Here is a 270,013-nt window from a genome sequence, read left to right on the forward strand (position 1 = left end):
TGTCATAATTTCATGATGGACAAACCAACAGGATTTTTCCAAATTGATTTTGAATAAAATGATTACTCCTCCTGTAAAGTTACTTTTGGAAACTGTTTATTTCCGCCAGAGATCGCATGCAAATACTTCTCAGATTAAAAGTGAGAATGATGAAATTATTGCACCTAAATGTTGTTAATGTTATATAAATCTGCATGTTTCATTAAGAAGTGTTGTTTATTATTATATATTATGTAATTATGTATTATGTAATTATGTATATTATTAGATATAGTGTGTGTGTAAGATGTTGTATAAAAACATTGTATCTGGAGGTTTTATTTGTGATTTTTAAATGCACCCCTACATGTAACACCGGGGCACTCAAGTAATCAGAAAAAAATGTAACATGTAACAAGAATTTGACTGAATACAGATCCATCAAAAGAAATGAGTTATTAGAAACTCATTTAACTAAAAAATATGAGTTTGTTAACTTTTTTTTAAGTTAACGTCAATTATTTATAGAATCAAAGTACTGTAATGTATTGATGATTTTAAAAATAATATCTTGCCCTATTGTCCACCCTATTAGTATTTCTTTTCCAGAAAGGGTTTCTGCTCAGACTGTTGCAGAATTTGAAGTGCAGAGAGACAGAGGCAGGATGTATGTATAAATAGAGAGTATTTATTTATAAAAAAAGACAACAAAATATATCTGTTAGGATCGTGTATATGTACATTTCCATAGTCTACAGAACACTGAGAACAAGTGCATACACTGAAATGTCTCCAAACCTGCAGCTCCCTCTCATCCCCAAAGAGCCAAGTGTCTAAATCCATACAATGTTCTACTGAACAAAACTCTATAGTCAGTGTACAGAGCAACAACATTAAATCTTCCCACTAATAACGCTACCACATGGCCATGGTCACAAAAGAGGCAGTGGGCATGTTTTGTTTTGCTTGGCATACAAAAATAAAAATCTTCATATTGTTTTAAACAATACAGCTTATCATACAGAGTTCCCTTTTCAGGAATATTGGCATAAGCAGCTGTGATTTAAAACACACAGGCTGCTATAGCTGTACATTAAAAAACACATACAAACTGATGACACATTATCATAAAGTTCATAATTGCACTTATCAAATCTCAAACACAAAGCTTTCTGCTGAGTTTGCTCCAGAGTCTTTTTAAGAGAGTGTTTTACCCATGAAATTCTCAAGGGTTTTAAATCCTTGTTTCCCCTCTTAGGATGATGAGGAGAAACCATAAATCAGTAATACATATGAGAAAATGGTGAAGGTTCTGTTCTCAATCACTGAATAGTGCACTGTGTCTCAGTTTTCATCAGTAAAGTATGAGGCCACAACACTGTGAAGGTGTATTAATTGGAGGGAGAGCTACCATCTGACAAGTGGTCAGGAATATAACATTATACACAGCTGACATTTAGGATGATTAACGTAAAAATAACAGTTCTTCTAATACACTGTATAAACAGAAACCTAAAAAAACTTCATATTGTGACAAGTAATCAAACAGGTTTCATTTAACTTTAAAAAAATACTAGAAATAAAATAGTCTACTTGTTCATCCTTAGTATTTATTTTCTATAGTCCATTTGCTTGTTGCCACATGAAGTAAAGATAGGTTTAACAGACCAGTTTACAGCGTATTAGAGCCTATATGTTTATAGTGAGGTGATCACCTAGGCTGTTTTTCCACCTTTTTATAAAATTATTGCCCATTATTGTCAGAGTGTAACACTTGTCTAGCTAGCAATAGGGTTTGTTTTGGTCTCCTCCAGCCTCAGTCTGTTGATTCTGGTTGCTAGGTTACCCACACGGAGAGTCATGGAATGCTGTGTCCCAAATCGTCACACTGTTTCACTGGCAGCTTCACTACATAGGGAACTGCACAGACTTGTGAGGGAGGGAGTGAACAAGAGAATTTTACCAAAAACACAAGCTCACTGCGGCTAACAGCACGCGTTCACGACAGGAGAAAGCACTGCTCTCCCCCGTCTCTCCCTGTTCGCTGTTCAGATGTTTGACTCAGTCCATTGAGCCGTTTCATTGTATTCGACTCTGGTTTAAAGAGTCGATTCCACATGAAATGTTTCGTTACAAATACAAAAATGTACTTTGCTCCTCACTCGTGGTCAACCTGTTCCTGGAGATATAATCCTAGCTTCCTGTAGAGTCTAATTCCAACCACAGTTTATCAAATATGCTCCAGCTAAATAGCTAGCTACATTTTCAGTAGATCTTGATTAGCTGTATCAGTTACTATAGGCTATAGTTTCAGAAGAGGTTGGAAGTAAATTAAGCAGGAATGCAAAATATAAGCTATGTGGATAAGTAGACCTACAATACGTCCGGGCTAATGTGTGTGTCGTGGAAGGATGTGGCATCTGGACAGTTACAGCAGAATATCTCGTCCTCTGTGCGCACAGTTACTGGAAACCAGACTCTGTGTGCAGAATCGAGTTCTCCGATTCCCATAACGCTTGGAATCGACTCACAAGTCAGTGTGTTAACCGAATCTTTTTATGGGCTGATCCCGGATTCAGTATCTGTCGAACCACGTGGTGAAGTCCAGCAGCTCCTGCTCCTCGGAACTGAGCAGCTCGTCGGAGGAGGAGCAGCAGGAAGAACGCGGGGACTCGGGCTCCGCGGAGCAGCTGTGCGAAAGGCTCGGGGACGGCACGCCACACCGGAACGCGGCCGAGATAGCGTCGTGCTCGTCCAGCAGCTGCTGTAGCGCGCGGATGTACTCCACGGCCGAGCGCAGCGTCTCCACCTTGCTCATCTTCTTGTTGGCGGCCCCGTTGGGCACGTGCTGTCGCAGCGTCTGGAAGCCCATGTTCACCTGCTTCACGCGATTCCTCTCGCGCTCGTTGCGCCGCGCCACGGCAACGGGTTGCTGCGCCGGGAGACTGTAGCTCAGCCCGTTGAACGTGAGTCTCCTTTTACAGCGCAGGAGCTCCGGTGAGCTTGAACGTGGTGGCGGTGGTGGAGGTGGCCTCTTCGCGGCTCTGGACGGAGAGGCGACGTTGAAAGGACAGGGCACTGTGACGCCGGCTGGGGCCGAGGTGGTGGTGATGATGGTGCTCTCCATCTCTATCTCCATGGTACAGAGGCACCAAATGCGTCCTCAAGACTGAGTGGAAAAACAGCCTACAACAACAAAAACAAAAACAACAACACGCGCGGCGTGCGTTTCGCGTGCTTGGCTGTTCTTGGTGTCGCGAGTCCAAAAGTCTTGCCTTGGTCCGGTGCAACAACAACAACAACAATGCACCAGCGCTCGTGGCTTTCGCGTGCGCGTCTGTCGTGAGTCCAAAAGCCTTGCCTTTTATACCCAGCGCGCGATCTGATACAAACTTTGGCAGCACCGGACTTTTTCAACACGCGCGCGCCCTCCACCCCCTTTAAAGCGACGCACGCTCCTGCGCGAGACCCCGCCCCCGCTGCGTGCGATTCTTTCACTTACTTACTTTACTTACTACTCTCTCTCTCTCTCTCTCTCTCTCTCTCTCTCTCTCTCTCTCTCTCTCACACACACACATACACACACACACACACGGCCTCAGTGAGCCAGGCGCGTGGCTCTGCGCCGCCTCAATAAACAATCCGCCAGCACGCGCTTGCGCTCATTTACATAGCAATGCCGCACAACTCGAATAGCCATTGGCTGATTCAAACAGCGAGGCAAGTGGCACCAAAGGAGGAGGGGGACGCTGGAGGAATAAAAATAATAAAGATAGAGGGATAAAACCAAAGATGGAAGAAACAAAGGGGAACAATACAATAAACCAATGTAGTAAAAAAAAAAAAAAAGATTTTCACACTGGGCAGAGACTTTTCAAAGAGCCCCACCAATACAAATCAAATATTGTACCTTTTGAACATGTCTGTGTGGTAGATTTTAGATGCTAGAAGACGTGAGTAGAGACTGAACAGATTTGCCTGTACCGAATGAAGGCAAAGGTGAAGAGTCATTTAAGCAACATTTTTATCAACATATTCATCAGATTTCGTACAGAAATTTGAGCCAAACAAACCCCACCAATTTTTAGGGTCTAGCAAGTTAGTCATGCTTAAGGGGAAGACTAAGGAAGGAGAAGCAGTGTTTATCATTTCAGTAAACTTTATTGGCATGACCAGATTCAGTATTGCCAAATACTGTTTATCTATACAGCTCTTAAATGGAGCCAGTTGACAGAGAGCATCAGAACAGCCCAGACTTTAGTCACTTCTAAATCAAGATTAAAAGCATTCCTATTTGAGCAGGCTTACAGCTCAGTTAACTATTCATTTTTAATTCGGAAACGGCAGTGGTCTTGCATTCTCTCTATATTTTCTATTCTGATTTACTGTCTTTTTAAATCATTTTAATCATGTATTTTCTTTGATTGCTCAATTTTAATTGTTTAAATGCCTTGCTTTTAAGGCATTAGTGGAGCTTTTCTTAGAAATCACTTTTAAGAGATTTTAAGACTATATATATATATATATATATAATACGGCCAAAAGTGTGCACACTACATGTAGCTATTGCACAGATACATTGAGACTATCAAGTCAAGAGGCTTGTCATTTCAACCATACAAGCAAGCAGTGAAGTGAGACAGTGTTCCTCGTGGGCCATGGTGCAACCTAAAGCAACTCTACACAAGACAAACTAAAGTGCGAAAGTGCAAACAGAAGAGTGAGATAACAGTACAATAACTAGGCTACACAATGCTACACAATAAGCAGCATGACACAGTAATGAGCATGTGTGGTGGAAGATAAATGTGCAAATGTAACACAACACTGTAAGTTGTCAGGAGTTACTGAGGCTAATGAGCGGGGCACAATATTCCAGAGCAGGACTGTTTTGAAATTCAACATTTGGAGGGGCCTTCCCTAACCTGACTGAATAAAGTGACCCACCAAAACACTAAAGACCCCAGCTTCATTTACGATCGTCACTATTTATTTTCTCCTGCTCATTCTCTCCTTTTCATTCGCATTCGTTCACCTTTTAAATTTAGACGAGTGGGACATCTAGTGGCCTTTGGTGGTGGTGCATATAAAGTAGTGGAACAGTAAAGACAGCAAAAATACCGATACTGATACTGATACTGGATTCATACACAAAGCTCTTTGCACATACACAGCTTGTATAATCTCCACAGAATAGCATTCGTAATAGTTTGTGACACTGCAGCGATCCTTTATCTAATTCCCCATAAGATCCCATTATCTAAGGCTCTAAGGCTGGATATTTTTAAAACTGAGATATTCCTCCCTTCGCAAACCGAGATGAGCATATTGTTCTATTCCTGCTCCATAGGTGGGTAATATTGACTTATTTTTGCTGTTTTGGATCACTTAAGGTGGAAATGTCTCCAAATCCGGGAGACTGCTAACTGCATTACTGAATGTGCAACACAACTAAACAATTCACAAATAAGTTTCTGTGGTAAATCAAACAGTGAATACAATTTTACAGAAGAGTCAAACTCTCTCAAACATACTGGTCCACATAAAAGATGTGGAGATTTGAGCATAAACAACTCAGGGAGAACTGCTTTTCCCTACAACAGTAGAAGTCCCCTTTCAACAGCTGATAAGCCATCTTTTTATTTATTTATTTATTTATTTATTTATGATTATTATTTTAGAATATTTAGAGTGAGAGAAAGATCACCGTCCTGCCAGAACACAATTAGAAATGTATCAATAACATTTAAGTCACTTCTAAAGCACAGTTTATCTTCAGTTAGATTGTAAATCTCTTTGAATTTGTAATGTTACAAAACGTACTATTTTGTTGCTGTCCAAAGAAAAACATGTATCTCCATAATAGTATAGAAGGAAACAAAGCTTCTTAACTTTCAATGAAAGTCCATGTAAAATGATTTTATTCAAAGTAATTTTGGAGTATTTCTATTGGTCCATTAAAACTTTGGCCTTTGAATTAATATTTGAGGCTTTATAGAGCGACTCGCAGCAGCAGAAAGACTGCTCGCAGAAAGAAAGTCATGTCTTATGTAGTGCGCATTTGTCATTTTAAAAGAGAATAATATATACTTATTCATGTACATCTCTAAGATGAAAAATGTAATTCTACTGCCTTTTTGTTCACCTACATTCCTCCTGTGACAGGATGCTGAGGTCGTAAAAGAGCTTCATCTGCTGTTTCTCTTGAAGGTGTGAACACAGGTAAACAGAACTGAGGAATGCTGATGATTGATTATGTAGATCATGAGTAGCATTAGCTGAACATGGAAAAGAAGAAAAAGTACATCACAAAGTTCAACTATTTGCTCGAAAAACACCCTGGTTCTGTAAAAGATAGATGTCACTTTAATTTTGCATGGGCTTGATTTTGATTTCGTTTTCCGCATTTGTTTACATTTTCCAATCCATCATTTATGGTGGAACAGAGCACTCGAATATTCATTTATTCATTGTCTGTAACCGCGTATCCATTTCAGGATAACTGTGGGTCTGGAACATAATAATAATAATAATAATAATAATAATAATTTGTACTTATATAGCGCTTTTCAGGAACCCAAACACAGTTACAATTTGTAATACACAGTGGGAAAGATAACAAGAACACCATGATACATGATACACTTAGACCGGCTCCTGGAACCTAAGATGTGGATCTTTTGCATTCCTTTCCTTAAATGTAAAAATTGTCATTGGCAATGAACACAAGCCTTTCACAATGTGCAGCTTGCCAGAACCATTAATACGGTGGCCCAAAAGAGCCAAACAACAGCAAAAGGTGAAAACTTAAAATGTAGCAGCACACAACACATTAAAAACAATATACTACACTGTAAAAAAATTATTGTAAATTTCACAGTAAAATACTGGCAGCAGATTTCCCAGCCATTTACCGTATTTTTACAGGAACACAACTGTATTTCAAATTTACAGCATATTACTGTAACTGAATAATACAATACTTTACTGTAAATATTGGGATTTACAGTAAATTCCTGGCAGCAGAGTTCCCAGCCATTTACTGCATTTTTTACAGGAACACTATTGTATTTCAACTTTACAGAATACTATCGTAATTGCACAATACATTTTTTTACTGTAAATATTTAAATGTACAGTAAATCCTTTCAGCAGATTTGCCAGGCCTTTTACTGCCTTTTTTCAGAAACAGTACCTTTTTTTACAGATGAACACTGTAATTAGAAACAGTATCTAAATTACATTCAATTCTTTATTTATACTGAACAATACCAGCATGTAATATATTTGTAATAAGATTATAGTGTTACTATTAAGTAAGAAAAACTATTTAAAACCTGCAAAGCATGAATACTGTAAAAATACTATAACCATTACATACACAAAAGAAGTCCAAATCTACATTTAGAATTAAAATCATTAATGCACTTTATTAAAACCAAATATATGCAGAATGTGGACAAATTTCAGGTACTACATAACATGTTCAAATCATTTATATTTTTACTTGAACTTTTTATTTTTGCCCCATATGATATTTGAATATTTGAGATATTTAACCAAAAATACTTCATACAATATCATACCATATCAAATTACAATATCAAATTACATTATTGCCCTTGATGGATTACAAGAAAAGTGCCCAAATCTTTATAGTAAAACATTATTATATTACATGACTTTTGATCTTACCAGATCACACAAATAGTGACCGTAATACATCATTAAAATTTTAATAAAAAACCTGGATTACTAAAACCTTGTATTTCAAATATCATCATTGATATTTACTGATCAGCCAAGGCACACAGAGTCCGTTCTGCGTTGAACATGACCCTTTAAATAAAACTAGATTCAAAGTGCATCATGTTTCTTTAAAAGTAAGCATACACACAGATACATGGTTCAGAACTTCTTGGTTGCTCTTGACGTTGACCACCCCTAGGGGATTTGTACCAATGAGGCATCTATAAAAAAAAATCCATAATTATTAACATAGCAGTAAGGGGAAGATCAGATGGCATCAAGTGCAGGACAATTTTTAAAACTAAAGGAAGGAAATTTTTGCTTACCCTGTGAAGGACTGGCGCCCCCTCCAGGGTGTATTCCCAATGATTCCAGGTAGGCTCTGGACCCACCGCGACCCTGAACTGGATAAGCGGTTACAGATAATGAATGAATGAATGAATGAATTTTTGCTTGGTAGATTATTTCTTTGTTGTAACAATGCTTCTTCAGCAATAAATCTTACACCACTGGAAGCCTGTTAATTTCCCTTTTAAATGGTGCTACATTTGTAAAGAACATGCATTTGTGGGAGGAGCATTAGAGCTGAGTATGTGTGTTGTGCCCATGAAAAATGAGCCAAATCCTCTCTGCCGATGCCAAAAAGCTTATTCTGCCATTGACTCGTTTGGTGGGTTGTGACTGGCTGACTGAAGGATGAAGAAACAAGACGTATTGACAATTTAACCATTTATTCATTTAACAAACAGGAGCCTCAGTAGCGTGTGGAAGAACAATACACAGCCACAACAGCCTGGCACCTCCTCCTCATACTGCTTACCAGCCTGGTCACACACTGCTGGTCACACACGTGGTTGTGTTGGTCACTGTGGCACAAACAGCATGCCCAAGCTGATCCCACAATTGTTCAGTGGGGTTAAGGTCAGGAGCTTTCAGGCCATTCCTTCTCCTTCATTCCCAAATTCTGGAGGTAGTCTCTGATAAACACTGCTCTGTGGGGGCAAATGTTGTCATCTTTGAGGATAGAGTTTGGTCCCAGACTGTGGAGATATGGGATTGCCTCTGGTTGCAGAATTTAATCTCCATGACTTTCTGCATTGAGATTGCCTCCAATGATGACAAGCCTTGTTTTTCCAGTGAGGGAGATGCCGCCTCACACCATCACACAAAATAAGCTGTTTTGCATTGGCAGAGAAGATTTGGCAAATTTTTTCATGGGCACAACCCACATACTCGGCTCTACTGCTCATCCCACAAATGCATGTTCCTTACAAATGTGGCAGCATGTGTCACGTTACAAATGTGGCCAACAGTAACAGTATAAAGTTTATTGCCAAGAAGCACTGTTACGACAAACACAAGACACACATTTCCTTACTTTTTGTGCTATGTTTATTTGTCTGCAAGTTATTAGAGGAAATGAGTGAGATAAAGGGTGAATTATATTGATAATTACAGTTAGATAATGCAGCATGTCCTATTTGGTGATAAAAATAAACACTAATACTTTGACACTGTATTTTGTTATGGTTTCCTAATGTCATATCGTATCGTATATCTCCATATACGCAGCCCTAGTTGTCGCTTGCTCACACTTTTTGCAGTGAAGAGGAAAGATATTAATATGAACTCAAAAAATATATTTTTTTTCCACAAATACTATGATGTCAATTTGATACCTGATCTAAAAGCCATGCAGACTGATATGCTATGCACTTCTGTCAATATATCATAGTAATCAGGAAATCCTGTATTTGACCTTTAATTTGACATATCAAAAGCACAATATTCAACTGCATCAAATGATCCCCATAATGACCCTTATTAGAATAAAGTGGTTGCAGCAGATGAATGAATGAATGAACAGTAACTGCTCTTCATCAAAAATTCATAAAGTATTATCCAACAGAGAGAGAGAAAGAAAAAAAAATACAAAGAATGAAAATTTTTACTTCATGAAGTTTTCTGTCGATATTGGAGATTAAATAACCCTCTATGCACACACTTCTTCCGGATTTCGCTCAGCCAGCTTTCAAACTTCCGGCAGAACGGGGTGCTATCTAAATCTGTTTAGGATGTCTTTTTACACACGGAGATTACAAGATCTCCCAAACTTCACCGTGAATGACGTTCATCGGAGAATTACGTCGGTGTCTTCTACCAGCAAGCGAGAGAAAGGCTTCAAGCTTTATATCTCCAGTTACACCGATAAGTACGGGGGTAAGTGTGTGAAGGCTAGCGTAAATTATTGGCTGTCAAACCACTCGGAATGACTGTACTGACATACAGAACTGATTTAATTAAGAGATTTTGGAAATTTTGTGGAATTCCCTCCAGGGACTTGACTAGTCTCCTCTCAATGGCCAGCAGAGCTAGGCTGCTTAAACGGCCTTGGTCCATGTGAAGTGTGTCCACCTGTGAGTGCTTTGTGGCGGTGGAGGGGCTCAGCAGCACCCGCTGGACAGAAACTGCGATAGAAGTTAGAAAGAGTACTAGAAGTCAGTCTTCAAACACAAGCAGCTACAAAAACCCCACCAGAAATAGAAGCTCGATTTGTCGCTAGTCGTTTTTAAAAAAGAAAATGCCGCTAAAATGATTAAGAAAGTCTCTGGTTCAACTCAGAACAGCATGAAAATGTAATGCTCCCACGGATCTTTACACCAAAGGGTCGCTGATTCGCTCATTTCGCTGTCAATCAAAAAGGGATTCAGCCTCAGACAGATCATCCAATCATCATGCAGAAGCTGAGCGTCCGGGCCAGCCGAGGCCAGCCCACTGCCCCATAGACCCCCAGAGACGCTGAGCGTCCGATGGGCGGGACAAAGCCCAGCATTTATCCAATGACTCGTCTCGTTTCGCTGCACTTGGGTGCTTCACTATTGATCTCTGTGGACGCTCAGCGTCCGCACTGTTTAAAGCACTGTGAAACTGGGGGAATGATTGAGAGGAAAGCCGCGTCTTTACCAGTGATAAGAAGCTGATTCTGAACAAAAGTTGAGCGCGTTGTAGTGCATATTTATTCAATGACGTACACACAACAGTATATATTTGATCACTTATTTTTTGACATTTTAGGGGAAGTTGAGCTTCCCTTGCAGTCTTAGAGCAATCGCCTCTGCTGCAGATTAGAAAATTAACTACTTACTGTAGTTAATAACCACAACGCACTAGAAAAGAAAAATATGTGAAGCGTATTTTAGTCAGTTAACGTAGCCAGTTAATAGCTATCGTTAACCGGTTAGCTAGCTATAACGGTAGGCTACAGTTACAAGGAAGGCAGTCACCTAACTGCGACGTGTGGCGATTTTACTTAACTATTTTAACTATGTCAACAAATAAAGGACTAATAAATATAAGTTTGAAGTATGACCTCTAAATAGCAAATTTTACCATTTAAATATAAAGTTACTCACCAATTAACCGTTTTCGTCGCCGGGTTTTCCAAGCTCTCGATGTTCTGAAGAGCGGTGCACACGTACACAATTTAAAAAAGAAAAAACTTGCAACAGTATCAGTCAGCGCGCTACTGGCACTGAAAAAGGACTTGATAGACTACAGACGTATATATTCCTAGCTGTTTTTGTTTAGTTTGTTCAAAAAGATGGTATTCAAAACATACTCACAGAGGAACACGCCTGTACCAGCAGTTACTATAAGATGGGGCTGGAAACTTGGTGGTAAGCATCTCTGTTATCATTGTTTGTCAAAACCAATATAATGATCAGCTTGCTAGCTATATAAGAAGCTAACTAGTAGCTATATGTTTCTCACAGATCAGAAAAAAAGGAAACCTTTTAGTTAAGTCTTAGTTATGGACAGAGGCTCCTCAAGTAAGTCATATACAAATAATTAAAAAGGCTATGACTTTATATATAAAATATATAAATAAATATACACATATTAATGTTTAAAAAAATAATTATATATATTTATATTTTATACATATATATATGTGTGTGTGTGTGTATAATGAAATATTATTTATATTGTTGTCAGGGTGGTGTGAGGAGAAGATCACGGGAAGCGGACACACTCGCTACAACACAGATGATTTATTTAAGCGAAAACACGACAAACGAACTTAACGAGAAACACGAGATAACATTAACGAACAGGAAACAGGGCAAGCTAGATGATCAAACCTTTCAAAACACAAACGAAGTAGGGGGTCACGAAAAGGTGTAAGAGAACGAACGGGGAACGAGGAATCAGAAACGAGAAACACTATACAATGAAACAAATGAACAAACTCAAAACAACAAATGAACAAAATGACCGATCCCAGGAAGTGAGGGAAGAGGGCTTAAATACATGAACTTAACAAGAGACACCTGACACAGATAACGAAGGACAATTACAGAGAGGCGGAACAAGAGGTGGAGCTAGAGTGAACATAAACAAAGCCATGTGCGGAGATAGAAAAACAACAAACAGAGCCACATGGAAGGAGGAAAACAACCAGAAAGTGTCAAGGTGTGACAATTGTAGTGGAAGTAGTATGCACACGTTTTGGTGGCATAAGCACTACATAGTGGAATCAATGATAATTAATTATTATTTGATTAATAATTAATTATTTAATTCATTTTGCTAAGCTCCATGTTAGGAGTCATTAAATAATATGTAGTGTCTTTACCTGTCCAAGCTTGTCATTTAGCTTAGACAAGTAGGTCATCATGTTAGATATGTTACATATTATATAGCAGGATTAACTAGAATTAATCATTATTAATGAATTATGCTCATTGACCCGCCATAGGTTCTTGGCTCTGAAATTGAATCTAGAAGGAATAATTCCGTACAAGAAAAGTGCACACACAAATAACCAAGGACTGGTTTTATTACACAACTGGTTTATTAATAATAATATACAATAATGAATATTGATTATACATTCATATAATGAAATGGATTGCAGCGATACATGAGGGAACAGGGAGATTCTCCCCCTTTTCAGACACGGCGACCCCTCCATCGGGATTCTCCGCCATTGCTGATCTGACACCTTGTGAGAGACACATCCACGCAGGTCTCTCCTGGGCCTCATCTCAGAAGGTCATTCTGAGGGTGCATGTGGCCGTCTTCTCCCTTGCTGGTCCGGAAGCTGTGGTCATCACTTTGAGGGTCTGAAGTCTCCTTCATGCTCTGGGTGGCATTGAATTTTTGCTGGAGTTAAACTATAGTTTTCTACAAGAGATCAAATTAAAGTAGAACTTCTGTTCTATCTGGACCAAGCTTGAGGGGCCCAAGACAATTTAAGAAAGCCATGAGAGTCTGACGCCTGCAGAGTCATTTCAAACCCGAGTCATTTCTCTTCTTTAGCCTTGAAAAAGGCTTAAAAAGAAAGAAAATGTGAAGTGAAGCAAAGGTGTGTGACGAGGGTGGAAAATGTGGAAAGAAACCTTTCTCATTTGGCGCCACTGGGCTTTTTAACCAGAATTTAGAAAACCCGCCTTGAAGACCTGATTGGAGCATCTCTTGCTCCTGATTGGCTGTTTCCTGTACCTTGGTAGTGACATCACATAAAATGTATGACTTGGTAGTGACATCACATAAAATTTAACACAAAGACTTGAAGACCATCCCTTTTTGAATGAATGTCCCAGGATTCTGAATCATACTTTGCAAAGATTATATGTTAACACAAAGTAATATCATTGAGACAACCACGTTTTACATAATTATTAACCAAATACACACATGGTATGTGGCTACCTTGGATCTACATAAGTTCATATAAAAAAGAAATGACTTTAAACACACTAATCCCTCCCATTTTGATTGTACAAATGGAATTAATTTCAAACAGTTGAACTTGTTTTCAATGTAAGAACTTTGGGAAGTTTGAGTCTTTTAGAGTTAACAGTCTTTAAAAAGGGGTAAGATGACATGGAATCAAAGTGGAATATTATCAGAGTCTGTGTGTCTCTCTGCATTCTGCAAAGATTCTTCTCTTTACAATGTGTGTCCTTGGGTCATAAACCGTACTGGAGTGAGGTTTACGATCCTTCTTTGCTCTGTATCTCACATTCCAATCTGGGCTGTGCAAGGAGGGGATGTCTCTGAAACCAGCTAAAGTTCACTTTTTTTTATGGGTATTACAATCCAAGAAATCAGATTTCTTATTAGAAATTAATACACATTCATCAAATCACACTACAAAAAAACAAAAAAAATTAACAGTGAGGGTGAGGATGACAACAAAGGTAGCCATGAAACTACTACTCTTTCTGCTATGGTAAGGTAGATACACATTTGCTTATTTAATTAAGCCTATGTAAGTGGCTTTTATGTGTATTAACTTTCATAAATGTGTTAAACCTCAGAACAGTGATGTTGAGAGCAAGGGTGAGGACGGTAGCACTAGTGGACAGAACATAATTCTTGAAACTCCACTTTCTTCTATGGTAAGGAAGTAAAATCTCATGTACATGTTTGGTTATGTTAGCATGGTTATGTATAGTAACTTTAGTGTGTTAAACCTCAGGACAGTGATGTTGAGAGTGTGTGAGAAGACGGCAGTATAAGTGAACACAACAGAATCCTTAAGACTCCCCTTTTTTCTTCTATGGTAAGGAAGTAATATCTCATGTGTTTCATTGTTTGTTAAACCTCAGGACAGTGATGATGAGAATGAGTTTTTCCTAAAATATGTCTTATACAAATTTCTCATGAATCCATAAACAACAAAATCAGTTCCACCGTTTTCTATTACTTCCTTTTCCACCACACTAGATGAGTGCATTGTAGGCATTAAGGCAATTTATGCATATATTTAATACACCATAATGTCTGAATTTAACAAATGCATTGTAAAAATGATATGATGATTTAACTTAAAATGTAAATTAACTTAGCTGCCTTAACATTGAGATTTTATGAAACATTTAGCCACTTATGTTTAGGGTCACCAGGATATTTATTTTTTAAAGTATAGTTTTACAGTATAAACTGCAGACACACACACACACACACACACACACACACACACACATTCGCGTAATTATGAAAACGCATACTGTAATTGCAAAATGCACATCCATGTTTGATCTAATTCCAAACATACTGTATACACTCTCTTGAAGGTAATGGCTGTGGGAACCAATGAAGAGCAAACAGTTGGAAGAACACCTCAGACAAAATATACCCAAATGCCAAACTAAAAGAAGATGAGTCATTGTTGGCAATTCTGTGCTATGCATTGAGAGACACAACAAAAGTTGCAATTGGTGATCTATTAGAATTGATAAATCTGCATTGTCCAGAAGGTGGTAATGGTGTGCCTGTCCAAATTGCAACTATTGCATTGGAGATAAAATTCCCCACTGTCTGTACTTCCTGTGACACTGCCCCAGGGGATATTAAAACTCTTGTCAAATGTAGATCGATATTTATCAAAATGTCCATCCAAAAGCAAGTTGAAGAAAAATTAAGAGACTCTACATATGTAGAGTCATTAAATTACAAGTGGATAAGGCCCAAAAGCAGGACAGATGCAATAAGTGACATATGTGATGGAACAATGTACAGAGCAGTAAATGCTCTTAATGAATCTACCTTCTTAATGAATCTATGAACCTTTCATTGTCATGGAATGTAAATGGTGTCCCTATTTGCAAATCATCCCCATATCACATTTGGCCACTGCAGGTTACAATTACTTAATTGCCCCCAGATCTGAGAGGGAAACATGTCCTTCTTGGAGCCATGTCATTTCTGCAGCCTTTTGTTGATGAGTGTTCTCACATTGAGAAAGAAGGCTTCTCTGTCCAATGCAGTGGAAAAGAGGCACATGTACATGTTTATAATTTGCTCTGTATATGTGAATCTGTGGCTTGTTGTAATGTACAGAACACTACACAGTTCAATGGAGAGTATTGATGCAGCTGGTGTGATGCAAAAGGGGAAGTTGAGAAGGGTAATGGGTTTACTTGTGTGTATACATTAAGAGACAGAACAATGAGATCATACCTAGCACTTTGAAGATGCAGCACAAGCAGTATCATCAGGCATGTCTGTAAGAGGTGTTAAAGGACCATCACCACTGATGTTGCTAACATTTTTTAAAATGATTGGTTTGCTTTTGATTATATGCATGCTACTCTACTAGGGGTAACACAGCAACTTGTAACATTGTGGTTTGATTCTAAATACCACCAAGACTCCTGGTATTTGGGCAAAGATCTTGGAAAAGTTAATAAATGCCTGCTGTCCATCAAACCTCCAGTCAGTATAACAAGACTCCCACGTCCCATTAGCATTCGAAAATACTGGAATGCCTCAGAGTTCAGGCACTTTCTATTGTCTTATAGTCTTCCCTTTTTAAATGGTATTTTATCACAACCATATCTCGAATATCTACTCCTTTTAGTTCAAGCCACATACTTGCTACTGAATACTGACCTTACACTGGATGATATCAACAATGCAGAGATGCTGCTGTTTATATTTGTTGACCGTTTTGAAAGATTATATGGAAAGTGTGTCATACAATGTCTTCGTGATGCATCTTCTGTAAGAAATTGGGGTCCATTATGGTGCCAAAGTGCCTTTGTGTTTGAAGGTCACAATGGGACACTGCAAAAGCTTTTCCATGGTACCCAGGCTGTTGCAGATCAAATTATACAGGGCCTAGCGAAAGTATTCGCCCCCCTTGAACTTTTCAAGCTTTTGCCATGTTTCAGGCTTCAGACATAAAGATATAAAATTTAAATTTCTTGTGAAGAATCAACAACAAGTGGGACACAATCCTGGAGTGGAATGAAATTTATTGGATGTGTCTAACTGTTTTTAACAAATAAAAAACTGAAAAGTGGGGCGTGCAATATTATTCGGCCCCTTTACTTTCAGTGCAGCAAACTCAATCCAGAAGTTCAGTGAGGATCTCTGAATGATCCAATGTTGTTCCAAATGACTGATGATAATAAATAGCATCCACCTGTGTGTAATCAAGTCTCCATATAAATGCACCTGCTCTGTGATAGTCTCAGGGTTCTGTTTAAAGCGCAGAGAGCATCATGAAGACCAAGGTACACACCAGGCAGGTCTGGGATGCTGTTGTGGAGAAGTTTAAAGCCAGCTTTGGATACAAAAATATTTCCCAAGCTTTAAACATCCCAAGGACCACTGTGCAATCAATCATATTGAAATGGAAGGAGTATCAGACCACTGCAAATCTACCAAGACCCGGCCGTCCCTCTAAACTTTCATCTCGAACAAGGAGAAGACTGATCAAAGATGCAGCCAAGAAGCCCATGATCACTCTGGATGAACTGCAGAGATCTACAGCTGAGGTGGGAGAGTCTGTCCATAGGACAACAATCAATCGTACACTGCACAAATCTGGCCTTTATGGAAGAGTGGCAAGAAGAAAGCCATTTCTCAAAGATATCCATAAAAAGTCTTGTTTAAAGTTTGCCACAAGCCACCTGGGAGACACACCAAACATGTGGAAGAAGGTGCTCTGGTCTGATGAAACCAAAATCAAACTGTTTGGCCACAATGCAAAACGATATGTTTGGCGTAAAAGCAATGCAGCTCATCACCCTGAACACACCATCCCCACTGTCAAACATGGTGGTAGCAGCATCATGGTTTGGGCCTGCTTTTTATCAGTGGTCAAAATTGTTGGGAAGATGGATGGGGCCAAATACAGGACCATTCTGGAAGAAAACTTGTTGGAGTCTGCAAGAGACCTGAGACTGGGACAGAGATTTATCTTCCAGCAAGACAATGATCCAAAACATAAAGCCAAATCTACAATGGAATGGTTCACAAATAAACGTATCCAGGTGTTGGAATGGCCAAGTCAAAGTCCAGACCCGAATCCAATCGAGAATCTGTGGAAAGAGCTGAAGACTGCTGTTCACAAACACTCTCCATCCAGCCTCGCTGAGCTCGAGGTGTTTTACAAGTAAGAATAGGCAAGAATTTCAGCCTCTTGATGTGAAAAACTGATAGAGACATACCCCAAGCGACTTGCAGCTGTAATTGCAGCGAAAGGTGGCGCTACAAAGTATTAACACAAGGGGCCGAATAATATTGCATGCCCCACTTTTCAGTTTTTTAATTGTTAAAGTTTGACACATCCAATAAATTTCATTCCGCTCCACGACTGTGTCCCGCGTTGTTGATTCTTCACAAAAAATAAAAATTTTATATCTTTGTTTGAAGCCTGAAATGTGGCAAAAGGTTGAAAAGTTCAAGGGGGCCAAATACTTTTGCAAGGCACTGTAAATATGTTTTTTTACCTTTACCAAAAAATTCTGAAACTTATTTCTGTAGTCTACAATAGTAATTACTACCTTCGGAGTCAGAGATTTGTTGACCGAAATTGCATGCATCATTGTTGCATTAAGGAATATGTGCTTTTCCTTGGTTACCCTCTAATTAGATTGCCAACACCAAGAGAGACCTTTCTTATCCAAAGTATGTGAACCTCAAAGCAGAAATGTGCATTTTGTGCTCGTACAATTATTAGAGGACACAAAGTACACTCCAAAACAAGCAAAACACTGAGTAGAAGACTGGCTCATGCCGTTGTTACAAAACAAGGGCTGGTAGCATTAATTCAATCATTTGTTGACTTAGACAAAGCTTTTAGAGTCGGCCATGTATTAGTTGATCCTGTAACTTGTGGTAGTGATTACATCTGGTTTGGTTAAAGAGATTGATGTCCCTCACAATGTACAACTCATTAAGTGCATCAAAACAACCTGTGTGTATTTGAAAGACATACCAGATGTTGATGGCAATTACTTTTGTATTAAACCCAATCAATGGGAAGGTGATTAGAATATGATCAGTCTATTGGGTTTTTTTGACTTGATGTAAGTTTATTGTTTGTTTGTATTTCTTTGGTCTCTCTCTATCATAAATAATGCTCACAGACAGAAAAAGAATAACCATAATATTATTTGTATGACCCAAAACTACTGCCATAAGTCATACATTCCAATGAGGACATGGCTCCTGTTTTGTATCTTCTCATATTTTATGCTTTTGTTTTTGGGCTTTTGTGTATAACTTCAGAAAGTTCCTGTATGCTTGATACTTAGCCTGTCCTAAGTATGATTCTTTACCTAGCTATTTATACATGCATATACACCTCTTTAAATGCTCATGCACTCACTAAGGAACACCTTCTTGTATCTACATTCATTTTCCATACGGGAACGCTTTGTTGTTCTATAATTTCACTGTAGTTCATCTGTTTCTCTGCTTACGTTGTTCTCCTGTTCCTCAGTTGTCAGGACAACCACAGGTTAGGTATTATTTGTGTGGTGGATCGTTCTCCCATTTAAGGATGAATCCTGTAAGAGCAATTGTTAATCATCTACAAAACATTTGCTCCCTGGCTAAAATTGTCGGATGTTGTCAGTACCAAAAACAATATCCTGCAAGTGCACTAGCTGTAATTCTTCATTACTGCATTCTCTCAGCCCCACTGTCCACACGAGTACGTTGTAGTTCTACAATTACAAACTGTAATTCATTTGTTGCTCTGCATACTTCTTTTGCCCCCTTTTACCATGTTCTTCAATGCTCTTAAAGCATGAAGCAATAAATTGGAAACTGCTGGTAGATATAGGCAAAAAACTGCAGGTCCCAGAGGGCATTGCATTAACTACACTGAAGCCAGACATGTTGCTGTACTCAAGGTAAACAGATGTGTTTTGTAGAGGTGCTCTTGTGGTTGCTGGTGATATAGCACAAAGTTATTATGGAAATGATGGTACTGAACATCCATTAATAATCCTATGTATGATTCTAAATAATGACTCTCTAAAAGTAACTGTAAATAAATGTCATTTCTAAAAAACCTGCTGAATTCTATTGGTTTAGTTCTTGCTCTAGAAATGCTAGCATTCTGCAGTATCCAAATCCTGCAGGTAGTCACTGGGAATCGAGTTCTTAATGAGTTTCCTTCAAGAATAAGCACATTGTGAATGATTATGTCCTGCAGGACTTCTCAAGGAATATATATGAGCCTGAATAATTATTAAAATCCTGCAGGTGTATCTGGAGTCTTATCCACAGGAATTTCTAATCCCTGCAGAATTCTTACAGGATACTGATTCCTTCACAAAGGTTCAAATTCCTACAGTATTTTTTTGTAGGAGAAAGCATCCTGTAAAAACTTTGCACTGCTGAAATAGTTACAAAAGAGAGTGAATCACTTCAAGTGAATTTCAAGCAGTGCTTCGTTGTCCCAGTGTATCAGAGCAGCAGACTGTGAAGGAAAGGAAGCAGTGCCATGGGAATAGACACTGCAAGTAAAACAAAACTCAGGCTATTTGTGACAAATGTCTTGAAGCAGTTTGTGGGGTCTCTACACAGCAGGTCAAAGTTACACGCGTTGACTGAGTAGTCTAACTGCACATCAGACCACATGAAATGCACAAAATGAAAGTGAATACAGATGACATTTATCTTATAGCCTACTAAATATGTTGCAATTTTTTTTGCAAAGTAACATTAAGTAACATGTAATGTCTTTACCTGTCCAGTCTCAGCCTGGACAAGTAGGCTATAATGCTGAGCAACATTACACATAATATAGCAGAGTTAGCTAGAATGAATTATTATTAATGAATTATGCTCATTGACCCGCTGTAGGTTCCTGGCTCCGAAATTGAATCTGACCCAAAAGTAATAATTCAGTACAATAAAGGTGCACACACAAAGAAATGACCAAGGACTGGTTTTATCACACAACTGGTTTATTAAATGTAAAATCAAATAATGAATATTGATTATGCTCCGGTTTCCTCCTACAGTCCAAAAACACACGTTGGTAGGTGGATTGGCGACTCAAAAGTGTCCGTAGGTGTGAGTGTGTGAGTGAATGTGTGTGTGTCTGTGTTGCCCTGTGAAGGACTGGCGCCCCCTCCAGGGTGTATTCCCGCCTTGCGCCCAATGATTCCAGGTAGGCTCTGGAACCACCACAACCCTGAACTGGATAAGCTGTTACAGATAATGAATGAATGAATATTGATTATACATTCATATAGTGAAATAGATTACAGCGATACATGAGGGAGCAGGGAGATTAATATGAGGAAATTTCTCTATGATAACTACCCTAAATTCTAAAAAGCCTATAGTTTATCCCAGCAAAGTGTTCATCACCAATCTCCTGAGCTATAAATGAATTTAACCAGTGACCCTAGTTATCCCTGGAGAAAAGTGGAGATGGCTTTTAGGACTTCACAGATGAACTGGGCTTTCTTCTTGAAGACACTGACCTTGAAGCATTGCACCTCTTCTTCCATTTGGCTTTTTATTAAAGACACAGCCTTGAACACAGTGACCACTCCGTCGGAGCAGGTGGCATTCTGAGGGTCATGTGCGATTCTCCTTCCTCACTGAACTTCCTCCTTTTGAGAGATATGTCCATGCAGGTCTCTCCTGGGTCTGAAAGTCTTTCTTTAATGTACCTATTACTTATATTGCACTCAATGTAAGGTATTTTGTATAATTTGTGCTGTAGTTTGAATGTTAGATTCTCTTTTGTAAGTTGCTTTGGATAAAAGCGTCTGCCAAATGCATAAATGTAAATGTAAAAATGGGTCTTTGCTCAGAGACACCACCTCAGTAGATGATCATTCTGCGGGAGCACGTGGCCTTCTTCGTCACAGATCTTGAGGCTCTTATCACCACTTTGAGGGTCTGAGGCCTGAGGCCTCTTTCATGCTTTGGGCATGGCATTGAGCTTTGCTGGATTTAAACTATAGCTTTCTAATATTACTACTAGAAATAAAGATAAAACGTCTGTTGGAATTTCTGGACTCTCTTAGTTGAGCTTCCTGACTGGAAGCAGAATCACCCTTTGGTGAATCTAAATTCCCCCTTCATTCCACCCCTCCTCTTTCCTTCTCTCTCTACATTTTCTTTCTCTGTTCTTGGTTTGTTTTGCCTGGGCTGAAATCTTGAAGAGCTGGAAAGCGAGAGCCAAGCCTAAGAGTCTAAATTATCACAGCACTGGTTTTTAAACTAGGTTTTAGGAATCCTGCCTTGGTCCTCAGGGATTGAGGATTGGAGCATCTCTCGCCTCTGATTGAAGGTTCTTTTAGACTAGAATCTTCCTTAGTAGTGACATCACATACAATTTATGACACTTCACAAGACACAGACTTAAGGAAGATTCCTGTTGACTGAGTTTCCAAGATTTTTGAATCATGCTTTTCCAATATAAAAGATGAGATATTAACACAAAGTAATATCATTCAGACAAAACCATGTTTTATACCATTGTAGCGTAGTAACAGTATTAGAGTTCGTTATGTTTAATGGTGATTATCACTTATAATTATTATCATTATTGAATTTAGATAACAATATTAATAATTTATCAGAGATTGAAATACTGTCAAAGCTAGGGGTAAATTTTCAGGAATAGACTCCACACACCATATTATTTCAAATAATGGAAATATTTTACTAAGAGGAATGATAATAAGTTGATAAACATAGCAAAATCATCAAAATCTCATGGAATCAACGCAGGTGAAACCAGTTTGAATTTAATAATTGGCTAGGCTATATGACTTGTGAATAATAGGGGTTGCTAAATGAGGTTTTAATTAATGTATAAATTTATCAAGAGACTTAATTCAGCATCAGCTTCTGAAAATGAGGAATTTACTTGCTTACTCTTGTCTCTGTTCTAACCAAGCCGATGGATCCAGCAGATTTAATCTCCGTTATTCCAGTTCTTGGCTTGTCACAGCTGAAGGTAGGCTTGTTAGGGAGGAGATTCCCTCCAGGATGAGTCAGCCACTTTCAGCGTCCTTAGACGGTGTGACGTCAGTGGGGGGATTCCCTTCACAGAGTACTGCTGTCCTGGCTGGATTGTCTCCAGAGTGAGGAAGAACATCACAAGGAAGCACGCTGTTTCCTCCGATCCTCAGAAGCGATGCCCTCAGAAGTCAGAGTATAATGCTAACACATTAGCTATCAACTAATCTCGGAGGTGGCATCTTATTCTGGCCAAAATATGTTTCACCTGCTTTGATCAGTCGTAAAATTAACTGATTGTGCTACAAAACTACAAACACAAAATAAAATTTGAAAGTTACTGACAGCTAATCGACCTATATATATATATATATATATATATATATCTCAAGTATATTACTACCTATTCTAGGTGTTAATTCATTCTTCTAAATTGAGATAGGAATCTTTATTCGTGATTAAAACATTACTTCATATCACACGATTAGTTAGTAGACAGTCACCTGAGAATAACATAGGATAACATTAATAAAACATTGCACAATACATGCTTAACTTCAGCAGAAACATACGTCCAAACGTCCAAGATAATTCTCTTTTGGGATAGGGAAAAATGATTAGGGTGGCATATGATTTCGCAAATGTCCACTTGGGGGCTCTGTTGGTCCATGCTGTTTGTCTGGTTTGAATTCGACTAGAGAGGTCACCATTAGCCAGTCCTGGGGCCATCTGCCGATGTTGCGATAAGATAAGCGTTCGACCGTCCGACGTGGAGGGTGATCGGGGGTCCTGGGGTCTTCCCCTTGGGTGAGTTTTATAATCCCGTTCCCAAGGCTCTGGTGAGTGATCTTTTGCTTTATTGGTCATCTGGTTATCATAACGTCAGAAAAGGACCACTCGTGTCATCCTGGGGGTCACTGAAAGGTGTTCTGCTTAGCCTTCTGGCTATCAGATATAGGTGTGTGTGTGTGCGTGGGGGTGCGTAGTCTTTCAGCACACACTCTGTGGATGCAGCGTTCCATTTTCTCCTTTTATATAAAAGAAAATGGAGGGTCTGAGTCTTAATTTTTCATTTCTTGATCTGGATCCATCCTCCACTACATCATTCTTAACCAATTAACAGAACACTCAGTGCTATTGCTTCTGTTCTGGATGAACGCAGTGATGTTTCCAGACAGAATGCTGACGAAGAAAACTCTTCCCACACTCCGAACAGTGATACGATTTCTCTCCTTTGTGAATGCACTGGTGTTTTTGGAGATTACTCTGTTGAGTAAAACTCTTCCCACACTCTGAACAATGATACGGTTTCTCTCCTTTGTGAATGCGCTGGTGTTTTTGGAGACCACTCAGTTGAGTAAAACTCTTCCCACACTCTGAACAATGATACGGTTTCTCTCCTGTGTGAATGCGCTGGTGTATTTTAAGATAAAACTGGTGACTAAAACTCTTCCCACACTCTGAACAGTGATACGGTTTCTCTCCTGTGTGAATGCGCTGGTGTATTTGAAGATTAAACTGTTGAGTAAAACTCTTCCCACACTCTGAACAATGATACGGTTTCTCTCCTTTGTGAATGCGCTGGTGTTTTTGGAGACCACTCAGTTGAGTAAAACTCTTCCCACACTCTGAACAGTGATAAGGTTTCTCTCCTGTGTGAATGCACTGGTGTATTTGAAGACTACACTGGTGAGTAAAGCTCTTCCCACACTCTGAACAATGATACGGTTTCTCTCCTGTGTGAATGCGCTGGTGTATTTGGAGATTAAACTGTTGAGTAAAACTCTTCCCACACTCTGAACAATGATACGGTTTCTCTCCAGTGTGAATGCGCTGGTGTTTTTGGAGACCACTCAGTTGAGTAAAACTCTTCCCACACTCTGAACAGTGATACGGTTTCTCTCCTGTGTGAATGCGCTGGTGTATTTGGAGACTACTTTGTTGACTAAAACTCTTCCCACACTCTGAACAGTGATACAGTTTCTCTCCTGTGTGAATGCGCTGGTGTTTTTGGAGATTACTCTGTTGAGTAAAACTCTTCCCACACTCTGAACAGTGATACGGTTTCTCTCCTGTGTGAATGCGCTGGTGTATTTGAAGATTAAACTGGTGACTAAAACTCTTCCCACACTCTGAACAATGATACGGTTTCTTTCCTGTGTGAATGCGCTGGTGTTTTTGGAGATTACTCTGTTGAGTAAAACTCTTCCCACACTCTGAACAGTGATACGGTTTCTCTCCTGTGTGAATGCGCTGGTGTATTTGAAGATTAAACTGGTGACTAAAACTCTTCCCACACTCTGAACAGTGATACGGTTTCTCTCCTGTGTGAATGCGCTGGTGTATTTGAAGATTAAACTGGTGACTAAAACTCTTCCCACACTCTGAACAATGATACGGTTTCTCTCCTGTGTGAATGCGCTGGTGTTTTTGGAGACCACTCAGTTGAGTATAACTCTTCCCACACTCTGAACAGTGATACGGTTTCTCTCCTGTGTGAATGCGGTGGTGTATTTGGAGACTACTTTGTTGAGTAAAACTCTTCCCACACTCTGAACAGTGATACGTTTTCTCTCCTGTGTGAATGCGCTGGTGTTTTTGGAGATTAAACTGGTGACTAAAACTCTTCCCACACTCTGAACAATGATATGGTTTCTCTCCTGTGTGAATGTGCTGGTGTTTTTGGAGACTACTCAGTTGAGTATAACTCTTCCCACACTCTGAACAGTGATACGGTTTCTCTCCTGTGTGAATGCGCTGGTGTTTTTGGAGACTACTTTGTTGACTAAAACTCTTCCCACACACTGAACAGTGATACGGTTTCTCTCCTGTGTGAATGCGCTGGTGTACTTGGAGACTACTTTGTTGAGTAAAACTCTTCCCACACTCTGAACAGTGATACGGTTTCTCTCCTGTGTGAATGCGCTGGTGATTTTGGAGATTAAACTGGTGACTAAAACTCTTCCCACACTCTGAACAATGATATGGTTTCTCTCCTGTGTGAATGCGCTGGTGTATTTGGAGACCACTCAGTTGAGTATAACTCTTCCCACACTCTGAACAGTGATACGGTTTCTCTCCTGTGTGAATGCGCTGGTGGATTTGTAGACATATGTTTTTAGTAAAACTCTTTCCACACTCTGAACAATCATAAGTTTCCCCTCTGCGTTTCCTTGTCTGAGATTTCCTGTCAGTTGTGTGAGTGTGGGGAGTATCCAAAGATGTTTCCTGAGAACTAGAGCTTCTGTCTTCCACATCCTCACATGTAATCCCTCCTGATCTCAACATTGTGCTGTATCCGTCTTGGAAAAAATTTTTGACTGTCTGGAAAATCTGTGAAACTGGCGTGGACAACAGGAGCCAGAGAAAATATCCAAAGAGATGTTCTTCTGTCCTGGAGCACAAAAAAGAAAAGATAAATTAGTTAAATTCACTCTCTCCTGGTGACCATTATTCTCTCAAATTTGTAGTCATTTCCTCCTTAAATAATGTAACAAACAGCATAAAATAAGTCAGTGTTATCATCTCATAGGGCAGGAATAGAAAAACACGCCTGTCTGTTTTCATATTTCTGAAAGTGTGTGGGTTATGGACAGAGGAGCTGACTTTGCATCAGAAAATAAAAGACGTGCGTCACAGAAACACCTCCACACATGAACAAGAGATTATGATAAAATCTCAACAACTATCAAGTTTTTCACAGACAGGGATTAAGGCTAGTCCTGCACTATATCCTGCTTTCAACAGGAACAAATCACAATGTCTGTTTGTCTGATGTCAGTGCCGGGTCAGAGCACACTGGCGTCCATCTGCTGCTTCTGCCCGTATCTCACTCGTGTTTTGTTTTTGTTGGTTTATTTGTTTTGTTACATTTATGGCAGTTTGTAAGGGTACCTGAGTGCAGTGGGTTTTTCTCCTCTGAGAGCTAACCTGAGCCTGGTTTTCTCTGTCGCTGCATGGAGGTTAGCTGTTTGTTATCTCTGATGCTAACTGCTGGGCCTGCCGACTGTGGGAGTCGTTCCCATCGCTGCAATTCGACAAGTGCCTGGCTGTCTTTGCTGCCTTTTGCACTAGGACAGTGGACCAATGAGCCTGCTGCCACTGCCTGTGCTTGGTGTCCTGCTGTGGCTGTTGCTGCAGTCACTGACGTGGGCCAAGGGAATATTTGCTAACATCAGCACCAGCAGCTGTTGATTCAGCTGAGAAGCGTGTTCCCATGCTGGTTTTCTGGGGTTGCTCCTGCTGATGGCTGGGGGAAGCACGTCCTCAATGTTCGCCAACTGTGACTGGCGACCTGCTGACTCTGTTGTTGGTCCACTCTGCTACCAGCCACTAAAACTGCTACAATGACTGTCCATTTTGGGACCCAATTTTACTCTGTGGCTCTATGCTTTCTAGCCTGTATGTACCCTTGATTTGTTTTACTTTTGTGTGAGAGTTGTATTGTATTTTTTTTTGTTCGGCCCTGTGTCTGTTTGTCCTTTGATGTTTTTTGTTGGTTTCTTAATATTGTTAGCTCTCTGGGTCATTGAAAAGTGCTTTATAAATGTATTATTATTATTTCAACATATTTCTGTCTGAATGTTCAGTAAAACACTAATGTTGAGCAGAGCTCAGCTAAGTGCAGCGTGAACGGTGTTAGAGCCGTAGTTATGGACACAAAGCAACAAGGGGAAGTATCCCATTTCTACTCTCAGTCCCCTTCATCACTTAAACACTGCACTCCTATTGTTTCATTAAAGTGCTCACTTCAAAGTACTACTTGGGTTTCAGGAAAGAATTTGGGACGATGTGAGACTGCCCTGTGATTGGTGGCTGATTTGAGAAGAGGGTGCTGTGATTGGCTAATGCTGCGATCGATCTCTCTGTGGAAGTTTACATTTTCCTGAGAGGCCGACTGGTTGACCTCTGGCCGAGATTCGTATTTTCGCAAACTGAATTTTTTCAACATAAATTTGTGTCAGCATTTTTTTTATCTGAAATTTTTCACTCAGAATTTTTGTAATCTGAATATTTTTAATGTGAATTTTACAAATCTGAATATTACACCACCTCAAATTTTAAGGTTTATCAAAAATTCTGATGAAAATAATTCTGATGAAATATATTCAGACAAATAATTCAAATATTAAAAATTCAGACAAAATTCAGATATTCAAAATTCAGTCAAATATAATTAAAATATTTAAAATTCAGATACAAGAATTCAGATTATTGTCATTTATTAAGCTCCATATTTCTCTCGTTTGTAGCTGATAAGGTCATGGTCATTAGCTCCGGTATTAAGCCTGTGACATGCATTTCAAATGTAGGTATGAATAAATTTTACTTATTATATAGATTATTTTTTATTTAAATAAGGCAACGGTAGTCAAGTTTATTTATATAGCACATTTAAAAAGACAGTGAATGTCAGCCAAAGTGCTGCACAATAAAAATCAACTAACAAATCAAACCAGATAAAATAAAAAATAAAAAAAAAAACATACATATAAAAGAAATAAAACAAGTAAAAGAATCTAACAATAAAACGTTGTGGAGAAAAATACTGATGGCAAGACAACATAAACCGAGGCAGAACAAATGGCTAAAGTAATTTAAAAAGACCCCAAGGCCAGAGAAAATAAATAGGTTTTCAAATTGGACTTAAAAGTTACTATTGTAGGGGATTGCAGGGAGTGGGAGACTGTTCCAATGTCTTGGAGCGGCTACAGCAAATGCCCAATCTCCTTTGAACTTCAACCGAGAGCGAAGGGTGTCTAAAAGCAATTTGTCAGAGGAACGTAGGGCACGTGTGGTAGATCGAAAGCAAAGATCATCCGAAACATATTTCGGAGCCAGGCCATGGAGAGCTTTAAGACAAACAGTAAGATTTTAAATTCAACTTTGTATTTCACTGGTAGCCAGTGCAACGATTTCAACACAGGGGTAATTCTCTCCCTTTTCTAAGTACCGGTCAAAAGCCTTGCAGCTGCATTTTGGACCAGTTGCAATCATGACAGGCTGGATTGAGATATACCCAGGTACAGAGAATTACAATAATCGATACGGGAGGAGATAAAAGCATGAATAACTGTTTCCAGGTCTTTAAAAGACAGTATTCTCTTAAGTTTAACTATATGACGGAGTTGAAAGAAACTACCTCTCACAACAGTGCTTATTTGCTTTTCAAATGTAAGATCGGTATCAATGATGAAACCAAGGTTTTTTACTTGGCTGTGTACATTAGATGACAGACGCCCCAGTTCATTGGCCATGGTGGGACTCAAGTGGGAATTTCCGAAAATGATCACATCTGTTTTGTCTTGGTTCAGTTTGAGAAAGTTTTTAGACATCCAGCACATCCCTCAAACAATCCAACATGAGTTTTAGTGAGCAATTCTCTCCTGATTTCAGTGGAAGATAAAGCTGTGTGTCATCGGCATAACAATGATATGAAACATTATATTTTTGAAAGATTAACCCCAGAGGGAGCATGTACAGAGAAAAGAGGATGGGTCCCAAGATAGAGCCCTGAGGTACACCACAAGTAAGAGATGCAGGAGAGGAAGATGAAGACTGTCCTATATTAGCAGTGAAAGTTCGATTTTCTAAGTAGGAGGCAAACCACTTCAACGCAAGATCCTGGATGCCAACATCACACAACAAGCGATCTAACAGGATGGTGTGGTCAACTGTGTCAAAGGCTGCACTTAGGTCCAGGAGAATTAAAACAACACACTTTCCTGAATCAACTGCTAGGAGTATGTCATTTAATACTTTAAGAAGGGCAGACTCGGTACTGTGATGTGCTCTAAAACCTGACTGAAATGTGTCTAAGATATTATGTTCGTCTAAAAAAGAAGAAAGTTGATGAAAGACAACCTTCTCCAAGACTTTTGACAAGAAACGTAGCTTAGAGATTGGTCTAAAGTTATTGAGGACTGATGGATCTAGGACAGACTTTTTTAAAAGAGGCTGAACAACTGCATGTTTAAAACAAGAAGGCACAACACCATTAATGAGACTGCTGTTTATTATGGACAATATACTTGGACCAACTGAAGACAGCACATCTCTAAGAAGCGGCGTGGGGAAGGCATCCAGGGAGCAAGTGGTTGGTCTCATATGCAGAATTAAATCGGTGAGATCCAAAAGTGACATGGGCTCAAACTGACTTAGGAATGCAGAACGCATAGGTAGAACAGAGGAGCCAGGTGCCGGACGGTGCAAATGCTTGGCAATGATATCGGCAAAGTATTTAGCTCTGGCTGCTTTTACCGCATGCTGATAATTATTCAGACATTCATTAAGAATTTGATAGGAGATTTGGAGTCTATCTTTCTTCAATTTCCGTTCTGCTTTCCTACATTGCTGTCTGAGTGCATGAGTAACACTGTTGAACCATGGTTGAGACTTTACTTTAAATCTTCTATTTTTAAGAGGAGCAATTTGATCGATGATCCCAATGCAGGTAGAATTAAACAGATCAGTCAGCTCATCAGCATTAGTGCCAAAAGGGGGATTTACGGAATGGCTCTTATTTACATTATCTCCTGCTCTGCGGCTGAGAGAGAGAGAGAGAGAGTGTGTGTGTGTGAAGGGCCTCCTGTTCTATCAAGAAACAAACTTTCCCTTCTAAGGGACACAGACAAAGTCCATATGGAGTTTCAGACATTCCTATGTGCTGTACACACTGTGCATGTATGGACAATGCAATACACTTCAGAACAAAGACACAAACACAAACAATTGAAAGTTAATCAATGAAATAAAAGAGCCAATGATATGATAAGACAGGAAATACAGCAACATGACAAACACTCCTCTTAGGTCTCCATGCACTCTCTCCCAATTAAAATTGCTCTCTGCACATACCACCTCTCTCCATATCTCAACTGCACCTCTCACATTATCCTGTTTCAGTGTCATGTTTGAAATCATATTTTTCTGAGCACTGTTTATTGTGCAACGTTTGGTTATGTTTCTGCTGTTTAACGTTGTCATTATTACATTTACATCTTGAAAACAAAGCGGAAGTATTTTTCCCCTCTTTTGGACTGTATAACCTGCATTTTTTTTTAAACTGATGTCATCACCAAAACATTATGTCATTACCAGAACACCACTGTCATTACCACCATGATACTTAATTTATAGCAAAAGTAGTTTTAAAATGTTTTACTACAATTTTGCTTTTACATGAAAAACCTAAGGAAAAATTAACTCAACGATCAAACAAATAATTTTTATATATAACTAAACATTCATACATTACAACAAGTGTGCATAATTATGATTTGAACGAAAGCATGAACACATTGTGACATATGTAAAACTAAATTTTTAGTTTTATTTCGAAAATGTGATAAAAGAAGGCCCCAATTGAAGAATCATCAATAAACTGTGTGTAAAAATCTCTCTGATGTTTATCTTCAGTAAAACAAGGTATAAACGATGTGTAAATGTCTCTGATGTTTATCTTCAATAAAACATGGAATTAACGGTGTGTAAATATCTTAAACACATTTATCTTCACTAAAAACGGTATAAACGGTGTGTAAATATCTTAAGCACGTTTATTTTCAGTAAAACACTGTATAAACGGTGTGTATATATCTTAAACCCCAGCTAGCACGGTAGATCTGGGCCGATTCTGGCTCAGGCTCAGCACTGTCGGCTGGTGCCGCATTCACGCCGTGTCTGGCCCAATTCTGGCTGCATGTTGGCACTGTCGGCTGTCTGCCGTCTCGGCATGAATGCGGCATCCTGTATCTGGCCCAAGTCCGGCTGCACGTTGGCACTGTTGGCTAGCTGAGGCTTGGCGTGAATGCGGCACGCTGCATCTAGCCCAGTTCCGGCTGCACGTCGGCACTGTCGGCTGGCTGCCCTCTCGGCATGAATGCGGCACCCTGTATATAGCCCAAGTCCGGCTGCACGTTGGCACTCTCGGCTAGCTGAGACTCGGCGTGAATGCGGCACACTGCATCTGGCCCAACTGCGGCTGCACGTTGGCTGGCGAGGCGATTTCCATTGCAGTTAGCGCACTACACTGATCAGAGCATTTTATTAAATACTGCGTATTAATCGTTTGTGGCCCACATCTAAAAATAAAAGAAAATACTGGTAATTGTCTGGAAAACGATGTAATAAATGTTAAATAAATAGAATCATTATTTTAACTTGTTAAATGCCATACAGTTATAGGTAAGCTCTGTATTGTAATATTTTAGAATATTGATGTAATGACTGGGACACGAACGACAAATGACTATGATAAATAGGGTTAATAAGGAGACAGTGCCGTGCTGAAGGGAGGAAATAGTTATTTAAGTTTTTGAAGACGACAGCTTTAAAATGAATGAACTCTGAATGAGAAAACGAAAGGTGGCAGAAGTGAACCGCTGTAAAAACACAGAAGAAGAAGACGATGAAGGTTCACGCTCTTTTCTGTGACCGCGGCGCACGAGCAGCTCTCACCGGCCTTGGGGAACAGCTTCATCCCTTAAGTAATTCAATTTAACCTTATATTTTCAGATACATATGTATTTTGGTATCGCCCAAATGTAGTTAACATCGTTAATGTTATGTATGTTACTCTATAAACTGCTATACGTTACATACGTAATATTGAACCGTTTTTCTAGCTAGCTCTTTTTTTCCTCTGACATAGAAAACATTTAAATGACATGACAATCGCTCATACATGAGTTATTTTAATTTGAGTAATTATGTGGTTTGATGGCGTATTTTACAAGACGATGTGAGCATTTTTGTGGGTTTTTGTGTCACACAGAACAGTGTAGAATATAAAATAAGAAATAAAACTGCTTAAACACATTAAGGTACTAGCTAAGTAGGTTAAAATACATTCTCAATCTCAGTGCTATTTTTTGGTGTAATGTAATGTTTTAAATATATAATTCCACATACACTAAACTTAACACTTCTTTGTTAAGGAGTAGCAGTGATTTTGGGCTACTGATTAATGGGTTGAAGGAGGTTATATTGAAAACGAAAGAAGCCTATTTACTGAGAGAGAAAAAAATAAACAAAAGCATGTGAAGTGGTTTATTTTTGGAGCTGTGAACTTAGTTAAATTTTTCAAAATTAACTATGAACATTATTTCATTTTCTTTATGTAATTATGTAAAGATGAACTGCAGTAAGAAAACTAGTGAAGGCAGTGAGAAATACAGGTTGGCAGGGAGAAAAGCAGACAGGAGGTTAATTTAAGTTATTTAGATGAGATCTTTAGCATCAGTTGTAGCATAATCGTTTGTACTATAACCTGATAATCTTTTACATTTGACGTTCTGTAGTTAATAAATCTGCATGAGTTTAGCTTTTCATTAAATATTTTTAAAGAAAATATATTGAAGAGAACATAACGTACATAATCTCTATATGTTTAATTATAGAGCTGGAAATCAACAAGGAGTACATCTGAGGTGACTACACTTGAGCATTCTTTCACTACAATGCACGTCCTGAAGGTCCCTGTTGTCCAGGCTGACAGAGATGAGGATACGGCTGATATTTCCATCATTGTTCAGGGCAGTGAGGTATTGACAAAGTGTGACAACACAGCAGAGGCTTGCAAACTGTTGATCGAACAGATGTGTGCCATGAATAAGTGTCAAATGTGTACTTCCACACATTTGAGGAAACTCAAACTGTTTTAAAAGTACCTTTCTGGCTTTTTTTGTTTTGTTTTGTTTTTTTACTTTTCCAAACCTACTGGTGAATTTTAAGCGAATTGTTGGCCTTAGCATAGTATATTTTTAAAGAAAAGTCTGAATTTAAATGGCAGTTCTTAGAGTGTAAAACCAATTGTTTTTTTGAAAAACAGTATTTGAATGTTAATTGGATTTAGGAAATCATGACACTGCCAATTTCAAATTTCCAGTTACAAATGTATTTTCTATTAATTGATTTTATGTACTGTTTGTATACATTGCAATTGCTGTATGCTTCCATTGTTTCAAGGTTGTATGAAAAGCACACTTGCTAATATTACATTGTCAGATATGTTGTCATTGTGGTGGTACCCTCAATTGTACATATTTGTACATTTAATTAGGGAATATGATTATATTATAATTATAGATTTTAAAATGTGTTGATTTCAAACACCCTGTTTCATCTCTAGGACTTTTATTATGTTTTTTGTTATATTTCTATAATGAAATACTACAAACATGTCTCCCTCCGGAGAAGAGAACGCAATGTACCTTTAAGAGACACAACTGGACTTTTAAACACTTGTACCTTTAGTGACCAATAATGTACCTTTTTTCTGAGAGTGCAAGGTATTTTAAAAAGCAGTAATTTCACCATGAACCTGATTGTACCCTTTTCTGAGGAAAGGGAGGGTGCTATGTGTGTTTTTGTGTTGGTATGGGTGGTTTATAAGGACATTTTTCCTGACTTTTCAGTGTATTAAGAAGACAGAGTGGTATAGCAGGACAATATCATGTCCTTGTAAACTAAATGCTATAAATGTTGTCTTATAGGTGCTATAAGGCCCCCTGTGCAATTATTTTGAATGTATAAAATCTAATCTAAAATCTAAAAACACTTTTCACAAGGTGCTTTCAAGATATTTCAGAGCATTACAAACCTGTTTCACCCATGTGACTAAGTAATTGTCCCTGAAACCTGAAAACTGGGTTTGCCTCCTGTGGCAGTGACAACTGCAAACTTCTGATGAATTCTCTTCTGATTTCTATAACTTTGTTTTACATCAGGATTTAAATCTCTGTAGAATGTGGCATTAAATGCTAGCGTGATCTACATTGTCAGATAAGTTTTAAATGATGTTTAGATTCAACAGATCTAGTTAAGTTGGACCCAGTTGTCAATATAGTTTGTTTAATTGGTTTATTTTCTATAGGTGGGGCAATTATGGGTGAGCTAGACCAGAGCAGCAGTTTTTCTTTAGTTAATTATATACTTTAAAAACTGCACTGTGCCTGAAAGTTTGTGAACCCTTTAGAATTTTCTACATTCTTCTATAAATTTGACCTAAATTTTTGTCTGTTTGATCTGAATTTAAGTACAATAATCATGCAAAAATAGAAGGAATTGGGAAGTGGCAAATTATTTTTTTCACAACACTCTACCTCTTTCATATATAATAATTTTTTTTTTAATAATGTGCGATTTATAGGTCAGCGGCTCATCTGGAGAGAAGTTCAGTCAAGAACTACACAATTCATCAGGGGAGGAATACATTCCTGATTCAACATCATCCTCTGAAAGTTCAGACTCTGAAATTGAATCTGTTGGAAATCAAAGAAAATCTGAAAATCTTGGATGATTTCTTTCAGAGACTTCAAGATTAGATTTCACAAATGGCTTCTGTGAAATTAACAATTCCACTAATGATCAGAATAGTACCAAGATTTCAGAAGCAGAAGAAAATTTTGGAAGCAGCACAGGAATTACAAAAGGAAAAAATTATTGCTTTGTTTGTGGAAAGCCTCAAACAAAAATCTCACATAAGACAGACAGTCAGGAAATTGCTCAGGATCTTAGTCTCCCTCATGGATCAAAAACCAGGAAGCTAATACTGGAAAAACTAAGGAATGAGGGAAATTTCAGGCACAATTCAGAAGTAAACAAGACTGGATTAGGTTGTATAAAAGTAAAAAGGAATCTAAAAATGGGTAACAAAAAAGAAATTTGACTACTGTCTGTATTGTAAAGGAATGTTTGCAAAGAAAGAACTGTGGAGACATGTACGAAGATGCCCTTTAAAATCTGTAGGCCAGAAACAGAGCTCAGATGACGAAGTGAATGACCAAAGAAAAGTTGTGGGTGTGGCTGTCTCTCAATCCTCTCACCTTCAGCCCATTTCTGAGGGTGTGTGGAAGATGTTGGGGAAAATGCATCAAGATGATGTGTCTCTTGCCATAAGGTATGACCTTTACATATTGCAGCTTGCTCAATCATTATTTAATAAACACGGACATGATCCCTCAAAATACGAGTACATACGCCAAAAAGTAAGGGAGCTAGGAAGATTACTTGTTACGCTTCGTAAATCTACCAGCATATAACCTGGAAGAGGCTATAAAGCCTAAGAACTTTCTCACACTCACTAAAGCAGTGAAAGAGGCAGCAGGATTTGATGCTGAAAGCAATAGCTTCAGGCCTCCAAGCCTTGCTTTAAAAATTGGTCATTCTCTGAGGAAGGTCAGTGACCTTGTACAGTGCCGTGCACTCATGGCAGATGATCAGGAAGGTGTCAGGTCTGTGGACATGTTCCAAAAGCTGTATGAAACAAAATGGTATGAGTTTGTCTCAAATTCTGCCTTGTCAAATCTCTGAGGCAAAATACAACAAGTCTTCTCCCCTGCCACTTAATAAAGACATCCAAAAACTCCTTTCTTCGCCAGGAGGCAGAATCTGCACTGAGGTTCCTAAAAGAGACGGGATCGGCTACCGATTATGCTACCCTAGCTAGACTGACAATCTGTCAGGCCATAATCTTTAACAGGAGACAGGCTGGTGAAGTGTCAAAAATTACTCTTAAATACTTCCAGGAACGGAAGACATCAAAGATAGACGATAGGTAGCGAGTGAAGGCGTGCTGTGAGCCACAGTGCAGCCTGGAGAGGGGACTTTTAAAGCGAATTTTGTTAATGACAACAATATACACCACCCCACTCTTCGAGTATTTGAATATTCACCTAATATCCTGGCTGAAGCTTTAAAGCCTTAAAAATGGTATTCGGGACAGCCCTAATGCCTAGAAACCCTAGAAAACTCATTTTGGCTGCTTTTATCTACAATATTGTTCTTTCGATTATTACCCAAAGCTTACATTACCAAAGATGGATGATGTAAGCTTTGGCCTTTCTGAAATGGAAAAAAAAACTTTGTGAATATTTTGCTAGAGTTGAGATTAGAGGCAAAAGAGGTCGAAAGGTTGCTGTGTTGCTCACTCCAGAAATGACAACTGCGCTTTCTTTTTTAGTAAGTAAAAGACAGGAGTGTCTTTTGGAGGACACAAATACTTACCTCTTTGGAATTCCTAGATGTCAGAGCCATTACAGGGGCCAGGACTGCCTTAGGTATTATGCAGACATATGTAGAGCTGAAAATCCTGAGAATCTGAGGTCTACAAACCTTCGAAAGCATGTTGCTACAATCAGCCAGGTCATGAACCTGAAGGACAATGAGTTGGACCAACTTGCAGACTTTCTTGGGCATGACATAAGGGTACACAGGGAGGTCTTTCGTCTGCCGCAGTCAACCATTCAGGTGGCAAAGATCTCTAAACTCCTAATGGCTACGGAAAAGGGACATTTGACTGACATCCAGGGGAAATCCCTTGACCAGATTGAAGGTTTCTAATTTGGAGTTTCACATATTTACAGGTAGCGAGTGAAGACTGTGAGCCACAGTGCAGCTTGGAGAGGGGGATTTTAAAGCGGGGTTTTGAAGCGGATTTTTGAAGCTCTAAAGCCTTAAAAATGGCATTCGGGACAGCCCTAATGCCTAGAAACCCTAGAAAACTCATTTTGGCTGCTTTTATCTACAATATTGTTCTTTCGATCATTACCCAAAACTCATGACCATAGAAGAGAATGTGGATGTAAATCAACCAGTAAACTGAGACTGGCTTTATGGCTCAGCTCTGTACACCACGATCATCTAGTACAGTGACTACTTTTGGCAATATAGTGTAAGTTAGGCGCAGTGTCTGCAGTAATGCTGTCACTCACCCATCCAAATCATTGTATTCAGGTGTTCCAATCACTTCCATGGCCACAGGTGTATAAAACTAAGCACCTAGACATGCCAACTGCTTTTACTAACGTTTGTGAAAGAATGGTTCTCACTCAAGAGCTCAGTGAATTCTAGCAGGTTACAGTGATAAGATGCCACCTGTGCAACAGCTCCAAGCTGTGTAGGTTCCATGCAGTGAAAAAACGGCAAAAGATGTCATGCGTATTTGAGGTTGTGACAGTTTTTTAATAAAATGCAAAAGTGAAAGTTGGTGAATAATTCATGTCCTGCTTCCTTGTTTTTTAAAATAGGATTTTCAATCCATCCATTCATTGGAATGTTTGTTATTTTGACAATAAATTATCTGTCAGGATTGCTGTTTGTACCTTAGCTATCTCATGCCATGTGTTGTTATCAGTGAATTGTTTTTGAATGTTTTATATGTCTTTTTCTCAAAGTTACACCCAGTATTCCATATAACAACCATGAAAAGAGGAGGAGGACTATCCAGTATTGGCGAACAGAACAATCCAGAACATTAGAGACTTTGTGAGAAACAAGGGTGTAGCTCTTAAGAGACATAATGAAGATTGATGTTTGAGGTAAGGTCTTAGTATAAGAAGCAGCCCAATAGATGTGGCCAGTGTGTGTGTGTGTGTGTGGGGGGGTTGATTCAGCATGTAGGGTGTGTATTTTATCAAAAATTTGTTTTTTTTTATACACTTGCTGCAAAGAAGCCACAAGAACCACATTTGCTAAATAAAAGCTCACAGACTTGTCTTTCACCTGCAATGGACATGTGGTATCAGCAGAACCTCAACTTTAATATTCCTCAAAATAAAACTGGAAGCCACAATGTAAATACATTCCAGGATCCAGCCAAAAATGAGGGTGGAGCTTGTGGTCCAAAAAGTACACATGCATTCGTAACTCAAATTCTTTCGCCAAATGTTATGAAACTTCATAAATTTTGTATGGGGGTTGTATTGTACTGTATTATATCATAGTCCTGTTGTGTAGTGATGGGAATTTTGGCTCTTTCGGCTCCTAAATGGCTCTTTGTTTTACCACCTCTTTGTTTACTTATTTCCACTGTTATAGAACAATATTACCTACATTTTACATGACTATATGGACAAAATATTATTGTTCAATATACAAAGGATCTGACACTCCACTAACAGCAGGTAGCATCACACCCCACACACTTCTTACAGACTCATCACACACTACACAAACCACACAATCTGAGAAATCAGAATTTCCTAAACTTAAAACAAGTGTTAATCAGATTTGATGTTGTTGCCAAAATAAGCCCATTCATGCTTGAATTCTCACATTTTTGCTAGTTTTAATTTAGTGTTGAGATTTGTTGAAAGGTTTTAACATTTTAACATAATTTTCTGAAATAATATATCAAAATATACAATTAAAATATGAGCTATTGGCCAATGTGTATAGTTGGCTTATTTCCTGTATCTTTGTTTTGTTATAAATGCCCATAATCAATTTTAAGCTGTTTTGTGGGGGGGGGGGGGTGATTTTTGCATTTTGTGTATTGTTTATTGTGTATTTATTGAAAAAAAAAAAAAAAAATAAATAAATAATATATATATATATATATATATATATATATATATATATATATATATATATAAACAGCTATATAAATATTAAAATGGAGTTGTAATGTTTTTTTCTTTTCCTGGTTTGTACTTTTGTAACCTGAGGTTACATAGTGATAGGGAAAGGAGTCTTGGTAATTGCTCTGTAGTGTGCATCAGTGAGCAGAATGCTACAAACTGTTCATGAGGTTCTTGTCAGATATTATCAGTAACATTTTAAACATTTAATATTCAGGTTAAACTATTCCCAGTTATTGACACAGGAGCGTAGTTTGACTGGAAATGACTGCTGCGTTGTAAAATGGCCACTGCAAGAACAGACTTTCCTATTAGAAATTAAAGTTCAAGCTATTTTTGATTAAACAATGCTGTATGTTTATGATTAAAGAGTCAAGCAAAGGCAGCTAATACCCAGCATCCAGGGGGAAAAACATTCCAATAAACTATTTTTAAATGTACTTATAGGTTCACTTTTATATTGTGACACTCAAGGATGTGTTGTCCTTGTTGTTCAGGGCTGACCTGCTAAAAGGAATCATTCCCCTGTATGTGTAGTGTAAAATGCACTGACCATGTAAACCATTTCAGACCTTATAATCAATGTTAAAGACATGTCTCCATAAACCTCCAAATTTTCAGATGTATCATATCACAGGATGGTAAGTTCAAAATGTAACTTTTAAGTTAAATGTATCTTATTTAAAACTTGTATTATTTTTGAGACATTTAGCTCCTCATTTGTATGAAAAGAAATGTGTGTTCTTTTAAACCATGTCCCATAATGGTTTTTGAAAATATCCCTGTAAACCACCCACACCAATAAGTGTGTGTGTGTTGGGGGGGCGATGTACAGAAATAAACTATTACAACCGATAATGAGCCAGATCTTGGCCGAGTCTGGAACTAATGGCGTGCTTCTGGCTCAAACTCGGCCGTGGTCCGGTTATCGCGATTTAGTTATGCCTTGCCGGACTAGGGCCGAGTCATTTGAGCCGCGCCTCAGCCACAACACTCGGCCGAGAGTTTCCCAGACTCGGGCCAAAACTATCGGCCCACTCTACGGCCGAGTGATCACTAAAAACGGTATAAACGGTGTGTAAATATCTTAAACACGTTTATCTTCAATAAAACACGGTATACACGTGGTGCAAATATCTTAAACACATGTTTACCTTGAGTAAAAACGCGTCTTGATTTCTCTCAGACAGTCTACAACCCTACTCCTGCTGCTCCCTCAGACACACAACTCCTTTCCTGCTTCTCTCTCAGACACACAACTCTAGTCCTGCTTCTCTCTCAGACACACAACTCTTTTCCTGCTTCTCCCTCAGACACACAGCTCTACTCCTGCCTCTCCCTCAGACACGCTCTCCGCTACACAACACCCGCCCCCTCACACACGATTGGCTGGAAAATCATAACAGCTGGTCTCCTATTGGACAGTCACAACAAACCCGCTCACATCCAACCCCGCCCCCTCCCAACGTCAGACACCACGCACTGGTTCAATCCTGTGTCTGGAACTGTGCCCTATTCACTACATAGTGCACTATTTTAAGGTAGTGTCCCTGTATCGTTCACTACAATCCTAAACACCCCATGAGACGAGGATTTCAAGGGGAAGCAGAAATTAACCCCTTATGTGGGTGACTAAAATAATTCGCTCTGGTGCGAATTGGACGTTGATGAGGGGCTGAGTGACATCACCGGTTTAAATAAATATTTCTTAGCCTATAACTCAAAAAGTAAATGAGCACAAATATTATTTTAACGGCACAAACGCAGCACTAACGAATGAGACCACTTTGGAGCGATTTGGACGTGGATGAGGAGCTGAGTGACGTCACTCGTTGAAACTTTATAGCTAAATAACTCAAGAATGAAAATGGCACGAACGTTACTTTTAACGGCACAAACCAGCACAAACGAGGCACTAACGAAGGAGACCACTTTGGAGCGATTTGGACGTTGATGAGGGGCTGAGTGACGTCACTAGTTGAAACTTTATGGCTGAATAACTCAAGAAGGAAAATGGTACTAGCGTTTCTTTTAACGGCACAAACGATTCACGAACGAAGGAGACCACTTTGGCGCGATTTGGCCACTAATGAGGGGTTGCCTTACGTAACAGGTAAGAAGATATAATGTTTAATTCTTCAAAAACGGTACCAGCACAAACGATGATTTTTGCACAAACGCAGGACTAACGAAAGGACACGTTTTTATTCCGTTTCTCATCATATGAGGGGCCAGCTTCACGGAGGTGAGTGACTGTGTTTAAAGATCTTATCATCATCAGCTGGAGTGAAGGAGGTTGCAACAACAAAGAGTATGGAGAGGAAACCATCTTCTCTCAGGAGTGTTTACTTAACAGCATTCAGGGTAAGTGTAGAAAAACTACCTATGCACTCTTGTACATCCTCAGTTAGGAGTGTCACTTTTAAATCTGAAGTAGTATGGTTTGAGGAGTTCTGTATTTGTAAACAAACAATGTGTTGGTCCAATCAGAAAAGAAAGATTCACAACTGACTTCTGAGGATTTTCTGGTGCTGATTCGATTCCCCTGCTGGGTTTTTCCTAAAAAGGCCGACGCAGATGGATGCAGAAGAATTCCTTATGCATCAACCTGTTTAATGGTACTCTTCCTGCCAAGAGGTCTACAAGATGAGGGAGATCTTGAAGACTTGCTAACTGAAGCTGTAAAAGGAAAAGTTTAGGTTTGATGTCTGTGCCCTTTGTCATGGAAATTATCAACTAATAAGAAATGAGACTGAAAGTGGTCTTTGAGTAACTTTTATTGAGAGCAGCTAAAAGCATGCCCTCTACTCTGCTCTGAGACAGAGAACAAAAAGAAAACCTTCTTTCTTAATTGAGCCACCTATTAGGGAGGTCCTCGAGACCTTGGATTCAGGAGTGTAACACTTTCAAGCTGCACTCCCATGTACTCCCATCAAATTCCTTTCCTACTAAAGACTCAGATGGTGAAACAGTCTAAAGACAGAATAATGCAACATAGTTTCATAAAACAGCTCATCTTTATAAAACAAAGACCTTTACTAATCATCAGTGATTACTACTAATTACTACTAAATACTAGTGATTCAATGAGCACATGTTTGTTAAAAAAACACACACATTTAAAATTTCCCTTCACAATTCCCCTTTGATCATTAATCACTAGTCTCTATCCACCTTGGAATGAGGGGACCAAGTACAAGTGATGCATTATCTTGGTTTGTTGGCTGAGATTGAACATTAATAACGAGGGCTTGCATGGTGACGGTGCGGGACAAACAAGTGGCGCAGACCCGCAGGATGCATGGGACTAAGATCGCTAGTAGTAAAATGGTTACAAGCACTGGGATTGCTATTACAATCCACCAAATAATGCAGCTAACTAACTTCCCCAATCATTACTAGCTTCTTGAGGAGTGGTTACTACACCTCTCATGTGGTCTATATAATTGGTCAAATTTTTGGATTATGTCAGGAATATAAAAACAACACGAAGTGTTCAGCATGGCACAGACTCCTCCTTGCTGCATAGTTATCAAATCTAAAACTTGTCTGTGCTGTATGACTGCAGCCCTTAAAGCCTGTTGCTCTATACTAAATGTTGTTATTGCCCCCATGGTGTCATTCATTATTGTCATACGCAAGTCCATTGATCTTTCACAGGGCTGTTGCTGCTCCCAAGCTGCCAACTCACATGCTTTAGTCAGGGCTACCAGCTCTGCCGCCTGCTTGGAATAGGAGCTTGGAAGTGGTGCGCTTTGTACAGTTTAATGATCTGACACAGCTGCATATCCTACTCTATGAATGCCTGTTTCATCTTTTGATGCTGATCCAGGCACATAGTAGACAACATCTGGGTTAGGGAGGGGTTCATCAGTGAGGTCCAAGGGTTTAGTGTGGTGCGCCGTTTAATAGTGATATTGGGCATTTCTAGCAAAGTGGTGTGATATCTCAACCACCGTTGGGTCGACAAATGTGATACTTTTAGGTCCTGGGGTATATTACATATGGCATGTGGGACCATTAGAGTGAGTGGTGCATACGCAACTACATCTCGTGATGCTACAACGGCCTTTTCAGCTGCTGACACTGCCCTGAGGCACAAAGGAAGCCCTAGTACTACAGGGTCTAATTTTGCTGAAAAATATGCAACTGGTCTCAATCTGTCTCCATGCTTCTGACATAACACAGAGGTCATGCAACCTCCTTTTTCATCTACAATTTGGACAAAAGGCTTTTCAGGATTAGGAACCCCGAGTGCAGGCACCTGTTGTAGGGCCTGTTTAAGCTGCACAAATGCCTCCTCTGCATCAGGAGTCCACTTTAGATGTGTAGTGGAACCTTGCTTCTTTGGGATTATGTCTCTCAGGGGAGCTTTCAGTTCTGCATACGAGGAAACGAATGACCTGCGATAGGAACACGTACCTAGAAAAGACAACAATTGTTTTTTTGGTTAATGGCTTAGGAATTTTTGCAATTGTTGACGTCCTGTCTACAGCCAGTGTATGTGTGTCCCCCTTCAGAATGTGACCGAGAAAGGTCACCTCTGTTTTTAGGGCAGCAATATAGATGGTGGGATACGCACAGTAACCCTGGCAAAGTCATGTGAAATGTGTACATTTCACCTTTAAATTAAAATGCAAACCAGGATTGGCTTTCTAGTTGCACTGTTACGCTAAAGAAAAGAAAAACAAACATTGGCTAGGTCGACCACTGAATAATGAGTTATATTGGGTGGAATTTGGGCCAAAATAGTGTGAGGGTTTGGTACTTCTGGGGCTCTAGCCTGCATTACTGCATTTACTGCCTGTAAATCTTGAACAAACCTCCTTTTTTTTCTTTTTTTTTTTTTTTACAGGGAATATAGGTGTTCTAAAGGGTGCACACCCTTTAATTTACCCCACATCATCCTTAATTTTAGCCCTCAGTGTTTCAGGGACCCCAGCAAGCTCCTCCTCAGAGGGGTGTCTGAAAGTCCCACTAGTGTTCTGATACCAGCTGCACTGCTTGGTGCACGAGCATAGTACAACGCAGAGGTTTCCTCCATGCCTTGTAATGGGCACAGTATTCAACCCCCGGTGTAGTCACGGTTCCCATTGTGGACTCCGGGTGACTCTGAGCATCCATGGCCCCACCTCTCTCCATTGTGCTGAGGTGGATGCCTTTCCCAATAAAATGTGGGGTACTGACTCATCCACATTTAAAAAATGCATTTTGTTTAGAATTTAGCAAGACACTAGCAGCCACCCACACCTCACTCCAATAGAGATGAGTGCTGTGGAGGGTTTCACCAGGAGGGTCTCGTTCCAGGAACTCTCTTTTCATATTCCTGGTTAGGCCCTTCACGCACATACGAAGTACAGTGAAGCTGGTCAGAACACATGTAATCTGGAAAGTCGGTCACAGCCTAGGCCTGCCAAAGCAGGTGACCAGCTGGGTCCGAGGTTCCCTTTATCAGCTGCAATTGATAAGCATACAAGGAGGTGTTCATTATATTGTACTAATTGAAGATCACTCATCTCCATTCGAACTCCTTCTGGGGTGCTAGTCAATACACATCCCAATTTGAACATTAAATCTCGTGCAAGTAAATTTACAGTGGGCCAAATAATATGGCCCACCTTTTCAGTTGTTTATTTGTTAAAACCACATCCAATAAATTTCATTCCACTTCACGATTGTGTCCCACTTGTTGTTGATTCTTCACAAAAAAATTTAATTCTATATCTTTAAGTTTGAAGCATGAAATGTGGCAAAAGTCTGAAAACAAGGCACTGTATTTTAACTTCGTGTTCACTGTATTAAAAAAAAAAAAAAAGTCAAGTGTGAATTATAACCTGGCATTAATACATATGATACTTGTAGAACAGAATATATTTTATTATTATTTTAGATAGTGGATTTTTGTTGTGTTTGCAGTACTATTTACAAGTAAATATCAATTTTTGCAATATTTTGCTGTTGTTTGGTATTAAACTGAAAAAGTGAGAAAAATTAGGAACATTTAAATATCAAAACATAATCTAGTTACTTAAATGAATAATGTAGAACAGAATTACTACCCTCCACGGTTTTACTACAACTTGAATAAAACACACCTGATCCAGGAATCAAAGGCCTTCTGGGGCATTTGAATATTGGAGCTGGGTTTGTTGGATTTGAGACCAATCCTGGTCCAGGGTAGTAGATCTCCAGGACCAGGATTGAGCAGCCCTTATGTAGAAGTTAATGATGTTTACAGTTTACCTTTAGACAACTTTGCTTAGACAACTTTTGCCCATTCCTTGACTAAAGGTCCATTCTGATAGTCGACCAGCAGACAAGTGACAGTGTAAATCTAGTTAATAGTTCCCGTGACGCTTAGAGGGATACCTGTGTCAAAGAGCTTGTGCTCTTTGACTCTGCGTATCAGTCATTCCAGATGAACCCGAAGTTGTGCAATTGACTGTGTCTCCCTGACCTTAGAGGCGGGCATCTGGGATCTGCCGGAGAGGAAAATAGGTCTGTGGATTTTACATGGCACACAGTCATCCACAAGAAAGCCTCTGTCCCACATTATGGCCATCTCCGGTATTAGCAATTGCACAATGCTTGACTGCTTCAGAATCTGCTTAATGTTGATGGATCCTACATGCAGCGCAGAGATGAAAGTGACTGCGCCATGAGGTGCCATGCCAATCAAGCCCTTGAAAGTGCAGTGGGATTTGTAGCTTGAGAACACCTCTCTTTGCAGGAGAAGAGAAGATGATGTTTGACAACGCAGTTCTGTGCAATCAATGCTCATGTGTATCTGCATAGTCCTTAAATTCATCTGGTAGATGAGCCTTGACTGCATCATCAGACATCCACATGTACACAGCCCCAAGCACTGTGTAATTTGCCCATGTCACCAGAATTCGACTCACAGTAGACTGACCGATGTTAAATCTGTGTGCCAAGTCCCACGGAGAGGTAGGTCATAAATTTAAAAAATCATGTATAGGTTGCAGGGATTGTGACTGGATAAGAATAAAAAAAAGTTAAAAGCATTAATAATACGTATATAAGTGAAAACGTAATTTTGAAATCACATTTTCTAATAATCTATGACATATTGTATGACATGGGACATGGACTTCATTCTTCTTGCATGCTGCTCCTGCTCTTGCGCTGGTGACACACAACATGTTGCCAGTTGGTGGTTCTATAAGCCTCCAAAATGCCATAAGATGGTTGTATGTTGCAAACGCAAGTTACGGATGTAACTGTGGTTATGTGAGTAGTGGCTGACCACCAGCGCGGTTCTTACTGAGTGAATGTTCCTCGTGCATGAGCGCTCTAGACCGAGAATGTATACCAAATTAGTCACACATGACTTTGCATGTGATGTCATTGAAGCTATATTTACCTGTGACTCACGGCAAACTGCCTCAGGAACCTGGATCACCTAGCTCACGCTGAGTGACCAGCAACCCTGGCGGTCTTACTAAGTGGATGTCTTATGCCCATGCCGTCACGAGGAGTGCCTCTGTTCTCCATCAGGGACAGTACAGACTGGGCAAGACGGGATGATGCTGTCACATTAACATTGTAAAAACGGGTAAAAGTACATGGTGATGACCAAGATGCTACAGCAGAAATGGCTACAGCACCAAAGTGGCCCCTGAGGTAGACACTTCCCTAACAGAATGGCCTGTTGTATAGGTCTGGAAGCGATCGATGAGTGGCTTTATAGGCTAGCTCAATAACCTCCACAAACCAGTGAGAAAGAAGCTGCTTAGAGAGTCGACAACCACGTTTCGTATCAGAGAAGCAGACGAACAACTGGTCCGTCTTACGTATGGATGCCGTAGCCAACACATACTGCTTCAGTGCCCGGACAGGGCACAAGAGAACACACTTAGGATCTGACTGACCAGCGTAAGCTGCCAGACTGATGGACTAATTGATGTATTCAGGATTAAGCACCTTAGGAAGAAAGGTTGGATTTGGTTTCCATACCACTGACGCCTCATCCAATCCCCACCTGAAACACTCAGAACTAACAATGAGTGCATGCAGCTCACCAATACGCTTTGCAGTGGCCACCGCCAATAAGAACACAGTCTTCAGAGACAACCACTTGAGACCAGCCCCATCCAGAGGTTCAAACGAGTCACCCCATAGGTACTCGAATACTAAAGGCAAATAGACCCTTAGTGTTGAAGGAGATCTTCTTGCGTCCAATAGCATTTGTAGGAAGGAAAGCACAGAACCCACTGAGCATGAGAGTGGATCTTCATACTGCTCTGTGCACCAGCGCACAAAAGATTGCCACTGCCCATTATACACAATTTGGGTAGAGGTTGCTCTGGCATTACAAATAGTGAGTTTTACTCCTGAAGAGCATGAAGCAAGGTCCTGATCGTACCCAAAGGCCATAGCCGTAGCTGAAGAAACTCGGGCTGTGGATGCCACACCTGTCCTCTCAACTGGGAGAGAAGATCTTTCTGCGCTGGGAGCTCCCAATGGACACCCATGAGTAATGACAGCATTAGTGGACCACCAGAAAGACTATGTGACTTTCTTCTCATATTCTGACCAGGAGTGAATGAAGGAGGGTAAGAGGAGGGAACACGTATAGCAATACCCTTGGCCAGTAGTGAGCCAGGGCATCTTGACCCAGCGGGCTGTCCTGGTTGTGTTCCGAGAACCACAGACTGCAATGAGTGGTGTCTGAGGAGGTAAAAAGATCTACCTTTACCTGACCGAACCGTTTCCATATGTTCCCGATGTTTTCTGGACGAAGTCTGCAGTGGTTGGGACTACTCTAATATCCATTTTCTACGTTTGTCTGGATCTGTCGGAAATGTATGAAAGCTAATTACTTAGCAGAAGCCTCACAAAAAGGTACACAGCAGTGTTCTGCTGTAAAGCTGCTTTTTAAACGGTTTACAGCTCATGTTAACCAGCGGATATATTATAGACCATATTTTAAACACACAGGCAAATCAAAATTAAACAAAAACAAACCATATTTAGATGTGTTTACAAAAAGATATTTCATTCACAGATGAACAAGCTGTTAGCACAGTGTCAGTGGAACACCAGAAGTAAACAAACTGGCTAGTATTTAAGCCTATTGAATACAATTTTTTACCCCCCATTGGCCAGCCACCACTGACTGTAATAAGAATATATATCATAATGACAGTCTTAACCCAGGCAAGCCAGGTAACACTGAATCTTGCGAGGGCAGCAATCCAGGCCGCTCCGGATCCTGCGAGGGCGGCAATCCAGGCCACTCCGGATCCAGCGAGGGCAGCAATCCAGGCCACTCCAGATCCAGCGAGGGCGGCAATCCAGGCCGCTCCGGATCCAGCAAGGGCGGCAATCCCGCGAAGGTGGCTCCCACAGCCGTTCCTGTCCCCGTGAAGGCGGTGAACCCGGCCACTGCTGTCCACGTGAAGGCGGCTCACACGGCCGCTCCTGTCCACGGGATTGCGGCTCCCACGGCCGCTCCTGTCCCCGTGAAGGCGGCGAACCCGGCCGCTCCTGTCCTCGTGAAGGCGGCTAACCCAGCTGCTCCTGTCCCTGTGAAGGCGGCAAACCCAACCTCTCCTGTCCCCGAGATGGCGGCTTCCTCAGCCGCTCCTGTCCCCGAGATTGTGGCTTCCTCGGCCGCTCCTGTCCCTGTGACTGTGGCTTCGGCCGCTTCTGCCCCTGTGACTGTGGCTGGTCCCTCAGATTTCCCACAGACTTTTGCCAGTCCTGGGCACCCCCCAGTTGTCTTGGTTCCCATGTCTGTCCCTGTCCTGGTTCCTGTTTCTGTCCATGTCCCTGTGCGTGTGTCTGCTCTTGTCTTTGTTCCTGTCCCTGTCACTGTGTTCGTGTCTGTCTCCGTAAATGTCCTGGTCCCTGTTCCCCTCCCAAGTCCGGTCTAGTCCCCGTTTCAACCCTCTGTCCTGCTTCATGTCCATTCCCAGTTCTCCATTCCGTCACCTGTCCCGTCTCCTGTCCGGTCCCAGCACCCAGCCCCATTCCAGTCACCTGTCCTTTCTCAAATTCAGTCACCTGCCCAATTTCCTGTCTCGTATCCTGCCCTGTCTCAAGCTCAGTCCCAGTACCCGGCCTCAGTCCTGTCATCTGTCCCGTCTCCCATCCAGTCTTCGTTCCCATCCAGTGTCCTGTCCAATGTTAAGCACCCTCTCCCGTTACCTGCTCCCGTCCAGTCTCACATGTCCACTCCCATCCAGTCTAGTCTTTTCCAGTCTCTCATCCTGTCTCCTGTTCCCTTTTGTAAGTAACCTGTTCAATCTCCTGTCGCTCCCCTTGACAAGTCTCTTGTCCTGTCCCGAGTCCAGTCTCCTAAATCCGGTCCTGTCGTGTCCCCAGTTCCTGTCTCTGTTCCCATCTTGTCCTGAGTCCTGTCTCCAGTTGGTTTCCTGTCTTGTTTTCCGTGCTCCCTCCTGCGCCAACTCCTGGGGGGTCTAGGAGTTGTGCGTTCAGGAGGGGCCATCTGTCACGCCCTCGTCCTGTCATGTCTGTTTTCCCTGCCATGTGCTCTCTCAGCACATGGCTCTGTCTGTTATTATCCATGTCTCTGCCCTTGTCCCGCCTCCTTGTCCGTACTCCTCGTTATCTGTTTCAGGTGTGTCTCGTCTGTATCATGTATTTAAGTTCCCTTGGGTCACTTCCTTGTATCGGTCATTTGTTTAATTCCTATTTCTAGTAATGTTCTCGTTCTATATTCCTAGTAATGTTCTCGTCCTAATTCCTAGTCATGTTGTTTCTCGTTCCAGTTCCTTGTATTGTTTTGTTTCTCAGTTGTCACGTTTCCTGTTCTAGTCTGCCTCATCTGTTCCTCGCTTCGTGTTTGCCCTCAAGTCCGTTTGTGTTTGTTTCGTTATTTTGTTGTAAATAAAAGTCTGTGTTATTAGCGTTCGCATTCCTGATAGTTGTCTTTAGATCTTGAGTGAGACTGCCTGTGGATAGGAGATCTGGAGCATGAGCATCTTCTGTCTTTTCATATGAAAAGCTCTGGAAGAGTGGGCCATGGGAAGCAGACTCCAGAAGGCTCCCTTCTTCCTTGGGCTGGGGGAATGGGGAAAGGACTTCTTTCTCCTTACTCATGTGGCTTACATCAGAGCAGCCTGCTACTGATGGCACTTCATCTTATGTGCCATTTCCTTTTAGGTCCTCAGACTCAGACGTGGACTCAGGATCATCTTGATTGGACAGTCCCTGAATCGACTCATTAACTGATCTTCATCTTCAGGATATTAAAAGTCTGTTATATTGTGTCTTTAGTGAGCCTTTCAGATTTTTGAGACACGTTGAAAATAAAGAGATAATATCGGCGGAAGGAAGCTACACGTGTAGTTTTTCCACGATATGGAAGTTGTGCTCGTATTTCACCATCTGCAACTAGTGCAGCATTTAAGGTGAAAGAGAAGAAAATCCTAATGGATCAATGGCTCATCCTTTATATCCCAGATGTGTATGTCACGCCTTCGTCCTGTCATGTCTGTTGTCCCTGGCCATATGCTTTTAGCACATGGCTATGTTTTGTTTATGTACTTGTCTCCGCCCTCGTCCCGCCTCCTCGTCCGTGTCATGTGTTAACCCGTCCTCGTTATCTGTCCAGGTGTGTCTCGTTTGTGTCTGTATTTAAGCCCTCTTGTGTCACGTCCTGTTGGTCGTACATTTCTCATTTCACCTTTCACATTTCTCATGTCTAGTCGGTCGTGTTTTCGAGTCTGTCCGTCTGTCTCCACAGTTTCTCCGTGTTTGTTTCCCTAGTCGTTGTTTCGTGTCGTAGTTTCTTTTCCTCTCTCGTTCCTTCGTTTTCTCTTTTGTCTGTCAGTCCCGTTTGCCCTGTTTAGCTCCCCTTGTTTAGTTTAGCCTGGTTAGCTCCCTGTTTGTTTTCGTTATGTTAATGTATGTTTGTTTTGTTATTCTCCTTTATTAAAAAGCTGTGTTTTAGAGAGTGCGTCCGCCTCCCTCAATCCGCCCCTCGTTCCTGACAGTGTATCTGATTTTTTTGTAACTCGTATTTTGGTATCTGAATTTCGTCTACAGAATTTGAGCAACTTCGAAATATATTGTTTGAATTTTTTTATCTGAATTTATTAACCTTGAATAATAACAATGAAAACGTGTTCTTGAAAATTCACGAGTTCTATTCAAGAGCATTTATATTCAGATGCATAATTTCAGTGCAAAAAAATTCAGTGCTACAAATTCAAAGGTGGTAATATTTCAAATTCTGATGAGACAGATTTGCTTCCATATGTGTGTGTTCTCTGTTGATGACATTATGTTCTAAATAGCATTTTGAATTTGGTGTTTGTGACAGCCAACTTTAAAATGGCCTTGTTTAAACAAAAAAAATATTTTTAATATTTTGGCAAGAGCCGCAATTGATTCATCATGAAAATGTGAAGGACAGCTCCTGTGTTTAAATGATGTAGCAAAATAAACATCGATAAAAATGGAAATAAAGAGCTTTTCATATAAAAACATTTATTTATTGATCGATTGATTGTCTGCTAAATACATTCAATCTTATCCTGAGTGACTTACAACGGTACTTTTTCATCTTACTCAAAGAACAAGATGCAAATACCAATAAACATAGGATTATAGTACCATACAATAAATGCTGAAAGCTGGGAAAGAGAAATAACAGATTCATAAGTGCAGGATTAGTGGCCATTTTGATTATATAACGTGAGTTCAATTGAATTAAGGTGAGGTAAATGTAGTGTTTTAAGGTTTACAGTTTGCACATTACTAGCTGGAAGGGTACATCAGGTTCAGTGGCGAAATATAGAAGGGAACATTAAATGTGTTGATTAATCAACTGCATTTCCGGATACTGGAATAAAAGGTTACTTTCCTCCAGCAGAGGGAGACGGGGGCCAAGTATTTATACAACAGCCCTTTTTTGTACTGGCTGTGTTATTGTTTAGCTCCATTTCGTCTGCCTTTTTTGTCTTATACTCCACACATTTAGAATTAAATATTTGTCTCGAATCACCATTTTCACTGAAGAAATAAAGTAATGAAAATCATAGCATCTGTATTCTGTTAAGATACATTTTAGGGGCTTTCATCAGGGTAATTCCCCTGCAAATGTTACTGTTCATGTTCCAGCAGAGTTCCTTCATGAGAATGCTGATCTTTGGGAATAATTAGCCTTTACTGACACCCTGCACTTTTTATATCCAGAGCTAACGGTCAAGTGTCAGTATTCTTTCATTAGTATAATTAAATTCTTAAAGCAATATTCCAGCATATAATATATATAGCCTCTACTGTATGTATAAGCAAGGGTGTAGGAGTGAGTTTGATATTGTGGGGGGGTGGGCATATTTGTCAAAATCCACCCCATACCCAAAATATTAGCTAGCTAACAGCTGATTCCTATGTAAAATACTGCATTTGTAATGATGTGGAACAGTATGTTTCATTAACACTAACGCTAGACAGTGATCTTATGTCCCTAACCACACACAGTGGACCTTTATATACTACTCTACAGAATGCACTGCTAAGGGTGGTATGTTATTATTTTACACACTATTCAGAGCATCAGTGTGCAGTTTGGGACATGGCCAGAGACTAACGTTAACTTGCTGAATGTTTAGAGCGCTTTCTCACAACTTGAACACAGCTAATATTAACGTTCACTAACTGTCAAATCCTCCTACGTCACCCTAAAAAGACGTTATATACAAGACGCTGTCATTGGTATCTGTTGTGCTCTCGATTCTGACCTTGAGCCCAGAGCAAATTGTAAAAACAACCCAATTTGTATTGAAAGATTAATATTTAAAAACAGTTGACGACCTCCTGAGATGGTTACAGTCTGGCTGTTTATTTACATATATCTTAAGTGTACCAAGTCAAGTGCACTGGACAACAGGAGCTTCAGTGATTACCAGAAGCTTTAAGGCATAATTACCTCAACCGACAACCTGTTTTAACCCACACCAGCGCTTTCAACTCAACCCTCACCAGAGCAGTCAATATCAGCATCAGTTGTCATCAAAGTGGCTTTAGTCCATTTTGACAGAGGAAGTGTTTTGACATCTGATGACAAGCTAAATTTATTCCTTACTGCACATAGAAATCCTAGGCTTGCACATTTGCATAGAACTTCAATAGGACTTGGGTCTGAATGTAGTCAAAACACTGGGTCTTTTCTCAGTTTTGCTAAGATTTTTTTCTAAGAAAGAAAAGGGATGTGAGAATGGTGTTTTATGGAGATGAAACAGGGGAAGGTCTGCATAGCTGAATCAGGTCATTCTTCACGTTGACAAGAACCACATGAAAGTGGGCCAGCACTTCCAAAGAGCTCTAAGAGAGAAGTACACCAGTTACAATGAGATTCGTTTCCTTTTTCCACTGGTTAATATTGGAAATGTACCGTTATGTCTGTCCTCTTGTGTGCAGAATTCTCCAGCTGAAAGATCTGAAGTCACAAGTCACTACTTTACACATGATGTTTTTACCAGTGGTGGGGTGCCATGAAATATGTGATGTTTTCAGTTTACTTGATTCAACTGCAAACAAAATTTAACAAGTGCACTCTAATGTGGTGATGTGTTCAATACAATTTACCTATGTTACCAGTTTTAACAGGGGTCTGTTTACAAGTATTCTTTATTAAAGTTAACAAAATGTGTTGATTTTAACACATACTTTAAGAGCATATGTAAAATGAAAGGCTATCTAAAATCTATATCTAAAATAAGTTTAATTCATGTGAAATTTATGTACACACCTACACCAGGTGAATTAAATAGTTTTAATGTAGTAAAAAGATGACTAAAAACTTCACAGAGTGCCGGAAACTGTTATTCCCCCTGAAAGATTGACAGACACAGTGGAGATGCACACCTGCTGCAGAGATGAAGTCTCATAGAAACCATTGTGTTACACATCCATGCTATTTACAGCATTTAACACCACTGAACCCTGCCACACTGCTCTCAGACAAATTAATGTATATAGGTTCATATTAATTATTGTCAGACTATTGCTGGATTTCTGTAAACCATGTCAACTATTATTAGATCCAAGCCTATATTGTTCACCCATATAATTGTTTTTACACATAGATGTAAATTTGTATTACACACGGGGGTTTTGTACACTTTAGCCTTTGTACAGTACTGCGCAAAACTAAGAGACTTCCCTTTTTTATTTAGTCCTATTAAAAAAAAAATCTGGATATGGGAGGAATAGACAAACTCAGCCTGAACAAGAAATTAGAAAGTCAAAAGAAAAGAAGTGTCAGAAAAAGAGTTTTCAAAACTGTATATATATATTGGTGGTCTAGCAGGTTTTGCAAAGTTAGTGTTCCTATTTTCTTATATATATATATATATATATATATATATATATATATATATATATATATATATATATAAAACACTAACTTTGCAAAACCTGCTAGACCACCAATCCTGTCAGCATTGGAAAAGCTGCTTTCTGTCCATTGTTCCACTAGGAAAAAACAACTTATTGTTGTAGGTCTGAAAGCACTGTGGGAGGAAACCGGAGCACCCGGAGGAAACCCATGCAGACACACAGAGAACACACCAAACTCCTCACAGGCAGTCCTGGAGCAGGACTCAATCCACTACCTCCAGGTCCCTGGAGCTGTGTGACTGTGACAAAAATCTAACATTATATTGTCCTTTCTCAAATAAATTTTCTAACCATGATGTGATTTCCCCCTTTTTGAATGCGGTCACTGATGACAAGAGGAGCCCAAAATAATATGCAAAGTAAACAAAGAAGGTTAAAAGTTCTTGCTTTGATGTTGATTTGATGATCAAGTGATGAAATTCCTAAAGGAAAAAAAACACAGGAAACATTTACAGTTTAGGCTTCCTGGAACATCCCTGCTCTAGTGTGTGCCGAGTTGAGACGAGTTCTCAAAAAATGATTCAGTGTTGAGCTGTCCTAAACCTGAACCAGTTGAATTAAACATATGAAGTTAAATAATTTATTTCAAATGTGAAAGTCTCTAGGCCAAACCAAATTCATATTGATCTGTTTATTTTATTCTCAAACATTTTCCTAAAGAGTTTTTTTTTTTTTACAGAAATTAAACCACGAAGTTCACTCTATGCACATGCCTTCTGGAGTAGGGTGAGAAACTTCATAATGTTCGTTTGGGCTGTTTATTCCTCAAAAGGTGACAAGCATATGGTTTAGACCCTGTAATAAAGTGCTTGCCAAACTTTTAGGACAAATCACCCTAAGTGATACAGAAGGTAGAAACTGGACACACGATTCTGGACCACACCTAGGTCAGCTATGTTATATATTATATACTATATTCTTGGACTGGCTGTTCACTGTACATAAGCATGTGGAAAAATAATGTTATGAAGTTGATGATGAAACAGGAGGTGAAACCTGTATTCTACTTTCAGTTTTGCTGCTTATTGAATTCCTCCCACCAACACTCACGTCTGTTTTTAGTCGATACGGAATTTGGAGTTTTGACATTCAGAGTTGTTTGTGAAATACTGCCACTCCGCCACCCCCTCCCTCCCTGGTTCCCCCCTCACACCCATACACCCACACACACACACACACGCCCATTTAAACGTCACTGGGTATAAAGTAGGCGGCTCGCGGAGATCTGGAGAGGACTCAAGTGTGTTTTCATGAATTAACGAAATGGCAGCGCTGAGCAGGTGAGCAGATATTTCCTCGTGTGTGTGTATTTGTGTGTGTTATTGCAGTCATTCCAAGCAAAACCTTGGAATACTGTACCGTTTGAGCTAAAGTGCTTTACAAGCTTGGAAAGTTACTATACCGCGTTAAACAAGCAGCTGTTTACTTACAATATAAAAACATGGCGCCGTTTATTCTAGTTGAATTTCACATTGAAAAGACAATAAATAAATAAGTCAGTACTCTTAGAAAGTTGTCCTCTCGCATTGTGATTTGGCGTCTCAGCACTATGACGTATACTGTTTCACAACAATGAGCTCCTGTCCTTTCTCTTTTGTATGAGACAAAATCATGAGACGCGATGTAAAAGAGAATTGGGGCTTGTATCTGCAAGTCTTTACAGACATTTTGTATTTAAGCAATATAATATATCAATATCAAAAGAAACTCTACAGCTTTAGCAGCTACCTTGGGCTTTGGGTGGGACTGTTTGTGTTACTTGATAACATTCCAGTCCCAATCCACTTGCAGAACACTTTGTGTAAGTGGAGCCAAATATACATGTTGCTTTATGGGTCTGAGTACTGTATTTTTGCACTGTGGTGTCTGACCCTATTTCTTGTTTTTTTTCAGCAGCAAGCCAAAGCCTCAGTTTGGTTCCTGGCTGATAGAGCAGGTACAGGGGGGTCAGTATGAAGGTCTTTACATGACCGGTCAGGACACATTCCGCATCCCCTGGAAGCACAACTCGAGAAAAGACTGTGGTGATGAGGATAACAAAATATTTAGAGTGAGCTCTTGCTTTCTGTCTCATATGTTTGCTTGCACTGTACCAATAACCTACAGCAAAAATGAAACTATAACATTTCTGTGGTGTTGTGTAATGCTTAACCGAATAATTTTTGCCTTAGTAAAATATTGTTGTATTGGTTTTATATGTATATGTATTGGCTTTAAAACTAACTCCAGGTTTCTATACTTACTGTCTTTTGACAATACATGAGCACTTTGTAGTACTTCAAAAACTGTAGGCTGTAGTCCACCACATGTCTTTCAATGGTCAGGAGCCCCATGGAACTACCACAGAGCAGGTATGATTTAGGTGGTGGATTATTCTCAGCACTGCAGTGACACTGATGCGGGAGTGTGTTAGTGAGTGTTGCACTGATGCGCGTAGTTCAGGCTGGAGTTTTGGAACACTGTGTCAGAGTTGACATTGAGTGAACAAACCTACCTCGTTGGTCCACCTTGTAGATGTACAGAGACACATCTGTTGGTGCGCAGTTTGTGCTGGTCGTCCTCTAGTCCTTCATCAGTGCACACAGGATGTCATCCACAGGATACTGTTGGCTGGATATTTTTGCTTGGTGCACTATTCTCAGTCCACCTGCAATTCCTGCAGCACTGCTGTGTCTGATCCTCCTACCAGACCAGCACACCTACTAGTTCAACCTCAGTGTCACTACAGCTCTAAGATCAAGCCACCAGCCAAATCATACCTGCTCTGGGATGGTCCTCCGGGGTACCTGGCCATTGAGGAACAGGGTTAAAGAAACTTACAAAAGTATGCAGAAAAACAGGTTAACTACAGCCTGCAACTGTTGAGCTACGAAGATATTCCTGTATGGTCAGTGGGGCTGATAAAATGAACGCTATATTATGAGTATAGAAACAGCAGAGGCCATAAAATGAGTGTACTGTTGGATACTTCACCTATTTTACAATTTATTTATTTATATAAAAAAAAACATTGGGAAACATTACTAACACTATTTTAGCCTATGTTTGTAAAAGGAAAAGAAAATTCAAGACACAGTGGATTATAGTGTCTGCCAATTGCCTTTAATGTAATAAGATTGATGTAAAAGTTCCTGTAGTACTTCATTTTGATCTGGGCCTGTAATACAAGCTCCATGTTTGTTGCACTAGGAGTGGGCTGTGGTCAGTGGCAAAATCTGTGAGTATCCCAATGACAAAGCCAAGTGGAAGACCAACTTCCGGTGTGCCCTCCACAGCCTCAAGCAGTTTGTGTTGGTTTATGATCACTCCAAAGATTCTGAGGACCCCCACAAAATCTACCGCATCGTCCACCCTGACAGTAAGAGACCACTGTCTGACCTGGATAGACACATACACTAGTAGCTACAGCTAAACATATATACCTCCAATCCTAGCTACTTAAGATGTTGAGACATGCTGACCTGTCAAATCTTCCTCCACAGATTTCCAGGAGAGCCAGAACCATCATATTGAAGATGTATACAACATAGCAGACATGCCTGAGATAATGGAGGTGAATTTCCTAAATACTGCCCATTAACTATAATATGAATATGCAAGTTGTGTATTAATGTAAAGACATATTTATAGAATTTAAGGGTATTTCAATTGTATCCCTCAAAAATAACAAGTGTTTTTGTTTGAATATTGTCCTGTTAGTGTACTTTCTGGAAGGCTTTGCATAAACCTATTCAGAAGATACTCTTCAACACAGATTTGTTTAGAACATGTACTGACCAAAGCACAGCCCAGTAATCTGAATATTTCAGTGCATACCATATATATTACATTCCAACCTTCCATTGCAAACTGTACTTTGATATACACAGGCATTAACTACATCATAAACATATTTTTAACTGTGAGTGCAAGGTGTAAAGCCATTAAATCCCATTATCTTGTTTTTACACAGCACGAAGATTTGTTAACTAACCTGGGCACTCTGAATCTCGGTCCACATCCTGGTATTTCCTTAACTCCGTTTTTTCATTTAGTAGCTACAGTAGGGATGTAAACCTTTGCATAATCTTAATTATATAGTAATTAGAGGTAGTAAAAAGACAATTACTCAAATTTTCCCATACCAGATAAATAAATAAATAAATAACCATTTTTATTTATTTACTGATTTTCATTGTAGAAATCCAACCCTGGCAAGTCTATCAGCAGCCTGTCACCAATGCAGGCAACTATTTTGCAACCCATTTGCAAGACGTTAATATGCAGCCTTACATCCAGAATAACACTCTTCCTGTTTTAGCACAACATCACTACACTACAGGTATGTACAAGCCAATTGGAAGTCACACTGCATTTAATATATAGAAAAAGAAATACAGGTCACGCATTTTTAATAAATTATATCAGGCAGTTTAGAGCCCTTTCTTTTACATCATTGTCCGATAATGCCTCATATAACATAAATGGGATGTTAACGGGTTTAAAAAACGAATTAAATTTATGTTTACTTTCAAAACATATTGTAAAATGTGCAAATGTATTGGTGGTTTTAATTGTACCACATACTATGTGTTTTCAAAATTATTTTATATTATTAATATAAAGTACTTATATTAAGTTACTCATTAGAAATGAAATCAGTGAAGTTCTGATGCCAAGTTATGATCTAAGCTCATGTGCCCTTTTAGTGCCTTCACCTACAGTTGAGAACCTGCCTTCTCCGTACGACTTGGAGATTTCCATTCACTACCGGAGAACCGAAATGCTGAGGGTCCGGCGCTTGGCTCAGTGTGTTCAGCTTCACTACCACTGTCATCAGTCTGAACTGAGAGGGGAGTCAGTCCCTTTCCCCAGCACAGAGAACCTCATCGACCACAAGCAGGTCCTGTACACAAAGCGCATCCTGGACAGCATCCAGAGGGGCCTGCTGCTGGAGGTGAGCCCAGCGGGCATTTACGGCTTCCGACAGGACAAGTGCAACGTGTTTTTCAGTACTGTCGATCCTGCCGAGATTCGTAACCCAGAGCCAAAGAAGCTGCTCCAGAACAGCAGGGAACTGCTGTTCAGCTTTGAGAAGTTCAACAGAGGTATGAGAACTGATGCAGTTGGAATATATATTTTTTTTAAATGTTTTTGTGTTTGTTTGTGAACATCACCAATTTCCCCATATTTGAGTGTCCTACAAAGTTTGGCTCCATCCTTAACTTAGCATACCTACCTCTAATGTTCGTGAACTCTTTGCTTAGGGGAATCAGGTCTGTTAGATTAGGACTGGAACTAAACTCTGTAGGGTGAGTACATCACACGGTGCATAACAGAGCATTCTCGCCATAGAAAATGCACTTTCTGTTATTTGCTGAAGAATTTTTTTGTGGCTGGTTCTTTAAAAAAAAAAATCAACTACATTTAAAAATTCTTTAGAGAACACAGAAAGGGTTCCTCCATGGCACTGTTCCAAACAAATGCTGTCAGAGCTTATGGCTTAGTGGACACTTCTCTGAACTTTTGCCTCTTTCAGATCTCAGGGATTATGCAGAGAACCTGAGTGGATCTCCTAACCACACAATCTTTTTGTGCTTTGGGGAGAAATTCCCAGATGGAAAACCACTGGAAAAAAAACTGATAGTAGTAAAGGTAAAGAATTCATTGCCTTGTTCCAGTTAACATGTCACGCTTTACCCCTCCTGTCCTCAGCTGGTGACCTACTTTCCTCCTCTTCTTTATAGGTAGTGCCCCTGATCTGCCGTGAGCTTTACAAGAGAGCTCAGATGCAGGGAGCATCATCTCTGCACAGTGACAACATCAGCCTCCAGATCTCTAACAGTCTGTTTGACCTCATCGACTGCACCTTCTTACTTCCTACAGCTGACTGAAGACTACACAATAATTAACGCTTTAGCCAAGTCATTTTCTGTACTTCTCTCTCTTATACATCACGCACTGAATTAAATATATAGTAACTGTGGACAGAATATAACTTGCAGTAGTGAAACTCTTGGTGTTCCTTAAGCTTTTATTAGTTTTAACATTACTAAGCAGTCTCAGTACAACACCTGGACTTCATTAGAATCTGGAAACCCCCCCTAAAGTCTAGCAGTCAGATGAGCACCCCCCCCCCCTTCTCCCAGAGGCACAGTTTGTTTACAGTGTGATGAGAAAATATTTGAACTCTAAAAAAAGAAAGAAAGAACAAATGGATAATTTTAACTTTCCTGAAGTTTTAATATTGGTCAAGATGTATGTTGCATCATTGGAATTTCTTTTAGAAATCAGCACTTTTCAGTCACTTTCGCTAATGAGGGCCTAACCTTGTTTTGTTACTTTATCTTCCAATGAAGAATTCCTCTTACTCTGCCCAAAGGGCTAATCTTAAAATAGTTTCTCTGTTACTTTAGAAAATATGCATTTTTTTTTAAAATTCTAACTAAATTATGTGATGCATCTATTGCAGAACCAATGTATACATGCATTAATATGAATAAATCTTGCTGAAATACTACTTGTGACTTCACTTTTCCTTACACAACGAGAATATAATGATTTGGATGTCTGTGTAGATAAATAAAACAAAGATATCTTATGTTTTTTTTTAATTATTATTATTATTGTTAAATAAGTCTCAAGAAAAGTATATACAAAACAGCAGAGGGTTCTCCAGTTCGCAATGTGAATCGAGTACAATTGAAGAGACAGCTAATACTATACAGATGGATATTAATTAGCTGCCTCAGTTTATGAATTCTCACTCTTGCATCTAATAAGCCAATTTTACTTAAGTACTGCAATGGAACTGGAGCTTCTGCATTTCTCATGCATTACCATGACAGGTGCAGTCTATAATTAGTTACCACACGCTCATCATATTATCTTGTACAAAAAAGAAAAAAGACACTCGCCCAAATGCAAAATATGATGAAATAACTATTGATATTCTCACAAATTTGTATTCATCCTGGGTGGGGGAGAAGCATAAAATTAACAAAAGCTGTTTTGTGGCAAAGACTTGTCTTTACAAAGACAAAATCCACCATTTAAAATCCTTCTCTTGTTCTAAATGGGACATTGTCAATCACATAACTGACCAACGATATCAGTGATCACCAATCCAGCCATCACTCCCAAACTCTGGCCATTGTGTCCACAAGGACAACATAATTGGTGAAAGAAACCACTGACACATTCAGCTGAAAGTTATTGACACATTCAGTAGGTTTGGTTTCATTTCAAGTTGATTATAAGACATTTGTGTCTATGAGGGGGGAAAAACATTATTCATCAGTTTAACTAATCTGTACATTACTGTATTATCAAGGAAAACTTGTTACATTTTATGTACACTGTACAATTTATTTGAGGAAACACACAAACACAGGCTAATTGAGATGGTGCCACAAATCTAAAACAGTCCCTTATATCGGCTGGGTACAGAAATTACTCACTGGGACTTTCTTACCGAATTTTCTTCCAGTGTTAAATTAGATTCAGATCATTTTTTGACATATCACAAAGACATGCATAAAGTTACCAAGAGGCTAGAACACTCCAGGTACATCCAGTTTTATATACAGATACTATCACTGTCGAAATGTTTTCCTATGCATATATTCTCAAAGCTTTAGTTATAATAGTAAAATAAGCCACATCATTTATGTAAAAACAGTTCTCATTTGTCTAATAATAACAAAGTATTGCTTAACCACCATATCTATCAAATTTTCGTGTACAGACTATTTGTATGATACAAAATAGTTACTTTAAACATACTTTTGTTAACAAATGGTGTACACTTATATTGAGCATCTTTCATCTGGAAATGTATAACCAACGTGAAATTACTTTTCCTCCCACCCTAGACACTGGTTCTCTTAATACTTTACAGTGGCAACAGCCTACAGAGAAACAAAACAATGTTCTCATCGTCTGATTTTATAATGTTGAGCCCTTAAGAGTTACAATATAAAGTGATGTGATCTCAGGTAAAATTAATTTATAAAATGAGAAAAATTAGTAGTGTCACAGCAGTAATCCTTGTCATCGTCCAGATGTTTCTGAGTCTTTGGGGCCTTCTGCACTCTGACTCTGCTCCACGTTTCCTAATTTATGATGCTTCCTTATGTATTTGTACTTCTCCACGTACGCTTTAACCAAGTTGGCTACTTTGACTGGGTTAATCTCACCACTCTTGCTGTGGCACACCTTGCATTCAAATAGGGGAAAAGTGAAATGAGAAAGAGAAAACAGATATAGCTATTATTTCCAAGATTCCATCAATGTTACTTGAGATATTGTGAACACTCACTCTTACCTTCTGAACTGCCTTCTTCAATATCTCTTTATACTCCTCCTTTGTTATGTCCCTTTTCTGATAGAAGGGCTTGATGGCCAGTTTTACTTCTTCTATGGCACGCTCCTGCATATGAAGCTTCTGCATGTACTGCAAATGACAAAAGAAATTTTGTATCACTTCATTTGCACAGTTTGCGTACATTATTTTCAAAACCTTTCATCTATAATAATTATATTATATAAAGAAAACAAAGTGAGCACTTCAAGGGAACAAAGTAGATGTCAAACAAAATGTACTGCCATTGTTCCATGCTCCAAAATACAGGACACATTATTAATTCTTACTGTAACACTGGAAAAAATTCTGCAGGTTTCATGGTTCATCTTAATACAGCAACTTGTACTGTGTATACAGACCTTGTCTTTCTGATGAGAATCCTGCAAGACCTCTCCCTTGCAGGATTTGAATCCTTCCCGGCTGGGGGTTGACTGCTCTTCTTGTGACAGAGCATTGAGGCTCATTGCTGGTTTACCTCCCACTTGGACAGGGGCTGCCTCCTTGAAAAAAAAGAACATTCAGGTTATAATCAACTAATCAAATTGAAGGTTTTTTTTTTGTTATTGTCAATCATTTATTGCTCAGAACTTTCTATACAATTATCAGAGCATGGTTGTTTGTTTAGATCAATCTGGAATGTGAATTCCTGATGAGAAGTTACATTAAACACCTCTACCAGGTTATTACTTATACGATAATGTAATAATGTTTATCAGTTTACCAAGCATATGGACATTTCTTCCCTTTCTGTCCAGGTTGTTTCCTCACAAATTCAGAAATTATCAATGAAGTTCAATTATTTTAATTAGAACAGCATACCACCTGCATTTAATGCACTAAGGACTTTTATTTACAACTACATTTCTCATACCGTAGGACACCATTTTGTGCATGTTTTCTTGTAACACGTTAAATACAACGATATCACCAAGATCTAAACAGCAGCTTTTCAGCTGCAAAAATACATATATTAAAATTTCAATAGCAAAAACAGACAAGAAAAACAGCTACAACAGCAGAATCACAGGCTGAGAAGCAACTTGGGCCAAGGTACTGAAGTCTACATAAAGCAATTCCTAAAAGGCTTTTACTGCCAAGTAGTTCCAATTTCCCAGTGCAATGTTCACTTTCATTTCTTTGAAAGCCTTGTTGGTCTGCTTTCAGTTTCAGTCACATGGTTCATACCCGCCTGGGCATAGTTGTACTGAAGTATATTTAAACAAAGGAATGCTTTGCCCCCTTCTGGTTGTCCTATGTACATGCACACCCGGTTTCCTAGTTTCACCTTGAGCAGCTGTTTCATTTCTACAATGGTTTTGAGATATTGTGGATGAAGATTAAGTGTACTGTACCTGACCAGAGCTCTGTGAGAAAGTTGCAGAGGAAACCTTACGAGATCCTTCCTGCTTCAGTTTCAGTTTAAAAAGTGCAAGCTCTGAAAGTTGGATTGGCACAAAATTAGCATAATGATATTCAGAATAAAACACACATACACACCCAAGCTACATTTCAACTAGTTATAACATAAGTTTTGCAAATATGTGTTTAATGCTCTGCTGAATCATACATTAGTTTGACATTTTCTGTAACAATAAATACACATTCAATAATATCTCTAATAGATAAAAAGGAAACAGCAGAGCGGAAAGTCATATGTCTCTAAATAAATGCATTCTCATGTAAGGGAAAAGAATGAGGATCCACTTACTACTCCTTTTTTCTGGCTGAGGGCTTTGTGGCTCTTGTATATTCCAAGTAACTCGTTTTCCCTGTGATTTGGCTTTGGTGCCCGCCATGACTAAGGCTGACTCCATTTCTTGCTTAGCACCGGTCGAGACATCCTGAATCACAGACTGGGGTTCCACATCGGCTGAACCAGTGACTGAAACCTCTTTCATCTCCTTCTTAATAAAGTCCAAGTTGTCAATTAAGTAGTCTACGTTGATATCATCATCTGAGGAATCCACAGATTCTTGCTTTACTGGGCATGGGGCTTGGAGAGGTTTCACCTCCATCTCCCCCTCTGACACCTCAGTCAAACATGTCGTTTCACTACCAGTCTCTTGTTTACAATCCATGAGAGCAGGCCCAGGTGGGTATAAATCGATTATGAGAGCATCATCACAGTAAGTGTTATCAGGAACATCATCATTATCATCATCATCATCCAGCCAAATCTGTTCTAATTTTACCTGCTTCTGTGATTCTAAAATATCGTTTGTTTTTTTCTCATCCTGAGGTGAAGCGTCACTGTTCTGTTCTAAGAACTTGGTCTCGCCTTCATTTCCTATAGACTCTTCACTGTTTTCCTTCACCATTGGTGTGATATTGTCTGAACTGTGGTTTGGCTCATTTTCTTCAATGGAAATGGACGCTGCACACTTGTTAGCATTGTTTTCTTTCTGGCACGAGCCCACTGGAACATCTGCACTCCATCTCTGCTCTCCAGAATTTGATCTTGCCCTCTTCAATTTAGTCATCAATTCACTTCCATCCTTTGAAGGTGAAGACGACCTGTTTGCAAATTTTGGCTCGGCTTTTCTCTCTTGGGACCTTGATGTAGATCTTGAGCGTGAGCGTATGTTCTCCTTGGTCTTCTTGTGTCTATCTTTGCATTCGTCTCGCTCATGATCATCACGTTTTAATTTTCTCTTCCTTGAACTCTCATTACTGCTTGAGCGAGTTGAGCGCCACCTGTCACGTGAATGTGGGGGTCTTCTGTCTTTAGATCTCGAGCGAGAGCGCTGTTTTTCTGTAGACCTTGAATGAGATTGTGTTTTGTCTTTAGATCTCGAGCGAGAGCGCCGTTTTTCTCTAGATCTTGAACGAGATCTTTTCTCATTCGATCTTGAGCGAGAACGCCTTCTGTCTTTAGATTTTGAGCAAGATAGTCTTTTTTCTTTTGATCCTGTATGAGATTGCCTTTCTTCTTTAGAGCCTGAGCGGGAGCATCTTTTCTCTTTAGATCTTGAGCGAGAATGCCTGTGGATTGGAGATCTGGAGCGTGAGCGTCTTCTGTCTTCTGACCCTGAATGTTTCTTTTTATGAGAGCATTTCATAAGAAAGCTCTTGGATCGTGGGCTTTGGGAAGCAGACTCCAAAAGGCTCCCTTCTTCCTTGGGCTGTGGGAATGGAGAAAGGACTTCTTTCTTCTTGCTCATGTGGCTTACATCAGAGCAGCTTGCTACTGATGGCACTTCATCATGTGCACCATTGCCTTTTAGATCCTCAGGCTCAGACTTGAACTCAGGCTCATCTTCTGGTTCAGCCTTCACCTCTGTCTTGACCTTGTTGTCACTATGATGACTAGAGGTTGAGCTTGACCTGGAGAAACAGAACGCTTGGACACATGGGCTTTCAGGAGCTCCAATGCTCTCAGCATCACTGAGTGGGGGGCTTGCACTGTAAGCTGCAACAGAGGCATGACTCTCAGACTGCATCTGCATATGTTCGGTCGCTACAGGCCATGGGTCATCCTTGAAAGAAGTTGGCTCTTCTTTAACTTGCACACACATTCCAGATATTTCTTCATTCCACAGTGGACCCAAGTCCTCAGGTTCTGTTTTAATCTGAAGTACAGCACATTCATTTTGTTCCATGAGTGGTAGTGTGGATGTAGTGCTTTGGGCATTAATCTCAGGTTTGTTATCCTCAGGTTCACTTTCTGAAGAATCTGACCCTGTTGGATTAAAAGGATCATAAACCTCACTTTTTTCAAATGTGTTTTTAGCCTTGGAATGGGGCAAGAGCAGCATCAGCTTGTCTTTCTTGGTTCTCTTTCCAGATTCCTCTTCTTTTGCAGGCAAAGTTGGCTCACCTGAAGAATACCGCCGAGCATGCCACGGTTTCCCACTGGCACTAATTTGGAAACTAATAGCAGATGATGACGATGACGGCCTTGGATTTGATGATTCACTGGATGATGATGAAGAAGCAAAGAAAGAACTGGAAAAAGAGGATGAAGGTCCAGTTCTGTCCAGTCTGTGTCTCTGGCTCTCAACTCTGCTAGACTGATGATTCGCACTGGTTCTTTGCTGGTCAACACTGTGCTTTTGGCCTTTGTCACCTGCTAAACTTGTTATGGAAGATGCTGGTAAGTTGTAGCTACTGCTTCCACCACTACCATGTACCGCAGAACTGCTTTCCCTTTTAATTTTTGGTATTTTTGGCAATCCAGAGAGATCTTCCCATACTGGCTTAAGAGGAGGCTTTTTTACAGGGGGAGTATCTCTTCTCTCCCCTAGGCGAGACTCAAAAGCTCCATGTTGGGCTGCTGTAGGGGGTTGGCCTCTAAACCCACGAGTGCCCCTCTGATTGTGTTCAGTTTCAACACTGTGTGAGGGCACAGGTCTGTGGGACAGTGGTGTTTGCAAGCGTAACTGTCCATGGACAGACGGAACTGTCAAAGAAGTGGGTGGAGAGGGGGGTATAGTCGTTAAGGGGTAAGTACAGGGATGTGGAGAAGTATGTGACGATGAAGGCCTCTTTAAAATACTGGAGGTGTGCGAGGAGGAGGAAGATGAAGAGGAGGAGGGTGTAGGTGATCTGTTAGACTGAGAGAAACCTGTGCCTGTGGACAGTGTGCTGCCTGTTTCTCCTGAAGTGGAGACACCTGAGATGCTATTCCTCGGTAAAGATAAACTCACTGAAATAAAAAAACAGACAGAAATGAGGGAAAATACTAGCATATCAAAAACACAACAGACAGGAATAAAACAGGGCCTTTAACACTTCTATAGTAAATTGGAAAAAGAAGTGGCCGTCTGTGACTTGTGATGCTTTTTGTAAATCTGTAGCTTGTCCTACTCTGACAGTGTAATTCAACTACAAACTGATTGTAGGCCACAACACTGAACAAAAGTGACATCCAACCAAACAACCCTACAGAGGTATGCATCAGGAATTACACTGTAATCATACCATCACCAGAGACAGCTTACCAGGTTTAGGGATGAGGGAGCCATCTCTTTTGATGACCACATTAGAACTGTCCATGAGCAGCAGATTCTGGCCAGTGAGGATGCTGCCTAGCAGGTCTGTCACTGGGGCAGCCTCAGCAACCTCCTCCACCTGAGGGATACTGTGTGCTCGCCTGCTATGCAGCCACATCAGCCAGAGATATTAATTAATGTTAATGTATTTTGTGAGTTATCAGACTGCATGTTATCAATTCTATGCACTGATTAGACATTTTAGGAAAGAATTAAAAGTAAAACAATGTGGCAATGCCAGAGCACCATTCATGCATCACCCAAAGAGTTCATTTGATCACTTGCAAAATATTTATGTGCTCAAATTAGTTTTGCTCTTGTATGAAATAGTGTACGTTATCAGATATAACCTGCTCCTGTACAATATTTCTGTTATATTTAGAGGCACATGCACTCAAATTTCTCCTGTGTACTTGGGGGCTTCCATCTACATCACAGCACAGAAGCTGCCCTTGTAAAGATCCTAAATGACGATCGACTGAACTTGGACACCAGTAAAATATCTGTGCTAGTGCGTCTTGATCTTAGTGCTGCATTTGATACTGTTGATCACAGCATCCTTTTAGACAGACTACAGAACTTTGTGGGGCTTTCAGGAACAGTTCTCAGTTGGTTAAGATCATATCTGGAGGATAGAAATTACTTTATTCATCGTTTTATACATCGTTGACATGTGGTGTTCCACAAGGATCCATTCTTGGGCCTTGACGCTCAGATATATTTAGCTCTGTCAACAGGTAACTATAGTCCCATTGACATCAGTAAATCACTGGATATTTATTTATTTTTTATTTTATGCTAATAGTGTTAATTGTCCTAGCATTTAAAAAAACTGCTATTGATATTTGGCATAACATGATATTTAAAATAACAACCACATCGTTCTATCAACATAATATACATTAAATCAGACATGCAGATATCTGCACAACAGACTTCATATTTAAGTAATATGGTAATCTTTTGATGAGCACCTGCAAGCAAAATATGCTCTCAACTTTCATGTTCTGTTAATGCTTTTGTCAAATATCATTCAGCAGTTTACCAAATCTCAACACAGGTATTACATTCTATCCATGAATTGAAAAACATTATAACTAATATAACCATTGACCATGAGGTAGAATACAGCACTGCTTTAGATAAACTAGACACAACTGGGGTTCACCTGGGCAAGCCAGCAGTTATAGGTCTGGCAACAGGCTGGTGTGAGCGCAAAGCAGAGCGCGACAAACCCCGGCGCTTAGCTTCCAGCAAACAGGACGGACCTGGTGCCTGCTGCATCTGTTCATCCCTGAAAAACAGAAATCTACACTTTAGACTGGTAACCGCACAGCCTGAGGATGCGTACAAACAATGGGTGAGCAATATGAAAAATTATAAATATTATGATACATTTTGCCACATCATAATTTTTTTCTGAGCCTTACTCATTACTTAAAGAACTCTGACATACTGCATGAAACAGGAGCAAATCTTGGCTTCTTGTCACTAGGTATTACAATGGTATGCTATAAACTTACTCATTATCAAAAGGGTCAAAGTCAAAGGGGTCTCCATGAATGGAAAGGGAGGCTGCCCCAATATCTGCTCTCATCCTGCCAAGAGTTTGCTCTAATGGACGGTATACAGAGGGGATGGAAGAGCTGTTGACAGGTTTCTTAATGCCCAGACTATGTGCAATACGGCCACGAGAAGTGGTCACCTTCTTCGGCACCTTCAAAAGGGAACAGTTAATCATATTACAATGTTTCTGCATCATAGTGGCTCCCAGATGACAACACACCAATTAATTTGATGTGATATACACATTTATGACGTTTCACAGAAGCAAGAGACAATATTATATAACAGGCCATTACATACCAATTTTGTCCGTGATTTCCTTCTCGTCCTTTTCCGTTTTCGTCTCCTCACCCCATTTATTGTAGTTTTGCCCTTAACACCTTTATTAGCAGCTTTCTTTGACCCTAGATCTTTCTTAGTTTTCCTTCTTTTAACTGCATACAGAAATTATTTTACACATTCAGGGTAAGAGGACAAAGTAAATACACCGAAACATTATCTTTGTAAGAATGGTGGTTAGGAATTAAAAATGAATAATTTATATATATAAAAACACACAGAATCTAGATAAAAACAGAGCTAACATTAATATGTTACTAATTCTAATGAGTAGCAGATACCTCTCCTACGTCTGTTGCGGAACAGCGGGCGAGGAGTTAAGTCCCGCACATACACAGCTGTGTTGAGTCCAGCAACAACAGCATTAATGGTCTGATCCAGCCACGTGGACTCCATGAGGTACCTGGGAGTTAACTGGCATAAAACAGGAATCATCGTGTTTACAAACATACGGAATAATTAATATTATAAATAAACTGCATTTTCATCCAAATGTAAAACATGTCTTTTGCATGTCTTCTTGAACACAAAAAATACCCAAGCGATGCAAAGGAATTATGCATTTAGGGAATGCAATATATTTAGGTTTAGTAATCATCTGAATTAACAAGCTACTTATATGATATTATGAATTGTTAGAGGTGGAATTAAGATTAAAATGTTGCTCTCATTAAGGTTAAATCTTTGTTTAGTTTATAACCTCAGTAATTCCAAAAGGTCCAAAATGAACCATTGGGATGAACACAAACAAATCACATTCGTAACAAACCACTAAAGAGTCTCTTAAAAACATCACAGAACACAAATATGGTATGTTTTTACTTTAACTGCTAACAGAGGATCTGTAAATTATGACAGTTAGATAAAAATAAATAAAACTCCAAGCACTGTTCTCATAAAATAATGCCTAAAGTATGTTAGGTAAGCCAGGCAAAAGCATCATGCAAACCTGTGCAGCTGTGCGTGCCTGTGTGATGCGGTGTCTGTTGACATTGGAGCGGACCCTCTCGCTGTGCTGAGTGCGTGCAATGGCTCTGGTGGGCCTGGAGCTGCCCAGTACAGAGCGGCTGGTGGTTGGAAGAACATTGTTCTCATCTTCACTTGACTGCTCAGTCCCTGAAAAAAAACACACAGATAAAAAAAATATATGAATATAATTTTTATAAATATAAAAAAAAATAGACAATTAGAAATATATTTTATTTAGGTTTTTTTTTTTTTTTTTACTGCTTTTTACTTTTGACTTTGTAAAACAATTAATTGCCCTTGTGTATAAAAGGTGCTCTAGAAATAAACTTGCCTTGCCTTAGGTTTGCATGTGTTAAACAACTCCCTTCATTGTCTGTGAAATGTATATGCTACGAGGGGGAAAAAAAGGGGGCAGGGGGACATTATTTGTTTCTGTTCTTTATACTTAAACTCTCAATAAATACAGAAGAGTCTCAAAAACATGCAATTTTATGTGACCAAACATAAATAAATGTTTGATGGTCATTAAGTCTGATTCATGTGAATACATTATGAAGAATATATACTCGTTGAACATTTATTAACATTCAAAATTAACAAAATTTAAATCCCCAATCTACTGCCTCCTTCAGGTCATGCTCCTGTGTTTTCTACATGTTAACCGGGTTATCTCTATCAATAGTGAATTCTGGGGGAATGTTTGCTGCTGTTGGCAGTCTCTGATTCATTACTTGTGTTGCGGTTGTTTGGTGAACATCGTGGACAAAACCACTCCTCAACAGGCACAGAATCCAAAGGGGGTGTTAAGCACTCCATATGGTACCTTTAAAGTAAGAGAGAGAGTCAATAAATTTGTTTCACTCACTTTGGCTCATTAAATTAACTGAAATTTATAATGAATTCCAGTAGAAAATTCCAGCTGCATGTGACGCACAATGCTTTGGCCTAAATTTGCCTATGCCAAGACTTAAAAAAAATAATAATAATAAAAAAATAATAATAATCAAGAGCAACTACCATAGACAGTACTTTTTCTGATACCATTTCAGCATGTTAGACTTAAAAAAAAATAATAATAATAAGGTATGAAAAATAGTTGGCGTGAACGCCTTACCCAGCATCACAACCATCACACAGTAGCAGGCGGTCTTCTCTGTCCGAACCCCTGCACACCTCACAGCAGGTCTGGTCCAAACCCACTTCTTCCAGATTCACCTCCTTAGCAGTAGCTTTGTCCTTAACCGTTATCTACAGAGACAAACACCATCAACACTCAGTCCATTCAAAAATGGCACAGATCACTAGAAACACCACGGCACCCAAAACATGATGCGGCATTGAACACAATCCCTTCCGATTAAAAACCGAAATACAGAGGACACCAAACCAATGTTAAGGCACATACCGCTTTCAGCACTTCTCCTCCAAAGCATTTCCGCATTAAGATTTTATTGAAGACTATTCGGTCCACAGGACAGGAATTGAGATTCTATTGAGAAGGGAAAATAAGCAGAATTCAAAACAGCACATCCAGACATCTCATAAATCACACTTAGTGAGGTTACATGAAATTACACCTTGAAGACGGGCTAGTTGATATTAAACTTGGACTGGTCCTACACTGAAATCCTGTAAGTCAAGTTCAATGCCCTGCTATGCTCACCTTGGACCATTCCAAAATACAGTCAACACAGAAGTAGTGGCCACAGTTCTCAGGTGTAGCGACTGGTTGTACATGGAATGTGTTGAGACAGATTGGGCATTTCTCTGCATCCTCATCTGAGGTCATACCAGAAAAATCAGGGGATTTGCTCCCTACTGCCCCCTCCATGTCATTCTCAGCTTCCTCATCTGTCAATCATACACAGTACCAGAGGAGATTAAACAGTGCGTGCAAATTAATCTACAGTGATTGCATCTTAACAGTCTAAGGATCAAGGTTCTTACGTGCACGACCCTCGTCTTCTTCCTCCCCATTTTCCTCTTCTTCATCCACTGAGGAATCTTCCTCATCTTCATCGCTATCACTGTCTGTTTCTCCTTCCTGTGAGTCCTCACCATCTTCTGAATTGTCTTCTGCGAAGCGTGAAAACAGGATCAGGGAATGCTTTTAATCATCAAATCCCAAAATACACTGAATAAAACAGGGCCCACACACTAACCTTCATCTGAGGAAACAGATGTGGCAGGTTTCTTGCCTTTTCCATGAAAGGGGCTCTTATAGATCAGCTCATCCTGGCTGTCCTCATCATCCATGGCTGAACATTAGAATCTGAACAGTACTGTTGTATTTAAACAGTACACTGTATGAGACCTCTTTGTTTCAGTCCTAGACAACTGCCAATAAATAAATACATACATAAATAAGGGAGGATGAGCAACCTATTCTGGGAAATAAGATTATATGAAATAAGAACATAATCAAAGTTAGAGCAAGCATACAACTCTTAACAAACCGTTAGATTACAACCATTTAAAAAAAAGTACCTTCAAATCAATTAATGAACGAGCTGGGTACTGTTCTGAAGAACATTTGCTTGTGATAAACAATACATTAGTCTGCATGATGCTAAGAAACTGAAGCATGCTTTTGTTTTTTCACTAACTGGGTACTGAAACTCCCTCTTGACTGAGCTGCCAAAAAAGACGACAGATAATTTGCAACTTGTCTAGAAAGATACAACCAGAGTGCTAAACATAAAAGGCAATACTTCATACCAATCGCGGCATCATTACTCTAGCTTCCAGTCTGTTTTAGGATATGTTTTAAAGTACTGCTCCTGGTTTTAAAGCATTAAACTGATTGGTACATCATACATTATGAACTGTCTGTCTCTGTATTTTCCAAATTGTTATTTGAGATTAGACTGTCAACATCATTAGGAAAATTACAAAAGGCAGGCGAAAAAAAAAAACATTCTACACAATAAATAATTTTAATTGTCAATACACTATTTACCCCTTTGCTTTTAAAGTACCCTGTACAGTACATTTTTATGCTATAGAACCAATGATTATTATTATTTATAACCTTTAAAAATTGTGAGTTTGATGCATCACAATTTTAAGCAGTACTTTTTTTCCCTTTTCAAAAAATAATAGTTGGTTTTCTGCAAAAAAAAAAAAAAGCATGTTTTTCGCAAGTGGTCCAAGAGTTTGTTAAAGTATCAGATCATCTGTAAACTCTTGTAAGACATTTGGCAGATAACACTGTCCACCAAGAACTTTAAACACTCCAATAACGCTGCATTAGGGTAAGGTCCTCACTCTCTCAGTTTGTAGCTTTGTGATTTTGGGAGACACCTGGCAAGTGGATGGGGAATGAACAAGAATATATTTGTAAAAAAATCACAAATAAGACAGCATTCATGATCCCATGCCAAACTGTGATGACAGTCAATTGCCAGTTGCTTCAGACTGAAAGAAAAGTTCAAAACACTTAAAACTCAACATATAGTTTGTGTGGTTAATTTTTACAGTGTGAATTCCCCATTAAAACTGGTGTTTGTAAAGCACTGTTTATAGTTTTCAATATATAGATTCCAACCAATTTTGTCAAAATAATACCTTATAACTTATTTATTTAAATGGCTCTTAAAAACACCATCTAAAACTAAGTGATTGTGCTCAAACTACTCAAACCCTGCTATAAAATAGAAGGAACCCACAGCAAAGAAATCCACATCCTACAGGGGTTCGTCACTTCAGACTAACGTTAGATTTGTTACAGAATCAGACTAGACTTATTATTTACCTATTTTTTTTTGAGAGCTGATTATGTATTTTCTGCTCACATTAGTCCGACAGTCTACTGATATTCAGAAACACAAATTCTTTGCTAAATGTGTCTACTTTTTGCCATGACGCTGAATGTGGCTTCTTATTCCAATTATCTATTCCACCTTAAATGGTGCAGAAGTCCCTTAATAATATCGCTAGGAGCTAGAATGAACCTGCTGCACCATTTAAGGTGGAACGGAAAAATCAAGCGAGTGGCTAACTTTAGCCTCAGTGAAGCAGACCAAGAGACAGCTAAGCTAGCTATCAGCTAACAGAGCTACAAACAAAACAAAGCACTACCCAGCTCGCATTAGGAGCCCCAGTTAACGTTATAATTGAATAGCTTCAGAGAGGGTCACATTAAATGAGCACTGCTTTGCAGGAACCGTGCACTGTCGTTTAGTGTTGATATTTGTCTCTTAAACCGGGACCTCTTTCTCTCTCTGCTGTCCTCCACTCGGGCTAATTTTAACTCGTCTAACTGTGCCCTGCTTCCAGTTGATGAGAGTGCCGCTGTCAGCAGCACTGCTGTTTTAAGCTCTGTATCAGGCACCGAGTGAGCGTGTGAGTGGGAGATAGCTGCACCTTACCCTGGTCTGCGGTGTGCGTTCGTGTTTGTGTTTTGAAGTCCGCACCGTTTTGGGGCTTTGAGTGACAGACGCTACCGGCTACAGATAGCGATGGAAATGGCGGAAGGGGCTCAGCTCACACAATTACTCTTAAAGGCACAGCAGCGCTGTACATGTTCGGTTGACAGTATGTGAAACATGTCCAGCTCTTACCAAAACATGGCCATGAACAACAGAGTTCTTTAAATTTACAGTGACACGTTTATGGGGGTACCTGTGAGAATCGTATTAATATCTGTAGAAAACAGTCACATTCCAGACAGCACTTAACGTTTGGCCTATATCTTAGGGTGACCAGACGTCCTCTTTTTTAGACTTAAAAAAATGTCCGGGCGGAATTTCATAAATGTCCGGGATTTTGTTTTTCTAGAGCTTACATAGAATTTAGAGAAGCGTTTAGAGAAGTAGTCCAGCCCTCCCCTACTCCGATTGGTTCGCTTGAGTGAGAAGGGGGCGTGGTGAAGTAGCTTAAAATCTTCTGATTGGACGGTCTGACTCTAGAGCTATCGTCATTGGTCGATGACCTCTGTAAACATTTAATTGGTCAGTCTGCACGTCAGTAGTTCTTGTTTACGTCAGGCAAAGCTCATGCACGGATGAATTAAAAAAGAAATTCCCATGTATTGTGTATCAAATAAAGGTGTAAAGGACCTAAGAGCACACATAGGTTCAGCTAAGCATTCAACGCCCCACCCCCACAGAGACGCATACTCTTTTTCACCATCTCAGATCTGGTCACCTTACCACATCTACACTTTTCTTATGGGCCACATTCGGTCTTGAATGAAGGTTTTGACTCAGAGTGAGTCTGGCTAACTCGATTCAGTAATAAGTCCATTCTATAAGCCAAATATCAGATGTGTTGTAGAACAAATCTTTGTTAAATGGATATTTTGCCCATGCCTGGCCCACACAGAACAAACATGCCAAAACCCACATCAATTCCGGGTCATGACAATTGGCCAAGGGCCCACACAACATTTGCCAGTACCCTGCATGAACTGTAAGTGCCAAAAGTGGCACACATTATGCCCAAATATGTCTTCTATGTGGGATGTGTATTAGACAGTTTGAAGTCAAAGAGAAACACACTATTGGACTTTCAAACCTGTAGATTTTTCCTATTTCTAAAAATCCTTTTTCCTATGCCAATCCATTACAGCTTCAAACAAGGCCCACCCCACTCTTGTCCCACCTGCAGCCACAAAACTTCTGCTATCACATTGTTTAAATCCTACACCTAACCATTAAAATTGCTGTTGTTGTTTATGTTCTGGTCAACAAATAGCTACCCTTAACAACTTTGGTTACTCACAGGGCCCATGAATACCCAAACCACCCACTGCAGCTCTTCAACAAATGAAGAGAAAAAACAGAAACATGGGAGATTTTACAGCTGCCATTTTCATCACATCTCCAGTTTCCTCCCGAATCCAAAAACACATGCTGGTAGGTGGATTGGCTACTCTAAATTGTCCGTAGGTGTGAGTGAATGAGTGAGTGTGTGTCACCCTATGAAGGACAATGATTAATGAATTAATGACTGAATGTTCCTCACATAAGCACCATTGCCAGGTGCAAGGTGTACTGTCAGTCAATTTGACTGGTTAAGCGATAACAAGCCTAGTAGACCAATTTGCTATTTATTAGCAAAAAAGCCATATTATTGTTCTGCTAACCATTTCGTGACTGTGACTGCGAGGAGTTCTGAGTGTTCTATCCCTATGTCTGTGTGGGTTTCCTCCAAGTGTGTTCCCGCCTTGCGCCCAGTGATTCTGCATAGGCGCCGGACCCACTGTGACCCTGAACTGGATAAGCGCTTACAGACAATGAATGAATGAATGAATGAATCATACACAGGAAAATGTAAAATATACTATGTCAATCCATTAGAGCTTCACATAGGGCCCACCCCACTCTTCCTACCTGCAGTCACACAATTTTTGTTGAATCCTACACCTCAACACTAAGGTTGCTGTGGCCACTTATGATCCGATCAGCAAACAGCTACAACTAGCAACATTTACCCACTAGGTTTGCTGTGGCCGTTTATGATCCGATCAGCAACCAGCTATCCTTGACAACTATGGTTACTCATTGAGCCCAGACCATGAGTACCCAAACCACCCACTGTATTACTAGATCTTCACAGGGGTCATTATGTAGGCACCTCCTCTCATTGGTGTTTCGCTGAATTAAGCCCACGACACCTCCAGAAGGCTCAACATTGAAGTCTGGCGTCCCAGACCCACCCCCCTTCAAGCCAGGTTTACAGTCCTACATTACCCTTTTCCATCAACAACCGTAAATCCACACTGGCCACCCTGGTGACTAAGGCTGTACCTAGACCCACTGGCACCATTAATGCATGCTCAGTGCCACCAGTTCCATGTGAACTTTACGTGCTACATCACCAAGAACCACAAGAAAACCTCTACAGTGTATTTCCCAAGTAATCTGTACTCTCCTTATCCACAACCACTGACTAGTCCTTTCAGCTGTTTCTAATAACTTCTTCACAGCTGCCCTTTTTTCTGGCTCCTGAAGTCTGTGTACTTCAGCTTCATCTACAGAATCCTCAAATATATAATTGATTACAAGAGAGCATAATGAATTTTGGAGGTTTGAGCTACCACTGGCCATTCTCCTCTCCTGAGTAGGGATCACTGAATTGTACCTTTTTTAAATGCAACTTAAACTATATTTATGGCTGAGCACTTAATAAGTTAAAGTTTTCTCATCATAATTTAATAAATAGTAGGTGCATTGGTAGGTACACTCAAAAGGGTCCATAGGTGTGAGTATGTGAATGAATGTGTGAGTGAATGTTTGGCGCCCCTCCAGAGTGTATTCCTGCCTTGCGCACAGTAGGCTTCGGACCCACCGTGACCCTGAACTGAGGAGGGTCTTACAAAACTCGGAAGTGCAGACCCACTGCCTCTTTGCATCAAGCTCATAAAAGATGTAACAATGTAGCATAACGAGAAGAAAAAGACTATAACAATCGGTTAGCCAGATTAGCATTTTTACCATAGAATCTAATAGGAAATCATTAGCACATCTGACTATAATGCATTTCTGCGTATTCTTTTGTCTCATACTTTCTCCACAGCTGATGTGTTTACAAACGTGACATGAATAAATGGGTCAGAGATCCTTACATTTCTTTTAACATCTAAATGAAGCTAAAAGTGTTGACAGAAACCATAAAACAATCTGAATATCAATTTTTATTTCAGTTATGTGTTTGAATAATGAACATATCCCCAATATGGGGAACTCAACTCTTTCATGTTAGCTGCAACCCATGGATACTGATGCAATATTTTAATGAAACATACCATTAGATTTCAAAATGCATTTTAAATATATTTCAGTGATAACACGTCCATGAGGACAGGCAAAAATAAATATTTATATTTGGGACTTAGCTAAAAGAACATTTTACATACCCACCAATATACATTTGAATTGAACAATTACAACTGGCTCTTCCTATAACAAAAGTTGTGGTAACATTTTACAACAAGGGTACATAAATTAGCGGTACTTTAGACAAGTAATAAGCCCCGTTAGATAGTTAGGTAAAGTCACAATTAATTATTAATTAAGTATAAAAAACAAGAACTAGCATTATCATTTCTTTAGGAATTTATAAAATCCTGAAATAATGCTAGTTCTCCTTTTTGTTATTACTTAATGATTTTGACTTTACTTAATCGTTTAGTAATGCTTATTACTGTCTTATTAATTAATACTGTCTTAAGTACTGTTAATTTATGTACTCTTATTGTAAAGTGTTACCAAAGGTCTTGTGGCAATAAGAAAATGTATCATGACAGTCTTAACCCAGGCAGGCCAGGTAACACGCCCTCTGCTGGTTGTTTCTTCAGTGTCTGTAGTAGTGCCTGGCAGTAACTGGGGTTTGGGTTGAGCCATATAACGTATAGTGCAAACCAAATATTTTAGGTATATTTTGTATTCATTAACTAATTTGTAAGATTTTTACATTTTTATTTCTGTGCAAACTTGTGAAGTGCAGCCAAACACAAAATTTCCAGAAGTTAACAGTGGATTGTTTTTTTATTTTTTATTTATTTTTTTTATTATGCTTAAGTGGTCTTCTGTTTCACTTGTCTCTCTCTTCTGGATCCTGTCACATAAATGTGCCATTGCTTTTTAGATCTCAAGCAAGAACACATTTTTTCTCCAGATCTTCAACAATATGAACTTTTTTCATGAGATCTAGAGCGAGGACACAGTTTTTCTTGAGATCTTGAACGAGATTGTCTCCTGCCTTTAGACCGTGAATGATGACGTTGTCTGTCACTGAATTTGAAACAAGATTGTCTTTTTTCTTCATATCTTGAATAACATTGCCTTGTGTCTTTAGACCTGGAGCGAGAATGACATTTTTCTCGAGACCACCTTCTGTCTTTAGATCTGGAGCGAGAACGCCATTTAACTCTAGATCTTGAGTGAGATTTCCTACTGCCTTTAGATCGGCTCCAGTCATTAAATCTTGAACAAGATCGCCCTTTTTCTTTAGATCTTGACCAGGAGCACCTTTTCTCTTTAGATCTTGAGCGAGAATGCCTGTGGATTGGAGATCTGGAGCGTGAGCGTCTTCTGTCTTCTGACCCTGAATGTTTCTTTTTATGAGAGCATTTCATATGAAAGCTCTTGGAGCGTGGGCTTTGGGAAGCAGACTCCAAAAGGCTCCCTTCTTCCTTGGGCTGGGGGAATGGGGAAAGGACTTCTTTCTCCTTACTCATGTGGCTTACATAAGAGCAGCTTGCTACTGATGGCACTTCATCATAGGCGCCATGGCCTTTTAGGTCCTCAGGCTCAGACTTGAACTCAGGCTCATCTTCTGGTTCAGTCTTCACCTCTGTCTTGACCTTGTTGTCACTATGATGACTAGAAGTTGAGCTTGACCTGGAGAGACAGAACGCTTGGACACATGGGCTTTCAGGAGCGCCAATGCTCGCAGCATCACTGAGTGGGGGGCTTCCACTGTAAGCTGCAACAGAGGCATGACTCTCAGACTGCATCTGCATATGTTCGGTCGCTACAGGCCATGGGTCATCCTTGAAAGAAGTTGGCTCTCCACTTTCTTCGTTCACCAATGGACCCAAGTCCTTGGGTTCTGTTGTAATGGGAAGCAGTGTGGATGCAGTGCTTTGGGCATTGATCTCAGGATTGTTATCCTCAGGTTCACTTTCTGAAGAATCTGACCTTGTTGGATAAAAAGGATCGTAAACCTCATTTTTTTCAGATGATTTTTTAGCCTTGGAATGGGGCAAGAGCAGCACAAGCTTGTCTTTCTGGGTTCTCTTTGCAGATTCCTCTTTTTTTGCAGGCAAATTTGGCTCAGCTGCAGAATACTGTTGAGCATGCCGTGGTTTTCCATTGGCACTAATATGGAAGCTAATAGCCGAAGGTGATGACTGGCTTTGATTTGATGATTCACTGGATGATGATGAAGATGCAGAGAAAGAACTGGAAAAAGAGGATGAAGGTCTGGTTCTGTCCAGTCTTTGTCTCTGGCTCTCAAATGTCATGGAAGATGCTGTTAAGTTGTTGCTACTTCTTCCACCACTACGGTGTACTGCAGAACTGCTTTCCCTTTTAATTTTTGGTATTTTTGGCAATCCAGAGAGATCCTCCCATACTGGCTTAAGAGGAGGCTTTTTTACAGGGGGCTGTTGGGAGGTATCTCTTCTCTCCCCTTTGCGAGACTCAAAAGCTCCATGTTGGACTGCTGTAGGGGGTTGGCCTCTAAACCCACGAGTGCCCCTCTGACTGTGTTCAGTTTCAACACTGTGTGAGGGCACAGGTCTGTGGGACAGTGGTGTTTGCAAGCGTGACTGTCCATGGACAGACGGAGCTGTCAAAGAAGTGGGTGGAGAGGGGGGTATAGACGTTAAGGGGTAAGTACAGGGATGTGGAGAAGTATGTGATGATGAAGGACTCTTTAAAATACTGGAGGTGTGCGAGGAGGAGGAAGATGAGGAGGAGGAGGGTGTAGGTGATCTGTTAGACTGAGCGAAACCTGTGCCTGTGGACAGTGTGCTGCCTGTTTCTCCTGAAGTGGAGACACCTGAGATGCTACTCCTCGGTAAAGGTAAACCCACTGAAATAAAAAAAATTAAAAGAAAGAAATTAGATAAAATATTAACACATCAACTGCACAGCAGACACACAAATTAAATGGGGCTTAAAAATCTTTAGTGGCTTTAAAAAAGGGGTAGTTTTTACATGTGATGCTTTATGTCACTTGTCCTAGTCTGACAGTGTAACTACAAACTGATTGTAGGCCACAACAGTGAACAAAAGTGACATCCAACCAAACAACCCTGAGATATGCATCAGGAATTAGACTGTAATCATACCATCACCAGAGAGAGCTTACCGGGTTTAGCATCCATGAGGGAGCCATCTCTTTTGATGACCACATTAGAACTGTCCATGTGCATCAGCCTGTTCTGGCCAGTGAGGATGCTGCCCAGCAGGTCTGTCACTGGGGCAGCCTCAGCTGCCACCTCCACCTGAGGGATACTATGTGCTCGCCTGCTATGCAGCCACACACATCAATCAGAGACGTCAATCAATGATATACATTAAAGACATCTGCACAACAGATTTCCTATTCACATAATCGGGCAAGCACCTGCCATGCAGAGTATGCTCTAAACTTTCATGTTCTGTTAATGCTTTTGTCAAATATCATACTACAGTTTAGCAAATTTGAACACAGGTATTACATTCTATACGTGAATTAAACACATTATAGCTAATAAAAAAGAAAAAAAAATACAATTCTCATTGACCATGAGGTAGAATACAGCACTGCTTTAGATAAACTAGACACAACTGGGGTTCACCTGGGCAAGCCAGCAGTTATAGGTCTGGCAACAGGCTGGTGTGAGCGCAAAGCAGAGCGCGACAAACCCCGGCGCTCATCTTCCAGCAAACAGGACGGACCTGGTGCCTGCTGCATCTGTTCATCCCTGAAAAACAGAAATCTACACTTTAGACTGGTAACCGCACAGCCTGAGGATGCGTACAAACAATGGGTGAGCAATATGAAAAAATGTATAAATATTTTGATAGATTTAGCCACATTATGACCCCAACTGTTGTTCTGAGCAAAGAATAAATTGTCTCATTACTTAAAGAACTAGATTTAATGCAGGGGAGCATGTGAAATGATTACAAATCTTCATTTTCATGAACAGAATTCATTTTAAATGTACCACTTCTTGAACTGTAATGCAATACTGTAATTTTGTCATTTTACCATCTTGCCCACTCTATACAAACTGCATATAATTAAGCATTAAACACTAACTCTTCACAGCAGAACAGTTCCACAAAATGAAGAATGATGCAGAACTGCATAAACTGGCAACAAGAATAATTAAGAGAAAGACCTTGAAACAGGAGCAAATCTTGGCTTACTGTCACTAGTTATTACAATGCTATGTTATAAACTTACTCATTATCAAAAGGGTCAAGATCATAGCTGTCTCCACCAATGGAGTGGAAGGTTGCCCCAATATCTGCTCTCGTCCTGCCAAGAGATTGCTCTGATGGACGGTACGCAGAGCGGATAGAAGAGCTGTGAACAGGTTTCGGCACCTTCAGAAAGGAACAGTTTATCATATTACAACATCATATAACAACTTCTGTTTCAGTGTGATATACAAAGTTATGAATATTTTCACAGAAGCAAGAGACATAATGATATGTTTGTAGGACAAATAATTGACAATTGTTATAGATAACTATAGAAGCTACTCTGGTTTGTGTGTAACAGGCCATTACATACGCTTTTTCTCCATGATTTCCTTCTCATAACTTTCCATTTCCATCTTTCCGCCCGTTTCCTTGAAGCCTTCATTTTCCTTAATAATTGTTCTTTTCTCCTTGTTTGAGCTGCATGCAAAAATGATTTCACATATCGAGGGTAAGAGGACACAGTAAACACACTGAAACATTATCATGGTAAGAATGTTAGCTGGCATTAAATTCATTAAATTAAATCAAAACACAGATTCTGGATACAAACAGAGCCAGCAGTACTACTTTACTAAATCTCATAAGTAGCACATACCTCTAAAACGTCTGTTGCAGGACAGAACATTTTGAAAAAAGCCTCTCAAGTACTCAGCCGTGCTGAATGCATCCACATCCGTGTTAATGGTCTGGTCCAGCCGTGTGGATTCCATGAGGTAACTGGGAGTTAACTGGCATACAACAGGAATCATACTTTACAAACATATCGAAATAACTCATGTAGATACACTGCATTTTCAGCAAATCAACAAATCAGTGTTATCTTCAACTTAAAAAAAAACATTATTCACATAATTGATCAAAATAAGGCAATTCAACAGAGTTAAGCTTAGTAATCAACTGAATATCCAAACTATATCATTTGACAAGCAACTTGTTTGGGGCAGAAAAGGTTTCTCTCATTAAGGTTAACTCCAAAAGCTTTGTTTAGTTTATAACCTCAGTGATTCCAAAAGGTCCAAAATGAACCATTGGGATGAACATATCACATTCGTAACAAACCACTGAAGAGTCTCTCAAAAACATCAAAGTTTTTACTTTAACTGCTAACAGAGGATCTGTAAATTATGACGGTTAGATAAAAATAAATAAAATTCCAAGCACTGTTCTCATAAAATAATGCCTAAAGTATGTTAGGTAAGCCAGGCAAAAGCATCATGCAAACCTGTGTGATGCGTTGTCTGTTGACGTTGGAGCGGACCCTCTCGCTGTGCTGAGTGCGTGCAATGGCTCTGGTGAGCCTGGAGCTGCCCAGTACAGAGTGACTGGTGGTTGGAAGAATATTGTCCTCATCTTCACTTGACTGCTCACTCCCTGAAAACACACAGATAAACTCTTGGTGGATGTGCAAAAAAATAGACAATTAGAAATATACTTTATTTAGGGTTCTTTTTACTGCTTTTTACTTTTGACTTTGTAAAGCACTTTTAATTGCCCTTGTGTATGAAAGGTGCTCTAGAAATAAACTTGCCTTGTCTTGCTTTAGGTTTGCATGTGTTAAACAGCTCCTTTCGTCAGACAAATTATCCACAAAAGAAAGAAAGCATATATTTTTTGTATGTATGTATATACTACGAAAAAAATATAACATTTGTTTCTGCTCAGTACACTTACACTGTCAACAAAAACAGAGTTGCTGTTTTCAAAGTCTTGCAATTTGATCAAAAAGCCCTTTTATCACAAGCTAAATAGGATCTAAAAATATCTATGAAATGTCTAATGCATAACAGAAAAATTAAACTTAATTTTTTTTCCTCTTTAAAGAAAAATGGAAAAATTTAGCCACTGTTTTCTGAAAAAAAAAAAAAAAAAAGACGTGCAATTTCAGGTAAGAAACTGTAAACTGTCAGGTAAAAAAAAATAAGAAAATGTTTGATGGTCATTAAATAAATGAGAATATATTATAGATTATAATAACTAGTTGAACATTTATTAGCATCTGATTTTTATATCCCCAACTGCCTCCTGTTTTCTACATGTTAACCAGGTTATCACTATCAATAGTGAATTCTGGGGGAATGTTTGCTGCTGTTGGCAGTCTCTGATTCATTACTTGTGTTGTGGTTGTCTGGTGAGCATCGTGGACAAAACCACTCCTCAACAGGCACAGAATCCAAAGGGGGTGTTAAGCACTCCATATGGTACCTTTAAAGTAAGAGAGAGAGTCAATAAATCTGTTTCACTCACTTTGGCTCATTAAATTAACTGCAATTTATAATGAATTCCAGTAGAAAATTCCAGCTGCATGTGATGTGCAATATTTTAGCTGAATAATTTAGCTTAAGCAACAATTTCCCAAAAAACACAATGATAGGTCTGAAGACTACCACAAATGATCTTTTTCTGACACTACTTTGGAATATTAGACAAAAAAGCGCAAAGATTTTGGAATGAACTCCTTACCCAGCGTCACAGCCATCACACAACAGCAAGCGGTCTTCTCTGTCCAGCCCCCCGCACACCTCACAGCAGGTCAGCTCCAGTTCCATGTTTATCAGATACTCCTCCTCAACAGGAACTCTGTCCTCAACCGTTATCTACACAGACAAACACCATCAACACTCAGTCTATTCAAAAATGGCACAGATCACTAGAAACCCCACGGCACCCAAAATGTTCCTTTTAATGACGACAATGCTGCACCGAACGCAATCTCTTTAGAAAATGAAATACACGTAGTAACTGATAGTAAGCCACATACCGCTTTCAGGACTTCTCCTCCTATGTATTTTCGCATTAGGATTTTATTGAAGACTATTCGGTCCAAAGGACAGGAATTGAGATTCTATTGAGAACAGAAAATTGAGCATAATTAAAACATTAGCATAATTAAAAATACATCCAGCACCTGGGGGGGGGGGTAGTTAAATTTGGACTAGTCCTACACTGGAATCCTTTAAGTCAAGTTCAATGCCCTGCTATGCTCACCTTGGACCATTCCAAAATACAGTCAACACAGAAGTAGTGGCCACAGTTCTCAGGCGTAGCCACTGGCTGCCCATGAAATGTGTTGAGACAGATGGGGCATTTCTCTGATTCCTCAACAGAGGTCATACCAGAGAAATCAGTGGACATGCTCCCTACTGCTCCCTTCATGTCAGCATCCTCATCTGTCAGGCAAACACAGTATCAGAGGAGAATAATGAGGTGCAATTATTTGTTACTACATCTTCCACATTTAACCTGTCAACCTGGCTGCCCAGTGTGTACGTAAATTAATCTGCAGTGACTGCCTTTTTACCGCAATCTAAAGAACAAATTTCTTACATTCACAACCCTGATAGTGTCCTCCCCACCTTGGTATTCTTCATCCACTGAGGTATCATCTTCACTTATGTCGCTTTGACTGTCAGTTTCTCCTTCCTCTGAGTCTTCACTGGTTTCTGAATTGTCTTCTGCATAGTGTAATAAACAGGATCAGGGAATGATATAACTCTGCACATCTCAAAAAACACTGAACATATAAACTGACCTTTAAGCGAGATAACAAGTGTGGCAGGTCTCTTGCCTTTTCCATAAGGCTTTCTATTCATCCGCTCATCCTCACTGTCTTCATCATCCATGGCTGAACATCAGAATCTCAACAGCATTAGCAATGTTTGTCTGACCTCTATGTTTCAGAAAAAGAAAACACCATCAAAATAGAATACGGAGCAATGAGCAACTGATGTGAGCTGGACTGCATTGTCTGAACTGGAATTGTGAAGTTGATGCATCAAGACTCTGGTATTTTGTTTAAGTAGAGTACTGATAGATTTCAAGAACTATAGTCACAATAGCATTTCATTCCAAAAAAAAGCAGTCACTTTGTCCAAGAGTCGGTTAAAGTATCGGATCATCTGTAAATTCTTGTAACACATTCGTAACCGAGCACTTTAAACTTTTTTTAAAAAGTTCAAATTAGATAGGACTTAAACTATATTTTCTATGTGGTTAATATTTACAGTGTGAATTCCCATTAACTGAGGTTTGTACAGCACTGTTTATAGCTTTCAATATATAGGTTACAATCACTTTTGTATTTATTTAGAAATGGCACCTCTAAAATTACAGTGACTGCGCAAACACAGCACACAGCGAAAAAATCCACATCACACAAGAGTTTGTTACTTCAGACGATCATTAAATTTGTTACAGAATAAAATCAGATTTTTTTTTTTGTCTAGAGAGCTGTTTCTCTATTTTCTTCTGATATTGGTCCTATCAGGGCTAGATACCATGGGCATTCACTAAGTTGTATATTGACTAAGTGTGGATTAAAACACACATTAAATGTAGTGTGGGGTGTAGGCTATCATACTAAATGTTTTAATGTGAAACTACTCACTTCAGAGAAGTTTATTGGCTCCAGTTTCCGTACAGTGGTGGTGTTAAGCGGTTATGACATGAAATTCAGACTTAAAGGAACACTAGGTAAGACTGAGGTTTATTGCTCCTGGGCCTCCCCCTGTAGCAAGGACAGAGTTTGTTCTCCATATTACAGGTCAGTGGAGTATCACCATGATTTTGAAGCTGTAAATTTAAGGTTACAATATTATGTAGTGTTCCTTTAAATTTCTACAGTTTGTAACACCCACATGTTGTTGTTCAAGCTACTGATAATCATAAACACATACATGTGCTGGTCATAAAATTAGATTATTATGAAAAATTGGTGGATTTATTAAAAAAAAAGTTGATTTATTTCAGTAATTTCGTTCAGAAAGTGAAACTTGTATATTATACTCATTCATTACACACAGACTGATATATTTCAAGTGTTTATTTCTTTTAATTTGATGATTATAACTGACAATTAATGAAAACTCCAAATGATGTATCTCAGAAAATTTGAATATTGTGAAAAAGGTTGAATATTTAAGACACCTGGTGCCACACTCTAATCAGCTAATTAACTCAAAATGCCTGCAAAGGCCTTTAATCATGGGGAAGACTGCTGACTTGACAGTTGTCCAAAAGGTGACCATTTACACCTTACACAAGCAGGGCAAGACAAAAGAGGTCATTGTAAAGAGGTTGGCTGTTCATAGAGCTCTGTGTCCAAGCACACTAATAGAGAGGTGAAGGGAAGGAAAAGATGTGGTCGAAAAAAGTGTACAAGCAGTAGGGATAACCGCACTGGAGAGGATTGTGAATTGTGTGGAATGTGGGGGAGATTCACAAGGACTGGACTGCAGCTGGAGTCAGTGAGTCAAGAACCACCACGCACAGACGTATTCAAGACATGGGTTTCAGCTGTCGCATTCCTTGTGTAAAGCCACTCTTGAACAAGAGACAGCATCAGAAGCATCTCGCCCCTGGGCTAAAGACAAAAAGGACTGGACTGCTGCTGAGTGGTCCAAAGTTATGTTCTCTGATGAAAGTAAGTTTTGCATTTCCTTTGGAAATCAAGGTCCCAGAGTCTGGAGGAAGAGAGGAGAGGCACAGAATCCATGTTGCTTGAGATCCAGTGTAAAGATACCACAGTCAGTGATGGTTTGGGGTGCCATGTCATCTGCTGGTGTTGGTCCACAGTGTTTTCTGAGGTCCAAGGTCAAAGCAGCCATCTACCAGGAAATTTTAGAGCACTTCATGCTTCCTGCTGCTGACCAACTTCATGGAGATGCAGATTTCATTTTCATTGACTAAACTACCAGTACCTGATTTAAGGACCATGGTATCCCTGTTCTTATTTGGCCAGCAAACTCGCCTGACCTTAACCCCATAGAAAATCTGTGGGCTATTGTGAAGAGGAAGATGCAATACACCAGACACAACAATGCAGAAGAGCTGAAGGCCATTATCAGAGCAACCTGGGCTCTCATAACACCTGAGCAGTGCCACAGACTGATCGACTCCATGCCACGCAGCATTTCAGCAGTATTTCAGGCAAAAGGAGCCCTAACTATGTAATGAGTGCTGTACATATTCACACTTTTCAGTTGGCCAGCATTCCTAAAATTCCTTTTTTGTACTGGTCTTAAGTAATATTCTAATTTTCTGAGATACTGAATTTGGCGTTTTCATTATTCGTCAATTGTAATCATCAAATTAAAAGAAATAAACACTTGAAATGAGTCTGTGTGTAATGAATGAGTGTAATATACAAGTTTCACTTTTTGTATGAATTACTGAATTTGTTTTTTCATGATATTCTAATTTTATGACCAGCACCTGTACTTTGTAAAATCGCATAGGGCTATCTTGTGTTTGCCATGAAGCTGGATTTGTCTCCTTAATCAATTCCACCTTAACGCAATACCTTTTAGAACTTAGTAACCCAAGGAGACAGAATGGACCTCCTGCACCATTTAAGGTGGAGCAGAAAATTCGAGTCAGAATCTAACTATAGCTTCAGTGAAGCTGACCAAGCAAATGGAAGTGACAGCAAAGATAACCAAGTTACAAACAAAAACGAGCACAACCCAGCTCGCATTAGGAGCCCCCAGGTCACATTATGATTAAATAACAGCTTTAGAGAGGACCACGTTGTGTACACCGCTATCCAGGAGCCGTTTACTGTTGATATTTGTTTCTTAAACTGTGGAGAAGACCCCCCCCCCCCCTCTCTCTCTCTCTCTCTCACTCTCTCTCCCTGCTGTCCCCCACTCGAGCTAATTTTAACTCTTCTAGACGAGCTCGGCTGGAAGTTGATGAGAGTGCCGCTGTCAGCAGCACTGCTGTTTTAAGCTCTGTATCAGGCACAGAGTGAACATGTGAGAGGGGGTTAACTGCACATTACCCCGGTCGGCAGTGTACTTTGTGTTTTCAAGTTCCGCGCCGTTTCGGCGCTTTGAGTGATAGACGCCACCGGCTACAGAAAGCGACGGAAATCACTCAAAGCGCAGAGGCGAACGACAACTTTGTCCGACACTGTATAATACGCCTAACTCATTCCAAAATATGGCCATGAACACCGAAGAGCCTGGAATCAAATGCTCCTACCTGCTGGAGTCGGCAGGTGCCAGCAGTGTGTACAGTAAAGTCAGTCTAACTTTGGTGCCCAACTTTTCTGTCTTCAGGCAGATCACCCTCAGAATCTCTGGGAACATTCTATGCTTTGTGTCGTGAACAGAACTCAGCCGTCACAAGCCGCAGTAACCAGACTACAGTAACACCGAACAGTGACAACGTAACAGTGACCCCTCCCCGCTCCCCAAACATACACCGAACCCCGTCTGGCCCCGCCCCGAGATGATGATTGACAGATGGAGAAGTCTATGGAAATGAAGTGCAATCGGCAGGGTTTGCATTTTCACAAGTATTTTGACACAGACTTAGTGTAGAATGTAGAAGCATATGAAATAAAACGAACATGTAATAAGCAAAATGGTATTTCAGTTTCCCATATCTGAAAAATTGTGCTCAAAAAGAAGATTGATATCCAATAGTTTCACTTATAGTTGCAGTTTGATACACTTCTTTTGAAATTTAATATACATTGAGATTTGAATGATTTATGAGTATCTTTATTTAAATTAAAATGTATTTCTCAATTTAAATAATAAAGGTAGTGTCGCAGTCACACAGCTCCAGGGATCGATTCCCTCTCCAGGTGATTGTCTGTGAGGAGTTGGTGTGTTCTCCCTGTGTCTGTGTGGGTTTCCTCCGGGTGCTCCGGTTTCCTCCCACAGTCCAAAAACACACGTTGGTAGGTGGATTGGCTCAAAATTGTGAATGTGTGTGTGTGTGTGTGTGTTGCCCTGTGAAGGACTGGTGCCCCCTCCAGGGTGTATTCCTGCCTTGGGCCCACTGATTCCAGGTAAGCTCTGGACCCACCGCAACTCTGAACTGGATAAGCGATTACAGATAATGAATGAATTTAAATAATACATATATGTGATCATGCAACAACTGTGAGGAATTAATTAAAGTTTTATTTAACTAATATTATATTGCCCTGTGACAATGTGCTTCAAAAGTAATTTTTGGAGACACCACCATCTTGTACAGAACGAGGGTGTTTTTAGAGCAAATACTCGAACTTTGTGATGTACTTTTTCTTCTTCTTTTCCATGTTCAGCTAATGCTACTCATGATCTTGGTAATCAACCATCAGCATTCCTCAGTTCTGTTTACCTGTGTTCACACCTTCAGGGGAAACAACAGATGAAGCTCATTTACGACCTCAGCATACTGAGGAATGTAGGTGAATAAAATGCAGTAGAATTACATTTTTCATCTTAGAGATGTACATGAATAAGTACATATTATTCTCTTTTAAAATGACAAACGTGCACTACATAAGACATGACTGAGTGAAGCAGTCTTTCTGCTGCTGCGAGTCGCTCTATAAAGCCTCAAATATTAATTCAAAAGTCAAAGCTGTCAGGTCGGATTTGGTGGACGTTTTTGGACCACGTCAGATGTCTTTACATACACACACACACAGGCTGGCTACATTTGTGGAGGCATGGCTCACAGTGCTGATCTGTATCTGAATTAAAGGAGAGAGATATGAATCAAGCTCGCTTGTGACGCATGGAGCGCTGGCACACAAAGCGAAGAGTCAGTGCTTCAATGGAGGTTTGTATAGTCACAACATTGATTTTGAAGTTCTGCTTTTGAATTTTTTGTTCTCTCTGAATTGCTCAACTTGTGGCCTCTTATTTAAGTTTTCCATGTCACCTTTGGGAGCAGCTGTGGTGTAATTATAAGAAAAGTGGGGTTGGGACTAGATGGTATCTGGTTAAATCCTATCAACCTACAGGAAAATTGGAGGCAGCACTCTCTCCTCAGAAGTTTTTAATGTATTTTGTTTTATACTTTCCATCTGAGTTCTGATTGAACTCTCTTTGAATTCTTCTTTAACATGGACATGCTCCCTCCCTCATCACCCACAATCCCAAACGTTTATTTCCACCAGAAAGATAGCACAATCAGCAAAGTACTAGTTTTAGGATCTAGGCTTCTCTGATATTTGTAGGTCACTCAATCCATTTATAAAATTGCTTAACTGTCAACATCTCAGCCTTTTGAATTCCTTTTTTTTTTTTAAACCCTTTTAGTCTTAGGAGTTCAACAAATTCTGCTCTGGGGCTCCTATAAAACATATACATCAAACTATAATATTAAAACCACCTGTCTAACGTTATGTAAGTCCCAGTTGTGTCACCAGAACAGCTTTTCAAAGTTGATGCATAGAATCCACAGGATCTTTCAGGGTATCCTATGGTATCTGGCATACATTAGTATAGTAGTACATTAGGGAGACATTAGTAGCAGATCCTTTAAGTCCTGCAAGTTGCTAGATGGACTTTTTCAGCACAACCCATGGATGCTGGATCAGACTGAGATCTAGGGAATTTGGAGTAATACATCAAACAATTTGTCCTTGATCTCTACCACTCCTGAACATCATTTGCAGTGTGATAGTTTTTGGATTGTGGGATGTAACCAGAGCAGCAGGAGGAAACCCACACAGACACAAAGAAAACACACCAAAGTCTATATCATCAGTTATTCAAGGCAGCGTTTGAGCCACTTCCTCAGAACTGTGGAGCTAGGTTGCTTCACCATGCCACCACATAAGAACATGTTCAACTTAAAGCTGTTGGAGCAATCAGATGGAGATAGTCAGCTGAGTTCCACTACAAGATGTTAGACACAGTTTATGAAGAGCCAAGTTGATAGCCAAGTTGAATTTAGGATTTTTGATATACTTCAATGACCACTCATAGTAGTATGGATGTTTGCTTTTAGTATGACAAATAAGTCATGTGTTTAATCATCAGTTTGTGTTACATATGATTTGCATTAAAGTATAAATGGTTAGGAGCAGAGAGAGGATGTGGAGATTGCGTGCAGCTGCAGCTGCCATGGGATTCTAATGATGTGCTCTTCTGACTTCACGTAGCATATACATGGCTGTGAGGATTACTTTCTCTTTGTTTCCTTTTCTTTTTCCTCTTGTATTTTAAAACTATACTTTTGGTGTGCCTGTAGTGCTGATTTTTTTTTTTTTTTTTTTTTTTTTTACTCTTGTTGATCTTTTCCTTCTTTTTGGATAATGAATTATTCTTACAGTCATTTATTAGCATTGTGAAATAAGGCAACATATGGGAGGGGGAGGGAGCGAGTGAGCGAGAGAGAGAGAGAGAGAGAGAGAGAGAGAGAGAGAGAGAGAAAGAGAAACCGTACACGAGAGCCACCCCCAAAGCAATTCCTGCAGTTGTGCACGTAAAGTCTGCCTACATTATAGGATTAATCATCCTGATCACATGTCAGTTTTGTCACGCCCATCAAGTACAGTGAGTAAAAGGGAAGAAATGCAGAAATTTAACACACCAAAATATTAATAGAATTAATATTAAATTAGGGATTTTATATAAATTGTGAATTTTCATAATTCTATTGTTTATATTTAAGATGTTTTAAGATGTAAGATATTTTTTTACTGAGCTCAATGTTATTTTGTGAGGCACAGTGGAGCAACAGTGCTGCTGTCACAGAGCTTCATGGATGTGCGTTGTGGGTTGCATCTCTGCCTTGGGTCACTGTTTCTGAAAGGTTTGGTGTGTTCTCTTGTCTGCATGGGTTTTCTCAAAGTGCTCTGGCTACTTTCCACAATCAAATAACACATGATCTTAGGTGGATTGGTCATTCAAGTGTTCTTAGTTGTGAGTGTGTGAAGCTGTGATGTACTGGTGCCCATACAGGGTGTGTTCATTCCATGCACCAAGCTAGGCTTCCTGAACATGACCCTGAAAAATGAAGTGGTTACAGGAAATGAATGAATAAATTCATTTATCCATTTTCTGCTTGTTTCTTTATTGTCATATTTGTATATTCACTTGTGTTTTATCCATTTTTTTTACATTTAACATCCAGTTTCATTTATATTTAATGTATATTTCATTTATATCCAGAAAACTACTCTTTCCTTAAAATTGGCCAGTAGTCTGTAAATGATATATAATTATATTTACACATTCGTTTGGTTGGATCTCCTGAATCTGATCTAATCTGTTTATTTTTCCTATGTCATATTATTTATTGACTATTCTAATAAAATCTAGTCCGTGTACCTGTTTAGTGTTTTAAATATCACACATGTTCACCAATAATGTGTGGCACACTTGGCTGTTTATGTAACTGTTTATTTGTGAGAGCACGGGTTTCTTCACACACACACACACGTTTTGAAAATGGCTTCTTCGCGCCATCTCTCTCCTGTCTCTCTTCCTCTACCGCACACTCTCCTTTCTGTCTCGCTCCCTCTTTTCTCCTTCTCTCTATTGCCTCCACCATCCTGCTGCATCCTTGCTACGTGCACATCTACACCAGCTTCATGGCAACACGGTACACAAGTGAACCGAGAGCAACCAATTCCTCTCGGCGCGGGTGGGGTCTCTTTGCGTTAAACTCACAAAACATCGAGCCTGCTTCTCCCAGGTGACTCTTTATCACAGGCAGGCCGTTAAATGTCAAAGGACAGTGAACTTTGTTGTAAATATGGGGTAAAGTCGGCGGAAGCGTAAAACAGACGCGTGAGAAATGGTTCAGTCCTAAAGTAAGACGTGCAGAACCGAACGCACCGCACCCCTACTATAACTCACACTCAGGCCACCTAACGCACTGCTGAGGCACCGCCCGCCCCACGCACCCTCTGATTGGACAGTCTAGTAGCGGGGGCGGGGGCTCCTCGCAAATGAAAGCATATTATTGGTTGAGCTTGAACGCCACTAAAGCGTCATTTGAATAATCAGGTCAGGTTGCAAGCGCAGAGGAGTGGGCAGGGTTGGGGTAAGCGCAAGTGAACTGAACTTCTGCACTGCTCTTTACCATCTCACTATTTTTACTTTATTCACTTAATTCCTACACTCGGACAACTTTTCTTCATCGGTTTCTCCAGCCCTAGCTCCCTTGATCTTCTGGATTCCTCACTCTCTTCTTTCGTGATGCCATCTGATGGAAAATTAATAAAACTTGTGTGGTGAGTAACCGTGGCTCCTGGTGTAAATATTAACGTTCTTTATTATTAACGTATCAGTAGACACCATTTCATAATTGTTAAAATAAGTTATCTTGTTTATTGGATGTATGATGTGTTTTAATATTTTTTTCTCTCAGTCTTAGGATTATTTTCCAGTGCTCTGCTATAAATAGAGGTGTACTAAATATTTCACCACAGATATGTTGGCCCTTTGTAACGTTAGTGGCCTCGTTTTGAGACACTTCGATTAAATCTATTACTGAAGATGAAACTGGGATTTTATTGACACTGGAATGTTTAAAATATGTCATTTTCAATTTTTATGGCCCAACACGGGTTTAAAAAATAATAAAATCCAAAATGTTTATAACTGTCTGTGAGTATGAAATGTAAAGTCAGTCCATTGGCAGAGTGTTAATGAGAGTGAAGGTCGGATGTGTGTGGTTTGGGGGTTTGTTTGTTGTTTGTTTGTCTGTTTTATGAGTCCTCCTGATACGCACTTTCTTCTATTGTCTCCTATAGCGTGTTTAATGGCGCGTTTGTGTCTGTGAGAGATTTTCTGAAAGCAGGTAAGCCACTGACTAACGCACATTGCGCCTCTTCTCCATTCCACTGTGCGTGTGACAGCGGCTAACCAGCTTTTGGACGAGCCTCTAGAGTTTAGCCCTGGACATGGGAGAGAGAGAGAGAGAAAGACGAGAGACTGAGCTTAAAGCGCTCTCAAGCCTGTGCTCCCTCTCCATTACATTAACTGTAGAAGAGCCTACGTGCCACATGTCACAGGAACGCGCTTCATCCATACACAGCCATACGTCTCCCTCGGGTGGGGGCCAACACTTCTGGAAAGGTGACTAACATCTCCATCTTTTGTTTACTGTCTCTCTTACACTCACTTGTTTGATTTTTTTTTCTTGTTGCTCTTGTGAACATAACCCCTCCTTCATCCCTGTGAACTCTTCAACTCTGTGCAGTCATCTTACAGTGGACTGGACCGGTGATCCTATCAGATAAACACCAGTGTACTGTAACGGTGCTGTCTTTAACAACAGTGATCATTAAAATCTCAAAATGAAACTTGTGTTTTATAATTATTTCCTTTCTTTTTGGAATTATAATATAGACGGTCTTGAATAATACACAAATGTATGCAAATGTTTGGGTTTTCCCCATGAAATATTGAGTTTTTAGTTAGGAATCCTCTACTGCTTTTCTTTAATCCAACATTGGGTACACATGCTGTATAAAATGTCACTTGTACATAAGTTACATCGTATTATATGTTTAATTTTACTCAGTAAATACATAAAATTACACTAAAATATGCAGAAAGTCCCATATTTGTTTCCAAGTTAGTTTAATACATAATTTGAACACAGCAGATGTTCTTCACATTGTTCATGGTTCATTCCATGATTAATGAACCAATAGAAATGCTCCAAAATTAATTGGAATAAAATGTTTTTATATTCACTTCCATTGAAAATGAAGGTATTTTCCTTCTCCTGTAAAGATACTCACTCGTTTTTGGGAGATACACGTTTTTAAGTGTATTAAATCTATATAAAATACACTTACATTGAGTGTAAAAAAAAAAAAAAAAACTCTGTGGCTCACACTGATTCTAACACTTGTCTTTCATTTAAATCTTCCTGTGTGATGTGTGTCATCACATGACATAGTTAGAGCAAAGTGTATACAACCGGCACAGATTTTTATATCCTGAATAGCTTTGGTCCACGTGCTACATTTGACCAAACACGCTGGAGCATTAATGTGGATCTTAATGTATAATGCTTCACTGTTGTCGGTCACTCCAGTATTCATTTACTATTCCATGTGTCCTACCACTCCTCCTTTGCTCTGTATACATCTCTGTTGTAGCACGTGTCCCGCAGAAGACACTGTGAGTAGTGTTTGTCGTACAGAGGCTTGGCAGACAGGACTGATAGGTACTAGGGCCCTCAAAGCTGTTGGGATTTGGGCTTAGCTTCCTCTAGCTACACCAGACAGTTCCCTGATCTTATCACTCTAATCCAATTTCACTTAATTAATCTTAATATCAAAACAAGCCTAGCCAATCCAGAATGGCTCAGACACAATGTATATCGTTTATCAGGTGGGATAATACAACATAGCTCTCTTTACGGTAACGTTGCTTGTTGTAGAATCACAGTGATTTCGAAAGAGTGGTATGTTCTTCAAGGCCTCGGCCTTTTTATCTGTGGTTGCAAAAGCTGAATGGCAAAAAGAAAAGTGAAAATTGTTTCACTGAAATTCTTGCTGCACAGACAAACGCTGCTGGTTACTGTAGTACGTTAAACAAAGACAGCCTACACGTCATATGGTGGTGATTGTAATGACATTTAAAATGTCATTATTTTTTTATATTTTTTGAGACTCGTGATCAGCCATGTGGTGGAAGCTTGTAATATTCTGTATGTTTCCAAAGCTCATAGCAAATGCTATAAATCATTCAGATGAACAGGATGTGGTGCTTCCTTTACCATTAGGGGAAAGCTTTTTATATCTGTGCCCCATATTATGGCACATGTTGAGATCATAACACTGATGCTAATTCACATTTTTCAGTGACAAAATAAAAGCACATTCAATAACGATAGACTCACAGTCCAAGCCAAGATTATCTAAAACACAATGTGCAGTCTTTATTATACTTAAATACATAAACAAAAGTAATAGTTCTCTAGATATAACTTTCTGGTAATATCTTACAGTAAATACATGTTTACATGTTTTGTAGTGTAACAAAATGTCAATATATACTTGTATATACAAACAATATATGTGGTTACGTCATAGAGTGGGTTCATTGAAACAATAGGTGGTTAACATTAAAGATGTAATAAGAGATCCTTGGCCCTGCTGTCCACTTTTTATCTCCAAGACGACTCCCTGGATGTCAGGACTGTAAGACACACAAAAATATGACATGGAGTGATGCTTTCAATGTTTCATTCTGAAACGTCACCCAGAGGACATACAAAAATATAACCCATGCACTGGCAAAGCTCCCCCAGTTTGTCCCATGGCAGAGAGAAAACCAGCTGAGGAAGAGACCACCCTCAAGCCCAAAGGGAAGGCAGGTTAAAAAAAAAAATTAAATAAGGCATATTACGAGCCCCATGTATTTCATTATTTGCCATGTACTGCAATACCTCTATCAAATCTGTTTAAGGAAGTTGTTTTCCTTGAACAGTCATTTCCCAGCACAAAAGAACAGGAATGTTTAACTCAGAAAACACCCAAGACACCGCCAAAGGGTAGATGTCAAGTCTTATTTTCAGCCCTATTTCTTCCCCCCATGTAATGCAGATGCAGCGGATATAAATCAAGTTAAAAATGCTGGATTACTTTTTTTTTAATGACACCTAATGTACTTTTAAAATGATGCTCAATGATGACGTCCATTTTAACCACAACAACTGTTGGCTTTCCATGTTTTAGAGCTTTCCACAGTGGCTTTGATAGGAGTATTTAGACAACTGTTCAGCTTTGATGGGTCCACTCTACCAGTTTCTACTGGCGTGTCCCTCCCTTGAGATTACTGTCTGGACAGCCGAGGGGTGGGCCAGACTTCAGGCACAGCAGAAGCCATTAAAGGCAAAATTAAAAAATAGAACACAAGTATATAACCGTCATTTCACTGCCTTCAAGTGAACATACTATTAGAAGAACATGAATGAAAATATAATTATATATATGAATTACAAGCTAATGTATTAAGAACAGTGGTGGAGTCATCCTTAACATACACTGACCCAGCAGCAAGGGACTATTTCAAAATCGTTAGACAAAAGTGTGAATGTGCAGCAAAGGATGACTTGGTCTAATACAATCATTCCACTATTTGGATCATTGTCTCTGGGACATACTGCTCAATTCATTCTCCTGTTTGTCTGTACAAACTGTACACGACATGCAATAATAGGAGTGCCATATCGTGGTGATCATTCTTTATCATGTTCTGTTGATAAACAAGCCATTAAAGAGACAAGTACAGTCACTGTAATAAAGTAGTCGTCTTGTTATCACACAAAAGGAAAAAAAAAAAACACACAACACAGGGTCTGAACTGTAAATGCACTCAGAGGCACCAAACCAGCAGCAGAAAGTTCAGCAAAACAAGAGAAAAGGCTTAAAAAGGTGAGAGACAGAGCAAATCATTACAAAAATAAATATTCAAGGACAGGAGAGTGAACACTTTAGCTTGTTATTCTGAAATCAGAGCCAGAATAATAGCTTCACAAGCACCACATAAGGTTTGGACTGTTGCCTAACTATTTGCGTTCTGTGTACTCAGTGTCACACAGTATTACACAGTAATAAGATTTACTACAGTAGTACGAGTACTGTAATGCACCACTACATTCTTATGTGTAGCTTTTGAAGATGTACAGATCTGGCTCTCAGTCCTTTAAACTAAAGTGTTGAGAAGGATATAAAGTTCAAAATTCACATGATGGACACCAGCCAAGGCCTTTCACAACAATGAGCATCACACCAGAGATTTCAAGGGAAAAAAAAAGGCTAGTTAAATGTCAAAAACTGGATTTGTGCAATCTACATGCTCTAGAGCTTGTACTGTATATAAACAACGAAAGCAGTTCCTTACAGACACCTCACAGATGCCTCAGCAACCAGAAAGCACCCTCATCCCTTCTGGAACCATCTACAGTAAAAGATTTTAATTCTTCAGTTTGCAAACAATGATACTGTAAACAGAAATTGGAGCTTCGTGACGTTTTTCCCAGAGTTCACAGAGTTAACGTTTACTTTAAGCTAGAAATGATGAAGCAGCTCATTGGCATCCAGTGTGCACTCTTCCATGAGAAAACTACACAAAGCTTCAAAGTGATCTTTAATTTATTTACCAAACACTGCCACTTTTTCCTCAGTACACAAGAACAAAAAGGCATCACTGTTTTGTAAATAAACTGAACCTAATTCCCGAACAGGCATTTCGGGAAGACTGAAGATTCCTTGTAGCACGGTCCATTTCGAATGTAATTAAAAGCTAATGTTAATACACAGGTGGCACCTATTCATCACTGAACATGAAAACTGAAATCCCTCCCCTGCCTCTCAGACTGGGACATGTCTTGTGTGAAGGCCTTGTGTGGTGCCACTCAAATGAAGCATCAGTGCAGACACACAGATACAAGCTTTATTAGAGGAAGGTGGTTAAGGAGGGGGCACCATGCAGGGACCTCCACCCAGAGAGAGCTGCTGCAGCTGGGCTTGTTTGTTTGAGAGAGTGTGGGGGGAGGTGGGGGTGGGAGGGCAGGTCGGATGAGCAGGCAGGGCTGCAGCAGGCTGTCACACATACACACCCTCAGGGTTCAGGCTGGACACCAGCGGGTGCTGCAGGTTGCGGGGATGCCCCAGAAACTGCTTCGCCGTGGGGCGAGGTGGGGAATCTGTGGATAAAATAACACTTTACTGACTTTGAAGGACATTGCTGGATGGGTAAGAAAGCGTATTATAGCGCCAGAACATAACAGAGAAACAGTGTCACTAGGTAAATCAGCATATTACTTGGGTACAATGAATTTCTTTCATCTAAGCTAAGGCTGTGTTTACATATGACTGATATAACTTTCCATATTTGTGTATGTGAATGTACACCATACCATTGTCTATGGATCTGCTCTGCAGAAGCTGAGCCAACTCCAGCTGGTCCAGTTGCTGGTGGAGGTCTGTGCGGGAAGAGGAGTTGGCTGGGAGGGCTCCAGTCTGCTGAATAAACTGCTGCAGGTTACACTGTCTCAGCTCTTTATTTAGCTCCTCCAGCTCCTCCTGCTTAGCCTAGAAACATACGAAAAACAGGAGAACACAATAAATGATTGATACAGTTAAATAAAGCCTTCATGAGCATCTGAATATATAGAGTTTCAAAGCTTTGGAATAATTTTTCAGTACACGTTAAGGACTCTACGTTGGAGCCTACGTTAAAACTTCATATAAAATGGTACCATTCTAAGGATTCATGGAGAAATATCAGACCTATCTATCTATACGTTTCTCTGGAGAGTGGAACAACTGCCCATCCAATCTGACCCTAAGCTGAGGAAAGATTGTCTGAGAGGGATGTTCTTGTCTGTCTGTCGTCCATTCCAGCTCTGACCACGAGATAGCACCAACACATCCCCTAGAACATGTTCATGCCTCATGGAGCTCTTGAGTTTCTCACCTCCAAGTGACCAACAGACCAATGAAACTGGGCCTAAATTAGAACTATTCATGCTTTACCTACTTCAGACTAATTATTAACAAAGCCCTTAGCCTGTGTTTACACACTGCTAATTTATTGTTTGAATTAATAATTCCTCTGGCCAGAGGAGGATAGGTTCCCATTCTGAGTGTTGGTTTCTTCCTCTTACTCTCAGGGAGCTTTTCCTTGTCAGTGCTGCCTTCACTCGAGTCTAGGACGTAGGACCTGGAGTCCTATAAAACTGCTTTTTGACAGCACTTGTTTCAAACTCTATAAATATAACAGAATCGAGTTTAATCTGAATACAACAGCCTGTTAATTCTGAGACCGCCATGAAAGGCAGATCAGAACAAGCCCCCTTTCCTAAGCTTACAGCCATCATGGAGTTTAGTGGTCCTCTGAGATCCTGCAATTAACACTGACATTACTGTCTAAGAGTACTAATTGCAGTCTGACGAGTGTTCTGATGATTTATTTTACTCAATTTTCTTACCAAATTAGTTGTTTTCCTGATTCATCCATTACCTACTTGTAGTTGTACCTACGCACAACATAATCAAGCTGGGAAGTTGAAGGCCACTGCATGCTTGCTCCAAGATGTGTGAATCCAGCCACCACCTGCCACTAAACAGCTAAACATACTTGGAGGAGAACACTAACTGCTCAGTTCTTTTGTGTTACCTGACAGATGCCCATGCATGGTTGATGAGCATGGTTCTGAGTCCCTGAGAAAGGAGGGCTAACCTACCTACCCAGACATTTGAGACCATAAAGCCAAAACGTATCAAATATGATACATGATCTTTGTAGGTGGTTCTTTCATCATCTAATAAAAAGAAATGCAGAAACAACCTTCCATCCTTTTGGAGCGAGTGTTCTGAGTTCTCTACTGAACTGTGAATGAAGTGGAAGTATTTCTATGCATTTACCAAATCCTCCTTGTTGCTACAAAGTATTTTCATGAAACAAAAATATTTTTATAATTTTCCAAAAGCCTTTGTGTGCAAACTTTGTTGGGTCACATGTCGACAGCTTTTGTGAGACAGATTCAGAGGAAGAAGATGACGATACAGATGAGTATAGGAGGTCAGTTGAATGACCTCATACCTCAAGCCAAGGTTCAGACAGTAACAGAAACGGCTGCAGTTCCTCCAAATATGGAAACATGATTGTGCAGATCAACATGTGGTTTTGGTGTTTTTATTACCACCAGTACATGAAATGTAAAAAGGCCAGAATGAAGAACAGAGTACAAGGTCAAGGAACTCTGGGGCAGTGTTTCTCATCAGCTCAATGTCATGTTTTCCTGATAACTTCTGAAGAACAGAGACAAACATTTGATATCGATTGTTTAATTGAAATTAATCAAAATTTAGAAAAATAAAAAATGTCAGAAGAACTGTTTTAACTGTTGCAGTGAACTAAATGAAAGACCAATTAAAAATAAATATATTGGTAAATGCCCAAATATGATGCAGTCAGAAATTATACGATCCAAAATGTATAAATTAACAACATTTAGATTTTTAGTTAAAGTCAATGTGTGATTTTCAAAAAAATCTGTCGTATTGTATTATTATTTAATGTGTATCGGCATTTAAAGGGTTAATGTGCTTTTAACCATGCTAAATAATCAATTAAAAACTTAACGGAACATTTACAAACTTTTATTAGTATAATTTTTATTATTAACGTAAACAAAGCCATCTCCATCTCCCCCTGAAATTCAGCCCTAATGGGCTCCCAGTACACACCACAAGAGGGCATCATGCCTCCTAACATCTAACTACCACAACATATATTTTCATGCCTTGTAGCTCTGTTCACAGTAATCCAGGCATTTGTGCTCTGAGGGTGTGTTTTAACACCTGCAGTCTATGATCTATTGAAATAACACAAGCCAATTACTGCAGGAAGACAAGTCAAGACTAACGACAGTCAACATGCCAGACACAATAAGACAAGGGATGGTGTTTAAGAAAACATGATAATTAACATTCTGGTCCCTCTCAGGCCTTCTGTACTTGTGGGAAATGATGAGATAAAAATCCATTTCTGCTGCCTCAGGGGATTACTTAACTGGCTTGAACATGGCACTGAGGAATATATCACATTTCATGTTTCAGTGTTTAGATGGTTCAACATACTGAAAATCGCGGATGGCATTGATAATGAGATTATACTGGAGCATCTAGTGAGAGTGTCCTACGTCCTGTCAGTGTTATTATAATCATCATAGCTATTTACAATCATAACAATGACAATCTGATGTAGATGTCAATTAAGTTAATAATCGTTATGGGGGAAGGCAGAGTTATTTTACATAGCATTCCCATTCTGTGTGTCATAAAGACATAAGCACTAATTTGATGAAAAGAAAGGGTGAGAAGTTGCATTACCTGTATGAAAAGAATATTATCAGTTACAAAATTCTTTCCTGGACCACACCTAGGGAAACATTAAACAGTCGCTTACCTGCAGTATAATCTCCGCCCTCCCTAGAGCTTTTTCCGTCTCCACAAGCTCCACCTCCAGCTCCTCCCCTTGTTCCTTCTGACTCTGCAGCTCCACTTTGACCACGCCTATGGAGTCGCCTGGCCCCGTCTGTCCGGGCGGATTCTCTGCCTGCAGCCTCTCGTTCTGAATGTCCAGTTCCAGCTGTGAGGAGCGAGCGGTGAATTCATGGAGCCTGCGGCCGCACTCCTCCAGCTTTGTGTGGAGTTCGCTTAGTCGCCGTCTCATGGCTTTCTCTCGCTCAGTTTCAGCTCTCAGCTGCTCTTCCCAGAGCTCCTCATGGGCCAGTTCGGCTTGGTTCCTCTTCAATGTGTCCTCTAGGCATTCCGTGTCCTCCTGGAACCGTATTTCTGATCTGGGATGCTGTTCCCATACCTGAGTCTCTTGCTCCAGCATTTCCAGCTGGGCTTCAAGAGCATGCAGTCGCTCTTGCTGCTGGAGGACATGCCGGAAAACCTCCTCTTTGGATGGGCCGGGCAGGTAGCCTGTGTGAGGCACTGGAGAGGGAGACGGAGAGGCTCTTGGCTCAGGAGAGCCTCTGTGACCTAGACTCTTGCGAGACTGCTTGGTTTTGGCACGTGGTGAGCTAGAAGGGCCTAGGTTGAAGGTGAGGGATTTTTTGGGCGCTGCTTTTTTTACGGGATCTGGCTCTGGATGCTTGTGGAGAGGCAGAGAACAATGCTGCTCCTGACCATCACTGCTGCTGCTGCTACTGCTGCTGGGGCCGGTACGGCGCAGGTAGAACTGCACCTCGTTACCGTGCTGCCCAAGCTTGGCCAGAGACTCTAAAGGACGCTCAGTGGCCAGAAGCTGCCGTTCCGTGTCCCTCAATCTCTGGATAAGGACATAACGGCCCGTCTGGCCTGGAACAAACAAACAGAATAGGCATGAATGTGTGTGACTCCTTTGGAGAATTGTCCACTAATTTAATATTACCATCATCTGCACATCTGGGCATTACATGTCTGGTTGATCCTCTAAGGGAAGACATAAACAACTAAATTGCCATATTTCAGGTTTGTCCCATGTATAAGCACTTGCTTCCACTTAGAAAATCAAGAGAACATCATTGTGCCAGGGATGTCCAAACTTCACAAACCCCAGACAATCCTCTGGGATATAATTAACAAAAAAAACCCTAGACCATAACCATGTTCCACCAACTCCATGAGGACTAGCAATGCTTGTCATTTTTAATTAGCGTTTCTACATTACAGCTCTGTTGTAATTTGTAAACATGGATTATGTTACTGGCACATTTAATAAAATCTTAAATCTGAAGAAAAAGAGATGAATGCTAGATGTAGTCCCTAAATGAACAAGATTCTGACACATCCACGACACTAGATGTCAGTATAAGGGGTCTTTCATAATACGAAGAAGGCTCATTCTAGTAAATAACTACTCCAGCATAGCAGATCGCGGATCTAGTTTCAGATCTATAGAAAGAACAGCCATTTCCTGGACACCCAAGCCTGTTCCCAGATTAAATGACATGGTCATACAAAGATCCCTCACCGAAAATCCTTTTAAATGCTGTACTAGGCTTAAAATAAAAACAATCCAGAGACATACACTGTAAGACAATCAAACTTGCCTATGGCCTGAGCAAGAGCGATGACCACATCCTGACAGGATGTCTCCTCGGACAGGCCACACACCACTCGCACCACACCATCCACCCACACTTTGAGCTCCATCAGCTACGCGCTGTGCCTCAGCTCAGCCGGGATCAGCACAGATTAGACCCGATCAGCACTGCATGACCTGATGCAGGTTCTGGAGAGAAGCAGACAGAACTCATTAGGAAACTGGAACAGAACAGTCAATGACACTGGCAAAAGGAACAGGAAAGAGAACATGGTTCTGATGAACTACACAAATGATGTCTTATAACAGGATTATAAGGACAGGGTTGGTCATTTGAAATGATTATGATTAACCAAATTGATTTAGTGTCCACATGCTGAACAATGAGGATAAATACAGCATCATAGAGCAGGCAGGAGTCAGAGGCCACACTACTTTTTATTTAACTCCCACCTGAAGCAATCATTAATTTGTTTTATATTTCCGCATCTGGGAAAATTGATGACTAAAATATAGAATATGGAGAAAAAAAGAAAAAAAAAGGGATATTGATCTTTCTGGTTGTGTATTGACCCCAAATAATTGGTGATCACAGAGGGATCAAATTGTGGAGTCCATTCAGGGAATTTCTCATCTTCCTACCAACTCCCACAGTCTTTCCACTGCTTACCTGGAATAAAAACAAAATTGCCTGAATTCTGAGTTTGTGTGATGATGAACATGAATTCCAGTGGGTAAGCAAATTTCTAAAGTTATCATTAGCAAAAGGTAGTCCACGGCTCAAAGGCGTACCTCTGTTCCAATTAAATGCACCACTGGCTCTCTTCAAAAGAGTTACGGCAGATTAGTGCTTAAGGGAACAGACAAGCAGAATGGAGTTGCAGTGGGAGTGTGTGTGTGTGTTTGTGTGTGTGTGTGTGTGTGTGTGTGTCTACTTTAAACATTCCCATTTGGAACCAACTGAGCAGATTTTAGTGGGGTGTAATATCAGAGAGGTTGACAATGCAGAAGGTAACATATGAGACCCCAAGCAGGAGATTAGTGTGAGAGTGTTTTAATGGATGCTGGCTCTGTGCACTTTACCGATTTTAAAATGAAATATGACCCTAAAACAGCTCCTCCTAAATACGTCATACATCACGTTTATCACGTACGAGGGGAGAAAGGGTTCAGGGTGAGTTTTAAAAGAGGAGGTGCCCAATGGAATGCGGTGACTTTACTTCTGAGCTGGTCAGTGCAGTGATAACAAACCTCACAGGACACTCTGACCAATCACAGAGTCATCTACAAAGTCAGCCCAGAGAACCCTCTCTGAAATGATCACTCTGGATAAAAGGGATCATATTTGGACTGGTAATAGGCTAAACTAAGTTTCAGGTTATCACATAGCATCGGCCCCATCAGCTTTATCTGTTTCCTCTTTCAAGATTCAAGAGATTCAACAGTAAATAGGCATTTACACTGTACAATGAAAATCTTACTTTGCTAATCTTTCATTAACACAATGAGATATTTGCACAATTATTCATTCATTCATTATCTGTAACCGCTTATCCAGTTCAGGGTCACGGTGGGTCCAGAGCCTTCCCAGAAGCCTTCCCAGGCAGGAATACACCCTGGAGGGGGCGCCAGTCCTTCACAGGGCAACACACACACACACTCACGGACACTTCTTGAGTCACCAATACACCTACCAACGTGTGATTTTGGACTGTGGGAGGAGGAAAGCACCCGGAGGAAACCCACGCGGACACGGGGAGAACACACCAACTCCTCACAGACAGTCACCCGGAGTGGGAATCGAACCCACAACCTCCAGGTCCCTGGAGCTGTGTGACTGCGACACTAACACTACCTGCTGCGCCACTGCGCCGCCCTATTTGCATAATTAAAATTAAATATAAAATTAAATGAACTTAAATTAAATATAAATATATACAGAAATACAAAAAGGTAATAAACTAGAGATATATATAACTGGAAATACAAGTGAGCTATACAACATATACTTTAAGCTACACATGTAATTAAAGACACGCACTAAGACTTTCATCTTTACTTTCACAGTGTTTCACTCAGTACTTGGCACAGAAACAGCAGGCAAACATTATCAGTAGCAGCCACAAATGCAAGTGCTTTAATTTGATCAAACTGCTTTCAAATGTTTCTCTCATCACAAGTATTTTTAGATGCAGGTTGTTGTGTCATTGTGTTCTGAGGGAAAAAAAAAAAGCTGTGGGCAGGTTTTTGAACACTGCAGTCATCGTGAATATGTGGACAGCTAGCTTTCAATGAACCTTTTTTATCTCTAAATTGGAATGACACCAGAGAAAAGCAGAGGTGGTCCATCCCTAAAATCTTCCCGCAATCCTCAGCTATAAGCCAGCAGAGGAATGCTACCTTTCAGGCCAGTGTGAGGGGGAGAGACTAAAACAAATCTTCTTTTGTTTGCAGTGCTCTGACAGGCTTACACGCTAAATCAAGGCCAGGGCCCCAGGGTACACATCCCAGCACAGGCTGAGGGTTACCACGGCTACCAGTCACTGAACCCGATCATAACATAGAGCAGGGTTAAGTCAACAGGTGCTACAGGGGTCAGCTTTAATGTTTTAGACACTGGCTACAAGACAGTGGTTCCAAGACCACTAGCTTATTATTTGTCCTACTGTAATATATCCACTTCAAAAAAAAAATAAAAAAGGTTTTTCCACCTTTCCCAGAACTGCAGAAGTAAATCACTAAGATGCTTCATTCTAGATACATTGGTACAGGGTCAGAACTGATCACAGAGGTAGTTCAGAGTAACCAGATGTCTAAGGTGTTTAAAGATCCTTCACAGGATTGTTAAAACCCTAAGGGTACATTATAGGAGGGACAACACTTAAATGAACTGGAAAAAGAAACAGAAAAGAGGATTTTCAAAAAGCCAGATAACATAAGCCCAAAGCCTGGCCTGTCCAAAGCAAGTTAGCGCTATCCAATAAGCTGAGAAGCATTTTGAGTCTGTGATGAAAATTCAGCATGTATGACTTTACAACATTAAAGAATACACATGCTGACCAACCTGGTACAAAAAAAGCCCCAGCTCAGTCAGCTAGTGTTCTCACATTCTATTATGCATTCAGTCTCTCGAGCGCTCCATGCATGACATTGACCTGAGCTGTGTCTGAGGAAGAGTCTGGGTGGATGGTGAACTCTCTCTTTGATCTTTAGGGTGAGGCTCATCTTCTCACTCTAGCCTGATCACTCCCACATGTTCCTGCCCACAGAATCAGAAATTCAGGCAGATCCATCCCAGAGTTGCCCAACTCGACTCTCCCCTCCCTCAGACTACCCTGAAGCTATGATTATGGCAATGATCATGTTCTTCTCTCTCATCATCTGACTGCAGCTTCAGAGACAACCCTGGGGGAAGAGCATACATTTACAGGAGCAGAGTTTTATTGTAAGGCTGAAAATGTTTAGTGGGGTGTGGCCCTGTACTGATTTTTCAGCTTTCTCATGTCTCCTCACAGGAAACTTTTAGTGAGCAATTATTTCAGCAGAAGATTGTGATTTTTACAGTCATGGAGTTATAGCAGAGAGAAACTCTGGAAACCAAGTAAGGAAAACTATATATATATAAAATTGTGGTAGCAATTGAAATGCTCAAGATTTTTCAAAATACATATACAGTAAAACCACAGCTATTTTCGGAATAAGAATTTGAAATACACACTTCCTTTTTCAGCATGAAGATTTAAAAATGGACCGTATTCTCAGTGTGAACCGACACTGCCATTGCTTTAGTAAGTTATTGTATGTTGTGCTAGTGTCAGAGGATCAGACACAGCAGTGCTGCTGGAGTTTTTAAAGCCCTCAGTTTCACTGCTGGACTGAACCAAAAAAAAATATCCAGCCAGCAGCGTCCTGTATCCACTGATAGACAAATAACACAACCTGCAATAGATGGGCTACTGTCTCTGATTTTACATCCACAAGGTGGACCAAAGAGATAGGTGTGTCTAACAGAGTGGACAGTGAGTGGACATAGTGTTTAATAACTCAAGCAGAACTGCTGTGTCTGATCCACTCATACCAGCGCAACACACACTAACATGACATCAATGTAACTGCAGCACCGAGAATGACCCACCACCCAAATCATACCAACTGTTGGTGTGCTGTTGGGGCATTGACCAATGGAAAAAACAGGGTAAAAACTTAATCTCTGTGATAAGTGGAATTGATAAAATGGACAGTGAATGTGCAATTGTGTACTTAACCCAGTAGTGTTAATTATAAACTTTAAAATCAGCAGAGACTAAGACAATTCCAAAGGTTTGGATTTAAAAAGGTCTAATGGTGCATTTGTCCTGAAACATTCAGAGGGCAGCTGGCTTTTTCGAAAAAAAAAAAGTACTAAGCTTTATTATTACAGCCATGAAAAATCCCTTCACCACAAGCTAATGCAAAACTGATCTCAGCAAACTTTGCACCTGATCTAATATGAGCAATTCCTCTGGCCAGAGGCCAAACACAAAGCTGATTCCCTATCTATCTGGCTCCACCTGCTCCTACTGCCTGAGACAACACGAGGGTGAGATAATGGCCTTGTTTGTGAGAAACACATAGCAGTGAGACATAACTGACCACAACACCACGATGTTTTATACACCTGATACTTATCATCCAACACTTATCCACAGGATACCTTCCTAACTCCTTTCTAAAGAGGCTTAATAACCTTAAAATAGGGAGATCTTATTTTCAGATCTCTTTGGACACTGAACATAAACACGACTGTATCAACAAACATCTTCCCGTGAAATGTTTTCAGAACACCAATGCGGCTTCCTTTCTGACTCACTTGCTGACTAAGGCTTGAGTAAGCCCCCACTGGCAATGCCTCTCTGGTGTAATAGCGCAGGCTGGTGGGGTTTTTACCAAGCAAGGAGAGTTCGCCTCTATTACTCTTCACTAGTCTACACTATCAGTTACTCCTTTCACATCTTTCCCCGCAAAACTTGCTCAGTCTAGAAAAAGTAAGACAACAAGTAACATTTTAAAAAAATATTAAGAAAAAAAAAAAGATTGCACAAAGACACAGAAAATTGCAGCTGTGTTTAAGTAGGGTGACCAGACATCCTCTTTTACCCGGTGCTACCGTTATTGGTCGATAACCTTCTCTGTAAACATTTAATTGGTCAGTCTGCACGTCAGTAGTCCTTGTTTACGTCAGGCAAAGCTCATGCCGAGACGTGTCCTCTTTTTCATCATCTCAGATCTGGTCGCCCTAGTTGAAGCAAATATGTACACCTAAAAACTTGTGTACAAAATTTTGTGAATATCATTTTACAAGCATCAAACGTAGTTGCTTAATCTCAGCACATTTGTGAATACTGTTTTACAAAAGGTACATAATCTTCTTGACCCATTTTTGATTCCGTAAATGACTGAAAGGTACCAAATCAAACAAAATCATTGTTTATTTGTCACATTCACGGTACGACTAGCAGTGAAATGCTCACTTCCATGGAAAAAGGAAATCAATGTAAGATAGAAATTAAGGTACATACATCCACGACCCTGAAACGGATTAAGCAGAAAAAATGATGATGAACATAAGATACATAGAGATAATATTACATCTTAATATAAATATTAACACAAACGTATGTATGTAGAGTAAAAAAACACATAAGATATAAAGGGGAATAAAAAGTTCTGATAAATGACAATATCCGTGTAATTTTTAAAGTATATTTTGTGTTTAAATTTTATACTCCAGTAGTTTCGGCTAACGAGTACTTTATTGACAGACATGACTGACAGTTCTCAATTATAAAATTCCTTAAACTCAATTAAACAAAACAAGACTTAATTAATTTAGTGCAGCCCTGAGGGCACTTTGTATCACCTCCAATGTTTTTTTCTCTTACAATCATTCTCCTCATATGTCAAGTCTATTCTGACGCTAAAGACCAAGTTTGGATATAGTTTGTATGTTTTTGTACTTCTAAGGTCATGAACCGAGTTTCGTCAGTTCAGTCTGTATTACCGTCATACCGTTAAACAGTGTGTTTGTTTCTGAGATGCTCATGTGTATTAGATCATGGCCCATCATCAGGATCTCGCACATTATTGGTGAAATATTGGCAAATAATCTTGCATTGCTAGTATTGAACAGCAGTATTTATCATATGTTATATCAGTTAGGCCTCAATATATAGCCATACATGAAAGTCTTCCAAGTTCGCAGTTGTAATTTCATAGCAGCTAGCATCTGGGCCCTTCTACAACACCCCCTCCTTCTAAAAACCATTCAACAGAACAGCTGTGCAGCTAGAACTTCAAGCCAACAGTATATCCTTGTGCATCCTGTGTCTCGATCATTATCAGGCCTTGACAAACGTGTCCTGAACATGCCCCTGAAGCAAATTATGAGTAAGCTCATTATTACTGCTCCCTTATAGTCTCCCGCTGAATGATTACCCATGTTGCAGCTAAATCGGATGCATTTCCTCTGACGTGTCCCATGATTTCCTTTGAGGCTAAAAGGGACTGGGCAGATACAGTCCAGCACAGCCAGTTAAAGCATGCCAATGCTTTCTTAATTTTCCTAAACACATACTAAGCTCTAAGTTGGAGTCATATTGTTGCAACCTCAGATGTGTTTTCTTTGTACTAGATGCAGTCCGACATCAATTGTTACAACTTGCTTTCACAAACCCAGCAGACTGCCAGAATCATCTCGATTTATAACTTGTATGAAAAAAAAATATTGCCCCATAATGTCCTTGCACTCAACAGAATCAATTGCAGACACAAGCTAAATCAAGTCAGTAATGGTGTGTGTCACTCTTTTGTCGTTTCCTGTTGAGCACAGCAGCAGGCCCCATTTGTGCTTTGGAGCCAGATGTGCGTGCATAATGTCCCTACTCCTGTGATGCAAAAGCATAAGGCTTGTTAATTGGGAGAAACCATTGCTTGGCTGCTTTTAAGTCACAAAATAAATAAATAAATAAATAACACTGAATGCATAATGCATTTCACAGCACATTCACTTGGCAAATATCATTTTCATAACAAACCCCAGACACATGCGATCATCCAATCAACATATTTCTGCCTCTGTACAACTAATAACAAACACATTAGCTAATGAGAGAGAGGGAGAGCGAGAGAAAGCTGCATATTTCTAAATCTGGGTCATTGCAAATCTTCAGTGTACCCGTATAAAACAATGGCTTAAATTTGTAAAAGTGAGCTGAGGGAAAACGAAAGACAGTTTATTCTTACTTGATATGCACAACTAATATGAAATGTCCATGTATCCTCTATAATTTCGCATTTTGTCTCAGAATGTGATGAGATTATTAGTCATTGTAAAAATCCAAGCTGATCAGTTCTGACAGGACCAAACTCTCAGGCCTCACTTAACCATTTTCAAGCTTTTCCTCAACTGCTTCCTCAGACTGGGTAAAATTCCCTGCACTGGCTCCAGGGAACAATAAACCGTGAACGCACTCAGACACACAAAGATGCAGTAATTGATGCTTCTGTTTGAGAAGAATTCTTGGTGGGTGTCCTGCTGGAAATTGCACCCTGGGTTTCTGACTCAGTGCACCTTTTACTGCTACAGAATGACAGCCTATGTCTCTGGCCTACATTGCAGCAGCCATGCAAGAAGACCATTACTGCTCATTGGCTGTGCTCAATTTGGCCAAGTGAGCTCAGTCTCAGAGCACTGGGGGAGTTCTGTTTCTTGCTAAACCCACTGTGGGAGAGCCAGGATTTCACCTTTCGTACATCAGAACATCACAGTCAGATCCTGAGGTGCTACACAGAAGGGCTACCAGAAAAGCAGTTAGGACTAGGTGTTAAATAAAACCTACCAAAAGTGCCTGAGGGTGGGAAAGGCCAGAACACATTATATGTGAAATGATATTAACTCTCAGCTGGCCATAGAACATCACTTGCTTTGTCAGAACAATTTATAGGATTTCCTCTGTGCAGCAAATGAAAGTCGATGTACCTGTTTATTTTCATTACTAAATGACTGCGCTTGTTTTATTCGGTGAATGCATCCGCTCCCAGTCTGACACGCACACACTATTCCTGGAATCTGTTTTCATTCAGCATGAACACTGTTAACATGGTGGAAATAGAGAAGAGTGTGAGATAGAGTGAAAGAGCAAGAGAGAGAGAGAGAACAGCAATAGACTTGGTTCATTAGTTATTTAAGCTTTTTTTTTTCCCTCCACGCCTGCTGTTCTAAATAATTTAGAAATGTTTTCCTCTTTACTTTTGTATAATGTTGCTCTCTGCTCCAAATTTGTCTAAATGATGAATATCGAAGCTTGAGGTGAAACAGAGGAAGAATGCCAGCTACACAAGAGGCCTGAGGCACTGGTCCATATGCGATGCAACCTAAGACAGGACAGGCGCATCTACAATTAGAGACTATAGAAAAAAATGAGTAGATCACAAAGAATTTATTATTATGATGTGAGAGGATGAACTTTTTCCTAAGCCGATTTTATGGCTTAGAACAGAAGGAAAAAAACATCACTAAACATCTTCACTAGGGTGGGGCTAGTCCACCAGGGTGGGGCAATAGAACAGTAATATCATACGCTGTGGTATTTAAAAATGTGGATGGTGGTGGTATTTTAAAATTATGATGTGTCTGGTTTGTAAGATTTCTGTAATGTGTCATCAGAGCCACAGGTAGTTGGTTGCCATGGGAGATTACAGACTGGTGATGTCATGCTCTGAAAATGAGCAGTGGAAAAAAAACAAAATCAAAAACAAACCAAAAAAGTTGCGAGTTTAGCTTCAAGTTCAGGTAATATCCAGTCAATGCAAAACTTTGTGTTCACAGATAGCCTGTTAGCTCACTTATAGTTTATCATCACCCATAACCCACACGCTCCCCACCCCATCGCCCCATAATACCACATACCATGTTAATATCTTGAGACAGTATGATGGTATATAAAAAGTTAATACTGTCCATTCCTAGAGGTCAGCTACATTGACTGTAAAATTTCAGATTTAAATTGTCAAGCAAATTTAGCCAACCACATTTATCACTGGTCAGTTGCTGAAAAATAAAAACAGCTATGTTGAGATTAGACAGACATCCAAAACTGTCCAAATAAGCCTGGGTCACTAATAAGGAGCCAGAGAACATCCAACAAACTGTGCATTCTCCTTTGAAAAGACATTAACAAGGTGGCGCTGTAATGTAGAGGTTTTTGATAAGGGGGTTGATGATTGTCTACAGGCCTCTGTATGTTCACTGATCAGGTAGGAAAAAAAACATCCCTAACACAGGGTCAGGTGGAAGACTGCATGTGGAATGTATGGTTTCAGGTGACTCACTCGGTCACTGAGGGTTGGATGTGTAGGGCAGAAGATCTCCTGCGGATTCGTGCACAAACACCCAAAGGAATGTCTGTTGCAAAACAACACATTCCAAGAGTGGGAGCTCTGAGACATGTGTGCATTCCAAACGTCCCCCGGCCTGTTCTATTCTACACAGTGGTAACGAAACATGCAACAGAACTGAAACCCTGATGGAAAAACTTTCTTGCTCCTATGTACTATAAAAACAGCATCCATACACCATTGTTTTCGTTGGTGGAGCCTCTGCAGGCTTGGCTGCGATGCAGCTATAAGTTCAAGTTCCTACAAGTGCAGAATGGTTGTGCATGAGGCACAGTCGGTAACATCAGTGGGCACCTAACCAATCTATAGCTACAGTGTACTCACTCTCATTAAAAGAGGTTTTCTAAATGATTAGTCAGAGCATGGAGGAGAAGAGGCGCCAGTTTAGGATTTATGACTCTAATTTGTGACCGTGATGCACCTAACCAAAAGGTCATATATTTACTCTGGGTCCCAGACTTGTCTTATAGAATATTCGTGGGTGTGTAAAGTTTACAGTGGCCAGAACACAGCAGGAGACTGATTCGTCACAGCCAAGACGTCTCTGCCCAAAGAGACCACAGATAGCTCCCAGAGATGATCAGAGAACTACCAAGAGTTCTGAGATGAGCCTGAAGAAGTCAGGATCAGGGGTGAGAAAAAACAAGAGGGATCAAATTCAAGCTTTCTAAAAGCTCCTAGGAGATGTGACTTTGTAGATATAATTACCACCAGACACGCAGGCTGGCTCAAGCTGAAAATGAGATCTAACAGAGGATGAGAGCTTACAGAGGATGAGAGATTTACTTGTTTATTACAAAAGCCAAAAATAAGCATTTTTTCACATGGATTTGAGCACCTTCTCCACAGCAGAACAAGGTTCAGAATCCTTACTGTGTGTGAGTCCACCCACTACATGGAAATATGGCATTTTCAGATACAACTATAGAGCGTTTTGACAAATAACAGGTATAGCACCTGACAAATCACAGCTGTTTCAGTTAAGTGCGCTAAGGTTATACAAAAGTGAAACTGAGTCTACCACCCTTATCTAGTTCCTATGTCATGCTGCCTGTCTCTGGCAAGGAATGTAACGGGTGTTGCTTACGCCGTCATACTCAAAGAAAGTCTCTGTCCCCACTGATGCAATCTGCCTCTGTGCCACAGATCTGCATTAATGATAATCGCAAGTCCTTGACAAGGTGAGTGTTTTTCAAGTGATGATGTCCTTTCCGCTTTTGTGTGCATGTGGGCTGATTGTGTGGTGTTATTAATAGGTACTCAGACACGCTGGTAATACAACGAAAAATATTATCACCGAGATACACCAAAGAACCACCATAGCTTTACCACACACACACACACACACACACACACACACACACACAACAATGAACCATTGTAAACGGAGCAGTTGTACTAAATGTAGTAATTGTACTCCTGGAAATAGGAAATTGTTGTGTTATCAGAGATTGTAAAGATTCTAAACACCTCAAAACCACTGTAGTTTCTCTAGAAACAGGTGGCAGGGTTAGTTGAGGGGTTTAGCCTATAAAATGCCAGGATCAGAAACCACTGCATTTGCACTCCTATTTCAAATCTCTTCAGCAACTTCTCCTAACAAATGAAGAGTTTGCATTAAATAGGTATTTTTTCTAACTGCTTGTCCAGAAACACACCTTGGAGGGTGTGCTAGTCCGTCATAGGGTGACACAAACATTCACTCACACCTACGAACACTTGAGTCACCAATCCACCTACCAACGTGTGTTTTTGGACTGTGGGAGGAAACCAGAGCACCCTGAGAACACACCAAACTCCTCACAGACAGTCACCCGGAGCGGGACTCAAACCCACAACCTCCAGGTCCCTGGAGCTGTGTGACTGCAACACTACCTGCTGCAGCACCATGCCACCCATTTCTAAATAAACTAAATTGTCCTGTAAGTGTATGTATAATGCACACATTTAAAACCAATGGTTCTACATGGCTCTTTTAAAAGGAAAATGGTTCTATATAGAACCCTGAAGACTTGAATGAAGAACCTTTTTCATAATTAAAAGAGTCCTTTGCACCATGAAGGTGTTCGTCAGAATGATGGTGAATATGCTATAGATGGGTCTATATGGCACCTTTCAAAAAAGGTTCTATATGGCACAAAATACGGTTCCTCTACTGTAACACGCTTGACAATAGAAGCCTTCTCCAAAAGGAGATCTATAGAACCATCTCTAGCACATTCTCCATCAATCTGAAGAACCCCTTCATGATGCAAAGAACATCAATCATGCCAAAGGTTCTTCAAGTGCTCATAGTTTTATATAGAACCAGTTCCTTTAATAAAGAACCTTTGAAGAACCATCATTTTTAAGCGTGCATGTGTGCCTAATAAACAGTCAATGGAGGATAGTTGGGTGACAGTCTTCTTTATCCTATTTCTGTATGTTTAGCAGACAGCAGCTGTCACACAGGTGAATGCATAGCATACGCACACACACACACACACACACTTCTCTCCTCTTCCTCTGAGGAACACCAGATTCCCTATTGAACAGGGACACGGTGCAAAACAATCATAGACCTGTCTTCTTCTCTTTATTCAGAGGCATGTCCTGTACCAACATAAGTCAATGAACGATCTTCAAACCCACTTCACAACAGCTCGTGAAGGAAGGCCTGTCCCATGGGCTGTGTACACTAGAGGCCTTCACAGAGAATAAGGAGATTTTTTTCTGCCTACACTCCAAACGTGTCTCTCCAATAAGCAGTGAAGCAGCAGAGGCGGTAACAGCTCCAGGTCCAGCTGTTTGGGTCAGTGAGTAGCACTTATGACAGATGGCCAGTTTCACATGCCCTTCTGAGACTGTTGTTCCCAAACTGTTGATTTTATTCAATAATGTAAAGTTTTTCACCGATCACCTGCAGTGGACACTGACCTTGAGAGCTTGAATGAGTTTATGCTGTACTGTCTGGAAAGTTTTCTCACTTTCGTGCATGTTTTTTCACACTGTGCCAAATCTGTCAATGGAGTGTGAATGCACAGAGAGTCACTGAGTGAGACTGGCAAGACATGAGAACACAGAGAGAGAGAGAGAGAGAGAGAGAGAGAGAGAGAGAGATGAAAAGAAAAAGAGAGGACCAGGGGAGATAGAAAAAACTGGAGAGACACATTCTCTAAATAATTACAAAAGTAGCTATGCATATTTTATCTCAGGTGAAACTGAGGAAAAGCACATAGATTCTTCAGCATTTTAAGTTTCAAATGAACCTGCCCCCCCCCCCTCCGATTCCTTTATCACTCAATACTGACTTCATTCATTGATCCCCTAGAAATCTGCCAATTTTTGGGATCAATGAGCTTTGCCCTTTACAAATGAAAACACAAATAATGATAAATAGCTCAAAACATTGTTTAATCAATCTTAAAAGGTTTTCCAGCTAATTTCAAAATGCTCTGCACGTAATGATTGAGATACTAACAGTTTCAGAGTGAAATGCTGCGCAGTCCAGAAGACTTCCTTGGTAAAACTGTGGCAATAACAATCAGGGGTCAATTTTTAGAAAGGAATCCATTTGACATACTATCCACTTGAACCACTGAATCTACAACTGTTTTCAAGTTTATTAGTAGTTTTGATTTTAAAAAAAAATAAAAAAGTAAAAATTAGAGCTAAATTATTTGTAGGGAAAAATCTAATTATGATTTTACCATCATTGCAACCGCAGTTTCTATTGCACTAATTAAACATATATCTATACATTAAAGTCTCTAGCCCTTTTTTATATTTATTTTAGAAAGAAATCCTGGGTTTTTACAGCCTTCATTCTCAACACTCTCAAAGCATGCCTTGAGAGGACGAGTGAGAACTGGATCGATCTTTAGCAGCAGGCCACGATGTGCCTTCATCTCTAACGGATGTCTGTGTGCTGAGATGTGCGTTTCTTCATCAGAAATGGTAGAGCAGGCTGAACCGTGCAGGCAGCCTGTACATCACCTCTGTCAAACACAACTCACATCAGCGTAACAGGCCAAATGCTGAAGCACCATTTCTGGCCCTAGCCAGCAGGCAATTCACAGGACAGACTCAGTCCTGAGGCCTCCCAGACTCACTGCAGAACTTGGCTATCCCTCAGAGGACTGCAGGAGCAGGTGAGTCAAAAAATCTAACCGACATGACTTTATCTGTGTTGAAGGTTGGTGGAGCTTTGCGACTGCCCAAAGGCACGTCAAAACGGGATTCAGTTGACTAATGACAAGTTACAGTTGTATGTAATCAGTGGATGACAGGGTAAACGGAGATCAAGATGTAAAACATTCAAAGCATAACATGAAAGGAAATTCAATACAGTGTAAGTGTCTACTCATGAATAAATAGAAAACGGAACTACAATAACGCTGTACAGCCTGTGATTACATAAGAAAACTAGCAAATGTTGGCCCTGTGAAGTCGAGTAACCCAATGCCAGTCTGGTCATTAGCAGACCAAGAAGAGATTTGAGTTGGAGTGCAAATAAACAAAGCCTTAGTGAGAAAAGCCCATTTAAAAAAAAAAAAAGAGCTAAATGATTACTATCCGACCACACACACTTTCTCTTTTCTGTTTCTTTTCTCACTTTCTTTCCATCTCCTCAGTCTTGCATGTCATCCATTATCTATTATCTATGACATTATCTTTCCTGCCCCATTCATATCACTGTGGGAGACTGTTAAGTCACGACTGTTTACTGTCAAGGGACCAGAAACATAAAAACACACTCTTTTCTACAACAAACTTCCCTTAAACCTCTGCATTTCTGGTGAGAACAAATCTAAAAGATTCCAGGATTTAATAAGGACATGCATGACATTTCATATTAATAATCTCCTTTAACAGTATTGGCAGCTGCTGACTGATAAAGAACCCATGAGAAACCAGCTGTTTCAATGGACAAAGAACTGTAACCTGGACAACTATGATCATATATCCATCTTCCTTCTGTGCCATAAACTAAGCTTTATCTCAGCCTGTAACCTAAGTTCCTCATCACAGGGCCAGCTGTGGGAAAATGAGATGCACAGCAGAGCCATGGTACACTGTTTTGGTAAAAATAAATATGAAATATTTTCCAAATATATCACATTTCCACTTGATGCTACTGTTAGCATAAATAAATTAATACTTATAATAAGTTTAAATAATTTTGTTACTGCTTCTCTGTATTAAAAGAATGTCTGGCAAACGTTACAGCAATTTTCATAGGCACTACATATTTTTGTTTTTAATTTTACTGTATTTTGTCCTGCATTGTTCATTTCAACACAGAGCAAACCTCACACAAAAAAAATGAGTTAAACAGCTGTGTAGTGATGCAGCTAAAAATACAAATACTGTTTTGTGACACAAATGTTGTTACACGAGTATGTACGATAAATCATAGCAGTGCAGAACTAATGCAGAATGAGAGAATGAGTTTTAATCTGCCGGCTCACACTGCAACATACAGCAGCAGACACTCTACACCAACAGGTTGATTTAAAGCTACAGTGACAAATACGAAAAGAGAACACTTCACCAAAAAGCACACACATACCTGCAAACACGTTCTCTCAGTCTGTCTCTTACCTTACACTGAATATGTTTCAATACTTTCAGTTTTCAATACGATTGTGTCTCGGATAAATCCTCAGGTTCCGAAGCTGCTTCCCCCGTGCAGACAGACGGGTGGAAGACAGATTGCTGTAGGCTAAAGTCCCATAAAGGTGTGTGTGTTTGTGGCAGCTGTGCTGTGGTAGACTTTAAGAAGAGCTGCTAGCGGTTAGCGGCTCTAAAAGCTTGTGAGGAATGCAGCCCTCCTGTGTTTCTGACAGCACTTCCCACTCACATCTGAAGCTGTTTACCCCTCCCTCTCTCCCTCTGTCTCTCTCTCTCTCTCTCTCTTTCTAAGCTCTGCTGACAGCACCTCCCCCTCTCCAGGTAGTAGGAGTGTCTTTCTTAGTTTCTGTGTCCTGTCTTTATTTCTTCTCTCTCTTACCCTTTTTCAGATTTCAGAACTTGTCACCTCATAGCAAATATTTGTAAGTTTTTTTATCATGTTTAATATGACTTTGCCCTTTAGCACTGACATAAAAAAAATTCATGATTAACAAATATAAAAGGATGAAAAATGAGAATGGTGGGGGAAAAATACACATCCTACATTTACATTTTTTATTGGGTCTAACAACATTTGAAGTCAGATCATGTTGCAGCATTGGGCACTTTTCTTAGTTTGTTATGCTTACACTGCTAGTAAAAACTTTGGAAACACACCTAAATGAATAGGCACTTCTTTAATCTAAAGAAACGTATGCTTTGGAAAACTGATGCACAAGTACTTAATCATTTCCAGAATTAGTATTTCAGTGTCAATGTCGAAAATGTATACAAACATGAAGAACTAAAGTCAACAAAGGTATTTAAGCAATAGTACAGTCTTTGTTTGTAGACAAGCATCTCGGGTGGCTCCTCACAAAGCTACTTGGAGAATACCAATGAAACCAAATTGCATCAAACTTCTTTAAAAAAACAGAATGGTTCTGATCTCAGCATAGGTCTTTACATAGTATTTCATACTTTTGTTTCCTTTCAAACATATGAAAAATATAATTGCCAATATGTAGATGCTAAGCTGTGTTCTGTTTTATCACTCTAATTTACTTTGGTACATAGACTCATATGACGTATGTATGTGCTGTACTCTATGCTTACAGTTGGTGCACTGTGTATATTGTGTTTTTGATTGTGTGAGGCGTTATTACAACAGCAACAACTGGCATAATTCAGATGAACACTTCACTTTATCACTCATTAAATACATCTATAAAGATCCATCATGTTATTCTTCTAGCTGGAGAGAGACTGAATGGCCTGTCAGAGTGAAACTAGAGGCTTGCTCTGGATGTTCCTCTTTCATATGCTCAAATGACTATGCAAACAGCAGACTCATTCTCATTGATTCTATCCCTCTCTCTCACTCACACTCACACACACTCCGACTCTTTCAGTCCCTCTCTGAGTTTCATAAATGAAGAAATGGTTGCCCACTCTTATGCTAATTATTGCTATTAATTCAGGGTCAGCCTAATGACTTTCAGAAGGGAGTGCCCCACATTGAAAAACAAAATAGACAGAAATCTGAGCCTTTAGGCTGAGCTGAAACTAGATACCATAGTGACGAGTTTAATATTTAAACAGATGTAAAACACATGGACCTCATCACAACGATTATACTCAAACAGACTGGACAGCCAGGAAGATACAAACATCTGGACATCAGCACACACCCCTTAAAACTGCAACACAAGCCTGTGCACACACACGCAAACTCACACAGAGACAGTCTATAGTGACAGATAAAATCAAAGAAAACTGAACAAAAGAAAAGGTGTTTTCAATTAAAATGTATCCTTACACACACACACACACAGTAATCTATCTGTGATGGACCTTATTGCAATGATGCATCTCCACCTGCATTCTGAAGCTCAACAAACTAAAACTCAGACAGCAGCATCGTGATCAAACCAGTCATAATGTTGCATAATAAAACTAAAGCCCATTTCATAGGATCAGTTTCAGTATTCTAGTTCAATTTCCCTTTCTAAATAATGGCCCTTTTAGCAACAAACCTTTTTATCTAAAGGAAGAACAGAGCTCAGTTTTCTCCTATTTATCCTGAGAAGGACTGAGAAAAGTAAAGAACAAGCTAATTAAATGTAGACAGATGTAACATTATACAAGGAATGTACTCGACTTATTCCATATACTCCACTTTTGCCTAGCCTACAGCAGAAAGACTAATAAGGACTATTAAGCACTACTGTCTGCTCATGGTCGTATATACAGCAAATTCCCTGAGGCATCATAGTGTGAAGAGCTTTTGACACATTTCTGGGTTTAGGCATGAGTCACATACTCTGACTTTTCCCCACCAGGCCCAAAACACTAAAAATAAAATTCTTAGTACTAAAACACCCAAACATAGTCTCTAGAGACTAAAGAAAAGGAGAGTGACATTTGTGATGCTTATGGGAAATAATTAATTCATAATCAAACTAGCTTTGTAAACATGACAGAGCTGTAGAGGTGTCTAAAAGTGTTAAGCTTATTTGTTAAAAAAGGGTTCATCAACAATAGCTCAACAGCAATAATATGAAAAAATAGCCAGTCAGTGTGAAATCACCCCTTGTTTATCCTTCTTTACATTTCATGGCTGGCTTCCAGGCATTCTTTGGGGGTAGGGGGTGCTCCTTTAACCTCCACCCGTCCCCCACTGGAACATTCTGGACCCCCCAGCTAGGTGATACTGGGATAAGATACAGTTTGGATAATGATGTATGGTAAATAATAGGGATTTCAGAAAAATTTAACAATCTATGTCACTATTCAAATCTTGCTAATCTAGCAACTCATATATTTCAAATCTTTAAGCCCATTCCAAGGACTAAATTAATTCGTTTACAGGTACGTATTAGCCTAACTAATATCGCAATGTTGTACCTGTGTTAGTCTATCTCCCAATTCTTATTGAAGAATTCATATTGGAACTGGCAGATTGTTTAAACTAGCCAAAGTAGGACATTCATTTGCTGATACTTGGCCAGCAACTGACAAGAGGATTAAGTTATTCAGATGAGTGTCAACCTACAACTGCCAATAGATGAATGCACCCCTAGATTTATCCCATATTTAAACTATAAACATACCTTTACAGCTAAGGTTATTGTAAAGAGCAGACTTTTATGAGGACCACCCTGATGTTCAAAACAAACCAGCGGAAGCAGACTGCAGAGTCAAAGGTAAACCCATTCATGTCACAAGGCTCAGTATCTATGAGAGCTCTTCGTACCTACTTTCCTTCAATGACCTTAGAGTAAACAAAGGCATTAAGAACAGGAGCGCTGTAATTTCTTTCTTGGCAATAGACAGTGTTTGCAGAACAAGGAACATCAAAGAACAAATAGCTCGTCTATAGCGTCCACTATTGAAATGGAAATCTCAGCACTGCAGTGGATGGAGCAGGTGCCAGAAAAGGGGTGTGCCGTTAAACCCTACCTGTTCAAACTTGACCACAAATTTAACTCTTCAATGAAAACACACACTTTCTCTGGGCTACATACATCCGGAGTGTACAGGTGCACATTTAAACCACATTTTACAGCAAAGTGGTGGAAATTACAGGTAAGCTCAGTCGGGTGTATGAAATTTAGGTGAGTGATCAGAGCTGTAAAAAAGGAACTTGTCTGAAAACAGTTTTATGAGTACAAAGCTTAACAGGGATGATTGCTGAAGAAGTTTCAAACATTCAGGGCCAGATAACAGCTCAAAAAGATCTAAAATTCATCCTTTTCAAAACCATGGGTTTCTAAGAATAGCCCAGGTGTTGAGCAACGTGAGCGTGGGATCATAGCGTTCCTGCTTTTGTTGACATCACTTTCGCATGATGTGAGGAAGGAAGAAAACAAGGTAGTGATGCCTGATTGCTGTTTATACTCAGAGAAGTTAAATATAGATTCACACTGTCATTATGGTCAGTATGATAACACTGCGCTGTATCACCGGTTACACTGTGTGCTCGTTTAGAACAAAGTGCACATTCTTCGTCCCAAAACAAAACAATGTCGTGAAATTCAGCCTGGCTCACTTAGACCACAATAAAAGGTCAACCCTTGGCAGGAGGATACAGTCTTTTTAAAGCACACAACCAAAGCCAAAGAAATTAACTCAGAAGCAATTTCCAAGACGTGGTACTAGGTACAGTTCTACGTACGCTTTGCATGCTCTCTTTAGAAAACGTGGTACTTTTCATAAGCCAATAATAGCACCAACACTTTCTTAAATATAAATATACATTTGTTAGGATAAAGTTATTGATCATAATTTTTCCTTTCTGACATGGAACCAGATGGTTCGGATTAATGTAAACAGAGAACACGTCTTTTACAGAAAGAACAAATGATGTATGAAGAACAACATAATACTACAATACATTTAAGTGTGCCATACATTCAAGCCACAGAACTCTCATATAATATGTGTGGCTCAAACTGATATGACAGATTAAATGTCATTCTGTGCCAGCCATTTTTAGTCCAATGTCTTTGCTAAATACCACAAGGATCAAACAGCACAGCATCATTCTCCCCCGTCTTTAAATGAGAATGAGCCACAGCTCAGTTCAGCACGAGAGTCCAGCAGTGAGCAACGAGAAGCAGAAGCCATTTGCTTGGCTCTTTCATCTCAGTTCTCATTTTTCTGTCAGTACTTTAATCAGTACTCTTATTTCTCACCTGTTTAACCTCATACTTGTGCTCTTATGTAAACATAGCTCCAGCACTGTGATAGGAACAGATGCAGGAAATGAGGAAGAACTATTCTAAACTATCTGCGCGTCATGCAAAACACAACACAAAATCAGAAACAATGATGAGAAGTCTTCTGATATAGGAAGACTACAAAAGACTACAAAAGTTGTTTTACTTCACACTGTGTGGGTTGGTATGTTCCAGATATCTATTAATGTGTTAATGCACTGACAATGCGCTTTTTTTATTTCTTTTTAATAAATCCCCTTTAAGGTTACTGATAAGTTCAGAAAATGATGCAGACCTGCTGTCACACTCCTTCTGAATCTCCTCAAAAGAGCTGTAGATGAAAAATATTACCTTATAGAAGTACTTCTGTTTTTAAAGCAGTTCAAGTAGTTAAAGTTCTGTTAAAGCAGAAGTGAGAGTCAGCCACATTGTAAAGAAAGTGGTTTCCTAGCAACCAGTGGTCAGTGGAACCATAAATCGAATTAAAAATAATCTAATTAATCACAAAATAACAGCATGAGAAGAATCTGTCTGTGTAGTCAAACTGCAATATACCTTCTGCACACTACCTTGAAGGAATTTACATAACCCTGAGGATAGGCCGATACATAACCACCCTTAATACGGTAAGAGTCCATAACATTTTGCATTTCCCATAGATAATATTATCCAATGCTTTGGAGCCATCAATACCACCCACTGCTGAGTACATATTCCTGGCTGAGGTTTTAAAATAATATTATCAGTCAGTAATTCAATAAGGTGATGTTAAATACAGAAGCAAATTCAGTTAGGTAAAAGACACTGGAGAAGACAATGAAGAAAGACTGGAATGTTTCAGTGGCCAGTCACGGTCAGGCGCCTTTCATCGTTCTCAGCGGTGCACTGGCCCAGGTCAAACGGAGGGCACCAGAAGATAAATAGAGGAGCAAGAGGAGACAGTAAACACCACCCATGCTCAGTCATGTCAACACTTAGCCTCTATCCCTGCACACACATTTATTTAAACAAGAGGTCAGAACAGTATGCAATTTAAGATTCAAATGCTTTTTTTGATGCTACTAATTTTTCGCATGCTCTGTGGGTGACTGTAGCTGAGTGCACAAAGGCATGTAACGTAAATATTTTAGTCAGATGTAATAAAGATAGAAGCACTCCAGCCCATGAAACTGCTAAAGCAGAAGAGGAAAAACGCTTAGGAGGACAGTCATTTACATATTCAGGCCTTTTGCACAATTTAACACCAGGTTTGGTCAAAATACCACTAGGATGAAACAACACAGTGCAGCTCTTTCGCTGTCTAAAGAGCCCTGTTCACAAAGACCGGTTTCAGTACCTGTTTCTGTAACTGAGAACAAGCCACAGCTCAGTGCAGTAGAGCTCAGGAGTGAGGAGCAAGGAGCAGAAGCTCTGGTTTGTAACTATATTTGCCTGGTTCTTGTTCTTTTCTGTTCTCATTTTCTAAGTATTTAGAAATTTCGCTGAGTTTATGGCGATAAATGAACGTATCCCGAGGAGTGTTCCGCATCTGGGAGAACCCACTGGACACGCTTAATGATGAGTAGTTGATTTTAAGTTATAGATTTGAACGGCGGTCGATCCATGATTTGTTTAAGCGTCGTGAGTTGGATCACGCTACTTTCCGCAGCTGTGTTCTTCCTGCTGCGATGCAGTTAATGAGTGCTCTCTGATTTTATGCTATGGGATCCTTCCAGTCAGTAATAGGTGAGGTAGTTCATGTCCACAAGTCAACAGTGTGCCACATCATTCACCGAGTTTCAAACTCCCTCGCCCATCTGCTGAAGTTTGTGAGCCGGTACAGCAGAGGTGATAACAGGTATCACAGTGAGTGCATGTAAACAATGGTTTCCATGGAAACAATAGAATTTTACTCCTCTAACAAACCTGTTAGTACAGCAAATCCCTTAACACATTTCCTTACGTAATGAAATCTTTTAAGGGATTCTGGGCAACACCCTTAATTAAATCCCTCAGCTAAGGAGAAATTAAGCCTTATTTAAGTCATACTTAAGGGGAATACTTAAGGGGATTTGTGAAACCGGCCCATGATCCCCAAATTAACATGAACATGCAATTAAAACATCATTTTTCATGTCACTTTTTAAAATAAGAATGCTATCTCTTTGTATCAAAAATGCAATAGATATAACTGCAACCAACAATATGTTTTTATGCACCTTCTCTTCACTTGCTTCTGATGTTGGGTGTGTGTGTTTCACTGAATCAAAGTATCTACCTCATCTTAGAAAAGTAAATTCTGCCAAAATAATTCAGACCCTACTGCAGTCCAATATTGCCCGACTATAATATTTGTAGTATTTCTAATTATTTTGTCTGATGCAACCATAGATTCTACACACATGAGACTTCCAACGCTGGCCTCCAGAGTCTACATGAAATGAGCAGATAGTGTTGTGAGTGGATTGTGTGCTTGATTCTTTGTGACAAAAGGCTTTCAGACACACAGTGGTTATAAAAAGAGTCCAGTCAGGTGCATGAAGGCCAGAGGTCATGAGAAACAAAAAGCATGGAAACCCATTCTTTAAAGCTGAAGCACTTCCACCCCACACTCTCAGGTCTGCCGGTCTGCCTCTCTCTCTCTCTCACACTCTCTCTCTCTCACTTAAACACAAACAGAGACAGCAGATATTCAGAACAAAGGTGCTTTTAGCAGCTTTCATCCTAACCCCCCTTCAAAGCTAAGATGACAGACAGAGTGATAGTGTAAAGTTAACATATTTTATCATGGCCATTACAAACTTTACTTCCTCTCTTCTCTTCTCTCTTCTGGTTATGATCTGGCTGCAGGATTCAAATAACTAATAAAATATGTTTTAGTGTTTCTTCAGTTTGCTGAGAGACTGCTGCATGACAGAGAACAAATAGGTAAAAGAGTGTTAGTTTAAATAACGGCCAGTGGGAGGTTTCCTGAAAGGGACGGCCCTCAGGGGCCTCAGTCCTGCTCCATCTGCCAAGAATGACATCATGTCAATTAACTTTCATTGTTCCTGATCGTTCAGCTTTGGTTTAGGGTTTAATCAGAAATGACTTCTTTATTTTTAACAACTGATATGTTGCTGGCTCCAACATTGTCTGATATGTAGATACATTCTGAATCTCCCACAGAACTGCTGAAGTCACCATAGAGTCTAGTGTAATGTCTGCAATCGGTCTGCATCAGGAAAGTCTTATTTTTAGCAAGCTTCCTCCAATGAACAGCCTTGGGCCTTGACCGTTTTTATGTTTGTTTTCTCTAGCATTGTCTTAAACTGATTAGGAAGGCTGAGCAGATACTTCATGGTATAGCTTCTTAAATTAATGCCCAGGTAATGCATTTAAGCGGAACCTTGTGAGAATCTTGGGAAAAGATGTTTTGTGTGTTCTCAGCTCTCATAAAATGCATTTGAGGTTTACTGTTTCTAGCAGATGATAGTTAAGAGCCAATTAAAAAAAATCAGAGTACAGCAAACAATCATTTCATCCCTAGTAGTTTGGAACCTCCCAAGTTGGATTAAAAAACCTACTTTTATTCCACAACAAAGGATCTTACAAGATCAAGCCTACAGTGTATTTGCTAAGTTAAGGACTGTGGATTACTTACAGATATTCCCACTAGGGCAGAGAAAGTTCAACAGTAAAATTTGTTCTTGTCTCCTCAGCTAAATCTCTCTGCTAGCTTTGGTGCAATGGAGGTCACATATATGTAAAAGCCATTATCGCTTGGTCACACATAATGCACTCAGTCAGTCATTTTGTCAACAGATGTTCTACTACTAGATGTACGGACTCCACACATTGTTCTTAGATTTTTTTTCTCCACACAAACAGGTCCCACTTGGAGACGAGGCAAACAACAATATCACAAAATATTACATTAGATTATAGTACTCTTGAAAGTTAACATGGGCACTGGAAACCATACAAGGCAGCCCAGAGAGCACAAAAGCCAGAAAAAACCCACAGAATTAAGTAAAATGAACCACACTAAACAGTACAATGAAATCTCCAGCAATAAAACATTCTGCATTGCACATCACTTACTTTTTATTGGACACAAATTTCTAGTTTTCTCCTTTACGTCTGTAAAAACACTTCACTCAGTCTGTTTCCACAGTAACACAGAGAGAAACTTTCCATTAATTACAGTGAGCAACGTTTTCAACAGCTACTCAAGAAATAAAAGCTAAACCTTCAACCATCATTCTCCTACCATTATGGGAGCAATAAAAAAAGCAGCGTTCCCACTCTCACACTGGCGTTAACTATCCACTCACCTCGATTTACTTTGTAGGATGCAGAACACATGTGCGATGAGGTGACGATCACCTAAAAGTCTGCACAAACTAATTCTGAGAAATACAAATAAGAGGCGGGGGAAAAAGTGAAGTGGTGTTGCTCATGCTGTTGCCCCGGGAGACCGAAGCGCTTTCAAAGAAATCGGCCAATGACAAACACTGCCAATTGTGCTGAGACAAAAAAAATCACATGACAGCAGGGCTGCTGTTCAGTCTGTACCCAAAAAAAGGGGGGGTTAGGAATGAAGGCCTGGGAGAGTTACAAAAGAAACCAAACTGAAGTAGCCCACCATGCCAAGCCCCTAACTTCATTGTCTTCTTTACGCCTGTTTAGGGGCCCTTCGCTGCTTTGAACATCCATGTTAACCTAACCCTGACCTGTATTCTGATCTGGAGCTGAATCTGTCTAGAGGAGTGGCTTCACCACTGCAATAACCAGGCTAGACATTTTCAAAACACACCAAAATCTAGTGTGTTTTCCATAAACAGACTGCCGTTTAGTTTGTGAGCTAAATGTGTTACATGGGCTTGATGCAAAAAGCAGAAACAGAAGAAGAGTTTACAATATGTTTTCATTTAACTCTCAGACTTAACTATGCACTGAGCAATGAGAAGTCATGTTGGGAGTGTAATCAGATTAAAGTCTTTAGTCATTTCAAATCAGAGCACGATCATAAAACTTTATCATGATGTAACTTACTTTGAAACATTGTCACCACTTTCACTTTTCCTTAATGTTAAAATATCCATAGCAAAGTAAACTCAACTTTTTGCCTTTTTGGAATAAAAGAGTTGTAGTATGTAAACAATGTTTCAGAACGTATCTTTTAAACTCTATTTAACATATCATTATAACTAGAAACAAGTTTATTTGAAATTCATTATTTTTGTGATGTCATAAAAAAATCATATCTATTGACATTAGGAGTGACAGACAAAACATTTTTCAGGATGATTGCATCAGTCTGTGGTGTTGATTGTGATCTTAGAGTGGTTTATGTTGTCCGTGCCTGAACTCATTGGGGGTTCTGAATTCCTACCAATCCACAATCTATGAAATAGTAAAACAACCCATTTTTGAGGTCACATGAAAATATGGGATTCATTCATTATCTGTAACCACTTATCCAATTCAGGGTCGCGGTGGGTCCAGAACCTACCTGGAATCATTGGGTGCAAGGCGGGAATACACCCTGGAGGGGGCGCCAGTCCTTCACAGGGCAACACACACATTCACTCACACCTATGGACACTTTTGAGTCTCCAATCCACCTGCAACATGTGTTTTTGGACTGTGGGAGGAAACCCACGCAGACACGGGGAGAACTTCTGTGAAGAGACTGTCTCTTCACAGACAGTCACCCGGAGCGGGAATCGAACCCACAACCTCCAGGCCCCTGGAGCTGTGTGACTGCGACACTACCTGCTGCGCCACCGTGCCGCCCCCTGAAAATATCGGATGAAACAAGCCATTCTGATTTTGTGCTGCATCTTACATGTGAGTGGACCAGTGTGTATGTGAGAGCAAACAAAAACAACAAGCAGGGAAATGTACGTGCAGTGATTAAGTATGCTGTAACACTACAACAGACAAGAGAATTGAGAGAAAATTTATAAAAAACCGAGCTTCTGCTCATTCTCTTTTAAAGAAACAGGCACTGAAACCAGTTGTTCTGAAGAGGGCCGTTTAGACAAGAGGGAGAACAGTGCTGTGTTGTTTGACCCTTGTGGTATTGGTAAATTGTGGAATAGGTGTATATTATACTCGCATTAAGAATACCTTGAATCATTCACCCCGGAAGGGCAAAAAGTAGAGATACTACTAATTTACAGCCAAAGAATTCCAATCAAGGAAGAGCATGTAATTTTTTAAAGACAGCTACATTAACAGGTTATGATATAAATGTGATCATATATCATATGTTTAGTGTGGTTATATCATATAAATATGATATAAATAACAATAGAAAAATTATGAGAACAGTTCATTGCCTTGAGAAGAAATGCATTGTGTCGTCTCAAGTTAAAAGCATAGCTAAATTTATGATGGATTGGACAAAGGGCTCACTATACAGAACTGATGCCAAGTTCACTTCTGTAGCACTGTGAGAAATTGCAAGGGGGATGTCCGTGAATAAGTTTGTGCTATCTCCAGCTGGTACATAAGCCTTTTTTGTTCTTTCACCAAGCAGCTGGACAAATGAGTCAATGTGAAACTCTTTGGAGGAGGAGGCAGAGACTGACACCATTAGATTTCAGCCTACATTTCTGCCTTCAAAGGACAGATTAATTAAGTCAAACAAGCTAGAGTTTTATATTTTCATGAAGAGACATGATATGGGCTACACATACAAAGAAGTTCCACACAGGAAGTTCAGACTATCACAACAAGATGATGCCGCTTCTTGATACATTCTTTAAAATGTCTCCAACAGATTTGCTCATATACAACACTGCACCACTGAAAGCTTTAAAGAACCAATCAGTCACGTTCTCTGATCAGTCTTCTTCACGTTATGAAACAGCTGTTCTAGTGACCTGGACGTGTCAGAGATTGTGACCTAAACCTGTTTTAATAATCGCCACTCTTTGGAGCATAAACTGGGTCATTCAAGGACAACAAAGCATTCTGATTCTTTGTTTCATGTTGCACTTTTTAGAAAATTTAAAAATGATAATCACTTATGTTTATTATATAGTTGAAAATGTCTTATTTCTACTTTACGATGTGCCACTATATGTCTTGATGAGTAGTAGATTAAGAGTCAAACACCAGTCTACCTCATTGTTAATGGCTGTGCCTACATCAGAGACAGATTGCATCCATAAATGGGCACTCTCAACGCATCACCATCAGAAAAAGATCATGGAAACCTGAAGACAAGCTGTCAGCTATTTACAGTGAAGTGCTGTTATGGCAATCATCGGCACATACATCAGACTAATGACAGTGCCCAAACTGCTAGCCAAAGACAGGTGGACTGCGTTCTGCAAATGACACCAAACATTAGCAGCATTGTAAGTCAAACTGACCGCTGCTCATCACTCACTCTCAGACTTCCAATCTACATGACACCAAATACTTTGGGGCTACATAACATAGGTATGTGCTTCAAGCTATCTCACATACTGCAATTTTGTTGATCTATTCATCCAGACACAATGCCATGAAATAGGGCGTTATAGGACAGGTATTCCAATAAAACTGATTAACAAGCTCATTAGGAGTGGCGTGAGATGTGCAGAGCACAGAAAATTATAAATGAGCAAAGCCAACATTGAAAGTACGTCTCAAATTTCCTTCATTTCCTCATTAGCTAGGGCCCTGCAAAAAGAATCAGGCATTTTCTAGAACATTCCCAATGTCATTATCGTTCCACAGCACTACAGCCTTTGGCATCATTATGTTTTTCTTTTTTTTTTTTCCCCCCACACATTAGTTGGGCCGAGGGATTAATACTTTCTATATTGCAACAGCAGTTTGCAAGAGTGTAATCTTAAAAGCACAAGACCTGCTGTTGTAATTATGACATATATCATCAATAATATTGCCTTAACAAGGGGAAATTACGCCATGAAGGACGACTGGGTTTGTGGTTCTGATGTTTCCAGATTCAGCAGTCTCTCACCAGCAATTTACTAACTCTCAGCACTATACTGATCACTGCACGACACGCCTCAGTTTATTCAGATAAACAGCCCAAGACTAGCTTTTTAAAAGTTGTGTTTGTGGCATTAACATGTAAAGACACCTCACTTGGCCCAAACACACACACACACCCATATATATAGAATAGCACTCTCTCTCTCTTCTCTCGCTCTCTCTTTTTCTCTCTATCGCTCTCTCTCTCTCTCTCTCTCTCTCTTTCTCCTCTCCCCTCTCTCTCTCTCCCCTCCTCTCTCTCTCTCCCCTCTCTCTCTCCCCTCTCTCTCTCTCTCCTCTCTCCCCTCTCTCTCTCTCTCCCTCCTCTCCCTCCTCTCTCCCCTCTCTCTCCCCTCTCTCTCTCTCCTCTCTCTCTCTCTCCCTCTCTCTCTATATATATATATATATATAACTTGACTAAGAAGTGCAAATTCTTCGAATTAATTAATTGCATAGTGCAGCTTAAACTCTTTCAGGCAGACGCCAAAACTGTCATTTGGTGGTGTTTGCTGATTGATATCTGTGTGCTTTGAGGTTAGAAAGATATCAGTGTTTAATGTAAAAGACAGATGCCGGATTGTACTCTATACTGCTGTCCCTGAGGAATTCGTCGTTGCACAGATTAAATCTCTCTCTGCAGATGAGGACTGTGTGCCTGTCTCTAAGCAACAAGACACATCTCTTAGCTAACTTACAAACAAGTGGAATAGCTCTGAGTGTTACTGGAAAGAATAAATCACTTAAAGTAGTGCTGCAGCTGTTACCTGCGGGGACATGAAGTAGAAAACAGTTAATGCTTAATCTTTAGTAATAAAAAATGTGAAAAACTGATTTTATTCAGTTACAAACATGAGGTTTTTCTTCATTTTCTCTCATTTCTCAAAATGTATTTGTATGGCGCACTGCACCTGACCTGACCACTTCACGACTACAAGAACAGACAAGTGGCTTAGGGAGTGCACTGAAATATATTAAGCTACTTATTAAAAGTGACTTTTTCCCTCCTCAAACTCGTGCAGACGTCCTTAAGCTTCACTTTATCGTGTTCTAGCGAGAATTGCCGTAACCTGCCGCTCACCGCTGAGGTTCGGTTCAAATAATGCTAGTTAACGTTAGCAACGGCGCTGAAAAAAAAAACTTGATTTAGACGCCAACTCAGCTAACGAGTACAATATTCGTTGTATATTTAGGTGGATGAGTTCTGTAAATAGTTGGACTGAGGAGATATGAGCGCGTTCGTGATATAAGAAGTTGTAAATCGAGCTGAGGTAAACTACAGAAGTAAACTCACCGGCTCCACTCTGTCTCTCTACTCTCCGCAGTCACTGGTACGAGAGACGCGCTGCTGCCACATCAGAGTTTGTGTGTGTGTGTGTGTGTGCGTGCATACACGAACGCGTTACCCCGTTGCCATGGTTCACCTTAAAGGGGCACTTTAAAATTATTAAAAAGTTTAAGACCCCTACAGTAGAAACCGCGTTTTTTACCTTCTTAACACGACCGTGTGTTTGTGTTTATATGAATCGTGTGAAATAAGCAGTCAACCCCATGGGTGAACATTTTTGCTTTGAAACTGCACTGTCCAGGGTTTCTTACGTCACAGACTTAAGGAATCAGTCCAGACAATTTATGGGGCAGGGCATTTGAGCTGTAGGTGAATGATGAAGGGGTAGATGGAAATGAGGGGATCTGCATCCACATTTACTGAATGAAGATAGAGGTGTAGTCATATTTCATCCACTTTTAAAGCATTAGGGCAGTTCTATCAAATAAGATAAGGTTATATCCATTCATTCATTCATTATCTGTAACCGCTTATCCAGTTCAGGGTCATGGTGGGTCCGGAGCCTACACGGAAACACTGGGCACAAGACAGGAACACATCCTGGAGCAGGAACACATCCTGAAGCCAGTCATTCGCAGGGCAACACACACATATACGCACAGTTACTCACACTTATGGACACTTCAGATTAGCTACTCCACCTACCAAGTGTGTTTTGGAGCTGTGGGAGAAAACCAGAGCACCCGGAGGAAACCCACACAGACACAGGGAGAACAAACCAAACTTCTCAAAGACACCCAGCTGGCCACCAACGTCAAAAGACGTTGATATGTGGTTGAATGTTGGTCGTGACGTCGGATGACCAAAATTTTACGTCAGGGTAACGTCTAATACCGATGTTAAACTGACGTAAGAAACTGACGACATATGACACTGATATTTTGTTAGTTTTAAGTCATGATATTATGTAACCACAATCCAACGTCTAATAAACGTCATATCCTCATGTCAAATAGACGTAAAATACCAACATTTAGTTGTAAGGTTTGGTGACCAAATACCAACGTCTGATTAACGTCTGGATTTTAACGTCAGTTCAACCTGCCATTCTAACATCAATAGACGTTGATAATTTGTTGGTTTTAAGTAGTGATGTTATGCAACCAAAATCCAACATCTTCCAAACGTCACATCCTGATGTCAAATTGACGTAAATTACCAACATTAAGCTGTAAGGTACGGTGACCAAATCCCAACGTCTGATAAACATCTGAATTTTAACGTCAGTTCAACCTGCCATTCTAACATCAATAGACGTTGATAATTTGTTGGTTTTAAGAAGTGATGTTATGTAACCAAGATCCAACATCTTCCAAACATCACATCCTGATGTCAAATTGACGTAAATTACCAACATTAAGCTGTAAGGTATGGTGACCAAATCCCAACGTCTGATAAACGTCTGAATTTTAACGTCAGTTCAACCTGCCATTCTAACATCAATAGACGTTGATAATTTGTTGGTTTTAATTTGTGATGTTATGTAACCACAATCCAACATCTTCCAAACATCACATCCTGATGTCAAATTGACGTAAATTACCAACATTAAGCTGTAAGGTATGGTGACCAAATCCCAACGTCTGATAAACGTCTGGATTTTAACGTCAGTTCAACCTGCCATTCTAACATCAATAGACGTTGATAATTTGTTGGTTTTAAGTAGTGATGTTATGTAACCAAAATCCAACATCTTCCAAACGTCACATCCTGATGTCAAATTGACGTAAATTACCAACATTAAGCTGTAAGGTATGGTGATCAAATCCCAACGTCTGATAAACATCTGAATTTTAACGTCAGTTCAACCTGCCGTTCTAACATCAATAGACGTTGATAATTTGTTGGTTTTAAGTAGTGATGTTATGTAGCCAAAATCCAGTATCTTCCAAAAGTCACATCCTGATGTCAAATTTACATAAATTACCAACATTAAGCTGTAAGGTATGGTGACCAAACCCAACGTCTGAATTTTAACGTCAGTTCAACTTGCCATTTTAACATCAATAGACGTTGATAATTTGTTGGTTTTAAGTTGTGATGTTATGTAACCAAAATCCAACATCTTCCAAACATCACATCCTGATGTCAAATTGACGTAAATTACCAACATTAAGCTGTAAGGTATGGTGACCAAATCCCAACGTCTGATAAACGTCTGAATTTTAACATCAGTTCAACCTGCCATTCTAACATCAATAGACGTTGATAATTTGTTGGTTTTAAGTAGTGATGTTATGTAACCAAAATCCAACATCTTCCAAACGTCACATCCTGATGTCCAATTGACGTAAATAACCAACATTAAGCTGTAAGGTACGGTGACCAAATCCCAACGTCTGATAAACGTCTGAATTTTAACGTCAGTTCAACTTGCCATTCTAACATCAATAGACGTTGATAATTTGTTGGTTTTAAGAAGTGATGTTATGTAACCAAAATCCAACATCTTCCAAACGTGACATCCTGATGTCAAATTGACGTAAATTACCAACATTAAGCTGTAAGTTATGGAGACCAAATCCCAACGTTTGATAAACGTCTGAATTTTAACGTCAGTTCAACCTGCCATTCTAACATCAATAGACGTTGAAAATTTGTTGGTTTTAATTTGTGATGTTATGTAACCAAAATCCAACATCTTCCAAACGTCACATCCTGATGTCAAATTGCCGTAAATTACCAACATTAAGTTGTAAGGTATGGTGACCAAATCCCAACGTCTGAATTTTAACGTCAGTTCAACCTGCCATTCTAACATCAATAGACGTTGAAAATTTGTTGGTTTTAAGTTGTGATGTTATGTAACCAAAATCCAACATTTTCCAAACGTCACATCCTGATGTCAAGTTGATATACAAAAAAAAATGCCAACTTTAAATTATAATATAGGGTGACCAAAACCCAACGCCTGGTAAACATTAGACTAACATCAATAGACATTGATATTTTGTTGGTTTTAGGTCGTGGGGTTTAGTACTTCAAATTTAACGTCATCTTGATGTAAAATACCTACATTTATTTGTTAGGTATTGGTAATCAAAACCCAGTGTATGATAAACATCATAATCTAAATGTCAGCTCAATGTGACATTCTAACAATATTGGATATACTTAGTTGGTTTAAGATGCAACATTCGTTCATTCATTTATTAAATGTAACTGCTTATCCACTTTAGGGTTGCAGTGGGTCCGGAGCCTACCTGGAATCAGTGGGGCACTTTTCCTTCACAGTGCGACACACACTCACACACTCATTCACACACTTATACCTATGGACAGTTTTGAGTAGCCAACTGAGCTACCAACATGTGTTTTTGGACCATGGGAGTAAATTGGAACACCCGGAGAAAACCCACATGAACACAGGGAAAACACACCCAACTAATAACAGACAGTCATGCGGAGCAGGGTTCGAACCTAAAGCTGCAGCACCCTAGATTTGTGTGACAGCAACACTACCTGTTGCAGTCCCAAGTTGAATTTTATAAAAAATTCCAAACATCATTCTGATACTCTACCATACTGAAATTAATTAATTAATTCATTCATTGTCTGTAACCGCTAATCCAGTTCAGGGTCGCAGTGGGTCCTGAGCCTACTCAGAATCACTGGGAGCAAGGCAGGAACACACCCTAGAGGGGTCGCCAGTCCTTCGCAGGGTGACACACACTCATACATTCACACCTATAGACACTTTTGAGTCACCAATCCACCTAACAACATGTGTTTTTGGACCTTGGAAGGAAACCTGAACACCTGGAGGAAACCCCCGTGGACACAGGAAAAACACACCAAACTACTCACAGTCACCTGCCGCTCCAGGACCCTAGAGCTGTGTGACAGCGACAGTACCTGCAGCACCATCGTGCTGCCCCACGCTGCAATGTTAAGAAACCAAAATGCAGTGTGTTCAAAACATTATTCTGATGCCATATTGACATAACATAACAAAATTCAGTTGTGAGATACCATGACCAAAATGTAAAATTATAGAATAAGAAATCATCAAAATCATTTAAAATTAGTTTTAAGAGATCAAAAACTACTGAGATGTTCTTAAGTGGGCAATAATCTGAGCGGTCCAATGGTGGACCAGCAGTGGCCTACCATCAGTGGGTTACCAACATTTTCAAGCCATTTGACAGGTATATGCTTGCCGTCTTAAGAATACAAAACACACTATAAATAAATACTGTAGCGAGTTTGCTACTGTATTGTAATGTATTTTTGAATACAGTATTTTATGTAATGTATCTTGGGTAACAGACTGGAAGCAGCAATGAAGCAACTAGCTTTACAGTATTTCACTGTATTGTGAGCTGGGGAGGCTGAGGACTGCAAATGGCATCTAAAGGTGAGTAACTTATTTACACCATTTATTTATCACTTATTTTATTGTTTTGACAACGTAAATATAGCTTAGTTCCAAAATTACATTCGTAATTACATTAGTTCCAAAATACCCCCCCTTGGGCAATGGTACAATTTATTTTTGTAACGTCAGTTGTAGGCCTCACTACAAAACAAAACCAGAACAGGACAAGTGAATACTTTTCGTCCAAATGAAAAAAGAGAAAGAATTGTGTTTTTTCATTTAGTTACACCGCGACCCTGAAATGGACAAGCTTAAAAGATGATGATGATTTGTGTTAATATTGTTTTATTTTATTTAAATTATTTTGTTGAGGGTGGGGCGGTTAGCGAGAACGGGCTAACGGTTCCCTGGGGGCGGGGTGACGAGAACAGAGACGGAGAGAAAGAGACAAAACGTATTCAGAGGCTGCAAGCGTCGTCGTACTTTAGGGATTTTGGAACAAAAGTAATGAGTAAATGTATGTTTTAATCATACAGCTCTAAACGTTTCCAACCACATTGTCTTGGTACTGCTTTTTAGCAAGATAGATGGTGCTAGTTATGATAGCCGCGAACATTTAACCAGATAACTCCTGTGGAATTTGCACACTTGTTTGCTCCCAAAAAATGTTAATGTTTTATTGTCGCAGATATCGTCAACTGGCGTTTCCCCCCCTCAAATTAGTCCGTTGGAGGGGATTGAAGCCGGAGACATCACCAGTTTTGTGACGGCTTACAAGCAGGAGGCTGAGGGAAAGGTAGGAGAGAAGAGGCGGGAAGAAAAGAAAGAGAGGGTTCTGCTCCATTGAAACAGGCTGCCGGTGAAAGGACGGGTCAGTCGTAGCATTATTTATTTATATTTAGCGTAGTAGAGAACGATAATTTGACTGTACAAATAATTGTAAACTCAAAGTCCAGTTTTGGGCTTCTTGCGGGTACTATTCGAGTTTTAGTTAGCTAGCAGAGTAATACTTTTTAAAGAAGAGAACGGAGGGAAATATAAACATAGAGATGGACAGGGATTCTGGTCATTGATATTGGTCAGTTTGGTAAAATTAGCTACGTTCATTATAACAGAGAATTGTAAACGTAGATGTTGTAGACATTGTAATCATGTAATGTTAGCTACAGACAAACTCCATTCCAGATTATTAGCTAATATATATTTGGAGTGTCAGGTGTGAATGAGGTGCAAGATGGGGGGAGTGAAATAGATTTTACTTTGTGCTGTATTGAGAATTATAGGCTACTGTATTTTGCTGCAGAATTTTGAGCTCCATTTTACGGAGCCCCTAAAGGGACTGGGGAAAAAAAAAGACTATTGATTTTGCGTTCCCTCGCAAATACATTGCGCTCCTTTGCAAATGTTTTATGATACACAATTGTCTTTGTGGCTCAGTCAACACATCAGGACACTGCAGTTTCCAGTGAAATCCAGCCACTTGAAACAGATATATATGTATTTATTTATCTCTACTAACACACAGTTTCGTTGCCAGTGCGACGTCTGTAAGGAATACATCTGTATACATCTGTAAGGAACTGCCTAACATCAGAAGTTGTCAGCAACAGGTTTATATATGTTATGTAGCATCCTGAAAGTTCTAGTCAGAATGCTGTATTTCCATAGTAACAGGTGTATGAGACGTAGGCTGCTTCATGAAAGAAAGAAAAAGTGTGGAAGGCTGTGTTTTTTATTATTGACTGGGGTAGGGGTCAAGCTAAGAATGTTAATTAAAAACCTTAACAAGCAAAGACTCTTAAAAATCCAGTCATTCAATAACAAGATGGAGGGTGTAAGGCGCAACACACAGAGATCTCAGGGCACACTGTGGGCTAATTTTTACAGAGACGTGGCTCAGCGCGCTGACTCCAGACACGGCTGTGGAGCTAGAGCCGGTCGCTACACCATGCATTTCATTTTATCTGGAAAATGTTTTTTTTTTTTTTTTTTTTTTTTTAAATAAAGCTGCAGTAAAAACAGGATACCCTTTTCTGACTGACGTTTACACACACACACATTACTCCAGTACACTACCAATAGCTACACATTTATTTAGGTGTTCACTCTCCTTTCTCTCCCACTGATTGGAAACTGTGTTCATTGTCTGTATCTCTATACTGTTCAAGTAACCTTTGTCCATGCGCTTGCACTTTAAATTCTCTCATCCTCTTTGCTAAGCAATTAACAACACAGCATCAAACGTTTCAGTTGGCACTCCCCAATAACATATCCATGTTCTCTGCTGAGAAGAAATGCTATGTCTTTATATTTCAGTCCAAGATCAAAGTAAATTTCAACGAGCTGCTTCATAGTTCACCTGACACGCACAGCAAGCACATAATCAACAGCAAGCACAGTACTACGGAGCCCACAAAGTATTTGTGAGGTAACACAATTGTGTTTGCGAAGGAACGCCAAAGTCTTTTTTTCCCCAGTCCCTTTAGGGGCTCCGTAACAAAGACAATTGTGTATCATAAAACATTTGCAAAGGAGCGCAATGTATTTGCGAGGGAATGCAATGTTTGCAAGGGAACACAAAATCAATAGTCTTTTTTTAATTTTTCCCCCAGTCCCTTTAGGGGCTCCATACCATTACAAATCTGATTTGAGACTCCCATTTTTGTTATTTAGTTTATATAGAGTGTACATTTTAATTGTTTATCAGAGTTTAAGAGTATTGCATTTAAAGTGTCTAAATACTAAATGTTGGCTACCAGTTCTGTGATCACAAATGTAGTGTGTTGGTTTTTGTAATGCATATGAAATGACATCTTATTTCTCTGTACTAAATGTTTTAAATGTGGAGAGTCTCGTCGTGCCATGACTTTCAGGAAGTTGGCTGCATTTAAGGCCCACATTTACAGGTATCATTAAAACAGGAAAACTGAAACTAGACCTAGGCTATATCATATAGGTTTTAATTTGACATGTCATTGAAAACTGCAATGGTAAATGTTGAAGACTTAAAATAATTTATATTCTCATCATTTAGGCAAGTGCCACAGTTGCTGATTTTGAAACCCTTAACCTGCTTGTGAGTCCTCAGATGTTTATTCTGGGTATGTATATATAATTGCAAGATACTCCAGAATGACAAAAGTTTAACATTTGAATTAATTACAGTGGAATTTTTGACCAATGCAAGATATTTGCTGACAGTGGAAGGACAAGTGACCTATGTTTGCTCAAGCCTCCATTAATTTCTGGAAAGGCAGCCCTATTCACCTTGTACTAAAATTTCAATTTCCAATATCGACAGGAAATTTCTTTCTTTCTCTCTCTCTACTTGTTTACTTCCTTCTCTGAATTAAACTAGCCTCTATTTAATGTTATCTTACCTGTAATTAAAAGTATTATATATAAAAACCTTGAAATATGATAACTTTACTGATGCAGAAACCCCATGTATGAAAATGGATTAAAAAATTCTAAAATTATCTGAAGGTAATTGCTTTTTAATATTTTGACCCGTTTCTGTTGGATAATTCTTTATGAAATTATTATGAAGGGCAGTTACTGTTTACTGTCATTCATTCATCTGTTGCAACCATTTAATTCTAATCAGGGTCATTGTGGGAATTATTTGATGCAGTTGAAATTTGTGCTTTTGATATGTGAAATTAAAGGTCAAATACAGGATTTTCTGATTACTATGATACATTGAAATATTGCATAGCATATCAGTATACATGACTTTTAGATCAGGTATCAAATTGAAATTGCAGTACTTTTGAAAAAAATGGTTTTGTTGAGTTCGTATTAATATCTATCCTCAGTCTTCACTACAAAAAGTGTGAGCAAGCGACAACTAGGGCTGGGCGATATGACCAAAAATTCATATCTCGATATGCCTAAAAGAAATGGAGATATATGATACGAAATGACATTATGAAAGCCATAACAAAATACAATGTCAAAGTATTAGTGTTTATTTTTAGCACCAAATAGGACATGCTGCATTATCTAACTGTAATTATTAATGTAATTCACCCTTTACCTCACTCATTTGCTCTGATTACTTGCAGAAAAATAAAAATAAACATAGCACAAAAAGTAAGAAAATTTGTGTCTGGTTGATTATTTCTTTGTTGTAACAGTGCTTCTTGCCAATAAACCTTATACCATTACTGTTAATTTCTCTTTTAAATGGTGCTACATTTGTAAGAAACATGCTTTTGTGAGATGAGCAGTAGAGCTGAGTATGTGGATTGTGCCAGTGAAAAATTTGTCAAATACTCACTGCCAGTGCCAAACAGCTTATTTTGTGTGATGGTGTGATGTGGCATCTCCTTCACTTGAAAAATGAGGTTTATCGTCATTGCAAGCAATCTCAATGCAGAAAAAGATATTGAGATGAAATTCTACAACCAGTGGCAATCCCATATCTCCACAGTCTGGGACCAAACTCTAACCTCCAAAATGACAACACTTGCCCCCACGGAGCGGTGTTTATCAGAGACTACCTCCAGAATTTGGTAGTGGAGAGGATGGAATGGCCTGCTAGCTCCTGACCTCAACCCCAATGAACACTTGTGGGATCAGCTTGGGAGTGCTGTTCATGCCACAGTGACCAACACAACCACATGTGTGACCAGCAGTGTGTAACCAGGATGGTGACCATCATGAAGAGAAAGTCCTGGGCTGTTTTGGCTGTTTATGGTTCTTCCACACGCTACTGAAGCTCCTATTTGTTAAAAGAATACATTGTTAAATTGCCAATATGTCTTGTTTCTTCAAACTTCAGTCAGCCAGTCACAACTCACCAAACAAGTCAATGGCAGAATAAGCTCTTTGGCATTGGCAGAGAGGATTGGGCTAATGTTTCATTGGCACAACCCACATACTCATTTCTACTGCTCATCCCACAAATGCATGTTCCTTATAAATGTGGCACCATTTCAAAGGGAAATTAACATGATTCCAACAGTATAAGATTTATTGCCAAGAAACATTGTTACAACAAAGATATAATCTACCAAACAAAAATATCCTTATTTTTGTGCTATGTTTAGTTTTAAAAATTGTCTTGCCCATGATGTCATCTGATCTTCCCCTTACTGTATCCTCTTGTGTACAAAATTTTTATTGCAACTTTTTTGTACCTTTATTTCCACATGCTATGTTACTAACTGTGGAATTTTTATTTTTATAGATGCCTCATTGGTACAAATCCCCAGGGGTGGTCAACGTAGAGAGCAACCAAGAAGTCCTGGACCATGCATCCGTGTGTATCCTTGCTTTAAAGAAACTGATGGACTTTGAATTAAATTTTATTTACAAACCGGATTCCAAAAAAGTTGGGACACTAAACAAATTGTGAATAAAAACTGAATGCAATGATGTGGAGATGGCAAATGTCAATATTTTATTTTTAATAGAACATAGATGACAGATCAAAAGTTTAATCTGAGAAAATGTAACATTTAAAAAATATATATGTTCATTCAAAATTTCACAGTGTCAACAAATCCCAACAAAGTTGGGACAAGTAGCAATAAGTGGCAAAAAGGAGGAAATTGAGCATATAAGGAACAGCTGGAAGACCAATTAACAATAATTAGGTCAATTGACAACCTGATTGGGTATAAAAAGAGCTTTCACAGGGTGTTAGTGTCTCTCTGAAGCCAAGATGGTAAGAGGATCACCAATTCCACCATTGTTGCGAAGAAAGATGTTTGTTGTGCAGCGATACCAGAATGGTGTTACCCAGCGTAAAAAAGCAAAGATTTTTAAGTTATCATCAACCGTGCATAACATCATCAAAAGATTCAGAGAATCTGGAACAATTGCTGTGCATAAGGGTCAAGGCCATAAAACTCTACTGGATGCTTGTGATCTCCGGGCCCTTAAACATCACCTATAGAGAGCATTTGGCGCATCATAAAGAGGAAGGTGTGACAAAGAAGGCCCAAGAGGCCTGTATTAGACATGAATGGGAGAGCATTCCTATTTCTAAACTTGAGAAACTGGTCTCCTCTGTCCCCAGACGTCTTTTGAGTGTTGTAAGAAGAAGGGGGGATGCCACACAGTGGTAAAAAATGGCCTTGTCCCAATTTTTTTGGGATTTGTTGATGCCATGAAATTTTGAAACAACATATTTTCCCTTAAAATGATACATTATCTCAGTTTAAACTTTTGATCTGTGATTTGTGTTATATTCTGAATAAAATATTAGATGTTGGCACCTCCAAATCATTGCATTCAGATTTTATTCACAACTTGTTTAGTGTCCCAACTTTTTTGGAATCCGGTTTGTATTTAAAGGGCCATGTTCAACACAAAACTGACTCTAAGTCAGTAACATGTTGGGTTCACTGATGATATTTGAAATACAAAGTTTTAGCAATCCAGATTGCATATTTTTTATTACATTTTTCATGATGTTTTACGGTCACTATTTGTGTTGTCTGGTAAGATCAAAAGTCATGTGATATAACGTAATGTTTTACTATAAAGATTTGGGCACCTTTCTTGTAATTCATCAAGGCAATAATGTAATTGGATATTATGAAGTATTTTTGGTTATGAAAAAAAAAGCAAATATCATAAGGGGCAAAAATATTAAGTTCAAGTAAAACATAAATGATTTGAACATGTTATGTAGTACTTGAAATTTGTCCACATTTTGCATATATTCAGCTTTAATAAAGCGTGTTACTGATTTTAATTCTGAATGTAGATTTGGACTTCTTTTGTGTATGTTATGGTTATAGTATTTTTAAAGTATTCATGCTTGGCAGGCTTGATTTTTTTTTATTTAATAGTAACACTATAATCTTAATACAAAAATATTACATGCTGGTATTGTTCAGTATATATAAAGAATTGAATGTAATTTAGAAACTGTTTGTAATTAGTGTTCCTCTGTAAAAAGGTATTGTTTCTGAAAAAAGGCAGTAAATGGCTGGCAATTCTGCTGAAAATATTACTGTACATTTAAATATTTAGAGTAAAACATTGTATTATGCAATTACAGTAGTATTCTGTTAAATTTTAAATACAATCTTGTTCCTGTACAAATGCAGTAATTGGCTGGAAACTCTGTTGCCAGGTATTTACTGTAAATCCCAATATTTACAGTTAAGTTTTATTCATTTACAGTAGTATTTTGTAAAGTTGAAATACATTAATGTTCCTGTAAAAATACAGTAATTGTCTGGGAGCTCAGCTGACAGTTATTTACTGTAAATCAGTTTTTACAGTAAAGTATTGTATTATTTAATTACAGTAGTATGCTGTAAATATGAAATACGGTAGTGTTGAGGCTCTATGTCACACCAGTGTTGGGTTTAGACGTCGACCCGATTTTCATTAAAACTAAAACAACATTGGAGCTTGACGTCACCCAAATGTTAATTTTTGAGTAATATCTGACTTTGATTACTAACCATAATTCAATGTCTAAACTACATTGAGTCTTGATGTCACACCAATGTTGGGTTTAGATGTCAACCCGAATTTTCATTTCCAACTAAAATTCAACATCTATACAACATTGGAGCATGACATCATCCTGGCGTTAAATTTTGAGTAATATCTGACTTTGATTACTAAACATACTTCAACGTCTAACCAATGTTGGTTCTTGATGTCACATCAATGTTGGGTTTAGATGTCAACCCGATTTTCATTTCCAACTAAAAATCAACATCTACACAACGTTGGAGTTTGACGTCATCCTGACGTAAATTTTTGAGTAATATCTGACTTTGATTACTAACCATATTTCAACGTCTAACCAACGTTGAGTCTTGACGTCACATCAATGTTGGGTTTAGACGTCAACCCGATTTTCATTTCCAACTAAAAATCAACATCTACACAACGTTGGAGTTTGACGTCATCCTGACGTAAATTTTTGGGTAATATCTGACTTTGATTACTAACCATATTTCAATGTCTAACCAACGTTGAGTCTTGACGTCACATCAATGTTGGGTTTAGACGTCAACTCGATTTTCATTTCCAACTAAAAATCAACATCTACACAACGTTGGAGTTTGACGTCATCCTGACGTAAATTTTTGAGTAATATCTGACTTTGATTACTAACCATATTTCAACGTCTAACCAACGTTGAGTCTTGACGTCACATTAATGTTGAGTTTAGACGTCAACCCGATTTTCATTTCCAACTAAAAATCAACATCTACACAACGTTGGAGTTTGACGTCATCCTGACGTTAATTTTTGAGTAATATCTGACTTTGATTTCTAACCATATTTCAACGTCTAACCAACGTTGAGTCTTGACGTCACATTAATGTTGAGTTTAGACGTCAACGCGATTTTCATTTCCAACTAAAAATCAACATCTACACAACGTTGGAGTTTGACGTCATCCTGACGTAAATTTTTGAGTAATATCTGACTTTGATTACTAACCATATTTCAACGTCTAAACAACGTTGAGTCTTGACGTCACATCAATGTTGGGTTTAGACGTCAACCCGATTTTCATTTCCAACTAAAAATCAACGTCTGTCCAACGTTGAAAATTGTTGTCAAGGCAACATCGGGCTATGACGTCAACCTGATTTAATTTCCAACAAAAATTCAACGTCTGTCCAACGTTAGAGACCAACGCCTTTCTGACGTCAAATTGACGTCCTGTGCCTGCTGGGCAGTCACCTGGAGCCAACAACACTAGAAACTACACGTCTTCAATAATCTTACGAATCTGTAAAGTGGACTTTTGTCTTATAACAATGTTCTTATTTGTATATTAATGTTAAATACTAAATACAAGATTTATGCGCAAATCTATGATTAAATTCAATGTAATTTGGCAGAATTTTTAATTAATTGTTCACAGCAGTGGTGAAAGGCACAATCATGTGCTGTGCATACATTTCAAAACAGCCTCATAGAAAGTGTTACAGTATGCTGTCTGATGGCACTGTTTTATAACAGTTTTGAGATAATGCTTTAGTATGAAACTTATTTTAAGTTGTGGGTTTGATTCCCGCTCCGGGTGACTGTCTGTGAGGAGTTGGTGTGTTCTCCCAGTGTCTGCGTGGGTTTCCTCCGGGTTCTCCGGTTTCCTCCCACAGTCCAAAAACACACGTTGGTAGGTGGATTGGCGACTCAAAAGTGTTCGTAGGTGTGAGTGTGTGTGAGAAGGACTGGCTCCACCTCCAGGGTGTATTCCCGCCTTGTGCCCAGTGATTCTGGTTAGGCTCTGGACCCACTGCGACCCTGAACTGGATAAGCGGTTACAGATAATGAATGAATGAATGTAAGTGGGATCAAATGCCCATTTAGGTTCAGGTCTTAGCACCAGACCTTTGAATTTCTCCTTCATTTATTGAACATGTTTACAGCGCAGCCTTTACAAGATTTCTCTGAGCTCCGATGGTAAGGTATTTTACATGAAGGTCAATAGCATATAATGATGCAGAGTTATATGTTTAATATATTTCTGAGTGGACAGTGTGCTGTTTGCTCCACACATTGCTTACTGTAAAGGTCATTCCTCTCGCTTCAGTCTCCATGTTAGCAGCCAAATGGCTGTTTGATCTTTAGCTGAGGAGGCCATGTGTTAAAATGAAATAAGCAGTGAGGCTGAACTGAAGAAAACAACCAAGTGAGGATTAACTAGGGGCAGCCCCCAAGGTGTGTGCAGAGTCATATACATAACCAAATATGGGAAGAAATAGAACAGAAATATGATATTTTATATTATCACACACAACAGAATTAAAGACAGGTTACTATTACAAGTTGTACCTGGGGTCCTGGGTTTTATGCTCGCGTCAGATCACATTGTGAGGACTGTGATATGTTCTCTCCTTGTCTGTACAGGCTTTCTTCCAGGTGCTCTGATTTACCACACAGTCCAAAAACACATGAATATAGACAGACTCTGTGAAACTGTTAACAGCTTAGAGTGTGAGTGATTGTGTATGTGATGTCCTGTGATGAACTGGATCCCATCCAGGCGGTGTTCCTGCCTTGAGTGATAAAGGCATGTCCATCCATCAACCATAAAAAGACAATAAATGCCTTGGGTCTGAAAAGATGTGTTGCTGCCAATAACACGTTATTAGAAAAGAAGTTTTAAAGAAGCAGTGTGTGCTCTCAGCACAATTCTCTGGCCACCTCAGAGCCCAGATGTCATCATCATTAAATGTACTTGGCATTATTGGATTGTGAGAAACTTGAAAAAAATCTCCTCAAATGAACAGTAGTACTAAAATGTTTGGTAATTTATTTAATTGTTATTATTTTCCTTTTTACCTACATTTTTTTTGTGGCTGTTAAAACTGACAATGAAATACATAAGGTGGGTTTTGATTGTTTAATGTATATAAATATTTATGACGTACATTGTAAAACTAAAATCTACACTTTGCAAGAGTGGAAAAAAAGTATGCACATTCTCAGACCCTCCTATCTCCATTTCTCAGACATGTAAATATCTACCTGATGAATGTTCTGTATAAGATATATCATATCAGGTTATAAAATTCTTTCCATGTGTTTCATTGACAGATAACTGGCTGAATGATACAAAGCCATGTGTGTTGTGTTTCTTATCCCAACAAAAATCCTTTCTTGTTTTTAGATTGGCAGGATTTAAAACTGAATATTTGAGTGACATTTGGCAAAGCGTGTCTTTCATCTGTATTTGGAATTCCTTTCCGCTGTCACACACACAAACACAGACACACACACAGAGGTCTGCTACACAGGACTGGACTTGCACAAATATCCAAAAGCAACTGAAGGTTCTCACCTGGAATCGACATGGAACTCCACGTGAGAAGACAAGATTGGGCTCACTGGTTTTCTAGTCAAAACATAGAGCAAGTGTTGCTGGGTTCATGTGTCTCACAGAAATTTTAAAATGAGTTCTAGTCCAGATTTACAACATCTCACAGCATTAATAATAAACAAAACTGAAAAAAAAAGCATTGTGAAGATTCATGAATATGGAGATCCACTGCCTAAAGGGAAATACAGCTATATTTATGCCATTTTCATAAACAAGAATTAATCTGCAGGTAAACTCCTGATATAAACCTGTCAAAATTATGAAACATAAATAAACTTTGAAATATCAATTTAGGGTCTAAAATTAAATTTTCACTGAGACCCTGAAATGGAAAAGCGGAAAAGAAGATGATGATGATGATGAAATTAAATTTTGACATTATTGCAGTTCAGTGTATCGTTTATTCACATTAAATATTTGATGCAATTGGTTACAGGACTTTAACATTATTTGTATTAAACAAATCAGTTTTTTTTAAATGAGCATACAACCATACATTTTTTTCTGAAGATCCATGAACTCCCAGAGCAAATTGTTTTTTTTTCACAGTATCCCCAGAGTACCAGAGATGGTCCTCCATAGATCAGTCCAGTGTCTTAGAGGCAGAAGATCTCAGTCCAGATGAGGACTTCCTCTGCCGGGGAGGAGATTTCTGTAGCCAGGAAGCCTCTGCAGAGCTGCTCTTGCTGTATGAGGTCGTGTGGGTGTTGGCCTCTGTGGTATTGTGGAACATATGATCTGCTCATGCTCATTGATGGACAGACTGTTTCCTTTAGAAGGTCCAGAACTAAAAAAAATGTACATATTAAACTTTATGAAAGCCTTGGCAAGTACTAATGGGAGCAGACAAATGAGAATGACACATACCAGGAGTTACAAAGCAGAGAGATCACGGTTTAGAGTCTGACCTGTGAGGCATGTGGAGGATTTGAGGGGAAACAGGTTGAGTTTGCATTGTCTCTGCATTCACAGCCTTAAGGTCCGCATCTCTTCTTATAGCTGGTGGATTTGGTAGAAGAATTTCCCCAGTAGATTTCTTCATACCAGTGACACCTGCATTACAGTTTCTAAGCCTACGGGCCCGGATCTCTGCTAACTTCCCACCACTGGTGGGCGCCATTTCTCTGGAAGGTGGGGATGGAGATGGGGTTTGATCTGATAAAGATAACAGCTTGGACACCTCTGGGGAGTCTGCATCTGTCTCAGATAAATCTGTTATAATGACAAAGAGGTTGTGCAAATGTATCAATGTATTTTTAAATTAATATTTCAGGGTTTTCTCAACCTATTCACTAGCTGACACATATGTAACTTACCAATCATTTTGCAAATTTTCATGTAGTTATTAAACTCTAACAACGCATTTCTCTACTCTAAACTATCGCAGAGCTCCTCACATAATCACAGAGATTCTGCTCAGCAACCCGCAGGAGAAAGATCCTTTCATCCGCTTGAATCCGCTATCTTTTGGTTATTTCCCAAATCTCTTAAAGGTAGGTGAGGGTGTGGATAAAGACCGATTGGTGCATTGAGAGATTTGCTTTATGGCTCAGCTCCCTCTTGATAAGGATGCTCCCTGGATGCCTCTAACTGTATACCAGGCACAGCATACTGAAAGGAGGCCCCATAGCAAACCCAGAACCTGCTGAATAGATTAAATTCCCCAGCTGGCCTGGAAATGGCTGAGGATTGCCCAGGAGGACCTGGTGGAAGCTGCAGGGGACAGAAATGCCTGGGCATTTTCACTTGCCCTAATGCTACAATTACTGTGACATGGATTAAGCAGAAAAGATAATAAAAATGATGACAATACAAGTTTTAGAAAGAGTCAGACACAAAATAATGAACCAAAGCTGTCACAAAAATGTGCTAGGGTAATACTATAATGTAATATTTATTGTTCATGTTAATTGTCTGTGCAGTCAGGATGTGCCAGATAGAGATTAGGCTGAAAAGGCTGTAATATACCTTTAACGGGAAAGTAAGCCTGAAATATGTGAGAAGAAGCAGAAAGGTTTACCTGGAGAAGGAGACTGGACAGAGGAACCTGGAGAGTTAAGGTATTTGTGACAGGTGCTTTCTTTTTCCTCCTCTTCTTTTTTGTCGCTGATAAAGTTGACATTGTAGTCTTCTTCATCATACTCACTACTGCTGTCATCATTACCATGGATGATTCTCAGAATCTGTGGTTGACTCTCTTTCTCAATGGCCATAAGACGTCTATGAAGCATTTAAAATAAATATAGTACAAAAGACATAAAGCCTATACTACATTACACATTAAATACAAGTAAAACAGTAACGCTTATTGGTCATTACTTGCTATGCTCTTCCCTCCAGGATCTGAGTTCAGCAAAGACATCGCTGCGGTCCTGACTGCTTGTCTCTTCTATGTCATATGTGTGCTCAGGAACATAACTACCCAGCTGAGTACACGGCCTGGAGTGGGAGCTGCCAACTTGGAGCTAAGATAAAAAAGCATGAAAACAGTTAAACCATTTCTCCTGGATTTTTACTAACTGTCCTGTAATTCTGTAATGAAATGTCTTTGCAGATGACATATAGGAGCATACAGGGCTTTTATTGTGTACTTTGATTTTATAAGATGTCTACTGCTGGTCACATAGTACAACACTGATCAGAGCTGAGGTTTTCTATTGTTCAGAATTTATATCTCAGCTTAATCATTTTTAATGCTGTTAGTTCAAATATAAAACTTGGACCTTATTTAAAAATGGGAGACACTACTGTATATAATTAAAATCAAATCATCCAGCAGCCATTCCAAATCAGTTATATCTAGAAAACTGTACAAGGTTCTATGACTGGGTCCTCGTTCATCAAGTAAAATTACTGCAGAAGCAGAGGGAAGGCCAAAGAGTGCACAGTAGCATTTACTTTCTAAAAATGGCTTTAAAGGGCTGAGAAATGCTGCCAAATGCAGCTGACTTTTCTTTACTTACACTCACAGCGCCCCCTTGTGCTTGCTGTGACTAATGCTAGATAAAGAGAAAACACTACCTTTATTTTCTGTCGTCGTGCTCGGACAGCTTGAAGAGGATTCCCACAAAAAGGAACTCTTCCCACACCTAGAAAGACAGATTAAACTGTACAATAATGATATATGTATACAATATATAGGGTGTAAATGGAATCAGTAGTTTAGAACCTACAGTCAGGGTTAGGAATAACCAAGATACAGTTGTATACCTCTATGATGATTAAGAATACACAGATATCTCACCGTGTGTAAGATCACTGGTCTGGTGGTCCTGGGTGTCAGGATCAGAGCTAGCTGAGCTGGGTCTGGAGTTTGAGGAAGATGAGAAAGGCCTGGAAGTTGCAGGACGACTGGAAGGGCTGCTGAAGCTGAGACTAGTGCCTGGACGCTGGGCAGAACAAGGACTGGAAAAGCCACACACAGAGGCCACTCTCTCCTCTGTTTAGCATAGCATAAGACCCAAATGAACCTAAGCCTAGACGTTTTAGTAGAGATTATTTCTAAACATTAATACAATTTTTGTCTTAAGTAACAGTCTGGAGTAATACTCCATAAAATTATTTATAAAAATGGACAAAAGTACAGAAAAAGTTCAGACTTTGTTACCTCTACTGCTGTTTTTAGTGTTTAGTTTGTGTTTTATCACATTGTTCTTTTACATTAACTTTTGATGAACAAATTATTTCACACATATAAAAGTAGCGCATATAAATTAGTCAAATAATGACTGACATATCAGTACACTGCTGTATCTCTGGGCACACCTATGAGCTCCAGGCAGTCACTGGGACTGCCTGTGATGGATGCACTGTTTTTAATGGTCTCCTTGAGAAGAGTCCAGTCCTCCATTGTGGCGATGGAGCAACGAAGCTCCTCCTCCTCTGTTGTAGCATCATCCAGGTAAAGCAGCTGTGGAATCAGCTTCCTCACAGCAGATCTATAGTTGTACTCAGACACCTGTCAATCAAATACACCTGGTTATATTCCACACTTAAAAAACAGCAATGCTCTGCAATCGCTCGATTCAAATGTTTATCACTTGCAATAAAATATATATCATCAGCACAATGCCAGGAATTTGTGTTCACCTGGAAATTATGTACATAAATCATATGCACTGTTTTTTCAATGTGACACCCAAATTAAAAAACTTTTGAAGTCTCATTATTAAATTTTCTGAATCCAACTGCACCAAGACAGGAACAGTAGGCTTATTTTTAGGTACATATCTGCTATTTTCAGTGAAGATATACCTAAACCTGCCGCCTTAAACAGGTAACACATAATTGTAATATTCATTCTGTAGGATTACAAACACAGTGAAAATAAAAAAATGCTGATAAAAGTCATAAAACACTTGAAAAAACAAACATATGGTGTTTAAACTTGGGCTAAAGAAGAATAATGAAAAAACCTAATGGTCTTCTAAAAGTCAAAGACACATAAAAGAGAAATACCCAGGTGCATTCATGTCTATGGAACGTTATTAACACTGTGAAAATATAGCAATAAAACTATGATCCTCGGTGTGATTTAAAAGCAAAGGTGAACAGCAGGTGAATAAGCAGTGTTTCCAGTTACTCACATTTTGAATTTGACATGTTGAATGCAGTACACATCTTTTCAAGGTGCATGCAAACAATTTCCCCTTGCACTCCCCAGGATGTGCAACCAACAAACCATATGTGTGACCCCCTTTAATCACCTTTAAAAGAATGGGGAGCCTATGATCAGCAAGCACTACAGCAGAGAGGGCAAATTAGTACCAGACACACATCCATGACCAATCAAGAGAGAGAGAGAGAGAGAGAGAGAGAGAGAGAGAGAGAGAGAGAGAGAGAGAGTGAGAGAAAGTGAGAGAGAGAGAAAGAGAGAGAGAGAGAGAGAGAGAGAAAGAGAGAGAGAGAGAGAGAGAGAGAGAGAGAGAGAGAGAGAAGAAATGAGGATGAAAGAAAGACACGCAAATGAAGACATCCCTTATTCAACAAAAGAGCTAATGCATATTCAGCAGTCTCTGGCCTCACTGTGGGTTTGCCCCAGTTTCATAATTCCTGGTGGTGAGTGAAAATAAACTGATTACTGGCCGGCCTGTAAACCAGTGGGAGAAATTGAATGAAGATTGAGTCCTGCACTTCCAGGCCTCTCTCTGAGATGTGTCCTAATCTGATATATTAATGAAAAGTCTTTCACAGTCCTTCTTTGAATGATTTAAGTAGTTATATTCCCATTGGAATGTAAAAGACCAACACCACAGGCCATTATCTTTAGGTTCTTTATAATGAACACATATCTCCTGTGAACAGTATTAATAAAGCAGCACATACAATGAAAGCACTAAAGGTCTTTCAATTTCATATGAACTCAGTGTCAAAAAGGAGGAAAATAGATCTGGTATAAGCTGTGCAATATAGTATAAAATACATAATTACATTATATACTTACCACAATAAATATTGTAATAAGGTATCAACATTACCAAGTGTCTGGTGTCCCTGGTCACAATTTTTCACTCTTGGGCCAATAAAAATGTAAAGTCTACAGCCAGAGTGGCCAATTGCCTCTGAGAAAATATAGTCTTTTTTTCCCTTTTCTCAAACCACCAGAGCAGTTGATTTTTCACACATTCCACAGCTATCCCCCATCAATAACAAAGCCACTATTTTCACTCTCCCACACAAAATACATTTCCACTGGACACAGAAGTAAAAGCTTTAAATCGGATTTTGTTGTCATTCTCCTGCACCTGCATATCTTTTTATTAATTAATTAATTAGTAAAAAGCAGGGGTGCAATGTGGCAGTTTTATATTTTCATTTATGATCTTTTTAATGGACAGAGCCTGGCATGGCAATGGCAAGATCAAACCTTAGGCTGTGGCTTTCATGTCTTGGGGGGTGGGGGGGGGGTCTAATTGCATTTCGATGACCTGCGGAGCCATTATGTCTCCGGCCCTCGAGGTCAGTCTGCAGTGAAGAAGCTCTCACATCAGGCATGAGGCATGCTGTCATGGCAAGCAGGAGACAACACAATGTATGGCTGTCTTTTGCAGAAAGTGCCTCTTTTGTAATAAAATGACCAGACTGTGATATGTGTTTCTCTAAGTATTTGGACAGTGGTGGCAGTTGTGACTGTGTAACCATGCGAGACACAATTGAGAATTTAGCATCAGAATTGCAGACCTGCAGTGGCTAGTTTACTGGCACCCTTAAGCTTGTAGTGTGAAGTCACAGAGCTCAAACACACAGAGGAGCTAAGCCTGTTAATCTTGTCAAACACACACTCTCTCTCACTGTCATTCTGCCGATTTGGTGCTCCTTCATTGCAAATCCCCATAAATCATGTTGAAATGCTAAAGCTGCTAGAAGAGTCACCAATATCAGGGTCTAACATTTGGTTTTAAATAAGGCATAAATGACTAAGCAGCTTCTTTTGTGGTTAATGCAAGCAGATGATTACTTATTAATGTAAGCTATCTGGGACATTAGTAATAAATGGCTACAGTTCACTAAGTATTAATGAGTGGCATTGGATTACATTCATAAACACATAGTAGGTAAAAGATGCTTTAGATACACAAGCTGTCCAGACATTAGAAAACATCCCTCCAATTAGTTATTTAGCTTCTTTAAGTTGCATCTATTGCTGACACAGACCTTCAGTTATGAAATCACACCTTGTATAATATACATTTAAAAAGCATTAAATAAAATGGGAAGCTCTTGAACAGCTGCACAAGGACACCTAGCCCAACAAAAGAAAACATCTTACAACTGAGAGCAATCAAACCCTTACAGAAATGTTTCTACTCATTGAAGCAGAAAAGGGGACAAACTCCCTAGTAATAGCCTTGATTTCAGATTTCCACAAACCATATCTTAGATGATGTGCATCTTTGTACTTGGGATATCTTGTTTAATGCAATAAAAACTGAATCTGTGATGTGTTCATTTTCTTGAAACTTTTTATAAACGATAAAGCCCGTATATAAAAATGCCATTGTTTTAACTGAACAACACACTCCAAAAATGTTGGGACCAAGGCCATATAAGAGTGTAAAGTTTAGAAATTCAGAAGCTTATAACATCCCATAATAAGCAGGTGAATTGGTATCAGGTATTAGGGATATTAGGTACATTGGGGGGCTTCTACCAGAGGTCCAAAAAACCCGTAGAAACCTGTCCTGTGATCAGAGGAGTCCATGTTTCACTTAAAAATGCATCTCATATTTTCTATGCTAATGACTAATGAGAAGTCTCCATTGATGTGGAGATGATCATTGGGATTTTAGAGAGACATATGCTGCCGTCGAGACAACGACTTATAATGGACTAAGGAGTCCATGGTTATTTCAGCAAGACAATATCAGACCCCATTCTGTACATGCTACAGTAACATGGCTTTAGACATCTGCAAAAAATGTATATCCTCTGTTTCCAAATGATTACATTGTGTAAGTAAAAAGTGATGTAATACAGTGGTAAACTTGGTTCTGTCCCACCTTTTTTGAGTGGGTTGCAGGTGTCAATTAGGATACAATCAGATGTTCAGTGAAAACATTGGACAGCTTTTCTTTCTGTTATTGTCAATTAAATAAAGCTTCATGAGATAAAAAAAAACACAGATTCTTGTTATTGTTTATTAGTAATGGTGAATGTGCCCTCTTGGTACCTCAGAAGTTCTAGGGTCAGGGCATGTGCATACGGGGTTTCCCTCCAGTGACAGGGTTGTTAGCTGCTTGCAGAGACCCAGAAACTGAATCTGGACCAGGTCATCCACACTGTTCCCTTCAAGGTCCAGCAGTTCAAGCTGCTCTAGCATGCTGACCTGGCTTAACTCTGACACGTTGTTGTAGGCCACATACAGCTCCTGGGAAAGAGCAGAATGTGATCGACCCTCATAAGTGAGCTTCTTCTAGAAACAATCGATATTGAAACTTCCTCTGTTTTGTAATCCTTGAAAACCTAAAGCCCTCTATGTGGGTCCACTTTTCAGTTCTTCATTAATTACACAAAATATTTAAAAAGGCTTTATACCTTTCGATTTTCAATCCTATAACATAATTTTTTATAATGGCCTTGTTTTCCATATAATTACCAAATAGTGAACTTTAAGGTAGAATGAGCCTGAGAAATTACAGCCTTGATTATTTCTTCCATTGCATTTATATTCAATTAGTATACATATCGTATAACAACAGCTTCACTTCTGCATTTCTTTGTTTCATATCAGTTTTGGCATCAACCAACGTTAGTCACCAGTGATAAAAGCCAGAGATAAGACTTCTATGGGCTGAAAATTATATTATCATATTAAAGCTGCAATCATCTCTCTAGTGATGGCAAAACAGCCATTGTATTGACAGCTCGTGGCTTGTATGTAGCTTAAATTCTGTACTTAATTCATGGTAAACCAATGTGGGGGACCTGCTCTTCCTAGAAAAAAAAGATACTAACCAATAATGAATCACTTTCATAAATACAGTTATATTCTTTTAAAAGATAAAATTACTCATGCTTTGGCTACACATTACTAATGTCTGAAAGTTTCAGATTACCTTGAGTGAGGAGAGTGAAGAGATTCCATCCAGGTCAGCCAGGCCACAGCGAACCAGAGAGAGCACTTGGATGTGAGAGAGAGTGGTTCCAAGATCCCTGAGGAAACATAGCAAACAATGAGCAACCACTCCCATCTGCTCCTCTCCCCTCAATCATGTGCTAGATCTCTCCATTCCCCCATTCACCCCACCATCGCTGAGCAGGAAATACTATCAACTCTTTTAAGTCCCCTGTCAGCTGTGAGCTGTCCAATATCCCTGTTTTCTGTCTGTCCCCTCTCTTCCCTTCCGCCCATCAGCCCACACGCATCTGACTCAATCATCCAGAGTTCTGCTTAACCTCTGTGACTCTTAGATGGAAAGTTTGGAAGGTCAACTTGCATTCTTTAAAAATACAAAATTAGGCCTAATTTCATTCAAGATGAAACTACCTTGTGAGATCTAACAACTCCTGTCATATGAAACACCATGTGGAGATGATAGATAACCCTTATGTTCTGTGAAATATCCATGATGAAAGAACCAATAGAAATGCTCAACAATTTCTTGAATGAAATTAAGTTACATGAAGTTGAATGAAGGTAGGTTTTTCAAACCCAGTATTGCTAAGTTAAAAAGTTAAAATCATGACAGAATCATTCTACTAAATAATCTGCAGCTCAGAGCTTTTGTCTCCACCTGCCTCGAGTTCTCTCCCAAACTCAAACCCCACACATGTTTTCTGCATTTCTGTGAGTGGCGTACGAACCTGTTCTCCAGATGAGTAAAATCTACAAAGCCGTCCTTTGAGACACAGGGTCAGCCTCTAAATATACAACATCACCACATTCAGGAAATGGGATTTTCTCTGCTCTAAGACTGATTGCTACACTCCAGCTCTGGCTTGTCTCCAGAGCACTGGAGGCCATGCACCTGTACCATAACAGATCATATGTTTCTACTGAGCAAAGTGGTATCATCCTAAAAACTCCAGACCTTGAATATACTCTAAAATATTAAATGCAACAAAAAAGATTTCAGTGGATTCTGATATTGTTACGTCTATAAATAAAGAATATTAAAATTTCAATGTAAGTAAATAAGACTGGCGGCACGGTGGTGCAGCAGGTAGTGTCGCAGTCACACAGCTCCAGGGACCTGGAGGTTGTGGGTTCGATTCCCGCTCCGGGTGACTGTCCGCGTGGGTTTCCTCTGGGTGCTCGGGTTTCCTCCCACAGTCCAAAAACACATGTTGGTAGGTGGATTGGCAAATCTAAAGTGTCCATATGTGTGAGTGTGTGTGTTGCCCTGTGAAGGACTGGCACCCCCTCCAGGGTGTGTTCCCACCTTGCGCCCAATGATTCCAGGTAGGCTCTGAACCCACCGCGACCCTGAACTGGATAAGCGCTTACAGATAATGAATGACGAATGAATAAATAAGACTGTAATATTACAAGGCAAATCTATGACAATGTGCTTACTGAAAATAATTTGGGCAGAGATATTATTATATTTATTAGGCATTGTCTGAACATTGTTTGAACATGCATTTGCAAACAGCCAACACCAGTTTGCAACTCACTCCAGCCTCACCGCTCTAGAATCACAAGCTGTGCAACAAGATATTATACGTAATATTTTTTTTCATCAAATTTTGGTTAAAATTTTGTGAGAATAGAAAATCTAATTCAATAGTTACATTCATTCATTCATTCATTATCTGTAAGCGCTTATCCAGTTCAGGGTTGCGGTGGGTCCAGAGCCTACCTGGAATCATTGGCGCAAGGCAGGAATACAACCTGGAGGGGGCACCAGTCCTTCACAGGGCAACACACACACACACACATTCCCTCACACACTCGCACCTACGGACACTCTACCAGTCGCCAATCCACCTACCAACGTGTGTTTTTGGACTGTGGGAGGAAACCGGAGCACCCGGAGGAAACCCACGCAGACACAGGGAGAACACACCCAACTCCTCACAGACAGTCACCCGGAGCGGGACTCAAACCCACAACCTCCAGGTCCCTGGAGCTGTGTGACTGCGACTCAATAGTTACAGATGTACTAAAAAAATTTATTACATTACTCTCAGGAAACAGGTCTCAAAAATACAACCCAAAAACTCACATAAACGATACACTAAGAGCTTTTTATTTTTGTCTTTAACCCGAGTTAAATCACTATTAAAAATAATGTTGACAGTAAATGGCATGTTTGGCACGAGTGGGAGGGATTCTGGTGGTATGAGTAAGAACAGAACGAGAGTCTTACCGCACAGATAAGATAGAACTGTTGTTCATTTTCAGCTGAACAAGTTTGGGCAAGTACACACCTGCAACATAGGAACATAAAGGGAGACATCACAGATGCTGATGATGCAAATCAGTTCAGTATTTCATTGGATTCCCTCCAACCACACCCAATCCCCTAAAACTCTGATCATTAGTACAAGTACTATCTCTATAGAGACATGATTCACTTCTCGCCTCATTAACTTCCGCCCTACGTTGTGCAATCTTCCTTTCTTTGGCTCAGAAGAAATCCATGAAGAACAAATGAGTAAGACCATTAAGAACAGAAGGGAATTGTCAAACTAGCAAATATTGCTACTATAGGAGATTTATACCTCACTAGACAAAAACTACTACTGATAAACAGTGTAACACATGTTGTGATTGGTTTGCACTATATGATCCATGATAGTACATGTCAGATTCTTCATACCTCACATGCGCATGGTATCAAAACATTGTCCCTATGACTGAACAAAACTGTGAAGATGTCTGTAGATTTTAAACTCACCAAAGTTGCCCAAAGTATTTTGCTGAGTATCAACACACATTTCTAGGGTTGTGACTTGATCAAGATCATCCGATCCAGACAGACTTCTCTGCAAGGCAATGAATTAACACATTTTTCAAATCAGCTTAGTTTCAAATTTTGAAGGGCTGATGCAGCCATTTTTTGGAACATACCAGTTTTTCTGGAGAGAGGTAGAGTTCAGCCAGTATATCTGTGTCCACGGCAGTGGCAGGACTTGGGTTTACTTGTCCGGGTCCATCAATCTCTGTCACAAAAGAACGAGCCGTACCTGGACGCCTATCTGGGAGAGTGTTCTGTGAACAGGTCATTTTCTCTTCCCACCTGCTACCTGAATAATGAAGCCAGAGAGTACTACAATTTATTGACCAAGGGAAGAACTGTGAACTACTGTATATGTAAGCGAGAAACACTCTATGTGTAGACACCTGCTCATCCAAAATTTCTCCTGAAATCAAGGTAATAATTAGGGAAACTTTTCTCTTTTTTGCAACGGTGATACCCTCAAAAATAAATAATTATAAACATACAGATATTTGAATATTGCTGTGATCATTTAACTGCATTTCACCACAAGAGCATTAGTGAAGTCAGATAAAGATGTTGGATGATTTGTTCTTTATCACAAATACACAAATATCACTCCAATTCATTGCAAAGGCATTGTATGAAGCTGTCTCTGAAGAACAGTGTTATTCCCCCACAGGCGATACTTGGGGCTTTATAACCTTCTAGCTTTAGTTTGCCATTTGGCATGATGATCGGTGTTCATCAGTGGTCAGGACCACCACATAGCAATTTTTTATTTTCATGATGGATCATTTACAGCACTGCAGTTACACTGATGCGGTGGCGTATGTGTTGTGTTAGTATGCATCGTGCATGTATGAGTGGATCAGAAACAGCAGTGCTACTGGATTTTTTTAAACACTGGGTCACTGCCCACTCTATTAGACACACCTAACTCATTGGTCCACCTTGTAGAGACAGAGATAACAGTTGTTAACATCTGTTAATGTATCCTATAGTGCTTTGTCAGTGGTCACTGGACTTTTCCCACAGGACACCACTGCCTGTATATTTTTAGCTTTCTTAGTCCAGCATTGACACTTAAGGCTTTAAAAACTCCTGTAGCACTACTGTGTCTGGGTCAATCATACCAACACACTAACACACTACCATATCAGTGTCACTGCAGCGCTTACAATAATACACCAGCAAAAAAATAAAAGCCTGCTCTGTGGTGGTTCTGTGAGCTCCTGGCAACTGAAGATCAGGGTGAATGGTGGCAGACTTAATTTAGTTTAATTTATGTTAAAATCTGTAATTACATAACTACAATAGTGCATCTATATTGTAACTGGAGCTGATAAATATTTTGATATTTTGGCTGACTTATGTGGAGAGATTTGTTTAGCTGACCCACTTATAAAACTTCTATCGATTAAACCCGTTTGAAATGTATTCTATCAACAAAACCACTGCGTTTCCACGAGCTTTCACAACTATCACATGAAAAGTCTTACCTTACGACCGCCATTTAAATGTCAAAATAAATGTATTTTTAACCTATTCCTCACTGGAGGAGTGATTATCTGGGTAAGCTTCAGACGCAACTGGGTAAGTTTGCTTGACAACGGGAACGCTTCTTCCTGGATACGGCGCTGAGCCGCGGTAAGGGCTACAGGGAGTTGTAGTCCATTTTACGGACCCCTTTTGATTATAACATGAACATTTGTATTTGTATCACCAATGTGGTTTTAACAGATTATGGCAATAAAAGGAATACTGACTGAGTTCGTCAGATAAGTTAAAACAAAAGACAAACTCAGTGGCACATTCCAGGCCTCACTTTTGGAAAAAAAAAAAAAAAAAGTTCAGAGATTTAAATGATTTATTTGCCTTAGAAAAGGAAATTGATACCTATACTAAAATAATGTAGCAGTATGGGTACTGCTGGGGGAGGTTGAGTGTTAAGGATGGGCTGCTGTGTGTCAGAGATAACGTTAATGGTACTGTGCACAGTTGTGTTTTACCTGGGCTATACTGCTGTGTTTGAGGTTGCTGTGTGCTTGAGCTGTGTTGCTGTCTGTGAGGCAGTGCAGCTGCGTGTGTGCGCTATGGCTACTTTACATGGCTTTATCTGGGCTGCTGTGTGTCTGAGAGGAAGTGCTACTGTGCAGGGCTGACTGTTGCATTGCTGTGAGACAGTTGTGCAAGGCTGTATTATATATGTTACTGTGTGTGTGAGGTAGTGCTGCTGTGAGGATTTGTGTATTTGATTTCTGCTACTATGTATGAGGTCATGCTGCTGTATGGGGGTTGTGAATTTCATCTGTGCTGCTGTAAGTGAGGTCATGCTGCTGTGAGAGCTGTGTATTTTATCTGTGCTGCTGTGAGGGCTGTGTATTTTATCTGTGCTGCTGTGAGGGCTGTGTATTTTATCTGTGCTGCTGTGTATGAGTTCATGCTGCTGTGAGAGCTGTGTATTTTATCTGTGCTGCTGTGTATGAGGTCACGCTGCTGTGAGGGCTGTGTATTTTATCTGTGCTGCTGTGTATGAGGTCATGCTGCTGTGAGGGCTGTGTATTTTATCTGTGCTGCTGTGTATGAGGTCATGCTGCTGTGAGGGCTGTGTATTTTATCTGTGCTGCTGTGTATGAGTTCATGCTGCTGTGTGAGCTGTGTATTTTATCTGTGCTGCTGTGTATGAGGTCATGCTGCTGTGAGAGCTGTGTATTTTATCTGTGCTGCTGTGTATGAGGTCATGCTGCTGTGAGAGCTGTGTATTTTATCTGTGCTGCTGTGTATGAGGCCATGCTGCTGTGAGAGCTGTGTATTTTATCTGTGCTGCTGTGTATGAGGTCACGCTGCTGTGAGAGCTGTGTATTTTATCTGTGCTGCTGTGTATGAGGTCATGCTGCTGTGAGGGCTGTGTATTTTATCTGTGCTGCTGTGTATGAGGTCATGCTGCTGTGAGAGCTGTTTATTTTATCTGTGCTGCTGTGTATGAGGTCATGCTGCTGTGAGAGCTGTGCATTTTATCTGTGCTGCTGTGTATGAGGTCATGCTGCTGTGAGAGCTGTTTATTTTATCTGTGCTGCTGTGTATGAGGTCATGCTGCTGTGAGGGCTGTGTATTTTATCTGTGCTGCTGTGTATGAGGTCATTCTGCTGTGAGAGCTGTGTATTGTATCTGTGCTGCTGTGTATGAGGTCATGCTGCTGTGAGAGCTGTGTATTTTATCTGTGCTGCTGTGTATGAGGTCATGCTGCTGTGAGAGCTGTGTATTTTATCTGTGCTGCTGTGTATGAGGTCATGCTGCTGTGAGGGCTGTGTATTTTATCTGTGCTGCTGTGTATGAGGCCATGCTGCTGTGAGAGCTGTGTATTTTATCTGTGCTGCTGTGTATGAGGCCATGCTGCTGTGAGAGCTGTGTATTTTATCTGTGCTGCTGTGTATGAGGTCATGCTGCTGTGAGAGCTGTGTATTTTATCTGTGCTGCTGTGTATGAGGTCATGCTGCTGTGAGGGCTGTGTATTTTATCTGTGCTGCTGTGTATGAGGTCATGCTGCTGTGAGAGCTGTGTATTTTATCTGTGCTGCTGTGTATGACGTCATGCTGCTGTGAGGGCTGTGTATTTTATCTGTGCTGCTGTGTATGAGGTCATGCTGCTGTGAGAGCTGTGTATTTTATCTGTGCTGCTGTGTATGAGGTCATGCTGCTGTGAGAGCTGTGTATTTTATCTGTGCTGCTGTGTATGAGGTCATGCTGCTGTGAGAGCTGTGCATTTTATCTGTGCTGCTGTGTATGAGGTCATGCTGCTGTGAGAGCTGTGTATTTTATCTGTGCTGCTGTGTATGAGGTCATGCTGCTGTGAGGGCTGTGTATTTTATCTGTGCTGCTGTGTATGAGGTCATGCTGCTGTGAGAGCTGTGTATTTTATCTGTGCTGCTGTGTATGAGGTCATGCTGCTGTGAGGGCTGTGTATTTTATCTGTGCTGCTGTGTATGAGGTCATGCTGCTGTGAGAGCTGTGTATTTTATCTGTGCTGCTGTGTATGAGGTCATGCTGCTGTGAGGGCTGTGTATTTTATCTGTGCTGCTGTGTATGAGGTCATGATGCTGTGAGGGCTGTGTATTTTATCTGTGCTGCTGTGTATGAGGTCATGATGCTGTGAGAGCTGTGTATTTTATCTGTGCTGCTGTGTATGAGGTCATGCTGCTGTGAGGGCTGTGTATTTTATCTGTGCTGCTGTGTATGAGGTCATGATGCTGTGAGGGCTGTGTATTTTATCTGTGCTGCTGTGTATGAGGTCATGCTGCTGTGAGAGCTGTGTATTTTATCTGTGCTGCTGTGTATGAGGTCATGCTGCTGTGAGGGCTGTGTATTTTATCTGTGCTGCTGTGTATGAGGTCATGCTGCTGTGAGAGCTGTGTATTTTATCTGTGCTGCTGTGTATGACGTCATGCTGCTGTGTGAGCTGTGTATTTTATCTGTGCTGCTGTGTATGAGGTCATGCTGCTGTGAGAGCTGTGTATTTTATCTGTGCTGCTGTGTATGAGGTCATGCTGCTGTGAGAGCTGTGTATTTTATCTGTGCTGCTGTGTATGAGGTCATGCTGCTGTGAGAGCTGTGCATTTTATCTGTGCTGCTGTGTATGAGGTCATGCTGCTGTGAGAGCTGTGTATTTTATCTGTGCTGCTGTGTATGACGTCATGCTGCTGTGTGAGCTGTGTATTTTATCTGTGCTGCTGTGTATGAGGTCATGCTGCTGTGAGAGCTGTGTATTTTATCTGTGCTGCTGTGTATGAGGTCATGCTGCTGTGAGAGCTGTGTATTTTATCTGTGCTGCTGTGTATGAGGTCATGCTGCTGTGAGAGCTGTGCATTTTATCTGTGCTGCTGTGTATGAGGTCATGCTGCTGTGAGAGCTGTGTATTTTATCTGTGCTGCTGTGTATGAGGTCATGCTGCTGTGAGGGCTGTGTATTTTATCTGTGCTGCTGTGTATGAGGTCATGCTGCTGTGAGAGCTGTGTATTTTATCTGTGCTGCTGTGTATGAGGTCATGCTGCTGTGAGGGCTGTGTATTTTATCTGTGCTGCTGTGTATGAGGTCATGCTGCTGTGAGAGCTGTGTATTTTATCTGTGCTGCTGTGTATGAGGTCATGCTGCTGTGAGGGCTGTGTATTTTATCTGTGCTGCTGTGTATGAGGTCATGATGCTGTGAGGGCTGTGTATTTTATCTGTGCTGCTGTGTATGAGGTCATGCTGCTGTGAGGGCTGTGTATTTTATCTGTGCTGCTGTGTGTGAGGTCATGCTGCTGTGAGAGCTGTGTATTGTATCTGTGCTGCTGTGTATTAGGTCATGCTGCTGTGAGGGTTGTGTATGTGGTGTTTGAGGTGGTACTGCTGCAGGGTTGATTGTGCTTTTGCTGTACTGCTGTGGTTGAGACCCATGCTGTTGTGTTGGCTGTGCTACTCTGCATGTGAGGCTGTGTGCGTGCGCGCTCGTGTGGCTGGGCGTGGCCTCCTGCTACACTCCTTGCTCTCCTCTTGGGCGGTGAAGCACATTGTTTGTGACTCTCTCTCTCTCTCTCTCTCTCTCAATAGCCGCTGTTAACCGCGGAGTTTCTGCTAAAACTGGGAAGGCTCCGTGTGTGCCGTTCTGAGCTCCGTCAGCCCGAGTATACAGCTGTGTTTTTAGCACATATGGCACCTTCCCATAGTGAAAAAACATCGACAAATTTAGGTTGACGATAGCCTGGATCGAGATCTCTTCACTGGTGACACATCGGAGCGCTGCTTGTTGTAAGTAGGACACATTTATTAATATAGGCACTTCATATCAGTGAGAAATATCGGTGAGGGTCGAGGCTAACGGATTTTGAATTGAGTCATTAGTGGCCACGAGCTCTTCGCGGTTAATGAAAGACTTCAGTATTTTACAGCATTAATCCGTTTACTGCTGTCTTTTAAGATGAAAGGGTACATATTTTGTTGTTTACACCGACTCTAAAGGCAAAGCAACAGGCAGTGACACTATACATATACGCAGAGGGCTGCTATCACTTACGATACCGCTGTAGTAAAAAACATTGTTTCTCGACAACTTCCGAGTCACTGCTTGCTTTATATCTTCGTTTCCAGCCCGGTTTTGACTCCTCAATTGACGGGAGAAGGGTCTTTGACCTCTCATATTAACTGATCTGTCAGGCTCAGTGCTGAATTGCAACCGTTTTAATGAAGGCTGAGAGAATTGGTGAAGTTTGGGCAGGCTCCATGTGACAGCTGGGAGTGGGCTTCATGCACACAGAGGAGACGCCCCACCGCGGTGTAGGGTGGTGCGGAAGCTACATGCCACTACAACCACTCTACCCACTGGAGCTGGGTTCCTCCTAGGGCAGTTTAAACTGATATTGTTCTTAAGACTAAACATGAAGTTTCAGGCTTGTTTTCGACCAAGAACAATCAGTAGCCTATTGTCAGAATGTTGTTTTGATCACTGCCTTCAAGACGTCATAATAAGTTCCCACTTAAAAGTTCAGAGGGCGTAATTATGACTTGATATGTACTCAAGTGGATTTTGGTCGGGAGACATAGGATGCTCAAGTCTGTTATGTGATTGGCTGACATTGAAAATGATTGACAGCTGACCCACCCATTAACCCCCACCCACTGCAGCTTTCCTGTTCTCTGTGTATTGGCACCAGGCTCTTTAGTTATTGACATGCCCACAAATCAGAAAAGAATAGCTTATCAAAAAATCCCAACTGCAACTTTGTGGTGGTGTTTGTGTGGCCCCCATATTGCAATAGCAACATTTCTGACTGGACTTGAAGGCAGCAATATTGTGTTAAACCATCAGTTAGCTGTGGTTGTAATGTCACAAAATATGGGTTTCTGAATAAAAAAACACACGTACAGGCATTTTACTTTGTTAATAGGTTATTTTTTCCAAATATGCGATAATGTCAGTAGTATCCTGTTAATATTAGAGCTGTTATGATTTGAAAACTGCACAATGATTTCATTTCATTGTTAATTGAAATTCATATTTTGATTTTCATGCAGGTTTCCCCTCCAGCCTCAACTCTTATTCTAATTATCAGTTCATTTTTAATTTCTGCAGTGTCTACAAACACACCTGTCTATCTGAATGTGCTTGTTTCTAGCTTACTGTCAGTTTTTATATTGTCCATCTTTTTAGAACTACATTCTACATGCTCAAAATAGCCATGTTTATTTGCTAACCTTGATGAGAGACTTGTATTTAGTTTTGATGATGACTACCTTTAGTGAGCTATGGGAGATAAAATATTTGTAAACCTGCCCGAGGCTGTGGCTGCATGAGTATATAGTTATAGGAATGACAATAAACGTTTAAAGTATGTTAAACATATGTTTAAATTTGACTGATATATATTTTTTTTAATCTGTATTTGGTGTTTTTTATAGTTTCAAAAACAAATTGTTTAGATTACACTGGGTTGCTGTGCTAAAATATGTACATTTTATTGAGGAAACAGTGTTTTTTTTTTGTTTGTTTTTTTGTGATGCTGATGCAGCTTAATCTAGTCCTAAGATGTAAATGTTTATTTAATGGCATTTTTATGAATATCATTAGGCAGTGGGCCACAATTCCCATTTGAGTGCATCTCAATAATAAAAAATATATTAAAATGAGCTAATGATATGCATTGTTGGGTATGGGTTTACCCATATAAGAAATATGAATGCTTATAATAAATTATAGCACCTGTTATTAGAATGATACGAAATATCATAAATATTCAATTTAGAGCCTAGAACGAGGTCTAACTTGTCTAATGCAAGCCATTTGCTTGTCTTGCTTGCTGTGTATTGTTTTTTTGGAGGGTAGCAGATATGAAGGCATTATGTAATTGCATGGGTTTATTTTTATGACGACAGTCTCTAAGCCCACAATCCTTTTGGATTCTGTAATGTTCTGTAATGTACTGTTCATTAGATTTTCTTATTAATATGTCTGTGACATCAAACTACAGGCCTCTTCTGTATTGCCTGTGATACAACCTATAGTCTTTTAGTACCGGACTTCAGAGGTCATTGTTATTTTGAGGGATGATGTCTAGCCTCTCCTCTCTGATGGCTCCACCGTGTTTGATTCCATCATTTCTCTCGAGATTACTTTTACCATCTTGTCATCTTTGAAAATCAATTATCGTGGTAGGAGGCTAACAGCTTAGCTCAAATAGATCCTTTAACCAACAGAATGTGTTGTAGGGGTCTGGGAAAGAGAGTCAGAGATACCCAGAACCTCTCAGTCTATAAAGCTGCAATTATTTTCAGTGTGTCTCTTTTAAATGGGATCTATACCCCTTTTCACACGTTAACAGTTTTGTGGTGGAAGTAAAATGCATGTGTCATACTTGGATGAAAATACAACAAAGCACTGTTCTTAGTCTGTCTAAACAGCCCAATTCAGAAGGATCACTTTCATTGCGTTCCTTTAAATGAGAATAGGCTATAGGTCACTTTAACGTGAGTGCCATACAATGTGTAGCAAAGAACGGAAGCTTTGATTTTTAGTTATTTTTGGTCAGTTCTCTTTCTTCTCTCTTCTCATTTTTGCCACATTTAACAGCACTCAACTGATTTGGAAGGAAAATTCTGAAATTAGTGTTCTATGTAAGATTTAGCTAAAACTCAGACCAACTCCTTTTATATAAGTTGAAAATATTGCCTTTTGTTCAGTCCCACTCATAGACAACCAGTCTTTTGACTTTCACATTCACAATGGCTTCTCTGCCCTTATGATTGGATGTAAAGTGCAGCCGATGGGTTTGTCTGCGGACTCTCCCCCTTACAGTCTCGGTATGCCGTCATGTAAGATTACCCTCAGGGTCCAGGGGGGCTATAGAGTTTCAAAATGAGCTGTTCATTTACACAGATCACTGTAACAGGCTATATGCAGCCACTGGCACCGGCATGGTGCAGCAGCAGAACTGATGGACTTGGGTGGGGTGTTAGCTGTTCTCACATTTACCATTTGTAGTTCTCTAGTTTTGGCACCTGTTTCAGAGGTTGTGAATTGTAATCATCATTTCATTTATGTACAGCAATGAGGAAAAAAAAGTCCAAGAGTACAAGCAGATTTTCTGTTTGTGGGACCTAATTCACGACAAGGTGAGTTAGGGATATGTTAAGAGGGCATTCCAGCATTTACTGGCTTTTTCCTTTTACTATTGACCTCAGTGAGTTCAGTGGAAAGTAGAATTTCCTTGTTCCTAGTAAAAGAACAGAAACATTGTCATAACATACTTACCATATGTCTATAAGGAGGTGATTTAGCTTTTTTTTTTGTTCTGAGTCAGTCTTGTTTTTTTGAAATACAGGAATTTTACAAGCCATGGTAATCTACGGTAGTTCAAATACATCCGAAAATGACTCGGTTAAAATATGACGTAATGTTCCATTTGAAGTCACTTTGCTGGATGGTCACATTTTAATGGAAAAAAAAAACATTGACCCAGATGGCTTTCAGTTCAGATGAAGTGTTTTGTCAATTGCATTCCATGTAAATTATGTGTTAAAGGCATTGCAGAATTGCTGTGACGATTACTGGTATTGAAAATGGCTCAACTTAAGCATCTGATGTTTTGATTTCTCCAGCACAAGGCAGCCAGTCCCACAGATCACTGGTACTTAGAGGGCTCATTATCTTTCTGAAGGCAGACTGCTCAGTAACTAATTATAAGAGAGAGACAGACACTGGGGAACATTGGATGGGCTCACAAGCCCTCTCTCAGTGCCACAATCAGCAGACAAAACGCCCCAACAAGAACAAGCGCTGGCGACTGAGGGCTTCCATCTGTTTACTTGTATTATTAATCCTTACTGCCGGGTCTGTGACCTGCTTTGGTTTGGATGCACAGGGTTTACTGATACTCAAAGCCCAAATTTATATAAGGTACACATTGAAAGGATAGCAGACATCTGCCAAATGTTTTGCAGGGGAGACCCAGCTATTTTTAATAAAGCAGGTCTTGTTAAGTAGCTTTGAGGCTATATATTTTTTTAGGTTTTGTGTGTAATTTTAAAGTAGGATTTAATTCTTTATAACATTTCTATTAGTATTAAATATATCTAAAAATGAATGTCACCTAGTTGGGGTTCACTAGATGTGAACACAAAATACCAATTTCAAATAACCATTAGAATTAATTATTATTATTATTAGCCAGGTATAAACGTCATTGTAATAGAAAAAAAGCAAAAGAGTCTTGAATAGATCTAAATTTGGGACACATCTTTAGAAAGAGAAGGCTTTAAAGTCTGCCTTTCATGGTTCATTGCTCATCACTGGGTGGTACCCTCAAGGGTACATTCTTAGAATCTTTATTTAGATAACATAATTTTGCCATTTCCCATTGCAATTATTTTTTTATGTAACGTATATGGATTGCATTTACCCCTTAGTCTTTTTATGCTATTGTTTTATTTAAAAAAAGAGAAGAAATTATGAATTGTGCAAACCTGATACTTTTCAATGGAAATGCGAATGTAATAAAATCATTTAATATACACAACTGGATCTTGAGGACCATTAAAGCCTTTACCTTAAACATTTGCTTTGTTTGTTTCTTAAGGGACAAAATGTGCTTAAGATTATTTGTTCCTGATGCTATGAACATTCCTTTTTTCAGGTTTGGATCCTCAGGTTTTCTTCTCTAATAAACTTAAGGTCTTACCAGTTTTGCTCCAATACTCGTTTAACCAAGTGTCTAATCTGTTGATGTGATTCTTCCTTGTTCCTGTAGAAAGTCCCACCTGTCCAGGATGTGTGTAATGTTGACCATTCACTCTTATATTCAGGCCTGGGGAGGGGCTGCCATATTCAGTAATAAAGAGAGCAGAACATTATGAGCTGGCCTTTATATTTCTACATAATATGAACTCTTAAATGTAGAAAGTGTTTAAATATGGCATGTTGGAAGTTCAGCGAGTCCCGTCTGTACCTTATGTCGTAGGTGGGGTTACAGATATGCAATACTTTTCTACTGGATCATCAGCTATGTCAGGGTGTGGTGCTTGAAAATGTTTTTCATCACATGAAGCTTCTCCCATTTAGCTCTAGGCTATTGTTAACAGAGTAGGGAAATCTTTAGTCATTACACCATCCCTTACTATGTGGCATAATGCCATTATTGTTACCACTTTTCAGTTATGAATTCTTAATGTGATGATCTATTTGACGGTATTCAAATGTCCTTTATGACTGTCGATTATCTGGCCTTTGAGCCTGTATTAACAAAAAGAATAAACAGAGATTTGTCTAGGCCTAATTTAATAGTAATCTTCCCAAACAACTGAAGTAATATGTAACTGTTAACAGTTTTAATGAAGTGTTCGTTTATTGTTTATAATATATGATTTAATATTATGTTTTATACATCATCCTGATGTACTGTTATGTACAGCTAGAACTGTGTCTAGTACTGACTGAGAGGCATGATGCTGTTGCAGTTTTTCTTAATCCCCGATTCCCTCATCTCTGTGCATTATTCCCTGAAGTTTCATAACCAAGGTATTTTAGCTGTGAATGCCTGTTACAGTTGTTCTCCTTTCTGTCAGGAAGCTTTCCTGTATGGATAAGTTGTTGTCATCTCAGACACAGCTCAGATACCACTCACAGGACTAACAATGCCAAATACACTTATTATATGACAAGACACACTGAAACCAAGATAGACCAGATTCAGGGTCTGCTGGTTTTACTGCACAGGATGTTGTTGCTTTGCGCTGCACTCGTTTAAGTGAGGGCCAGGTTTTTGTTTCAGTCTTGCTCATGGTTTCTGAAAACACTAATAATGTGTCTGGAATTTCACCATCACCAGAGCCTAGCCTGGTATCTGTGTTCTTGAAAAACAATGTTATATATGTACTCATTTTGAAAGCAGTCCTTATAGTACCAGTACACTCAATTAAACGTGAGCTTACTTTACTTTGTTCCAAGTCAAAATTAATGATTAGGAATACATATTCTGGAGATGATGACAGTAGGACCATTTATTTAAGTCATCCGTGTATAGAGTATCGTGCACTTTGCAGTCTTGTATTTGCAGTATATTAAATTGCTTGGTTTTCTTTGGAGCTTTCCTAGACGTTGGAGTTAACCTCGTGCACGCTGTAAGGTATTTTCCTTGTACCAATGGTTACATGATTTGTCACATTACTGTAGTGTCATCTTGATCAGTGAGTGTTCAGATATTTAACAGACTAAAGCCGATGGGCGACTGCTATTGGGCACTGGTTAGCCTTTTTTTTATATTTTGCATAACCAGTGCTACATTACATTTAATTGTATGTTAAATTTGTCTCTGAAGAACTGGAATAACTATGCACAGTGGTATTAATAGAATTCTGGCCCACGGAGACACTGAGTTGAAGTCTCGCTTTCCTGCCTTTCAATGAATCTTATAATAAAATGGTCCTGATTTATGCTTCTTACTGACTGCTTTAATGGCCTACTCCTTAACATAGCAGCAAAAGCTCAGGAGAGGAAATGAAAATTGTATCTGGTTGGTATACACCAGGCTGGGATTTTGACCCTTGTGGACAGCTGAAGATACCATCATAAAAGGGTTTGAATTGTATGGCACAGATAAAATGGCATACCAGATGCCCTTTCTAAATATATTTGCATAATTGTGAGCAGCACATTTATTTGCTTATAGTAACATTTGCTTGAACACGTTTTCCTGCTCTTCATCTGTACATCTCTTGGTTTAAACCTGTGTATTTCACTGTGGATTCCCACAGGGCTGAGCAGCTGAAGAGGAGCAGAGAGGATGACTGAGTATAAGCTGGTGGTGGTGGGCGCTGGAGGCGTGGGCAAGAGCGCTCTCACCATCCAACTCATCCAGAACCACTTTGTGGATGAATATGACCCTACCATAGAGGTAAAGTGTGTGTGGGTGTGTGAGTGTATAGCATACAGATAATATTGTACATTAGTGCTTGTCATTTGAAGCCAGTCTCTCTTAAATTAGTCCCTGAAGCTTTATTAGAACACATTACAGTATTGCCAGATACTATTATTAAACTAACTAAAATTAAATAATCGACAATATTCACATGACAATAATTAAATGAAGGAAAGGAGTGAGCTATCTGTCAGATTCATTCTATAAAAATGACACATTACTCGCTCTAGTGATTGTGTCACTTTAATTTTGCTAGCATGTTCCCAAGTGTGGTCTGTTTTTCAAGCTAGCCAGAAATTCTGAAATATATAGACTAGATTTCTACTCATTTAAGAAGACCCAGAAAATAACCAATAATAGAAATATTGTCCTGCAAAAGTGTATATTTTACATATATATACAATATATATATATATATATATATATATATATATATATAAAAAATATATATATATATATATATATATATATATATATATATATACACACACACACACATACACACACACAAACTAAACAGAAAAGGAACCATGTTATTGTCAGATCAGTGAACCTGTTTTTTTATCTCTCTTTTATCCTCTCCTCAGCATTCTCTTTCAAAATCCCCTACTCCCTTACCCATCTTGTCATCACCCAATTCTGCCGTTGTTTCACTTTGTATTTCTTTCACCTTCTCTGCTTCCCTTCTTCATTTTACCCCCATCATTCCCCCTTCTCTCTCACTCCACTGTCTGCACACTCATGCTGTCACATGAAACCCAGGGTGTCTATATAGCTGAGGCTAGTGATTGCTCTCAGAGACACAGGGAGGGGTTTGTGTGTGTGTGTGTGTGTGTGTGCGTACTCACATGTCCGCATGTCCGTGTCCTCCTGCCCTCTCTTTTCTCCTTTCCCACCACGCCTGCCTCTGCACAAACAATGTCCTTTTCATAGCTGGTCTCACTGCACTAACATTCAAGACCACTGGTCTGCATGTTAGAGTGAACTAGGCCCTGCTGTCAATTGAGACACCATTGCAGCCATTGCCACATCATTTGTTAATTTCCCCTTTACTCTTGAAGAGATCAGCCAAAATGACACTAATTGTAAATTAATCCAAAATGTTATAGCTGTTGATCTTTAGGACAAGTTATTTTTATTTTCATTCCTCAATATCATTTGCATACTTTGGGAGAAAATGTCATTTTCAACATCATGTTCTGATGTAGTGCAGAATAAAAATAAATGCACCAAACAATAGCCACACATGACAGCAAATGCCTACAAGAAATACTTTACATGACGATAACGAGACAGGACAGTATACAGTATCAAGGTAGTAGCCTATGAACCAATGTATTTTGTTAGCCTGGATTTGACTGTTCTCAGTGTGTACCTTAGCTTTGGCGTGCAAAGTCTCTTCAGTCTGTGAGCATAAACATCATGATGTGGAGTACTGAGACTCAGAGATAGGCTGTCATGACATTGACTGCAGTGGCTTTAAGACGTATCTACATTTTAATTTCAGGACTCCTACAGGAAGCAGGTGGTAATAGATGGTGAGACATGTCTGCTGGACATTTTGGACACAGCAGGTCAGGAGGAGTACAGTGCCATGAGAGACCAGTACATGAGGACAGGAGAGGGCTTCCTCTGTGTCTTTGCCATCAATAACACAAAGTCTTTCGAGGACATCCATCAGTACAGGTCTGTTTCTGCACCTTGAATTATACATTTAGGTTTTTTTGTTTTGTTTTTTTAAATAAAAGCACTGGGTTTGGAGAGATACGGTGAAGAACATTCTAAATTCCCCTGTCAGGACATAACAGAAAGCTGACAGTCGCGGAACACAGTAAATAGTCCTTTTAATGTCGTTATCCAAAAGAGTAATCACAAGGCAGGCAAAGTTCAAAAACAGGAGCAAACAGTACCTCAGAGGATGGACAAAAACCGTAGTCAAAAACAGGCAGAGTTCAAAAACCAAAGAATACAAGCAGTACCAAAAGGGACAAGGCAGGAGACGTAAACCGGGAACACAGGCAGGAGGTAGGCAACAAGAAACCGTCAGACAGAATACAAGATAACGCGTTGTATGCATGGGTGAACCAAAGCAATACTCGGCAGGGAACAGTTCTCTGAATGGGGTATATATAGGGAGACAAACAGGTGTGTGTAATTAAAATTCTGGTGAGGGAGACCGGCGGGTAGTCATGTGACTGACAGGTGCATTCTGGAAATTTGAGTCCTGAGATGTAGGCGTGACATCCCCCATCAGTCACACAGTGTTGTGTTTGGTCAGTGTGCTAACAGAACCTGTTAAAAGTGAACTACACTTGCCATATAATGACATTTTTTATTGTTTACTTTTACTAAAGCCATACATCTTATTTATGAATGCATATAAAAACAGACAAATTTACAACACTACATTGCAGCTATTTTTTTTTAAGCTGTGTACTTTCATGTGCATTATGTACTATGTACTTTTTTTAGTAATGTATTTTAAACATAATTGTTGTTTATATAAATAGTATGTTGTAGTTTTATAAAGATTAAATGATTTATACAGAAATGAATTAATAACAGCAGGCAGAATGTAATTTACTGTGTATATTTCATGATTTTCTAGCTACATTTGCCTTGTAGCAGTGTGACACAGTGCTGAAACAGTCTCAGCACTGGGCCTATATGTAGGAGATTGTTGGTTTGATCCCTGTTGCTGCCTCAGCCATCTGAGGCCAGGAGCCCAAGAGAGAACTGTCCTTGCTCTCTGGGTGGGAGAGATGGCTCCTTCTCCTCCATCACATAAACAGAGTGCTAACGAGCATGACCAACTTGAACAATCTGAGCAGTTGGCATTCTCTTGCAGTGCACTGAGCTACCCAGTGCAGTTGCTTAAAGGTTTATTTGTCGGGTGGCAATTACTAATGACTAATGATTGGTAAGAACCCATTAAAAAAAAAAAAGTTGACTAGCTTTAAAAAAATAATAATGCAGTCCAAACATGATCCACTCTGTATTTTGATTCCAACAAACTAATACTTTTGTGATTAGGCAAACATTCAATAGGCACAGTATACAGTTCTGATGAGTCTCTGTTGCATGCATCGTGGCTAAAGGGAATATAGACTCAGGGTTGAAGATTACAGTAAGCTGCCAATGAAATCAATCTAAACTTAATTAGGGAGCAGGCGGGAGGATGGAAAGGAGATAGCAAGCACTCAAGAACATAAAATGAGAACTGGAAAAGGGAGATAAATGAATTACAAGCTGTTTGTTATTTATGGGTAGTGCAGTTTAGATAGGCTTTGTTTTGTTTTGGTGGAGTATAATAAATGATGCTATATAATAGCCAAAGCATCAGCTTGACTTTAAAAGCAAATCTTAAATGTAGTTTAATCATGACAAATACATCTTAACATTGATTTATTTAGTGTGTTCCACCCTCCTTAAGACGTCTGCCATTTTTTTCCTCCTAGTTTTTCTTCTGTGATAAATGAAAGCAATTTTTGCTTCAGTCATTTGTGCTTTAGACTTAAACTTTGAACCAGATACAGCTATTAATAATAATAATTTTAAAAAAGTTGCAATTTTATGAGGGGTGGCACAGTGGCTCAACAGGTAGTGTCGTCACACAGCTCCAGTGTCCTGGGGTTGTGTGTTCAAACCCTGTCACGGCTTCCTGCCTGTGAGGAGTTCTCCCCGTGTCTGTGTGGGTCTGCTCCAGGTGCTTCGGTTTTCTCCCACAGTCCTAAAACACATGTGGGTAGGCGAATTGGCTATTCAAAAGTTTCCTAGAGGTTGTGTGTGTGCATGTGCTGTCATGATAGCCATTTTTGTGGTAGATATATTGTCCCAGAAATAATTGCAATAAATATTAGAATAAATATCTTTCATTATCTGTAACCGCTTATCCAGTTCAGGGTCACAGTGGGTCCAAAGCCTACCTGGAATCATTGGGTGCAAGGTGGGAATACACCCTGGAGGGGGCTCCAGTCCTTCACAGGGCAACACACACTCACACACATTCACTCACACCTACGGACACTTTTGAGTCGCTAATCCACCTACCAACGTTTGTTTTTGGACTGTGTGAGGAAACCGGAGCACCCGGAGGAAACCCACACGGACACGGGGAGAACACACCAAACTCCTCACAGACAGTCTCCCGGAGCGGGAATTGAACCCACAATCTCCAGGTCCCTGGAGCTGTGTGACTGCGACACTACCTGCTGCGCCACCCTAAATATTATTATAACCACGATAAAGAGTATTACTCAATTTTAAGACAATGTTTTGCCACTGATACAATGTCACTATTATAGACAAATAAAACAAATACACCTCTTTAAAAATCACTGGACTTTTTTGCAAAATTTTATTAAGAATAGTCATCAGACATTGGAATTGAAATATAAAAAATGTCTAAAAAATGTTCATTGTTGTTTAAACAAACACAGTAACACAGTGCAGTCTTATGATTAGCAATAGTTAGAGATGATGTTGTGTGTATGTATGATGTCATACATATATGCATGATAAGTCCATAATGTGACAGGCCTTGTGTGTGTGCGAGATGCCCTGTGTTGGTCTGGAATGAATAGATTTGCATGGAATGGATACATGCAAGCTCTGTCAAAAGATGCTAAAATTCACATTCCAATTAATGTGACTTTTGTATCTGTAAATGCAAGACATCTCCTTAGGCTACGTTTTATTATAGGGTTTGGTAAGATGTATTGTGCATTTTATATTCCAGAAAGAATAACAGTTCTTAGACCTGTAAACAGAGAACACAAATCAAATGCAGCAAAAATTGAACAGTAAGTAATATATAAAGTTAATGTATAGTGAAATGGCAATAAAAATTCTTCTAAAACTTAAACTCGTATCATTGTCTGAGGAGCGCAGAGGTTTATGTGCACATTTTTCCCTCACTTAAACACACACGTAACCGCACACACAAACAGCAGTAGCATTGTCTTACTGAAATGCCCCTTACAAAGATAGCAGCCAGCGCAGAGACAACTGGCAATGTCCTGAACAGAGCCCAGGAAGGTGACTGTATTCATCCCTGTCCCTGTGGCTTTTGTCTTGAAGGACCTGTGTTGCTGAGCTTGTGTGCACCTGCACATGAATTTATCATCAATTTGCAAAATATTACCAGCAGAATAGAAGCATGTTGTAAGCATAATATCAGTTTGGTATTCCTTTGTACCGCCTTTCATAGGGAGCAGATCAAACGGGTAAAGGATTCAGACGATGTGCCAATGGTGCTTGTGGGTAATAAATGTGACCTTCCAGCTCGCACAGTGGACACACGGCAAGCTCAGGAGCTCGCACGCAGCTATGGCATTCCCTACATTGAGACATCAGCCAAGACCAGACAAGTAAGTAGCAAAAATTCATGCTATTCACAGCTTTCAAGTTTGGGTCATGTTACAGAAGTGTGGTCATAGTACTAGGAGTCTTGCCCATAGACTCTTATTAATATGACATCATGTGTTTACCCAGGAGGAGAACTGAATCCTGACCCAATGTGTTAAGTCCAGCAGTGTTACCCACTAAATTACACCAATATTCCTGTTACTGTTATGCCCAAACATTCACACACTCCGTTACACCCATGAAATGATGTCAAATGAGTTCACTGTACAATGCAAACTGCAGGTAATGATGACTCACTGATAGTCTGAAGGTCACAGTGGTGGAGCGGCATCACTGTTTTCATCATCCTCTCTAGTTTGAATAAGAGCCCTTGAAACAAGTTCATTCTGCTCAGTTTGTCACATTCAGTCATCTGCATCCTTTCACTGATGATATATTAACGTAAATGAGGAACATCTGCTAACATGTTTCAGGAAATTAGGAGATCGGAAAAAAGTCCATCAGCATTTCCCCCAAAAATATAGGAAGATGCAAAATGAAATCCTTGTTGATATTTAACATTCACACCACTCTTCGTAAATCAAAGAGCATCCTTTCATTTATTTAAGTTATTCTTTTTGCTGTGGCAGAAAATTGCACAAAGGTCTCTTTATCATATTAAAATGTATAAACTCTATCAGTACTTACGTTCTTTATTTTCTTTCATGTACCCTATTGCCACTTGAACTCTTCTGTCCATGCCATCTAAATATGATTAATTATAGATCTTTGTGTCATAACCTCTTTACAAGCGGATCTTTCCATAGTATTAGTGTAATGTCAAGTGTGAATATGTGTGTGTCAGGTTGTCCTCCCATCCTGATTAACTGATAACTTCATTTTAAAATGTAAACAGGTAGTATTCGGTTACTCTCTTTCCACCGTGACTTCCTGATATCTGGAAAGGCAAAGTGCAGTTTAAACCCATGAAATAGAACAGACTCCTTCTAACAGACTCATATCAGATCATTTGGACCTGTAGCTCTATTACAGTCATGTCCACAGTGTACGAGGCTATATTCGGAGGCTCTGCTGATAGTTATGCTGACCTGTGTAAGTTAATGTGTGGATGACTGCTCTGATCTGTTACAGACGTTAATGTTTGTGGGCTGTGCTTCACAGGGTGTGGAGGATGCATTCTACACACTAGTACGAGAGATCCGACAGCACAAACTCAGGAAGCTCAATCCTCCAGATGAAAGTGGACAGGACTGCATGAGCTGCCGATGTGTGGTGTCGTGATTTTAGGTGATGACACAATTTAAAACACACATGCACAAACCCATATAAGAATATTAGGTAATAGTTTAATGTAGTCATTGTTCTCTGTAGACTTCATCTCTATAATCCTGTAGAGACAAGTCACAAACTCTTCCAAAAAGCTTTAAAGACATATGCCAAAGAGAAGCAGCCATTTGTTGGAATATGCCTTAATAAATGTTTAATTCAGTTTTAACTCTGTTGTCATAAAAGGCTTATATAGGTGTCATGTAGCCTTATTAATCATGATCTACAACAAACTGTCACTTAGTATTGTTTCTAAATGTATAATCCTTAGCTTTTCAGTCTAATCCTTATTGGTTTTATAGCAAGGTATGGCCAATACTTTAGTCACATTTTCCTGAACCAGAGACAATAAATAAAAAAAGCATAGAGATTCAGATTCCTGGTCCTGATCTGCCCTTCTTTTGAAGACTTTTATCAACCACAATCTACCAAGCATGCCTGATCTAATTCACTTCTTCGGAAGCTCTTGAATGACTGGATCAAATGCTTTAGTATTGGGAAAGGAGGGGCAGTATATTAAATGCAGGTAGAGGCTAAAAGCTACAAAGAAGTGGATAAACATTGTTTTTATCTACAAAGTAGGACATTAAGTTCGAACTTGCAGTGACGTTTCTTAAGACAGTGACGATATTTTAGCAGATGTTTGATACAGCTTACAGTTAAACTGTTAAAATAGTTGGAATACCAGCTGCAGTAAAGCAATCCTTTTCTTGAATACGGAAATGTCTGTAGCTCTGAATGCACCCTGCAGTTTCATTTTCTAAATGGGAGATATTATTTACTGCCTCTCTTACTGTAAATGAAGGAAGTGCGAAAAGCAGTGAAAGATAGAAATCACAGGAAGCTGTGATATCTGGGGTCGTCTGTGTCACAAGCAGCACAGTGCTGAGCTTGGCACAGTTTTTGTCATTTTATATCTTAAACTCAGTTATCGAATGCTCAGGAAATGACAGGGACAAGAACTAGCATTATTTTAGGATTTTATATAATCATTGTGTAATGATTAATTGGGGTCATACATTAAACATTTAGTAAAGTTTATTACTGTCTTAAGTGTTGTATTAATGTACCCTTATTGTAAAATGTTACCAGATTTTTAAACAGTTCTGGCATAGAATATACAACAATTACATTATATTACAAAAGTTGAAGACATTTTCATGGTACAAAAGACACGTTTCATGTATTGGCCAAATGCTTCATACAAGCAGGGATTATTATGCTTTCAGAGACACGTGAGCTGAGTGGGGTTTCATTTCCCAACAGTAGATACCTTAAATGATCACATTAATTGCAACTCAAATGTAACTATTTTGTTTTACATTTTACTGAAAGTTGTTGCTAAATGGCAACATATTTTCTCAATATTTTCTCTTGGGTATTTGACTGCAGTGTAAAACTTTGAAGGTTTGTATAAAATATTTTTTCACAAGTATAAATGTGTGCATAATACAATATGTACATAAAAACTTAAAATAAAGGAACACAGCTATGACAGTGGGGCGGCACGGTGGTGCAGCAGGTAGTGTCGCAGTCACACGGCTCCAGGGACCTGGAGGTTGTGGGTTTGATTCCCGCTCCGCGTGACTGTCTGTTAGGAGTTGGTGTGTTCTCCCTGTGTCTGCGTGGGTTTCCTCCAGGTGCTCCGGTTTCTTCCCACAGTCCAAAAACACACGTTGATAGGTGGATTGGCGACTCAAAAGTGTGTGTGTGTGTGTGTGTGTGTGTGTGTGTGTGTGTGTTGCCCTGTGAAGGACTGGCGCCCCCTCCAGGGTGGTGGTGGATAAGCGGTTACAGATAAGGAATGAATGAACTATGACAGTTTACAGTTCCTATTTCACAGATTAAATCGCTTAAGGAAATTGATGAGTCCATGGAACAACTTTTTTTTTCTCCGATTATTTTTTCTTTATGAATTATTCCCATGATGCACAGGCTTTATTGCCAATGGATTAATTTACTCTCATTTTACAGTTTGCAGTTTTACTGTTGCATGCTGAAACAAAATCAAAATAATCCCACAGAAAAACAATTAGAACAATTAATAAATAAATAGCTGAGCTGAGGTATATTTTTAAAATGATTCAGTATAGGCCCTTAATGATATATCTGTGCTTTGTGATTTGCTGGACTTCTTTTCAACGCACAGTGTTACTGTGTCATGTTTCATCATGATAGTGACAACATGAATTCTAAAAGATAAAGTGTGTTCTTTTTCTTCCCATCCTTTTCCCTCTTCAGGTGACCTCTCAGAGTTGAGAAGTGGACCTACAGCTCCACAAGGCAGAATGGATAAGAGAAGGAGAAATAAAGATGGAAAGCACAGCGGGAGATCAGACCAGAGGCAAACAAACACTCTATACTGACTGCAAAAGGAACATTTTAGTGGAGTGAGTGAGTGAGTGCCTTGCTGTGACTACACTGACTCCTCTGACTGTCCAAGGCTTGTAATACACCACTAATGACTTGTTTTTTCACTATTTAACTCCAGTGTGCTAATACTGGGCAGCTCCTTGGATTTCATCTAATTTATTATACTCATAAGTCTCAACACTGGCTTTTACATGGACATCAGGCCTCTCATGACCTATACCACGAACAGAGCTCTGATTCTAATGACTGGATCCTAATGACCTCATCCCAGTGGCTGTCCAAGGAAAGCAAACAAGTCTAAAACAAAATCTCTGCAAACTGCGCAGAGAAAGAGAAGACATCCCACGTAAAATTTGCTATTCTCTTGACAGTTAGCCATATTTGTTTTGCTTAACGCACCATTGTGTTAACATGTAACTTTTTCGAATATGGTGAGGGTGGCGTGGTAACCATGGGGACTGTGCTCTGCTGCAGCACTAGATACTGTATGTGTGGTTGTCTATGTATATGTATCTTAAAGGATAAACTGACTTTGGACATACTGAGTATGCTGGCTGATTTTTCAGTTGTTCTCGTTATTGGATTCCAATCAAATTCGCTATAAAGACCCATGTTTGGTTTACATCACACAGAATTTTTTATCTGCTTCACAGTCAGTTGCCGGGTCCAAATTAGTTTGCGCAGGATTTCCACATTATGGAAAGCTGTCATTTCCCAACATACTATACCAAACAGTACTAAGGTACTTTAACCAGAAATGCAATGTGCAATTAAGTACACACAAGTCTCCTGCTCCCAATAAAATCATTGCTTTTCAACAGCCCTGATGATTTTTATGTACTACCTGATATAACTGTGGCATAAATGTGTGACACTCAAAATCAGAAGCTGTTTGGAGTTGAATGTTTGTGCTGCAGTTTGAGAGTTAGTGTCTTAGTTCTTCATGTTTCGTGTGCATTGATTTAAGGTGAAACAATTGCAATAAATACCCTAATTAATCTTTAGTGCCTTGTTGTGTACTGATAAACATAAGAAAATATAAAGGTTTACAGTTAGTGCCATTCTGCATTGTGTAAGAAGGGTCTAGTAGAGGGGGGTCCAAAATGAGTTTACATGATACTGTCAATCTACACTTTTATTATTTTAAAGCAGAAATTCATTTATAGGGTGACCAGACGTCCTCTTTTACCCGGACATGTCCTCTTTTTTAGACTTAATAAATGTACGGGTGGAATTTCACAAATGTCCGGGATTTTGTTTTTCTAGAGCTTTCATAGAATTTCGAGAAGCGTTCTGTTCACAAACTAGTCCCGCCCTCCCCTACTCCGATTGGTTCCCTTGAGTGAGAAGGGGGCGTGGTGAAGTAGCCTAAAGATTGGACAGTCTGACTGTAGAGCTACCGTCATTGGTCGATAACCTTCTCTGTAAACATTTAATTGGTCAGTCTGCACGTCAGTAGTCCTTGTTTACGTCAGGCAAAGCTCATGTACTCTGACACAGTGAAACGGTAAATGTTCAAATATCTTTATGGATATATATGGACACTTCAATTAAAATAAAGCGAAATGCTTTCAGGATAAATTTCAAACTCAGGTTCTGAAATTCCATCTATGGGTTTTATTCACTTAAACAGATTTTCTCTGAAGAGATTTCATGCACCTCACATAAGATAAAAGGAAAAAATTAAGTGTAGGTGACAAATTTATTTTGAGTGCTCTTTGGGCTGAATGTGAAAAATACCCCCCCCCCCAAAAAAAAAAAAGTTTAGGAACCCTTAGTTTATGAGTTATGCAGCGCCATCTAGTGTTCTGTTCTACTGCACTGTTCTGTACTACTTTGCTGTTTTGTACTGTTCTTCAGCTACTATTTACTAATTTACTATGTATTGCCAGTAAATATAAAAGCTCACACTAATCAAGTATGCATAACATTTTGTGATTTACCATCAACTGTAAGTTACAGGAAGAGCCTGTAAACACGGAAACAGGGATTTGTCATTTTAGATAATATGCAGTAGGCCTCAGGTGTAATATAACCTCCATTTAGTCTAACCAGGAAGAAGTGGAAAATAGTTTAACTGGAATTAGTGACAGAATAACCCACAACAAAACAGGACAGAGATTCAGTTTACACATATAAGTGTCTGTCTGTGTGTTAAACATTTACCTTTGATTTGATATTTTGTTCAGTTGTTATGGACCTAATTCCTATATGGTTGTACTTGTTTACTCTGCAAAGCAAAGGCCAGATCTAAAACCTCTCCATCCAACATTCCTTCTGAAATGAAGAGTATTAATGGGTATTAAATATAATCTAATTTATGTAGCACTTATTACAACTGATGACGTAAAAGCAGCTTTACAGAAATCCAGTAATAAGACTACAGATCAACAGCATGACAACATAAACCCTCAAGTGAGCAAGCCAAAACCAATAGTGTCAAGGAAAGACTCCCCCAGACCTGTAGGGGGACTCATCCTTCTCCGGTCAAAATCATTTACAGATTACTGATAAAAAAGAGATAGATATTTTGTTTTTTGAATTTGGAGTACAGACTATTTCATCATTTAAAGAGTTCAATGAGCAATCTGACTATAACAGATTAACTAAAAGGAGAGCACCAGAAGGAAACCTAAACAAGGGAGCACCTGGAAAGACTGGTCTCCATCTGCTTCACCATCCACAAACCTGCATGCAAGCAGTGGGGCAACAGCACCAGTATCTGTTTACAATTTTCTTATTCCCACCAGCCCCTGGATCTACAACTGTTTTGTAAAGGGAGAGATTAAGTACCAAAAGCTAAAGTTGAAACAACTGAGCCTAGACTTGAAGATCGAGACCCAAACACTATCTGGATGGCTATTCCAGAGATAGGGGATTTTGGATTATAAAAAACCCACCAGCTTGGCATTGAAAGTTCCTGTCTCCGTTAATCATAAGGGGTGTCCACAAATTAAAAATAAAGGTGCTGCCAAATTTCTTTGAGGGATTCTATAGAAGAACCACTTTTGGTTTCAAAACGAACCCTTTTTGCTAACACTTTTAAGTGGGTAAAGAACCACAAGAGTGAGTGATGGATTTTTAAATCTTTAAAAAGGTCTTCACACACATATTTTTTTAAAAAACATGGCTCTGGATCAAAAAATTGGTTCTTTGTCATCATTCAAAGAACCATTTTGTAGCACCTCTATTTTTAAGAATGTACTGAATGTTTACCTGAATACTTTGTGTTTACCTGAAGTGTTTTTCAATATCTTATCAGAAAGATTTTTTACAGCAGGTGACCTAAAGCTTATCTTTGCTCTCCTGAACTTCACCACTCCAATGCTATTGGCTGTTGCTCTCAGCCTAGGCCATATTGGTACAATAAACCTAAAGGAGCACCCAAAGCCTGTGATTCAGTAACTACTTTCAAAGAAAGAAGAAACAAAACACTTATTTTGTGCACAAGTTCCTGACAGTATTGTTTTGTTTCACTCATTTTAAAACAAAAGAATCATGACACTTACAAGTGCAGGATTGTTGAAGAAAATGCTACCCAAGGTAAGGCCTCACTGTGTTTTCTTGATTCCTTTAAACTGTAAAAATGCATATATTAATGTATTTAAATAATAAGGCTATTTGTCAATAATTGTCATGAGTTAGTAACTATTCAGAAACTATTATGCGAATAGAGGAATTTACAGTTTAACGGTTAGAAATGTGAAGAGAGATGTGAGAAGTAAAACACTTCTTTTGTAAGCTGAGATATTTATTTTTTATCTTTTATAGACGTATGTGCACAGGAAAGAAGTACTGAAAGAAATAATGGCTGTCATGCTACAGTACAAACACCTGGAGCCAGTTGTGGAGAGATTTGGTGAGCGGTTCAAAATTCGAACAGCATAAATGCTATACTAGATAGCTAACTGACTCGCTCAGTTAAACGTGACTAGCAGTGAAGGAAACCAAAATCACCTCCACACCATTTTAACATTTTATTCTCTGAACCATTTCTTTAAAAATAACTTTAGTCCTTATATTGTTTTCTAGTGTTCAATGATGGCACTGTGAAGAATCTGATGAGTTTGGTGGGAACAGTTACAGTGCTATACCAAAGTGAGTGATAATTTTCCTCTGGCATTCTGTAATAATAACTCATAGTGTTTCAAAAGACTGAAAGACTGTTTGAGGCTGTGTCATACTCCAAATAGTAACGTGTTGAGAAACAATATATTGTGTGTAATAGGCAACATTTACAACGTCCCACTTTGTCTGTGGCTGGAGGAGACCTATCCCCGCACTGCTCCAATTTGCTATGTGAAACCCACCAGAGAGATGATGATCGTTCCCAGCAGACATGTGAACATCAACGGCCTTATTCTGCTGCCTTATCTGAACGAATGGAGACATGTATGTTTGCAATCTGTTAGACATTCCACGTTGTTGCCTTTATCTGAAATGCATAAATAAAGCAGGTTTTAACACCCCCCTCGCCATTATTCAGTTATACAGTAATAAATAATGTACAAATGGTAAAATGAAAGTACAGTACAGTTATAATTGCACAGTAATAATTTTATCCTTTGTTTTAAATCTGCATTTAAAGGCATTTAAATGTAGGTCCTAGCTCTAATAAATTAATTAAATAAATGAATAAGCAAACAAACTAATCAACGGTTGAGCAGTTATAATACTGTTAAATTAACTGTACTTATGGGTTAATGAAAATATGGCTGAGATATAGCTTATTAATTATTATATTTATTTCCAGTCAAAACCATTAGGAACATAATAAAAGGTAACCAATTCTATTTTGTGTATATCTGATTATGCAGACTCAGTGTGACCTCCACAGCCTGATTCAAGTGATAATGACAGTCTTTGGTGAAATGCCTCCTCTGTGTATGCGGCCAGGTAAACACACACATACATACCTGTGGTTGATTTCGTTCACTCTCACTTCCTCCTTGGACATGTTTTAAAGCCAGTGTCATGAGAGAGTAATAAAAAAAAGGGTTTGTGGGTAAGTTGGGTGTTTAACCACAATATAACACGTGAGCTTCTGTGATATCTTGATAATGGGGCTTATCTCTGTCTGGTGTCCCAATTATTGTAGAAAATACAAATAACTGTACGAATCTTTTACAACCCACAGTTTCAAATGTCCATGAAAGTGAAACAAACAAAATGTGTATAGAATAAAATTATACAACATTTACAAGATAATCCATTTCTTGTTTTTTTGTAAAGGTTTATGTGTAGCAAGTAAATATATGTATATTTTCAAAACATCTGCATATAGAGTCAAAGTAAATATTGTCCATATTGAAAAGTTCCATGTTACTAAAAGTATGAACTTTTAGGGTATACAATTACAAAAGGTCATAACTGGAAATAAAGTACATCCAGTGGTTGGATATTTATGCCTGAAAGTAATTGCTGTAGGATTCTGAAAAAGAAAAAATAATTCTCCTGTGCTTTTTGTGTGTTTTTCTATGATTTGCAGATTCAGAAGAACAATCTCAGAGTTCACAGAGCTGCTCAGTTGCAGAGGTCCCCCACATAAAACTGCACAGGGATGGACAGCATTTCCATGAAAATAATAATGAAACCAACTGTTAGCTGTGCAAATTTTACTGCTATTTGTATTTAACTGTAAATATATTCATATATTCAAATATTTGTAGTTAAATAATGTGGTAAATACAATTAACAGGATCCATTTTTTCCACAAAAGCAGTTAAGCAAGTGTGCTAACTTTTTTAAAAATGAATCTACTATTTTCTGTTTTTGATTACTATTATTCATTATCTGTAACCGCTTATCCAAGTAAGGGTCACGGTGGGTCCAGAGCCTACGTGGAATCATTGGGCGCAAGACGGGTATACACCCTGGAGGGGGCGCCAGTCCTTCACAGGGCAACACACACACACACACACATTGGAGTCGCCAAACCACCTACCAGCGTGTGTTTTTTTTTTTGACTGTGGGAGGAAACCGGAGCACACGGGGAGAACACACCAACTCCTCACCCGGAGCGAGAATCTAACCCACAACCTCCAGGTCCCTGGAGCTGTGTGACTGCAACACTACCTGCTGCACCACCGTGCCGCCCTTTTATTACTATTAGTAGTAGTATTTCCAATAATATTTGCAATCTTGATTTTTAAATTAAACACTTTGCCATCGGCTGTAATGTGACCATTCTGGAGATATTTCTTCAAAAGACCCTATGTATGGATATTTGTAAAAATATGTGATTGTATTAATTGTTCAATATGTGTTTTGATTTTATTGTATGTAAATGCGGTTATATTTAATATATATTTTACATTTTATTTAATAAATGTATGCATTAAAATATATATCGAACAGTAGAAAATATTGGAGGACTTTTATTTTGGAAGTGCACCGCTGAGGAGCGGAGTTGTCCATTTTGACAGTGTGAGGTGCTATTATTTACCTCTCCCTCGACGGGTGAACTGCACTCGGACAGGTTTTCTAATGACCCAGTTACGGGAGAGTGGGTTTTAACTCTGAGTTCAGCAGTCGAGCACTCGTCGTGTGCGTATATTAAAGCCTGTTTTTGTCAGTGTTTGTGGACAGAACAGGTTTTCTGGCTCTGGCTGTATTTAGCCGGGGACCGGCGGAGCCTGCCGTTAGCCCTGTTATATTAGACCGTCAACATTACTGCGTCAACATTACAACATTACTCTAATCACTTAAAGACTGGGAATACTCTTTTGAGGGTCCGCTATGGCGGTGGTCAACGAAGGCGCGCTTAAAAAGATGCTGAAGGTAAGTTTATGTCTGTTTATATCTGTTGAAGTTAGCCATCTAGCTGGTTACACTTCGAGCTGTTAAAGGCCCCTCCGCTGAAAATCAATTTACTACGTCCTTGTGTTTATTTACGTTCTGTATGAGATTACAGGATTGAAATAAGCAGTTAATTGTATGGACGAGCATTTCAGCTCTGAAACAGTGTATACATGGCGGTGTCCTACTGCCGGCATTTTATACATTATAAACCAATCCTTTCAGCTTTCAGTAGTTTAACTGACCTACCCCTGACATTAAATTATCTAGGTTTAATTCAAGCCATCAGGGATTGTTTAGATATTAACGCGTTGTAATTACTAGAATACTGATTTCTGTCTGCAGTATATAATATTTAGTCTCTCTTATAAGACGGTAAATGTTGTGTAGAACAGATGTATTAATTTCCAGTTTTGGGGACACCTGCCGTGTACAGATTATAATACTTAATGTAGTGCCTCAACACCATCTACTTCTCAAAACAGCTTAATGTCTGGCTAAAGAGAGGTGCTTTTATGGGTATATATATATATATATATGTGTGTGTGTGTGTGTGTATTTAATTTTTTTTTCAGTAATTACTGTTAACCACATACTCAATATAGCATACACTTATAGGGGAACACACGACTGTGGTTTCAGTTTTTCTACATTTATGCCTAGTTCCCCCTGCCCGAAGCAAGTATTTAAAGCACTGTTGACACTGTTAACGGACTAAATTTAAAATACACAAACTAAATCAATATTTGTTTTCCCTTGAGATTTAGTCTGTTACTGTTTGTTTCCTAACAATGCCATAGTCAAACATAAAACTGTTTGTGTAGAATTTAACATTGTGGCTAACTGCTTAAAATAACTCTATTATTCTGCTCTTCTTTGTTCACTTTTCAGCAATACAAATGCCGTGACGTCACTGTTCGTGAGATAACAAACGTGATATTGCAGTACAAAGACCTAAAACCTATTATGGATGCTTATGGTAAGTGATACTCCTATTTCATACACTCTCTGTCCACTTTTACTTATATTTTTACCTTTTACAGGTGTACAATTGTAGACATCCGCCTGTGTATTATAATCCCTTTTATTGCAGTTTATCCTGTTCATCACTGGTGATTTTAGATCAGTTTTTCTGCTCTCTCTCTTTCTCTCTCTAATATTATATATATATATATTTTTCCCCAGTATATCATTATCTAACGGGTTCAGTGTAACTACAGTGACAGAATCAATACACCAGTATTCAAGTAAACACTGTACTAATGCAAATATATATATATATATATATATATTTTTTTTTGTTAGCTAGTTGGCTCATGCTATCTTGTAACAGAGGAAACACAATCAACAGTACGCATGATTGCCGTGGTCCTTTTTGTAACTTGGGCACCACTGAAAATGGGTACCATCACATTTTCTGAATTGTGATACTGACATGGTTCAGCAGTACTGGTTATTGTGACATCCCTACCATGTCTCAAAAAGGACATAAATGGGTTATAGTCTGTCCAACACATGGACATGTAAGTGGGTGGTGAGTGCAGTTGTGCAGGATTTTATAGTTTGTAATAGTACTATAAGCCTTGTGTATCCATGAAAATCATTAATTGAACACACTTAGCCCTGGGATGGACAGGTGTCATGTCCAGTATGTCTTTCTGCCTTGATCAAGCAGTTACAGAAAATGAATGAATGATTTAATAAACTTAAAAGAACACAGGTTTAATCCACGGCGTGTTGGTGCACTCCAGCAACTCTATGGATTTGTTCTGTTCTATCAGCAACGGCTATTTTGATTTAATAAAGGGTTGGTTCACTGAAGCAAGCACTCTGTGATAACTGTGAATGCTGGGCTTTTAATATTTTGAGTAGCCAAGATGTCAGAGTGTTCGCAAATGTATGCCCTAATATTTATTCTGATTTGTTCATAGTGTTCAATGATGGCTCGTCAAGAGAGTTGATGAGTTTAACAGGGACAGTGCCTGTAAGCTACAGAGGTATGAAAGCATGTATTTCTGAAGTTGCCAAAGAATTTCTCCTCCGTTTAACTTTTAGTCAAATCTCAATTTTGATTAAAAAAATCTTAAATATTTTCTTTACATCTCTTTCTATAGGGAATGTGTATAATATCCCTGTGTGTCTATGGCTGTTGGACACATATCCATACAATCCTCCGATTTGTTTCGTAAAACCTACCAGTGCAATGATGATCAAGACTGGGAAGCACATTGATGCCAATGGGAAGATCTACCTGCCCTATTTACACGAATGGAAGCATGTAAGACTTATGTTGGGTGAATTTTTAACTGGCTTTACACTGTACATATGTACAGTTTTGATTGATTGTTTGAAAGTAGTGCCCCCTAGTGTACACATTTTATTTTTAATACATGTATGATTTCAGAGACACTTGAGAAGATGTGCACGTGCTCTAAGTTACAGAGAGTTTTATAGCATTAGCAACTGTATTTTCGGAATAGAACACATTTTACAATGGGGAAATAAAATGTTTCTGAATGACACATTTAAATGTTCTGTTCTTTTGTATATCTTCTGTGTGTTTTTGTATTATTAAATCCAGCCCCAGTCTGACCTGTATGGTCTAATCCAAGTGATGATTGTGGTTTTTGGAGAAGAGCCACCTGTATTCTCTCGACCCACAACTCAGCCACCATACCAGGCTTTCCAGGCCACTGGGCCCCCAAATCGTAAGACGCATCAATATGCTTCATAACCATACTATAGGTTATATTTGTAAATTGAATTTATGTTTCTTGATCACTTTTGATGAAACTGAATCCACACTTGTTCATCCACACATGTTCATTTCCCTCTTTGAAGAAATCTGTGGAAATGTCCAGTGTATTTAAAAATGCTGTTAATTTTACTGAATGATTTTGGAATTGTTTGGGTCACAGTTTGTACTTATCTGAGGAACAGTATTTCGGAGCAGTGCTTCTTTGAATGCCTGAAAGCTGTGTATTGCCTGCTTTGGACTGTAGATGTCTCTCATAAGTTATAAACGTGGCTGTGTTTACAGTACCTCTTTCTCTCTACTCTAGAGTCATATATTCCTGGAATGCCAGCTGTATCTGCCTACGGTCCAAGCCCAAATCCATGGTAAAGCATCTGGTTAATAACAACATTGTTGTAGATCTAAATAATATAATATTATACATTTGTGTTTATTTTTTGTTGTTTTAAACAAACTTTTATTCATATTTATATGTTTTAGGTTTAATACACATTTTTCTACATATTTTACTGTAGTGGTTACCCAGGCTATCCGTATCCTGGAGGGACAACATATCCTGCCACAGGGGGTCCTGCACATTACCCATCTCAGCCTCCAGTTACTGCTGTGGGTAAGTTATACTACTCTGATAAATTCTGGGATTTGTAAAATATCAAATGTAGCAGGTTAAAAACTGGGTATTAAGAAACAACACAAGCCAGGTATGTAAGTATAATAGGTTATTGACAAGTGTTTATAGTTTATACCATTGTACGTTTCCAGCAGGCTTTGATAATGTTAGAGGTTATGATCCAAGTGTATGTCACATTCATGGCACTGACCTTTTTGTGCCCCTGAACTCCAACCTTCTGTTTGGGTCTACACCTATTCCTCATGACCTCTGTGGAGCGCTCTGAAAGGTCGAGGCTGTAATTCGATTCGGGGGTAGAAAAGGTCAAAGTTATGAATGGATGTAGTTTAAAAGAGCCAGCTTGTAGCCCCTTGGCTCATGAGCACCTATATTTAGAGTGCATATAGTGGGCTGTGAGAAGGATAGGGTTCCATGAAGAACGCTCCTGTGTGGCACTGATATTAACTGTGACATTCACACTGCTGACCAAAGGCTAGGAGCCTGTACAGACAGTGCAGAATTGTATAATGCAGACATACTACAGTAGCATTGTATGAGACACACAGTGCCTACATTTTCAGAATTAGTTCTCATATATGATGACAACAGCACAACAGTCAAAATGCACTATAAATGCAGACAATAGACTATTCAGCACAGAATTAATGTAAACTATGCCAAAAATAAACTGAAGAAGGGTGAAGAAACAGATTTAACCATTTGCAACACTTAATATAGTAGATGTAAGTTCTGTTGTGAAGAATATACAATTTGTTAAAGTTTGTGAAGTCTAGAATTTTCTATATTTCTTTATAAATGTAACCTAAAGTTTCATCAGATTCGTACAGAAGTCCTAAAAGTAGTTAAATTTATGTAGAAATATAGAAAACTGTAGATGATTCTCAGTCTTTTATATATCACTGTATATAGCGTAGGGAAAATCATAATATTCAACTGTATACTTAATCACTAGTGATTATTAAACATCTGTGCTTGTCTCAGAAAGATTGTATTTTACATACAATCCGATTACATCATCAGCCGAATCACATCTTTGTCTCTCTCTACCTCTTTAGGGCCGAGTCGGGATGGCACAATCGGAGAGGACACTATTCGTGCCTCACTCATCTCAGCTGTGAGTGATAAACTGCGCTGGAGGATGAAGGAGGAAATGGATCGGGCTCAGGCTGAGCTGGATGCTCTTAAGCGCACAGAGGAGGACTTGAAAAAAGGCCACCAGAAATTAGAGGAGATGGTTTCTCGTTTGGACAAGGAAGTGGTGAGACAGCAGCTACCAGTAGCCTAAGTTGTAGTTCTGGATCATTAAAGTCATCCTACCTCCACCCATGTGTAATAAATGGAACTCCATCCCTCCAGAGAAGTTCCACTGCCCAATACTAGAGTTTTTACATGGCTCTTTTTGGTCTTTTTGGTCAGGCTGAAGTGGACAGGAATATTGATCTGTTGAGGAAGAAAGATGAAGAACTGACAGAGGCGTTGGAGAAAATGGAAAATCAGTCAGAGAACAATGACATTGATGATGTCATTGTTCCCACAGCACCTCTCTATAAGCAGATCCTGAACCTCTATGCAGAGGAGAATGCCATAGAGGACACCATTTTCTACCTCGGAGAGGCGTTACGCAGAGGTGTCATAGATCTGGAGGTCTTTCTTAAGGTTGGTTTGTGTGTATATGACACACAGGTGCACACACCTAACCATTTGTTGTTTTTTCTTGGAGAGCTTTGTAGATGGAAAACTGACAGATGTTTGTTTTATTATTACAGCATGTCCGTCTGCTCTCCCGCAAGCAGTTCCAGTTGCGAGCGCTTATGCAAAAAGCCAGAAAGACTGCTGGACTCAGTGACCTCTACTGACCCCTCTGCCACTCCCTTTTTGTTTGTTTGTTTTTTTTGTTATCTTTTGCCCAACTCGCTTTTAACCATATCCCCACATAGTTTGAAACCCTTTGTTTTTTTATTTGACTACTCTTTCACACTCCTCTGGATTTTGGAAAACAGCATATTGTTAGTGTCTTTCAGGTCAAGGCCCTAGATTTTTAGAATACATTTTAATCAGCAAGAAAGCACAACACTGATTAACTTTGCAAAAGGTTCGGGAACAAATTGTTTGGTTCATTTGATTCATTATGCTTGTAGGAAAGATATAAGATGTTCTACACATCTTTGACTGTCTTAGGGTTTTTTTTCCAATGCTTCGCATAGTTCATGTTTACTTTTGTATGTTTAATAGGCTTTTTATATATATATATATATATATATATATATATATATATATATATATATATATATATATATATAAATCACATTTTCCTATTTCAGGATAATGTTCTTCCCCCAAAACTGACTATAATATGTAGCCAGGTGAGGAATTCATGGCTCTCTACACTCCTTTCAGCTGATTTGGAAAAACGGGAGAAGCAGTGGAGCCAGATGTAAGCCTATGTATTTCAAAAATGTATTTCACTGTCTCAGACTGACTATTTATGTTCTATGTGCTGTGGTGGGGTCAACCTGCTGTATTTTTGTTCACAGTTGTTTCTGTAAAGGTTTAAGTTATGTAGCAGTTTAAAACTGTGTGACTAACATTTCATGTGTTGAAAACATGGAAAAGCTGCAGAGCAACTATCCTCAAGTTTGTTTGATTGAGTAAGATTTTAAACACCCACACATGTATGTGTGTATTAATATGTACGTGTGTGTGTGTGTGTGTGTGTGTGTGCATGTATTTCTACATGTTAAAAGATTCTGGCTTGAGCTTTAGGATGGCAGCAATTTAAAAAAGTTTAAAGGAATTAACAAGAAACATTTCTGACAAAATATTTGTATAAGTAATATTTAGGTCCATACTTTTCATTGTCATTTAAATGCACTTTTAGGTTTTATTAATTTCTAGGGATTTTATGAAGATCTTTCCTCTTGTTGTTTATTTCTTGTTTTCAGATCTTTTGTCATTACTATTAACAGCTCAATAAAACAAAGGAGGATTTGATCTTTAAGTGTTTTCCCAATATTAATGCAGTACTGAGTATAGGTCTTTACTTTACATGGGTATCGCAACCCTTGTTTATTTCTATCTTTTTCTTCACCCCACAAAATCTTGCCAAAACTGCCCCTGTGGTTTAAAACTGATCTATAATAAGTAGTATAGAAGGGGTTAACAAGAAGCTGCAGTCTGCAGACCTATGTGCTAATTCTGTAAGAAAACATCTGACGCAAAGGTCTGACGCAAGTAAATTTAATGTCACCAGGACAAAAAAGGGAATTTCAATGCAAAATTACTTCATATTGGATTAGTTTAAAAAAAAAATACTGTGACGTGCAAATGTTTGCATCATTTTTTACAGCTAATTGTTGAATTTAAACCCATTGAAACGTGCCAAAAGGTATATTTGGATTGCAGCTTTAAATATTGTGCTATGCTCCTCTAAGGTTGGTTCTTTAATCCGTATCTAATAAAACCATTTCATTCTCTGGCCAAAAAAAAGGAGACAACAAAAGGATTTTTTTTAGTCAACCTTTATTTAGAGGCGGGGTGAGTTGGTAGTGATTCTGTCTGCTCTAACACCACAGGTTCCACATTTAGCTCTGTGTCTGAGCAAAGTGCCACTAGGAGTGCTTTAGTACGAACCAAATTCAGTTCACAAATAAATATACAAAAATAAACTTTCTAGCTGATAGATATAAGGTGTACAGATATACATATCACAAGCAGGTGCGACTGTCACTTGAACAAACACGTACCTGACAATGCGTTTATTTGCACAGTTATGCTGCCTGAAGCTGCAGTGAGCCACAACAAAATTCCATTTGGTTCTCTGTCAAGTTATTTGCTCCACATTCAGTTTAAACCAAAAGGGACAAAGAACTGCCCCTAGTTCCAGATGACCGTGTATTTGTATTTCTGAGCTATGAGGAGCTTGTCTTTAGCAGCAAAGTCTTGTCTTGTTACACGTGGGGTTGATTTTCTGTAAAGAAATGCAGGCCTTGATACAGGTCACTGGCTGGTTTGATTATTTATGATAAACCTTGGTTTGACAGGATGTTGGTCTTGATAACTGACGGTTTTTGCATCGGGAACAAAATGGTTTGGAATGCCTGCTGAGCTCAGAATACAAATAGCAGATCCAAACTGACAGACTATCCTGATCATAAATAGGTTGCTGTCCTTTGTCACAAAAAATACAGAGGAAGACTAGAAACACCAACATAAAAGCACACTGACACTCAACTTCACAAAGACGACAGAAATGTCTCCTTCTCTAAAGGTATACTGAGGAGTTTTAAGGTCTATGAGTCTAAGGTCTGCTTCAAGACTTCTGATGAGGGTAAATGAAGTGGAAGGGATGAGTTACATAGGGAGTGAGGGTCAGGGGAGCCACTTTTCAGGCTTGCCATTAGATATCGGAGGCTAAACTTTAGAGGGTGGTGTTGTTCATAAGGTCAGCTCCTTCTGCACGCCCCACAGTGTCTCAGCACTCTTCACCAGCTGCTTCTCCTCCTCAGGCTTCAGGGTCATGTGCACCACATCAGTCAGGCCACTGCTGCCTATGATGCAGGGGACACTCAGGAAGACTTCATCGTTTACTCCGTGCATTCCCTGGAAACACAGGCCCACGTATCAGAAATGGGCACAAAACCACTGCTACTTTTCACAGAGTCTCATTAACTGTTAAGTACTTTACACAATGTTGACACTATATTTTCTCGCAGGAGGCGTGTAGAAATTGAGCTCACCTTGACCAGAGTGGACACTGGATGACACTTGTGTAAGTTCTTCAGGATGCTCTCACAGAGGTCAGCCACAGACATTCCAATAGCCCAGGAGGTGTAGCCCTTCAGCTTAATCACTTCATATGCACTGGTAGAGAAAAAAAACAGACGACACTGAGATCCTGAGAGTGTACTTGATGTAATCGATCGTGCGGTTCTAAATGAATGAACTCATGGTCGTGACTAGAGCAAAAGGCTGATCACAGCTAAACCTGTGCCAAGTGCTCTATTTCATAATTAGGTCATGACGCCATGTTATTTGGCCAAAAAGCTACGTGTTCACATGTTCTGATGAACACAAACCAGGTTTGTATACATTTGGCAACTGCTCTCATCTCAGATAAAAGAAGACAATACGAAATCAGGTTTGTAAGAGGTTTAAGACATTAAGGTAGAGTACCTGTATTAAGTCATTCTGTATTACACTACCGTTCCTGCTGCTACCTGAGACTACAGCATCTTACATCTTTCTATGCACTTTACATTTCTCAGTACCATGTACTGGGTAATGCTTAGAGCCACACTGTCTGTGCTATGTGTATTGTCACTGTGTTTAGTGTTTGTCCACTTGTGTTCTTTGTTGCACTGTGGTCCTAGAGGAACACTGTCTCATCTTACGGTGTACTTGCATAAAGTTAGATAAAGTCTCTTGAACTGAATTGAACTTGGAGCCTTTGAATGGGTAGCATATGAACCATCTGATGATGATTTGGAATGGTTAGGGCACAAGTCACCCATTTGATCATTTGCAAATTCTTATCAAACTAAGCATTACTCTCAGAATCAAATAGGTGACCACTTTCTCACCTGTCGACCACCATCTTGTGGACATTCTTCCAGTCCTCTTTGTCCTTCTCCGTGCCCATGTCTGGGTTAAGGGCCTGCAGGGAAACTCCAGCCACGTTCACGCCACTCCACACAGGCACTGCAAATGATACACACATGTCACGTCACATCAGGTGCATGATGTTACACCTGCAGATGATTTACAAACATTGGTTTATCCTGAAAAACACCTTGTAGTTACGGTATAACGTGCAGTGATCGGTGGGATAGAACGATAAGAGCAAATTAGTGATTTGATAAGGGCCTTACCACTAGAGTCTCCGTGCTCTCCAATCACCCAGCCATGGCAGCTGGAGGGGTGCAGCCCCAGTTTCTCTCCCATCAGGAAACGGAAACGAGCTGAGTCCAGGTTAGTGCCGCTGCCAATTACGCGATTCCTTGGAAGGCCACTCAGCTTCCAGGCCACATAGGTGAGGATATCAACTAAATAGAGCATAACATTTATTAATATCTGAGGTGAAACCTTAACTAAAGAGTTACATCATCTACGAAAGTGGAGTAAGAACATATTGGTCAAGGTCTCAAAGTTATGTGTTCAGAACATTTAGTTAGGCATAAGTAATGTGTTATACTGTAGTTAAATATTTTTATATTGATTGCAGTTGTATATTTTTATTGATGATTCTATGAACCCCAGATTTTGGGGGGGATTTTTCTATTTAAAGAACTATGTAAAGGAAAACCTCTCTCTTTGGAAAACTGAATGAGGTGTAACTTTCTGGAACTGAATGAGACCACTGTTCTGTCATTGATGATAAACTTGTACAGTGCTGGAATAGAGCGCTGACCTGGGTTGGACACCACCAGCATGATGCAGTTGGGGCTGTACTTTACAATGTTGGGGATGATAAACTTAAAGATGTTGACATTCCTCTGCACCAGGTTCAGTCTGCTTTCCCCCTCCTGCTGACGAGCCCCAGCAGTCACAACCACCACCCGAGAGTTAGCAGTCACACTGTAGTCTGGAACACACACGAAACACTCACTTTTAATTTTATTCAACCTTCATTCTCATTAGAATCAGTTGGGCTTTTTCATTCATTCATTCATTATCTGTAACCGCTTATCCAGTTCAGGGTCGCAGTGGGTTCGGAGCCTACCTGGAATCATTGGGCGCAAGGCGGGAATACACCCTGGAGGGGGCGCCAGTCCTTCACAGGGCAACACACACACACACCTATGGACACTTTTGAGTTGCCAATCCACCTACCAACGTGTGTTTTTGGACTGTGGGAGGAAACCGGAGCACCCAGAGGAAACTCACGCAGACACGGCGAGAACACACCAACTCCTCACAGACAGTCACCCGGAGCAGGAATCGAACCCACAACCTCCAGGTCCCTGGAGCTGTGTGACACTACCTGCTGCACCACCATGCCGCCCTTAGTTGGGCTTTTTGATCACTTAAATTAAGCATTCTGTCAACTCAGTATACATTTTAAGATTAGATTTTAATAAATGACTTTCTGTTGCCACAATTATAAAGGTCACTTTTCACAAAGCTTGTACCTAAAAGACCACAATGTACAAGATACACACTTCACAATACAGAACTGTCCTCTCACCTTTATCCGCCACAATCTTGTGGGTCTTGAGGAAGAGACTGCCATGCTGCAGGTCCATAGCCTCACCCTTCAGCTTATCCTCCATCACATCAACCAGAGCCAGCTCATCAGCCAGGTCCTGGACAAAAAATCAGAGGCCAAAAGCTCAGAATAAGCATTTGTCTTTGCAGAATTTATTATTTACTCATAGAAAATCGATCAAAATCTCAAACTGACAACTTGTGTACCCCATACAATTTAAGAATGCTGTGTGGCAGCAATATACATTGTTTTTCCTGGCTGGCAGACTCCACACCACAGAGGAGGAGACTGGGCCATACTTTGGCAGTGGGGTTTGGGCCATTGACCATAATATTTTGCACCTGTTTTGTCGGGAACTGCTGGTCAAGTTTGTAGAATGGGGAGTGGAGTTTGTCTGGGCCATGGGCCAGGAGACTTTATGCTCAAATAAGACACCCTGTGACAGATATTATTTAAGTATGAGCCCATGGCTTAACAATTTTCTGCACTATGCTTGGTGACAAAGGAGAAGTGTCAAGAAGAGTCTAGTGAATGTGCTTAGTCTTGAGCTATGGGGATAAAAGCTGCTTGTTAGGCTCCAGCCTTCGCTGTCATTCAGAAACCTCAGCATATAGCTTGAGGCCAGGTTAAAGTCAATTCTACTAATGCATATGTAGACTAAGCATTTTACTCCACTTTACACTGAAAGATGTGTTTTTTCTGCCATTCTAAAAACAAATATCTAATGATGTATTACAGCCAGCAATAACAGAAGTGGTTCATGCAGTGTATGTTTAGTCTGTTCCTCTCTGCTCTAATGAACATTCAGGTGGAATGTCTATATCGTCTGACCATGCTCATGGCTGTCTGACCTGATTCCATCAAGAGCAGGGATCAAAGTGACCAAGACAATCATCTACACAGCTACTAACACTAGAGAATTTCTGTGTCATTCTAAGAAAAGTTCCTGAAATGTCACAGAAATGGCATTAAAAAAACACTGTACCAAACCTAGTATGCCAGAATTGTTTGGTTGAATATTTTATGCATATTTCAGTCTCATAGCTTTACCTTTGTATGCTGTATAACAATGCTTCTAACCAGTGAGTTTTAACTAGCAGCTGAATGTTTAATATTCATTCTTAATTTTTAAGATCATATAAAACATGATATCTTATAGGAACTGCACAAGCTCAGTAAAACACTCACCTTAAGCAGGATGCTGATGGCGGAGGCCATGCCCACCATGCCCACACCCACCACTGTCACCTTGCTCTTGCTGCCCACTGACTGCTCAGTGCTCACATGAGCAATCAGCTTCTCCTTGGTGGATGCCATTTTCTGTGGAGAGACACAGAGCCATCCATTACCCATCCATTAACCAGCCATTAACAGAACCAAGCCGAGAATGAAAGGAGGAATTTTTTGTTTTATGAGCTGTAATATTTGAGATTTTTACTAAGGTATAATAAATGGTTATGCCTTCATGTCAACTGATATAAACCTAAATTCATTTATTCCTTTAACTGATAGTTTAAAGTGTGCTCCATTTTCCTAGGGTTTAATTTCAACCCAAATATTGCACATCCAAACCAGCTAATCTAGAACTTCTGAAGACAAACAATAGCTAGATAAGTGTGGTAGATTAGGGTTGGATCTAAACACTGTGCACCATCCAGTTCACAATGTTTGGAAAAGGTGATGAGACTTCCACAGAGGTATCTCGAACCAGCTCTGCCTGAGATTCTATTTTTACTCGCTTGTAAGGTGTGGTCAGTAGAAAGGTTAAGCGCTGGAGATGCTATTTACATCCTAGCAGCCCCTCAAGTGTTACATGGAGATAGGCACGAAGATTAGTGATTTCTGAAGGATAAATACTTAATCTTTCCCTTGCAAGGACACCCACATAAGCACCCTCTCACACAAGGACACAGGCCGGTATAAACTGTACTTATCAAAACATAGCAATACATATATTTATTCATTTACAAATACACAAATTATATTAATATCTTACAGTATTATTATTTACAATAATAGTTTTATATAAACAACAATATATATACAAACAAACAATATACATTTATCAGTTTATCTATAAGGAATATGTAAACAAAGTAATAAAAATTAATAATGAGTGTATATACAATTACACATCTTATATATGATTGGCAACAGTGAGAACCCAGGGAGAGTGTCAGCTAAATATTTTTTTTTACAACCACATCTACTAAAGAATCTAAATTATATCTGTCTTAGTTGTCCACCACATTCTGACCACAGATTGTATCTTGATGGCAGGAACACTTTATAACAATTGGCAGTTTTATATCAGAGCAAATCCTCTTGAGTGTGGGGTACCTCAGGGCTCAATCCTTCCACACCTCTTTTTCAACATTTACATGCTTCTGCTAGGCCACATTCTGCAGGAAAACACCCCTGGTCATATCAAATCCCTTATCATAGTTTAGCAGGTCACACTCAGATTACACAGCCAGCTCACCCAAGAACTACAGTTATTTAGACACTTTGTGCAAATGCATTGTGCAGATCAATAACTGGATGCTTTACAATGTCCTTCAGCTCAACAAGGACACACTGAGGAAAACTGTGCTTTAAACCTTGGGGTCTTAAATGAGGTTAGGTTAGGTTATATTTAGGTTATATTACTGTAATGGTGTACTAACTGGCTTCCTCAAAATATCCATTTAATTGTAACTTATTAAGACTACTGCTTCCACAGTTATCAACAAGTGAAGGGGCCTGGACACATACTCATGACCTTACACAGGCTCCTGGTCAGTTACAGAATAAACGTTAAAATGCTACTACCAGTCTACAAGTCACAAGATGCCCTCCGACCTAATCATATCACTGACATGCTGGAAAAGACATGTCTGATCAGTAGAGTCTGCTCTGTTTAACTGCTGTCAGAACTAAACACGGTGCTGCAGATTGCTGCCACTATGTGGCAGTCAGCTGGTATACACGCCCAGTGGTGGTCAGAGGGGCAGACTGTAGCCATTTTTAAAAGCTGACTGAAAATATAGCTGTGCCTTTACACGCCCTGAGCACTCTGCATATGTTCAGCACTTTACTATTAATTTTCTGTTCCCTTATTACAAATCAAACTCATTCTTATATATTTTGTTTAAGATTTAGTTTTAAGCAACTTAATTTTAATTCTGTTTATTTAACGTCAATGTATTAATATATATGTTAATTTTATTTATTTGTTTTATTTTATTTTTTTATTTAATTTTTATTTCCATTTCACTTTAAGACAACCATGTTTTTTAATCTTTTTTTTGTCAACTTTTGAAGCACATCTAGTTGCTTTTCTTTATTAAATACATTATAAACCTGACCCCAAAAACGCTGAATGTAAAATTAGGTTAAACTAAGGCTATGGACAATCATCTACATAAAGTATCTTGTTGTATGTGTGAAAATGACACAGCTCTTATGCAACACTGGGCAAGGTGATGATGATGACATCCAGGCAGCTGCACACGAGAAGCATGAGAAGAAAATGCCTCGTCTATTTCAGGCTGGAGCATTTAAGCAGGCGGCCTGGTTCTTTAAAGTATCTCTACCGCCCTGTGAAACGTACAGGATACACACGTCAGAACAACGGGTATATTTATGACTGGAGGTGGAGCACCTTCTGCAGCTAAATTAATCATCAGGTCTAAGAACTACAAAGACCATGATTCATTGCGAAAGCATCGTTTGGGGAACCAAGATGCGGTCGGGTTCATGAGGACATTTCTTTGAGCACGTAGTCCCTCAGCATTGAGTCCAGAGACACACCTTGTCTGAACGGAATGTGGTCATCGTTTCCACAAGATTAAGACCAAAACAAACAAACAAAATTTGGAAAAGATGGACAGCTATGGCTCGTTAATGCCGTAATATTACTAACGGTTTCATGTGTCCATGTCAAGCGCCGCTGACGGGTGTCAACAGGTGATGTTTCTGTCCAAGGGCACGGTAACGGTCACATCACCTTCAGAGCGGGCGCATGATGATTACATAAGAGTCACACAGAGAGGGGGGAAATGGAGGACCACCGCAGTGAGCAGCAACATACAGTCACGAACCTTCCACATACACTCTAGCGCTGTTTATCTCGTGCAATATAATAATATTATAGAATATTGAGATAGTAATATATAATATTATTTTTTAAAATATAATATTAACGTTATATAACTGTTTATTTAAAGAACTGGTTAGTTTTTGATGTGCGTAACGCCGTCAGCGTCCCATCCCTCTTCAGAAGCCAAAGTAATAGTATTAGCACTGTAGATTTTAATTTACTGTAGACTAACACATATATAAATAGACCATATATATTATAGACCACTAGATTCCCTTCCTGTAGGACAACGTTACATTAAATTAACAGGCTCATATCAACCCATCAACAACACAAACTCAGCTATATGTATTATATTATTAATATAATAATAATAATAATATAACTAAGGCAATAATAACATACAAGCAGTCTATATAGCCGTTTCCGTTCAAATATACACGTTGTGTTCTAGTAATGAATGACTGTCCGATGGGTTTCCATAGCAACCAGCCTACGTAACCCCCTCCCCCCCACACACACACGCACGTTAAATACCCAATAATACTCGTAATAAATCCCCCCGTTATGGGTCTCGTCGCCCTTCTCTCACCTGAAGACTGACTGAGAAGGGTGAAGTAAAGAAGCTCTGCAGTTGGAATGTGTGCGGCTGCTCTGCTCTCTCCTGCAGCGGTGCGGCTCGCGAGGGGGCGGTGCGCTCGCTTTATGAAGGAGCCTGCGCGCGCCCGCTTTACATATTAATGAGACGGGCGTGGTCTCGCGCCTCGTGGTTCTAGTCACGTCCCCGGTAAGGAAACGTCACGCGTATGCGGTGGAGTGAGTCAAGTGTGGAGCGTTCTGGTCATGGTCGAGGGGTTTCCGGTTACTCATATAGGCCACATTACTCCTCCAGCGTACCTCAGAGTCTCAAACTGCAGGGTTTTCCCTCAGAGACAGAAACACGTATCACAGAATACATGTCGAGAATCAGGGGGGGGGGGGGGGGGCATCCCTACTTAACATGGCCCAGTTTTACCATCCGTACAGAGTTAAAAGCATGGTTTGGAGAATGGCAGGCACCTCAATGTTCAATAACAGATAAATATTGATGGAGCAGGAATAATAGTCTGGGGCTGTTCTGTATGTCTTGGGTGGGACAGGAGGAGAGATCAGTGGGATGTTAATTATAAAATTAACATCTAAAAAATGACACGCTGTTCTTAATTTAAACAAAGAAGAACAAGCAAGAGTGACCAACTTTTATTTATTGTTATTTAGTTAGTAATTGGTAGCTATTATAGCCTAGAAAAATACACAAGTCATATCAGAATATTATGACATTTTTGTTCATACACTTGCTGTCTATTCTTTCAGCTTTAATGACCATACAGGATCACTTTATACTTCTATAAATGCAGACAGTCGTGTGTCTATTGCTCTGCATACTTTGTTTGCCTCCCCAACAAGGAGGGGATCATAATATTCTGATATGACTGCATACTTTAACCATGATGTCTCATACGCATAGCACTGGTTGCCATTTCCCTGATACTCATCCTGTGTCCATTCTCTTTTCAAATAGATCCTTTAAAAAAACTATAGTCACTATATTATCAATATATCACTTTATTACAGAGTTCGCTTTGATACAGTTTCCATCAGCAAAGTATCAGGATGTGAATAACCAGTCAAACGTGATTATTCATTGTAGCTAATTATTATATTTGACACTGGGACCCATGAAGCCCTAGGTACTCCACTGTCTGTGTTGACTGAATTTATGCAACATGTTCAGTTCCTCTTATACACCCCCTCTTCCTGAAGACAACAGGCTCGGTGCCTCGCCCTTTGGTATCTAGGTGAACTAATCACCCTTATCTGTGCTGCATTGGTTTGTAGACTTTATTGCCTTATTCATGGCTTGTTTAATGACAAAGACAGAATGCCTTGTTTTGTTACAGTGAGCTGAACCTTTACACAGACATGGGCCTACAGACTACATTAAAACACTTATCACGAGGACCAGGTAGGTTAGGCTCATCAGATACATGCTTTTTATTGTCCCAGTGATTTATGACTAAATATTTAATCTGGAGCAGCTGCAGATGAGCCTAAGGTCGACCCGCTTAATTCCAATTTTCAGGTAGAGTGGTGTAAAGAACTGTAGTGTTGAGCTGTGTGGGGTAAAACTGGACTGATGGAGGTCACTCTACTGCATCTGGGATGTGGAATGGAGTTTCTGATACTTATCAACAAACATCAGTAACTGACTCCACTAAAACTCTCATAGCAGAACGCAATCAAAGCCTCACAACTATCCAGGGTAAAACCTTGAGTCAAAGCTGCTTCTGCAGGAGACTGTTAATATTAATTTCAGAAGGACTGTTTGTTGAGCTGGTGTCTGCAACGTTTGACCAAACAGTGTATTAAATTGAGGGGCAAATCCACTTTACACTTTCTTGGTAACATCATATGACGCTGACCAGCAATAAAAATAATAATATTATAGTGTAAGCCCCCACTCATAAAGCATGCTGCCTGTGCCACACTCAGCCTCTAGAATGTAATTGTTTGGCCATAATTAATGCACACTTTACTGCTGTGTAGTTAAACTGAGATAAAGAGGTCTTCATTCAGAGGACAGCGAGAATAACAAGGACAATTGAACTTGCTGTGCCCATTTTAATTAGCATAAGGTCAAAGATTAGTATATGCACTGTGTGCACAATACAGGCAGCATAAAGGGGTTTATGTTATGATTATAGTGTCAGGACAATAATGATACAGAATGCTCTAGGTCATAAAAATTGAAGGCAAGGAGTGTTGATCCTAGAATGTGTTTATAAGCAAGGGATTCCAAGCCTGCATCCTTTTGATCATATACCTTGACATTGTTTATGCTTTGTCTCATCTATAAGATTTGATAGCGGGTGTTTTGTTAACTCTGTCAGATGTATTGATTCAATAAAAGAAAAGGTAGTGTATCCAAAACCTGTTCTCAAGTAAATGCACTGTCATGAAATGGTGAAATAGTGACTGCAGCAAAAGAAAATAAGAAAAAGTACTAAAAGTAAGAGAAAATGCCTCTTCTAGGCCGGCCCAGTATGAAAGCAGCAGCTGACAGAATTCTTTTTTTTAGCTGGTACTGAGTCACATCCAGAACTGCAGTGGAAAATTTTAATATCTATCAGCAGAGTTCGACAGGGTTGCTGGAAAACATTGTGCTCTATTTTCCACTGCTTTAGATCATTTTGGTCTAAAGTATTATTGCTAATGCTCCAAAATGTGACCCAATCACAAAGCAGAACACCAACAAAACATAACGAAATGAAGCGCTAATAATGTGCGACTAAATAGAAACATCTGTAATTTAAAAGATTTAACAGAAGATTCATTTCCTCAATAAAATACTTGAATAAATGTAAATTCCATAGTCACGAATAATCAGTATTACCCACATGTTCCCGTGGTATAATTAATGCAATTAGAAATGCAAAAATAGAAAAGCACACATAATAATAAGCCAATGTTTTTTTGTTTTTTTGTTTTTAAACTATATTTATCCTGGATTAAATAAATCAATGTGTGTGATTAAACTGGTATTAAAAAACACCAGGACTGACAAGACCACATTCACTCATTCTGTGGCTATATAGAACATACTGATAGAAGCCTGACATCTAGTGGAGATAAGCAGGTATTACAATTCATATAGAACATACTCTGTACTCTGCCCATGTTGATCCTATGACATCCAAATGTGGAACCAATATTTAACTCATAGCTAAAACCTGCTGTATCCAGCTGGGCAGCTCATATGGGCTCCACATGGTTATGCTGATGAGGTAACAGTTTTTATTAACCCTTTTTTTCACAGTGTGGACACTTTTGCATTGAACACAATTTCACAACCCCAAATCGCTTCATTTGATGGTTAAGTGAGAACTACTTTTTCGACCCCTCATGAGCTTTTAAGCCTCAGGTTAAGAACCAACTATATACCATTCAATATTTAACCTATATTAACTGTAGTTCAGCCCTGTGAAGGACTGGCGCCCCCTCCAGGGTGTATTCCCGCCTTGCGCCCAATGATTCCAGGTAGAATCTGGACCCACCGTGACCCTGAATTGGATAAGCGCTTACAGATAATGAATGGAACTGTAGTTCATAAATATTACCAATTAAAACTTAATGTATTATCCTACATCCACTGAACCGTGTGTCAGATGAAGCTGATGTTAAGAAGTAGATTAATGTTTACATCCAGCCGTAGAGACCTATGACGGAAATATGACATCTAGTGGTGATACACAGAAGTGCCATTTACTTCATCTGGAGTTTTAAACAAAGTCTTATCCTTGTTTGTTTACATTATCAATTTTTAACTATATAATTCTACCCATTCTGTGAGTTATGAAAGTACCAGACCAAACTGCTTCTAAAAACAAGGCTGACACTCATTCACTACACAGCGATGCAGAGCTTAATGACAAAACGGCGACATCTAGCGGTGATAGTTAAGAATGCCGTATGTTTAATCCGGCCACGACCCTGACCTGGATAAGGGGTTACAGACAATGAACGAATGAATTAATATTTAATCCATGTTTAATCACGATGTTTTAATCATACACAATTATCTACACTTTTAAAATCTTTAGATTTAAAGCTATCAATTACACCTCTTCACTTGAGAGATCAAGTCTCTGTTCATTTTTAATAATTGAAGATCATTTATAAAACAATAAAAAAATATATTCCCTTCAGCCGAAAATACAGCTTTGAGTTAAAGTTTAATCCATGTTTATTATTAACACTTAATCCATTTTATTTTGTTTAATTTCAATCTCAAGGTTCTTTTTAATTGGTTTTCAAACAATACAACAGCAAAATAATCCATGCATACACAAATTTAAAGAGAAAAAAAGAGGGGGCCACTCTCAAGTTCTTATATCAATTGCCATTATTTCGCCATGGAGAACTGAATGAGCAGACAGTGGTGATAAACTGTAGTGTGGTTTATTAATTTACTTGTCTTGCTGAAATAATAGTGAAATGGTTATTTTTTAAACCAAAACTTCAAGCTGTTAAAGAAACAGGAGATAAACAACACAATCATGACACTAAATATATGTTTTTAAGTGGTCAAAACATCTGTTACAATTGACACACACATAAAATCATTCATTCAGCGCTTATCCAGTTCAGGGTCGCGGTGCGTCCAGAGCCTGAAGGGAGCACCAGTCCTTCACAGGGCAACACAGACACTGACACATTCACTCACACCTACGGACAATTTTGAGTCGTCAATCCACCTACCAACGTGTGTTTTTGGACTGTGGGAGGAAACCGGAGCACCCGGAGGAAACCCATGCAGACACAGGGAGAACACACCAACTCCTCACAGACAGTCACCCGGAGTGGGAATCGAACCCACAACCTCCAGGCCCCTGGAGCTGTGTGACTGCGACACTACCTGCTGCACCACCGTACCGCCCTGCATAAAATCAGTCATTTGAAATAATATTGTGTTGGTATAATATATGATAATTCACTAAAAAAAAGATGACATAAATATGGTTTGACAGGAAATTATTTTAATTATTACATCACTTCCTCAGGTATTGTGAGATCAAAGCATTACTGTCAGTAAAATATTCTATTACACTTATAAAAACACACGTTGGTAGGTGGGTTGATGACTCAAAAGTGTCCGTAGGTGTGAGTGACTGTGACTGTGTGTGTGTTGCCCTGTGAAGGACTGGCGCCCCCTCCAGGGTGTATTCACGCCTTGCGCTCAATGATTCCAGGTAGGTTCTGGACCCTGAACTGGATAAGCTGTTACAGATAATGAATGAATTTTAAACAATCAATTTGCAGCCAAACTATTTTCTTCATATGTATACTGCATTCATTTGACTATTTGCTTCAGCCCACCACAGACAAGACAAAACGTGTTCTCTGTTTGCTCTGAACAGATCACAAACAAAACATATGTCGGTAGGTAAGTTGTGTTATTTTAAATCTCAGAAAGTAATCCTCCTCCAGCTTTTCCAGCCCTTTGTATATTCAGTTTAGTTTGATCTGATGCCCTTCACATGCTGTGTAAAGAACAGTGAAAAAGTGGTGTAATATCCTGCACTGGGAGGCAGCTTCGGTCAATGGTTTTGAAGCTTTTTGAATCATGAATCGCACCTGTCTGAAAGGGCTCTAACTGAAAACTCATTTTCGTGCCAGTCACTCACTCTGCTCTTAATGTTCTATGTTCTTGGTGTACAGTAGTTTTTCAGACTCAACCTTTAGAGGGCATTAATTTCATCATTTATCATTTCCTCAGCCCTGTGTGGCAAATGTTTGTGTGTTTCCATGTGTGTTCTGGGGTCAACTGTCATCAGTGTGTTATTACACATTGTTGTGTCTTGCTGAGGGCAGCTGTCAGTGTGTAGCGGCCCATAATTTACATCCCAGCTTCCCGCACTGTAATTCCTGCCCAGACGTCCAGCTGAGGCAGACAGGGCCCAAAACACATCAGCATTCATCATCACATGCTGCTGTGTTCAGGATAGCACCCTGCCTTTCACCTTCACTCCTTTACAGCCCTCTATCATCCCTCCATCTCCTTCACTTTGTGATATTCTCATATTTGCAGCATGTCCAATGGAGCTGTGTTCTGGAGATGGGAAGATATTCACTCAATTACAGCCCAATCAAGGCCAATTAGACACTGATAGGAATTTCAGGCTCTGCTGGGCCACAGTTTGGAGGACACGCTGTTAGCGTTAGACGTACCTCCAGGGGAGCTGTAATCTGTGTTATCAGTGTTATCCCACCACAGGGAAGAGCTGATATCCCACCACAGTACTTTCCCCATAACACATTGTTACAAATAAGAAGGGAAATCAGTGATTAGTCCCCAGGTCCTAATCTTGTGCTAACTGATCTGTTTGTGAGGTGTTTTGTGTGTGTGTGTGTGTGTGTGCGCATGCTGGGGCACTGCTAATACCTAGTTTGCGAAGAACAAAAGGCGAGGTCTTTCTTAAACCATGTTTAACTTTCTTTACTAAATTGAGCTTTATTATAAAGCTTTATCTTTGAGCTTTATTTTATTCAGACCACTAGGTGTCAGTACAATGGCTGTTTGTTTACGCACAGAAGAATCATTGCTGAAAATGGCTGATTACTTATTTAAAACACCTGTACATATAAAAACAGGAGACCCCAGAATGATCATATCATGTTAAGTAATCACATTATAGGAACCACAGGTGCTAGGAACATATATTTGTAGATGTAGCTTTAATATTAAAAGAGAGGACAGTCTCTCTCTCTCTCTCTCTCTCTTTCTCTCTCTGATGTACAGTGTGAGATGTCAGTAGATTGTGACACAAACACACACACCCACGCACAGTCAGATGAGACAGTGTCAGCTCAGGAGTGTTAGATCTGAGCATTAAGATCAGAGGAAATTATTTATCATCTTCTAAATATCTAATATTTTAAATACCAACTCAATATGCAAATATTTGGAAACACCTGGGCAAAAAAGCATATTTTTGATTTTCAAAATAAAAATGATTCCTCCTTTTTTTCAGTTAGCTTTTTGACTTGTTAATGTTCACGTCCCAGCACTCATTAATGTTATAATATTAATGTTTCTGCACATCACCTCCGTCACCAACAACAAATCATCATATTTGTGAGAAGATGAAACCGAAGAGATTGGAAAATAGTTTAAAACATTAAAAGGTTTCATTACAGTAGCTGGAAAAGGGAAATATTTCAGAAAAAGTCTTTTTCAATGTGACTATATTTTCATGAATGATATTTCAATAACTTTATATGATCAAGGCTTTTTTATGATGCTGATTATCATTTTTCTCCTGAAGGGTTTTAAATTTGAAAGAACCACCCCCTCTTCCTGAGGGGTGCTAAGTTAGAGAGTGGTACCGATAGAGTCATCAGTGCAGCTGTAAGTCAGAGTGTGACTGGCCACCACTGGGGAGTGAGTAGTGTGCGTATGTTGGTGCTGTAAGTGAAGCTGTAGCCTGAGGAGCTGCAACTCTGCTGGAAACTGCCTGTGGGCTCTATGATCCTTCATAAAGAGACTATACACACACCTACCCAGCTTTAACTCCCTCTGCAACACACCAGGGTACACACTTGCTGCAGGCAAGTGTGCCACACACACACACACGGAAACCTCACATATCCGCATTCTTATAGTGTAAATTCAGTAACAGTAGCATGGGGGAGGGGGGATCAAATGTTATACAGACATGAAGTTGACAGAGGCTTATGTGGTAGATAGCTGTTGTAGATTCTGTTTTACAGTCTCTGGTATCTACTGACAGACTCCAGTCCTGCTGGGCCACAGCGCGGCAGTTTAACATTCAGCTTGATTTATCACATCTGATTCAACTCATCAGATAATTTCACAGCCCTCCGTGAGTTGACTACACAGTGTTTAGCTGAGGCACATAATTAGAAATGTCTGACCTCCAACTGGGAAAACAAAGAAAACACAAAAACCTAGAAATCCTACTTGGAAAGTCAGGAAGGTGTTCTCATTTCATGTTGTGATGTCAGCAGGCCTGCTTACCCCACCAACACAGAAACAAAGCACAATTTCTCTACTTTTAAATAGTAGTATTTTGTTGTTGACTGTATCCACTTGATCCTGATCAGGGTTCAGAGCCTAAATTTATTGGAACTCAATTGCAGAGCATCACACATTCACACATTTATATGTGAGCAGCCTCAAGTAAACACATGCAAGACAAGGACGAAACCCAGGACACCCAGGAAAATGCTGTGTGGCACCTTTTAGCACCACTGTGACACCCTTGCAGTTTTCAACATTATTTGAACATACCACCTGTACTTTTCACTGGGTAAAATTCGTATGAGGAAGGGAGCCAATAGAAATACTCCAAAAAGACTTGGAATAAAAGTTCAGCTAGTGGGTGGAACAGGCAAATACTGTGGAAAATCATCTGTAAAATAAAATGTAAACAAGTTATTTCTTATATCATGGATGTTATCAGCTTAGCTTGTCGCTAACAACACAACCATGGAGTGTAGCATACTGTGTAGCTGAAACACACAGACTGAAAATAACATGGACATTAAAACTTTATTCTGGGCTCCACCCTCCCACTTCCAACTTAAGCTTCACACACGATGCAGTAGTAAAGTATAAGAAGGACAAGGTTCCTCACACTGAATGATCACACACAAGCCATTTCTGCAAATCACTTCCCCTGCTTTTAATGCTCAGTCATTCTACCTGACCCAGTTCCATCTGACAAGTGTGTGTCACCATCTACTGTCTTTCAACTGACACTGTCCATCACAAAACGAGAGAGCAGCAAGAAAACAAAGCTGCCTTCCTGCATCTGTCTTTGGAGTCAGTGTTAGATTATCAGAGGTCTTTTAGACAGCAATTCACTATATGTGTCTAAGCTGAAATATCAATACAAAAAGATTTGAACAAAGTGATTGATATCTGACAAGTTTTATTGTATTTAAAACTACACACATAACAAATGGATACTAATACAAAAAACTATTTATTTGATTTATTTTTACCCACATTTGGCTCTAATTTAATCATTGCCAATTCCACACATTAGCTTCCCCAAATAATGCACAATTCCACCAACCTTGGAAGGCGAGGCCAAATGTTTGCTTCCTCCACTGGATATCTCAGTACAATTGAAAGAGAACATTAGCTGCCCTGATCAGTTAGGCTAACAGCTAAGTCCTAGTTGTGTTCTCTAGGACTCCTGGTTTCGATGGCTGTGTCATCACCAGGGACTGAACCAGTTAACTTCAAATGAACTTCAACACTGCAACAAAAAGGTTTTAAGAATTGTAGTGAGATGCAGAAATATTTTAAAAGCTTGTTTAAAAAACGTATACAACAGTATTTCTATCAAGAGCCTCACAAATGTCTTGCTAATGGCTTTAAGAAACCTTGAAAAACATTAATGTCAATGTACAATTAAAATCTCCACAACTACTCTAATTTATCCTTGTGTACTTTGTAACTAATTGACAAGTACTGCACATTAGTTACTGTACTAGACTTACCGTTTATTGTCCAATTTTAAGAGTTGTCAGTTTTGTTAATGAGTTCTGTAAAAACATGAGCAGATTGTGTCAATTACGTTTAGTCTCCTTCTAATAAGAGTTATTAAACTAATTCACATTTAGTTTTACTTGTAAATGTTTAGATTTCAGCAGTGTTATTCCAAATATAGTTGTGATGTCATACTTCAACTTCCACCTGAAAAAGGCATTGGCATTCACAATATTTTCCCTTAAATATAATCTATATTCTTTTACCTTCTATGTTTAACAGTTCTGGTTCTGAAGTGGCAGAGGATGTTTCTCAATATGTTCTCTTGCTCGTGCTAAAGTCATCTTCCTCTGAACATGCTGTATTTCAATACATAGTGCAAGAGCAGTTAAAGTACTTGGATGGCTTCTTTCTCTGCCCCATATTGCTTTTTGACAAGAAAAAAATGGAAAGGGCCATCATTCATTGCGAGAGCAACTAAATCTGCATTTTGAAAATGAGGTTTGGACCCCTGCTCCTGTGGTAACCCAAACCAAAAGTGTGAGCTCAATTTTGTGTTCTTGCAGGATTGTTCCTACACTGTCACTGTACTGGTACCTTCAAGGGTACATATTTGTACCTTTAGGGAACATAATTGTACCTATATTTGCGACACGGTGGCTTAGTGGTTAGCACGTTCACCTCCCAGCGCTGGGATCTTGGGTTCAAGTCCCATCTTGGGATCTTGGGTTCAAGTTCTCCCCGTGTCTGCGTGGGTTTCCTCCGGGTGACTGTCTGTGAGGAGTTGATGTGTTCTCCCCGTGTCTGTGTGGGTTTCCTCCAGGGTCTCCGGTTTCCTCCCACAGTCCAAAAACATGGAGGGTTGGTGAATTGGCTTCTCTAATAAAACATCCTGGTGTGTGAGTGAATGAGTGTGTATGTGAATGAATGTCTGTATGTGTGAGTGAATGTGTGTGCCCAGATATGGATTGGCGCTCTGCCCTGGGTGAATTCTTAGTGCCCGATGCAGTCCTCCAGGTGGACGGTCGTTCCTGGTTGAGAGTACGCTGTGCGCGTTTGGCGGCCGCTTCTCACCAGTGTGCGTCTGGATTGAACGTTCTGAGCAGTGTGGATTGCAAAAAACGTCCTTGGGTGTCTAGAAAGGTGCTATATAAGTGTAAAGTTAGATAGATAGATAGCTATATTCATTCTAGATTTTAAATTTGTGTTCATACACACCATTTCATCTCCAGAACTTATATTATGTTGTTTTATTTTACACAGTTCTGTAATGAACGATTCCAAACATGCATCTCTCATTCTGGAGAAGAGACTATATTGTAACTTTAGAGAACAAACTCTGGGCTATAAAACCATGTAAGAACACAAGGAATTAAAATAGAGTCTCCAGCAGAGTCAGTTCAGCACCATCTTGACCTGGTAATTAACTCAGGTGTATTTCACCTGGGGAAATCACCAAGCTATGTTGGACTCTGAACATCTACAATTAATGACCCCTCCTTTACACAGTTGTGCTATCCGAGGTCAAGTTACAGTAACAGCGTGAACCTCCCTTCATTAATGTACACAGTGCAGCTCAGGATGAAGGGGCAGATGTCCTGCTCAGAGGGGAACTGGGGTTAATTGAAGTTGTTAAAGTGGAAGTATCCCCCACTATGAAGAGCAGAGGTTGAAACAGAACTGGGGAGAAGCACAGCCTTAAAAATACTGAAAGAGAGAGAGAGAGAGAGGAAAATATCTCAGCCACCACATTCTGACACTGATTCATGTGGCCTGTGTCACATTTCATTTCAAGGTCAAAGATGTCACAGCTTTGTCTCTCTCTGACTGCTCCCCCTCTTTATTTCTCTTTTTTCCTTACTTACTCATCCTCATTCTCTATTGTGCCCTTTCCAGCAAGCCTCTATCTGTCCACTCTAACTTCATTTCACAGATGACAGCCTGCAGTGAGATGCAGCAGCTGGCAGTATATTCTAGGGCAGTACAGGTTTTGGCCAGACCCTGACCACCTCTTGGAGCTCTTATCTCTCTTTATTGCTCTCGAGGGACTCTGTGGGGTGGGCTTCTCTCCAGCAGGACTCCTCAGGTCTTCTTCTTCTGGGACTGCTCTTCTCTTGAGCACAGCAAAAGGAACACTAAGTTACTGAGTTTATTACATTCTTCGATGAATATGAAAATCCAACATTGAATTTGAACCATGGTTCAACAGAATTATTTTAAAAAGTAAGCTCATTTCTGGCCTGGACACAAATGATGGTACCCCTGAAAATAATGTGACAAGTTAAATCAAGGTGCGTTAAATCAATATAGGGCTACAGGAAGTCACTGTGCTGTTTGGTGACATGGTGTGTACTACACTCAACATGGACCAGAGGAAAAGAAGGAAAGAGTTGTCTCGGGAGATTAGAAAGAAAATTATAGACAAGCATGCTAAAGGTAAAGGTTATAAGACCATCTCCAAGCAGCTTGATGTTCCTGTGACTACAGTTGCACATATTATTCAGAAATGTAAGATCCATGGACTGTAGACAACCTCCCTGGACGTGGCCTCAGGGGGAAAAATTGATGACAAATCAAAGAGACGGATAATACGAATGGCAACAAAAGAGCCCTGAAAAACTTCTAAAGAGATTAAAGGTGAACTTCAAGCTCAAGGAACATTAGTGTCAGATCGCACCATCCGTCGTTGTTTGAGCCAAAGTGGACTTCATCGGAGACGACCAAGGAGGACGACCATTTGAAAACAAATCATAAAAAAGCCAGACTGGAGTTTGCCAAACTACATGTTGACAAGCCACAAAGCTTCTGGGAGAAATCCCTATGGACAGATGAGACAAAAATGGAACTTTTTGCCAAGGCACATCAGCTCTATGTTCAGTCAATGAAAAATGAAGCATATTAAGAAAAAACACTCTCCCTACTGTGAAACACGGAGGAGTCTCTGTTATGTTCTGGAGCTGCTTTGCTGCATCTGGCACAGGGTGTCTCGAATCTGTGCAGTGTACAATTAAATCTCAAGACTATCAAGGGATTCTAGAGAGAAATGTGCTGCCCAGGGTCTTGCAACAGGATAATGACCCAAAACACACACCCAAGAATGACTAAGAGGAAAACACTGGACTATTCTGAAGTGGCCTTCTATGAGCCCTGACCTAAATCCTATTGAGCATCTTTGGAAGGAGCTGAAACATGCCGTTTGTAAAAGGCACCCTTCAAACCTGAGACAACTGGAGCAGTTTGCTCATGAGGAGTGGGCCAAAATACCCGCTGAGATGAGGAGTTCATGAAAATGGGAACATTGTAAGGGTGCTAAATTAGTGTAGGAATATATCTTTGTAGGAGGGGCGACAACTAGGATCATGCTCCAGAAATAATCTGACATGTGGCCGAACACTACACTGTCCTAAAGAAACAGACCAAAACTAAACTAAAATCTCATTACGTTAACATACCTTATCAAATAAAGTTCTCATTTCGGAGATTCTTTTCATGACAGGGTTGTGTATGTGCTATGTGATTTTCTGTATGTGTATATGATATTATTTTGAGTATGGATCTGAAGTTTTCCAGAGGTGACATATGTAAAATGACCTGTACATACATCCACATACTACTCTCTTGTTGTGCCTTTCCCTTTACACACACTGTACAAATGTGAGTGAGGGTGTGTGTGCTTGTGTGAAACTTAGAGGAGATATGGCAGGATAAGACACAGACAGCTATTAGATGCGTAGCTCAGCTAGAAGCCGTCCGAAGCGCTGCTTTCAATCCATCAATTCCACAGTGAGAGGGAGAAGGAGTGAGCCGGACTCAGCGGGATAGAGTCGTCTGTGCTAATGCATCTGCCATCACCACTCACACCCAGCAACCCCCAACAAGCCTGTACCCACTGCTCCTGCCGCCTTCTTTCCTCCCTCCATCCATCTCTCTGTCTCTCATTCACTTTCTCTCTCAGCACTCTCCAATTCCCTCTCTCCCTGGGAGAGAAAAGACAAAGGCTTTGGTTTAGAACCTCTTTCTCCTTACTCCACCACTGCCAGGCCTTGCTTATGTACCATGATGTGAGCATTTTCAATTGCTAACAAATCTCCAACAACACGTTTGATGCTTTACAGTATTTTTCCCCAATGGCATGAGGTGGTTAATGAAATTGTTCAGTGAAAAATCAAATGTATCCCAAATACAACTGATAAAGTCTAACATATTTGGTGTATGAAGTTTGCTTCATTAATTTTTCACTGGAGCGGTGAAGCTAATGGAGCTAACAAGTAACCAACACTTAGGATCTCCTAGCATTACACAAACTAGAGTGTTAGATTATCACACACTTGAAAGTTGTTAAAAAATCTTGAAGAAAACTTGCTTATGCTGTCTCAGAAATGGCTTGTTACCTATAAATTTAACAGCATAGGCAAAAGTCAAGCTTCAAGATCCTGTAACACTCTGACCATTAACTTCTAACTTTTGCAGTGTTCTCCTTTTGTAGATTAATTAAAAAATGATGACCCCCCAACTCAGACAAACGTCACCCCCACACCTACCCCCCCCAACACATAAATTGGGAACCACTGTTGTAAATGATTAGTGTATATGGCCTGTCTGTTAGCATGTTACATTCATTCATTAGCAACTTTCACTCATTCATTTATTCGTTCATTGTTTGTAACCAACCTACCGATCTGTGTTTTGGACTGTGGGTGGAAAGTGGAGCACCCAGAGAAATCCCATGCAGACACACCAAACTCCCAGAGAGGTAAGACTATTGAGACTAATTCCTTATATGTATAACGTGATATGATTTTAGCTGAGCAATGTACTTTATGCTCTTTCATTAGCCTAGCAGTTCAACATCAAATACACCAATGTCTAAAACCAGACATGTCTTGGCTGATCAGCTATAGTAAGGGGAGGGGAGGTTGAGTACATTTAAATTTATGCTGATCTATTACTTTAAGTGAGTTCTGCTGGAGAATAATGTTTTCTTTTAGAGCATGACAGAAATAACAACCACTACACAAGTAATTTCCACCCAAGAATGGGCAGACATTTATGGTATGGGCAGACATTTATAGTGAAGGCAATGCTTCATAGAACCAAAAAATGAAAAGAACACAAAGGCACCCAAATGGCCATTTCAGCAAATGGGATAGTTTCTTTGTAACAACTCAGACACCCAGTTACTTCCATCACCAGAAACCAACAAATTGAGCTGTGCTCAGCAACACAGAGTCAGGTCCTATTTTTTTTTCAACTGTATCACATATGCTAAGGTTTGTTTTGACAGAAACAATTGCAGAACTGTGCGAAGCTTTCTGTGAATTTATAAAGCTCTTTCCAAATAATTACGTCGCTTTGCTTAATGTAATTGCAGTGATTATGTACTGATGAATCCTCAATACTGCAATTCACATTAGTGCAGGCTGCAATTATTTAGGCCCAGCAAATCTAATTATCTACGCCACTGCCAAATTCTCAATTTGACGGCCAACAATTAGCATCTTACATAGCACTTACTCACCTTATAATCAGTACAGATGGAAAAAAAAGGCTTGTTTCATGTGCTCTTTTCTCTTCTCTCCCCCTAGTGCCTTGTTAATGGTCTCCTTAACTCTACCCTGCCACCTCTTAACTACAGTGCCCTCGGGTGCACTGCTTAATCACCATTAATAAAACACGTTGTCATCTGAACTGGGCTGTGTTTATTCAGTTCACAGCTTTGTTAAAGAGTATTCCAACTGAGTGTTTAAGTCATTGCTCAATAAATAAATTCCTACTGTGGGGCAGCTATTCGTCTGGTAGGCCTATAGGATCTGCCTTGTTTAAGTGGACAATCAGTACACAGCTGAGATGATGCTGCAGCACAAATTCACTTGTAATTGGGACACACAAAACACAATTAGGACAAAAAAGGTCAAATGTTTAAAAAAAAAAACATTTGGCACAACTTTGCCCAGGTCACATTTTGAGTTTCTGTTTTGTATCAAACACGTTAAATTCAGCAATATATATATAGTATTTGTGCTAATTTTAAAGATTTCAGTTTACCCTTGAAAGTCAGTAAAACAGTAGTTTTATTCTGTAGAGTATGGGTTAATTGTCCTGTAATGTGTACTGATTTAATGTAACTGAAAAAGTAACACATGGAAGCAATGATTTTTACAAAGAGTTTTTACAAAAGGATTTTAAAGTGGTACAAAACTAAAGGACTTGAGCTACAATTGAGTTTCTGTGCAAATTTAAACAGTGAATAAAAACTTAGACATCTTAAACGTCACCCACATACCAACAACAGTCTTTTCTTTCCTTAAACGCACCATTCCATTTAAAACAAGCAGAGCTTCTGAATGTAAACAACCAGAGAGAACTGTGTTTTCCCACAATCATAGATGTTCCCTTTAAAATCTGTAATTCTTTTGATTTCTTGTTTGGTAGAGTCCCATCTTCTCTACTGATGAGCAGTCCAGAAAAGGCTGCACACACATTGAGCTGCACATGAGTTCTTAATGTGTTTAACATTTTGATTGTGCAATGAGAACAAGCTGAAGTACACACACTGTCAGGCAATTTTACGTTTGAAAATTGCAAGTCTAAGCAATATTTGTTTTAACCCTTTACATATTCTCCATAAATTCCTTGAGTCAAACCTTTGGTGATGATTCCAACCCGACAATAAACACAGGCCTGGCGCAAGGCTTGTTGAGTCTAATCTCATGTGCAGCTGCTCTAAAGCAATTGATTTTATGTCATCCTTTTTCTATGGAGATTATACTAGTTGTGCAAGCATTCTTGATGGTTTCAGTTCATAACGGTTCCAGTTAATACTGCTGAATTTTGTACACACGTTTGGAAATACTGTGTAGAACAGCTTGAGTTTGGAATCATATTAAAAGCTGTATGATATTGATAAATACTGCACTTATAATGGTTTCAAAAACAGCTTAATTCCAGTTTTCTTGCTTGAGCTGTTTCAAGCAGCACTAAATCTGCTGTGAGGTGAATCTAAAGTGAGGTGGCTCCCCACATGCCAGTTTCATCAGAGGAAATGAAATCAGCCTTTTTTTTAATAAATATAATCAATCAAAACATATTATTCATAACTCTGCTAACAGATAAATTAGGAGGCTGAATTAGGACGCTCTGTGAAAGATATTGTGACACTGTGTTAAGCTGCTAGCGAGCAATTTAGCATTAATCAGGAGGATTCAGAACACTGCTAAGCAAACAATTCAAATATCACCACAGAGAGACCCGGTTGAACACAACAGACAGCAAACTGCGGTTTACTTGTTATCAATGTTAACTATCTGTGAAGAACTGCAATAATGTATGCATTTTTAACTTATATACGTATGTAGATGAACACTGAGTTTATGTTTGCTTTTTGTATGTCATACAATCACTCATTCATTCATTGTCTGTAACTGCTAGTCCAGTTCTGGGTCGAGGTGGGTCTGGAGTATACCCGGAATCACTGGGCGAAAGGCAGGAACACACCCTGGAAAAGGCAAGGGTTATATCATATATATTACCTCTAAATAAATATATTCCATTAATGCTTTTGAAGTACTGAGAGACTCAGGATAGCATTTCAGAGCTAAATTTACTTTACTTGAAATGTGTCTTTGCCTCAAACTGATATTGGATATTTGACTGAACCATGGGCTGAATCAGTGCAGGGCCACTGCTTTGTTCTCTCTTTATCCAGCAGGTAGCGCTAGCGCTCTTGCTTTTGCTCCCCTGCTCTTCAAGCTGGTTCATTTGTGAAGGGCCCAGCATGCTTTGCCACAAGGCACAATCAGGCTGGAACAAAGCCAGTGAATGTTTTGCGGTTTCGCAGAATCAATCGCTCACCCTGAGCGCTCTGTAAAAGCATATCAGATTACCACATGACATGTTTGTGTACCCTTGGGCTGTCCCTTCACGGTGTATACACACACACCCATACCCACAGATACACTCACACATTTTTCTTGTCCTTTCATACACAACACACACAAATCCACTTAGACCTGACCCCTGTGAAAGTAATAAACTAGCGCATGCTGGGGCTGACATGCCATATGAACCTGTCTCAGTTCTGTAATGTAATGTAATATACTGTAGTCTAAAGGGACTAGTCCCTCCTCACTTCTGCCATGGGGTAATCTGAGATGAAGTCTGCTGTATTAGTGAATATGTGGCTCACACTTTGGGCTCATCACCTACATCTTGACTGATAGGTAGTTGTATATTGTTGTTGTCCGAATATAACCTTGCATCTGAATTTTTTCATGTTTCATTTTTTGCCATAATATGAAATTTCTTGCTGCCCTTTCATTTCAAAATTTCATTACTACTAGAAATGTTCCAGAATTACATGGAATATCATTTCTCTCATCTGTTATGGGGTAATCTGAGACAAATACAGCGTGCTGTATTAGTGAATTTGTGCCTCACTCTTTGTACTTATCCACTACAACTTTAAATGTAGGTAATGTAGATGCGTCATTGCTGGAACAAATCATTAAAATGTTTTTATTATTGTTTTTTTCATTGCTCTTATCATTTTAAAACACCCACTGATCTTTATACAGTGTCTAAATTTCATGACGAATGAACCAATAGAAATGCCTGAATATTGCTTGAAGTAAAATCATTTCTCAGTAGCCTACAATAAAAGCTAAGATTGTTATTTCTTTCTCTTGAAAAATGACTATGTATACAAACCTTTGTCAACAGCATCAACAGATGCATTTTATATCTGCTCAATACTGTGCATATCTCCCTCATAAAATGATTGTTTAAGTTGTTTATCTGGGCAGAAGTAGTTTATTTGTTCAATAAACCACTAACATTTGAATCAATACCAATAAACAAGTCAACAGTACATTGTGATTTTATGTGAGCGAGTGTGGTAGATTAAACATGTCCAAACTTATCCTTAAAGAAATTCAATATTCACAGCTACAATCCAGTGCCTGCTTCAGTGAATCAGTCCTTCATTAAATTAAACAAAGTGCTGTGAGCAGGACACCCTCTGGACTGAAATGGGCCCGTGCTACTCACCAATCCAATCTGTCCACCTCCACACAATGGGGCGTCAGAGACCGAACAGGGGTGAGACTTGGGTCAAAGTCTCAATAAATTTTAAACTATAAATGCACTTAGATTTGAAAACAGTCTTCTTTATTATTTATTGATGTAATAACTATTGTTTACCTTAGTATTGTTATCACTATTGGCAGTGGCTGGAGTGCACAGGAAATTCAGGACTCAAGCATTTGCTTTTTTGACTGTATTCTACTAATACGCATATAATCACTGATAGAAAAAATCATGTATATCATTTGTCATTACATTTGAAAACACCAGATACCCTTTATAAAAATGGACAAAGATATATATATAATTTCTTTGTTTCATTTATGCATTTTCAGTAGTGTTATCCAAACCTTAGCATATTTACAGACAAAAACACGCATACAGACATGATAAATAGTATTGTAATGGCTGCATTTTGAATAGTGCTGAAGAGCTATGCCACTGACATATTCCTTGAACTTAAAACCAATTCTGAATTCTGATTCACCTTCACTGTGCCTGAAGCCTACTAGTCCATCACCCAGTCTCACACACACTCATATAACCACAGCCAATCCACCTACCAGGACTGTGGGAGAAAACCTGAGCACCTGGATGTAACCCACACATACATGGGGAGAACACACCAAACACCTCACAGACAAAGCACCTGAGGTAAGGATCAAACCCAGATCCTGGAGCTGTGTGTCAGTGACTGTGATCTCACAATCTCACTTTTCCGTTCACATACTTCTTAGAATTTTAAAGCTAGAGGCTTCTATTTGGAGTGAAGTCAAGTCCAGACATGTTATGACAGGTGTCTTCAGCAACTGTCCAGTCTTTAATGTTTAGCTTGTAACAGTTGCCCGAACTTGTCAACTTTGGACACCATTTATAGAGCTAGTTATTCTATATGCCCAAACATACCTTACAGCTTATCTAGTCTATGGTCGCGGTGGGTCCAGAGCCTACCCGGAATTACTGGGCACAAGATGGGGACACACCCTGGTGGGGGCACCAGTCCTTCGCAGGGCGACAAACACTCAAACATTCACTCACACACTCACACCTAAGGACATTTTGAGTCGCCAGTCCACTTACTAATGTATATTTTTGGACCATGGGAGGAAATCAGAGCACCAGGAGGTAACCTATGCAGACACAGGGATAACACACCAAACTCCTTACAGTCACCCTCACAGTTGGGGCTCAAACCCAGAACCCGAAGACCCTGGAGCTGTGTCACAGTGACACTCTTTGTTGCACCACTATGCTGCCCTCAAAACTGACCTCGACAGAACTGAAAAACCGACAGCAAGACACTGGCTCAGAATCACAACTAGAGAACTTTGCAAAGACTAGGCTAACAAAGGTTTTATATTCTAAATTTAATCAGGCTGAGGACAGGAAGCAGGTGCAGCTGGTTATGTGAAGGAGGCCAGGTTCTATTCAAGCATTACTTTTCAGTAGGACTACACCTGCATTTTATCATTTCTCCATCCATGTATCTGACTATAGTACTGTATTTTTCATTGCAATGATCAAACCAAACATTAGCTTAAATGTGCACTTAATAGGGGCCGGTGTCACGCCTTCGTCCTGTCAGTTTGTTGTCCCCGCCATGTGCTTTATTTGCACATGGCTCTGTTTTGTTTATGTTCGAGTCTCCGCCTTTGTCCCGCCTCCTCGTCTATCATCTGTTAACCCGTCCTTGTTATCTGTCCAGGTGTATCTCGTTTGTGTGAGTATTTAAGCCCTCTTGTGTCACGTCCTGTTTGTCGTACATTTCTCATTTCACTTTTCTCATGTCTAGTCGGTCGTGTTTTCGAGTCTGTCCGTCTGTCTCCACAGTTTCTCCGTGTTTGTTTCCCTAGTCGTTGTTTCGTGTCGTAGTTTCTTTTCCTCTCTCGTTCCTTCGTTTTCTCTTTAGTCTGTCAGTCCCGTTTGCCCTGTTTAGCTCCCCTTGTTTAGTTTAGCCTGGTTAGCTCCCTGTTTGTTTTCGTTATGTTAATGTATCTTTGTTTTGTTATTCTTCTTTATTAAAAAGCTGTGTTTTAGCGAATGCGTCCGCCTCCCTCAATCCGCCCCTCACTCCTGACAGAATGTACGACCCCCAGGACGCAGCTAGCACAGACTATTATCTCAAGGGATGTGCCGTTCGCCGGACTCCATTCCGCACAGGCCCCAAAGATCCTGTGGGGGAGGCTTTGAAAGCGGCCTCGGAATGGAGTCGCCGGCTCCAGCTCCTGCCTGGCGCTGCTCCGGATCCTATAGCGGAGGAGTCGACTCGGGAATCGAGTAGTTGCGCCAGCGGGAGTCGAAAGAGTCGGCGGAAGAACCGTGCTGGAGTTCCCCCCTCGCTGGAGGATTACCCCCTCAGGTCCGGGGAAATTTTTGGGGGGGGCGTTAAGGGTAGGGGCTGTTAGCCTCACCTCCGTAGCTCTGAGGTCTGAGGCTAACAGGGGCGCACATCGAGGTGATCTAATGGGTGCGCCTGTGAAACCCCCTAAACCCTTTACAGCTCCAGCGCGAGCCCGGCGAGCAGCACAAACCCCTGTCCTCGAGAGCGCGGCGCGCACCTCTCCTGTCTTCAGGGACGACGTCGCTGCAGGTTCCCCTGCCTCCGTGGACGACGTCGCTGCAGGTTCCCCTGCCTCCGTGGACGACGTCGCTGCAGGTTCCCCTGCCTCCGTGGACGACGTCGCTGCAGGTTCCCCTGCCCCCGTGGACGACGTCGCAGGTTCCCCTGCCCCCGTGGACGTTGCTGCGGGGCTTCCTGTGTCCGTGATGGCGGCACCCGCCGCTCCAGTCCCCGTGATGGCGGCGCCCGCCGCTCCAGTCCCCGTGATGGCGGCGCCCGCCGCTCCAGTCCCCGTGATGGCGGCGCCCGCCGCTCCAGTCCCCGTGATGGCGGCGCCCGCCGCTCCAGTCCCCGTGACGGCGGCGCCCGCCGCTCCTGTGTCCGTGACGGCGGCGCCCGCCGCTCCTGTGTCCGTGACGGCGGCGGCGCCCGCCGCTCCTGTGTCCGTGATGGCGGCGGCGCCGCCGCCGTTCCTGTGTCCGTGACGGCGGCGGCGCCCGCCGCTCCTGTGTCCGTGACGGCGGCGGCGCCCGCCGCTCCTGTCCCCGTGACTGTGGCTACGGCCTCTCCTGTCCATGTCCGTAGGTCGGCCCGAAGGACTTCAGGGCCGATCCCCAGAACTGTGCCCAGGCTGGTTCCTCAGACTGCCACACAGACATTAGCCAGTCCTGGGCACCGCCCTGTTATTTTGGTTCCCTTGTCTGTCCCTGTCATGGTTCCCGTCTCTGTCCTTGTCCCAGTACCCGTGTCAGCCTTTGTCTCTGTCCCTGTACCTGTTACTGTATTCATGTCTGTCCCCGTAAACGTCTTGGTCCCTGTTCCCCTACCAAGTCCAGTCCAGTCTCCTGTCCTGCCTCATGTCCAGTCCCCTGTCAGCCCTGTCCAGTCTATGTTTCAACCCCCGGTTCAGTCCCCTGTTAGTCATGTCCAGTCTTCGTATCCGTCCAATGTCCAGTCACCCGTCTTGTCTCCGGTCCAGTCTCTGTTTCAAATCCCTGTCCAGTCTCAAGTCCCGTCTCCGGTCCAGTCTCTGTTTCAACCCTCTGTCTTGTCTCCTGTCCAGTCCCCTGTTAGTCCTGTCCAGTCCCCGTTTCAACCCTCTGTCTTGTCTCCTGTCCAGTCCCCTGTTAGTCCTGTCCAGTCCCCGTTTCAACCCTCTGTCTTGTCTCACGTCCAGTTCCCGTATCCGTCCAATGTCCAGTCTCCAGTCCCGTCTCCGTTCCAGTCTAGTGTCATGTCACCTGTCCTGTCTTCTGTCCAGTCACGTACCCCTGTCCAGTCTAACGTTCCTATCCTGTCCAGTGTCTTGTCACCAGTCTCTGCTCCTGTCCAGTCCCTGTTTCCATCCAGTGTCATGTCCAATGTCAAAAACCCTGTCAAGTCCCATGTGTCCACTCCTGTCCTGTCCAGTCCGTTCTCGTCTCTTGCTGCCCCCCTTTGTCAGTCTCCTGTCATGTCCCCTGTCCCGTCTCGTATATTCGGTCCTGTCGTGTCCCCAGCTCCTGTGTCTGTTCCCGTCCTGTCCTGAGTCCTGTCACCCGTTGGTTTGTTGTCCTGTCTTGTTTTCCGTGCCCTCTCCAGTGCCAGCTCCTGGGGGGTTTAGGAGTACGCGCCCGGGAGTTGCGCGTTCTTGGGGGGGGGGCATCTGTCACGCCTTCCTCCTGTCAGTTTGTTGTCCCCGCCATGTGCTTTATTTGCACATGGCTCTGTTTTGTTTATGTTCGAGTCTCCGCCTTTGTTCCGCCTCCTCGTCTATCATCTGTTAACCCGTCCTTGTTATCTGTCCATGTGTATCTCGTTTGTGTGAGTATTTAAGCCCTCTTGTGTCACGTCCTGTTGGTCGTACATTTCTCATTTCACCTTTCACATTTCTCATGTCTAGTCGGTCGTGTTTTCGAGTCTGTCCGTCTGTCTCCACAGTTTCTCCGTGTCTGTTTCCCTAGTCGTTGTTTCGTGTCGTAGTTTCTTTTCCTCTCTCGTTCCTTCGTTTTCTCTTTAGTCTGTCAGTCCCGTTTGCCCTGTTTAGCTCCCCTTGTTTAGTTTAGCCTGGTTAGCTCCCTGTTTGTTTTCGTTATGTTAATGTATCTTTGTTTTGTTATTCTTCTTTATTAAAAAGCTGTGTTTTAGCGAATGCGTCCGCCTCCCTCAATCCGCCCCTCACTCCTGACAGCCGGATTCTCTAGACACAATTCAATTGGATTTTGATTTGATTTTGGTTTTGATGCCAAGATATGATTACAAAACAAATCACAATTAATCTTACTTTTAATTTCACCAGCTTTCGCTGCTGACCTCTTTTCACTGCTGATTTCTCTTCCAGAGAACACAAAGAGGCTACAGAATAAAAACAGATTTATATTTCATAAGACTTGTTTAATGCCATTAGGCATTTCTGGCATTTGTTAGTGTTTCAATGAGTTTTTGTTACGTTAGCACCAAGCTAACGCAGTTGTAACTTAACTTACCTTGACTGATTTTAGCCTGGAGTAGGAACAGATCTCTCCTGACACAAAGTGAGAAGCATACATTTGTCTTTGTATTCTTTAACATTAACATTAACATCCTTTCACAGGAACTGAGGACTCATGCACTGATAGCACTATTTATTCTGGTAGGTAGAGCTGCAAGGTTTGGGGTTAAAATCTAATTGTAATTTTTGGGCACATTTTGCAACGCAATTTAACTTAAAATTATTTTAGTAAATTAAATTCAATTATTTTAAATAATTTTATAATATATAATATATTCCTTCTCAGGGCAGCACGGTGACGCAGCAGGTAGTGTCACTGTCACACAGCTCCAGGCCCCTGGAGGTTGTGGGTTCGATTCCGGCTCCGAGTGACTGTCTGTGAGGAGTTGGTGTGTTCTCCCAGTGTCCGCGTGGGTTTCCTCCGGGTGCTCTGGTTTCCTCCCACAGTCCAAAAACACACGTTGGTTGATTGGCGACTTAAAAGTGTCTGTAGGTGTGAGTGAATGTGTGTGTGTCTGTGTTGCCCTGTGAAGGACTGGCGCCCCCCTCCAGGGTGTATTCCCGCCCTTGCGCCCAATGATTCCAGGTAGGCTCTGGACCCACCGCGACCCTGAACTGGATAAGCGCTTACAGATAATGAATGAATGAATGATACTTTATTTAATCAATTTAGAGTTTTTCAAAGAGACAGACAATGAACATCAGAATGGTTTATGTTCTCCGCACTTAGTAAAGATTATTAATAAATTCCAAGATAATATTAATATTCGGTATATATCGTCTCTCTCTCTCTCTCTCACTCTCTCTCTCTCACTCTCTCTCTCTCTCGTGCCCAGTTGTTTCCCTGTGTTCTAATGGTTGGCATGGTGTGCCAGTAAGGATGAGGGATACTGGTGACAGAGCGAGGGAGAGTGCTTCTCCAACTCCTAAACGCTTACAGATGGAGTGTAATGGGCTCCTCTGTCTAACACTGACACTCTCATTAATCAGCCTTTCTGGCCAGGCTACTCAAACTCCTATCTGTGTCTACCTCTGGCTACATTTTGACCCCTACACTTCAGCCAGTATCTGTTTGCTCTTCTCCCACAGAATAGCCTTGACATTTAGCTTAATTTATAAGACTAACTGAGAAATCCTGGTTTGTGAAATACTTTCTGTTTCTTTGTTGGATCAGCACATAAGAGGCTTCCACCTCATGGTACTATTAACAGTTCCTCAGGACATGCCAGCTGCTTGAGTCTAAGGTCACCGTGCTCAGTGCCATGCATGGGAATGTGGGGTACTCTTGAGTTCTGGAGCACCATTCAGTATCTTTGAGACGAGTCAGAGTGATCCGGAACTTATCCACGTCCAACAACAGTACCTAGCCTTATTTACGTTCTTGTGGCTGAATGTAATCATTTCTTTACCACAGTGTTTTGATTGTAAATCTTCCCAGAAGAGCAGAGGCTGTTACTCTGCTGTTACCCTTGATCACAGACGACCACTGGAGTAGTGGATTTCTGCAAACGTTTGAGCTATAGCATGTCTAATCCAGTCCTTGTGAGCTGTTATATATAACTCGGTGTATGAAGCCAAACCAGGCCATCTAAGAATAAAAGCAGGAATCAAGCAAAAAAGTTGAGATGTTTCTCCACTGTAGCACTTTCTCACTCATGCAAATGTATGTCATTTTCACTAGGAGCAAATCTTAGCCATACATCTGCCAGCCCTTCTGCTTGCTCACTCTCTCTGTGTGTCACATAAACACAAACGCCTAGCTGATTGCACACCTTTAAACTGTGTTCCCGCGATAAGGAGATGTGATGTGTTAGCCAGTGTGTTGGCTCCCTCATTACGGGCCCTCTCAGATCTCAGGGCCTCATCTCCCTCTCCGACCTTCTATCTGCCGTGTGTATCTGCATGCCATTAGCATAGATCTGTATAATAATCCTGACCTGCCGGCTTCTGCACACAAGCAGTGGGGAAATTGCCAATCAGACACACGCTGGATAATGTTTGCTGAGCTTATTTGGCCTGGCTCGTCTGTGTGTAAACAGTAAACAACGTGGCTGTTCCCGATTAATCTTGCTGTGCTGGGAGTACAGGGGAGCGGTTGGTCTTCATCATTACACACAACAGGTACAGATGTTCCTGAAGATTTCAAAGTCCTCTGAAGGCAGATTCTGATATGTGAGGAACTCAACATCTTGTTTGGAAATGGTGCTGCAGGAATTTGCTGTCACATTCTCAGATGGTGCATTCTATACAAAAAAAAGAATGCAATGTAACTATAGTGCTGTAAAATACCTCTCTAATAATTATAGCATAACTTTCATATCACAGCAACACGTGTCAGTGTCACAGTGTGCAGTGCTCAGAACCAAAACGTGGTATTCTGGGGGTCCTGACTATTGAGGAATGGGTTTAAAGGGGGATAACAAAGTGTGCAGAGCAAAAGATGCGCTACAGTCTGTAACTGTAGAACTACAAAGAGAGCTTTTAAACTAAATAGAGCCAAAAAAATGATGTTGAATACAGAATGTTATGGTTGATCAGTAAATTTTTTTATGCATATGTCTGTGGTTTATAGCTATTATTAAAATGCACAGTTTAAAATAACATCGCTATAGGAATTACATGGAAAACCCTGCAGTATTAGTACATTTTAAATCTACTCAAGTATTAATGAGGAAAAGAAAAGGATTATATAAAAGTATGAATATTTTGTGGATAAAAGTTTGGAACAAAATAGATTTAATTACAATTTAAAATGTATTTATATCTAAAAACATTGAAATATATAAACCACGGTAAATCTGTGACCCTGAAATACATTAAGCGGCAAATAAGATGATGATGAAACCAAGGTAAATGATTGAAGAAATGTTTTCTGTGTTTGAAAGTGTGTGATCAGAACTAACTGTGTAATTAGCTCTCTTTCTCTGGGTTTAATTCAGCTCTGTTCAGTTCATCAGCCCCTGGGATGTTCCTGTTGATCAGTCCTCTCACTATGAAGCTTTCAAATATTATTTTAGATTCTAAAAAAGTGGATCAAAGCACCTAGAAAGTTTCAGGTCCTGCTGATAAATGCTGAAGGTTCTAAGAAATTTCATTACAGTTCAATGTGGATCTCATTACTGAGTGGGTTTTGACCTAGTAATTTTATTATTTAATTGACATAAAAAGCTCTTACTTAAGGATGGGGATGAACTAATCTCCCAAGCTCTTTTCATAGTACTTCAGCTGAAGAAATATGCTTAACTGCACTTTATTTGGCAGAGGCATTACTAGGCTGTCATCTTCTGGTGGGCATTTGGATAGTTTGGGTTGGCAACAACAAAAACGCTGCTTTCTTATATTGGGACAGTAAACAAGGGTGTAGTGTAATTCAAGAAGAAGAGAGAACGACAAAAAGAAAAAAAATTACAGCATCCAATTTTTGTATGAGATTCTGAGGCCATTACATTGTAAGAAAGAAAATAATGTCTCCCTCAGGCTCTTTCTCTCTCTCTCTCTGAGTTATTTCCTTTTACTCAGTCTCCTTAATCTCTCATTTTCCTTTTTCCCTCTTTTTCTTGGTTTCTTTGTCTGTCTTTTAGCCACTATGTCTCACTCTCTCTGTCTCGTTTTCTCTTTCTCACTATCTCCCCTCATTCTGTGCTTAAAGATGCTGGCCAATATTTACGTTATTGACGTATCATACAATATATGGATGTTTCCTCTGTAATATTTGCAGAGGATATCGGCCGTTGTGTTTAATTGTGTGTTTGTTTACATAAGAGTTAACATATTCTTATTTTGTACTTGCTCTGTTCTGCCGTTATGTCGATTTGTTTGAAAACAGTAGTTTTATTTTACTGATGTTTTATTTATTTTAAGATATTTAACCATTTTTCATATTCAAATTCCATTGTCGGAATAGTCTCAATAACTAGCTTTTGCTAAAAGTGCATTGCTTTTTAAAGGGGTGTAATTACATTATTATGCTAATGATTATATAATCATTATTGCTTTGTGAAGGACTGGCGTCCCCTCCAGGCTGTGTTCCTGCCTTGTGCCCAATGATTCCAGGTAGGCTCTGGACCCACCGCGACCCTGAACTGGATAAGCGCTTACAGATAATGAATGAATGAATGAATGAATGAATAATTATTATATCAGTGGCGTAAAATGATCTTAAAATGACAATAATATCGTGTATCACAATTACTTTTGGGACAATATATCGACCACAAAAAAATGCTATTGTGACAGACCTTTCTGTGTGAATAACAATGTGCAACAGGTTTCTTCATGCATCCTTTGTCTTTCAAAATGATATTTAAAGTTTAGAGAATGTATTGTATATCGTTTGAAAATGACAGAGTTTTGATTCTGATTTCCCTTTTTAAAATTAAAACTAAAACAATGTGACTACAAGATACTAAGGCGTGAGTAAGGGATTCTCATGCAAGGCCACAACTAGAACTCTAACCAGAACCAAGAGAACCGAGCACATCACTTCTGTCCTCAGGTCATTGCACTGGCTGCCAATTAAACACAGGATTGATTTTAAAGTGTTATTAGTTGTTTATAAATCAATAAACTGCCTCGGACCAAAATATATTTCAGATCTGCTAGAAGTGTATGAACCCAGTAGGCCCCTCAGATCACTCGGGACTGGTCAGCTAGTGGTGCCCCGGGTCAGAACCACACAGGGGGAGGCAGCTTTCAGTCTCTATGCTGCCTGCACCTGGAACAGACTCCCGGAAGACATCAGATTTGCCCCAGATATTACTATCTTCAAATCTAGACTAAAGACCTTCCTGTTCTCTGTGCATTTGAGTAGTGCTGCACTTAGATTTAAATATAAATGTAGATTTACTTATTTTATTTCTAGTACCATTTTAATAACTGTCCTTTTATATTACTCTGTTTTTATTGTTTTAAATTGTACTGAATAGCTTTTAATAATTTTTTATTTTTTATTATATATTCTGTTTTTATTCCATTTTACACTGTCTAATTGTTTTTATTTTCTTTTACTTTTTAAATTCTACTGTATTTTTTCTGTATCTCTCTGTAAAGCACTTTGAATTGCCATTGTGTACAAAAGGTGCTCTATAAATAAACATGCTTTGCCTAAGAAAGGTGTTGGAATAAGGTAATTAAATAATGGACACAGCATAGTCTAGTATAAGAATGAAATAATAAAGTCATAGCCACACCTTAGTAAGGAGTGGCAGTGATTTAACTTGAAAAACATAATTAACTTGTCCCCACAATTTTCTATATATCCATTAAGTTACCTCATTCCCACACCTTTGTAAATTTTGACCATTATTCGCAGTAAGAAGGGATGTCACTCACAGGGATTCATAGAACACAGACTGTTAATGGGGTTTCATTCACTTTTCTAAGGAAAGTCAGGCTTATCTAGTGTTTTTAGATGCAGCCGCTCTAGTGATAATAATGGGAATGAATGACTGTCATTGTGTGTCATATGTATTGCTGTTTAGTATTCAGAAGACGGGTGTAATTCTGCTTGCCTCTGTGTGGACACACACACACACACACATATACACATGCGCACACACACAATTTACTCACACTCACAGACACAGAGAGGTGCTCTCACATCCCTCACAGCGCAGCAGTTACCCAGGACTGAGTGCTGTCAGACTTAGAGAAGCATGTCATCATGAAAGTCCCCTGATACTTCTGCTCCTCTATTCACTCATACAGGCCTGAGATCAGTAACTTTTGAAGTAGTAGTTGTTGATGAGACAAAGAAAACACAGTTTGAAAATTCTTCCTGTTTAAAAGGTCTATTTCCTCCACCAATTAAGGCCACAAGTCCAAGAGAGAATAACTTGACCTCACTCTTTCTGGGTGGATTGGAATCCCCCCCCCCCCCCCCCCATCCCCATTACCCATCAAGATGCTGACAGGTGAGGACATCTAGTCTGAGGGCATTAGCTAACATAAAATAATTGGGCAGTTCATATTTCATTACTAGAGAGTAGAACTAGTGAGAAATAGTGAGAAAACATGGTAAATAGAGTACATATCCAATGATTTTCATCCATCCATCCATTATCTGTAACCGCTTCCAGTTCAGGGTCACGGTGGGTCCAGAGCCTACCTGGAATCATTGGGCGCAAGGCAGGAACACACACTGGAGGGGGCCCAATGATTTTCACATCTTCTATTTATCTTCTCCATAGGTCCAATTTTCCATGCGTTCATGTGCAAAAACAAACAAACAAAAACAAAACAAACTTTTATTATTATTTTTTAAACAAACAAACAAACAAACAAACAAACAAACAAACAGACAGACCTCCATAACCTAATCACCTAATAACTACTTCATCCTGATCATGTTCACCATGTGGAATCATTGGGCGCAATGCAGGAACATGCCTTGGACACGGAATCAGTCTTTCACAGGAAATTACAATCCCTGGAGGGTGCCCCAGTCCTTCACAGGGCGACACACACTGACACATTCACTCACACCTATGGACACTTTTCAATCCACCTACACTTTTGAGTTGCCAATCCACCTAACAACATGTGTTTTTGGACTGTGGGAGGAAACCGGAGCACCCGGAGGAAACCCACACAGACACAGGGAGAACACACCAAACTCCTCACAGACAGCCCCTGGAGCTGTGTGAGAGCAACACTACCTGCTGCGCAACAGTGCTGCCCTACCCCAGAAACAATTTAATTTAATTTAAACAGCTAATTTCTGTTACTGAGATATGTAAACAACTTCTGTTCTGACTGTCTGCCGTGTATTGTGCCACATTAAAAATGTCACTGGATGTCACTGTTAATGGGTGGTGTTAACCTGATGCAAGATAATGTTTTTGGTTTGTGTGACATCACAAAAATAAGTAAAAAAAAACAGACTGGATTTATTTAAATGTAAGGACTTTATGGATCCAGTAGTCAGGGGTTTGGTTTAAAAGTCTAACATGTTTACATACTAACATTCATATCTGCCTCATATGGCCATTCCAGGTAGTTGTTTACTTTATAATTAAATATAGTTTATATAGTAGTCCTTCTGTTAAAAATGAAACGCAGCTGAGCACATTTAGTGCATCATCATTATCTGAGGTTATTTTCCAGCACTAGAGTTGGTGCCCCCCCACCCCACACCTTTAAGTTGGACAGCCCCTTCTTAGTCACTTTAGGAACGTGCTCACTGTTTTAGACATTACATTACACTTCACTATTGCCGTTAGCGAAAATCAATATACTTTAAAGTAAAAATCAATAGCAAGGTGATTATTTTCTCTAGGTTTTTCATCCTGTGTAAACCGACGTCCACAGCACTGCACCATCAGCTCGTGGTTTGCGGCAAACAATGGAGCTCCCTCATTGGTCCGTTTCCACGCCCATCATTCTCAGGAGGTTGCAGAGTTTCCCGCCCACTCCTGCACGGGCAATGGGTCTAATCTTAAATTCACACCCGTTTTCAGACATGCCCCGCCTCTCCTGCACTGTGATTGGCTGGCAGTCAGAGGTGGGTAGTGAAGATTGAACCTATACTCAAAGAGTCAATTCAGTGAAATTATGACTCACGCAGAAATAAAAATAACTTGAGTTGGAGTGAAGCAGCTTAAAATGGAATGAAAAAGTGTCAGGTCCAAAAAGTCCCTCTAAAACCCCCTGAAGAGAATTTTATTCAGAATAGGAATGAAAGATCATCTGGCTGTTTTTGTATAAACAGGAGAATTTAGACCTAGAGCAAAAGGGTAAAAGTCACAAAGAGATAAGTGTGCAGCAGCAAAGCAGACCAATTACCTCCACAGTTACAATGAATAAACCAATCAATGAGCGATAAATGAAATGCTAAATATTAATTAAATCGTATGAAAATGGATCTTTATTAAATACAGCAAGCATTGATTTATTTATTTATTTAAATTTTTTGCCTTGCCACAGTTATTAAACACTTATAACACAATACATTTGGATGATAAATACACACATTTAAAAACAATCATAAACACAGACAAAAAATATATATTTTAAAAAATGTATTAAATAAAGAAAATAAAAAAAATTGAAGATAAAGTAATGTTTTTTGACAGATTTTCTTGACAGTATTCCTCAATATTCACCATTGGAAAAATCCCAGTGTGAGTGAAAGGAATATCCACCTTTAAAAAAAAACATGTTCTTATAATATTTACACTTAAAGTTGTAGTATTAGTACACATCTGAATCTTTATATGTAGCCTATTACATCACGTATCCCTGATATAATACTACAATATTTTCCTTAAAGATAAAGCGGAAAGTGATCAGAAATGCAGAAACAGTAGTCTCTCTCTTGGACTCACGTTCACCTGACAGAATGGTTTAATAAAGCTTGTCTCGTTTCTAGAATCTATTGTACAAAACGACCACCTCCAGCTTTATTAATGGATACACACTGTGCCCATGCTTTTATTACCAATTAATTTTCGCGATTAACGAAAATAACCGGTTACTACGGCTGTCTCCCTTTGTGTGTGTGATCCGGCGACCAATCACGGTGGAGTGGGCGGGGCTTGTGCCTGAATACGGGTGAGAAAGAAACTGAACGCCCCACGCCGACAGCGGCAGGCTCCACTCGGGCTTGAGGGCTGAGCCGCTGCCGCTCTCTCCACGATGCTCCTCCGACCATAAACACTCCGCTCAGCTGCTCCGGAGCAGAGAGGGGGTACAGCACGGACACTGCTTCTGGGCGTTTTAGTTGGGGCTCTCCACTCAGGAGAGAGAGAGAGAGAGAGAGAGAGAGAGAGAGAGAGAGGGAGAAAGAGAGAGAGAGAGAGGCAGGAAAGCGACCCAAAGGCAAAAGGGATTGTGGAATAGCCCAAAGCCCTCCTCGACGTGTGTAAGAGGATTGCGTTGCTCCACTCCAGACGCCGCTTTTCAACCGTCACGATGTCCTCGTGTGGGAAGGAAAACAGCGCTGCACTCCACGCCAGTTATGTGGGACCTTACCGTTTGGAGAAGACCCTCGGGAAAGGACAGACAGGTTTGTCCCCTTCCTCTTTTCCCGCACTTTCTGCAGCTTTCTACCCGCCAATGACTTGCTGTTTAAGCTGTTGCCACTGTGTCCTCTGTTTATAAAAAAAACCCCAGTGTGGCTGTGCAGTCCAGGGCTGTGTTTGTACATCTGTCTGGTGCCTGGCAGGTGGATGGCCACCACTGTCCTTTCGGTCCTCAGGTTTTTATTTCTCTCTAATGTCCTCCAGAGTGTTCAAAGATGTCCCTGTAGCTCCTTCAGCCTTTAACTTTGGGTTGCTGCTGCCTTTAGGGTGTGTTAAGGCATGAGTACTTTGCCTGGACTCAGGGTAAACTTTCTAGGGATGCAGTGATATGGGAATCAAGGACCAGTACTCAGTATTGTTATTTGTTCTATTTACATAGCTGCCAATGACAATGCATATATGCTAATTTAATCTAAATGAACTAGATTAATCAGGGTGGAAGTATAGTTTTAGAAATGCATGTTCATATAGGATTAAAAATGCAGTAAAAATGACAGTTTCCCATGTTTTTAGGGAATTAGACCAATCTAAGTGCTGTATAATTTTACGTAAATGTTGCTAAGGTCTAAACATACTTCTGAAGCCATTTACTAATCAAATATCTGCCAAAATGACTCTGAAATCCTGGCACGCCTCCCTAACCTTCCAATTATTTTCTGTGCTGAGTTCACTGCTCTCCCTTAGTTGCACAGAAAAGTGCTTGGCTCCTTCTCCGTCCCCTTGTTGCCATGCAAGGGCATACGCTGCATACTGCTGTGTCCAAAGAAGTGACTAAAGCAAAGCATGCTATTTCCCGATCGTGAGACTGGAGATGATCAGGACTGGCCACCGCAATTAGACACTATCATATGTGCTTAACTCACACCGGATTGGTTAGTGTGCTGCATTGATGGATGGAGACCAAGCGGCAAGCTGTGAGGGCAGAAGGTGATGCAACCCTGTAAGCTTTTGTCCAGGGCCCCTGCAAAGGGAGAAGACATGGTGCTGTTTGCAGACACTCGCTCCATCTGTCCCCTTGAGTGCTTACAGTAGGCGTTTGTATGGTCAGGCCAGCCGGCTGAGGCAGGGAGAGAGAAAGAGAGAGATACAGTGTGTGTGTGTGAGTGAGGGCACATTCTGCTCTCTGCGGAGTGTGTGCTGAAGACGCCGAGGAGCAGGCTTAACCTCACTGGATTGCAAGTATTGCTCATTACTCACCTTACGAAATAGGGCTGTGTTATTAACAGCAGAATGCAGCGTTTTGTTGAGCAGGTGTTCAATGTGTGAACGGATTTCATCTCTCTTTAACAGACACCAGACTGTGTTTAGTAAGGTCTGGCTCTTTAATTTAGACTAAGGCTCCCCAGCTAAGCTTCAGCGTTCCTGATTCTACTCATCCATCAATGATCCTGCTGAATCAGGTGGGCTTGAGCAGAGAAAGCGCTGAACTGTGCAGTGCTTCAGTTCCAAGAACCCAGAGTTTGTCACTGGTCGGCTTGAACCATGCATAATATATGTAAATGAGCTCTGTTCTGATTGGCTGACCTTTGTTTACCTTGTTTTAGAAGACGTCCAGGCTTCTAAACACTCCTTTACTCTGGGATGATATTGGGCAAACCTCATGCATACTACGTTGATATATTATGTGACAGGTTTTGACCACATAATCACTGTATTATATGAACAGGGGACGGAATGGTACGTTTAAAAACATATTTATGTTGTTTCAGTCAGGGCAAAAACTTGTTTTTGCATTATACCTACTCGACCCAACTCTACTCTGCTTTTCAAGCTTTTTGGGACCTGGACTTTGGTTGCTTCCCCATATCCACAGCTTCCCCTCGAAGTGTAGCCAGTGTAGCAACAAATGGGAACCTTGGGCTTTGAAATACATGAGTGGTAATGTTTAAACGCTGTTTACTCATCATGTACTAGTGTATTGTTTTTGTTTTTTGGTATTGAACATGTCTAAGTTCAGACAGATCAATATCATTTTTTCCATTCTTTGTTGCACATCCAGCTCTCAGTGGAGTTTTTTTGTTGTCCACCAGTCCGTTGAGCATTTAAACCTCTTCAAAAGACCACATTGTAGTTTTATGAACTGCTGTTGTGAGTCACATAGAAACGAATGTGGTCTCTACTGAATGTACCAGCGCTGAGTTTGTGCTGGATGGCTGCGTTTTGTTGTAAGTTACAAGTCTCTCCGATTAATCTGTGTTTTGTAAAGTTTACACGTCAAGGTTTACCACAAGTGAGCAGGTACTAAAATAATACCCGGGTTCCAGGCACCAGATTTGTCCAGTGGTAGAGCAAAAAAGTAGAGTAGAGCCAAGCTGAATCGAAGAGGTTCCATGCAGTGGAAAAGTGCCAATAGCGCCATTGTGCAGGTATGTGTAGTGTGAATAGAACTTTTAATCAGTTTGAATAAGGTGTAAAGAGCAGGTTGTTTTTATCAAATTATGGCAGAAAAGAATGAATGTACCAGGTTTTGTCCAAGCAATTACCAGCAAATTCTCTTATTACAGCAAAAGACACGGCACATTCGCTTATACCGATTGTGAGGTCTTTCTGCTTGTTAGGATTTGAGTTGCATGGACCCAGAGTTCTTCTACTCAGTGTGTTTGTCACTTGTCTGCTTGAATCATCTCAGGATGAATGACATTCTTGCAGTTCACCCCTCTCTGACATTGTGTTGTACTCTTGACTACTGAACTGTAAATATTCATCCATACATTCAGCGAATAGCTGCCGTTTACATATGACACATGTCATGCACCATGAACGTTATACCGTGGATCACAGACGAACCCCTAGGGGGCTGAAAACAGCAGTGGCACATTAAAGAGCAGTATGTTTAGCTCGCAGAGGCTGATTTGTTATATGAGGGTAAGTGTTCCGCTGTGGGTTCTGGTTTTGTTTTGGCTCTGGGTCTCTATTGTAGAAATTGTTATTTTTAGTGCAGAGCAGAAGGCCTGGGCTGATCTGCCAGTCCTGTGCACTGCCACCTAATCATTATGTGATTAGAACCACCCCACCAAAACACACACACACACATGCACACTGACTATGTCTGTAATCTTCTGTGTTAAAGTCCCAAGTGCATGCTTTCCCTCACGTGGATCAGAAGCCGGCAGGACCATGCATGCCAGTTCTCATTGTGATTGCCAGTAATGACAGTCATTCCACAGTGAAATGATTTTGTCACCAGACATCCATACGGAAGCCCAGATGATTGGAATGCAGATGAACACATTGGTCAAAACTAGAAAGAAAGAGAAACATTAGTATGTTGCATTAACAGGCCCTTGTCCGGAGTCATGGAACTGGGCTAAACTAAGCAGCACTGTATGGGTCTTTCTCACTAGACTAATTACAATTCATGGCTATATTAACGAAAATTATTCATTTATTCATTATCTGTAACCGCTTATCCAATACAGGGTTGCGGTGGGTCCAGAGCCTTCCCGGAATCATTGGGCGCAAGGCGGGAATACACCCTGGAGGGGGCGCCAGTCCTTCACAGGGCAACACAGACACACACACTCACACATTCACTCACACACAGACACCTACAGACACTTTTGCGTCGCCAATCCACCAACCAACGTGTGTTTTTGGACTGTGGGAGGAAACCAGAGCACCCGGAGGAAACCCACACGGACACAGGGAGAACACACCAAACTCCTCACAGACAGTCACCCGGAGCGGGAATCGAACCCACAACCTCCAGGCCCCTGGAGCTGTGTGACTGCGACACTACCTGCTGCACCACCGTGCCGCCCCAACGATAATTAACCCGTTAAAAAAAAAAAAGTTAAAGTTTAAGCAAAACTTTTAAATTAATTTTGAGTTTGAAATCACGCTCAGTCTCTGTTTGTTTCCACGTCCACTTCATTGTTTAAAAACCATCACAAAAACGACTGGATAATGATAATGGAGGTGTTGATGATTATGTTGTTGTTGTTGTTCTTAGGTAACAGTCTAAAAATGGCACATGTTGTTTAGAGATGACCCCTCATTAATCCCTTACACATGCTGAAGAAAAGAAAGTGATTGCAGTTTAATATAATCTTTAAAAATGCGATGGTGTATTTGCTTATTTTTGGAAAGAAAAAAAAATCCGAAGTACCACCTGCGTGAAAATGTTAGACAGGTTGATGAGTCTCTTTTAACTCTGCCTATTGTGAATGCCTGTCTTCATCCACAGCCACAATCATTGTTAAATCATAGCTTTCTTTACATTTACACAATCCACTAAACACCACTTAGATTCAGGAAGAAATTGCATATTTGCTCTTGTGTGCTCTGAAATCTTCCGTGAGACCTGGTGTTCATCATTGGAAGTGAAATGTCAGTAGTTGTCTTAGTCACTGCGAAATGTCAACTTTCCCTGTGCGTGTGCAGTGTTGCTTGGAGGAAGGCTTTATAAATTCCTGCATGGCTGGCTCTTGCTTTGGTTCGATTTGGAGGAGCACTATCATCATTTGATGGTTGCTGATACAGTGGCTGTGGTTTAGTGTCGGAGCTTTGTACTACTTTGTGATGGGTGCAGAAGGCTCCCTCAGTAGCAATTAACCCCATGTTCCATCTGAATGGCAAGCTCAGCTATCTCTTACAGTACTTTGTCTTTCTCATGGTAGCTAAGGAGCAAGGACTGCAAACCTCTGGCTGAGTACCATTGGGATTAAAATTCATACAGTATTAGAACTGCTATAGACTGAGTTTACATTATCTCTTACATACAGCTCCGTGATTGAGATTTCAGCTTATCCAGTTCAGGGCCGCGGTGGGTCCAGAGCCTACCCGGGATCATTGGGCACAAGGCGAGAACACACAGTCCTTCACAGGGCGACACACACACTTTTGAGTCACCAATCCACCTACCAACGGTGGGAGGAAACCGGAGCACCCGGAGGAAACCCACGCGGACACAGGGAGAACACACCACACTCCTCACAGACAGTCGCCCGGAGCTTGACTCGAACCCACAACCTCCAGGTCAAAACCGGTTCCTCTATTGTTACAAACTTGACATCATATCAACAGAGGAACCATTTTTGGTGCCATATAGTATCCTTTTCTTAAAGGCGCTTTATATAACAGTCTATAGCACATTCTCCATCAATTTGAAGAACATCTCAAGGGTTTGATCAACTCCTTAATCAAAAGTTTCTTCAAGTGTTCAGGGCTCTATATAGAACCATTCCCTTTAATAAAGAACCCTTGTAGAACCATTATAAGTGTGTGATTACATCATGTTTATGCTGAAATATGGATTAAATCTCATAACTAGCTCTCACACTGTCTCCTGTCTTCTGTGAGAAGTTAAGCACTTTTTTTTCTTGTGCGTAGCTTAATCCGCACATTTATCTTTTATAAAGTTCTTGAAGCTGGAATATGGAGATGTTTTATTGACTGAGCTGTGAGCTGAGCACTGCAATTTTCTCAATTAAAACTTGTGTCCGAGCTTCATTGTGTTTGATGTTGACCCTCTCCTTGAAACATTCACTCAACCGACTGAGATTTTGATTTAAATATTATAAAAACTATAATACATTTAAAAAGAACGGTTTCTACACCTTTATACTTTTTACATCACTACTGTAAGTTAAATTTATGAACAGTGATTGTGATTGGGCCATTTCACTGGGGTGCTTTAAGCTTCCCAGCATCACTGTTATTTGTGCAACAGTTTCAAGAGACAAGAGACAACGTTCCTCACTAAGTTCCACACAAACGTAGCCGTGCTGTTGACTGAGGCACTGCCAGTGTGTGAGTGTTTGGTGTCTGAGATCTATGGTTGAATTTTTCGAATGAGAAGCTGCATTATTCACACGGTTTACAACCCACTATGTGAAGTGTCTGAAGTCTCTGATTGGTCAGAGAGCTGTTTATGTGTGAAATCCTGTATTTATCCTGCCCTGGAGCAGGTCAGGTGAACAGCATAAGTTGCCATGGTGATGTAGCCTGGTACACAATGATTCACCGTTATGAGACAGAAAATTCAGAGTTAGCTAGAGCTAAGCCTAAATCATTTGCTGGTAGTGTGTGGTTTTGTTTCTGTATTATTATTATTTTAGTAGTTTTTTTTTCTGTGTGTCTAATATATTTGATTTCAATCACAAAATAAAGTTCATCGGGTTGTGTTTATCAGACAATGAAATCTAAAAGGCCCTGGTCCAGATTGAAGCTGCCTGTCTGTACATCGAGGTAGCTTTAATTTGACTGTGAGTAATAACTGCCAATCAGTGAGTCAAATCAATAAAAACTCTTACAGCTGGTGTGGCAGTAGAGATCCATACCATTTCATTTTGGATTGGATGATGATAAATGAGCAGTGGAAGAAATCGGTGCACTCTAGCAGTTAGAGTCGCTCATATGAGCTGATTCGCAATCCGATGCTCAAGCAAGTCCATTTTTGGTACTGCAGTTCATTCAAATGGATGAGAACCCTAGTCATTATTTTCCTCTATGATATTCATGTGCTGGGCAATAAACAAACGCAGATCATATTCATATTCCTCTCATGGAGGTGGCCTGTGCCATTCCTAATTATCAGGTGACATGAGCTGATCTTGGCGTCACTGCTAGAGAAGGCTGCGATTAATAATGACATGTGCACCCTGGGGCTAGGCGGGCAGAGTGACCCTGTGCTAACCTGCTGCGCCATGCTAGTTTTACAGGAGGGACGAGCTCCAGCCTTGCCTCAGCTGCTCCACTTAGGATTAATTCTAGCCATCATTGTCAGCATTTCATGTCAGCATGGATCCACCCCAGAGCCTAAGTGGTGTGTGCTGTACTCTGAGTTTGCGTGTCTGAAGGGAACGGCCAGTTTTTGGCTGTGACTGGATGAGCGGCCTGTCTTCTGCCGTGTCCTGCAGGCAGTCCAGAGCTGGGAGACTAAATGGACGGCTGCACAGTACAGCTTTAATCAGGCCTGAAATTTTGAACCAAATCTAAATGTGCCCGAGAACATTCCCCAGCACAAGTCTGACCAGACCCAGCCCACGGAGGAAATGAACCCAACTGCAGCTCTAAATAAATCCTGTCTGTAGCTTAACGAAATTCTGCCACAGTTTGATGGGTAATCCAGCTAAATTCAGTGTAAATATTTACTCCCTGGAAAAAATTGTCTGAACTCAGTGCAGCTTGAATAAGTCCTGCATGAGTTAAAGAAACACCAATTTGGCAATGTGATTTATACATTAGGTTTACAAAATGTTTTAAAATGTTTTGATTTTATTATATGTAACATTTAACTGTAATTCAGAATTGAAACATTTTCCCTTTCTTTTTGTCATATTATTCAAGTAGTTTGAAAATGGCAGTTTATTTGTCACTGCATTTGTTATGAGTTCCATCAAGAAAAAAGCATTTGATTTGATTTGTTCTGTACTTGGAGATAATATTGTCTCCAAAACGTATGTGGGTTTTTGTTTAGATGAAATCTGACTGCTGCTTGAATCCTACATTGGTCTTACAAAATCTTTGTATGAACATGAGCTCAGGCCTGCTCCATCCCTACAAAACTCTGTCCAAACATTCTTATTCTTATTCTCGCTTACCTTTTGGTACATGTACATGCTGGTACATTTAGAGCCCAGTGTCAGCAGTAAAGAATACTTATTTTATTTAGGAAAACGTTGGCTGGAAGGACTTAGCCATTCCTATAAGGAATCCAAATGTGAAAGGTTAACCTAAACAAAATGCGCTAAATATTTGGGGAATAATGTCAGACACCACCGAATAGTTGGGTTTGGACAGTGTTAATAGCTCTACTGCACAGTGACCAAAGAGTTGGGCTGAAGCAGCGTAGAGAAACTGTTGCTGTGTCATGCCCAAGCTCTATGCCTTACTTTAGAGATTAGTGATTAGTGGGGATTGTGGTGATGGTGGTGGTGGATGGGGGTGGGGTGGTTTATGTGCTGTAATGAAGGATAGGATGATGCTGTTTTGTTAGTTTGTCCTTTTAAAGGTTACTTTCCCTTAGGTCAATGCATTCAAATGAATAAGAGAACAAGTTACCAGCCAATCATTGTCCTTGGTGTGATCTGAGACTATGGACCTATGTGGATGTGTGTGGTAAATATTGTGTATATATACACACACAAGTGCTGGTCGTAAAATTAGAATATTGTGAGATACTGAATTTGGGGTTTTCATTAGTTGTCAGTTATAATCATCAAATTAAAGAAATAAACACTTGAAATATGTCTGTATGTAATGAACGAGTATAATAATGAGTTTGACTTATATTACTAGTTTTATATATATATATATATATATATATATATATATATATATATATATATATATATATATATATATATATATATATATATATATATATATGAATTCTGCAATTCCTGCATTGTATTTCTGTTGTGGAATGGTAGTAATTACATGCATTTTAAGAGTTGATCATTTTGCTATGTATCTGGGTAATGTATTTGTAATGGTGGAATTCAACATTTAACAGTGATTTCTGGGTTGTTTTTATATTTGTTATGCTTCTATAATGGTGCAAATGGTCCAAGGATTGGTGTGAAATGGCAGTATCTCTCCAGCATTTGGAAGGTGAGAGTTTAGACAGGTCCTGTTGGATTCTGTTTAGGGTGTAATGCACCATAACAGAAGCCTATGTTACTGGCCTTTTTTTTTTCCTTTTTTTTTCCAGACACTGGGAAAGCCAGAGGAATTGTTGTGCTACGACAGGGCTGCCACACTCAATTTTCTCTCAATTTTGAACACATTCTGTTTGTTAAGTCCTTCCCCAGTGGTGGACGTGGCCTCTCCACTGTACTACTGCTTGCTTGTTGTCCAGGCCAGCACAGTGTGGAAGGGTCAGATCTGGTCGAATATGTTTATAACATGCTCTGCTTGGGTGAACATCACACATCCAATCTGGAATATTCCCCATATTTACACTTACAGAAAGTTCCTCTCTACTGAGCTGCTACAGTTTAAGGTCACCTTGAAGAAACAAACCTCTTTGGTTTCATTTTGGGTTGTAGTGTGACTGTTGTTAAGTTGATAATTAAGCCCTATTCGGACGGAGTTAGTTTCACGCAGGGAGCTGGAGTAATGACATTTTACCACAGGACGTCAGTAATGTTTATGATGGATTCACTCTGGATAAGAACTCTTGGTGTTACGCATTGCCTACAGTTCTATTCATAACAGATAATGGGTGAGAATATGGAAAAAAACTTCACTCACTTGAAAACCTTCACACTATTATTATAACTGCTATTATAAACCGTTTAATGCTACATATTCATGACAAAGGCCGCTGTTATGCACATTAGTCCATTCTGCCTGAAGTATTCCTTCCTGCAAATGGTGGGCAATGTAGTAAAATATATTATCACAATATATAATGATACTTTCATTATACACTGTAAGGGCTGCGTTAAGCTGGAAAAGAAAAAGGGTTTCACTATAGCAAATAATTTTAAACTGCTTTTTGGAAAAGTGTGTGTGTGTGAGGGTGAAAGAGAGAGAGAGAGAGACACTCAAACACACACCTGCTGACCTTCCCTATGGTGTGTTTGCTAAAGGTGGGCTGAATGTGTCCCTGATACAGTATGCAGAGCGACTTTGGAGGTCAGGCAAGTTTCTCCCTCAAAGGCAACACACACAGTCTCTCTCTCTCTCTCTCTCTCTCTCTCTCTCATTTTTTGTGTCGTTGTCACGACATGTGCTGTGGGATTATTCTTGTCCTGGTTGGCTCTGTTTTGTTGTGCATACCAATCTCATGAATAAATACACTTTCTTCATAAATAAATACTTTGATGGGAAAACCTTCTGAGCCAAAATATTCAGCAGAAGCTCTCTGACCTGTGAGGAGAAGATATTTCAGAGTTCTGTGTCAGTTCCTTGGGTAATGATGGACAACAGGAGTGTTTTTACTGCAGTTCTTTGAGGGGGGCTGTATTGTGGTAAATGTATGGCCTGATATGACATATCTGTGTCATGGGGATGCTCTCCACACTAGGGCTAATGTACTGGCTAATGCACTGTGCACATTTAGAGCAGAGTTGTCTCCCAGCTCTCAGAGTAGCGCTGATAGATGTCTCTGTGCATCATAGCTGAAGTCTAGGAGGTCGATTCACTCTCAAGAATGAAATAAAAGATGTTATATTTACTGTGCCTAGAGCCTCTGTCCGACTGGGTGACAATGTATAGCATCTTTTTTCATTTTTGGTGATTTGCCTCCAGTCCCGCACTAGCACATATTTTGATGATTACTACTTGGTATTGCAGCTTGGGGTTCAGGTAGGTAGCTTTGGGATTGATTCAGATCTCAGACAGCCATATTAGTCCATAGCAGTAAGTTCTTGGCCAATTCTCCAAGTGCTGTATTTGCATGCATTACCAGTCAAAAGTTTGGACACCATCTCTTGTTGTATACCACATATAAAAATGATCACATATAAGTAATAAAGATCCCTTCTGCTTCTATCGTCTGTGGTGAAGTTCATATACTTCACAACTCCCAGGTTTAAGGATATTCTCTCTTCAAACCTGTCCTTCGGTTCTGTTGTTAAAGCTCAAGGCTTGTGGTGTGCAACGTTTTCAGTTGCTTATCATGCTACAATTTTATTGTCACTCTTCAAAATGCAATCAATCTCCTGAAGGTGTGGTTGCAGAAACTTGCACAAACTACTGCTCTAGGTAGAATAAAATAATGGTTGGAAATTGGCTTGTGTTCATTTAGAAAATTCAAACACAGAGGTATATCCCAAAAAAACCCAAACATATTCTTTTGGAACATGTCTGGTCGCTGGGCTCATTTGCATATTGGGGTATCCGTACTGCAAAAATACTAACACACTGAGAGAGTTTATCTGCAGCTGGTACAAATAGGTTGTGTCTAAAATAGCTGAACAGCTGAGCTGAAATAAAAGTCTGAAGCAAGAAGCTATGCAGATGCATAGATAGAAAACACAAGTGCCATTACAAAGACGTTATAATAAATGGAATATTAGTTTTCATTTTTTGGTTGGTCATTGACATTTTGTTCATGGTGTTTTCAAGATGGCGTTTGTGGTTTCAAAAACTTCAGGGTTATAAATCTGACGAGAACAGGAAGCTAGTGGAGTGTTTGCAGCAGTGGCGTGACATGAGTGAACTTTAGGAAGACTGAAGACAAGCTGTGCATTATTGTCTGCTAACTAATCACTGGCGGCTAATAGAGAGGGAAAATTGCAGCCAAGGTTTTTTTTTCTTATATTGAGAAATCGAAACTCTCTTGATAGGAGTATGATTGCATGTTAACGATCTGTCTGAAATCAGTCTATACGCCGTGGTGCATGACGATGCACGTGGGTTTTGGACTTGTAGCTACACAGTGAATAATCTTTTATTCGATTAGAAACACCCCTGGCTGATTTAACTACACTCGTTTTTGTGCCAGTGCCATCCATGTACTCTGCAGCACAAGACTGCAACACAACACTGCACGCAGCAGGCTATGGGAATCTAACAAGGATGACCTCTTTTTTGCTTTTATCCAAAAATAACTCCTCTTGACTCCGTTTGGGGGGTTGCGGTGGAGGATGGGCTGCAGTGTGTGGCTTATTGCTTTGTTAGCTACAGTTTTTTTGAACTTCGGAAAGAGGTCTGAGTTTTGGGGTCATGATTGGAAAAGAGATGAGGTCAGCGGAGAAGATGTTTTGTGCACAGATGGAGGGAGAGGTGAAGGGAGTGATGGAGGGAGTCGGTGTGAGGACATCACAGCAGCAGGTCTCAGGGTCACTAACTCCATTATCATTTGAGTCATGCTAGCATCTCTCTCTCTCTCTCTCTCTCTCTCTCTCTCTCGCTCTCTCTCTCTCTCTCTCTCTCGCTCTCTCTCTCGCTCTCTCTCTCGCTCTCTCTCTCGCTCTCTCTCTCGCTCTCTCTCTCGCTCTCTCGCTCTCTCGCTCTCTCTCTCGCTCTCTCGCTCTCTCGCTCTCTCTCTCGCTCTCTCTCTTTCTTTCTCTCTCTCTCTCACACAGATGAATATACCTGTTCAAGCTCAAAAACAATCTCTATTCAAAGAAGCAGATCAAAGCTGTTTCCATCCAAAACAATAGCTTTTCCCATAAATTCTTTTCTGACTTTCTGTCATATTATGTGCTGTGAGGGAGGGAAAGGCATTGTGAAATGCTACATTCCTTCTAAGGCAGCCTATAACATACTTTTTATTTTGTTCGGTAATAGTGTGGTAGATGAAAAATAAGTCAAGGTTAGCTTGTGGGTAATATTTTGTGCTGAAATCCCCCTCTAGAGGAAAAGCGTACCTGCTTGTGCATTAGAGTGTGTGTAAAATGCCTGTGTGTATAAAATGGCACTAATGATAGACTTGGGAGGCTAGCACATTGCTAAGTGCTGACAGAATATAAAAAAAACAAAGAAAGAGCACCAAGCCCATTTGTTGATTATCATTATCCATCTCTAATGTGTGTCTTGGGTTTCTATGGCAACTCCTGGGGACCTACATGTAGTATGTGGATCTAACCATGTATGTGTGCAGGGATGAGGGGGAGCAGGGGCACTGAATGGGCTGCAGAAACCTTGAAGTTTAAGATTATTTAACTGGGATTGCTTACACATAAAGGAGGTGCGTTTTTATTACAGTGCACTGGGTGTGTCTCTAAAACACAAGCATGGTTAGAGTCCAGTTTTATGGGTTCAGATGTGTGCTTCTTTAGCCATTCTGTCCTATAATATGTGTGTGTGTGAAGGATTTCACCACCGTCTACTTGTAATAGTGGGTGTCACCCTTAACTGGCTGGAATGGAGCGATTCACGGTGATTAGATCTCAGTGGCTCCTAATGGGATTTACCCAGCTGAGCAAGCGGAATTCTCCTTCACAATATCAACCATTCAATTAACTCTCTCTCTCTCTCTCTCTCTCTCTCTCTCTCTCTCTCTCTCTCTCTCTCTCTCTCTCGCTTGCTCTTGCTCTTTCTCAGCCCATGTCCTCTCTTTTCCTGGTCAAATACTTTCAGTATTTTTTCACTCATATATCTATGAAAGCATGACCACACACACATAGCTATGGTTGGTAAATCATACATATCAGCAAACCAGTGACATTTTTCAGCCACCAAGTCTACAGATAATGCGCATTAAAGCATCTTACATTCAGCTTCATTTCTTCACTAACAAGTCCATGAAAGGCTTTCTGTGGTGCATTAGAGTAAGTCAGGGCTCCACTAAAGAGCTTCTTATTTCATGCTCCGCAGAACGTTGGTTCTAAGCGGCGAAGATATACTAAACATCTGTAAGAGGATTTTCTTTAGCTCATGAAGTGAACTGTCTGTTAAACGTTGAGGCTTTTCCTTGTGCTCTATGTCTGTACATCAGTACATGTGGCATACTTTAACAGCAATTTTTGCTGCTGTTGCTGTTAACACACTCCTCTGGAATTTCTTCAAACCTGAGCAGAACAGTTACAGCTGTTATGGGTGTAGAAATGGTAAATCTTCTTTCCTGAAAATCTCTGTGAATATTAGATACCACCACATGTGCTCTCCACACAAAGTGGGCAGGGAAAGAGAAAGTGCTGAAGTGATGCATACATGACGGTGCAGTAAATATCAGCTCGTTTTCAGTGGACTTCCACTTCTCAGTGCTATTTCAATTTCAGAAATTGCACAGAATATTGACTCTCCATTGATCAGTACACATATACCAGAAGTTCATGTGTTCATGGTCAAGCACACCCATTCAATTTATTACCACCTCTCTCCCTTTGAAAATTCAGAGTGTCTGTGTCCATGCAGTCTTTTATGATTAGCCAAATGCTGTGAAGTCTGGCTGCTGCATTCTTTAGAATATATCCTTATATTCTAACCACACTAATGAGGGCAGCGGTGCTTGGTGCTTTCATCCTGTTTGTAGAGGTGAGCTACAGGTTGGCTCTTTTCCTTTATCCTCTGATAAAACTGTAAAACACGCAGGAGTGACTGGACGCAGAACACAGATAGAACCCGACTTACCCCAGTGGCTAAGAGAGAAAAATAGAGTTTAATCACTCGTGGCCTAGAAAGCCTGGGAAATTGCCTACTCTCTTGAAGCTCTCCTGATTGGCACTGCCTGTGCAGTTCTCCCGCTGAGAACTCGCTACAGGACGCTCGAAGAGATGAGCCGGAGACTCCAGCTTTACCCAGATAGGCCGAATAAATCAGGCTGGACCTTTTAATTAAGTCCAGTGACCACCTGGCTCTGAGATCAGACACTGTGTTTCCCATGATCACACAGAAATATGTGGAGTGAAGCTTCCAACTGGGTTGCAGTTACAAAATTATCCACCATGTCTGCTGAGATAGAGGACTGGACTTTACAGAATGTCATTATACCACAGAACCCCCACTACCTTACCACCCCAGCTAGTCCCTCTTCCCCACTTCTCCGCTATTACACACTCCGGAGATTCAAAGCTTGGAATTAAAATAGGGAAGGAAATCTGTTTCAGATGCACGTATACGCAGATTTTAATAAGGAACGTGCAGGGATCTGTAGTTTAGCCTGGATTCTGTTGGTTATTCATTACATTGCGTCATGGGAAGATGAAGAACACAGGCTAACATGAGTGAAACATAGCTTCCATGTCTTAACAGGGTTGTAAAAGCTGTCGGGTTTGCCTGAATTTACAAGTTAATATGTTTATTCTATGGTACTTGTGATAAATGTGAATGTTTTAAAGATGGGAGCGAGTGCTCATCTTGTTGGCTAGTATCTGAAGCAGTGAGAATATATTTCTCTGACAAACTAGCATTGCTAGCACACCATCCACTGAGGAGAAACGACCCTGAGTAGAAGTTGTCACTGTCTAAAGTAGTGCTGCTTATTTGAGCCGGCAAGTAAAACTACATTTTCCTGGGCTATTTTGGAGAAATAAAACCTTTTCTCTAAATGTATTCGACTCAGTGCAACATCGGCTCTGCCGCCTGCTGTCCTGCGTTCACCACAGCCGAAGTGTTTTGTTATTGAGTGCACAGTCATTAACTCCGCGTGCTCTTTTATCGAAAATAGTCAGAATGCCTATCCTTAATTTTAATATAATGTTGGAGCCTTAAAACTTTATGGGTTTCATAACATTTTTGTGAAGCTGTAAAACAATAACACGTCTCAGTGTTCAGACCCTGATTAGAGCTGCAGATGATTCCATAATGGTTCATAAAGCTGGATGACACAGAGAAGGAAGCTTCACTGATGAACATCTAGAATGGTTCATATTGTAAAAGTGGTGATTTGACAATTTTACAACAGATATTATTATAAATAGATCGCTATATATTTTTGAATATTCATTCATTCATTCATTATCTGTAACCGCTTATCCAATTCAGGGTCGCGGTGGGTCCAGAGCCTACCTGGAATCATTGGGTGCAAGGCGGGAATACACCCTGGAGGGGGTGCCAGTCCTTCACAGGGCAACACACACACTCTCACATTCACTCACACACTCACACCTACGGACGCTTTTGAGTCGCCAATCCACCTACCAACGTGTGTTTTTGGACTGTGGGAGGAAACCGAAGCACCCGGAGGAAACCCACGCAGACACAGGGAAAACACACCAACTCCTCACAGACAGTCACCCGGAGTGGGAATCGAACCCAAAACCTCCAGGTCCCTGGAGCTGTGTGACTGCGACACTACCTGCTGCAGCAACGTGCCGCCCTATTGTTGGATATGCTTGATACAAATAAATAAGTACAGTCTTTACAACTAAACAACAGTCTGATATTTATCTTATTGTATATTTATTTTTAAATCTCTATTTATATATTTAGAGCTCTGTTAGATCTCTCATTTTTATTACATATAACTCCTATTCTGGCCTCTCTCCACTGGCTGCCTGTGAATTTTAAAGTACATTTTAAGATTCATTTATTTGTTTTTAAATCTTTAAATGGACTCACCCCACCTTACCTCAGTGAGCTGCTACAACCCCACGTCTCTGCTCGGTGCCTTGGGTCATGTGATCAGCTGCTCCTGGTGGTGCCGAGGTCGAAACGTAAGCTCAGAGGGGATAGAGCTTTTTCAATTGCTTCGCTGAAATTGGGGAATAACCTACTATTATATATTAGGCAGGCTTCCTCACTATCGATTTTTAAAACTTATCTTAAAACCCATTATTATTCCTTGACTTTCCACACAGTATGAGACTTTTGCTTTGTTTTATTTGAGGTATTTATTTTTCATTGCTTTTTTTTTATAGCCATCTTTGTACAGTACTTTGTTTCAGCTGTTGTTGCTTTTTAAAGTGCTCTATAAATAAAGTTGAGTTGAGAGTTGAGTTTATTACATCAGTTTTTTCACATTTTCCTATAGCGTTTTTTTATTATATTTGTATATATCATAATTTTATGCTGTCACATGGCTCCAGGGACCTGGGGTTGTGGGTTTGAGCCTTGCTCCGGGTGACTGTCTGTGAGGAGTTTGGTGTGTTCTCCCTGTGTCCAGTTGGGTTTACTCCGGGTGCTCTGGTTTCCTCCCATTGTCCATAAACACACGTAGTTAGGTGGATTGCCAGCTCAAGTGTCCATAGGTGGGTGTGTGTGTGTCTAAGTGAATGTGTGAGTGTGTGTCACCCTGGGAAGGACTGGCGCCCCCTACATGGTGTGATCCCACCTTGCGCCCAGTGATTCCAGGTAGGCTCCGCACCCACCGTGACTCTGAACTGGATAAGCGATTACAGAAAATGAATGAATGAAGAATGAAACATATACGCCTATATATGTTGGAGACTTGAATGAATCATCAGTACATTTCACTGCTAGTTGTACTGTGTATGACTTTTTATGTGACAAATATTGATTTGATTTATATTATAGTCTACACTATTGAAAAAACTGAAGTCATTCCAAACTCATGAGTGGAAGTGCATTTAACCTGTCATCTGTGATTCACGGTTCACTGAAAGATGTTCATTCTAAACGCTTTGAGCCTTCTGCGCTGGAGTCAGGACCTTCCTGGCTGTCCAGAATCAAACGTGTCTTACCTGTGTAAAGATCAGTGGGAGAACTCAGTGGGTTTTGTGCTTTGTTTAATGCACTTGGTGTCCTCAGTTGTGGCCTCTGGTGCATAGAGGGCGAGTGTCTATCAGTGCTCAGGTCACACACGCTACTGTACCTGCTCCATGCTCCATTTTCCAGCAGCTGCGGAGTTCCCTTGTCGAATTACAGACTTCACTTTCACAAATGGCCCTGAGGTTGTTTTTTCTACGTAGCAACATTTAATACACAAGCCATAAGCAACCAAACACTGGGCTGCTTAATTCTTAATGCCGACAAATTTACCAGGCAGCGATACACTTAGGGACTTCATCTCTTTGTTTTGTGTCCAAACAGTCCTTTTTTTCCCCTCCTGTGCAAGTTAAAATTCTTACAATGCATCCTCTCCGAGTTCCATTTTTCAAAGCAAACAGAGGGATCTGCTTCCATAGAAAAAATAAAACTCGAAGAGGATGCATTGTAAGTCTGTCTGCGAGGTATGGATTCTGCATTTTCTCAATGGCCAGAAGAATGGCATCTGAGAGCTGATCTATAGCTGGAAGAGATGGAGAGCCTCCACCTGTGTCTCCACCCATTCATTAGATTCTCCAAGGACTGCTGAGATTTATGACCCCAGGCTGAGGGACTGAGTCCAGTGGCCCACTCCTCAATGACTGTGTGCTGCTCGATTATCACCTTGACCCACATGCTTTCCCCCAAGAGCTTTGTTGCACGTCCACACTGCCGACCTCATGACTCTTCTGCATGAACAATCCACACAGCTTAAAGATTATTTTGTTGCATTTTGCCTTATGGGCCAGTTGTGTGGATGTGGTTTATGCCTACACTCTTGAAGAGAGATTCACCATTGGAAATCTATGTAGGCTAGGTTTGGGGTTAATATAGTTGTATGAAATACTGTGGATGCACCGATATGGGAAATCTGGGCCAATGATAAGATATCCCCGGGTTAATGTTATTAAAGAGCTAACATTTGTTTGCACAAAAATGTGACTTTCAAACAATAAAACGAAAGGTGTCTCCTGAGAAAGCTATTTACCACATTTTAGGAAAGTGTTCTTTAATGAGACTGGTCACAGCTTTTTTGTTTTATTTAATAAATTGAATAAAATAATATATTTACACCAATTAACCATAAATAAATAAATGAATGCTAACTTAAGCAAAACATTAAACACCAATAAATAGCATATGTATATGTTCTACAATGTATAGGAATGTATATATTCTACACTGTAAAAATTGCTGTAAATTTACAGCAAGTCTGCTACAGTATTTTATTGTAAATCACAGTATTTACAGTAAATTATTGTATTATTCAATTACAGTAATGTGCTGTAAATTTGAAATACAATAGTGTTCCTGTAAAAATACGGTAAATGCCTGGGAACTCTGCTGCCAGTATTTTACTGTAAAATTTACAAGAAATTTTTTACAGTGTACAATATGGTAGTACTAAGAGTTTCAGCTCTGCCATTGTGCTTTTCCACACTATCAGAGGTGGAAAAATCTGATATTTTTCATCTACAAAAGCATCGACCAGTCTTTTTCCAGCATAAAATAAATGTGTCAGCCATTGTCAGTTTGAAATATAAACAACATCAAAGCATTGTGCCGATGCAATAATGTTTAAAAAAGAAATGATCTGCCAATACCATCATCAGCGTCAGTAAGAAAGTGTTTACTGGCTTTCTGGTGAAACTTATCTTCAATATTGTGCTTTCCTTTCAGGAGACTTGATTTCTGTTTTCACAGAACTCCACAGGCTTATTTTTCACACCTCCAAGATTTCTTTTGAAGTCATCTGCATTTTATGGTTCTGACTTTTTTCCACTGTAGGCGAGAAATAATGTTTGAAATATGCAAAATTGTTTGCAGTAGGAAAAAAAAAAGAATTGCTTAATGTTGTTACTGCTATAATAATCATATAATAATCCTATATGAGAAGAGTGCAGAAATTAATTAAGAAATTAAAGGTGCTGTACACGATTCAGGTAAACAGTTGCTGACATTTGAACTCAACCACAAATCAAACACACCTTGCCCTTCAGTGCTCCTTCAGAAGATCTGCCAGATACACAGTCATCCCTGCCTCTCCCCTTCCCTCTTCTTTGCACAATCATGAATGCCCCCTGTTGACGATTGGCTGAAATAGTGTTGTGTTTCTTGATTGTTTGTCATTTACAGAGCCAGGGCTGAGTAGAAACAACTTTTTTTCCAGCAGGCATACATAGCACGCAGAGTGAACTGTGAGAATAGTTTTCTGAATATTACTAAAATATGGATATGGAGCTGCTGCAGGGGACAATACTTAATGGTGACCAGAAGCCAGATATATGCCATTGTGTCTCTCTGAGCTCTTTGACTGAATAGGGATGGAAGCATTCCAAAAAAGAAAGTGTTCTCAGTCCCAGAGCACAGATAACCTTTTTATGATTCAGTGCTTTCGTTTATATGTTACACGTTATCTACTCGACTCTGGATAGAAGAATGCCACTGAGACCGCTCTAAATACTGTAGTCCTTCGAGAGTTTAGGTGACAGAGAGGTGAGCAGAGGTTTGGATTAATGAGGACGCTTTCCCTTTCACTGTCTATATATCTCTCTACCGGACCTCCCTCTGTATTTCTCAGTCTCTCCATCCAATACACCTCCTTCTTTCTTTCCACCATCTCCGTATCCAATACACCACTTTATATCTCTCATTCCACCACACCTCCCTCTCTTTCTCTCTGTGTCTTCAAATCTCTCCATTTTCTCAATTGACTAGGGTTATAGCTAATATTACATTTCTGTTGCTGTCTCAAAAACAGTAGAAATCCCAGTGATAAAGCACTTAACTGAGAACAACATTTTATATGGAAACCCGAGGACTCCAAGTGAGCTTGTGCCTGAACACTTAATTTGCTATTGTGTAGGAGTTCCATGTTGTGATGGTTTGTTGTTTACCTGTTTGAAAGGGACATTCTGGTACAAAAATAGCTTTGTTTTTTTCTTGCCTGTTATCTAGTATTCTGCATCAGTATTTAAAAACTCTTCACTGCAAACCCCTGGTGTAGAAACCAAACATCCTCCATGGTGCAAGCAATAGTGATATTAGTAACAACCTCCATGTTGGATGCTACTGTTGTCTTAGTTAAACAGTCTACTACAGTCCCATTTTCCTCTGAATTTACTTTACTGGGCCTCAGTCTTAATATTTCTTAATCTCTCTCTCTCTCTGTGTGTGTGTTGTGGTCTGTGCTGTAGTTTGAAGGTTAATTCCTATGCTTGGCCCCTCTGACCTAACTGTAGTCTCTAGCAGACAGAGCTGAACAGGCTTTATGCTTTACATCTCTGTCCACTCACTCCTTCCTTACATCATCTGCCATTGGCTGCTGGCCAATTGAATCAGGCTGCTCTGGGAGTGTTGGTCAGTGTCTGCGGAATTAATGAAGTCCAGCAGAACTCTTATGCCTTGTCATATATTAAAACAAAAACCTAAAGTTATTAGATTATGCATTATATAATAGGCATAAATAAAGAGTAGATATGGTATAATTATTTATTTAGTGTATTGATTCGCACAGTGCCTTATGATACCAATGGTCGTTCATTCATTCATTATCTGTAACCGCTTATCCAGTTCAGGGTCGCGGTGGGTTCGCAACCTACCCGGAATACACCCTGGAGCAGGCGCCAGTCCTTCACAGGGTGACACACACTCAAGTTCACTCACACACTCACACATATGGACACTTGGGTGTTGCCAGTCCACCTACCACTGTTTGTTTTGGGCCGTGGGAGGAAACCGGCGCACCCGGAGGAAATGATGCCCATGTTGCGAAGGAAAACACTGCGAAAACAATTAACAAAGAATATACTGTGTCAAAAATATCTCTTTGTAATTAATGAGTTTGTTCTTTGAATTCTATATTTAAGCACTGTTTCCCCCAACTTTTGCATTATTTTTCTTATGGTTTTAATTGTTTATGTTGTTAATATGTCATGGAATTATTGTATGACACACAATAATAAACAAATCATTGTAATAACCATTGTCTGACAGACATATTCACTTACAGATACACGAATTGTATTATATCTGTAGAAAAACATCACCAATGGAAAGGGGTGCCCTGCATGAATGAGAGTCTGAAGTGATCGTTCTTAATGTCAAATAATTGCTAAACGATAAAGCACTATGCCCTATGTATGGAGGAGTTACCCTCAGTACCTGACTTTACTAATGTTTTTTCCTGTGGCTGAATTCAATTTAAAGCTGTAAGTGTTCCAGCACCTAGTTTAAGGTGCTACTAGCGGCTGCTGCTACTGCAGTACACTGCCTATTAATAACCTTGATTTTAGAAATAATGGTGGATGAGCACAGGTCTATTAATGTTTGGACGTATAGTGTCTATTATGCAGCTCAGTCGGTCGGGGTTTGGTGGTTAATTTTCAGACACACCCCCTTAGTTAGCATCAATGTTTTATGGGGCCAACAAACAATAAAGCCATGGAAATTGTGTTCCTCTCACTGGTAAATGTTATCTGTCACACCAGGGAGAGGAAAGCCACTGCGGTGTGCGAGAGTGTTTGCTTGTGGTGGGAATGTGTGTGTGTGTGTGTGTGTGTGTGTGTGTGTGTGTGTGTGTGTGTGTGTGTGTGTGTGTGTGTGTGTGTGTGTGTGTGTGTGTATGTGATGAACAGGGTGTAATGGTACTGCAGTGAAATGAATCAGGAGAATAGCTAAAGGGTGTGTTTTTAAAGAAAGGTTGGCATCTTACCAGAACGTGTATGTATTAGACCCTGAAGCAAAAACTACAACACACAGACACACACACAAACACACACTATGGCTTCACAATTAATTGTGGATTAATCAAAAAGGTGATGTTGGCCTGTGTAGAAGTTAAGTGCAAAAGCCTGTGATTAATGCATTTCATTCGGGAGCATGCCCACAGCAACAGAACAGAGCTCTGGCAGTTATAAACAGCACCACTCATCAAAGCCATTCAAGACTCTCTCTCGTGTATTAAATAGGGAATATTATACAGTGTTATTTCGTTTTGTTTTTGTTTTTTTCTCTAAGATCCATGGGTTACTTTTGTGGGCTTATATTGTGTTTTTTTGTTTGTCTTTAACTCTCTGTATCTCTTCAAGTCAAACAAGTAGCAGTTGAAGGATGTATATGTACATTCTGGCACCTAAAGTTTGTGGACACCTGCTCATCCATTCATTCATTCATTCATTCATTCATTCATTCATTATCTGTAAGTGCTTATCCGGTCGCGGTGGGTCCAGAGCCTACCTGGAATCATTGGGCGCAAGGCAGGAACACATCCTGGAGGAGGGCCAGTCCTTCACAGGGCAACACACACACACTCACACTTACGGACACTTTTGAGTCGCCAATCCACCTACCAACGTGTGTTTTTGGACTGTGGGAGGAAACCGGAGCACCCGGAGGAAACCCACGCGGACACGGGGCGAACACACCAACTCCTCCCTGCTCATCCAACATTTCTTAATACATAGATCTTAATTTTCTCTCTTTGCTGAACATCCTTCTTTCTCTCAGAAAGGCTTTACACTGCATTTTGGGACATTTCCCGAAAGGTTTGCTGGCATTCACCAGTGAGGCCTTTTCTGGATCACAAAAACCAGTGCATAGATCTCTATCACTAGAGAGAACCCAGTTCCACTGCTCCACATTTCCTATTGTGGCAGGCTTGGTTATACAGGCTGTCTGTGACCAGTTGAACGTCTGGGTCCAGAGTACATGCATTTTAAAGCCGCTGAATTCACTGTGATGTCCAAGTGCCTCACATTTCTGTCCAGTCAGACTCACAGTCATTCTTTGATCTTCAGCTGAGACATGTTTGGCTTTAAATAGAAAGAGGCTGCCATGTACAGAAAGCTTGAGGTAGGTTGTACCTGCCTAGCCTGTGGTTTCTATGGAGACTGCCATGAGAATGTGCATGTTTCTGGGATCCAATCATGGCTTTAGAAAAATACAATTCCACTTCAGTGCTTATGACACAAACCTTGCCTTTTCTCTTAGCCCTTTAATCAAATACTATTGGCCCAGTGGGTCAGAGGGCTGTTGAAACATTGATTGTGTGAGCTCTGGATTTAGGGGAGTTTTGCAGAGATGATGCATGACTTAATACGTGGTTGTCTATTCCAGTGTCATCTGCTCCCTGCTGAGCGCTCCTTCTTTTCACTGATATTAGTGTGTAGAGTGAATATGGCCTAATGTATTAAAAATGAACTGGAAATGGACACAGTTCTACAAACTGATTGATTGCTGCTGGGAAACTCGCTTCCCATTGGAAGAGAGTTGTCAGGTCCAGGCTTATTGTTGGGAGATTGAGTTTGAATCCCTGTGGACTCAGAAGGCTGACTGGACAACAGGTTCTGTGTAATGGAAGTCCAGCAAAGCGTTTGGAACATTAAAAAACATAGCTTTTCATAAAAATGTGCATTGTGTACTGTTCCAAATTGTAAAAATATATATTTTGTGGTGTGTGCTTGTGGCAGTGATCATACCGCCCTAGGAAAGGGGATTCTGGAGCCTGGTGTGGGTGTCTTTTATTGTGATAGGCTATGTTTACCATATATCTTTACTGTGGATATACCTTGTCTGATATATTTGAACATAACTGAATCTTCCATGGAGCATTGGAGGAAAGTCAACAGTGTGTCAGTGTGAGAGTATAGCCTTTTCTAATATAGTATGTCTCCTTAGTAAAACAGAGTCTTTACTGTACTGAATGTAGTTGATTTTCTTGTAATGGATCATTTTGGCTGTTTGGACTAGACATTTAAAATGTTAACAATTTCAATGTAATCCACCGTACAACTCCTGATGGTTATTATTACAATTGCAGTGTATATTACTGCAGTTACCATGGTTTGAAAAGCCATAACGTATGTTCAGTCAACCAAAGTTAGGACAAGTCTCGCAGTGGCTGGAGCATGGTATAACATGTAATGTGGGTTTGTTTACTATCAGAGGAAACATGGCGTAGTGACAGAGCATCCATGTTGTGCCCAGTATCATTCCCCCATCCTGATTTCACTCCCCAAGTACCCTCGAAACTGGAGAAGGTCAAATAAGGACATGGTGGTGTGTTGGGGTACCACACTAGAGCTCCTGAAAACCGAGTAAGCTAATGGGCTAACTGATGCTGATTCTCATCTGAGCACATGCATGGCATCTATAGAAATGTATGGGTTTAGTCTTTATTTTTTCATATTTAACGACTCTGGAAAAAACGTATGAATTCTAGAAAGCATTACAAACTGTCTGCCCATTCCTCCTTAAATAGGACAGCGCTACATTCCACCTTAAATGGCATTATAATTATAATCAAGTGTTTTTTCCTTCACTTTAAATAGTGAAGGAATTCTGTGATTCCTATTACCTTTAACAGAGCTTGGTAACATTCTGCCACTAAAATTGACATTGCGTTCCACCTTTAAATGGTTTGACGTTATAGTCAAATGCTTTAATGGCTAATTTGAATGAACATGCCTCTTAGAAAGGGGCCACAAAAACAACAAAACCGGGGTTTGTTAATTTATCTTAATCTCACATGACTTTTTAAAGGCTGGAGAGTTGTTGTTTATTTAGGTCTATATATGTTTACACTTTATTTAGTTTAAAATGTAAAATATTGGGGCGGCACGGTGACGCAGCAGGTAGTGTCGCAGTCACACAGCTCCAGGGACCTGGAGTCTGTGGGTTCGATTCCCGCTCCGGGTGACTGTCTGTGAGGAGTTGGTGTGTTCTCCCTGTGCCTGTGTGGGTTTCCTCCGGGTGCTCCGGTTTCCTCCCACAGTCCAAAAACACACGTTGGTAGGTGGATTGGCGACTCAAAAGTGTCCGTAGGTGTGAGTGTGTGTCTTTGTTGCCCTGTGAAGGACTGGCGCCCCCTCCAGGGTGTATTCCTGCCTTGCGCCCAATGATTCCAGGTAGGCTCTGGACCCACCGCGACCCTGAATTGGATAAGCGCTTACAGATAACGAATGAATGAATGCAAAATATTGGCCATTATTATCCTGATATTGTATTTTCATACCGTTCCATTGAACAAAACCTAATCTCCTAATTTAGTTTTCTCTTTATATAAAAATTATTTATGGTGCAACAGAAACACTCCTTCTCCCGACAGCAACAGTATAGGAACATAGCTGTGTCTGTCCTCATGAATATGACAATAAGTGACTCTCTCCTTGTGTGAACACCGCTGTTTGTATGTAATATGTTCACTGTGCTGTGGCACTGGAGGCCAGTGGAGCTGAGCCCAGGCCAATGCCGAGGCCTTTGTGTGAGCAGCACAGCTCCAGGCTTTGTCTGGCTGCACTGATACGCTGCTGAGAGCTAAACTGCATATTTCCACCCTGCCTTTGATCTAGCAGCCTCTGTGATCACCCACTTTCTCTGAATCAGGAGGCATGGGGGAGAGAGGGAGAGAGAGAGAGAAGAGAGGAAGAATAAAAAAGAAACAGAAACATAGCCAACTTATTCTCTAACTTCAGCACGGCTCGTCCTTTCTCTTTCCTCTTAGGGCTTTGTTTAAATGTTTGTGTTTGCTCCACAGGTAGCTGCAGCCTTCAGCAACGCACAAGCACACACAGCTGAAATGTACACACACACACACACACACACACACACACACACACACACAGAATGGGGGCAGAAGAGGGAGCTGGACATAGATCCACCCACAGATATAGTTGAGAGACATTGAGAGATGCAGAGAAAGAAAAAGGGAGGGAAAGAGAGAAACAGCAGGAGGGAGAGATGCACAGGGAATTTACAGTGAAAGAAAACAAAGTGAATAAAGAGTGAGGAGGACCTCAGCTATCTGCTGATTCAGTGCAGGAAGAGGTAGAGCTGAGTGTGTGTGTGTTTGGGGGGTTTGCTGGCGGGGGGGATTAAACCCAACACAGTGTGTTTGGACCAGGCTGCAGCAGATGGCTGGTCTGTGCTCTCTGGAAATTACATAATCAGACAGCACTCTTTTATCCAGTGTCTGTCTGTCTGTCTGTCCGTTTCTCTCTCTCTCTCTCTCTCTCTCTCTCTCTCTCTCTCTCTCTCTATCTCTCTTTTACCATACAGACGTTTACACACAGTCTTTATCATGTATATCATATCATATCATATTATATCACTTCCCTTAGGGCAGCACGGTGGTGCAGCAGGTAGTGTCGCAGTCACACAGCTCCAGGGACCTGGAGGTTGTGGGTTCAAGGTCCGCTCCAGGTGACTGTCTGTGTGTTATCCCCGTGTCCACATGGGTTTCCTCCGGGTGCTCCCGTTTCCTCCCATGGTCCAAAAACAGACATTGGTAGGTGGACTGTCGACTCTATAGACATAGCGGTGAGTGAATGTATGAATGTGTGTCTGTTCCTGCCTTGCACCTTTGAATGTGTCTTGAATATGTGAATGTGTGTCCTTTAAGGTGCACAGCACCTCATGGAACAGACTTGACATAGACTCTCACATTCACTCTCAGAAATAAATATAGCAGAGGTACATTATTGGTCACTAAAGGTATAAACAGTGTAAATGTCCCTTTTAAAAGTGCAACAGTGGTGTTAGGGTCCAGTTGTGTTCCCTAAAGCTACATTACATTCTCTTCTCCAGAAGTGAGAAGTAATCTTTCATTACAGATCTGTGTAAAATAAAAGAACATATTAAAAGCCCTGGAGATGAAATGGAGTGTATGAAATCAACACAATTTTAAAATCTACCATTATATCAGAATAAGGTAATTATGTTCCCTAATTAAAAGTACAGAAAATGTGTCCTTGAGGGTACCACTACAGTGACTGTTTTTCTGATAGTGTACATACATTAAGGAACATTATTCAGCTCTTAACATCAGTGACACTCTGATTAATCTATCAGCAGATAACACATTACCTGACTAATTGAACATTTTGAACAGCAAAGAGACACTAGGCAAAACTAATTTTGCCGGACCACCATTATCCATATAGCCATTGTCAGAGATGTGTTTCTGTCATTTCAAAAACAGGAACGTCCAAAATACATCCCCTAGTCATTGGAAGGTCTGGAGAAGCTATGGTGCTTCATATCAATGTCTTTGTTTACATGTGGTTTTTATTGTGTGATTGTGTTGTACAGACAATATTGAGGGCAGGTATTAAATGCAGAAATGAAAAAAGGAGCAAAACGTTTTGTTTATAATATATAACACCAGCATCAGGGGTTTCCTTCTTCATTTTGTTTCAAAATAAATGCTAGATTATCTACCACCAAGGGACAAAGAAAACCAGGAACATTTTGTTGATTTTAAGAAGTACAGTTACTTATTTATTCAGTGTAACAGGTTAAAGCATGTGAAGTTTAAGGAGGCTGTGTGCATCGATAGAGGTTTAAATGTCTCCCCACCACTTCCCTTTACAATATTTCATGCAAAGACACACACTGACGTGAAATAAGTCAAATTCAGCAGTCCTCCTCTCTCTGCGAGATATAACGTGTGTGAATGTTGCAGAGTTCCGAGCCGTCTTGCTGAGCTTGGGAACTGGAGAAACGCAACACAGCCACAGAAACACACACAAACGGAGCGTGTTCCTGTTTTATTTCCTATTACAGTTTGCGCTGAAGAACCTACTGTTCTTTGGTTCCAGCTGGGAATTAATTTATCTGGTTTGTCAGTGGAAACGCACCAAATGGTTCCAAATTTAGTTCACAAACTGGAATATGAAATATGGCTGAACTAACAACAGATGGTGTAGTAGCGCCACCTTACGAACTCTGTGAAATATTAACAGATTCTACTCACGCATGTGCATTTTGAACATTAGGAGTGAGTCAGTCAGTCTTCTAGGCCGGTCTGGTAAGCGGTTCAGCAAAAAAAATACCCAAGCGAAATATTTTTTTAGTAATCATGATCCTATCTTAATTTTAAATAACATGTTGCAAAGGTGTTCGTTAAAAAACAGCAATAACAACAACAAAAAGCACCATTTATTTTTCTCTTAGGGCGAGTTCCTAATACGGGCAGGCAGCCAAACACAGCGTGACCTTTCCTAGATTGTGAACACTGGTATTGGATGTAACCTTATTCTGTGATGTAAATGAACTATCGCTACTGTTGTTTATTGTAATTACACTATAAAAAAATCCACGCCTGCTATATTTTTTAATAACTAGCCTTGTTGAATAAGTAATGAAGCTCTAATTCATATACTGTGTTTGTGAATAAGTGAGCAGTACCAGAACAGGTCTTTGTCACACATGTACTAATGATTTAATTCTGCAGTGCTATGAGCATACGCATACAGCCTACTGTCAGAGTCCGAGAGCCATGCAGGGTCCAGACAAGCAGAGTGGACCGGTCAAGGTGATGGGCAGAGCGGCAAACAGGCTTCAGGCCAAGAGCCAGTGTTCAGCATGAAATCTTTCATCATTTACTCTGGAGGGAAAGTGTCTATTCACATTCCAACTCCACCCCTAAACAGCTCATAAACATGTTTTCTTTCTCTCTTCTCTTTCGTTGTCTCTCTGTCGCTCTCTTTCTGTTCAAATAAACTCAAGATGGAATTTTTGACATGAATATTGCATATTTCAGCAGTGATTAGTGATACATAACATAAATTAATTATACTTTTATATAAGAATTGGTGTTAGCTATGCACAGTTACTATATGAATCCTATTCTCTCTCTCCTTTCTCTCTCTCTCTCTCTCTCTCTCTCTCTCGTTCCCAGCATACTTTCCAATATTAAGTTCAGAATGTACTGTGTGTGTGCTGGAAGTAGTTTTGGGGTTCTGTATAAAAATGCGATGTGGGTGCTGCTGAAAATGACATTCTCTCTCTCTCTCTCTCTCTCTCTCTCTCTCTCTCTCCGTCCCTCTCTCTCTGTCTCTCTCTATCTCTTTGTGTGTTGTGCAGTAAATGACAGAGACCTCATCTATCCGGCTACTATTCTTAGTTCATTTCTTATTTATGCTTACACGTCTTGTACGTGCATCCATATTCGCATTTCGGGACTGATACATTGCTCTCTAGGGGAAGCGGAGTGGTGTGTGTGTGTGGGTGTTGGAAGGGGGAAGAGGTTGGAGGGGAACACGCCTTCGGGCGACAGTGTGATGGGGGCCAGGTTGACGTTTTTCTGATAAAACTGTAGATAATTAATACACAACACACACACACACACATGACTACACAAGATCCATAAACCAGACCCACACATACAACCTGTGGGTTTGCTCTTTTCAGCTGACATTGCCTTATAATTGGTGAATAGTTCAGCTCTAGCTGTCCGTGCAGTGCCTCTGGGTGGAGGATCTGTTCACTAAGCTGACTGACCAGTCCACAAGACGTACAGCAGGCTCTGTGACACAATAAGACACCGATATTTTTTCAAATATTAGAACTGGACTTTTCAAAATAAGGGTTCTGGCTACCACTGCAGCTTCATTGGCCATTCAACACACTTGGATGAGAATGCTAATTGTGCAGATCTTTTGTATTGGCTAACAGATGCCTGTATTGGCTGGCATTATTCTGAGTGAAGGGAGATGGGGAGGACCATCCTATCCATGCAGAGAGACTGAAGCCAGTTATACTCACTTGTTCTCCTGGCCACAGACAGCTGAGACATCATCAGGGCTGCTTAGAGAGGAATGCCACTTGGAGCCCAGAAATCAAGTTTAAGTAGTGATTCATTTTTCAACCTGACGTACGAAGGCCTGTTCCATTGTGCTGTAGGCATTCGCTACCTGATTTGTCAGCACTGTGTTTATATAAATCTTTTATACACAGTTCTGTGACTTTAATGAATTTACATTTAAGTTAATGGTTTATAAATTACCCCTGTTTTATTGGCACTTCACAGTTTTGAAGAAGCAATCTACCAATAGATGATTCCAAATACAAAAATATATTCTCTCAGAGGCCAGTGACAGTAATAAAAAATTCAAGAAGGGCCTAGCCTTGCAGATTAGGAGAACGACACTGAGCTGGAGGAGAGAGGCATGATGTGTGCACCATGTGTGTGCATGGACGGGAGGGCCTGCAGAAGGGGCCGAAGGGCGTCATAAATGAATAGGAAAGTATGCTACTCTCTCCTCACAGCCAGGGATGCCTGGCCCACTTTCATGTACAATTTGCAGTAATGAGTGTGGAAGGGGTCCCCAGTAACAGATGCACTGTGGAGGACAGAGTGAAGAGGTTTCATTGTAGAGGCAGCAGTGCTGATGAGTTACACCACCATGGTCAAGAGCACACACAACTCCCAGTGCTAGGAAGAATCTAAGTATAATCCTGTGTAGTTAATTCCTTCAGGTGCTCTACACGGTTGTTGAGATAGAGATATTTGTGACGGGTGACCTGTTTGATTAAAAACTTAAGAGCATGTGATATTAAATAAGGAAAATGGCACACCTCTCATCTCTTCATTTCAGCTGCTAGCCGTTTAGCACTATTGAGTTTTCAGTGCATTTGAAGAGCAGCAGTAGCACCTGAACACTAGACCATGCAAATCCTCTGAAACTAATGTTTGGGGTCTTGAATGGGAGACCCCCAAAGAAAGCTTGTGTGGCTGCTTAGAATTGGTGTAAGTGGGGCAAATAGGGGGCACTGTCCCGATGTCCTGATGGGACACTGTACTGAACAAATGGCACCATCCTTTAGATGAGATGTAAAACAGAGGTTCAGACTCTCCGAGGCCAATAGGATGAGACTCTGTTTGAAGTGCATTAAGGGGTTGTTATGCTATGCTATGCTAGGAAAAAAACAATTTAAAAGACAGCACCATTTAGGTTCTGGATAGAATTATTATTATTATTATTATTATTATTTTGCATGTGATGAATACTTGGACATTAAAAATTAAATAAAATGACTAAACCAACACCTGACTACAGCCGTGTATGTGTTTCAAAGTGAATCAGCATCAGTTAGCGTGTTAGCTTACTCCTAGCTCCAGTGTGCTGTCCAATCTCACCTCCTGATATGACCTTGTACTTCAAGAGTGAGATCAGGACTGGGAGGTGAGATTGGGCACAACACCTAGCTCTGTCACAGAGCCATGTTTCCCCTGACATAGTACAAAGCCACACTGCTCTGAAGCCAAGGAGAGAACTTTGGTTAATGTTGTAACTTGTGTAAGTTTTTCAAACCACAATAATCATGGTAGTTTACACTGAAATTTGCCAGCAATAATTTTACCGTGGATTACAATGAAACCGGTAACCATTTCAGGCCTAGCTGTAGTATGTCATACCTGTGTATGAATGACACATATACAACTTTTAAAAATGTCTGTGAGTCTGTGAACTAAGTTTACATGAAGTAACCACAGATCATAAAGAAAAAAGTATTGTCAGTGAAACTTTGCATTATTGTGATCTCCGGGCACAAGACACTGCTGGAATGCGAACCTAAGTGGCAGAAGTAGCGCATCCTCTTAGTCGCCATGCCTTCAGGCTTTGTCAACTTCTTTGATGGGATACAGATCATGAACATGACATTTAAGCATGATTTGAGAGCAAGAACTTCACAGCTGCGAGCTTCTCTCCAGCGGAGCCGCACTTTTGAGGAGTTGAGGGAGGGAAAACAAAAGCCAGAGTGAAGCAGACGGCTCTCCTCCGCTGGCGTACGCCCACAGAAATACGCTGTGTTTCAGCTAAGGCTCGGTAGCCCGAAGTGAGCGCCTTTGATCGGGGTCTGTTTTCCACCATGTGTTTGACAGGTGTTCGTTTAAGCTCCGTGTGGAACGGACACGGCTTCTCTCCTCTCTTCAGGCGACACAGGACAAAGTAAAGTAAACAGTGATGACAAACAAAAACAAGCCAAGGCTTCTTGTGGGCTAATGATAAGGCAGTAGAGGCCTGCGGTCTTGTCAGGTGCACATCGGGGGGCATTAGTCAGAGCAGAATGTGGGATTATTTCAGATGAACAAAAGTGAGAGTTTGTGACAATGCTTTTAAGAAGTTTGGAAACAGTGTTCCTAATAATTTAAAGTCCTTAATAGATACATGTAAACAAATGGTGTCTCTAGAGGATGCCTGTGCTCTAGAGCTTTATAGGTTTCAAGTAATTGTTAGGAAACTGTGAAAAATGAAAAAGACAGACCTGTTACATACACAATAAATAATGGAGAAAGCAGTATTCTTAAAGGTGATATATCCCATGTTCTATTACTAGATGTAGCACTAGAGCACCAGCATCTTGGACCAAAACAAATGCTTCGTATTCAGCCACGCCTTCCCCTTCATGACATGCATTTGTGAGAGAATACATGCAATGGCTTCACATATCTCAGAGGGAACTGGCCTCCTCCATTCCCAGCTTAGCAGCGTTATATGATTAATGTATAGCTAGGGAAAGAGAAAACAAACAGTTATTGATTATACTACTACTACTACTAAAAATAATAATATCAACAAACCAGATTCTTTAATCGGGGTAGCTCAAACTTGCATATGAATATGGGCTTAGATTTCTTTTTTTTTTCCTGTGATATTTCTGGATAATGTCGTGATTAATCAGATAGTTGCTTCCACATCATGAAGCGTCCTCCTGGTGCACTTTTCTTATCTGAGCTCCAGCAGTAAATAAGAAGCAGAGGGAGGCACTAAGACCCAGCAGCTGCAGCCCCAGTTTGATGGCCGAGGGCAGGCTGGCAGGAGTGCTGACCGGTCTGGACTCTGGAGCAGGTGGACTGTGGAGGGGGAGGAGAAGTCTTGTGGGATTGCAGCTGTGGACGAGCCCTGAGCTGAAAGAGAGAGTGAGTGAGTGACTGAGAAAGAGAGAGAGAGAGAGGGATGAGAAAGGTGGAAGGACACAAGTGCATGTGTATGGACATTTATTTATTTATGTATTTTCTATTATTCATTAGTGTATTAAGGACAATATATTAATATTAACATTTTCTGTGTTTTTTATGTATAGTTAGAAATCATGCACAAAAATGACTGTACTCACCACTACTTTTTGTACTGCTGCAAGCACTTTGTCAGTGGACAGCTCAACACACTCGGAGGAGAATGCTACCTCACATGCCAAAGTGTAATGATGGTACAGTAGCTGCTCAGGCCGGATCCAGTTGTCTGTGTCTTTGAGGAAGAAAATGT

The 270,013-nt window shown here is 40.0% G+C and overlaps 12 protein-coding genes and 1 long non-coding RNA gene across 24 annotated transcripts in view; 6 read left to right on the top strand and 7 right to left on the bottom strand.

The window, feature by feature from the left end:
* Window positions 1-2,554: 2,554 nt before the first annotated feature.
* LOC136695729 (achaete-scute homolog 1b-like) lies at window positions 2,555-3,328 on the bottom strand. The gene has a single exon (XM_066669990.1). It carries the CDS (start codon window positions 3,116-3,118, stop codon window positions 2,555-2,557), a length of 564 nt encoding a protein of 187 aa, XP_066526087.1. The 5' UTR covers window positions 3,119-3,328.
* Window positions 3,329-20,451: 17,123 nt separating this feature from the next.
* Window positions 20,452-40,111, bottom strand: LOC136693937 (zinc finger protein 850-like). Of its 2 annotated transcripts, none has more exons than XM_066667198.1 (2): window positions 39,983-40,111; window positions 20,452-25,861 (listed from the first exon to the last, which is right to left on the bottom strand). In XM_066667198.1, exon 2 carries the CDS (start codon window positions 25,753-25,755, stop codon window positions 23,602-23,604), a length of 2,154 nt encoding a protein of 717 aa, XP_066523295.1. In that variant the 5' UTR covers window positions 25,756-25,861; window positions 39,983-40,111; the 3' UTR covers window positions 20,452-23,601. The 2 variants fall into 2 exon arrangements, with proteins under 2 accessions (XP_066523295.1, XP_066523296.1); XM_066667199.1 differs by lacking the exon at window positions 39,983-40,111 and adding an exon at window positions 26,398-26,461.
* A 645-nt stretch (window positions 40,112-40,756) lies between these two features.
* irf7 (interferon regulatory factor 7) lies at window positions 40,757-60,669 on the top strand. 5 transcript variants are annotated; one of them, XM_066669953.1, is made up of 10 exons: window positions 40,757-40,941; window positions 41,057-41,192; window positions 56,121-56,274; window positions 57,414-57,582; window positions 57,707-57,777; window positions 58,177-58,228; window positions 58,405-58,545; window positions 58,913-59,311; window positions 59,743-59,858; window positions 59,951-60,667. In XM_066669953.1, the coding sequence occupies exons 3-10, from the start codon at window positions 56,191-56,193 to the stop codon at window positions 60,095-60,097; spliced, it is 1,179 nt and encodes a 392-aa protein (XP_066526050.1). In that variant the 5' UTR covers window positions 40,757-40,941; window positions 41,057-41,192; window positions 56,121-56,190; the 3' UTR covers window positions 60,098-60,667. The 5 variants fall into 5 exon arrangements, 3 of the variants coding, with proteins under 3 accessions (XP_066526050.1, XP_066526049.1, XP_066526048.1); XR_010802338.1 differs by lacking the exons at window positions 40,757-40,941; window positions 41,057-41,192 and adding exons at window positions 55,399-55,504; window positions 59,471-59,515 and having other exon boundaries at window positions 56,118-56,274; window positions 59,951-59,970; XM_066669952.1 differs by lacking the exons at window positions 40,757-40,941; window positions 41,057-41,192 and adding an exon at window positions 55,373-55,504 and having other exon boundaries at window positions 59,951-60,669.
* Window positions 60,670-60,817: 148 nt separating this feature from the next.
* On the bottom strand, window positions 60,818-74,871 carry phrf1 (PHD and ring finger domains 1). 2 transcript variants are annotated; one of them, XM_066669950.1, is made up of 18 exons: window positions 74,804-74,871; window positions 72,596-72,770; window positions 72,381-72,509; window positions 72,097-72,284; window positions 71,839-71,922; window positions 71,548-71,681; window positions 71,165-71,256; window positions 70,414-70,580; window positions 69,746-69,878; window positions 69,426-69,559; window positions 69,083-69,276; window positions 68,728-68,853; window positions 67,509-67,660; window positions 64,277-67,213; window positions 63,921-64,003; window positions 62,928-63,068; window positions 62,530-62,658; window positions 60,818-62,420 (listed from the first exon to the last, which is right to left on the bottom strand). In XM_066669950.1, the coding sequence occupies exons 2-18, from the start codon at window positions 72,687-72,689 to the stop codon at window positions 62,256-62,258; spliced, it is 5,082 nt and encodes a 1,693-aa protein (XP_066526047.1). In that variant the 5' UTR covers window positions 72,690-72,770; window positions 74,804-74,871; the 3' UTR covers window positions 60,818-62,255. The 2 variants fall into 2 exon arrangements, with proteins under 2 accessions (XP_066526047.1, XP_066526046.1); XM_066669949.1 differs by having other exon boundaries at window positions 67,509-67,663.
* Window positions 74,872-78,967: 4,096 nt separating this feature from the next.
* On the bottom strand, window positions 78,968-89,482 carry LOC136695417 (PHD and RING finger domain-containing protein 1-like). Of its 3 annotated transcripts, none has more exons than XM_066669483.1 (14): window positions 89,348-89,482; window positions 85,896-86,033; window positions 85,720-85,818; window positions 85,352-85,533; window positions 85,125-85,208; window positions 84,827-84,960; window positions 84,477-84,568; window positions 83,589-83,737; window positions 82,962-83,094; window positions 82,677-82,783; window positions 82,344-82,486; window positions 81,730-81,855; window positions 81,258-81,415; window positions 78,968-80,978 (listed from the first exon to the last, which is right to left on the bottom strand). In XM_066669483.1, the coding sequence occupies exons 2-14, from the start codon at window positions 85,984-85,986 to the stop codon at window positions 79,060-79,062; spliced, it is 3,417 nt and encodes a 1,138-aa protein (XP_066525580.1). In that variant the 5' UTR covers window positions 85,987-86,033; window positions 89,348-89,482; the 3' UTR covers window positions 78,968-79,059. The 3 variants fall into 3 exon arrangements, with proteins under 3 accessions (XP_066525580.1, XP_066525581.1, XP_066525579.1); XM_066669484.1 differs by having other exon boundaries at window positions 78,968-80,930; window positions 81,258-81,418; XM_066669482.1 differs by having other exon boundaries at window positions 81,258-81,418.
* A 7,522-nt stretch (window positions 89,483-97,004) lies between these two features.
* Window positions 97,005-133,779, bottom strand: rassf7a (Ras association domain family member 7a). 2 transcript variants are annotated; one of them, XM_066669767.1, is made up of 6 exons: window positions 133,672-133,779; window positions 104,681-104,862; window positions 103,045-103,946; window positions 99,989-100,163; window positions 99,689-99,775; window positions 97,005-97,263 (listed from the first exon to the last, which is right to left on the bottom strand). In XM_066669767.1, the coding sequence occupies exons 2-6, from the start codon at window positions 104,781-104,783 to the stop codon at window positions 97,232-97,234; spliced, it is 1,299 nt and encodes a 432-aa protein (XP_066525864.1). In that variant the 5' UTR covers window positions 104,784-104,862; window positions 133,672-133,779; the 3' UTR covers window positions 97,005-97,231. The 2 variants fall into 2 exon arrangements, with proteins under 2 accessions (XP_066525864.1, XP_066525865.1); XM_066669768.1 differs by lacking the exon at window positions 133,672-133,779 and adding an exon at window positions 119,692-119,940.
* A 4,696-nt stretch (window positions 133,780-138,475) lies between these two features.
* Window positions 138,476-144,741, top strand: LOC136695398 (uncharacterized). Its single transcript, XR_010802282.1, has 4 exons — window positions 138,476-138,560; window positions 138,732-140,949; window positions 141,078-141,144; window positions 143,238-144,741. It is a non-coding gene; the product is annotated as an uncharacterized lncRNA (long non-coding RNA).
* A 4,575-nt stretch (window positions 144,742-149,316) lies between these two features.
* Window positions 149,317-161,872, bottom strand: lrrc56 (leucine rich repeat containing 56). The gene is made up of 13 exons (XM_066667530.1): window positions 161,749-161,872; window positions 160,378-160,553; window positions 160,205-160,292; window positions 159,674-159,734; window positions 157,418-157,514; window positions 156,532-156,729; window positions 152,628-152,820; window positions 152,107-152,301; window positions 151,884-151,951; window positions 151,182-151,327; window positions 150,883-151,082; window positions 149,771-150,074; window positions 149,317-149,649 (listed from the first exon to the last, which is right to left on the bottom strand). Exons 2-13 carry the CDS (start codon window positions 160,531-160,533, stop codon window positions 149,475-149,477), a joined length of 1,881 nt encoding a protein of 626 aa, XP_066523627.1. The 5' UTR covers window positions 160,534-160,553; window positions 161,749-161,872; the 3' UTR covers window positions 149,317-149,474.
* Window positions 161,873-161,881: 9 nt separating this feature from the next.
* Window positions 161,882-183,226, top strand: hrasa (HRas proto-oncogene, GTPase a). The gene is made up of 7 exons (XM_066667531.1): window positions 161,882-161,896; window positions 165,835-166,032; window positions 173,026-173,165; window positions 174,697-174,875; window positions 178,399-178,558; window positions 179,718-179,843; window positions 182,124-183,226. The coding sequence occupies exons 3-6, from the start codon at window positions 173,055-173,057 to the stop codon at window positions 179,835-179,837; spliced, it is 570 nt and encodes a 189-aa protein (XP_066523628.1). The 5' UTR covers window positions 161,882-161,896; window positions 165,835-166,032; window positions 173,026-173,054; the 3' UTR covers window positions 179,838-179,843; window positions 182,124-183,226.
* Window positions 183,227-185,753: 2,527 nt separating this feature from the next.
* zgc:123278 (uncharacterized protein LOC641569 homolog) lies at window positions 185,754-187,859 on the top strand. The gene is made up of 6 exons (XM_066668810.1): window positions 185,754-185,798; window positions 186,027-186,114; window positions 186,288-186,353; window positions 186,484-186,647; window positions 187,073-187,151; window positions 187,744-187,859. Exons 1-6 carry the CDS (start codon window positions 185,754-185,756, stop codon window positions 187,857-187,859), a joined length of 558 nt encoding a protein of 185 aa, XP_066524907.1.
* Window positions 187,860-188,651: 792 nt separating this feature from the next.
* tsg101a (tumor susceptibility 101a) lies at window positions 188,652-195,418 on the top strand. The gene is made up of 10 exons (XM_066668526.1): window positions 188,652-189,035; window positions 189,945-190,032; window positions 190,985-191,050; window positions 191,168-191,331; window positions 191,635-191,761; window positions 192,116-192,173; window positions 192,324-192,418; window positions 193,495-193,697; window positions 193,856-194,095; window positions 194,206-195,418. Exons 1-10 carry the CDS (start codon window positions 188,994-188,996, stop codon window positions 194,293-194,295), a joined length of 1,173 nt encoding a protein of 390 aa, XP_066524623.1. The 5' UTR covers window positions 188,652-188,993; the 3' UTR covers window positions 194,296-195,418.
* Window positions 195,419-195,955: 537 nt separating this feature from the next.
* On the bottom strand, window positions 195,956-204,450 carry ldha (lactate dehydrogenase A4). The gene is made up of 8 exons (XM_066667200.1): window positions 204,317-204,450; window positions 200,832-200,963; window positions 199,623-199,740; window positions 198,846-199,019; window positions 198,307-198,480; window positions 198,019-198,136; window positions 197,176-197,299; window positions 195,956-197,038 (listed from the first exon to the last, which is right to left on the bottom strand). The coding sequence occupies exons 2-8, from the start codon at window positions 200,958-200,960 to the stop codon at window positions 196,874-196,876; spliced, it is 1,002 nt and encodes a 333-aa protein (XP_066523297.1). The 5' UTR covers window positions 200,961-200,963; window positions 204,317-204,450; the 3' UTR covers window positions 195,956-196,873.
* Window positions 204,451-236,490: 32,040 nt separating this feature from the next.
* Window positions 236,491-270,013, top strand: part of brsk2a (BR serine/threonine kinase 2a) — a 224,405-nt gene continuing 190,882 nt past the window's right edge. For all 3 annotated transcript variants that reach the window (XM_066669032.1, XM_066669030.1, XM_066669031.1), the window contains exon 1: window positions 236,491-236,899. In XM_066669032.1, coding sequence (XP_066525129.1) covers window positions 236,806-236,899 — 94 coding nt within the window. In that variant the 5' untranslated portion in view covers window positions 236,491-236,805. The remainder of the gene's footprint in view (window positions 236,900-270,013) is intronic.

Source organism: Hoplias malabaricus, chromosome 4 (genome assembly GCF_029633855.1).
Source record: "Hoplias malabaricus isolate fHopMal1 chromosome 4, fHopMal1.hap1, whole genome shotgun sequence".
Classification (NCBI taxonomy): Eukaryota; Metazoa; Chordata; class Actinopteri; order Characiformes; family Erythrinidae; genus Hoplias; species Hoplias malabaricus.

Bases quoted from the DNA above. Each gene is read 5' to 3' on its own strand.
- LOC136695729 (XM_066669990.1), bottom strand. From the start codon at position 3,118: ATGGAGATAGAGATGGAGAGCACCATCATCACCACCACCTCGGCCCCA.
- rassf7a (XM_066669767.1), bottom strand. From the start codon at position 104,783: ATGGAGCTCAAAGTGTGGGTGGATGGTGTGGTGCGAGTGGTGTGTGGC. The intron at 103,947-104,680 runs GCAAGTTTGATT...TGTTTGTTCCAG, and splicing joins CGCTCTTGCTCAGGCCATAG to GCCAGACGGGCCGTTATGTC. The intron at 97,264-99,688 runs GTGTGTATGTGT...TGTGTCTTACAG, and splicing joins GTCCAGCCTGAACCCTGAGG to TCCTGACATCCAGGGAGTCG.
- zgc:123278 (XM_066668810.1), top strand. From the start codon at position 185,754: ATGACACTTACAAGTGCAGGATTGTTGAAGAAAATGCTACCCAAG. The intron at 186,354-186,483 runs GTGAGTGATAAT...TGTGTGTAATAG, and splicing joins AGTTACAGTGCTATACCAAA to GCAACATTTACAACGTCCCA. The intron at 187,152-187,743 runs GTAAACACACAC...TATGATTTGCAG, and splicing joins TCCTCTGTGTATGCGGCCAG to ATTCAGAAGAACAATCTCAG.
- hrasa (XM_066667531.1), top strand. From the start codon at position 173,055: ATGACTGAGTATAAGCTGGTGGTGGTGGGCGCTGGAGGCGTGGGCAAG. The intron at 173,166-174,696 runs GTAAAGTGTGTG...TTTTAATTTCAG, and splicing joins AATATGACCCTACCATAGAG to GACTCCTACAGGAAGCAGGT. The intron at 174,876-178,398 runs GTCTGTTTCTGC...CGCCTTTCATAG, and splicing joins GAGGACATCCATCAGTACAG to GGAGCAGATCAAACGGGTAA.
- LOC136695417 (XM_066669482.1), bottom strand. From the start codon at position 85,986: ATGGATGATGAAGACAGTGAGGATGAGCGGATGAATAGAAAGCCTTAT. The intron at 85,209-85,351 runs GTGAGCATAGCA...TGTTCTCAATAG, and splicing joins GTATTTTGGAATGGTCCAAG to AATCTCAATTCCTGTCCTTT. The intron at 80,979-81,257 runs GTAAGCTCTCTC...TTTTTATTTCAG, and splicing joins CCTCATGGATGCTAAACCCG to TGGGTTTACCTTTACCGAGG.
- LOC136693937 (XM_066667198.1), bottom strand. From the start codon at position 25,755: ATGTTGAGATCAGGAGGGATTACATGTGAGGATGTGGAAGACAGAAGC.
- phrf1 (XM_066669949.1), bottom strand. From the start codon at position 72,689: ATGGATGATGAGGACAGCCAGGATGAGCTGATCTATAAGAGCCCCTTT. The intron at 72,510-72,595 runs GTTAGTGTGTGG...CACGCTTCGCAG, and splicing joins ATCTGTTTCCTCAGATGAAG to AAGACAATTCAGAAGATGGT. The intron at 62,421-62,529 runs GTAAGAGTGAGT...TTTGAATGCAAG, and splicing joins TGAAGAAGGCAGTTCAGAAG to GTGTGCCACAGCAAGAGTGG.
- ldha (XM_066667200.1), bottom strand. From the start codon at position 200,960: ATGGCATCCACCAAGGAGAAGCTGATTGCTCATGTGAGCACTGAGCAG. The intron at 199,741-200,831 runs GTGAGTGTTTTA...TTTTTTGTCCAG, and splicing joins CCATCAGCATCCTGCTTAAG to GACCTGGCTGATGAGCTGGC. The intron at 198,137-198,306 runs GTAAGGCCCTTA...TATCATTTGCAG, and splicing joins AGAGCACGGAGACTCTAGTG to TGCCTGTGTGGAGTGGCGTG.
- lrrc56 (XM_066667530.1), bottom strand. From the start codon at position 160,533: ATGACCTGTTCACAGAACACTCTCCCAGATAGGCGTCCAGGTACGGCT. The intron at 150,075-150,882 runs GTAAACCTTTCT...TCATTATAACAG, and splicing joins TGTCCAGTCTCCTTCTCCAG to ATTTATCTGAGACAGATGCA. The intron at 149,650-149,770 runs GTCAGACTCTAA...CATTTTTTTTAG, and splicing joins ATCCTCCACATGCCTCACAG to TTCTGGACCTTCTAAAGGAA.
- irf7 (XM_066669951.1), top strand. The intron at 57,583-57,706 runs GTAAGAGACCAC...CTTCCTCCACAG, and splicing joins CCGCATCGTCCACCCTGACA to ATTTCCAGGAGAGCCAGAAC. The intron at 59,312-59,742 runs GTATGAGAACTG...TGCCTCTTTCAG, and splicing joins CTTTGAGAAGTTCAACAGAG to ATCTCAGGGATTATGCAGAG.
- tsg101a (XM_066668526.1), top strand. From the start codon at position 188,994: ATGGCGGTGGTCAACGAAGGCGCGCTTAAAAAGATGCTGAAG. The intron at 192,174-192,323 runs GTAAAGCATCTG...ATTTTACTGTAG, and splicing joins GGTCCAAGCCCAAATCCATG to TGGTTACCCAGGCTATCCGT. The intron at 192,419-193,494 runs GTAAGTTATACT...CTACCTCTTTAG, and splicing joins GCCTCCAGTTACTGCTGTGG to GGCCGAGTCGGGATGGCACA.